The sequence below is a fragment of the Lepus europaeus genome, chromosome 5 (assembly GCF_033115175.1).
Source record: "Lepus europaeus isolate LE1 chromosome 5, mLepTim1.pri, whole genome shotgun sequence".
In the NCBI taxonomy this organism is placed as follows: Eukaryota; Metazoa; Chordata; class Mammalia; order Lagomorpha; family Leporidae; genus Lepus; species Lepus europaeus.
The window spans coordinates 133,790,463-134,078,820 of NC_084831.1; the positions used below are offsets into that span (position 1 = coordinate 133,790,463).

Consider the following 288,358-nt stretch of genomic DNA (forward strand, 5'->3'; position numbering starts at 1 on the left):
GTTCAAGGCTGGCTCCTTGGGGCTGTTTTCTTCATTGAGTTGCATCCACCAGGAGCATTGGAGTCATTATTGTCTCAGTAGTCTCAATATACACCTCCAGAGGCTGGCCTGCACTCTCAGATAGAGACATTGGGTATAGTCTGGGTTCTCAGTGGGTTTGTAGTCTTGTGGGGGAAGCAGAAACTGAGGGGTTGTTTGGTCTTCTATATTGATGTATCCGGTAATCTTTGGTTGGATGCTAGAAATTTTATAGGAGAAGTTGTAAAACTTTGTATGACATTAACTTTCTCCAGAGAGATCTATTTGTACTTTTGGTAGGAGTGGGTTGTTTGGCCTAGTGGTTAAGACATAAGTTAAGATACCCACATGCTTAGCTCTAGCTCCTGGCTCCAGCATCTTGCTAATGTAGTCCTTGGAGGCATCCGTGAGGCTCAAGTGATTGAGTCCCTACCACCCATATGAGATACCTGGATTGAGTTCTCAGCTCCTGACTCTGACCTTTGCCCAGCTCTGGTCATTATAGGCATTTGAGGGGGGGGGGGGTGCACCAGCTCTCTCTCTCTCTCTCTCCATCCCCTGCCCATCCCAGTGATAGACCTTGAGAGTTAACTGCGGTTGCCAACTTTAAAGATGGAGGATGAGGGGCACAGCTAGGGACTACCAGCAACTTCTTTAGACTGGAAAAGGCAAGGAGAGAGAGAGAGAGTTTCAGGACACATGCAGATCTGCAGATATTTGAGTTCAGTGAGACCCTTGTCCGATTTCTAACCTATAGAATTGTATAGTACACTTGTGTTATCCTAGGCATTAAATCTGTGGTAATTTGTTGCAATAGAAAATGAAAACAAGGTGTCGCAGCTGAAAGTCCTGTTTACCAGAGCATTTTCTTGGTGGGTCCTGAACTCCAGGACTGGGCTCTATACAGCTGTGAGACTTCTACAGTCTTTACATTATATCTTTCTTCAATCTTTTTTAATTTGTATGTATCTCATAAATACAACATTAAGAACCTCTTGCCTCATGGTTTCTGCTTCATTCTTACAAATCAGCAACTGCTGGACAGCAAGAACTTTGAAGAGCTCATAATCACATCTTTGCACTTCTCTTCCTTAAGAATCTGCTCCTTCAGGCCTGGGCTGCTTTGGTAGCCCGGAACTCAAATTTGTGTTCTTCCAGTTGTGACGCTTTGGTTTCTCAGCATTTTTCCTTGTCCTGCTGACCAATCAGCATTTATACATGGCAATATGTAAATGGTAGCTATTTGTTGCTATGGTCATTGAGGTTAGGTAGTCTAATGGCCTTGGTCATGGTTTCTTTGGGCCTTTTCCCCATATCTATATAACATGGATTTCAGATAAAACAATCTCCAGGTTGTCTTCCAGCTCTTGCTGTCTTTAACTGTGGGGTCACTTTGTGTTCCAGACAGCACTGTGTTGGTTGGTTTTGTGGGAACCTAAGAGGTTGAGTCCTTGACAAGAAGACACTTTCAGTATCCTTATCATATTGGTCAAATAAGGCCTATTTGAGTAGAAAAAAATTACAGGAATGAGTAGTGTGTTGTCAAGTGATAGGACCAGTCAGAACTGGCAGACAGCAAAGATTTCCATTTGGTTCTAATGAAATGACAAAGGCAAATGCGATGAGATCTTATCTCTAGAAAAATCACAACCTTACGCCTCACGCCTCAACACTTTCTTGTCAATGCAGTTTGGTTAATTAATCCATGATTAATCTGGAGAGTTAATTGAATTTGTAGGACTTAATGAATTAATACCCTGATGGAGTTAAGATCTCAATGGAAGTAGAAGCCATCTAATTTTGGTTATTTGTGCAAGCTGTGGATCTGACCTGACAATTGCTTTCTTTGTAAGCAGTGTGTCAGTTAAATGGATGGCAGCTCTGTCCAGATTAAATAGGATGAAATTAGGTGGTGTTTTGCAGGCTCTGCAGTTCAGTTTGTTTTCTGGGAAGGCAGTCAAGAAAAAAAAAGCAATAGAAATCTTTGATTATACAAGCATTAGGCCAAAGCAGGAGATCCTTGGGGAGCTCTAACTCTTGTTCATCTTTGCCTCCCAGTGCTCTAGCACAGTGCCTGGCACATCGTTGTTGATTAATGGAATGCATGAATGAATGATTCCTCCACCCACCTATGCAGTGCATCTTCAATAAATCACCATGTCCAAGCCCTGTGGTAGACACTAGGACTAAAGGGTGAAAAGAAATCCATAGTGGCTGCCATGGGAGAGCTGTCAACCTAATCAGGGTGGCTGTCCCCTGACAAGTAATTGCACACGATTTGATACAGCAACAGGTCAGTGACAAGAATGGGAAGGGCAGTTTGACATCAGGAAGAACAAGGAGAAAGGTCTGAGGGACTGTGGGAGGGTTTCATGGAAGAAGGGACATTTGAGCTAGGTCTTCATCTATGAACAGAAGAAGATTCTGGGAAGAGAAGGGGAAACCATATTGCACAAAGGACAGTGTGCATAAAAGGTGAAGGTACAAAAAAACCTTTGATGAATGCTGAGCAGCGTGAACACGCGGGAGGGAGTGGAGAATGGGACTTGATGGGTGGTAGGAGTAAGGTTGGGAAAAGTTAAGAATGCTGGTTTAGAGACCCTTGGCTTTTTTTTCTGTTTGGACATAATGCGGAGTCTTGAAGGACTTTCAATATGTGAGTGTCATGGTAGGATCCATGTTTTAGAAAGGAGTTCTTATAGGTGGATAACAGATGGGTGGAGACTTCTGGCAGGGGCCCTGACTGGTAGATGATATTGATGAGCACAGTGAGGGGGCAGCAGAGGAAGAAGGCCATAGTGGGGTAGGAGGACAAAAGGTAAGAGGGTGAAGTTAATGTCTCTGATCTGTAAAATGAAAATAATTCCTACCTATAGAATTATTTTGAGATTTTGATGAGAAATTTCATGCAAAAAATACCTAAGTAATTATTGCCTGGCATGTCATAAGCCTTAGTAAATATGAGGAGAGATCATGAGAGCCTGGCTGAGGCAGAAGAGGTAGGGATGGAGAAGGAATGAAAATGAGGGGCATTTAGCACATGGATGAGAAGGCTGAGTCATGCTGCTCCCCTGAGAGCTGAAAGCAGTTTTATGCTGACATTTGCTACTGCAGCCTGTGCTGCTGGCCTCACTAAAAACCACAGATGAGGCTTGGGGTGCTTGACCTTGGGTTATGCTAGGATTCTCAGATACAGCCAGCAAAACAGAGGTAGATTGCAAGCAAGGGAGGCACTGAGCTGGGTGACAGCAGCCACACCTGAGCCTCTGCCTGCTTGCTCCTGTTGTGGCAGGAACACAGGCACATTCTGCCTCTGCACTGTGGTGCATGACCGTTCCTTGTTCCTGAGCAGCAGAACCACGTGGGCCCTCAGGCAGAGGCACAGATGTAATCTGAACTGGGGAGCAGGCTAAGGCGTGGAGACAAGCATCTGTGAGTCCCGAGTGGGTGCCTCGCACAAGGACAGGTTTGAGGGGTGCCATGAAAGACCTTGTCCAGGATTTTTCTCCTGGTCTGAAGGTCCATTAGGAATCTGATCCTTTGGATTTGAAAGTTACTTTGTCTCCCATTGAATGCAAATATTCCAGGGAGGATGCATCCCACTGAATGCAAATATCCCAGTTGTAGAGGTAATAACTGTAGCATAAATGATAATAAGGGAACAACTGATGTGTTGTTTAGAGAACTGTTTGTTGCCAGGCACTGTGCTGGGCTGCCTTATTTATTATTTAACTGTTCCTACAGTTGTATGAAGTGAATATTTTGATGCATCCAGATATGGGGACTAGGACATATTATGAAACTGGATTAAGCACACACATCATGCAGTTTTTGAGAGCACAGAAAGTGAGAGCGAGGGCAAAAGTGAGAGTGAGAGCCAGAAGGCAGAGGATGTGGCATGTGGGATGCTGGGTAGGTGCCCCCAGAAATGAGAGGAAAGGAGGGATGAAAGAGTGGAAAAGAAGCTGAATTCTGGCCAGGACTGACCCTGCTTGCCTCAACCATTGGATTTACCTGTCTGCTCCCCCAACTCCTGCCCTGTTTTGTCAGCTCCTGGTTTGGAGATACAGGAAACAAACACATGGCCCACAAGCAGAACTGGATTAGAATTAAGGAAGCAAATAGAGATTCAGTTTTAGGCAAGTGTGTCTAGCCAAGCAGAACAGATTCCCAGGGCCAGGATGGGGGTGCAAGAGGCTTGGTCTTTTGCATTGTACACTTAAGGCATAGGGCATTGCTCCCAGTAGCTGCTCCACAGATAGTCTCTGAGGGATGTTACCTAAGAGTTCTCACTGGAACTTGGGCTTGCTCACCTCTGAGTCCTGTAAACCCCTCTGTCAGCTGCGTTTCCAGTGATAAAGGAACTACAGGTCTGGGTCATTTAACATTTTAATCCTAAATTTGAAATTCTTTTTTTAAAGATTTATTTATTTATTTGAAAGGCAGAGTTACACAGAGAGAGGAGAGGCAGAGAGAGAGAGAGAGAGAGAGAGAGAGAGAGAGAGAGAGAGAGAGAAAGAGAGGTCTTCCATCCGCTGGTTCACTCCCCAGATGGCCGCAATGGCTGGAACTGCGTCGATCTAAAGCCAGGAGCCAGGAGCTTCTTCCTGGTCTCCCACACGGGTGCAGGGGCCCAAGAACTTGGGCCATCTTCTACTGCTTTCCCAGGCCATAGCAGAGAGCTGGATCGGAAGTGGAGCAGCCGAGACTAGAACCGGTGCCCATATGGGATGCTGGCGCTTCAGGACAGGGCGTTAACCCACTGCGCCACAGCACCAGCCCCAAATTCAAAATTCTAAGTTTCCGATCAGGAAGCAGGCAGTGAAGATGTAGACAGAATAGGCACCTGGCCTATTCTTCAGGGTCGTGGTGACACATGTGTGTCAAACATAGGGGTCAGAATAGCTTGATGGTCTCCAAGCGACAAATGATCTGAACAGTCCATGTGTCCATGTGAAACTTTTCTCCAAAATGGTATTGGAGAGAGTTCTGGAAGTTAGGAGGTCGTGGTTTTGCCAGCAGCTGTGTCACCATGTTCCTCTTCTCGCCTTAACTTGCTCAACTGTGAAACTGAGTTATTGGACAAGATGAGTCATCTTTAAGCCATGTTGGGAAGATCTGAAGAGTTCTAATTTTCTGGGTCATCTTTTTTCTGTTTAAAATAACGTGTTGTGTCTAAGGTATTGTCTCCGTTTTCTGTTGCAGTAAACAAATATTATAGATTAGGTAATTTATAAAGGAAAGAGGTTTATTGTGCTCATGGTTCTGGAGGCTGGGAGATCCAAGATTGGGTTTCTGATGAGAGCCTTGTGCTACTTCATAACATGGAGCTGGAATGGCACAGAGGGAGGGTGTGAGAGAAAAGGGGAAAATCCCTGCCATAGCTAACTCATTCCCATGAGAAAGGTGTGAATTCATTCATTCATACCCCAAAGACTCAAACACCTTCAGCTAGGGCCCACCTCCCAACACTGAGGGATTATGGTTCTAACACACAAAGTGGATGGGGTGGGCATTTGGTGTACTGATTAAGACAGTTCCTGGGATGCCCACATTCTATGTTGGAGTATCTGAGTTTGAGTCCCAGGTCTGCTCCTGATTCTAGTTTCCTGCTAATATGGACCCGGGAGGCAGTGGGTGATGATGGCTCACGTAGTTGAACTGCTGCCAATCATGTGGGGGTTCTGGATTGAGTTCCTGGTACTAGGCTTTGACCTGGCCGACTTCAGGCTGTTGTGTGCATGTGTGGAGTGAACCAGCAGATGCAAGAGCTCTGTCTGTCTTTCTCTCTCCATCTCTGCCTTGCAAGATAAGTATAATAAAAGCTTCCAACAAAGAAACTTTTGGGGACCATACTCCAACCACAGCAGGTATCAATTGACAAAGGAGCACAGGTGACCTAAAGGGTCCTCTACAATGCAATCAGTCCATGACTGTATGTGCAAAGCTTTTTTTTTTTTTTTTTGATCTCTATACTTATTTGAAAGTCAGAATTGCAGAGAAAGAGAGCAAGTGAGAGAGAGAGAGAGAGAGAGAGAGAGAGAGAGAGATTGTTGATCTGCTGGCTCACTCCCTAAATGGCTGCAATGGCCTGAGCTGGGCCAAATCAGATCCAGGAACCTGGAGTTTCCTCCAGGTCTCCCACATGGGTACAGGGGCCCAAGCACTTGGACCATCCTCTGCTGCTTTTCCAGGCCATCAGCAGAGTGCTGGATCAAAAGAGGAGCAGCAAGGACATGAACCAGTGTCCATATTGGTTGCTGGTGCTGGAGGCAAAAACCTAATCTACTAGCCACAGTGCTGATCCTTCAATGCTTGTTTACGCAAACAGCTCTGTAAGTAAAAACTAGATAGACTACTGTTTCACAGGAACATAGACAATGGTTATAGACAAAATCAAATCACAAGATGTCAGTTTAGCTGGATATACATTGTTTGTTTCTCTGTAGCTAATACATAGAGTACAAAAAAAAATAACCAACCAGAGAAAACATGATTTTTTTGGGGGGAGGGTAGGGTATGGCTTATTTCACTAAGCGTAGTGGTCTCCAGTTGCATCTTTTGCTGCCAAATATAAGATTTCATTCATTTTTCCCTAATATTTATTTGAAAGGCAGAGTTACAGAGAGAGAAAGAGGAAGAGACAGAGAGAGAGGTCTTTCATGTGCTGATTCACTCCACAAATGGCTGCAAGGGCTGGGGCTGGCCAGGTGTAAGCCAGGAGCCAGGATCCTCATCCGGGTCTTTCACATGTGTGCAAAGGCCCAAGCACTTGGGCCATCCTCTGCTGCTTTCTCAGGTATATTAGCAGGGCGCTGGATCAGAAGTGGAGCAGCTGGGACTCCAACAGGCACCCATATGGGATGCCGGCATCACAAACATCCATAGTGTCTATATCCATTATGCCACAACACTGGCCTCAGGATGTCACTTTTTTTTTTTTTTTAAAGCCATGATATCATGTGTTTGGGTTAAAATTTATCATTCTCAGGTCTGGCATTGTGACACTGTGGGTCAAGCTGCCATTTGTGACATTGGTTTGAGTCCCAACTTGTGACACTGAGTAGAGTCCCTCCCAGCTATTCTGCTTCCCATCCAGCTTCCTGCTAATGAGCGTGGGAAGTTATCAGAAAGTAGCCCAAGTGCTTGGACTGCTGCCACCCACATGGGAGACCAGGATGGAGTTCTCGGCTCCTGACTTTGGTCTGGTTCAGCCATGGCCGTTGAGGCCATTTGGGGAGTGAACTAGAGGGTGGAAGATCTCTCTTTCTCTGTCTCTCCCTCTCTGTCTCTTGCTCTGCCTTTCAAATAAATATATAAGCCTTGGGAAAAAATTCATTATTCTGTTTCTTTTTTTTTTTTTTTGACAGGCAGAGTGGATAGTGAGAGAGAGAGAGAGAGACAGAGAGAAAGGTCTTCCTTTTTCCGTTGGTTCACCCTCCAATGGCCACTGCGGCCAGCTCATCGCGCTGATCTGAAGCCAGGAGCCAGGTGCTTCTCCTGGTCTCCCATGCGGGTGCAGGGCCCAAGCACTTGGGCCATCCTCCACTGCCTTCCCAGGCCATAGCAGAGAGCTGGCCTGGAAGAGGGGCAACCGGGATAGAATCCGGCGCCCCAACTGGGACTAGAACCCGGTGTGCCGGTGCCACAAGGCAGAGGATTAGCCTGTTAAGCCACGGCGCCGGCCTATTCTGTTTCTTTTAGTTACTTAGTCCCACCTAGTGTGTAGTAAGACTTGTGAAGTCTATTTTCAGGATCATATCTGTAAGGTATAATGTAATAAAATTTAATATTATTTTCAATTTATAATTAATATTATTAATAAAATAATTCACATAATAACAGAATAAAAAGTTTAATTGGAGCAGAAAGAGAGTGGGTGGGGAGTGGACTGAGGCGAAGGGGATCAGGGCAAGGAATAAGTACGGGTAAAATTCATTACCAACACTTGGCACCGTCTTCCAAATGAAGCTGTGACGTTTGAATGCTCTCTTCGGTATTGAGGTTTCCCTTGACATCTCAGGTTCCTTTCCTGTCATTTAAGTCTCTAGGGAAGGCTTCTGAGGATCCCCAGGGCCGGCTCTTCCCTCAATTAGCTGACAAGATCAATCAGTGCTTTGCCAGCTTGTGGCTTCCCAGGGACAGCTCTGAGGAGTGGTGGGGCCCAGAGCCAAAGTGGAGTATGGCCCAGAGCTTGGCGCTGTTCTCACAGTGAGTACTGGGGTTCTCTTTTTCCAGTGCCTGGGCTGAGCACTGGCAGTGTCGGAGCCCCGGGCTGCAAGTCCCAGCTCTGATGAGTTACATCATTTCAGGCAGCCACTTAGGCTTTTGTTTTTTTCATTTTCCATATCTGAAGTGTGCACATGATGATATCTGGCCTGCTCATCAGACAGGCTTGGTTTGAGGCTCAAATCATTTAATTTATGTGAAACAGCCTAGGAGTTGAGAGCAGAGAACAAAGGGAAAACACTTCAGGCTTAAATGGACGGCCTGAGCTGCTGGAGGGAGAAAAGTGGGGTTGGAAATGCCTCTGACAGGGCTCTTGTGGAAGTGGAAGGGTAGGGCAAGCAGAGAGGCCACACTGGGTGGTGACATGGAACTCAGACCTGTGGTTGAATCCTGTTGCTACTGTGTGCTTAACTTCTGAGTCTCAGTTTCACCATCCGTGCATGTGAGCGTTGGCAACCCACACATGGGCGTGACAGCTTTTCCCATTTGTGTTATAGGCTGAACTGAGAGATACCAGACTCGGATCCTCTGTTGTATAAGACCTTCCCCGAGTTCTTCACGCCCTTAAAGGTGGAGGTACAATAAGGAGAAGACAACACATTGTGGCAATTTCCATATTAGACATGTTGTAGGAACCATCACGGCCACAGTGCAGAAAGGGGTTGAGAGCTTTTGAGGGGGGTTGGTCACGTGGATGGAAATTTTAGGGTGGCCTTAGAGGTGGTTCAGGACCATTCATTCACTCAGCAAGCATTGACTGAGGACTTACTATGTGTAGGATGAAGTGTCTCTAGGCCAGGAGATAACAGTGGTATGCGGGAGAAATTCAATCCCTCCCCTTGCTAGCAAGAAGACATAAACTATTACATAATAGTGTGCAGTGTGTGGTGACAAGTGCCAAGAAGAGAGTGAAGATGGGAAAGGGACAGCTTTGTCACTGGGCATCCTGGGTAGAGGCCGCTGTGTTCTCTCCTGCTCTGATCTCGGGGCACAGCCTGTAGGCACCACTCCCAGGTGGTCGCACCTGCCCAACTCTGGCAGTCGAGTTTCCTTATCCAGGCCTCCATTTCTGCTTGAGAGACGAAGTGAGAGCATGACCACACGTCCCTCCTGCCTCTAATGGGAGGCAGTGAGGCTGGGCAGTTTTGATCTCACAGGGAGGGGGCAATCTCCTGCCTGGACCTCTCTGTTCTGGCCCCTGGCTTTGTGTGTGTGTGTGTGTGTGTGTGGCTGTTGGCATGGAGACCGTGGCAGGAGCGGGAGGTGGGTCTGGCTTCAAGCGCTTGAAATGCAGACTTCATTTGGCAGGACTTTCTGTGACTCCGTATATTATCTTCACAGCTCCCAGTTTCATGGGACATTTGTGCAGATGAAATTGATCAGCAGCAGGAGGAAAATAGCCGTTGCCTAGGCAACCAGCTGATGACTCATCTCGGCTTTGAGGCAGCCAAAGTCATGAGACTGCAGTAATTTTCCAGATGCTTCCCCACCCTCCTTTTTCTTTCTCTGCTTCCCACTGCCCAGCCTTCATGGCTTTCTCTGCTCTGCGCTCTGCCCATCTGGGTCCTGAGCTCTCCGGAGTGAGAGTCCGAAGCCCCACCCTGCTCCTGTGTCTGTGGCTTGATCTGTTGCTCCCATCCCTTTCCTGGCTGCACAAATCTTGATGCCGTAGAGTCCCCAAGGGGGAACGTGTGCTTCATCAGAAAAGCCTCACATGAGGCTAACACCTTTCCTTTTGATCTAACCCGAGCCCCTGCCTTGGTCCCGGAGATCTGCAGCATGTTCCTTTGAGGAAAAGGCAGTTATCTTTTGGGCCTACCCGAGCAAAACCAGGTCGATGATGTTTAAAAGACAGTATCTCTTTTGGCAGGGTTGGCCATCTTCTTGTGCTACCTTTCTGTGCTCTTCATCTCAGGTCTGATTTTCCAGGTTCTTCTTAGTTATCCATTGTAATCCTCCCTAAAGTGATAGAAGCTTACGCCAGTCCCTGCCAATGGCATTTTCATTGTAATCAAGTACGCTTGGAGGTAGAGGTTGTCAAGACCCAAAGGAAAAATTCTTGAGTTAGCCTATCACATACATGGAAACAGTGGGGCTTGGGTATTGGGCCATGTCTGAACATCCTGTACCCTGTTCCTATCCTGCTTCCGACTTTAACAAAATTCAGGCTGGACGTGTGTTGGTGCCTCCATTCTGTTTCCCATTCCCATCCATATGTGCTCCATTCCCACACATGCATGAACGCACACACGCCTCGCTTTGAACAGCAGTGGCAGCTGATGGGGAACGTCAAGGTCCCAGCGACAAAGGCTGCTCTGTCTGCTTCCTTTTTATGGAGGTGGGCCAAGTGTCTGCTATGTGCAGTAGGCAAGGGTCTTGGGCTGTCCATATGGTCAGGAAGAAATAAAGTCAAAGAGATACATGCCTTTGTGCGAATGAGGCATAGAGGTTGGGAGGATGGTCCTAGGTATGGTTGCTCCTCAGAGTTTTACCCTTTGGGGCCCTGAACTGCTTTGTGCCTTTTTAATGGAATCAGTTGGCTCAAGTCTATGAGGTCCTTCTCACTGGTGGTTCCCTTGTCTCACCATGTTGTCACTCCACTGTGGGGTGATAAGACAGCACTACCACCTGTCACAGAGATGTGTGTTCCCTCCATCCTGCCCCAAAGAGAGTGAGCTCTTTGGTCTTAGGCACACATTGTGGCTGCTCTGTCTAGGGCAGCTTCATGGACTGAGATGAAGCTGGAGGGCACAACTTCCCAGGCTCTCTGAACTTTTCAATACAGAAGCACATGAAACTCCTGGGACATATAAGACCACCAGCTGTCCAGAGTGCACACTGCTCTTAAAGCAGCCTGACAGCTGTTGTCCCATGGGCTTGTGTGCCCAGGCATGCACAGCTGCCTGTCCCACATGGTAGCCTGTCTGGCTTGTGAGCATGTTTTATATTCATTTACTTATTTGTTGAGCAATTCCTTCATTCAACAAAGGTGAGCTGACTTCCCTGTGGCATGTTAGACCCCAGGACAGCCTCTGCCAGCATGGCACTGTGGTCTACAAGGCAGGCAGAATTACTCTTATAACAAGCAAAAGGGCTGTGGGCAGAACAGCAGGGAGTTGTGAGACCCTGAGCCACTGGGGGTGGGAGTCAGGGGCCAAGGAAGTACAGGGGTGGCCTCCTTGGGGAAGATGACATGGAGGCCAAAGAATGGAACTTGCTGGACCAGGAGAAGTGGGGGTGAGAGGGAAAAGCATTCCAACAGAGGGAACAGAATGAGTAAGAAATTGTTCTGAGGTCATGGGGACCACAGCAGGTCCGAGAGAGGGAGAGGAGGCCAATGTGGCTTGAGAATCCAGTACAGGGAAGGGGACACAAGAAGTGGGAGATGGGGCAGACAGAACATTGCCGTGGAGGCATCAATGGACCCTCAGAGTAGCTCAGATCAGGGAGAAATGAGGATTTCTTCCTCCCCCCCCCATCACCTTCCTCCCCTTTCATCTTTTTTTTTTTTTTTTTGGTGGTGGTGGGGAGGGAGTGATCTACAGCTAATTTAGTCTTTCTCAGAAGTCCCATCTGCTGAGGAGCAAAAAATTTCACTTTCAAAGCTTAGTGTGAAGTAAAAATAGAAAGTCTTTTTGAGTCAATATGCTCAGATTCAGCTACCCTAAGCTGCAACTCTTCAAAATGGCTTCTAAGAATGTTGGGCAGTGTTTTGCTTACTTGGCACTTGCAGCAGCAGTGACAAAAGGGACCTCGGAGCCCTGCAGTGACCTACCTGGACTGTCCCCCTGCCTCTTTTGGTCTCTGCAGCACTGTCCCTTGTCACCCAGGCCACCAGTTGCACCACTGATGTTGGTGGCTGCAGTATTCTACTGGTGTACCTTGCAGCCAGCCTCTCAGTCTGTGTCTCTTTCTCTGTCTTCTCCCACCCCCGAAGTTGGCCAGAGACTGGCAGCTGCCCCTGGGCTGGTCTGACTTTGCCTAAGCTCCTGCTGTGTGTCCATCATATCCACCAAATGGTCTTCATCTGAGCATCCACCTGAAGCTTGTGAAACACGTTTTTCTGATTCCTGCTGCTGTGCTGGCTGTCAGTTCACAGGGACTCCTGGAGGCTGGGTGTTTTGTGTTCTGCCACAGTACGGCAAGGGGAAGCTTCTTGATATTAAAGGGAACTCCATAGTCTGGGCATTCAGCCTTGATTCTGGATTAAGCCACAAGAGAAGAGAAAAAAAAATCAGAAAACCTCTTGCATAACAGTAACACAAAAAATTCATGTTGAAAGTAAAAAATATGCATATGAACTACTCCTTCCAGCCCCTTTGCATTTTTTCCTTTATAGTCCTAATCTTTCCCTGAGCAGATGGAATACCTCTGGCCATCTAGGGTGAAATTTACCTTTTTGGGAAGGCAAAAGAGAAGAGTGTGTGGGGCATGTGTATGTTTCAAAATAGAATTCCTGCTACTATGCTATTATAAGGATTTTGTGTGCTTTTCCCAGGGACCCCTGGAAAGTCAGTGAAATATTTTTAGCAAGGGAATGATAGATTCAGATCTGCATTTTTATAAAGATCAAGCAAACGCTATAGAGAATGGATTAGATGGGGCAAGCCACAGGCAGGCAGATTGGGCAGCAGTTAGTGGGTGGTGGCAGAGGCGATAACTAGAGACACTTGCAAGATGTTTAGGTGATTTAGGGATAGGCAGTGGAGATGGGTCAGATGTGGGGTTGAAGGAGAAGTAGGTATCCAGAAAGAACTGCAATTTGTGTGACTTGAGACTTTTTGGAAGTCTTTACTGAGAAGGGAAATAGTAAGGGATCCAGCTTTAGAGACTGATGAAGGATGACACCTCTAGTAGGATATCTTGAGTTTAAAGTATCTATGAGAACCCAAAACAGGGATTCCTGGAGCCCATTTCTGCTGCTGTAACAAATAGCACAGGCTGGGTAGTGTCTGGAGGCTGAGAAGTCCAAGACAAAGGCACTGGCAGATTTGGTATTTGGTGAGGACCTCCACTCTCTGATTCATAGATGGCACCTGCTAGTTGTGGCCTCCTATGGTGCAAGTGGGCAAGGCAACTCTCTGGGGCCTCTTCTCCAAGGGGACTAATCTCATTCCTGAGGTCCTACCCTCCTGACTCAATTTACCCACAATGGCCCCACCTCTAAATACCATCACATTGGTGATTCGTTTTTTTAAGAGATGTATTTATTTATTTGAAAGGCAGAGTTACAGAAAGGCAGAGGCGGGGGGGGGGGGCGGGAGGGGGAGAGAGAGAGAGAGAGAGAGAGAGAGAAAGAGAGAGAGAGGTCTTCCATCCACTGGGTCATTCCCCAAATGGTCTCAATGGCCAAAGCTGGGCCGATCCGAAGCCAGGAGCCAGGAGCTTCCTCCGAGTCTCCCCTGTGGGTGCAGGGGCCCAAAGACTTGGGCCATCTTCCACTGCTTTCCCAGGCCATAGCAGAGAGCTGTATTGGAAGTGGAGCAGCCTAGACTAGAACTGGTACCCATATGGGATGCTGGCACCACAGGCAGAGGATTAATCTATTGTGCCACAGTGCTAGCCCCAAAAGAACAATTTCTTACAAATGCAGAATAGCATTTTTTTCAAGTACATATAGAATCTACAGAAATTTACCCAATACAGGATGGAAAAGATAAACTAATACTATATCAGGGAACTGAATTTATACAGAATCAGACCACAATATAATTTTGCTATAAATAGATACAAAAATGATAACTAAAAAATTCCTTGTATTTGAAAACTAAAAATACACTTCTGCATTATTTATGAGACAAAGAATTGGAATTTACAAAGTAAAATGATAATGAAAATATGACACATAATTTTGCAATATAGTTAAAGTAATATCTAAAGAAAGATATTCTTATAGCCAGGAATGTACAAAAAATAGCAGAAATAACTCTCCTCTAATAGAAGTAAATAAACTATAATAGTAACAAAATACATCAATCAAAAGGATTAATTAAGCTGAGAGTCAATTCTTTGAAGACTAACAAAGTTGATATACTTTGGCAACACTGATTAAGGGAAGAAAACAGTCAAGGTATAGATAATCAGTGTCAAGAATAGAAAAGACGACATCACTACAGATCTCACAGGTATTATAAAGAAAATAAGAATATAATGAACGATTTGTGCCAGTGAACAATAAAATTGTTTGAAATAGATGAATTTCTGGACAATTATGAGTAGTCAGTCCAGGTGGGCAACAGTCATTAGGAACCTAGTCTCTTTCTATCATGCTACTTTAAATGTTTAACTTGAGTTATCTACCTCACCTTCAAGCATGGCTGTTCAAATGCTAGCTATCATATTCATATTATGGGCATGAAGGAGGAAGGGATTAAGAGTATTATATTCTTCCTATTTAAGAATATTTCCTAGAAATTTGGCATAACACTTTTGCTTACTTCTTATTGGCCAGAATTTAGTTACACGGCCTTCTTTAGCTGCAAGGGAGGGTAGTAAATATAATCTTTATCCCCTTGGCCATTTATTTGGGTAAAATTTGTAAATTGTATTAAGAAAGAAGGTTCCTCTCTGCCACTGATGCGTATATTTCCTGTAGACCCAGGGATTGTTTTGGCCTTGAGATAGACTGCCATTCTTTCACCCTAAAAGGTTCCTTGCTGAATAATGGGATTCCAGCAGCAAGTGACTATGGGGTGGTCTGTGTGTAATGAGGTCTTAGATGTTGAAAGGAGAACATGATTCCTAACCAGATCTCTCATATCAGGGAATTATTTCTTCCTTAATTCAACAAATAACTATTGAGTTTATAAATATTATAGAAACTGTTCTAGATGTTTGGGAAAGAGCAGTTGACAAAACAGAAACATCTTGTCTTTCCTAAAGCTACAGAGAAAAAGAAAGCAGAGAGGGGGATACACAGTGCTGGAGTGATTTACAAATCACAGGAAAGACCTTACTAAAAACTGACCTTTGAGCAAGGACTTTAAGGTGATGGGTAGAAGGACATTACATAGAAAGTAAATAACAAGGGTATTCCTGATACCCATTCCTTAGCCACCTCTAATTTCCCAGAGGTGACCTCATAAGTGAGGGAAGAAAGGGATTCAGAGAGAAAAGTATTGGCAAAGTGAAGGTGACAAGACCTGGGAGAAGAAATAAAGGCACAAATAAGATTTTGGACTTCACGGTGCAAATATTCTAGCTTAGTGTTGGCTCAGGGAAAGAATAAAGTCATTGCTAAGAAGACATTTTGTTTTATAGTAGTTTATTCATTTTTAAAAACCATTTATTTGAAACATGGAGTGACAGAGGTTGGAGGGAGGGATGAAGAGAGAGAGAGAGAGAGAGAGAGAGAGAGAGAGAGAGAGAGAGAGAGAGAGAGAAATTTTTTTCTCATCTGCTTGTTCACTCCCCAAATGGCCATAATACATAATAGCCAGGTCTGGGCCAGGGTGAAGCCAGAAGTCTGGAATCCCATCGGAGTCTCCTGTGTGGGTGGCAGGGGCCCAAGCACTTGGGTCATCTTCTGGTGTTTTCTGAGGCACATTCACACGGAGTTGGGTGGGAAGCTGAGCAGCCAGGACTCAAATCAGCGCTCTGACATGGGTATATGTTACTAACAGCACTCACCCCACTTTTCCACAATCTTTTTTGATTTTTATAGTCATTTATGCATTAAAGAAAAATGCAAATCCCCACCAACTTTGCAGAATTGTGTTCATTAATTTTTTTCTTTGAAGCTTCCTTATGTACATACCTCTTTTTTCAATTCATAAAAACCTTGATGGAGCCCAGATATGAGTCCTACAGTGAAGCAACACCTCCTGAGTCTGGTGAGCCAGAAGCTGAAGTGACAGAAGGTGAAGGTGACATGGTGTTGATTTCTACAGAAAACCTGTGAAGAATAGTTCTGGGCGTTCACCTGCATGAGAGGGTTGATGACTGCTAAGGGTATGGTGGAAAATGGAGGATTAGAGTAGTTTAGTTCAAAGCTTGGGGCTTCCACACAGGAAGGGCTGGGATGAAGACAGCATGAAGAACCCATTTTCCATCATGGCAGGAGGCTCTGGTAGAAGGACAGCAAACAGTAGCACAAAAGGGAAAGAAATCCCCATTGAAGACAAACAACCTTATCAACAAGAAATCGTTTTTTACTCATTCACTTCAAGAGAAAAGCCTTAGTAAAATTAAACCTTTGTAGCTCAATCCTATTCCAAAAAGCTTCTCTGAATTTCCAACAAGTGTGTCCTCTCTACTGCAGACTTGGATTTGTTCTGGAACTCAGAATCCTTTTTGGAAAGTGCTGAAGCCCCAAGGCAAGAGCTTTGGGTGACAGCACTTTCTTCTTGCACCTGCTCTGCTACTTCCCCTTGACATCCCAGAGTCCTTGGACACCAAGCGGATGGTTTCCACGGGCCCTGTAACTGGTGTTCTTTAGATGAGCTGGTATTGCTTCAGCTCCTTCAGCTTTGAATCCAGCCGTCTGTGGCCCAGGTTTATTTTCATAATAACTCACTACCAGGAGGGTATTGGATTTTATTCTTATCTCTGTTGTAGAGTTGTAGACTCCCCAATACCAGGAGCAATGGATGCTTGTGTGTTTCTTCTCTTCTTGTCTGTCACGTACTGTGACAGACCACTGGGACTTTTTGATAGGAAATCTTGTTATGTTTCAGGGTACTGGGTGTATTGTTTGCATCCGCTAAGTACAGGAGACTAAGTATTAGGGGATCCCTAGTGCATAGATAAGGAACCCACACACAGGGCTGGACTGGACAAAAAGTATGGCTGCCTCAAAAAGATACCCCTCATTCAGGTCATGAGTACAGGGGCTGACATGTAAGGTACTGGAATGGTGACCTGGTGCCGTCCTGGTGATGTGCAGTGGGTGCCCCATGAAACATGGCCATGGATCTTGGAATGCATGGGACTATGGTTAAGTACACGGGTCCAGTAGTTGGAAGTTTTCAAGGTGCATGCTGTTGGCTGCCAGGATTATGTGACCAGACTGCAGAAAGCTGTGATTATTTAAGCCAGTAAGTTTTTACTGTGAAGTGTAATGAAAACCAGTGGAAAAGTCCAAGCTACGTAGCCCCCATCTCAAAGGAAGGGAGCAGAAAAAGGGCTCCAGACAAGGTAGCTGCATCTTATTTGACCGTGATCAGGACCGTTCGTGCCCATAACCCATCTTCTCCCTTCCTTCTTTTTTGCTTCCTCCTAAGATACTAATTGACAATGCCAATATTTTATGTTCACTTGTATGCTGTACTTCTTTATACTTCCTCTTAAAAGGCTAACTTTTATAATTTTCCTTTGGGGAATGAATGAGATAGAAAAAGAGTAAACCAAATATAAGAAGGCTTCAAAATGTTGTGGAAAATGTACATTATCTTGAACTTTGTTTCTTTTGAATTTATATTTGAGAGTAAGAGAGCCATAGCTCCCATCCACTGGTTCATTGCCCCAGATGTGCAATGGCTGGGACTAAGCCAGGTTGAAGCTGGGAGCCAGAAACTCAGTTCAGGTCTCCCATGTAGGTGGCAGGCTGCCTTACAGGGTGTACATTATCTGGAAGCTGGAGTCAGGAGCCAGGGCTATATCCCATAATATGGGTGTCCTAATTGGCTTTTTAACCACTAGGTCAAATGTCCACCTAGGCATTATTTTTAACTTAATTTTCCCATGGAACTTTTGAAGTCCTTGAGAACAAACTATCTTAAAAAAAAAATACCCTGCAAAGCATTTAAAACAAACACTTACTGAGACTTGTATGAGGCGTGTCTGGACAGGGCTGTTAAATCTATTTACCAGGTCAATTTGACTGGGAAGGGAGTGCACAAAGGGTCTGTTTTGTCTTAATCATCTGGAACAACCTTGCACAATGTTTAGTTCCTTCTCTAAATATTCCTTATCTATTCCCAGAAACATCCTTCTTAAAATTAATCATTAGCTTTAAAGCATACCCCATCTCTAAAGGTATTTGTAACCAATCATGCTCAACAAGTAGGAATCTCCAAGCTGTGAGGAATTTGCTCCTGATTTAAAGACTGCCTGTTTGGGCCCAGCCAACATGTTTACTGTATAGTGATAGGGGAGAATGCACTGTCATGGAATGCAGACATTCTGACTAGAATTTGGTCACTTTGGGACATTTCCCAGGACTCATTACAAGTCACTGGCTTGTGTCTCCCAGGCCCAGATGACTTGTGTTCTGCCCTGCATAAACCTCAAATGAGTCTTTTTGCAGTCTGTCTGTGTCCATCGCTAACATTCCCTTGTATGTGGGCAACTGCCTGTCAGCTCTAGTCAATGACAGTCTGAGGTGGCACTGGGTGTGTACCAAGGACCACAGGACTTGAGTCAGGAAACCCGAGTACCTTGTTTGCTGTGTGATCCTGACCTGTTTGCTTCCTTCTCTAGGGTTTAATGTCCTCAGCTGCAGAATGAGAGCCCAGGAAACACAATTTCCAATTTCCTTCCAAGCATATCTTCCAATCAGACAGTCCATGACGTCTTCTGTGTGAAATGACAGGGATGTACAGGAGAAGCAGTGCACTGGAGATCACACATCCTCAAGTCTAACTAAAATTCGCTTTTGCTCTTCCTCTCCCAACCCCTCCCTTTCAACTATTGCATTTCCAAAGTCATGAGTTGCAATCGTTTGTTTACTTGTTTGTGTCTACCTCTAGACTGGGATCTTTCACAGGGGAGGGTCCACCTCTTTCTCACCTGTGTTTCCTCAGCAGCTTATGCAAAAAAGCCCAGCACACAGCTCTAGTGCTCTAAGAGTGGGTGGGCTGGTGGGGTCAACTAAAGCAGCAGAGGTTTCATGGCTGTATGTGGTTGGCACAGGGGGAGGCAATGTGAGAAAGCGTGGGTTTGACATATGTGGGTTCAAATCTGTCTTGAGCCATTTTCTAGTTGTGGGCCTTGGACAATTTACTCTTTGAGGCTCTACTTCTTTATTTTAACGTGGACTTAGTGGATTCTCCCTGGTGAGGTTCTTGTGAAAATTAAGTAAGATAATTTATGCTATGCACCTCTCAGAACACCTGGCACATGGAAGTTGCTCCTTTTAGTGCTGTGCTGTGTTGATCCTGTGGCCACCATGCTACAGGTTCAAAGCAAAGGCAGGTGAGATTAGCAATTTGATTGCTCATCCATTACAACATATATAGAGATACTTTGGTCTGCATTTTGTAGGGGGTATATTAATTTTGGGCTCCATTTGACCACTGACTTCAGAACTAAGCAGACTTTCAATTGGCAGTCTTGTCAGCTGTGTCCTGCAGTGACAAGTAGGCAATAAAGAATTTTCTGTGTCTGTGCAGAGAGGTGCAGTGCAGGTTTGCTGCAGTGAGTCTGCAGGCAGACCGTCTGGCTGTGGGAGGGAGACTGTTAGTATATTAACACACCCGGCCTGGAAAGGGCACCAGAACAACATTGGCTTTTGGCTTTAAAGCTGACTCTGTCATTCTCCTTGGGCCCCTCCCACACCAATTAGAAAAATGCTGTCAGAGAAGTCTTGGGGACTGCTCCCCAGTCTCTGTGGTCTCTGTGATTTGGGACAAGGGGCATTGCCTACAGATGACTGCCTCTATAGAACTCCCTTCTATCTGCAGAAGAGGGAAAAGTAAGAGACAGGGAATTATGAAGGGGAAGGCATTCAGATTTACTACCAGGGTCATAAAAAATTGTTTAATTTATTTGAAAGGTGGAGAGACACAAAGAGAGACACACAGACAGAGATCCTCTATCCAGTGGTTCATTCCCCAAATGTCTGCAATGTCTGGGGCTGGGCCAGGTGCCAAGAACTCGGTCTGGCTCTCCCACATGTGTTGCAGGGACCCAAGCATTTGCGCCATCATCTGCTGCTTCTCAGGGTGTGCATTAGCAGAAAATTGCTGTCAGGAGCACAGTGGGGATTCAGCCCAGGCACTCTGATATAGGATGTGGATGTCCCAAGTGTGGTCTTAACTACTAGGCCAAAGGCCAGACCCCAAATCTGGGACTTTCTGAGTCAAGATCAGTATTACTTGATGTTGGGGTTTAAATATATAAACAGTAGATGAATTTCTAACCCTCTGGTTGAGTTTGTTTTATTATTATTATTTTTTTGGTAAGTAAATTTTTTTCTCTAGAAGAAATAAAATTATAGGAAATTAAAAAAAATTTTAGTTTTTCTGTCCTAATGTCATAATAATTGTCTTAAATATTATAATTATATATATAATAGTAGTTATACTTTATGGAATATTTAACATATGTTAAATACTACACTAATTGCTTTCTATATATAACATCTCTTATTTTTATTTTAAAGATTTATCTGAAAGTTACAGTTACACAGAGAGAGAAGGAGAGGAAGAGAAAGGGAGAGAGAGAGAGAGAGAGAGGTCTTCCATTTGCTGGTTCAGTCCCTAGTTGACCGCAATGGCTGGAGCTTCGCCAGTCCAAAGGCAGGAGCCAGGAGCTTCTTCCAGGTCTCCCACATGGGTGCAGGGGCCCGAGGACTCAGGCCATCTTCTACTGCTTTCCCAGGCCATAGCAGAGAGCCGGATAGGAAGTGGAGCAGCCGGGACTTGAACTGGCACCTATATGGGATGCCGGCAATACAGGTAGCAGCTTTATCTGCTATGCCACAGTGCTGGCCCCCACATCTCTTATTTTTAAAACAATCTTATTTTTACTTTTAGCTAGAAACCTAAGAAAGGTCACATCTTTAACTTCACCCCAATATCTTTTCTTTAACACTCTGTTTACCTAAAAATGAATATTCTGCCTTCTGAGCCCTCATGGCTACATCTGCAGGCTCACTGTTGTGCTAAATGCAATTTCAGCTGTGAGCTCAGTGTGGGAGCATAGATGGAGAGGCTGTAGTCCATCACTATGGGTGAGTGTGCAGGGACCTTTTGTGTTTTGGTTTATATTCAAGGTGAGTGAGGTTCTGACTGTCAGAAAGGAACCGCGGTAGAGTGCTATTCTGCGAAACTGAGGCATTTGCTAGTTCTTGAAGCAGTAGAGGCTCAAGGAAGCAATGGGTTTTGTGTGACCTGAATCTGTGTATCATATGTTTTAAACTTGTTGGTAGAAAGAAACTAAAAACATTTTAGATGGTTGTGCTTAAGTTTACTGGTTAAACAAACTACACCATGTTAGATATTTAAGAGGTGTTTTCAAATACATGATTCTTAAAATTTATAGAAGGCATTGGACCTTCTGGTAAATGTTTTCTTAAGTTGTTATCTAATGGTTGAAACTGTTTGCTAAGTATTCATGTGATATTGCTATTGTCAGCAAGCGATCTAGGACTTGCTCCCTCATTTCTCTATTCTAAGCCCAACTTATTCTTTCATTTCTCTATTCTCTTCAAGGTAGGAAACTAATTCTATTATGAAGGAATCTGTAGGACGCACAATTTAATCTTTAGACCTTATAAAAGAGATGGCTAACATTTTTCTGTAATAGCATAGCCAAAATAAGAACTTAAATAATAATCTCATAGCTAGATTCACTTCGCCATCAGCAAAGTATACAGTAAGTAGAAAAAACCTCCCTTTCAGACCAAAGGGAAAGAAAGTTTTAAAGTGAGAATATAATTTTCCTCATGGGCATTGTCTACCTTAGAAAAACTACTACAGAACATGCCTGTGACTATAGACTTGTAGTTCAGGCCACCGAAGATTAGAGATGGGACACGGGCACTCCCTTGACCTGCATCCTCTGGTCTGCTTTAACACAAACCAGGAGGAAAAGAAAGCTAGGCATCAGAAGCAATGGGTGGCAGGCCTATTAATGGCTGATCTGTACAGTGATCTGCCCTCAAGGAGACCCAACAGGCCAGTCCACTGCAGTGGCTTTCAATGTGGTAAGCCTGGGCTTCAGCAGAAGTCAGCTTGTGAAGAGCCCTGGCAGCTCTGCCAAGAGTTGGATCACTGGAAATGGACCTGCCCTGGAGTCGAAGGATGCCCAGGTCAGGGCCACAGATCTTATTGGCTCTAAGCTGAAAAGCCCTTCACTCAGCCCAACTTCCAAAGTGACCACTGCAGCTGAGGGTGTGGTCAAGTAGGGTCAGCAACATTGCAGGCAGAACTGTAAATTTCTTGTTAGAGATGCCCCCTGCCTTTACCTGGCCAGCTCTCCTCCCAGGCCAGCCAAGTCATGAAAGTCAACAGAGTGCCTTCCCCTAGGAGGTTCACACCTCCCTTAGGATATACCCCATGTGAAGAGATAGATAGGTCTGGGCCTCTTAACTTACATGGCCTAAAGCCCACCAGATTATTATGAAGCCCCTTCTGTGAGGTTCTATTTGCCTCTCAATCAGAAAACTTAATTGTAGCTTAGACAGCACCTTTCTTAGCTCCTCTAATAATGACTCTGTCCTTTGTTCTAGACCCTGTCTAGCACACGTGGGCCTCATTCCTTCGTAATCATAACCTCTACTCTACCACCAATGGCTCTACTCCCAACCTGTGTGTACTGATGGTCCTCTTCCCCACTTAATGCTGTATAATTGTTCAAACCTGGTTAATGCCACTGTTAGGATCATTGGTTACTATCCTCACTCTGTCTTTTATGACCTTGTCTAAATATGATCAGAGTCGGCAAACTTGGAAGGCTTCCATAGCCTTGGCAACTCATGACGAGAGCGTAGGGTGGTTACTGGTGCCATAAACTAGAGTGTCAATTTGTTGGGTCAACAACAGGAGCCACTGTGCACTTGCTCCTCATGTGGGATCTCTGTCCTTAATGTGCTGTACATTGTGATTTGATGCTATAACTAGTATTCAAACAGTATGTTTCACTTTGTGTGTCTATGTGAGTGCAAACTGTTGAAACCTTTATACTAAATTGATCTTCTGTATATAAAGAGAATTGAAAATGAATCTTGATGCAAATGGAAGGGGAGAGGGAGCGGGAGAGGGGAGGGTTGCGGGTGGGAGGGAAGTTATGGGAGGGGGAAGCCACTGTAATCCATAAGCTGTACACTGGAAATTTATATTCATTAAATAAAAGTTTAAAAATAAAAAAAAAAAGAAAGCACGTAGATGAATGTATCCACGTGGTTTTGCCATGGATACCAGAACCAAGGCTCCTGTGCCAGCACCTCTTCTTTTGTCCCTTGGTCCTGTTTCTCCCAAGGACACCTTTTTCCCCAAGCCCTTCTAGGTATCTCCACCAATCAACTGGGTGATGTGTGGTGCCACCCCATCCACCATTCGAGTACCCCCTCTCCCACGTGCTGATGGGATGGTGGTGTGGGAGAGACAAGAGGTGCCTGATGTGTGCTGACAGGGTTTCTCTCTTTCTGCCGCCAACTAGTTGTGAGCCTTTGGGGAAATCAGTTCATCTTTCTGGGAGTCGATTTCCTTATCTGCAAAATGAGGGCTTGGACCCACAGGTCTCTTAAGAGAGTGTTGTTACAGGAAGTTAGCATGTTCAGAATGGGGAAAACGTGTAAGCTCTAGCAGAAAGCACGCTATTGGTGTTGGGGACAGGCTTTTGGATTAATTGGGCCTGGCTTGAAGGACTGCGATCATGCCTGTGTTTGTATCATTTGAATATTGCTGCTGTCTCAGAGATGGAGTGCGTGTCTTCATTTTTCAGATGAAGAGAGCCGAGGCAGATTTGGCCATGGGCTGACCATGGATTATTACTGCTGATTACTTCATTTGCAGGGCTAATACATTGCCAATGAGTGGCAGCTGATGTGATGGTAGCCAGGCATAATTGCCAGCAAATGGAGAGGCCTGTCCTGTTTTGCTTTATGAAAGTGAGTCAGCCCTAGCAGAGGGTCGTGCGGCTCCTAATGGATTTTGTTAAGTTTGGAGAAAAATCGGACTGTAGATCAGTTGTGGCATGTTTCTTCCCAACATTTCTCACCGAAAAGGTGCTAAAATTCTAAAATGAGCAAAAATTAAAAATATCTGCTTTATTCAACAGGAAAATTGTCTCTTTACGGAGATGCTTCTCGAAGAGCATCAGCTTCTTGATTAGACTCAGTCATTTGGCCAATGAGCGCCTTCATCCACCTTGCTTTCCTTTCTTTCTCCAAGTCAGTTTTTTTTTTTTTTTGACAGGCAGAGTGGACAGTGAGAGAGAGAGAGACAGAGAAAAAGGTCTTCCTTTGCCGTTGGTTCACCCTCCAATGGCCGCCACGGCTGGCACACCGCGCTGATGCGAACCCAGGAGCCAGGTGCTTCTCCTGGTCTCCCATGCGGGTGCAGGGCCCCAAGGACTTGGGCCATCCTCCACTGCCTTCCCAGGCCATAGCAGAGAGCTGGCCTGGAAGAGGGGCAACTGGGATAGAATCCGGGACTAGAACCCACTGTGCCGGCGCCGCAAGGCGGAGAATTAGCCTATTGAGCCACGGCGACGGCCCCAAGTCAGTTTTTAAAACATACTTATTTATTTATATTTGAAAGGCAGAGAGAGGCTGAGGCAAAGAGAAAGAGGTCTTCCATCTGCCTTTTCACTCCCCAGATGGCCACAACAGCCGGAGCTGCACCAATTTGAAGCCGAGAGCCAGGAGCTTCTTCTGGGTCTCCCACATGGGTGCAGAGGCCCAAGGACTTGGGCCATCTTCTACTGCTTTCCCAGGCCGTAACAGAGAGCTGGATTGGAAGTGGAGCAGCTGGGACTCGAACTGGCACCTATATGGGATGTCAGTATTGCAGGCGGCAGATTTACCTGCTACGCCACAGCGCCAGCCCCCCTCCAAGTCTTTTTTACATGTTTGTTCTTAATTCTTTCTTGTGTGGGATGAAAAGAGCTTTCTTTCTCTGTGCCCACCCTTCCACCTGTAAACTGAAATTTTTTTTTTGGTTTTAAAAGTGATGCATATTTCTGGTAGATAATTTGGAAAACGTAGAGAAGTAAAAGAAGAAAATAATAATCACTCAGAATTCCACCACCTGCTAACATTTTGAAGTCTTTCTGATATTTTTCTTGGCATATTTAATTTTTTAAAATTTTTTATTTTTACTTTTTTATTTAATGAATGCATTTTTTTCATGGATATGACTTTAGGAATACACTGGTTCTTTCTCCCATATCTCCACCCCCCCAACTCCAATCCCACCTCCCTCTCCCTCTCCCATCTCCTTCTTCATTATGGTTCATTTTTAGTTTGACTTTATATACAGAGGACCAACTCCATGCTAAGCATAGCCTTCAACAATTTGCACCCACGCACACACACAATATATAGAGTGCCATTTGGGAACAAAATTTGCAGTTGAGTCTCATAGTACAACTCATTAGGGACAGAGGTGCTATATGGGGAGTAAGATGGCATATTCCTTAAAATAGCAAAATTGGATATAGCTTAGAAGCTTTTTTAAAAAAGTCATACCGAGAGCATTTTCCATGCCTATTAAACATTTTTGGAGAGCTGTTCTGGGGACTACCACATTTTGCCTTAGGATGGTTTATGATTTGCTGTGCCCTCCTGCTTTTATCTGGAGCTCGGTTTTGCCCCCTGTGCTCGTGAGCTGACCCTTTCTTGGCTCCCAGAGTCTGCTCTTCAGTCAGGCCTGTGCTCCTCCATCACTACAGCCATGCTCTGCATCAGCACCCTCCCCGTGTCTTCTCACATCTCCAGGCACACAGCGCGTCTCTATTCTTGTCTCTTATGGGCCATATCCAGAGCCCTATTTATTGACTTATGTATTTTCATACTTTTAGATGTTCCTTGTTTCAGTCTCTCTCTCTCTCTCTCTTTTTTTTTTTTTTGTGACAGGCAGAGTTAGACAGTGAGAGAGAGAGAGAGACAGAGAGAAAGGTCTTCCTTCCGTCGGTTCACCCTCCAATTGGCCAAATGGCCTCCATGGCCGGCACGCTGCGCTGATCCAAAGCCAGGAGCCAGGTGCTTCCTCCTGGTCTCCCATGCGGGTGCAGGGCCCAAGCACTTGGGCCATCCTCCACTGCCTTCCTGGGCCACAGCAGAGACCTGGACTGGAAGAGGGGCAACCGGGACAGAATCCAGCGCCCCAACCGGGACTAGAACCTGGGGTGCTGGCGCCGTAGGCAGAGGATTAGCCTATTGAGCCAGGGTGCCGGCCAAATCTCTGTTGTTTTTATATCACAGTGTTCTGGACTGAGTTTTTGGGTGTCCCACAAATTCATAGGTTGAAGTCTTAACCCCTAATGTGGGAGTATCTGGGGGTGGGGCCTTTAGGGGTTAATTAGGTCATGGAGTGGAACCTTCATGAATAAGACCAGCACCCTTCTAAGAAGAGACAGGAGAGAATGTGTCTCTTCTTTCTCTCTGCTCCCTGCCGTCTAAGGATCTACTCAGAATGATGACATTTGCAAGTCAGAAAGAGGCCCTATCAAGAATCCAGCTGGGCTGGCACCCTGACCTTGACATCTCACTCTCCAGAGCTGTGAGAAGAGTACATCTGTTGTACAAATCACGCAGTCTATGGAACTATATTATAATAGCCCAGACTGGCTGAGCCACACAGAAAATCTAACGCACAGCAGGACTCCAACAATGCTCAGGCCTCCACCAAGCTTCCCAGCCTCATCTGCTCTCTGCATGTACCCCATGAGCTGATCTCGTATTGCACAGGTACACCGGGCACCCTGCTCATGAGTTCCCTTCTGGCTGGCTGTCATCTGCAGTGTGGTAAACATTCATCAGTGATAGGAATGTCAAACCTCTTCCCTGTGGCCCCACACGAGATAACGCCGATCTACTTAGTACTCTTTAGTCACAGACCAGCTAGCCATTTGTTTAGGCAGGGAATTGTTGTCTGTGCAGCCCAGGTGTCTCCGTCCTGCCCCTGGGGTGTTGCTCCTGGTCAAGTTGATGCACTGGAGTAGATCAGACATGCTGCATTGCCACGTTTCTCCAATTGCAATGTCCACCCTCTTGGAGCAAAAAGGGAGGTGCCTTTGTGAGGTCCTTATGTTTGTGAACTCACAGTTGTTCCTGGGAATCACTGCTGCCCTTTCCAGCAGATCCCTTAAAAATTACTCTATGTGTGCAGACTTTGCTTTGTCCATTAAAACAAAATTGAGGGGTTGGTGCTGTGGCGCAGCAGGTTAAAGCCCTGGCCTGAAGCGTCAGCATCCCTTATGGGCCCTGGTTCTAGTCCTGGTTGCTCCTCTTCTGATCCAGCTCTCTGCTATGGCCTGGGATGGCAGTAGAAGATGGCCCAAGTCCTTGGGCCCCTGCACCTGCATGGGAGACCTGGAAGAAGTTTCTGGCTTCTGGCTTCAGACTGGCGCAGCTCTGGCCTTTGCGGCCATCCAGTGGATGGAAGACTTCTCTCTCTGTCTCTGCCTCTCTCTGTAACTCTGTCTTTCAAAATAAATAAAATAAATCTTTAAAAACAAAAACAAAATCAGAACAAAACAAAACAAAACAAAAAACAAAATTGAACTCACCTGTGTTATTTACTGATGCCCATAAAGTGGCAGAAGGAAGCTGCAGACTCCGAGTCTAGGGAGAACTGGAATTGGGCTGTGGTCTTTGCAGGCCTTTTCCGTGTGGAGGACTCAGTTCAGTGCTTTCTCAACTTCAGTTCTTACCTAAGGTCTGATGCCCTCTCCCATTCTGCAGCTACTTGCATAGGGTGTGGTAGGCAGAAGATTGCCCCCCAAATATATGCATGTTCCAAGCCCTTGACCCTATGAATATGTCGCCTTGCAGGGGAAAAGGACTTTTCCAGTGTGATTGTTTTAAAGGTTTGAGATGAGGAGGCAATGTAGATTATTCAGGTAGGCACAATGTAATTCTATCTGGTCCTTCAAGAGGCAGAAAAAGGTTTGAAGATGGACGAAGGGACCGTGAATCAAGGAGGCGGGCAGTGTCAAGGAACACAGCGCTGCTGACACCTGGATTTTAGCCCTGACCTATTTCAGACATCTGATGTCCAGACCTGTGGATAACAAATCTGTGTTGGTTTAAGTCACCAAATTTGTGGTAATTTGTCACAGCAGCACTGTGAAACCTATAAGTAAGTGGTCAATAGTGATTTTGAATTCTTGAGATTTAAAAAAAGGTCTTAGTGACTGTCTACCCAAATCTCTAATTTTGAATCCCTTTTTTGTTGCTCCTGACAAAGAGGAAGGCTATGAGCTTTGGGACTGGGGGAGAACAGTGCACTTAGAAGGAAATAGGGGAGTGGTCATATGATGAGTATCTGGAGATACAGTTACAATAGCAGTCACTTTATGCATTTAAAGTGTATAGTTCAATGGTTTTTAGTGTATTCAATGAGTTGTACAGCTATCACCACAATTGATTTTGGACTATTTCCTCAAAGAAACTTTCCATCCATTAGCAGTCCCTCTCCATTTCCTTCTGCCCTGTCTGGTCCCTGGCTAACAATAACCTACATTCTATCCCTATATATTTACCTGTTCTAGACACTTCACATGACTGGAATCAGAGAATATGTGGCCTTTGTGTCTGGCTTGTCAACTAACACAGTTTTTTTTTTTTTTTAAAGATTTATTTATTTATTTGAAAGAGTTACAGAGAGGCAGAGGGAGAGAGAGAGAAGTCTTCCATCCACTGGTTCACTCCCTAGATGGCCACAACAGCTGGAGCTGGGCCGATTTGAAGTCAGGAGCTTTTTCTGGGTCTCCCACTTGGGTGCAGGGGCCGAAGGACCTGGGCCATCTTCCACTGCTTTCCCAGGCCTCAGAAGAGAGCTGGATCAGAAGTGGAACACCTGGGACACAAATCAGTGCCTATATGGGATGCTGGCACTGCAGGTGGTGGCTTTACCAGGCTATGCCACAGCGCTGGCCCCACTTAGCACAGTTTTCAAGGCTCATCATGTTGTAACATGTATCAGAACTAGTCCTTTCTGTTGTTGAATAATATTCCCTTGTATTGTATGGGATTTATTTCATTTATCTGTTCATCAGTTGGTGAACATTTGGATTGTTTGTGCTTTTTGATTTTTTTTTTTTGTGGACAGGCAGAGTGGACAGTGAGAGAGAGAGACAGAGAGAAAGGTCTTCCTTTTTCTGTTGGTTCACCCCCCAGTGGCCACTGCGGTCAGCATGCTGTGGCCGGCGCACTGCACTGATCTGAAGCCAGGAGCCAGGTGCTTCTCCTGTTCTCCCATGCAGGTGCTCACTAGGCTAATCTTCTGCCTGTGGCGCCGGCACACTGGGTTCTAGTCCCGGTTGGGGTGCTGGATTCTGTCTCGTGTTGCTCCTCTTCCAGTCCAGCTCTCTGCTGTGGCCTGGGAGTGTAGTGCTTTTCGATTTTTAAGACTATTTATTTATTTGAAAAGCAGAGTTAGAGAGAGAGAGAGAGAGAGAGAGAGAGACAGAGAGACAGAGAGAGACAGAAAGATAGAGAGATCTTCCACCCACTGGTTTACTCCCAAAGTAGGGCTGGGCCAGGCCGAAGCCAGGAGTCAGGAGCTTTTTCCTAGTGTCCCATGTGGTGGCAGGTGCCCAAGTACCTGGACCATACTCTGCTACTTTCCCAGGTGCATTAGCAGGAATCTGGATTGGAAGTGGAGCACCCAGGGCCTGAACTGACACTTGTAGAGGATGCCAGCACTGCAGGTGGCAGCTTAACCTGCTGTTCCACAATGTCTGCTCCTGCATTTGACTTTTATGAATAACACTGTTACGAATGCTTACATATGGATTTTTGTGTGGTGCTATGTTTTCATGTCTTTTAGGTATATACCTAGGAGTGGAATTGCTAGGGCACCTGGTACCCTGTGTTTAACCCCTTGAGGAACAGCAAGGATTGTTTTCCAGAGCAGCCGCCCTATTTATCCTCCCATCAATGAGAAAGCATCATCGATAGGAACTCTTGCTGGCCTCTCAAAGTTGTATAAAGGACACAAAATGCAAAGTTGAGTGAGAAAGAGTGCTCTGGAGGTTTCAAGGAGTAAAAAAGTATCAAAAAACTTGTGCCCACGGAGTTTGCCTGGATACTCTTGAGCGATATCTGGATTCTTTTTTCCAGAGCAACAATTCATATTGGCCAAATTCCCTTGACAACTGGCTTCAGTAAATTATTTTGATGGTTTTCGTGCTTGGTTTTCTTGCAATCCATATGATTATTTTGTGATTATTTCTGAAAAATTCTGATGACTGATGCCTCAGAGGAGCTTCTTGGACCATGACACAGTGGAGCAGAACTGTGTGCCCCATCTAAACAAACATATGCCATTATTTGAAGTTAAAAACAACATCAGTTCAAGGTGAACAGCATTCTGAAGGTTTTATGAGTTTGCTGGTGCTGCCATAGTAAATTAGCGCAGACTGAGTGACTTAGACAACAGAAATGTATCTTCTGGCTGTGCTGGAGCCTGGAGGAGATCTGGAATCAAGACGCCGCAGGGTGAGCTTCCTCCGAGGCCGCCCTCCTTGGCTTGCAGATGTCCTCTCCCTGGGTCTTCACATGCCTTCTCTTTGTGTGTCTTCTCCTCTTCTTCCTCCTCTTCTTTTTGGGAATGAAAGTTATTTTAAATCAACATAATAATTGTCCATATCTATGGGGTATAGTGTGATATTTTGATACATGGATTAAGTGTGTAAGATCAAATCAGGGAATTAGCACACCTATCATCTTTGAAAGTTGTAATAAGTTACAGTTAATTGTTGATCTATGCTATGGAGTTCTAGATTTTACTAATCCCATTTACTGATTTCTGTACCTGATCACCAGCTTCTATCTCCCTTTACCCTTCCCAGCCTCTCGTAACCCCTGTTCTACTCACTACGTCTATGAGATAAACTTACTCAACTCCCACATACGAGTGAGAACATGCAGTATCTGTCTTTCTGTGCATGGCTTATTTCACTTAACATAATGTCCCCTGGGCCTATCCACATTGCCACACATAACAGGATTTCATTCTTTTATGGCTGAATAGTATTCCATTTTATATACTTGCCTTTCTCCATTCATCTGTTGATGGATAACTAGGCTGAATCCATATCTTGGCTATTATGAAAGCTGCAATAAATGTGGGAATGCAGATATCTTTTTAACACACTAATTTCATTTCCTTTGGATAAATACTATTGGGATTACTGGACCATAGGGTAGTTCTTTTACTTTTTTTGAGGAACTTCCATACTGTTTTCCATAATAACTGTATTAACTTACATTCCCATGAAAAACATATTAGAGTTCCCCATTTTGTGCATACTAATCAGCACTTGTTATTTTTTATCTTTTTGATAATGACCATTCCAACTGGGGTGAAATGATATCTCATTGTGATTTTGACTTGCATTTCTCCAATTTGTGCTGCTGAATATTCTTTCATATACTTGTAAGTCATTTGTATGTCTTTTTAAAAAAAAGTTTTAGTAATTTGAAAGTCAGGGTTACAGAGAAAGAGAGACAGAGAGAGAAATCTTCCATCTGCTGATCGAATTCCTACATGGCCACAATGGCTAGGGCTGGACCAGGATGAAGCCAGGAACCAGGAGCTTCATCCAGATTTCCCATGTGGGTAGCAGAGGTCCAAGCACTTGGGCCATCTTCTCTGCTTTCCCAGGTGCATTAACAGGAAACTAGATTGGAGTGTAGCAGCTGGAACACAAACCAGTACCCATAAGTAGTGTTGGGGTTGCAAACAGCAACTTTACCCACTATGCTACCATACTGGCCACCAATTTGTATGTCTTTTGAGAAGTGCTTATTCAGATGATTTTCCCATTGTCAAGTTAGATTATTTATATTTTTGTTGTTGAGTTGTTTGAGTTCCTTATATATTAATTCTGAATATTGTTGGATGAAGAGTCTGCAAATTTTTTCTTCCACTCTGTAGACTGTCTCTTAATTCTATGGATTTCTTCCTTTGCTATGGAGAAGGTTTTTTAGTTGCCATATTCCCATTTGCTTATTTTTGCTTTGATTTCCTGTGCTTTTGGAGTTTTCTTAAAAATCATTGCCCATACCAGTTTCCTGAAGTATTTCCACTATGTTTACTTCTAGTGGTTTTAATAAGCCAGTCCTGAAAAGACAAATACCGTATGTCTTCCCTGACCTGTGGTAACTAATGGAGTACCTAAAAGGTAATGTATAGAAGTGAAATTAATATTTTGAGATTTAGTGATGGTTTACAGCCTTTGTCTCGACTGTTGAGAAGCAATGGTTTTTTTCTTCACAGTAATTGTTGACCTCTTAGTGTAGGGTTAACTTTATGAGTATGAAGTGAACTGAAAATAAGTCTTTGTACAAATTAAGAGTGGGGATAGGAGAGGGAGGAAGAGGAAGGGAGGGATTGTGGGTAAGAGGGTAGGGTGGGAAGTATCACTATGTTCCTGAATCTGTATATTTGAAATACATGAAATTTGTATACCTTAATTAAAATTTTAAAAAGTTTTAGGTCTTATTAGATTTTCAACTATTTTCAGTTGATTTTTGTATATGGTGAGAGGTCTAGTTTCATTCTTTTACAAATGGATATCCAGTTTCCTAGTACCACTTATTTATGAGCCTGAGCTGTCTCCAATGTATGTTTTTGGTGTCTTTGTCAAAGGCCAGTATATGGTAAATAAGTGGATTTATTTCTGGTTTCTCTACCCTGTTCTGTTGTTGTATGTCTTTTTGTGTTAGTAACATGCTGCTTTGGTTACTATCGCTTTATAGTATATTTTGTAGCATTGTAATCCTTCCAGCTTTATTATTTTTCTCAGGGGCTTGTCTATTTTGGGGTCTTTTGTGGTCCCATATGAATGTTATTGATGCTTTCCCCCCTATTTCTCTGAAGAGTGTCATTGATATTTTGATAGGAATTGCATTCAATCTGTAAATTGCTTAGGGCAGAGCAAATATTTTAGCAGTATTAATTCTTACAATCCATGAACATAGGATGTCTTTCCTTTTATGTGTGCCCTCTTCAATTTCTCCATCAAGGTTTTGTAGCTTTCTTTGTAGAGATCTTTCACCTGCATGGTTAAATTTATTCCCAGGTATTTGTTTTCGTTATTGGTGTATAGAAACACTATTGTTTTTGTAAGTCTATTTTGCAGTTTTCAGCTTTACATAATTTATCAATTCTAATGTGTTCTTTTTTTAAAATGTGTAATGTCATGTCACCTGCAAGCTGGACAGTTTGATTTCCTCCTTTCCAATTTGAATGTCCTTTACTTTTTTCTCTTGTCTAATTGTTCTGGCGAGGACGTCCATACTATGTTAAACAAAAGTGATAAAAATGAGCATCCTTGTCTTGTTCCAGATCTTAGAGAAAAAGCTTTCAACTATTTCCTTTTCAGTGTGATGTTCACTGTGGCCCTTATTGTGTTGAGGAATTTTTCTTATAAACCTATTTTATTCAGAGTTTTTATCATGAAGAGGGCAGGCATATAGTGTAGTGGTTGAGATGCTACTTGGGCCCCTACTTCCCATAACAGAGTGCCTGGGTTTGAATTCTGGTACCGTTCCTGACTGCGAATGTGTACTGTGGGAGGCAGAAGATAACAGCTAAAGGGACCGAGTCTCTGTAACCTATGTGTGAGACCTAGATTCAGCTTGCAGCTCCCAGCTTGGCTTGACTCAACTCTGGATTTTGGGGAGTGAGCCTTCAGATGAAAGATATCTGTCTTTGTCTCTCTCTCTCCCACCTTTAAAATAAATAAAAGAAGTAAATATCATAAAGGAATGCTGAACTTTATCAAATGCTTTCTCTCATCTATTTAGCACTTGATGTTTGTCCTTTATTCTTTTCATGTGATTTATCATGTTTATTGATTTCCATATTTCGAGGTATCTTTGCATCTCTAGGTTAAAGTCCACTTCTAATCTCCCACACTTATGAGAAGTTATACTATCCCACCCTTATGATCTCATGCAACCTTAACTACCTCTTTAAAGTCCTCCAAATACAGCCATGTTTTGAGGTACTAAAGATTAGGACTTAAGCATACAAAGTTTTTTTTGAGGGCACATAATTCAGCTCATAACAAAACTCATGATCATAAAATTGTACTTACTATACCAAAAGGGACTGGGCTAGAATGGAAAAACATTTTAAATATATATATATATATATATATATATATATATATATATATATACTATTCATACTGTATGTCTTTGGGTGAAGTATGTGCCTCAGATTCTTTTTTTTTTTTAAAGATTTATTTATTTGAAAGGAAGAATTAGAGGAAGTGACAGAGAAAGGGTGGGAGGGGGAGAAGAGAAGAGAAAAAAAGAGGATATCCTTCATCTGCTGGTTCACTCCCCAAATGGCTAAAATGACCAGGGCTGGGCCAGTCCAAAGATAGGAGCCTGGAACTTCATCTGGGCCTCCCATGTGGGTGGTAGGGGCTGAAGCACTTGGGCCATCTTCTGCTGCCTTCCCAGGCACATTAGTAGGGAGCTGGATTGGAAACAGAGCAGCTAGGACTGGAAGTGGCACTTGTATGGGATGCGGTATAATCCTCTGTACCACAGTGCTGGCCCCTCTCAGAATCTTACTGAACATGACAGGATATTTATTCTTGGTGCAGGAACATCTTTCAGGATAATATGACACTCAGTGTAGGCCCCAGGAAAGTTAAGTGGATGCATTTTTAGTTGCCCTTTCTACCCTTACCTTGCATGCACATCACAGTGAGAGGTTGGTATACCCTTTCTATCAGAATCTGTTCTCAGTACCTGCAACTTATTCTCACTATAATACAAATGTCTGCTTTATGTTTCATTTTGCCAGAATCTCCAGCCCTAAGCCTAGGAATCCTGCTTTGAAGGAATTTTAGGGACCAGTTAGAGGATAAAGAAGTCCTCTATCAGTCCTATGGTATCACCCCACTCGGACCAATGGTGACTCACCCTTTCACAATGTCAGTCCTGCTTAGAACTCAAGCTAATGCACTTGCTTAAAATCAAGTCCAACTTCCAGAGATAGATATCATGCAACAACAACAACAACAACAATATTTTCACGTATCTGTGTTGCTCATAACGACGATAAAATCTTTAACATGAGTCAATATGTGCTGCCTCCCATTTTCAGTTTTCTTAAGTTTTTATCTGCTTCCTGCATGTACCAAAGAACTGACCTAGCAACTTTTGAGTGTTGACACTGTTAGGAGTGATCAGCTTGGCTGGGGGTAGGGCCAGGAACTGGCTTTCATGCTGGGTTCCTGTCTACAAAACTGGTGCTGTCAATCATGTCGGCTACAAATGCCAACATCAAAGGGACTCGCTTGCCTGAAGAAGATGCACACTGTTAAGTTAGGGCAAGAAATGATAGCCAAGGATGAAAGCCTGAATATATTTGATCCTCACAATTTCAGTGACTGGAGTGATGACTGGCAGTCTTTGTTGTCTCTTCCCCTCTCATCGCTGAAAATGTGTCTGATTCAACGGGAGGGTCCTTCAAAATCCATATAAAAGAATTTGTCAGAGCTTTTTGAGTGTATAAAGGCCTCATTGGTTCTGTAAGAGAAAATAATCAGAATCCTTGTACTCTGGAAAATTTGCCCAGAAGCATAATAATTGAGGAGGAAAAATGGAAAAAAAATCTCTTCAGACTGTTCTAATCTCACCAATATTAAATTTTGTCTCAGAAAGTGAAGTCTGGCAGTGAACATGTTTTAGGTAGAAATGATTTTCTTCCCCAGCTCTAGAGACAACTTCACAGTGAAAGGCTGAGATTCACTTAATGAAGGTCTAAACCTCCATCTCTTATGTTGTGAATCTCTTCAAGATTTATAATCCTCATCTATATAATGGAGTCAATATGTCGCTTGTTACTGTTACGACAAAATAACATAATATAATAGAAAAGCCTGTAAAAACCAGCACATAATTATCAGATTACTTTCCCTTGGTCCCAGATCTCTTAAAAAAAGAAACCCAGTTCTTATTATGAGCCTTTTGAAGAGTAGGAAGGATACTGAAATTAACATTCATTTATTCCTCATTTATATTTAATAATTGCTAACATTTATTATATTTAATCTCTTTTTAGTTGCATATTTTTCTGGCTAAAGAATTTGAAGTAAACTACAGATAAAGCATTATTTTAACTCACAATATTTAATATATATCTTCAAAAAAGAAAACATTCCTCAATAATGACAGTGTCATTTTAATCTAACAAAATTGATAATAGTTTTCTAATATCAGCTCATAGTTAGTCTGTATTCAAATTTCACAGCGATTTCCAGAAGGCTTTCAAAACCGGCTTATTCAAACAAGATGCTAATTTACCCTGTTACCAGGGAGCTCCATTTTCCCGTTGCTGCTCACTTACAGGCTGGCCTGGTTCTGCTGTTTGCCAGTCAGCAGAATTCAAATTCCCCAGCAAGTCAGCACAGAAACACAGTTTAAGCTAACTCATTATGTGAACTTAAACAGACTAAATCCTCACAGTGATTGATGACTCACATCTTTCCAAGATTGACTGAAGCCTTGAAGTTCTACTCTTGGGTGCATTTCAGTGTGTTCACAGGTGGCTAGTTATCTGAAGGGAAGGAAGATGACTACTGATAGGGGGTCTAGCGGAATGCAAAGAGGACAACGTATGTAGAATCTAAAATCATGAACTTCATGGAAGAAGAGAGTAAAGTGAAGGTTGCCAGGGCTGAGGATAGGGGATAATACGGCAATGTTGGTCAGAGGCCTCAAAGACCCAAATAATGTAAGATGGATACTTTCTGGAGATCCAATGTACTTCATGGTGAGAATAGTTGACAACATTGTGTTACATACTTCTAATTTTCTAAGAGGATAGATCTTAAATCTAGTTACCACACATACACATGTGCACACACACAATGTAGAAAAAATGTATACATTCATTAGCTTGATTGTAGTGACCATTTCACAATATATACATATATTAAGACATACTATACATGTACATATACATAATTTTTCTATATTAAAAATATCTCAATAAGTTTAAATTGTTGTAAAGATAAAAATTAGAGTCTGGGGCCGGCGCTGTGGCGTAGCAGGTAAAGCCGTCGCCTGCAGTGCCGGCATCCTATGTGGGCTCTGGTTCGGGTCTGGGCTGCTCCACTTCCAATCCAGCTCTCTGCTATGGCCTGGGAAAGCAGTGGAGGATGGCCCAAGTCCTTGGGCCCCTGCACCCACATAGGAAGACCCGGAGGAAGCTCCTGGCTCCTGGCTTCGGATGGGCGCAGCTCCGGCCATTTCAGCCAATTGGGGAGTGAACCAGCAGATGGAAGACCTCTCTCTCTCTCTCTCTCTCTCTCTCTCTCTCTCTCTTCCTCTTCTTCTCTCTAGTGTAATTCTGACTTTCAAGTAAATAAAAATAAATTAAAAAAACAACAACAAAAAACTAGAATCTTAGAAATTCTGCCAAGTGGCATGGACATAAGAGAAAAAATAGCTCTGAGAACACAGTGTAAATCGATGAATAAACTGGGTTCAATACACAGGGCACAATTTGTACACAACCTCTCCAGGATATGGAATCTTCCCTACCACATTCACAAAAGCCTCAAAACCATCCACTGCACAGCAAGGGTGAGCTTGTGTCCTGTGCTGTGAGCAGCACTGCAGCAACGTTTCTGCTTTTCACAGGGGTAGGTCACCAAGTTTTGCTCATAGAACGGCAAGTAAAACAAGGCATTCAAGGACGGCCTCGAGTGTCCTATAACTAAAGCCAGTTTGTTTTAGAAACAACAGTGATCTGGGAGATGTGCTTGAGCAGAGGGGCTGAGTTGATGGTGAGAAGGTATTTGAAGAAAAGGGATTTTGCAAGAGAGGCAAGATGGACTGGGAGAAAACCAGATTTGTAAACCAGATTCACATAAAGTGAGAAGTAAAGACTAGACACAGGGGCCTGAAAAAGCAATTTGAAAGACATGTGACTTCTCGTTATCTAGGTAATTAGATATAGAATTCTGGCTTGATCTGGGTAGAATGTCAGGGGTGGGAGGAGGGGGAGAGAGAGAGAGAGAGATTTTGCTTGAGTGGAGAGAAGCAGGGAAGCTAGAATTGGGGTAGCCTGTTGAAGAACGACACTTTGGATAAAGATGGCATGGCATTGTCATTACCTTGGGTAAGTCTAACTTAACTACTTACCATGGCTCCACGGAAATACACAGATCTGGGTTCAGATCTCAGCCCCATTCTTCTAGCTGCATGGCCTTGGGAAAATTATCCTTTTCAACGTTAGACCCAGACCTGCTGAATGTGGTGCTGATAATTATGTCTGCTTCTCAGGGATGCCGAGGGGAATAGTCAGTGAAAGCAGAGTGCTAGGTGGAGAGCAGCCACACCATGAAGAGTACCTATTACTGTGAGAGTTCACTTCCTGAGGTCGACAGTGCTTCCACTGCTATTGATGAGAGCATCCCAGAGACAGTGTGTTCAACATCTCATTACATAAAGTGAAGTAAATATAATCCTGCTTGCATGATGATGTTTTGGTCAAGGAAGGACTTCATATACAATGGTGGTCCCAGGCAAATTCGTGTCACCTGGTGACATTGTAGCCACGGTAACATAACACAACACAAGGACAGTACACAGTCATTATAAAAGACGATGATGTTACTGGCTCATGTATTTACAATGGTATGCACTTTTAGCTATTTTATATGTACTCCTTCAATTAATTACAAAGAGTTTGCTGTGAAACAGTATACTGTGTACCACGTTACAACAGCAGCTGCCTGAAACAGCTTTTGTTTATTGTGTCTCTTGACTGCATCAAGAGGACACATTGAGTGATTGACCTATGGCATCTAGGGTTTTTTTTTTTAATTCTGAAGATATTTGATTAACATGTAATACTTGCATATTTTTAAAAAGATTATTTTTTTTTGAGAGGTAGAGTTACAGACAGTGAGAGGGAGAGATAGAGAGAAAGTCTTCTGTCCATTGGTTCACTCCCCAAATAGCTGCCATGGCCAGAGCTGTGCCGATCCAAAGCCAGGAGCCAGGTGCTTCTTCCGGGTCTCCCACGTGGGTGCAGAGGCCCAAGGACTTGGGCCATCTTCTACTGCTTTCCCAGGCCATAGTGGAGAGCTGGATTGGAAGAGGAACAGCCGGGACTAGAACCAGCATCCATATGGGATGCTGGCACCGCAAACGGAGGATTAACCTACTGTGCCACAGCGCTGACCCCTATACTTGCATATTTTTACGTAGTGCAGTGCAATATGTCAACCCTTGTGTACAGCATATAAGCTGATTAAATCAGGCCATTAGTGTTTCTACTTCCTTAGCTTTTCTTTAGGATTAGAGCCTACCAGCTCCTCTCTTCCAATTCTTTACACAGCCCATACTACATTATTGTGAACTATAGTCACTGCACTGTGCTGTGGAACACTAGCATCTATTATTTTAGTTTTTAAGTACATTCTGTGATGTTCATGTGATGACTAAATTGCCTAATCATGCACTTTTTAAAAAAAATTATTTATTTATTTGAAAGGCAGAGTTACGAGAGGCAGAGGCAGAGGCAGAGAGAGAGAGAGAGAGAGAGGTCTTCCATCTGAGGGCTCACTCCCCAGATGGCTGCAACGGCTGGAGCTGCACCAATCTGAAGCCAGGAACCAGAAGCTTCCTCTGGGTCTCCCATGTAAGTACAGGAGCTCAAGGACTTGGGCCATCTTCCTCTGCTTTCCCAGGCCATAGTAGAGAGCTGGATCAGAAGCGGAGCAGCTGGGACTCAGTGCCCACATGGTATGCTGGCACTGTAGGCGGCAGCTTTACCCCACATGCCACAGCAGCAGCCCCTAATGATGCACCTCTTAGAACAGATTCTTCTTATTAAGCTATGCCTGACTGTCAAGAAGACTTGGGGGTTTATTGTAGGACAGAGTTTTTTTTTTGTTTGTTTGTTTTTTGTTTTTGTTTTTGTTTTTGTTTTTGGTGATGTTTTAAGGAAAACAATTCTCCCAGGACCCCTGCCCATCTTTTAACCCTCTTGCTCCATAGGAGGGGTTGTGCAGCTCAGGGTCTACGAGGGCATCCATGGCTGAATCCTTTGCTTATCTTTCAGGAGCCAAACTTTGCAAAGTTCTGCCTCCTGCTGGCACTACTTCCCAAGGCAAGTCCTGGACCCAGCCCACTGACCTGGAGGGTCTCACTGGCACCAGCACCTTTAGCTTAGCCACCAAAGAGAGAATAGTTTCCTCAACTTCCTTGGTGCCCAACTTATCTTTTTCTCAAGCAATTTTATTCTTATAGGATTTGTTTTAAAGATTCTATTTTGTTTGAAAGGCAAAATCACACAGAGATATAGAGATAGAGATACATAGAGATCCTCCATCTGCTGGTTCACTAAGCTGGGTCAGGCTGAAGACAGGAGCCAGGAACTCCACCTGGATCTCCCATGTGGGTGGCAGGGGCCCAAGTACTTGAATCATCACCTGCTGCCTTCCAGGGTGCTTGATAGCAGAATGCTGGATTGGAAGTAGAGGTGAGATTCAATCCCAAACACTGCGACATGGGATGTAGGCTTCCCAAGTGTCATCTTAATATGCTGTATCACAGTGCCCACCTATCTTATAGGATTTAGAAAACAAGTTATCTTTGTTTTCCCTCCGGTCTGCACTGCAGTGTTATAAGGTCTTTGTCAATATCTAGAGGCTGCCAGGAGGTAAGTGAAGGCTGGCTCAAGGTATTTCCAGATAGTGGCTGCCTGCTGTCCAGAACAAATTAGCCTTGCTTTCAGAGTTCAGCCTGAATGAGAATCACGTGGGGCATTTGAGTTTCAGCCTTCTGGGTCTTTGAGTCGGGGTGGCCTGTATGTTTAGTAAATACCCTGGGTGATGATAATGCAGGTACCCCGGGGGTCACACTGGGGGAGACACTGAAGCCAGTGAATTTACCCAGAAGGCAGTCAGAGAGACTGGCTGTCTGGGAATTGATTTTTTGTGAATTGACCAAGGGCTGGGAAACATTTTCCTACAGAAAATAGGATCTTTTCACCATAGCTTCAGGGATAAAGATCTCCACAGTCATCTCTCAGCTGGACTGGGGGTCTGGTTTCTTTACCTTTACTATCAAGCCCTTTTGTGGATACCTCAAAGTTTATTGGATGTTTTAAAGAAACTTTTAGAAATACTATTTCTTTTTTGGTACGAGAAATAAAGTGGTACTTATTTGTGTCTCACTTTGTTTTCTTTAGCTTCTTTTTTTTTTTTTAAGACTCTTTTATTTGAAAGTCAGAGTTAGAGATGGCGGGGGAGGGGGAGAGAAAGAGAGAGAGAGAGAGAGAGAGAGAGGGAGAGAGGAAGAGAGAAAGAGAGAGAGAGAGAAAGAGAGATCTCTCATCTACTGGTTCACTTCCAGTGGCTGCAATGGCCAGGGCTGTGCCAGGCTAAAACCAGGAGCCAGGAACTTTATCCAGGTCTCTCATGGGCAGCAGGAGCCAAACACCAGGGCCATCTTCTGCTGCCTTTCCCAGGCCACTAATAGGCACTGGATAGGAGGTGGAGCAGCCATGGCACAATAGGGAGCACATATGGGCTGCTGTTGTCACAGGCGGTGGCTTTACCTGCTGTGTCACAGCACTGGCCCTCTTTAGCTTCTCAGTTGCTCAGTGATTTTGGTAAACATCTGCCCCAGGTGATCAAGATAGTCAGACGGTGACAGTGTGCTGGGGAATCACCCCAAAGATGTTTACAACAAACCTAAACACTTCTTTTGCTGATTCATTCATTAAATAAATACTTCCGTGGCAAATAGTTGTGTGACAGGAACTATGGTAGGTGCTGATTAGATAGCAGTGCACATACAGGAAATAGTTTCTATTTTCCAGAGCTTACAATATTAGTGGAGGCATATCCCAGGGGATTTCAAAAAGTTCATGGAAAATGGAATTAAAAAGGGTGTGCATGAGGCATAGTATGTAAGATTCCTGGTGGGATGCCTACATCCCACATCAGAGCACCTGGATTTGACTGTAGACCCCAGCATCCTGCGAATACAGGCTCTGGGAGGCAGCAATGAGTGCTCCAATACTTAGTTCCCTGTCATCCATGTGAGGAATATGAAGTGGGTTCCTGGCTCTTGGCTTTGATCAAGCTGTTGCAGGCATTTGGGGACGTGAACCAGCTATTTGTAGCCCTCTGTCTCTCCAAAGAGAAATGTGCATTTCCCATAAGCTTTTTGAAGTACCCTTGCATTAATTAAATCACCAATTAAGTTGGGAAGGTGACAAGGCTTATGAAATCCCAGCAGTGACAGTGGGATTTGACCCCAATCAAGTGCCAGGTAGAGCTTTGCTGAAATGCTCACTGAGATCCAGGTAGCCAGGGAGAAGGAAGGAGAAGCTTTCTGGGCAGGGAGCTACATGTGGAAGGCCTGCAATGAGACAGCTGAGGGATTCCAGAGGTTCAGTAGGTCAGTTGATAAAGTTTGGTGCTGGCTTGGAAGGTGGAAGTAGCAGGGACAAGAGGATGTCTAGATGGTTTTCAGGTTTGTACCTATCTACCTGGTTGGTGTAATACAGGATGATACCATTCAGGAAGTTAGGAAGAAGGAGGCTTCTTCTTCTGGAGGGTTGGGACATGGAGAAGTCATTTGTTTTTTGTCTTTGATCCTTTGCGGTGCCTTTAAGATATCCAATGGGAGGTGCCAAGTAGGTAGGTGGGCCAATAGGCATGGGGCTGCTTGCGGCTATGAGCCTGACATAGCGAGCCATGAGTCCTGTGGGGACTGGTGGAAATGGAGGCAGTGGGAATGGGTGAGATTCTTCAGGGATGGAGCGGAGGGAGAAGCACTGGAGTCAGAGGACTTAGTCCTGAGGAATCCTAACACTGAACGGCCGGGAGAAGTGGAGGGGCAGGCGAAGGGAAGACAGAGGAAGCTCATTTTCTTCATGTGAACAGTTTCAAATCACAAGTCAACTGGAAGAAACCATTTGTCAGAAGGAGGTTGAATGTTTAAGAGAGAGAAATGTTCAATAATGAAGTGTGCTTAGAAAGGCAAGCAGGGATGGGATCCAAGTTTCTGTGTCCTAGAAAGATTGTGGACACTGTCACAAAACATTTTGGTTCAAGATGTTCCTGGAAAAAATGGAATTAAAGAGATATTTATTTTGGTGCAAAATTTTTTGAAATGGATTCATAGGAAGGGTCTCCAAAAAGGTCACGGAAAATGCATATTGGGAAAATACTATGTGTGGGTTTTAACTTGTTTTGCTCTCAAATAAACTTTTAATTCCATTTTCTTTTTCAAAAAGATTTATTTATTTATTTGAGAAACAGAGTTACAGACAGAGAGATAGAGAGAAAGAGAGAGAGGTCTTCTATTCACTGGCTCACTCTGCAAATGGCCACAATGGCCAGAGCTGGGCTGATCTGAAGCCAGGAGCCAGGAACTTCTTCCAGGTCTCCTACATAGGTGCAGGGGCCCAAGGACTTGGGCCACCTTCCACTGCTTTCCCAGGCCATTAACAGGGCGCTGGATTGAAAGTAGAACAGCTAGGACTTGAACTGGCACCCATATGGGATGCCGGCACTGCAGGTAGAGGCTTAACCTACTCAGCCACAGCGCGGGCCACTTAATTCCATTTTCCATGAACTTATTGAAATCCCTTTGTACATGGCAGGAAGCAGGTATGTATTATCAGGCTTTTGCAGTTTTTTGTCCCTGAAGAGTTAGTGTGCTCTGGTCCTGCCTCCCATCTTGACACTTCTTGCCTTGGAGAAGTCTTAGGGCATACACGAGAGCTGTGGGTTTTTGCTGAGACTGGGAAGGGTTTTTGTGTGGGGCAGTTTATGCCCAACCTTCCTGTCATCCAGATGGCTATCTGGTGTCTGCCTGGCTCTGTACTTCAATTTGATCTCAAAATGAAGGGCGTGAAGAGGCCAATGCTTTTTTTTTTTTTAAGTATTTATTTATTTGAAAGGCAGAGTTAGAGAGAGAGAGAGAGAGAGAGGTCTTCCATCTGCTGGTTCACTCTCCAAATGGTCACAATGGCCAGAGCTGGGCTGATCCAAAACAAAGAGCCGGGAACTTCTGATTCTCCCACGTGCGTGCAGGGACCCAAGCAATTGGGCCATCAACAGGGAGCTGGATTGGCAGTGGAGCAGCTGGGACTCAAAACTGGTGCCCATATGGGATGACAGCACTGCAGGCAGATGCTTAACCTACTATGCCACAGAGCCAGCCCCTTGTTTTTCTTTCTATTTTTCTCAGCAGAATTATTCAGCCATATAGAGCTGCTATTTTAAATGTCATGAATCAGCTCTCCCTAATGAACGATTTTGGCATTTTGGGGCAGTTTCTGTGGAAACAGTTTATAGAGAATTTGAGGTGATAGCTGCCTCTTAGGAGACACACTGATTCCAGCTGCATTAGCAGTCTGGGTTCGAGAGAGTTATCAGACAGGAAGCAGTCATGCTATAGACAGAAAAACCAGGAAATTTGATCCCACTGGAATTTCGTTGAGAGCCCATGATAATGTTAAAAAAGAGAGAGTAATTCTGGAATGGTTGTTCAGAAAGCTGATTTCTAGATTTTTCCTTGCCCATTTGTATGTTTTTGGTGCTGACAATTAGTGAACGCTGATGGAGCACCCATGTCCAAATACCTGTGTGACAGACAAAGATGAACAAGGCACAGTCCGTGTTACTGGAGTGTCAGGGGGAGGATGGGTGCACAACATAATGTGATCATCTCTATAATGCAGGGAAAACAACAAAAGAGTAATACATGAGCAGAGGAAGTGAGGGATGTGACTCTGTATCTGTGTGTGTGTGTGTTTCTGTGTGCCTAGACAATTAAGGGTGAGACTGACAGACTGAAGCTATACAATGATCATAGAGTAGATGGCATTCAAACTGGACCTTGAAGCATTGTTGGGGCTTGGCAGGCAGAGATGGGGTGTGGAGTATGGTAGGCAAAGGCAGAACACAGGGTAGGTTGGGTGTCTGTCTGACCTCCAAGGCTAATTTCCACTCCAGGAATCTATGGTTTCATGAAATGACATAGCTTCCTTCCGACTACACATTGTTCTTGTTGCCCTATTCACTCTCCCCAGACCTAAATTCTCTCTGGCAAAGTAATGTGCTTCGAGTTGTGCGCAGGACTTGGCTGGCGGGGCTGGGATAAAGGCACTGCGGCTGAGTTTGCAGTCCTCTTTGCTCCTGCTTGTGCCAGCCATGGAAATGAGACCAGATGTGACAATCACCTGGAAGGAGAGGCAGGACGAGGAACGGCAATGGGGAGTTTCAAAAAGCAACACTGGGGCAGGACGGGGCCACACAAGAATTGTTTGTTTTTGAGAAGCAATAGTGCTCAGAAAGCAGCCTGAGTAACGGGCATTCCAGACTAGATTCAGGAGCTGGGAGCCCAGGAGAAGGGATGCCAAAGGGGCAAAGTGTGGTCCAGACTCTCATGGCTGGTGATGGGGAGGGTGGCTTTTGCTAGGGTCTTGGAGGGAGCCTGAGATCTAGAAAACGAGCTGTAATGTTTTGTTCGTTGTTTCTTGTTAACACTCAGAAGTACTAACCAGGAGAGATCTGGTTTAGACTGGAGAACGGGAACCAGTTGCGGAAACCTCGTTTATGCGTGATCCCAGGCCAGGGGTGTACTGAGGAATGTGCAGTCACGCTCCCAGTGCTGAGTCCGTAGCTACACTGCATCCTAAGAGTCTCTGCACAGTGGAGGACGCCTACTGACAGCCGAGTGGGTAGGCAGCTGGGGGCGAGGGCTCCTGGTTCCAGAAGCAAAGGCTTAGAAAGAGAAATGCCCACGGCCTAGATGGCGGCAGTGGAAAGTTACCCATGGACGGTTGCAAAACCTTCAGGGAGTTTTCTTCATGGGACTTGATCTGGGTATATTTTGTCACTAAATTCATTCATTTGTTAGACATATTACATGTATATGTCTTATTTTTAGTTATTTATTTCTTTATTTGAAAGTCAAAGTTACACAGAGAAAGAGAGGCAGAGAGAGAGAGAGGTCTTCCATCTGCTGGTTCACTCCCTAGTTGGCCACAATGGTTGGAGCTGTGCTGATCAAAAGCCAGGAGCCAGGAGCTTCTTTCAGGTCTCCCACGTGGGTGCAGGGGCCCAAGGACTTGGGCCATCTTCCACTGCTTTCCCAGGCCATAGCAGAGAGCTGGGTCGGAAGTGGAGCAGCCAGGACTCAAACTGGTACCCATATGGGATGCCGGCACTGCAGGCATCAGCTTTGCCTGCTATGCCACAGCACTGGCCCCTATGTGTATGTCTTATTTAGGTCATTTGTATACCATCTTATAAAGCTTTTAATTATTATCATATATCACTAAAGTTTATAATACTTCCTGGCACAAAATAGAATTAGTCTATCAGCCTGCCTATTCATCTGTCTGCCTATCAGCTCTCTATTATCTCTATGTATGTATGTATGTATGTACGTGCCACCATTTTGCTGTTGTATAGTGAGAGGCGCTTCAATGATCATCTTTTAAATATTGAAGGGGGCATTTTGTATTTTGCTCCAGATCAGAGTTTGGCTTAGATGATTTCTAAGGCCTTTTATCTACCCCTCCCACTTTCCTCCTCTCGCCATCGTCGTCATCATCATCATCAATTTCTAAAGCCTTTAACAAATCATCACTTCTGCAAATGTTTATTCTGGTGCCGCCTCTGGATATTAACCCTTGCGAATCACCTACCCAGGAAAAGCACATTTCAGCTGTGTCTTACTCAGTAAATAGGGGTTTATGTTCTGCTGATAGGACATTGTTGAATATAGGCAGTCCTGAAATTTCAAAGAAAAAAAATCCCTATTGTGGAATTATTTTTGGAAAGCAAGAGTGGCAAAATACAGTGCCGTACTCTATCAGGAAAATGGAAAGTGGAGAGAAGGCAATGAACATAAAAATGAATTGCTAGGAACCTCATCAGCATAAAAACGGCAGGAGGCAGCCCCACCGCGATCCTTCATCCTGACAGGTCCCCGGGGCTGACAGGCGGGGCGCTTTCCTGAGGCCTTGTTCCAGCCTGCAGGGGAGGAACCGGGCAGCCTGGATCAGCCCAAGACGGAGGCTTCTCTGCAGCTCTGGAGCAGAGGCTCTGCAGAGAGGAGGGGGTGCCTGGAGCCCTGCGGCGCGGTGCAGGGGCAAAGAAGGAAGGAGTGGAGTCGGCACAGAAAGGCACGTCCGTGCTGCTGTCTCCGTGAGGGCTCCATCGGGTCCAGGCCTTTGACCCATTTTAATTACTCATGGTTGTGGGGTGGGGGTGGGGCAGGCAGTGTAAATGTGACAAAGCATTTTTTTGGAGTGAGATCAACCCAGAATCCATCCTGCCTCCGCCTTGCCTGAGCTACTTAACCTATGCACGCCTCAATTTCCTTGTCAGGAAAATTGGGATATTTTCTAAAACAGCCGAACAATTACATATAGTGTCCTTGATCCATAGTGTATGCTTGTGTTAGTCCCCTTCCCCTGAGGCCATGTTTCAGGCTTGACACCTGCGGAATTTGTTTGACTTTTTCATGGATGCCTGTCCCATCTAAGGTGGCACCGGCAGCACTCCTAAGGATCTCTGCTAGGTGAGTGTCCCTGGGACCAGATGAAAACTGACCAGCTTGAGACCCTTCTCAGCCTTCGTTAAGGGGACAGAGTCTGATAGGCCGTAATGTAAAATCCCAGTCCAGACAATTCTTGTTCAATGGAACACCCACCCCGTGTCTAGTTCTGTGCAAGGGACTGTTTAGCTGTGGTTCTGCTTTCTATGATTTAAGTTACCTGCAATCAACACTGGCCCAAAAACCTTAAATGGAAAATTGCAGGAATAAACAGTTTATAAGCTGTAAATGGCAAGCTCTCCTGAGGGGTGTGATCAAACCTTGGCTGTCCTGTTCCATCCTTCGCTGGATGAGAATCAGCTCTTTGCTCAGTGTTTCCATGCTGTGGATGCTGCTTGCCTATCAGTTGCTTAGTAACCATTTTGGCTGTCACTTCCACTGTTGCGGTATCACAGTGCTTGTGTTCAAGTCATGTTCATGTTACTTAATGATGTCCTCAGAGTACAAGAGTAATGATGCAAAGGAGATACCAGGACATAAAACACGGAAGGGCTGATTAACTCTGGTACTCTGTGGCAATACTGCAGGGCATTTAGGAAAATACACAGTAGGTTGATATTGGGTTGGTGCTATGCATGGCTTCAGGCATCTACTGGGGGTGTGGAAAAGGGAACAGTATTGTGCAGAACTGTTTAGCACCAGGCCTCTGCAGGCTTTATCATCTGGATGGGGAGGTAACTCGGACACTTGAAAGATTAAACTGTGCAGCTCAGAAACAGACGTGGCCTGCATTGCAGAGCGCATGGAGAACTGTGACGTTCTGGCACCGAGACTGCACATCGGTCAGGGCAGCGAACACTGCAGTGTCTGTCTAGCAGAAGTGGCTCATGCTGAACTGAGTGGGTTTAGGACGGATTCAGGCAAACAAAAGCTAGCAGCGTCTTGGTGAGAACAGTCTTTTGCACCACATGCCCTGCTGCATTCATCTTTATTGTGATTAACTACAAGAGGAGTTCTCAGTCACAGAACGATGGATGCTCTAGGATGCAGTCCAAGGTCACACAGGAAGGGTTGGGGTTCAAATCCAGAGCTTCTGTCTGTGGAGCCCAGTGACCCCCTGGCTCTGCTGTGCTGCCTTTCACAGAATGCTGAGCATGGAGCCCCTTCCCTAAGAAGTTTTTGACATTGAGGTAAGGACCCCGAACCCTGGTAGAAACAGCAAGTGGCAAACCCAAGGATCACAGAGTGGAGGGGTACAGTTAAGAAGTCTGGGTTAGAAGCACCTCTGCCGCTTTGCTGTTCTCTGCTATCAGGTCAGGCAGCTATTCGATGCGGAAGACAGGGAACAAATGCTCTCTCCCCCGAGACAGCTCCTGGTCTCCTGGTCTCCTCCTGTGTCTCAGGGGTAGAGGCTGTCTGGCAGGTGCCATTACCTCCTCTCTACTGAGGTCCCCAGACACATGTGCTTCCTTTGGGCAAGAACTAGTGCAGCCAGGTGAGGCAGCTCAGAAATGGAAAAGAGAAGGGCCTCATGCCATGTTTCAGGTCCAGAGTCCATGTTCCAATTCTTCCCATTTACTGGCTAATCACATAGTCTCCCAGGCCTGAACACTGGGTTAATTTCCCAACTTCCCAGGGTTCTGAGAGAGGGAAAAAAAGTCCCAGAGTGAGCAAGCTTTGTACAGTGCTGCACACGTGGCGGGTAATGTTTAGCATACGGCACTGCTGTGGGTGATGTGTAGATATATATTTCACAAGATGTATGGTTTTAAAAGCTTCCACTCAAAGTGGGCCCTCCAACAATGGCAGAGTATGAAAGTGCTGTTGTCTGTAGAGATTATACAACCACACCCAGAGAGCTGCTGTGCAAGGAGAGCCCCAACCTGAGTGGAGGCTGGGAATGGGGCTGGGCAGCCTCATTGCTCTGAGGCTGAGTGAGCCATTGCTTGGAGCTGTGTGGGTGGTTGGGAGGTCTCACTCAGCGCTTGATTGCTTGTGCTGCAGTTGTCCTTCTCAGCCTGGAGCTGGCTGCTGATGGCATTTCTTTACTTCACTTGGCTGGCATTAATAGGCCTCTGCAGATGTCCAAAGATTAAGCTACTTGTGGTAGCAAAGAGAAATAATAAGGAAAGAAAGAAGAAAATTAAAAAAACTTTGCAGCTAAATGCTGTCCTACCACAAAACAGCAGACTCGCTCCCAGACCCTTATTTCCCCCTTCATTAATCTCAAGCAAAATAATGGATGATTCTGATTTTGTAGTTGGAGCCACCACTACCAGTCTGGAACTATGGCTGTCTGGTGCATATGGGTGGTGGGAGGGAGCCCATGTCCTGTCTCTCACCGAGGATGAAGTTGCCTTCTTGGAACTGGGGTGGCCCTACCCTGGTTGGTCCTGCAGCCTCACTGGTTTCCTTTGAGTATCAAGAGTGTATCCCATGAAGATTGGATCACCTTCTCCAAAGAGACGAGGACATCTCTGTTCCAGAACCTGAAATCTAGCATGGTCATTGTAGCTCCAGAGAATGCCACGAAGATTTGGATGAGTTTTGAATTTTCGTTCCTGCATTTAGCTGACCTAATAAGACTGTTCAGAGTCTGGGAGTATAAAAAAAAATCATATTCTAGAATTTAGAGGGCAAATAATCTGAACACAGACCACTCCTCCCAGCCACGGGTCAATTTAGCCATTGCTGGACAGTAATAATACTCTGGGAAAACAAGTGCAGGCTCTGGGGCATTGGAGTTCTATGAAAGTTCTCCATTTCTCAGGAACTGTCACTGAAATTCATTTACTCATTCCTTCAGGCAACAAATGTTTATTGAGCTTTTACTTTATGTCAAGCACTGTAGCAGGAACCAGGATAAAATGCTGCAAAAAATAAAAAAATGCTTCTGTTCATTAGAGCTTAAAGTTTAGTGGGAGAGCTTGAGGTAACCCAAATAGTCATGCCAACAGGTATAAAATTACAATATGAGGGGTAGTGCAGAGCCAAAATTGTGGTTGAGTAAGAAGCTCCAGTGACCACCTGCCCTCAGAAACATCAATTGAAACAGCCATACACTTACCAAGGCACCTTCACAAGAGCCATGGAAGCTAGGTGAAAGACCACAGTACTTTGTCTGTTATAATAAAATTAAAGAAAGCAAGAGTTTCCCTCATCGTCCCTCTCCTAGCTCCAAGGAGCACAGCATAGAGAATCATCTCCTTTGTGAGAGGGGGAGGGGACTGACACCTAGTGCCAGGGCCACTGTGAAGAAAGTGTCAGAGGGAGCCCACTGGCCCCTGCCCCAAGGCCCTTACCCATGGAGAGACTACCTGGAGCTTCTACAACCAGGCAGCCTCTGCCACTCAGCCCCACAAAAGCAAAACTCCAGCCAAGCAGAGTAGGTGGGAGAGGGAGCTTAAGGCTGTTCCTTGGAGCTCAAATCTGGTTTGTCACACTAGGAACAGATACCTGATAAAGCCTAAAGACCTCTCCCACCCAGATGGCTCTTACAGACTGAACCTCTAGATTTGCCAAAAATTAGGCAGACACACCTGTGCTCTGGTAGGCTGGGCATTTTTTTGGGCATATGTTGCTGTCAGCCTTGAGTGAGTCTTGAGGGTACTCCAGGGCTTTGTGGGGCCCAGAGAGTATAAACCAGGTGTGACCAGCCTGGGGCCAATCTGAGTGGCTAGAAGTTGCATTTGTCATCTTCCACAAACCTTGAGATGACATCAAGGAACCAAAGGACTGTGTCTGGTAAATTAGTTTTGTGCTGGTAAAACCCAGTAAAGAACAGACCCTTATGGTGCCATGGAATGTCTTCTTACAATGGGCAGACTTCGTCTTCTTTTTTTTTTTTTTTTTTTGACAGGTAGAGTGGATAGTGAGAGAGAGAGAGAGAGAGAGAGAGAGAAAGGTCTTCTGCCTTCAGATCAGTGTGGTGCGTCCGCAGCAGCACGCCAGCCGCGGCGGCCATTGGAGGGTGAACCAACAGCAAAAGGAAGACCTTTCTCTCTGTCTCTCTCTCTCACTGTCCACTCTGCCTGTCAAAAATTAAAAAAAAAAAAATCTCACAGTCAGAAATAGACAAATCGTCTAGACAGAAAATCAACAAAGAAATTGCAGAGTTAAATTGTACTCCAGATCAATTCAGTAAACAACTTATTGTTATACCTCAAGGAAGTAAAAAAATGAGAAAAAATAAAATCCAAGATTGGTAGGAATAAATAAATAATAAAACTCGGAGCACAAATAATAGAGAGAAAAAATAAAAAATAAAGAGCTTTTTTTTCCCAAAAGATATAATTAATAAACCCTTAGCTAGACTAGCCAAGGAAAGAGAGGGGAATTTCAAATATATAGAATTAGAGTTGAAAATAGAGACATTACCACTGACAGCACAGAAATATAAGAACTGTTAGAGATTACTGTGGATAACTATATGGCAATAAATTCAATAACCTAGAAAAATGGAAAATTCTTGGACACATATACCTTACCCAGATTGAATAATGAGGAAATAGAATACCTAAATAGACCAATAATGAGTAGCAAGATTGAATCAGCACTAATAAAAAAAATCCCTCATCAAAGAAAAGCCCAGTCCCAAATGACTTCCCTGCTGAATTCTACTAAATATTTAAAGAGAAATTAACATCAATCCTTTTTTCATTATTTCAAAAAATAGAATAGGAGTGAGTTATTCCAAATTTATTATATGAGAGCGGCATTGCCTTGAAACCAGAGCCAGAGAAGGACACAACAATTAAACTACAGACCAACGTCCTCGATTAAAGTAGTTGCAAAAGTCATCATCAAAGTACTAGCTGATTGGATCCAAAAGCATATTAAAAAAGTGAGGAAGTGAGATTCATTCTAAGGATGCAAGAATAGTTCAGATACATGAATCAATAAATGTGATAGAATGAAGAATAAAGGGCATATGATCATTTCAATAGAAGCAATACATTTGAGAAAATTCAATATCTCTTCATGATAAACACTGGCTAAATTAGGTATAGAAGGATCATGCCTCAACATAAAAAAGGCCATGTATACCAAAGTAACAAGCAATATCACTGGATGGGGAAAATCTGAAGGCTTTCTCTCTAAGATTTTATACAAGACAAGGATACCCACTTTTATTCAACATAGTACTGGAGATCTCAGCTACAGCAATCACTTATGAGAAAGAAATAAAGGACATGCAAATTGAAAAGGAGGACGTCAAGCTGTCACTGTTTGCAGATGACATGATCTTATTTAGAAAACTTCAAAGACTCCACCAAAAAAGCTGCTAGAATCAATAAACAAATTTAGCAATGCAGCATATGTAGTCAATGTACAAAAATTAGTAGAATTGTTATACATAAATAGTGAATCATCTGAAAAAGAAATCAAGAAAATAATCCCATTTCCAAGAGCTGAAAAAATATAAAATACCTAGGAATAAATTTAACCAAAGAAGTGAAATATCTCTATAATGAAAAGTATGTCACTGATCAAAGAAATTGAAGAAGACAAAATGAAAATGGAAAGACATCTTATGGTCATAAATTGGAAGAACCAATATACTCAAAATATGCATACTACCCAAAATGATTTACACTTTCAGTGCAATCTCTATCAAAATGCCAATGACATTTGTCATATAACTAGAAAAAACACTACTAAAGTTTGTATGGAAGCCTGAAAGAGTCCAAAGCAATCTTGAGCAAAAAGAACAAAGAAGTAGACATTATGCTATCCAACTTTAATATATATTACGAAGCTACAGTAATTAAAATAGCATATTATTGGGGCTGGCACTGTGGCATAGAGGGTAAAGCTGCTGCCTGCAGTGCTGGCATCCCATATGGGTACTGATTCGAGTCCCAGCTGCTCCACTTGCATTCCAGCTCTCTGCTATGGCCTGGGAAAGCAATGCAAGATGACCCAAGTCCTTGGGGCCTGCACCCACATGTGCCGTTGCAGCAATTTGGGGAGTGAACCAGAGGATGGAAGACCTCTCTGTTTCTCTCTCTCTCTCTCTCTCTCTGCCTTTGCCTCTCTGTAACTCAACCTTTCAAATAAAATAAATACATCTTAAAAAATAGCATGTTATTGGCATAAAAGCAGATTCAGAGACCAGTGGAACAGAACACAGGTCCTAGAAATAAACCCACACATGTATAGCCAGCTGATCTTTGACAGAGTTGCTAGGAACATACCTTGTAAATAGGATAGACTTTTTAATACATGCTGCTGGGTAAATTGGATATCCATATGCAGAAGAATGAAACTAGACCACTTTCTCTCACCATCTATAAAAATCAGCTCCAAATGGATAAAAGACCTAAATGTGAATTCCAAGACTTTGAGCTATTAGAAGAAAACATAGGGAAACCACTTCAGGACATTGGAATATGCAGGGATTTTCAGGATCAGACTCCAGAAAGGACAGGAGATAAAAGAAAAAATAGACAAACAGGGGCCTGGCATTGTGGTGTAGTGGTTTAAATCTTCACTTGCGGTGCTAGCATCCCATATGGGAGTGAGTTTGCATCTCAGCTGCTTCACTTCAATTCCAGTTCCCTGCTGATGTGCCTGGGAAAGCAGCAGAAGACATCCTAAATCCTTGGGCTCCTGCATCCATGTGGGAGACCTGGATGAAGTGCCTGGCTCCTGGCTTTGACCTAGGCTCTCCCCTGACTGTTGCAGCCATTTGGGGAGTGAACCAGTAGATGAAAGATTGATCTCTTTTTCTCTTTCTCTCTCTAGCTCTGACTTTCAAATAAAATAAATAAATCTTAAAAAAAGACAAATGGAATTTCATCAAGCTAAAGAGTTTTTCCTGACAACAAATGCAACAATCAGTAGAATTAAGAGACATCCTACAGAATGGGAGAAAATGTTTGCATGCTATACCTCTGACAAGGGGTTATTCAGAATTATAAAGGACTCAATAGCAAAAGGAACAAATAAAAACAAAAATTGAAACAATCTGATTAAAATATGGGCAATAGATTTAAACAGAAATGTCTTAGAGGAAGACAAACACATTTACCAACAGGTACATGAAAAACATGCTCTGTATCACTACTCAGGGAAATGCAAGCAACAATGAGGTGTCACCTCATACCAGTAAGATTTGCTACCAGCAAAAAGATGAAAGCTAACAAGTTTTGGCAGGAATGTGGCAGAAAGGGAGTCCTCATATACTGTTTGTGGGAAAGTAAATTCCTACAGCTGTTGTGGAACACAGTATGGAGATTCCTTAAGAAGCTAAAAATAGAACCATCATATGACCAGCAATCCCATTGCAGGGAATATACCCAAGGGAAATGAAGCCTACTCTTTTGAAAGGACATCTATACTCCCAAGTTTATTGCAACACATATCTTGTGGCTTGTGTCCAAAAAGTCTGGAAAGCACTACTCCAGAGTCTTCTAGGGAAACAGGTCTGTCCTGGGGTTCTGAGCCAATAGGAAGAAACTCAGTACCTAATGGGTGGGACTAACTCCTACAGAAGATCCCTGAGTCATTCACTCCAGTCCTGAGGTTTTGGCCAGGGATGGCCAAGAGTTTTCCAAGATGGTTCCACATCTCTGGGCCCCAAGCATCTAAATCAATGCTGTAATCTTAGAATTGAATTCACTTCTTCCAAACCCCGTGCATTCTACTAGATGAAGGGAAGGAGACAAAGCTAAGTAAATTGCTTTTGGGGCTCATGACTGCTCCCTGGGGTTCATCCTCACAGATCATGGTTACCTCCTAAAGCTTCTTGAGTCGGCACTGAGTGTTTCAGGTCTAAGGCTTCCTTTAGCCTCCACAAAGCCTTTTTCTTCCATCCTCTTAAGCCATTGAAATATGTCCCATTTATGAAGATTTCTACAAATAAAAACTTCTAATTCTGCTTTTCTTACATTTCTATGTTAGGCAAAGACTTGATTAGAAGTCTTCACACTGCCTCCTATACCTGTGGTCAAGCTTAGAATCAAAGGCTTCAGAGAACATTGGAGCTCATCACTTGGGACAGTGAGTGTGTTGCAGACACCTGCATTTCAAAATTTGACAAGGAGTGATGAGCTGAGCTGCAGGGGACTGGTTCCTTTGGTTGCTACAGAAACCAAATTGAGGTGAGTTTAGCATTCAATTACAGGGTATATCCAGAGGTGGAGTTAGACATTGTCTACCACTTTTTTTTTTTATTGTAAATCCAATCCTCTTTGCAAATAGAAGCAACTCCCAGGAAGCTAAAAGGGGGCAGCAGAACATGCTATGACAAAGGAGAGGGTGTTGTGGAAGCTGTATAAGTGGCAAGGACTTAGCCTTCTACCAATGGCAGGATTGTTGTCCAAGAATTTCCTTTCCAGCCTCTGGTTCCTGCCAATTAGGAAGGCAGTCTCAAGAAGAATAGCAAAGGGAACTGGATAGGATCTAGAGCTGTGGTTTCCAAGATAGTTGCCACCTGTGGCTATTAAGCATATGCGATGTGGCTTGTTCAAATTCAGATGTGCTGTAAATGAGAACACATGCCAGATTTCAAAGACTTACGGTGATAAAAACAATGTAAAGTATCTTATTAATCTAAAAATACTGATTATGTGTTGAAATGATAGTATTTTGGATACATCGGATTAAATAACATATAGAATTAAAATAATTTCCACTACATTCTTTTGATCACTTGTATATTAACACAAAATTTAAAAGTACATATGTGACTCATATTGTATATCTGTTGGACAGATTGGGTTTATAGACTCTTGTTCTGAGACTGGATTGGGTCGATTTTCCATTAACTGGAGAAGGTGTCTAACCTTGAGATACTTCGGGTTCTTTACCTGCAAGATGAAAGTAAATGCCCTCTCTGGCTTTTTCAGAGGGTTATTGTGAAGATTCAATGCTAGCATGGCTTCCATAGTGCATTTTCAAGATTCCGCATTTAGGGTCAAGGGACTCATTTCCCAGTTAATCAATCTGTGTGTGCTGTTGATGACCACAGTTGAGCGCCTCTTAAGGAATTTCCTGTCGCTGGATGGAGCTGGCCATTGTGAGCTGGATTCTTTCAGATGAGCCTGCAAGATGCAAGTGGTTCATTCCGTGTCAAGCACAAGCAGGGCCACAGATCACAGGGAAGCTATGTGAGCAAGTGGCTCGGACTCTTCTGTCACCTGTGTTGTTTTCTGTCCTGAATTCAGCACACACTGGTGGCAATGGCTGCAACGGAGACTACATTATGAACAGTGTATGGAGGGAGGAAATGGTCAAATTTGGGTCACAGATGGGTTGCTTTGTTTGTGTGCAAGCTTGAAAATCTACTGCTGTGAACCAAAGCTCCACTGAGGGTGACTCCTAAAGAAAAGGATGAGAGGAAATTCTCTCAATAGGCAAAATGTTGAGTGACAGACCTAATCATTCATTCTGTAAAGAAAGAGAAGTGGACTAAAGTAGGAATATATGAGGGGGCTTTAAAAAATGGAATTAAAAATGTTTATTTTGGTGCAAAAATGAAATCCATGCAAAAATTTGTGAAAACACATATGAAAAACAATTTATGGGTTTAGAAATTTTTTTGCACCAAGATAGACTCATCTTTTAGTTCCAATTCCCATGAATCTTAAAAAGTACCCTCATATATCTATAGGATCATGAAAAGTAATGAGTGCCTTGGCTGGTGGATCAGGTATGTGGAAAGAAAATGATTGAAAGGCTTGGAATAATAAGGCTGGTGAAGAGGCATAGACCTTTGGGTGTGGGCATAAAGGGTCAGAATCTGTGTATTGCATGTCAACACCACCTGAGATCAGCCATCTTGAAAGAGGTACCAGACAATGACATGATAGACTGACTCAGCCAGTTGGCCTCAACCAGCTTCTGTCTTCAACTATTCTAGTGTATGAGCAAAGGGTAGTGAGTAGAATACCCATGGTGGCAGGGACTTAGGTGATCCATTTGATATATACTCTAAATAAACAACTGCTGTAGAGGGATGTGAGGGTAAAAGAAAGAGTTGCCTTTTTTGCTATCCCTCCCAGTGACTCACATGGAAAATTTGTGCTCTCCATCCCCACAGTAGCAGACCCTGTAGGTCTAGAGGTGCTGGTTTCTGGAGGGGGAATGCTTTAAACAGGTGTCTATGATAAGGGCCCATTGTACCCTAAGCTATCATTACCATCTGTTTTCTTCTGGCTCCTTGTACCCAGACATCAGCAGGCAGGGACAGGAGTCACTACTCAGGTAGGAAGGATTGACATGGATAATAGGATGAAGCAGTGCCATATTGCATAATGTAGCATTCAGTTGTCACAATGGGGCTTCTCTCAATACTCCCTAACTCGATTTAAAATAAGTAGACAAGTGTAGCACCCATGGCCAGAGAAGAGAGTGGTGACAAGAGGCTTGCTCAGTGTTCTCAGGAATGAGGGCTTGGACCACACCATTAGGAACATAGACCAGCAGAGATATTGGCCAAGGGTGAGAGGGATCTGGAATGGATAGCAGAGGAAGGTGATAGCAAGGATCATCCACAGTCTCAAGACTAGATGCTGTATGGTGGTTTATCCCACTAATCTAGCTCTGGATGTTTCCCCAGGTGAAGAAAGGACAGAGAAGTTGCTCCCAGAAGGGGTGGATCTGGCTGGTACATTGTGATGTATGGATATTGTGTATTGATGTATTGGATATTGTGATGTATTGCCTGGAGTTCCTACCCAGGATTGAAGTACTCAGCATCCAACTGCCGGGAGTACTGGCTGCTAATGACTGACATATGAGTTCCTCTCCAAGAATTACTCATGTCTGAAGGGAGCCCATGCTCACAGTGCCTCCCCAAGGAAATCCCACACCCAACAATTGGTTGGGGTAGAACAAGAAACCTTGGCTCCTTTGTCTTGACTCCAGACCATATTGTAGAGCATCCCAGCTCCCGAACTTCCGGTAATTCAACTTCTCCTTTTGCCTGATTTTATGCCTGAGGACATGTCCCATAAACTTTCTGCATGCAAATCTTTGTCTCAGAATGTGCTTCTGGGGCCACCCAAACCTAAGAGGGATGATCCTAGTCACTGGTGCAAAAACACTGAACTTGACCTTGGAGGTTCTGGATTCCAGTGAAAACTCTGTCCTGGTTCTCCATGTGTAAAATGGGGATGACAAGAAACAAGTCTGAGTCATGTGATCTAAGGTTGCTTCCAACTATGACTTTCCACATGTGTGAAGTACCTGGGGGAAGATAACAGTTATATGAAGAGCTGGAAGGAGCCCTGGGAATCTTTCAGATGTCCTCCACTTTACATGTCAAGAAACTAAGTGATCTTCCCGTGAGTGCCCTGCCAGAAAGTGCAGAGATGAGATTTGAACCTGGACTTCAACCTGACACCCTGTCTGGTTTGTGCTCTTTACCTCTCTGGGTCTCTGGTGTCAGTGACTATTTGCAAGTTGCAAGAGTATCTGAAATAAAGAAATTGGAAATTTTAAGGTTGGTTAGAGGATCTTGATCAACTGGCTGCTCCTGCTGCATGTCTATAGTTTCTGTTGTTCAGCTAACAAGACAAGGAGTCACCATAATGAAGGAGTCTTTGACCCTGATGGGAGGAAATTCTGTCATTTACTTATACTAGGTTGACAGGAGGTCATGGCTTTTGTCCTAGGGTGGGACTTCTTAAACTTCAATGTGCTCATGAATCACTTGGAATCTTGTTAATATAAAGATTCTGATTCTATAGGTCTGTGTGGGGCCAGAGAGTCTGCCCTTCTAGATGTTTCTCAGTGTTGATGCTGCTGGCTCATTAGCCATATTTTGAATAGCAAGGTGGTAGAAAGTAGGTTTCAACCGCTGGGCTTGTCAGAAACACATGGGAACTTATTGAAACAGCTCAAACTACTCATGGTCAGGGGTTCAGATTCCACAGTATAGAATGGGCATCACAAATTTAAAACTCTTAAGTAGTTGAGGTAACCACTAATGTTTAAGAGCTGAGGTTTTATGGCAATGATATTCATGGTTACAACAGACATTTGTGTTCATAATGAAGCCGAACAGGCAGCACAGGACTGCCACAGGAAGAGGAAGGAGACATAACTATTGCCTGAGTGTCACTGAGGTCACAGGTGCTGGACAGTAACTGAGTGTTCAACATGGACCAGTCACAAAGGTCCATAGAAGGAATCCCTGGGACTTATGTGGGTTGGAGTTTTGTTAAAACAATCTATAGAAATAAAACATATCATTACTTATAAAATGCATCCTACAGTTGTAATTTTTCATAATAATTAAGGAGTTTCATCTCTATCTCAAGGTGATGGAAGTTGATGGACTACTTGAGAGTTGATTTTGCGGCTGTTACAATTCTGCTAAGATTGAGATCATAGACTCGGACTGTAGGAAGTGAGGGCCTGCTTTGTTGTTCCATTCTATGAGCTTCATTCCAGCACTTGTCTGGGATGCCCACTTGTCTAGTTGGCATCTGCTTTCTTCTAACTGGGTTTCTTAGCCTGTTTCAGATGTGAGTGAGCTCTTCAGTGGTGTTTATCTACCTCCAGACACTCTTTGGTTGGCTCACTTGCTGGCCTGCTGCTCAGAGGGACCCCCAAATCCATGCCTACTCACTGCCAGCTACCTGGCTAATGGGCATCCCCGCTTGATGGCAAAGGCAAAGATTCTGCTGCCTCAGCACAGGGTGGGCTGGAATTCAGTGTGGGAGTGCAATGTCCCAAGACACTCACCCCCTGCCAAACTCACTCCCTCAGACTCTAGTTGCCTTTGCTTGTTCATCAGAAGACACTAAGATGAACCATGAAGGAAGGACCTGTTAGGAGGACAGCCATGTTGGCAGCCACCACCTTCCCACGGGGCCTCTCAAAGCTAGGGGCTGGGGAAGTCAGTGTCATCTTCAGACAGCTGACCTAGGACCTGCTCAGAAAGCCTCAGCCATTCAATAGCTCTACAACCCCGAGTATGACCACAATGCAGAATTATCCTGTAGCATGCAGAGCCTGCAAGGAGAGTGGAAGGAAGAGGGTAGGTTAATAAAACTGGGACTTAGCCAGGACAGCAGTATTGGCGTATTCTTTACTGAGGAAAGGGGCCCAGTTGCCCATGGATGAACCTCCATGGATCAAGCTCCATGGATCAAAATTAAGGTCTGGATTTTGCATTGTGACCACTTTTGCACAATGAAGTGATGAGATCTTTTCTCTTTCTCTCCTCCCAGTCTTTTCAAGGTATCTTCCCTCCTGGTACTCCCTGGCACTTCCCCCAAGTTATTGCTCCTTATACTTTGCTGGGCTCATGTCTCCTTCCTTGTGGGTTTTTGTCCTTTATATCCCCTTCTCTTGCCAACAGTAGTTTGTTTCATGAAATCAATTACATAATTAACTGACCACCAAGTGGACTTAATTTTTTTCCATTAAATACATTGTGGACAAGTGATGAGTAAGACTGACCTGATGCCAGCGCCGCGGCTCAATGGGCTAATCCTCCGCCTGCAGCGCCGGCACACCGGGTTCTAGTCCCGGTCGGGGTGCCGGATTCTGTCCCGGTTTTCCCTCTTCCAGGCCAGCTCTCTGCTGTGGCCCAGGAGTGCAGTGGAGGATGGCCCAAGTCCTTGGGTCCTGCACCCCATGGGAGACCAGGAGAAGCACCTGGCTCCTGGCTTCGGATCAGCATGACGTGCCGGCTGCAGCGTGCTGGCTGCAGCGGCCATCGGAGGGTGAACCAATGGCAAAAAGGAAGACCTTTCTCTCTGTCTCTCTCTCTCTCTCACTATCTACTCTGTCTGTCAAAAAAAAAATTAAAAAAAAAAAAGACTGACCTGATAATGAGGCAGAGAGTGGAATGAGTGAGTGAGTGTAGCGATAATAGCTAGCTTCCTGTGAGTGCTTACTATGTGAGAAGCCTAAACACCGTATTAACCATTAAATATTCAGTTAAATGAGGATTTTCCTGTGAGTGCATGCATTTTTTAAAAAAATTATTTTATTTATTTAAAAGTCAGAGATAGAGAAAAGAGAGATCTTCCATTTGCTAGTTCACTCCTCAAATGGCTGAAACGCCTGGGGCTGGACCAGGCTGAAGCCAGGAGCCAGGTGCTTCATCCAGATCTCTCACGTGGGTGCAGGGGCCCAAGTACTTAGGCCATCTCCCACTGCCCTCCCAGGTGCATTAGCGGGAGCTGGATTGGAAGTGGAACAGCTGGGATTCGAACTGGCGCTCACATGGGATGCTGGCACTGCAGGCAGTGGCTTAACCCATTATGCCAAGTGCTGGCCCCAGGATGCACACATTTGCTATGCCCATTTTTCAGAGGAGAAAAGTGAGGCACAGAATGGTTATGTGGAGCTCTCTGGGCTATGGAGCCCCCCTTGGTGGAAATCATGGCCCTCTCTTCCCCCATCCTTGATTGTGAAGTTTTACTTAGCTTCCAAGGTCTTTAATTGGAGGTGAGATGAGAGCAGAGACAAGTAGATGCTATGGTTTGAACATAATTTGGCTCCTCCACTCACATGGATGAGTAAGTTCCAAAGTCATGGACAGATGATACTAATGGAGTGGTGTCTTTATCTAATTATGGTGCTTAGGAGCTGGGCCTGATGGGCGGTCCTTAGGTCACTGGGGGTGTGCTCTTGTGAGAGGGAAGATTGTATACGCCAAGTAGTGTCTGCCCCCTCCCTGCTTCCTGGCTTGCCATGTGCAACTCTCTCCAGCCTCCTCTGGTTTCAGCAGATGACTGAACCAATGGGGCCACCTGATCTTAAATTGTAAACTATCAAAGCAATAAACTAAAATAAACTTGCTCTCTTCATATGTAGTCTGGGTCAGGTATTGGTTGTAGAGATGAAAAACTGGTTGAATAGAATTCACAACTGAATCTGTTTTCCTTTGTTTCAGGAGATATCCATTCAGAAAAACCTCAGGAAACTTTGTGAATTACAAAATCATCCTAGGTGGAGCCTGCACTGTGGTGTAGCAGGTAAAGCTGCTGCCTGTGTGCCAGCATCCCATATGAGTGCCGGTTCGAGTTCAGCTGCTCCACTTCCAATTCAGCTCTCTGCTATGGCCTGGGAAAGCAGTGGAAGATGGCCCAGGTCCTTGGGCCCCTGCACCCACATGGGAGACCTGGAGGAAGCTCCTGGCTTCGGATTGGCCCAGCTCCGGCTATTGTAGCCATTTGGTGAGTGAACCAGCAGATGGAAGTTCTATCTCTTACTCTCTCCCTCTGCCTCTTTGTAACTCTGCCTTTCAAATAAATAATCTTTAAAAAATCATCATATCATCTTTTCACTGGCTATGATTAGACATAAAACCCATAAAATAATAAGGTCTGATATGATTTGGGGGGTCGGTAGGGGAGGTGGTGAACTTAGAAAGAAGATACTGAGAGAGGAGGAGCTGGGAGCCGGTGTCCTTTTCCGTTAGTGTGAGGGGAGGAGGACCCCCAGGGCACCAGCAGGTGATGACAGCATCCAAGAGGCCAGGCTGCAGAGACTGACCAGGTCGAGGGCCTCCTTTTGGGAGACTGGGGCTCTGAAGGGGAGATGATGTTTGAACAAAGGGCTGCACTGCAGAGCGGAGTGCGGAGAGAGAGGCCCAGTGTTGTGAGATCAGCAGAGCAAGGAAGATTCTCTGCAGACAGAAATCTGAAACACGCGCATGTGATCCCGCCTGTGCTTGCTGTGGGCCAAGTCTGTTGGAATAAAAAGGGCTCGCGATGTGTCTGCGCTCAGCTCCTCGCTGAACTACAAGCCTTTAATGCATCTCTCTGTTCTCAGTCGGAAGAGGAAAGTGGAGCAGTAAGAAAGGAGAAAGGCGCGGGCCACGAGAACTCGGCCAGGGTTTCCTGGGAGAGCCACTGGCTCGCCGTCTGAGGTCTGAGATGGGGGGTCGCAGTACCAGTATCACAGGCGCTGTCTCCTTCCCTCACTGGGGAGCTCAGACCCCTTCAGCCGCTAAGGGCACTGCGGTTTTCTAGGCGGAATGTTCAGAGACAGCAGGTGGCGCTCTTTCTCCTGCAACACGTCCGCAGCTTGGCTGGCACACCTGCCGGGGCGGCAAGCCGTCTGATCTCTGCAGTCCGCAGTCACCCAAGAGGAGCAGCGTAGAAATGGCTGGCCAGGAAGGCCTGCCAGGCATAACTCCCGGACCCGAAGTCACCCTGGGGGCTCCCGATGGGCTTGGGCTGGCTGCACTGGTCAACGTGGAAGCGCCCAATTCCCTTGTCATGACCTCAGCATACAGAGGAGGCCGTTCTGTGTTGCGCGTGCTGACTAGTCCCATCTGGGCTTTAGATCAGACCTGGAGGAGTCACGCTGCCCCTGTGTGTGACAAGCATATGTGTAGTTCGTCACGTGGGAAGGTGAGAGGGCCGGGGTCTTGTGTGCCACGTTGGTTGAGGTGCGGTCCCCTGGGGAATGCAAGGAAGACAGGATTCTGTGAGAACCTCTTAGTTGGGGGGACTTGCTGTAACCAGGGGATGTTGCAGTTTCCCAGAGGAATAACCTGACAGTGGGCCTCCTCGGACATTATCTTAAAAGATGCTAAGTAAACAAAAATAACTCTCTCCTCCAAACAGAAGAATAAAAACAATTTCATGGTGAAGAAAAAAGATCGCTGGAGGGGCCCACCCTGTGGCTTAGCAGGTTAAAAAGCATCTGCCTGTGGTGCTGGATCCCATATGGGCGTCGGTTTGGGTCCCAGCTGCTCCACTTTCGATCCAGCTCTCTGCTATGGCCTGGGAAAGCAGTGGAAGATGGCCCAAGTCCTTGGGCCCCTGCTCTTGAGTGGGAGACTCGGAGGAAGCTCCTGGCTCCTGGCTTCAGATTGGCCCAGCTCCGGCTGTTGCAGCCAACTGGGGAGTGAACCAGTGAATGGAGGGCGTCTCTATCTCTCCCTCTGTAACTCTTCCTCTCAAGTAAATAAATAAATCTTTAAAAAAAAAAAAGATCGCTGGATTGAAATTAAAGAATATGGCAAAACCATTGCCTAGCTGTGCCACTTATTTCTGGTTCTCAGTCTCATTTTGAGAATCAGAAACCATTAATCACTAATGTCTCTTGCAGCACCGTATTCCGTGGCATGTATCTGCGGAGTGTGTGTGTGGTGGGGAGGCGAGGAGAAGAGACAGGTAAGTCATTAAATAGAACAACTTTTGGGAGAAAATTTGTATAAAGCAGGCCAGGACATGCATTCTTGGAGGCTGAGGAAGCCCCTTCCCTTTGGCTTCCATTTCTTTCTTTCTTTCTTTTAAAGATTTATTTATTTATTTGAAAGTCAGAGTTTCAGAGAAAGAGAATGAGAGGCAGAGAGAAAGAGAGATCTTCCATCCACTGGTTCACTCCTTTATTGGCCGCAATGGCCGGAGTTGTCCGAAGCCAGGAGCCAGGAGATTTCTCTGGGTCTCCCACGCAGGTGCAGGGGCCCGAGGACTTGGGCCATCTTCTACTGCTTTCCCAGGCTATAGCAGAGAGCTGGATCGGAAGTGGAGCAGCCAGGACTTGAACCGGCACCCACATAGGATGCTGGCATTGCAGGAAGCGGCTTTACTTGGCCCCTTGGTTTCCATTTCAATCACTGAGGCTCCTAGTGGCCACACCCAGAGGAGAGGGCCATGCTAGTTTCATCCTCCTGCATCGTGGGCCAGTACATTCGTCCCTGTGCTGGAACAGTTGTGTGCCTTCCATCAAAGCCCATGCCTTCTGGCTTTTCGGGGGTAACTTCAACAAACCAATGGTGGGGGAGGGGGAAGAGAGTGAGCTCTTCCTTTGCTTCCAGGGGGAGGGGTGAGGAGAGAGGAGGCACGGTGGGTGGCAGATGATGGTGGTTGGGGGCAGTGGTGAGGCAGGGCAAGATTACAGCCCTACTTAAAGGACTTGGCCCATTTCCAACCTCCACCAGCCAGGAGACCATCGCCGAGCACCTAGAGTGCTGTCTCACCAAGAGAAAGCAGACAGAATCCGTTTCCTCTGCAGCTCAGACAACACGTGTAGTGCCCTAATCAAGATCTTCTCCCCACGCCTCCCACTCCCCAGATAAGTCAGAGTCGGGAGCTTTCAGATGGAAGGATGCGGCTTTGCATTTGCTTTGCCCTGCTATCCAGATGGCCAGCAGGCTGCCCTGGGAGGATTGTGTTAGGCAGGAACATGATCTGCCTCCTTAATTGTTGACGTTGGGACCAGACGTGACCGAGGGCCCGAGGGCAGGTGACATGAAGCAGCTCTTTTGCACACTCACGACATCAGACTGTGAGTACTGCACGGGGGCAGCCAGGCAGGCACCCAAGATGGCCGCTGCAGCATTGCAGGGGGCTGAAGCAGAGTGTCCTTGGGCACGACCGTGGCTGCCACAGGACACGCTGAACACAATGCGCCAAGCAGGGCTCAGGCTGCCAGCTGCAGGGTGAGTTGCTGACTCATTCCTGCAGCAACCTTTAGCAACTGGAACAGTGCGGGAGATTTCTCCCTTCTTTTTAAAGGAACAGGTGATGTGGAGGAGAGCAAGGGATGATCCTCCAAGCTTGATCCCAACTAGCAAGTGTACCTAAGCATTTTCATCAGAATTCTTGTGCAGAAATGACTTTAAAAAAGGAGAAGTGTGGGCTCCTTGGAAAAACTATTCACCCTGCTAGTGTGTTTCTATTAAACACCTATCATGTGTGTAGCTAGGGGGGAAATAAGAAGGAACAGGCGGCTCTTGATCTCTGGGTGATGATTGTGTGGCTGGTACTTAGAGAGGCACACTCTGTGCCAGGCTTGGCATTCTATGGGTGCTAACTGAATTGAGGAATCCAGGATTTGAACCCAGATCAGCTCAGAGCTAGTGCTCGTAACCACTGTGCTATTCTGCCTCTGAAGCAGAAGCAGTAGAGGTGCTCGTAGCAACTGGAGAATTGTACAGGATGATACGTGGTTGGATGCCCAGTCCTGCCTGTGGGTGTTCATGATGAGTCCGGAGTAAACCCCCATCAGTTCTATAGTCGAGCACCAGCTGGAGAGTGTAGATATGCTTGTGTTTGGATAAATACTGAGCCACTAGGGGGATTTTTGAGTAAGCAGGGGGTCACGATGAGTACTTGAAAGACTGCGTAAGTGGGAGCTGTGGGTAACACAATACAAGCAGCATCAGATGATCCGTGTGTCTCAGGCCACGTTGTGCCTAGACTAGCCCAGGTTTCTGGGAAAACACAGACAATCAACATTTTTACCAGTTGGGAATTTAATCTCGTTGGACTTTTGTGACCAATTATTCAACTTAGGAGCTATTAACAAAATAGGAGGAGAAAGCAGGACCCATGACCACCCTCCTATTGCGTCCTCAGTGGGTCAACATCAACAAGTGGTCCCTGGGCCTTTGTTGCTGACGACACTGACAAGGACTCAGAAACCCTTTTATTTTCAGTTAGAAGTTTGGGGTGGGGCTGATCAGAACTACCCGAGTCCTGCTGCTTTCAGGGAAAACATTGAGTAGCCGTCAGAGCAATTTCTCCCGTGAAACTGATAAAATGCTTTTAGCTGGTTGGGCTGAAGCCAGAGTTGTAACTCCATTCGCAAGGTGTCAAATGCTTTTCAGGCACTCAGTTGGACCCATGGATTTGGATCAACAATACTTTCCTCTCTCCCTTTCTCTAGTATGTAGCCATGTCGAGTTTGATACACTCCACCTGACTAATTCTGCTCTTCCCATAGTTATGAAATATTCTGGATACTATTCAAGGACTCTACAAGCTTTATCCATGTGGCTGAGACATAATAGGGGTTTTAGAAGCTCAAACCTTGTGAGGAAGACAAAGAAAAGAATAAGATCAGGTAACGGTGTCTTCTAGACAAATTGCCTTTGGCAGAATGCCAGAAAAGTCACACACACATGTAGGAAGACTTCTGGGACAGGATCTGAGACACAGGCCAAACAGGCTTCCTGTAACCATGGAGAAAGAGGTTTAACTACAGCCACCCAGAGAGCAACTTACTTCCTTGTACCTGAAAGAAACAGTTTTGGCACTGTTTAGGGGGAAGAGGATTGCTGAACGGGTGAGGGTAGAGAGCAGTGTATATGGGCCACAAGGATGAGATTGAGCAAAACCTCTGAGGGGAGGCAGGGGTGCGTGGAGCAAGCTGATAACTGTGTCAATCAGGGCAAGCCAACCGCAGCCCTGAGGGTTTAACTCAAGTTCTATTTCTGTAAAGTCAGAGGTCTCTATTCGGAGAAGGCAAGCTGCTTTGGACTCCACATGCCAGCCTATACCTGTTCTGTGTGGCAGGAGGCCTTGAGAAGCAGATTACTGCAGGAGAGAAGATGGGAGCCAGGGACCAGGTGGCCTGCAGAGCCTCTACCTCCCACGTGGTGACGATGCAGCGTTCTCTGTGCATTGTGTTAGATTCACTGAGCAGGGTTCTCCTTGGGGCCTCTCCTTGGCTATTCCCTGGTGCAGCTAGTGACAGAGTGAGTTCATGTGCCCTTCTAGGTGAGCATTGGCTTTGGGAATGAACGAGTTGGAAAAGAGATAGCTACAGAAATGGTTAATTTCTCCACAGTAGGGATGTGTGGCACTCATCTGTTTATCCTTGGCACTGCAAGTTTAGCAAGTTTATAATGTGTGTTTATTGAGCCACTTAAAACAATTTGCTCCTGGGGAGGTGGGAGATACAAGGTGTAAGAAAATGGTGCCCGTTGGAAGTGCCTTCTTAGCGCAGTAGGCAGCGTGTCAGTCTCATCATCTGAAAATGGTGCCCGTCTCCACTGCCTCGGGCTAGTTTCTCAGGTAATAAAACATTGGTTGATTCCTGATGATTCACATAGAGCCTGGGAAAGACACCTGATTAAAAAAGTATGGAGGTTGCTTAGTTATCCCAGAAACAGAAGCAATGGAAGTTCTCTCAGGAGAACTGACTGAGGTTTTGGATTTCCCAAGGAGCGCAGGATATAGAAAGGCAGGTCGCTGGTCCAATGCAGGAAATGCTTTCTCAAAGGAGGAGCTGTTGGTCAAGTGGACAAGGACGTGTGCAGAACAGATGTGGAACAAGGACCTTCCAGGGAACTGCTGGGGAAGCGGCTTGGTGTGATTGGGCACAGATGAAAGAAGGGTGGAGAGCGGAGGCTGGAGAGGTTTCAGTGCTGAGCTACTGTAATTCCAGGTATCGTTTTAGGAAGATGGGCCTGGGTGGAGTGTAAGAAGGAGTGGGAGAAGAATGAGGGGAGGCAGGCGGAGAGCCAGAAATCAGCTGCAATAACCTGAGCGAGAAAGCAGGAGAGCTGGGGCAAGGACTGTGCCAGTGGTCAGGCAGCGGAGTCAGCTTGGGAGATCACAGCAGTGACACGTGACTGAGCTCAAACACCGTCTGGGTTGGTGTTGCGGGAGAAGGAGGAGTCTGGCAAAGTGCGCGTTCAGGCTTTGAGCTCCTGCTGCAGGTGACAGCATTCTTTGAAGTGTTTTAATCTTAAAAACTCATGCATATCTTTGTATAAAAATATGCCAATATTTGCATTTCTGTGAACATAATATGCAGAACCAGTTAAAAGACTCGACGTGGCTTTACATAACTTCAGAGAAAATCAACACTCAGCCTGGTGGCTGTGCGTGGCTCCTGATGCTCCCAGTGAGTACCTTTAAGACGTGTGGGAGTCTCCTGTGATCTGCCAGTAGCCTCCCTTTTAACCTTTGGCCAAACTGACCATTTCCTGTGCCTCCCCCCCCCCCCCACAGGAATATTCTGTGTTTGTCTGCTCCAGCCCAATCCCAATTGTTGGAGCATTTGGGGAATGAACCAGTGGATAGGATCTCCCTCTCTTCCTCCTTCTCTATCTCTTCCTCTCAAATAAATAAAAAAGACATTCATCGACATGTTCCCCTTGTGCTCCTCTCCCAGGGTACCAAGGACATGACTTCATTTTTGGCAGGATTAGGATTTTTATAAGAATGCAAGAGGAAGAAGTAAAATATTCAGCTTTCAACACCTAGATTAGGAATTATTTTTAAAAATCTTTCAGTTTTCTTTTCTTTTTTTTGACAGGCAGAGTGGATAGTGAGAGAGAGAGAGACAGAGAGAAAGGTCTTCCTTTTTCCGTTGGTTCACCCTCCAATGGCCGCTGCGGCCGGCGCATCGTGCTGATCCGAAGCCAGGAGCTAGGTGCTTCTCCTGGTCTCCCATGCGGGTGCAGAGCCCAAGGACTTGGGCCATCCTCCACTGCCTTCCCGGGCCATAGCAGAGAGCTGGCCTGGAAGAGGGGCAACCGGGACAGAATCCGGTTCCCCAACCGGGACTAGAACCTGGTGTGCCGGCGCCGCAAGGTGGAGGATTAGCCTGTTAAGCCACAGCGCCGGCCCAAGAATCTTTCAGTTTCAATAGTTTTTGAAACCAGGCTTTACAAATGAAAATTAGGTTTTTTTCTTTACTTTTTAAAATTGATCTATGTATTTATTCAAAACAGAGTTACACAGAGTAGAAGAGACAGACAGACAGACACACACACACATACACACACAGAGGAAAAGAGAGAGGGAGGGAGGGAGGGAGAGGCAGAGATCCTTCATCTGCTGGTTCACTCTCCAAATGGCAGCAATGGCTGGGGCTGGGCCAGGCTAAAGCCAGGAGCTTCATCTGGGTCTCCCACATGGGTGGCAAGGGCCCAGGCATTTGGGCCAGCTTCTGTTGCTTTCCCAAGCACATTAGTAGGGAGCTGGATTGGAAGTGGAGCAGCTGGAACTCAAACCAGAGTCCATATGGATGTCAGCATTGCAGGCAGCAGCTTAAGCTGGTGCTCCACAATGCTGGCTGCGAATGGGTTTTCCAATACTTCTATAGCTGGGTTAGTGTATTAAAAGCCAGCTCAGCTGAACCAGATCACAGAGATTCCTCCACAGGGCAGAGGACACTTTTCTGCAATTAGCCTGAGTATGAAGGTTTTTGCTCTAAAAGAAAGAGAATGAGTGGCAGGAAATATCCCTTCCAGGGAGCAAAGGAAATGGAACCCTCCCCTGGACCCTCATGAATTCTGGGAAGGAGGGAAGATAGGGGCTGGCAAGAATCTCCTGTCCTAGTTCCACCAGATAGAGGGGAAAGCCAGAAGCAGAGGGCATTTTCACTTTCCCACTGTTCTTTCATGATTCTGGGCGGAAACTGCCTTGGGGACTGTTTCTTGCACCATTCAGAGCAGTTATTTTAAAAGACAGTAAATGGTGTGGTGTGGCTGGGCAGGGGGAGACCTTGTAGGCTGCGTCTGGCGGTCTTCTCTGCTCCCAGGTGCAGTGAGAAGAATCCAACCACTCTGTCCCTTTGGCTGACTGTTGTGAGAAGCTGATCATACTGTGGGACAATGGCTTGCATGCAGACCACCAGCACAGGACATCAAATAGACATCACACACGCCAAGATCCCAGCATGGTCAGCATGGGAGACCGTCAGGCTCTTAGCAAACTAGAGAAGACAGATCATGGACCTCACTGGCTGCTGACCTTGGCTGTGACCACTGGCAGGAAGAGGGGCAAGAGCCACCTCCAGGGACCCAGTGAGGATGACTCACAAGCAGACTGGAGGTGCGTCCACCTATGGACCACAAATCCCGTCCATATACCCAGGAGCCATCTTGGCAGGTCTATGGGAAGGGGGAGTGCTCAGAGACTCAGCCTAAACCTGAACACACTTTCAGGGTGGAGGGGAGTCTGTTTAAACCGAGGGGACTAGTCAGCGCTAGCTGGAACACGGAAGGGTTCTTTTCTTTTTCCCAGCTACATGTTTTGTTGACTGTGTTGCTGGGCCAAGGGTGAGTACAGTATAGGGCCAGCTACACGTGTGATCTGATCCAGCACCACTGAGCTCCTCATTGTGTAAGTCTGAGGCATCGCAGAATCTTTCTGATGAGCCCCCTGAAGATAAAATAACGACTTCTGTCCATGGGTGCATCTGTCTAGAAGAGTCATAATCAGCAAATTATCTTCTGAAACACATTCTGAATGGACCTAACAGCTTTTCTGGGGCCATGTATGTCTTTTTTTCAAGATTTTATTCATTTATTTGAGAGGCAGAACTACAGAGAAAGAGAGAGAGAGAGAGAGAAGCCTTCCATTTGCTGGTTCACAACCCAAATGGCTGCAACAGCCAGAGTTGGGGTGATCTGAAGCCAGGAGCCAGGAGCTTCTTCCAGGTCTCCCACATGGGTGGTGGGGACTCCAATTCCCCGGATGTTAGTTAGCAGGAAGCGAGGATGGGAAGCAGAGCCAGGACTTGAACCCAGGCACTCTAATACAGGAAGTGGGTGTCCCAAGTGGCATCTTATCTATGCCAAACACCAGCTCGAATTCTACATTTATCCAAGATAATTGAGAAAGAACTGGGTGATGGTAGAAGCAATTAAACGGAAGAAGAAATTAAAAGAAAAAAGTCTAAATGAAGCTATGTTTATTTTGAAAGCCTGTTCTTTTTTTTTTTTTTTTTTGACAGGAGGGGTGGACAGTGAGAGAGAGACAGAGAGAAAGGACTTCCTTTTCCGTTGGCTCACCCCCGCAATGGCCGCTGCGGCCGGCGCACCGCACTGGTCTGAAGCCAGGAGCCAGGTGCTTCTCCTGGTCTCCCATGTGGGTGCAGGGCCCAAGGACTTGGGCCATACTCCACTGCACTCCCTGGCCACAGCAGAGAGCTGGACAGGAAGAGGGGCAACTGGAACAGAAACCAGCACCCTGACGGGGACTAGAACCCAGGGTGCCAGCGCCGCAGGTGGAGGATTAGCCTAGTGAGCCGCCACGCTGGCCTGATCTCTTACTTTTTTTAATGTTATCTTATCTGTAGACTCCAGGTTTAAGCACCTTTCTATAAGAAAATCTGTTGTTCTATAGGATATAGTATATTGGACTTTTTATTTCTATTTTTTTATATCTAAAACAAGAAAGAAACTGAGTTCTAATAATATATATTTTAAAGATTTATTTATTTATTTGAAAGGCGGGGGGGGGGGGAGAGATCTTTCTTCTGCTGGTTCACTCCCCAAATGGCCACAATAGTCAGGACTGGGGCAGGCCAAAGCCAGAACTTGGAACTCCATCTAGGTTTCCCAAGTACTTGAGGTATCTTCCACTGCTTTCCCAGGTACATTATCAGGGAGCTGGACTGGACTTGGAACAGCCAGAATGGAACCTGTTCCTTGTGTGGAATATCTGTGTCACAGGCTGTAGCTTAACCTCTTGTGCCACAACGCTGGCCTCAATCTCTAATAATATTGACCCTGAGATTAACATATATATATATATATATATACATATATATAGTTTTTTAGTGGATAATTTTGAGGTCATATCCTCAAACTTTTTGCTCATGAGGTGGATGATCAAAAAAGCTTGAAGACAATGATAGAAATAATCAGTAGAAGCAGATTCCCTTGGGATGTTAGAAATATCTCTGAATTGTATAACACTCAAAACCAAAAAGTTATGTTCATTTGGGTAATTATTATGCCAGAAAAATGTAAAATTATGACTCAGGGCTTCTCATCTCAGAAATATTACTGCATATTACCTTAAAGCTCATGTCAAGACGGAAATTTAAAACTGTTTGAAAAGAGTAAATATAATTACATCACATTGTGACCTGAAAATGAGGAATGCCAGAGGAGCCCCTGAGAAACCACAGGGAAGGTGCAGTGGATGGTCTGGGGGCGTGGGCACAGCATCCACAGGTGCTAGATGCATGCTGTGCAGGGAGCACGGTCAGTGGAGCATCTCTACGTCCTTCCTGCAATGGCAGTGACAAGCGGTCAGGGGCTGAGCACACACACGGGCTGGGAGTCCCCCTTTGTCTCTACTTTCTCTTGTCAACTTTCTCTCCTCCTTATACTCTTCCCCTTGGAAGGTACATCTGCCTCCTTTGTTGAGTTATCTTTTAGGGAAAGGTACATCTAAGGAGCTGGACCAAATATATCACAGACAGACTGTGAGCTGAACCAGAACATTATCAGACAAGTCCCATAGAGAGGCCAACATTCCTCTTCCCATCTTATTCCATGACTATTCATTTTAGACTCCAGAGTGACAAAGAAATGCAGACCTTATCTCTTGGAGTAGGAATGTCCAAAAGTTTCATCTTTTGGACAACACTAAAAAGCAACCAGCCCTACTATTTCAGACTTGATTTCTCTCAAGTCAGAGAAGCATGGAAAGTCTATATTGTGTCTCGATGTTGAAAAACTCCTGCTCCTGGCCCAGTCTGGGCCTTGTCCCGGGATGTAACCTCTGTTGGGTTGGCAGACACAAGTGTTCATAGACTCTCTGACTCTGGGTCTTTCTCTATTCTGCCCTTTGTAGGATCCACAAGTAAGGAGGAGTTAGAGTGGGAAACTGGTGAGTAGGATTCTGACAAGGCTGTTAAGGCAGGGTTCAGCCCAAAAGGGTGCTGGCTCAAGATAAGCAAGGCAGTGGGTCAGGATGTAGAGAAGACCCATTGGGCTCAGAGTTGATGTCAAGGCCAAGTGCAATGATTGCTCCTCATACAAAAAGGCATTGCAAGAAGGAATCAGTAGCATTAGGATTCAAAGTTTAAGCCCACTTTCTGGGCTCTGGTATTTTGCTGGTTTTCTTCTTTACTTTTGACATTTTTCTTCTCAAGGTTCTAGAGAGACTTTGAAGTGCACAAGAAGCAGTTCTCTCTTCAAATTCCATCTCTCGCCCATCAGCATGAGGTTTGCTTTCTGTGAGGCACATGGCATCTTGTCATGTGTCTCGGCAATTCCCTGGTCCTTCCAAGGTCTCAGGGATGTCACTGCCTGAAAAGGAAACACAGCTGTGGCTTAATGCCAGCCTTTTCTCATTCCCGTCTCTCCCCATGCATTTGGGAATGTTCAATGATGTGTCAGTGCAGAGTGCAAGCAAATGAAGATTTACCTAAGATGCCTTTGTTTTGCAACTGGCTGGCTCTTTTGTTATGGCTTTAAATTTAGCTCCTTACTAATGACTATGTGCACTTAGGAGGGGAGGCTGGCTTTGCAAATAATTAAGCAGCTGGGTATGTCATGTCTGACTCCTTCATCAGATCCCCCTGTGCGACCAAACTTCTTTTTCATTAGCTGCAGTAATGGTGATCCCCTCTTATACCCAGTGTACTTCCAGTGTATATCAGAGAATTCAAAGAAGTGGGAGCCATAATCCCTGTCCTCCATGTACCTGTGGTTCAGGGAATCAGATGATTTGGAGCACGGTGAATGAGGGTGGACTTTGCAATTTGACAAGCTTCAGTCTCGGTTTTGTAATCTTTAGAGTGGAGAAAATAATCTCTATTTTACAGATTCCGACAATACTTGATGTAAATGCTTAACCCCTATTAGATGTTATTGTTACTAAAAAGAGGTGATTGTGAAAGGGTTCCTGTGGAATGTGGCCCAGAATGCAGAGGAAAATCTGAGCCAGGAGGCTGGAGGTGAGTAGGAACAGCTCCACAGGTGAGGATTGCTGCATTGTATTGTTGAAGGAGACCGCTTGTGTCTTCATGCATTTCTGTCTCACACAATGCTCAGCTGGGATCCTGCTGCCTTTTGGAAATGGACCATGACCAAGATTCCACATCTTGTCTACACCAGGGCTCCATGTGGAGGTACATTGGTTCTGTGGAAGATCAGGAGGGGAGCTGCTGGGGCTGTTGCAGGCAACAGACTGTGTGGAGAACAGAAGAGGTGAGAGAGGGAAGCAGAAGGCTACAGGGGACACCAGGCTTCCAAGGCAGCTGTACGAGAGAGGGAAGGAAGAAAAGCGACCGAGGGGAGGGGGAAAGGAAGTGATGTGGACTGTTGGCCTTGGTTACCTTCTGGCCCAGCCACCTCCACCTTCATTATGTGTCTGGGTCAAGGTCCTTCCTTCCTTCCCATCTTTTTTTAAATTTTTTTATTTTTTTAAAATTTTTGACAGGCAGAGTGGACAGTGAGAGAGAGACAGAGAGAAAGGTCTTCCTTTTGCCGTTGGTTCACCCTCCAATGGCCGCCGCGGTAGGCGCGCTGCGGCAGTCGCACCGCGCTGATCCGATGGCAGGAGCCAGGTGCTTCTCCTGGTCTCCCATGGGGTGCAGGGCCCAAGGACTTGGGCCATACTCCACTGCACTCCCTGGCCACAGCAGAGAGCTGGCCTGGAAGAGAGGCAACCGGGACAGGATCGGTGCCCCAACCAGGACTAGAACCCGGTGTGCCGGCGCCGCAAGGCGGAGGATTAGCCTAGTGAGCCGCAGCGCCGGCCCCTTCCTTCCCATCTTTCCCTCACTTCTCTACCCCCACCCCACACCCTGCCCAGTTCAGGAGAATAGGAAGAAAATTCTTGCCAAAATATCTCCTGAGGATCATTCTCAATGAGCACTACCTTTATTTTACCTCTTTCTACTCATTCTTTCTCTTCTCCCTCAATGGTAAAAGAGAGGGGAGTGAAGAGAAAGAAGGAAGTGGAGGGATGGCTGCCTACGTGTGGTTATACCTGGGTGCCTTCTTGGGCTGTTGGGAAAACTGGTTCTTCAATGAATTTCCTCAGGGTCATTGAGACTGAATATCTTTAAGTCCATGTGCCATTTTTGTCTGAAAAATTTATTTACTACTATTGAGAGAGAGAGAGAGAGAGAGAGAGAGAGAGAGAGAGAAAGAAAGAAAGGGAAGAGAAGATGCTTTTCACTTGCTGATTCACTCTCCAAATGCCTACAACAGCTGAGACTGGGTCAGGCCAAGGTCAGGAGTTGAAAATTCAATCTGGTTTTTCCATGTGGGTAGCAGGGACCCAACTACTTTAGCCATTATCTGTTACCTCCCAGGGTACACAATAGCAAGAAGCTGGAATTAGAAGTGGAGCTGGGATTTGAACCAGGCACTTTGATGTGGGTGTGGATGTCCCAAGCAGCATCCTACCCACTGTATCAAATGCCTGCCTTGAGGTTTCCCTTTAAAAATTTTTTGCCCCATTTTTATGGAGGTCTATGACATTTATTAATTTGGTGTAGAAATGTGATGGAAGAATAGGTCAACAGGAAGTGGAGGGGATAGAAAGTTTAGAACAGGAGATAGGGTGTTCTTGGTGTCTCAGCAAAGTCCTAGATGCCTTAGGGTACCAATTTCCACCTCTTCCACCCCATCCTCTGTCATCCAACCCTTCAAACCCTATACACAGCGATGGACCTCTCAAGTCTGGCTGTGTCTTCCTTCCAGGAGACATTTTTTTAATCCTACAACTTGGAGTGACTTCCTTCTGTATTTATTCTACCGTGGCTTTCTCCCACTGTAGTAGTGATCGTACTGTCCTATAATTACCTCTGGTTACCTTTCCCTCTCAGGTCACTGTGGTCTCCTTGGGTAGAGGGACTGTCATTTTCTTTGCCTTGTCCTTGGTGTGTGCTAGACACTCCATTGACATTTGTTGACTGTTACCACGTGCAACCTGGTGCTCAGGTACCCTCTCCTTCATCTCCTGATGCATACCTGACTCACAGCCCATTTCCCTAAGACACTGCCCTCTGGTGTCCAATATGAGCATTGACATAAGAGTCCAGCTAGCACCTGCAGAGCTTTCCTGACTCTGTTCTCAGAACAAATTCATAATTGGGCCATGATGAGCCTGTGCTTTACTTTTTGTGACTTGAAAGAAGTCTAATCTCGTGAGTAAGAATGTCGGCTTTTTGAGGGAAAAAGGTGGGTCTCAAACTGGTTGGGAAGGAAACTAATTCCGAAGCCACTCACGATGGGTACAAAGTCTCGGGCTACAGAACAGGGCACAGCAGAAAGGTGCACACTACTCACCCTCAGGGCATGAGTGGGTTTTCCTCATGAAGACTCTCTAAAATTCCTTACTCACAAGTTGCAAGACAGTGATCCTCATTTTCAGCTGAGCCCAGGGCCATAATTTCTTGGACAAATGCAAAGGGAGGCAGACTTTCATGTAGAGGAAGTAGAAACAACACGACTCTGAGGGAGAGGACTTGTGTTTTGCTCTGGTTTCTGAGCAGGCGATGGTCAGCGCTGGCAGAAAGCCCAAGACCTGTCAGCAGTCCGGGAAAGGAGAAGCTCTTGCTGTAAACGTGGGCTGGATTCTCGCCGCTCCTTCCCACTCCCCTCCCTGTAGTGTCATGTTCTCCATTGCACAGGCCTCTTAGGCAGGCTCATGTTTCTTGGTTAACTACGCTGGAGTTGCCATGCTTGTGCCGCAGAGCACTTGGTGCTTCTATGAGCGTGGGCTCACATTTTGATAAACAGTTGTAAGCGTATCTGTCTCTTTTTCTCAAGATGGACGTGTGAGAGTTTCTCACTCACTGACATTTCTGCAATAGTGCTTGCAGGCAATGTTCCCCCTCACATGGGCTCTCTAAATATTTTCCATTGCTTGAATTAAATTTGTTCCTTTGGCTAACATGCCAGATGAACAGAGAAATTCACTACGTCTAACAGTAGTTTTGGCTTCTTGATGGGGAAAGTTTGTCTTGTGGTAGGAATCCTACTTCGACCTCCTAGAACTCACCCCCAAAGCAGTTTCTCAGGCCCATCTCTGCCTCTTCAAATCGCCCTCATCTTTGTGTCAGGGCCAGGCCTTTTGTCTTTGCTGGCTATTCTCTCTTCTGTTAAGCTTTCCCTTCTCACTTCATCCCTTGGCACTCATTATACTCAAAAGTCCCCTGAGACTGAGCCCAGAGCAAGTTACAGCTCCCCCAGGTCCATAGCTTGCAGGGAAATAGAACACTCTCTCACTGTTTCCCAGGAGGGAGAGAGAGACTGGGGTGAACTCAAGTCAGAGGATCATACATAGCTGCTCTTTAATTCCTGATTGCCCTTGGAGACCGACCCAGAAGCCTGGTGGGACCTGTGTGCTGCCCTAATTCATGAGGCTCTTTTACTCCATCTTCTCATCCTTATAAATACAACCTAGAGGTTAAAATTGAGGTAAAGCATTTCAGATAACATCTTGAATATGTAACTAACAGACTACCAAAAATCATACAAGAATGTACTGACTGCCAAGATTCACACAAGTTCTTCACATACTATTTCATTTAGTCTTTCAACTAGACCAATGAGGTAAGTACTATTGCAGTTCCATTTTACAAATGCAGAAACTCTCCCTTAGAGGGACTGTTACATGTTCAGCCACAGCCATAAACTTGTGGCCTGGGTTTTAGTTCTAGTTCCAGAATAATAGTAATAACCAATCATCACTTCCTAATGGATGTCTTTTGATCTCCAGTGAGAAGTTTGCATCTGTGAAAATGTTAGGCTGTGCAAATATCCATTTCACTGATTCTCAGAGAAATGACCATCTATCTGTATGCTAGTCAGACAGGAAATAGTCTGGTTCATTACTTATGAACTAATTCTTAGAACCAACACCATAAATATTGACTTGGTACAGGAAATTCTGTGGTTTTTATGCTCAGGAAACAGTGACCAGAGTGAAATATTTGGCAGATTTTATTTTCTGACTGAGAATTGGGGGTCTGAGGGAATATCTGAATATCTTTTCAGGCTAATAAATATTTGTCCACAATGTGATTTTTAGTGGCTGCATAATATTCCACTATGTGTTTGAAACACCATTAGTTACATGAAACCTGGGAAGTGATGAAATTATAGAGAGCAGGAGGGAGTTTAGGAAAGAGAAATTGAAGATTAGGTGTCAAGTAGTCAGCTTTTCCAGTTTTAGGAATTTTCTTGGAACTACCTCTGTCCAGGGGCTGACTTGAACTTGGTGTTCACTTTTCCAGGAAGTGATGGGAGAGAGCCATGCTTCTAGGTGTAAATTCTTCCAAGAAACCTCTATAAAGGTCATTCAGCTCAATATGATAGCATTAGAGATGGTCAAAGATTTGGCTTACAACTCTTAAGCCTTTGACAGAAATTATAAACTTTCTAATCCAAAGGGTTATACTTATAACTTAGATCTGCTGAAATCTTTCTTAAGTGAAAGCATATGGAAACCCAACAACATTCCTAACTGAATACCAGTCATGGGAGGAATGTCTAGAATGTGATCCTCTCTCTTGGCTAAGTGTGAAAGAATAGTATGTTCTGGAAAGAAACACGACAGAGATTAATCTGATCTTACCTCTTGGCTAAGGATCAAACCATTAAGAAAAACACAAGAGATCATCTTTCCAAAGCAGGATGAGTCTACAAATATCTGGTACACTGAATTAAGTCATTAATCAGAGTCATGTCCTCGAATTGTGCCCGTGTACTTGGCCAACCCATTTCCTGTTTTGTTTCAGGTCCAAGGTTCTCACAGTGCACAGGGACCTTAGTAGCATTTAGTCTGGGCTCCTCTTTCACATTGGGCAGTGATAAAGGTATCCATCTTTCAGGCAGAAGCTCAGTGGTCTAGACTCAGGGACTGAGTCTTCTCACCACTAACCCTTTAGCACTTAGCACAGCACCTGCCATATAATAGTAGACACTTAATACGGGCTTTTGTGGGTGAATAAAGGAATTAGAAGTTGATATAGAACTGTGGATTGTCCACTGCCATGCTTAGTACTTCAGTAGAATGCATGGTTAAGGGTACAGAGTCACTTTCTTTTCTCAGTTTGGGCCTTGGTTTTCCTCAGCTCACTAGCTTAATGGGTCATGGTTTTATTATGAAATGACATCCTCCCAGTAATAGAAGGAACAAAAAAAGATGATAAGTGGCTACAAACTTATGCAAAGGGGTGGGTAGTACCGTGATAACTTGACTCTGTACTGGCAGGGACCCCTAGCCATGATCAATGCTTTGAGCTGTGGATGAAAGCTGGGGATCTATGTTGGTGGTTCTAGAGCCAACGGATATCCTGATTCATCTCAACTATTTATCCATGTAATACAAGGGAATGGTTGGGAGGGGGGGCACAGTTTGAAATGCAAAGAATTCCACATATCATTTGTGAACTTCATGCTCTACATATCTGCCTTCTTTCTGGAAAGATGGAGGACTCTGTAAGGACTCTATGCTGGTGGTGACTCAGGCTGAACACAGATCAGATTTATGACTTTCAATTCCCTTTTTGGTTGAACTAGCCTTGGATAAGCCAAATCAATTAGAGAAGAGGGTCTCCATTTCCCTTCTGTAAGATCAAATGGGTCAACATTTGAATGCCTTTTCCCTCAAACTGGCATTGTCAGGAAGGGATCGGTTTTGTAAGAAGCTGTCACTGGCAAGTCTCATTATGTTGAAAAGAAAAACTCTTGCAGATAGTGACACTCAGGAAAAACTTTCTGCACCACAGCATGAGGGGAGACTTGGTGTTTGATCAAGTTATTTCTGTTCTGGTCTGTCTGTGAGTTGTGGAGCGTCGCCTAAAGCTGGTCATAATTCAGATAACATAATCGATTCAGAAAGAAATGCGGGGTTACAGAGTCCCAACAGACATGTGTCGAAAAGGCCTCCAGATCCAGCTAAAAACCAGTTCTTAGATGCCACTCTTGGCTAGGGAGGGTGAGGAGGAAGTGGTGATCTTGCCACAGCCTGATCCGTGGTGACAACTTGAGTGAGTGTGAGTCAAACCGGGTCTTATCTAGACCTCATCTCAGCCCCTTCTCTGTGGAAAGGCAGTGTTGTGTGAGGGTTCAGAGTACAGGCTTTGGAACCAGACTGACTCAACAGACCACTTAATCGTCTGTTCTTTCCTCAGTTTTCTCATCTGTGAAGTGGGGGGAAGGAACAATGCCTACCTCATTGAGTTCTTGTGAGAACTGAATAAGTTAGTACATGTAAAACACTCAGACCAATGCCTGGCATATGTGATGAGTGGCCAATAAGTGTTTTGATATTATTTTGCATGTCACTTACACCTTATAATCACCTTTTGGACAATAATGGACTGTATTTTTGATGGTGGTTCTGTAAGATTATAATGGAATGGAATACATCTCTATCACCTAGTGACATCATAGCAGTTGTGATGTCATAGCACAGTGTCCTACTCATGTGTTTGTGGTGAAGCCGGTGTAAACAAACTTACTGTGCTCCCAGTTGTGTGAAAGTGTAACACGTACAATTGTGTGTTGGGCGTTAATGCTTGATAATGATAATAAATGACTATGCTACTGGTTTATGTATTCAACTATACTTCTTCCTCATCATTTTAAAGCATACTTCTACTTATAAAAATGTTTGCTGTCACATAGTGTGCTTGTATGCCATGTTATGCTGGTGGCAGCCTCATACATCTTGTTCTACCATGTCTCCTGACTGAATTTCTCAGAATGCACCCCTATCATTAAGTGACACATGACTTTAAGAGCTTATACCTTCAGTTCAGAATTCTGGGTCTCTGATCTGAGAGACTCAGTGGGATAAATATTTTGTAGAGTGGGAGGCAATGTATAAGTATCTGTGTTAATGGAAAGCAAGGCTAACACAGCAAATGAATACCCACAAACAAGCACCATACTTCATTCTAGACAGGCAATCCAATATCTTTCCCTAGTATAATTTTCTTCTGAGGAGACAATCAAAGTAATTGGAGCCTTATTTCCTTTCCTGACCCTACATACCTTCTATTGTTGTTTAGTGACAGCTCTACATTCAAAGAGAAAATGGTCAAGCCAATAGCCCTAACAATGCACTTAATTTTGGTTCATGTACCCTAACAATAACGGATGACACAGATCAGGGTGATATTGAATTCCTATTATGTATCACTTTTTCTTTAATTAAGATACTCTTTCCAACACTGACGTTCCATTATTCCCCACTCCCTCAATAGAATAATTTTTATCTATATTTTAGCCCATTTCAAAAACATTTATGGTCTACCTTCCCTATGCCAGGCACTGTGCTGAACTTGCATAGGTTAATATCCCTTCCTTCCACAAAGGACAAGGAGACACATATAGGTAAAACCACCTCTAGGTAAAATCATCAAATTGAAGATTTAGGGGCCCAGAGCCTTGGAATCAATGAGGATTTTCTTCAGCAGTGCACACTGATAAAAACCTTCATTTGTTGCAGCCAGAAAAACATCCCCAGGGCATTCATGCTGAAATGACCCAAAAACCAATCCTCATTTCAAGGTTCTAAGTAGCTTTCGTACTGACTAAATCAATAAGAAATATAGGACCAGGCTTGGAACAATGCAGATATGATATGAACGAGAATCAAATTCAATCTTTGTGTGGCTGACTCAAGGCTTTCCGATGGGCTTAACAAGAGAATGGATTTGTTTTGTCCTGCTTTAAATGATGTAACCTACTTCATCACTGACTGATCTACCACCGAGTTCTCACGCCCAGCTTAGGAAGGATGCCTCCTCGGTCCAGACTAGCATTTTTTTCTTTGGGGCTATTGTTTTTCCTTTTCTCTGGTTTCATGGAGTTCCAGACTCTGACCACTAATACAGAAAAACTAGAACCTATTGGAAATCTTGCTGGTGAATCAGAGCCTAGGAGTTGGTGACAGTGCTTGGGTCTTTCCTCCAGTGAGCATTCTCACAGCTCTAACTCATGTTGCTTGTTCTAGAGAGAGCCGGCAGCTCCAACTCTCACACCCCACATTTCCCCAAGACCCTGGGCCCTGCACACCCCACTGTCTGCTGGAGAATTCTTCATTCACTGTTTCCTCCCAGATCTGCTTTCTTTTCAAGGTGATGCCAAGGACACCAATGTTGGCCCTGGCCACTAGATGGGTATCAACCTTGTCTCACTCATCTCCACCATCTGACGGCCACCACCAAGTCAGGCTGAGTCTCTGAATGTCTACAGAATCTGTCCAGACTCTTCATACTAAATGGCTCTTAATCAATGCCGAGGAAGAGAAGAGCATTAGCAGAAATTATGACTTTCCCAGTCTGTTTCATGCTGTTGCTGATTTGAGATTTAAGGCACACACAGCTTCTGCTCATAGTCCATTAGGCAGCTACATCTAGCTACAAGGGAGGTTGGGAATGTAGTTGCTCCTTGAGCAGCCATGTGTCTCCAAACATGGAAATAATGAGTTTAGAGGGGTGATTAGCAGCATGACCTTCCATTTATTTTATTTATTTATTTATTTTGACAGGCAGAGTGAACAGTGAGAGAGAGAGACAGAGAGAAAGATCTTCCTTTACCGTTGGTTCACCCTCCAATGGCTGCTGCGGCTGATGCGCTGCGGCCGGCGTACCACGCTGATCCGAAGCCAGGAGCCAGATGCTTCTCCTGGTCTCCCATGTGGGTGTAGGGCCCAGGGATGTGGGCCATCCTCCACTGCACTCTCAGGCCACAGCAGAGAGCTGGACTGGAAGAGGGGCAACCGGGACAGAATCCGGCGCCCCGACCAGGACTAGAACCCGGGGTGCTGGCACTGCAAGTGGAGGATTAGCCTATTGAGCCGTGGCGCCGGCCGACCTTCCATTTATTTTATAAATATACCAGTTCAATACTCAATGGGTGACAAAAGCACTCAGTATTGGGGAGACAGTAGGCTAAGCAGAAGACCCAAGCCCTCAGGTTTACCTTTAGAGCAGTGGTGGAGGTACACCCAAGGTAATTATGATATATCTGTCGCTCTACTGCCTATTGGATATCTATGTATCAATCTATCTCAGATGGTGCTAAGTGAAGCAGTCAAAAATATTAAGCAGAGAAGCAGTGTGGGAGTTGAGAGTCTTGGGGGTGGTGTCTACCTATTTTAAATAGCACAGTAAGGGAAGGTGCCTCCGAGATGGTGCCATTTGAGGAGGACCTGAAGGACTTGGAGGAGCCTCTCATGCTGATCCACCTGGGAGATGAGGGAAGAGCTGTGAACTCCAGGCTGGATGGTGCCCGGGGTGCCCGGGGTGCTTGAGGAGGAACAGGGAAGCCACTGTGGTTGGCGCAGAACAGACCAGGGGAGAGCAGCAGGAAATGAGGTCAGAGGGGTGTTGTGGGGATGGGGTGTGGGAAGGGGGTGGCAGACTGTGGGGGCCAAGATCACAAGTGAGGGGGTGATGTCAGTAAGCCAGGAAGGCGGGAAGTGACAGGAGCCTGCACATCACACTATGGTTTCTGGTTGATTTGTGCAGAAGTGCCCCCAGCCCCCACCACGTGCAAGTATTCTAAGGAAATGGATGGGTATATGAATGCATAAGCAGCAAACACATTTACACTTATATCTGAGCCTGTTGCTCCTGTGCTTAACCCCTTCATTATGTCCTGGGCTTGGCATAGTGAGACCTCCACCATCTGTCTGGGTCACCATTTGTCTAGGCTTGCCCTAATTTCCAGCCTCAGTTTTCCCACAAATCTCTCACCTTGAATGCAAAACTGATTTCTCTCTCTTCTACCAACTTCTTCCTCTCTTCTCCACAAGCTTTTTGTGAGATGCTTCTTCTACTTTCACAGGCAGCGACCGTCTTCTCATTGTTATTTGCCTGGCTTAAACCTTGGTCCCTAAGTAGAACCCTAAAATGACCTCAGATCAACAAACATAATTAATAAACTCCTAATTATTTCCCCACCACTGACAATGGTTGCTTTAGAGACCATAGGTTAATGTGAAGTGACATTGCATGAGCTCAGGCTGAAATCTGTCTTGCTGAACAGACGATTCTGACATCTGCGACATGATAGTGAATGTGACAAGTCAGCATAGGGCATGGTGTGGAGAGGGCAGTGCACAAACCCTAAGACCTGCTGGCCGAGGAGCTGAATGAACTGGAGAAGGCAAGACTGAGCTCTGAGCTTATGGAGGGGTGACCCTAGGATCTGGCTGGGCAGGGAGGGAAGCCGGGTATGCCAGGGGAGGAGACAGATGGGAGCAAGAGCAGCCACAGCCCCTCTGCCAAACTTCTGTTCTTCATGCACTCTGTGTAACTGCATGGAGAACACAGTGTCAGCAGCAATGGATTTCCACTCCACATCCAGGTTGCATCACCAGAACAGGCAGGCCTGCCCACCTGTTCAAACAGACTGCCTTGTCTGGGACCCCACATCTATGGAGCTCCCTGTGCTCTGTCCTGCCCAGTTCTTCTTTGGAAGGGGGGGGGTGCTGTTGTAGGCTGAGAATTGAAAGAAGAAGAAAGGTGCCAGCAGCAGAGAGCTCGGGGAAGCCAGGAGACAGAGAAAGAGAGACATTGGTCCAAGACAGAAGGGAACAGACACCACTCAGATGGCATTTTGCCCAGCTTGGAGCCAAAGCTTGATGTCAGGCACTGTCTGCTGAGAGGGAAGAGACAGAGCAAGGTGAAGGCGCTGGAGCTGAGGAGGGGCCTTGGCTGGCCTCTGCTGGCAGCCTTCCTCCTGGGCTTTCCCTGGGGCCTGGGCTTGCTCAGACCTTTAGGAAGGCAGTGAGCCGGCCCGCAGATTCTGACACTGCATCAGGGAGTTTGGAAGCCCAAGGAGAGAACGATGCTCCCAGAGGGAGGAGGAAGGACACACTGACACACTCTGCTCAAATATATGAAATACAACAAAGCAGTTTTTAAAAGATTTATTTATTTATTTGAAAGTCTGAGTTACACACAGAGAAAATGAGAGGCAGGAAAAGAGAGAGAGAGAGAGAGAGAGAGAGAGAGAGAGAGAGAGAGAGATTTGTCTTCCACCAAAAACAGTTTTTTTTTTTTTTTTAAACTGCCCTTTGAGAGAGTCATGAAGTGTTGCACAAATGCTCGTAATTGTGGCTGGTGGGATTGTGCTTGGTGTCATAGTTTTCCAGGGTACTTCAGCATATCAGATGTACTCTTTGACAAGACAATTCCAGGTTTAGGGGTTTATTCTAAAGAAATAACCATGGATGTGAACAAAGATTTATTTACAAGGTTTATTGCTGCAGTTTTTGGACTATCAAAAAGTTGCAAACTAACTGCTCAAAAATAGGGAGTTGATTGAAAAGTTTACAGAGAGCTCCCGCTGGGAGGCTCACTGCAACAGATGGGATGGAGCAGGGCTCAGCAGAGTGTGCTCCACGAGCCAGGCATGGTGCACTGCCTGATGTTTTTATAGTCCTTGAGCTGAGAGTGATTTTAAATTCTAAGTGGATGTCTGAACATCTATGTAATAGCCTTGATTTTGCTCTGTGGTCTAAAACACCATGCATTCTTTTAAGAAGGATGCTGACCACTGCTGCAGAGGAATATTTAATTATATGTAAATTTGTCATCATACGGATAATTAGGTGAGAATGTAGTGTTAGTTTGTATTGATCCAAGAATTTAGCTTTTAAAGACAATGGCCATTTTATTTGCTCATGCTTCTGTGGGTTGTGAATTTGGACAGGGCAGAGCAAGGATCCCCTCGGCTGGGATTGTTTGAATGGTTAGGGGCTGGCTCAGGTGGCTCCGTGGAGAAACATATGTCCAGGACTTTAATTCTCTCATTCTGTGGCTTGGTTCTTTTTGTGTTCTTTCCATGTGACTAGCTGGGGCTTTTCCAGATTGCATGCTGGGCTCAGGGTAATGGTATTTCTTACATGGTCCCCTTCCATTGCAAAAGTAGAAAGCTAAGCATATTTTGACTTGGCTGCCTTCCAATGAATGTCACAGAGAAATCCAACAAAGGCCACAATATCAGTCTAGATTTGGGGAGGTTGGGGGAATGAGCCCCCATCAGTTGAGAGCAATTGTGGCAGCTATCTTGAGAGACTACACCATGTAAAAAGAACAGCAAATAGTCATAGGCATGTGCCTGCATTCATAGGTCTCTTTCTAGTAGGGCCATGGCAGTAATTCTCATGGGATATGAAAATATAAAGAATGTCCCTACCTGTTTTAGAATTCTGCAGTAGACATTTGTCATATTCATGCTTACCCATCATCTTTTGAATAACATTTTTGGATTAGAATAAGTGAACCAATGTGTGAGATGGCACTCAAATATCCCATGGCCTTGCAGTTAGGATGCAAGCATATGAAAGCAACACTTCAAACAAAAACAAAATGAGTTAAGAAATCTTGAACTCTGGAGCCAGACTACTGAGTTCAAATCTCAACAAAAAAGGCTGGTGTTGTGGTATAGTAGGTAAGCTGCCACCTGCAATGCTGGCATCCTATGTGGCTGCCAGTTCATGTCCCAGCTGCTCCACTTCTGATTCAGGTGCCTGCTAGTGGCCTGGAAAAGGCAGCAGAAGATGGCCCAAGTGCCTGGGCCCCTGCCACCCACATGGAAGACCCAGATGAAGCTCCTGGCTCTGCTTCACTCTGGCCCAGCCCTGACCCTTGTGGCTATCTGGTGAATGAGTCATCAGATGGAAGATTTCTCTGTCTCTGTTGTCTGTCTGTCTGTCTCTCTAGCTCTGACTTTCAAATAAATAAATAAAAATATTAATTTTTTTCCTCAATGTATCTTCTTTATTTTAATGACATTTTTATTAATATAAATAAAATAGAATTCATATATTTCCTGGGTACAATTCTAAGAACATAACTATACTTCCTTACCTCATTTTCTCCCTCCTTCAATTCCCTTTCTTCCTTCCTTTCCATTTTTCTGCATTTTTTGCAAATACATAATTTTAATCCACTGTATAATCACAGGCTTAATTCACCACTAGCCATAATATTAAACAAGTAAAAAGTATAAAGGCCACAGTTCCACAGGAGTAGAAGCAAGGGCTAAAAACAATAATCAAATCACAAGATGTCTCTTTAGTTCCTTTACTTTTTTTGTATTCTATGTTAACTACTACATATAAAACATACTATATTTGTCTTTTTTGAGACTGAGTATTATGGAAGACAGTAGAGAGATTTCTCAGAAATCTGAAAATAGATCTACCATATGACCCAGTCATCCCACTCCTGGGAATTTACCCGAATGAAATGAAATCCCATGTTTATAGCAGCTCAGCTCACAATAGCTAAATATGGTAGCAACTCAATGTCTATCAACTGAAGACTGGATAAATAAAATGTGGTATATATACACTATGGAATACTACTTAATCATAAAAAGGTTGAAATCCTGTCTTCTGCAACAAAATAAAAATCTTTAAAAAAAGAACTCAGTTGAGCACCTACTGTAGGTGTGAATTAGGTGTACAATCTAAATGTGCCTCAGTTCTGTTATCTTTGACTTTGAGACGCCCAGTTGCTGGCACAGGTAGCTGCAAAGACATCCAACTTTCCCCCTATTCACAAGATCGAAGTGGAATTGGGACTGGTGTGGTAGTGGTTACAGTGGAGTTAAAGTCCAGGGATTTAGAGGTGGCAGAACATCAGTTCTGTATTGTTTGGAGGGAGTTCTCCTGGATGCTTTAGCCAGTTCAATGATTCTCTGAGCAAAAATATTTTTTGATAAGTCCTCCCTCACTTTCTTCCTCTTAAACTGTATGGAATGGATTCTGTAGTTTGCCATGAAGAATTGTGGCTGATGAAACTGTGGTGTGGTTTCAGGGACGTTAGGGAAGACTCCTGGAGTATTTCTCCTGCATGGAATTCTAACACCAGAGAATATTCCTTAAAGATTGTAGTGATTATTGTGAAAAGTGCCCTATTTGGAATTAGACAGTGCTAACTTGGATTCCTGCCTCAGCAGCTCGAGTCTAGAATTAGATCTGTTCTGGTTAAAATTTTTCCTCCAGGAGGAGAAAATATGACATTGCTTTGTCATCTCACATTTCTAGAGCTGCCTGATAATGACCAGAACTTGTTTTTATCTTAACATGTTTTACATTTTTTAACCCTGGGTAACATTAGATTTATGTAATTTTTGTGTTTGTTGGATCCATTTAGGCTAAACCAGTGAGTATATCTGAGTGATACCTTTGATGTCAAAATGTGGAGTATACCCACATGCATCTGGAAAATTTACAGTAGTCACTGGCAGGCAGATTGTCAAAATATACCAAGCACTCAGAAGAAGAAAATGCAAATATTTCTGGACTAAGTGGCAAAGCTTGAGGAGCAAGCTGAGTGTATGTCCGAGTCTATGTGTAACAGTTGTGGTGGGGGGGAGAGGTTGAAATTGGGAGAGGACTGTCAGGTAATTTCTTTTCTAGGGTGGATGGGGAGGGGATGTGCACACTGAACGTACACCTTTGAGCAATGCAGGAATCTATTTCCAATATTCATAATCTGCAAGAATCATGACACCAGGGTAGTTTCTTAAGATTCCGCAAAGAGAACTATCATCTCTACGTTATTCCAGGGGTGCTTACTCAGAGTGGGTTGTGGTGTGATGGCCACTCTAAAGGAGAGGAGTGTGTCAGACCTTCCTGGGGCATTGCTGTCTGTGAGATGGCATTACCACTGCATTTGGGGACAGGGAGACTCAAAGACTAGGTAGATGTGGCTGAACACTCAGGCAGCCTTCGTATCAATGGGTAGAACTAGTGTGTGGGTGCTGGGAATAAGGCAGGTGGGGAGAAGGAGGGCAAAATAAACACTGTAGGCCAACGGTTGAGAAGGGCTACAAAAATAATGTGAGAGTTTGTTGGAGATAGATCTGCCACATTCATTTTACATGTTACGGAGATACTCCTGCTCCCATGTTGCCAAGGTCTGTGTGCTTCTCTGTCTTCTGAGAGGATGTTTCTGTGGAACCTGGCCTCAGAGTGAGAAGGACTGGGACCTAGCAAGCAGGAGTTCCTACTCTGAGTTCTTTGTTTCCTTTTTTTGTTATCTGTGTGTTCTTTGAGTCTGTTGGTTCACGTTGTTGTATCAAAAAAGTCACATCTGTAAAATAAGAATCATTCATCTTACGGTTGGGGTATATTTGATTGTGAATTGTATATGAGATGAGAGTGGAGAATTATTATTAATTTTGTTAGATGTAATAAGGGTAAATGACATGTTGCTAAGTAATTTAATTGAAATAGTTCAACTTAAAGCAAGACACAAATGTACAACAAGTGCACAGTCATGTGGGATTCAGGAGGTGGATAACACTATGCTGTCTATTTCTTCGTGTGCCTGAAATTTTCCATAATCAAGAGCTAGAAAAATACTCATCTCACAGGATTGCTGTAAGGATTGATTGATAAAATGAGTGGAAAATGTTTAAAAAAATGGTAAAGCACTAAACAGTGTTGCAATTCTTTTTAGAGTTCTTAAGAATAATGAAGGGACTGGCATTATGGTGCAGCACATTAAGCTGCTGCCTGCAACTCTAGCATCCCATATGGCTGCTGGTTCGAGTCCTGGCTGCTTCATTTCCAACCAACTACCTGATAATGTACCTGGGAAAGTTGTAGAAGATGGCCCAAGTTCTTGGGCCCATGTACCGACATGGCAGCCTGGGCGGAGTTCTAGGCTCCTAGCTCTAGCCTGGCTCAGCCCTGGCTGTTGCAGCCATTCAGGGAGTGAACCAGTGAATGGAAGGTTTCTTTCTCTGTCTCTCTTTGTTTCTGTAACTCTGTATTTCAAATAAGTAAATAAATAAATCTTGAAAAAAATGATAAAAAGATAATTTAGCTCTGTTCCTGTCTAGGTTGGTGTTATTGATTTTTCTCTTCCTACTTCCCTTACTTGGGTAATAAGACCAAAGAGCTGATCTATTCCAGAGAACTCAAGGGAATGTTTTCTGATAAAACCTTTGTTCCTGTGCAGAACAGCGACACAAATGTCTACACAGAACAGTGGGATTGCACGGCTCTCTGCATGGAGGGTAGGGATTTAATGTGTATGATTTTAACTAAATGTCCAGCCCAGTATCCATTCTACTCACCAGCTCTTGGCTTCTGGAGAAAGAGAATGCATGATTATATTAATGCTTTCAGCATAAGAAAAAAAAAAACAATGCAGGGTTAGTTACTGAGGAATTGTGGGATCACATTCCAATCATTTATTTGCCGCTTTCCTTGGAGCTTTAAGTAATGCTGTAGAGGTAGTATTCAGAGGAAGTGTATTGGTATGATGTGCCCGTGGGGATATTTGGTCTGTTCGCAAACTGTAAGCTTATTTCCAGGAGAATATAGCTACATTTCTTTCCTCATACCGATATGGTAATGAAAACAAATTTTTGGGTAACATGCTATACTTTGCAATTTTATTCTATTTTCATATGGACATAAATGTTTTCTGAGGAATTGGAGACACTATGCTTTGTAAGAAAATACTTCATATTCCTAGCTATTTGCATATTAATGCTGCTGTTGTATCCTTCATATGATTGATGTGCTGATGACCCCAGATATTAAATTGCTTGCTGTCTTGTACTTTCAGTGAAACTGTGAATTGGAGAGAACAGACTCTCCAAGCTGGCTGGAAGCCAGGTCTCTCTTTCTTTTCAAATCACTAGCACAGTAGGACCGTGGGTAACCTTGAAAGATCACTTTGTTCTGCAGCTTTTTTTTTGTATTTTCTTTGTGAAATTAAGGCAACGGTATGTTCAACTCATTTCTTTCCTTGGGAGATATGATTAATGGGAAAGATCTTTACAAAGTTCCTGAAGAGGACATGCTCTATTGAAGGCAATAAATACAAAATATTCATATTGTCACTTTAGTTTTTTGTAAATTAGTTTTCTAAAACAAGAAATTTAATCTGAAATTAAATCAGAGGGCACTTTTTCATCCTCAGAAATTTATGCTGTTGTTTTAAAAACAAAAAAATCCTCTGCCAGTGCTGCGGCTCACTTGGTTAATCCTCCGCTTGTGGCGCCGGCACTCCGGGTTCTAGTCCTGGTTGGGGCGCCGGATTCTGTCCCGGTTGCTCCTCTTCCAGGCCAGCTCTCTGCTGTGGTCCGGGAAGGCAGTGGAGGATGGCCCAATTGTTTGGGCCCTGCACCTGCTTGGGAGGCCAAGAGGAAGCACCTGGCTCCTGGCTTCGTTTCAGCGCAGCACGCCGGCTGTAGCAGCCATTTGTGGGGGTGAACCAATGGAAAAGGAAGACCTTTCTCTCTGTCTCTCTCTCATAAAATTAAAAAAAAAAAATCCTCAATCAGTGATACAATAATGATAAGCAAGATTGACAAAATCTGTGAAATAGTTCAGTGGCTTAGAGATAGACTTTTTTTTTTTTTTTTTTTTTTTTGACAGGCAGAGTGGACAGTGAGAGAGAAAAACAGAAAGGTCTTCCTTTGCCGTTGGTTCACCCCCAATGGCCACTTTTAATATTTCATATTTATAGAAATGCTATGGAGTAGTTGATCAGCTCTCCTTTGCCTGAAGAGAATCCTTGAATTCCCACCTTTTCCTTAACACAGACTCTGTCCTCCTGCTCATCTCCCTAGCTGCCACACATTAGCACTCTGAGTGAGACAAGGCATAAACCTCAGGAGAGTGCCAAAAAAGCCTAGGTGTTGGAAACAAGCTTCAGTTCTCTCCTCCCTCAGAGTAAAAGTCTCAGGGTTTTGCAACCTTTTCCAAATCTAGCAGAAAATGCAGTGGTTCCTAAACACCCACAATGCTTTTCAGTGGACTTCATGGTTCCCTTGTAAGGAAGGAAATCGGAAATCATCATGACGAGACCTCGAGACTTCGATTATCAAAGTGAATTACATTTTATAGTCAAAACAAAACAAAAACTGGTAACAAGCATAACCTTTGTTAACCCCAAATGCTTCCACATTTGTTTTCTGAGAAGAAAAGGAAAAAGAACAACTGGATTTCACACATTCATTTTGAGGAAACATTATTAGAACAAGTTATTTAACTATGCAAACCTTACCCTAATTATTACCCACTCCAACAGGCCTCATGTAATTCTGAATTATGAGGCATGGTGGTCCCGAGCTGCTGTGAAGTCACAGATGAAGACCATTAAGGCTGAAAAGACCCTGAGAGACAGTGACAAACTTCTCTGTTCTACAAAGAAGGGAATGAGCTCACAGAGGCCCTCACTAAAATACCTTTAATATACTCTACTATGTGTTAGTGCAACAAGAATTTATTACACACATACTATGCATAAAGAAAGCATTTATTGATTACTTCCTTTTGCTGACTCTTTCAGAAGACACTGGTGATGGATAACATCTCTCAACCCAAGTAGAATGGGGCCAGTGCTGTGGCTCAGCATGTTAAGCTACTGTCTGCAGGGCCACAATCCCATATGGGTGCTGGTTCGAGTCTTGGCTGCTCCACTTCTGAGCCAGCTCCCTGCTAATGCTCGTGGGAAAGCAGCAGAAGGTGGTCCAAGTCTTTGGGACCCTGCACCCACATGGCAAACTTGAAAGAAGCTCCTGGCTTCGGCCTGGCTGAGCTGTGGCCATTGCAGCCATTAGGGTGTGAACGAGTGGATGGAAGATCTCTCTCTGTTTCTTCTCTCTCTCTATGTAACTCTGCCTTTCAAATAAATAAATGAATAATAATAATATATCAATCAATAAATAAATAATTCTTAAAAAAACCGAAATAAGGCTCAATAAGAGAGATGTCATACAAGCATTTAAGTACAATGTAGTAAAAACATGTACAGGGGCCGCACTGTGGCATAGCAGGTAAAGCCACTGCCTGAAGTGCCTGCATCCCATGTGGGTGCTGGTTTGAGTCCTGGCTGCTCCACTTCTAATCCAGCTCTCTGCTATGGGAAGGCAGTGGAGGATGGCCCAACTCCTTGGGCCCCTGTCATCTGCATGGGAGATCCGGAGGAAGCTCCTGGCTCCTGGCTTTGAATCAGCACAGCTCTGTCACTACAGCCATTTTGGAAGTGAATTGGCAGATGGAAGACCCACCCCCCCTTCTCTCTCCCTGCCTCTGCCTCTCTGTAACTCTTTCAAATAAATAAATAAACAAATCCAGAAAAATTGTACAAAGAGCCATGGGAATTAGAGAAAGCCACTATTACTATCCCTAGAAATAGCCTAGAACGGTGCTTCACAAACTATGATGATCTGTAGTGGTCTTGAAGAAAAATTCTGTCACGTACGAGGTTAGAAAGTTGCTGTGGTTTGGGTCCTAGTTTGGGCCCGTGTGTTAAAGGCTTGCTCCCAAAGTCTTATGATAGTGGTATTAACAAGGTGAAAATGTCGCTCAGTTATTATGTTTAGAGGCAGAATCTTTGGGGGAGTGATTAGATTGGATTAAGTTGCTTGAATGGAGCCCCCGTGATCAAATCATGGTGGGTTTATCAGAAAAGACCCAGACACACATGTGCCCCCTCCTGCCACATGATGCTCTGCACTGCTTTAGGACTGCCAGCAAGAAAATCAAGACCAGAGGCCAACACAATGGCCCAGTCTTGGATTGTGAATCTCCAAAACGATGAACCAAAAGAAACTTCCCTCCTGCGTAAGTAGATTGTCTTAGATATCTCATTGTAATAATGGAAAGTTGGTTAATACACAGATGTTGAATGATTTTTTGCTTGGAGATTTAAAATGCACGTTAATGTACTAAAAACATATAAAGAAGTTACTGTAGTTAAAACATGCTTCTCAGGACCAATGCTGTGGTGTAGTGAGTAAAGCCACCACCTACAGGGCCGGCATCCCTTATGGGCACTGGTTCCAGTACTGTTGCTCCACTTCTGAACCAGCTCTCTGCTATGGCCTGGGAAAGCAGTGGAAGATGGCCCAAGTCCTTGGGCCCTGGTACTCACATGGGAGACCCCGAAGACTCTCCTGGCTTTGGATCGGCACAGCTCTGGCCTTCACGGCCATCTGTGGAGTGAACCAGCAGGTGGAAGACCTCTCTCTGTGCCTCTCTGCCTCTCCCGCTCTGTAACTCTGCCTTTCAAATAAATAAACAAATAAATAAAACAAAAAATGCTTCTCTAATTTTAGTACAGAAATTATCCCTTGACTCAATCTTCTTTCTCCTTGTTCTTCTCTTTCTCTTTCTCCTTCTTCTATTGCTTTTCCTTCTTTCTGGCAGATTTTCATTTACATCTCACAGAACATGTGTATTCTATAGCACACCATGTAAGAAGTTCTGAAAAATATTGTGATGATCTCTCAGTTAACCAGAAAGCTCCAAAAACTAAGAAATCACATTCTTAAAAAAATCCAGCTAAGTAATACTGTACTTCCAAACCATTGTTGGAATAAGGGCCCCAATAGTAATATTTTTTTTCTACTACCTGGTAGATTTTTCTTTTCTTTCATTCTTTCTTTGTTTTTAACCAGGAACCTTTTGTTTAAGGTGTACAAACATCATGCATTTCATAAATACAAAATTAGGAACATAGTGATTCTTCCTGCCCTATCTACTCTCCTACCCTTTTTCCTCCTCCCTCTCCTATTCCCATTCTTATTTTTTACTAAGCTCTATTTTCAATTAACTTTGTACACTTAAGACTAACTATATATTCAGCAAAGCAAAGATTTCAGTAAGTAGTATGAAAAAATAAAAAAAAAAAAAACCAAACTGTTCCACAACAGTGGAGACAAAGGCTGTTCAAAGTCATTGCATCTCAAGGTGTCAATTTCACTTCTACAGATTATCTTTTAGGTGCTCTATTAGTTATCACAGATCAAGGATAACATTTGTCCTTTTGGTACTGCCTTATTTCACTAAGTGTAATATTTTCCAGTTGCATCCATTTTGTTGCAATGACAGGATTTCATTTTTTTTTACCACTATGTAGTATTCCATGGTGTACATATCCCATAATTTCTTTATCCCATCTTCAGTTGACAGACATCTGTGTTGATCCCATATCTTAGCTATTGTGAATTGAGCTGCAATAAATGGATAACTCTTTCATATATTGATTTTATTTCCCTTGCATAAATTTCCAGGAGTGGGATGGCTGGGTCATATGGTAGGTCTATATTCAGATTTCTGAGGTATGGCCCTACTGTCTTACACAGTGGCTGTACTAGTCTATAATACCTCCAACAGTGGGTTAGGGTGCCTTTTTCCCCATGTCCTTGCCAGCATTTGTTGTTTGTTGATTTCGGTATGAAATTCATTCTAATGGGAATCAGGTGAAAGCTCATTGTGGTTTTGATGTGCATTTCCCGATGGCTAGTGATCCTGAGCATTTTTTCATTTTGGCCATTTGGATCTCCTCTTTTGAAAAATGCCTATTTAAGTCCTTTGCCCATTTGTTTTTTTTTTCTTTCTTTCTTTCTTTCTTTCTTTCTTTCTTTCTTTCTTTCTTTCTTTCTTTCTTTCTTTCTTTTTTTGACAGGCAGAGTTAGACAGTGAGAGAGAGAAACAGAGAGAAAGGTCTTCCTTCCATTGGTTCACTCCCCCAATTGGCTGCTGCGGCCGGCGCACTGTGCCGATCCAAAGCCAGGAGCCAGGTGCTTCCTCCTGGTCTCCCATGCGGGTCCAGGCCCAAGCAATTGGGCCATCCTCCACTGCACTCCTGGGCCACAGCAAAGAGCTGGACTGGAAGAGGAGTAACTGGGACAGAATCCGGCACCCCAACTGGGACTAGAACCTGGGGTGCTGGTGCCGCAGGCGGAGGATTAGCCTAGTGAGCCATGGCCCCGGCTGGATTTTTTGATTTTGTTGAAACGTGCCTAGTTTGTGGTCAATCCTAGAGAAAGTTCCATGCACTGGAGAGAAGCATGTATATTCTGGAACTGTAGGATGAAAAATTCTCTAGATATCTGTTAGGTCCAACTGATCTATGGTATAGATTAATTCCGTTGTTTCCTTGCTGATTTTCTATCTGGTTGATCTGTCCATTGCTGAAAGTGGAGTATTGAAGTCCCCCATTACTATTGTATTTGAGTCTATGTCTCTCTTTAGATGCCTTAACATTTCTTTTAAATAGCCAGGTGCCCTGTAATTAGGTGTATATACAGTTATAATAGTGACATCTTCCTGTTAAATTGATCCCTTAATTATATAGTGCCATTCTTTGTCTCTTTTAACAGTTTTGTGTTAATGTCTATTTTGTCTGATATTAGGATGGCTATATCAGCTCTTTTTTGGTTTCTGTTAGCATGGAATATCATTTTCCATCCTTTCACTTTCAGTCTCCGTGTATCTTTGTTGGTGAGATGTGTTTCTTGTAGGCAGCAAATAGATGGGTTTTGTTTTTCAATCCATTTAGCTAGTCTGTATCTTTTAACTAGAGAGCTGAGGCCATAAACTCAAGGTGACTATTGATAAGTAACGACTTGGTCCTGCCATTTTCCCATAAGTATAGCTATTGTTTACTTTGGATTTCCTTCATACCTTTACTGGAAGATTTTCTGCCTTTACTTTCTTTCATAATGATGACCATGTTTCTGTGATTCTGTGTGTAGCACATCTTTATGCATCTTTTGTAAGGCTGGATGAATGGTGACAAATTCTTTCAATTTCTGTTTGTTATGAAAGATTTTATTTCACCTTCATTCATAAGTGAGAGCTTTGCCGAGTACAGTGTTCTGGGTTGATAGTTTTTTTCTTTTAAGGCTTGGAATATATCTCACCATTCTCTCTTAGCCTGTAGTGTTTCTGATGAGACTTCAGCTGTGAATCTAATTGGAGATCCTCTGAAAACAGTCTGGCATTTCTGTCTTATACATTTTAGAATATTTTCTTTATGTTTTACTGTGGAGAGTTTGACTACGATGTAATGTGTGGAGAACTTTTCTGGTCATGTCTATTAGGAGTTCTATGTGCTTCCTGTACTTGGATGTTCCTTTCTCCAAATTAGGGAAGTTTTTGGTTATTATTTCTCTAAAAAGGCCTTCTAATCCTTTCTCCCATTCCACCTCTTCAGGAACTCCAAAGACCTGTATGTTAGGTTGTTTGATAGTATCCCATAAATTTCCAACGTTGTTTTAATGTTTTCTAATTTCTTCTTCTTTTTTTTTTTTTTTGGCCTGATTGTAAAATTTCTAGAGATTTTTCTTCCAACTTGGATATTCTTTCTTTTGCTTCACTGAGTCTCTTGCTAAGACTTTACACCATTTTTAAAATTTGATTTATTGAATCCTTCATTTCTGATATTTCATTTTGATTTCTCTTTAGAATTTCAACTTCATGGGAAAATTTTTATTCATGTAATGTATGGATTTCTTTAATTTGTGGATTTTCTTCTGATTACTTCTTTGTAATCCTAAAATAATTTTTTTTGAATTCTGTTTCTTGCATTTCTTAAAAGTCTTCATCTTCATATTCTAGTATTGAAGTGTTGCTGTGTTCCTTTGGGGGCATAATTTTGTCTTCCTTATTGTTGTTTCTTGAATTTCTGTGTTTATTTTTAGGCATTCGTGGAGGTACTTTTTTTTTTTCCATTTGATGGATTTTAACTTTGGAGTATGCCTCTGTGGCTTAGTTGAATGTCTGCCATTTCAGTAAATACCCAGAGGTGTGTGAATGGTTGTGACCAGGGAGCTCTGTTCAGTGCTCCGGGGTGAGGGGAGTATCCAAGGTGACACTCTTGCTGGACTTAATAAATCCTCTGTTTTTTTTTTTTTTTTTTTTTACCAAAGGGGCGGGTTTGATCAGCTCTGTTGGTATAGTCTTATGCTCACCTCCTCTCCTCTATGGAGACCAATGCCCGGGCACTAGCCCCAGTGAGTACAGTATTCATCTATGCTGCCACAAGAGCCACACAAAGGATCTGTGCAGACCTCAGTGAGATCATGGATCCTACAGCAATGACTTTCACCAGGCAATCTGGGATCCCTGAGCAAGTGGAGCTGCCCACAGTTACTTTCCAGAGACTATGCCACATCCCATGCCCTTCCACGCAGCCACAGTGTTTTCACAGACCCAACACACAAGGCTCCTACAGTCATGAGGACCCAGTCCCCTGTCAATTCTCCCAGCCAGACTCAGGCGTCTCCGCTGGTTGCTGAATGGGCAGACACAAACTGGCCCAGCTGTTACGTATGTTCAAAATGGCACCCACCCTCTTTCAGCTAGTTACAGGATGCTGGTGTTGTGTATTCGGGGAGAGAGAAATGTGCACCCCTTTTCCCTCTAGGTTGGCTGATATACTGTCCCACAGGGCTCCAAGGTGGACTCATGCCAGTCTCTTCCCACAGCTTTATCACCAGTGGCTGGGCTGCTGCGCTCTGGTCTCACCTCATTCTCCAAAGCTGGTGCTGAGGTTCTCGGCTGCTGGGGTCCTGAGTTGTGAGTGTCCACACCATCCATGTAGATCCACAGTGTCCCTCTAATTTGTGTGGAGTTTCCTCTGCAGTTTTCTCCTTAATTCTTCCCTGAGATTTTATACTCTCCACTTTTTTTAAAACTATGTTCCCCTAGACTAGAGCAGTAAGCTCTCTCCCTATTCTGCCATCTTCTGATAGTAATAATTGACAACATTCCCATATCACACATGTAGAATGTTGAAGCAATAATGTGGATAATTAGAGAAATTTGATTATTAGCCAGAAATGAAGTAATTTGAGATGTAATACAGGAAACAATCACTTCCTGGTTTGCTCCAATTAATCTGTCTGGCATAAGAAATAATCCAGAAAGTATATGATTTCAGAGTAAACACATATTTGGGGAAATGCTACTGGCTGCTAATAAATGCAGGCTTAGCCTCTTAATATTAAAATACACCATTTCCATGAAAATTAGAGAAATAGAGTGTTGCAGCACTTCTTTCTAGATGAAATTTTATCAACATCAAAATTGCAAATAATTCCCTGGGGCAGTCAGATTATGTAGCTATCTTTCTTAAAATCTGCTTTAGTTCAGAATGATTGCAGTGTAACACATCTTTGCATGGTATTCTACTACAATTATTATCTCTTACTTGTAAATTGCCTAGTATACATTATATATATATGGATATATGCTTTCCTTTTTCTGTGAAAACTTGCTTAAAATTCTGCCTTGCAGACATGATCTAAATGTAATCTAAAAATGGTGTTTGAGGAGCTTGGTGAATGCTATGCTTCTGTGTTATCTGGTAAGTCGATATCTCTGAGAAGACTAGAAATCACATTGGTTGTATTTCTTACATTCTCCTTCTGCTACTTTTTAGTTTCTAATTTTGTGTAATCTTTGACAATAATTGCTGATCACTAGTAAGCTCTAACAGTGACTACCCTAACAAAGTTCTCATTGTATTGTTTGTTCAGATCTTACCTTTGCTGTAACTTCCTCCTGGAAACTTGCTACTTCCCAAGACTGGGATAAGTGCCCTCTTAAATGCTCCATGGCTGCCTCCTTCCATGGCTCTCTTTCTTCCTGTGTTGATCATTTTTTGCTTGTTGCAGTCTATATCTCTTCCTCTCATCTCTTGAATTAAAAGTATTGATACAGATTTTATTGGCCCCCATTTTTCCTCTTTATAACAGAACTTTTTTTTTTGTCATGCTGAAGCATCTGGTTGTCTGTATTCATATCTAGAAAGGTTATAAGTCAAGTGAGGAGTGGAGCCATATCTATCTTGTTATTTATGGAATTCCCAACAGCTAACTGGGTGTATGGTCAGTAAATGCGTTGAAAATAATTAACATTCTTGGGGCCAGCGCTGCAGGTAAAGCTGCTGCCTGCAGTGCAGGCATCCCATATGGGTGCTGGTTCGAGTCTCAATTACTCCACTTCCAATCCAACTTTCTGCTATGGCCTGGGAAAGTAGTAAAAGATGGCTGAAGTGCTTGGGCCCCTGCACCTGGGTGGGAGACATGGAAGAAGTGGATGGAAAATCTCTCTCTGCCTCTGCCTCTCTGTAACTCTGCCTCTCAAATAAATAAATAAATAAATACATCTTTTAAAAAAAAAGAAATGAATTAACATTCTCACCACAAAGAAATGTTAAATGTTTGAGAGGATAAATATATTTGCCCTGATTAGACATTACACAATCTACATATGCAATGAAACATCACACAGTAACCCCATAAATAAATATTTTTATTTACTGTTAAATTAAAAATATATATAAGTAAAAAAGCCTCAACAACAGCAAAATTTCTTTTTTTTTTTTTTTGACAGAATTAGACAGTGAGAGAGAGAGACAGAGAGAAAGGTCTTCCTTCCATTGGTTCACCCCCCAATTGGCCAAATGGCCGCCACAGCTGGCGCACTGTGCTAATCCAAAGCCAGGAGCCAGGTGCTTCCTCCTGGTCTCCTATGCGGGTCCAGGCCAAGCAACTGGGCCATCCTCCACTGCACTCCCAGGCCACAGCAGAGGGCTGGACTGGAAGAGGAGCAACTGGGACAGAACCGGCGCTCCAACCAGGACTAGAACCTGGGGTGCTGGTGCCGCAGGCAGAGGATTAGCCAAATGAGCTGCAGCATCGGCCATCAACAACAAAATTTCAACACACACACACACACACACATACAGATGAAAATAACTAGCTTGAATTTATCCCTGTTCAGTTCAAGACCTTGCTACACCTCCTCTTGCACTTTGCAGGTCTGGGGTTAACTATCTGCTAAACAAGATTTGGGTGATTTGTCCGTGGAACTGCAGACAGAGTTTCTGGATGCAGATCACCATCCTCTAGGTCCCCACAGAGCCCCAGTCACTTCCAAAGACAGCCTTTTCTCCATTAAACTTGAGTAAGAACTTTTTCCAAACCCAGGTCTGCCTTCTAGTACTCCAAGATACTTTCCTGAAATGTTTCATGCTTAGCTTGTTCTTAGAGTTGGCATCTTATTGACATGCAGAAACTCAGGTTCCCAAAATACAGCACGCTTGTGTGCTGACTGGGTCAGCTGTCTTGGACTTGAGCTATTCTGTTTGAAGACAACAGGATTGTCCTCCCTGACAACAGAACCAGAATGAGCCAGTGGGTATGGGTTCAGCAACTTGCTGGTTTCATTGATTTTCTCACCATGCATAAGCTGGTTATGACTTCAAATTAGCCTTTCCTGACAGTTTTATACTTTTACCCTATACACAATCCCTTTACATCTGTTGAAGTGATGTGTTTCCATGTATGTTTATTTGTTTTCAATTTACTTATTTAATGCAGACCAATATTTTGGCTCTAATCCTGTTTTTACTTTAATTAAAAGACATGGTGATTATCACATTTGATTTACACAGGTGGTTTCCTACATTCTCAATTCTTTTTTAAGTTTTTCTTTATTTTTAAATGACATATAATAATTGCACAGATTTATGGGGTCCAATGTGATGTATACATGTATATACACTATGTAATGATCAAATCAGGCTAATTAGAATATCCTTGCCTCAAATATTTATTGCTGCTTCTTTCCTAGATATTTAAAAATAGAAATTACTGTTGACTATAGTCACCCTAACTGTTGAATAAAACTCTATGCCTTATTAATCATATCTAACTTTAATTTTGCATCACTGTATCCAGGTTTTCTTCAGCCCTCTTCCCCTTCTCCAGTCTCTGTTAACCATTATCCCACTCTCTAGTCCTATGAGATCAACTACTTTATTTTTATGTATTCATTTTTTATGATAGTGTTCTAAAAATTATTATTGTGTTTGCTTATTTGAGGCAGAGAGAGAGAGAGAGAGAGAGAGAGAGAGATACAGAGAGACAGAGACAAAAGAGAGACAGAGAGAGACAGAGACATCACCCATCCACTGGTTCATTCCCTAAATGTCTACAATAACTGAGGCTGGGGCCAGGAGCTAGGAACTCAGTCCAGGTTCTGCATCTCCCTCAAAGCTTTCACACTGACTTTTTATATTGAAGTGGTTCTGTGCACATCTCCATAGTTTACTCCCATTTCCTTCAAGTGTTCGCCCAAGTATCACCTCTCCCATGTCCACCGTGTCTAAAATTGCAACACCCTTGGACCTCCAGTTCTCCTCCTGTGCTTTATCTCCCCCCCCCGCCCCATATCACATCAACTTATAACACACTAAGTTTTGTGCACATCATGTTTATTTTCTATAACTTGTTTCCTCCAACTGGAATATAAGCTCTGGGAGGGCAAAGATTTGTGTCTTTGTTTGCTAATATATCCTTTGTGCTAGGAATGGTGCACTGGTCATGGGATGTGCTCAGTTAATAGCTGTGCAATGAATGAAGTCATAAAGGCTCAATTTTCACATTGTTATTGATCTCTGTAGTACAGCACCCACAGAGTTTGCAAACCAGAATGGAACTCCATGCAATGTTCTCTTCAAATTTGAAGATCATGCTTTATTTATGACTTTCAGAGTTTTAATACTCTTTTCTCCAGATTTCTGTTTTCTGCTCTGAAGAGTTGTTATCTTGTCAGGCCTTCCTGTTTGACATCTCTACACCTATTGTCATTGACAGCACAGCTTTCTGGACTTTGCTCGTTTTTCACAGGGGTGAGTCCCTGGTGTACCTGCCTTGAGTTTTTGTAAAGCTCATGGTTATTGCTTCTTGGCCTTTTGGCTAAGATCAAGTGTAGAGTCTCGTGATTTCTCTGATACTTATTCTAAGCTCTGCAACAACGCACAGCCTTCTGGTGGTATTTTGCCTCAATAAAGTGGGCTTATATTGTTCAGGATCCATGTACTTAGGCCCTTGGTGTGTTTCTTAGGTTGTAACTGGTACTGGGGGTTTGTATTTTGTTTCTGTCAACTGTTTTTCTGCTTCATCACACAGACAGAAAGGAACATTCTACCATTACTCCCCACTGATTTGGCATTTCTCTAAGAGAAGTACTTTGTGTGCTTGCCATGTATGCTTTCTTCCATGGCACTTATAGAAATGTTAACTAGCCCTTCCCTGGCACTGTTTTCCCAAAGAAAGCACTCTGCCATTCTGCATCGACAGAAGCCATCCGGGAGTCCTTAGTACTTCCAATTTCTAAGCTGGTTACTTATGCATGGCCTCCTATCCCATATCAGTTCCTTAAAAATATCTTTAGAGAAGCAATTTTGAAAATCCTTGTGTTAGGTCCTACTTAATTGTTTTAACCATCTTTTCCAATAGCTGTAGTAGAATTTAAGCATGAAATAACAATGACAGATGATGCATACCTTTGGGTAGCTCTTAACAGTTTCTAATGCTTAGTGGAAAGTGGTAGCTTTGGGATCCGCAAGGAGGGAAGGCCTACACTTCCGGGAATGGAGAGGCCTACTGCCAGGGAAGAAAGCCCTTGTCAAGGTCCCTGCGGGTTCCTAAAGGTCAACCAATGAGGGGATCAGATCCGCCTCAACCTTTAACTCCCATGCCCTAAATCTATGAAAGGAGCTCTCCCAATCTCTGTCGTGCAACTTCCCCGGCCCCCGCTCTGTTGCTCTGTTGGGACCGGGGAACCTCGCCCAGGAACAGAACCCCAATAAAAGCCTGTGAATTAATTGATTCGTCTGCCTGGGAAGATTTGTTACGTGCCGGACACCTTACAGATGGTGCCGAAACCGGGGAGCTGAGGTTTAGAGCCTCCCCTTTCTGGGTTCGAGGCCCCCTCTCTCATTGAACCTGTCTGGTGCCCCAGGCTAACTACAGGCCAGGCTGACCAACTGTAAGTAACTCCTCCCTTGCTCTCCCTCCCTCCTCTGGGTTGGCCCAGTCTCTGCGATCTCCGGCTAGCTCTCCATCAGGACGGAGACCTCCAAATTGTATGCACGTGGCCTCTGTTCTCCGCTTGTTAGCTTCCCCAGCGGCTGTTGGAGACATCCCCACGCAGGCTTGGCCCCGTAGAGAACTGACCTTTAATCCATCTGCTGAAGTCCGGGACAGGGGACGCTTTGACTGAATTTCAGTAGATCCGGGCCACCGGGGAGACCATGGGATCTGGCCAATCCTGAGGGTGGGACTCAAAATGCCCCCTGACCTGCCTGCTGAAGAACTTGAAGAAACTGGGACTGGCCCAGGACCTAAGGCGTAAACGCCTAATCTTCTACTCCACCTAGGCATGGCCCAATTACCTTGAGAATTTCTGCCGCAGGGAGAGAAGATGGTCAGAGGTCCCATATCTCCAGGCTTTCTGAAACCTCCGCTCCCGTCCCTTCTCCCCTACTTTTCTCTCTGCCTGCTCCATGGCCCAGGTCTTGCTGGTCAAGGTCGGGCCCCCACTGCCTAAGGGCGCCTCTTCTGTGTTACTGCCAAACTCTCCACCCTCCACCTTTTCGGACCCTCCTGAGTTCCTGGGGATCCCACAGCTAACCAGGAACCTCCCGCCCCCATATGCTCATTCTTCCACCCTGCCCCACCCCGTGTCCTGCCTCTCCCTGCCGCCATTGCCATTGCTGGAATCCAGGTAGCCACGTGGCCCAACCACCAGTGTCAAGCTCCCCACCCCCATCCTAATGGGATTCACTGCTCCTGCTTCCCTTGCCGCCCTACGGCAAAGTTTTAAAAGGACCTGTTCCTTTGAAAATATTGCTTTGTAACTTGCTGAACTTATTTTGCAATTTATTTTAACAGGTTTCCTGGTAATCAGTACTCAATGAAACAGCAATGGGTAATTAGTACTTGTTTTAGATGAATGCAATTTTAATTTTAATTAAATTCAAGTAGAGATATATCAGTATCTTAAGTCATTTAGGTGTAACTGCTAATTTATTGTAAACTCTTGTATACTCAACATGTTAAATTTGTGTTAAAAATGTTATAGAAATGTACATTTGGTAAGGAAGCTTAAAAGGAAAGAGTTATTTTGAATAAAGAAAGGACAAAGTTTGTAAGATTGACTTCATCCTGATGGCTAGTTTAGACTGGAATGGAAATGATGGAATGTTTCAAGTAAGTTGAAGAGGGTGTGTGGAAGTCACAGAAGGTTACAAAAGAAAGAAATCTTGGTTCTTAATGAGAAAGCCACAGAGGCCTAAAGAGTTAAATGTTCTGTGAAATCCTTCAGGTGCTTTCAAAAATGCTATGTGAAGTAAGCAAGTGCCTCTTGTTGAATTTATAATTTTAAACGTGGCAACTGAAAGTCTTTTGTCATCCACAGTTTTATATATCAGATTTGCTGCTCATAAAACTAAAGTGTTGTTGGTTCTGTGTTTAGCTGTCCTCTTACAGGTTCTGATGGACTTTTTCCAGCCACTTCTATTGTATTCAGTACTTTGGGATGGTGCTGTAAACAGATGAAGCCAATAATGTATTATGGTTACCAACTGAAAGCATGGTTAGCTGAGGTTACTAAGAGCAGAAAGTAATTCGAATCAACTGGTAAATTAAAAAAACAGTGAAAGTTTTAAAAAGCTAGTATTGAAACTGCTATATTTGTTATCTAATGATTGAAGCTGCTTTCTAAATCTTCATTTGATATTGCTATTGTCAGTAAGTGATCTGGGATTTGAGCACCCCCTTGACTTGCATCCTCTGGTCTGCTTTAACAAAAACCAGGAGGAAAAGAAAGCTGGACATCAGAAATGGAAAGATAGGTGGCAGTCTATTAATGGCTGATCTGTACAGTGATCTGCCCTCAAGGAGACCAAACAGGCCAGTCCACTGCCGTGGCTTTCAGTGTGGTAAGCCTGGGCTTCAGCAGAAATCAGCTTGTGAAGAGCCCTGGCAGCTCTGCCAAGAGTTGGATCACTGGAAATGGACCTGCCCTGGAGTCGAAGGACTTTAGGTCAGAGCCACGATCTTATTGGCTCTAAGCTGGAGAGCCCCTCACTTAGCCCAGTTTCCAAAGTGACCACCGCTGCTGAGAGGAGATGACCAAGTAGGGTCAGCAACACTGCAGGCAGAACTGTAAATTTCCTGTTAGAGATACCACCTGCCTTTACCTAGCCAGCTCTCCTCCCAGGCCAGGTAGGTAATGAAAGTCAATAGGGTGCCTTCCCCAAGGAGGTTCATACCTCCCTTAGGATGTAGGCTATGTGAAGAGATAGGTCTGGGCCTCTTAACTTACAAGGCCTAAAGCCCACCAGATTATTATCAAGCCCCTTCTGTCAGGTTCTATTTTGTCTCTCAATCAGCAAACTTAGTTGTGGCTGAGACAGCACCTTTCTTGGGTCCTCTAATAGTGACTCTGTCCTTTGTTCTAGACCCTGTCTAGCCCACTTGGGTCTCACTCCTTTGTAATCATAGCCTCTACTCTAACATCAATGGCTCTACTCCCAACCTGTGTGTACTGATGGTCCTCTCCTCCACTTAATGTTGTATGATTATTCAGTTTCTCTACAGACAAACCCCTCTACCTGCAAAAGTTGAGTGGCCTTTCTCCCAGTCTTGGCTGGGATCAGATTTAAACCACATCCATCAAACAATCCTCACAAGGGTCCAGAGACCCCCCCTCATTTCCTCTCCTCTATGAAATCCTTTCATTACCTGGTTAATGCCACTCTTAGGATCATCGGTTGCTATTCTCACCCTGACTTGTATACCACAGTGTCTGTTTAAGTGTTTACAGCAGGTTATAATGGAATGAACCAAGGCCTTCAGCAACCAGGCAGTCAACCAGATGCTTCTCCATCTAAACATGCCTGTCCCTGTGGAGCCCCAAGATACCCCCAGCGGGCCCCTGTAGACAGCTTCCCCAGTCGGCAGGAAGTAGCCAGAGAGACTCATCGTCACCCCCTTTCCTATCATCAAAAGGTCGGGATGGTAGCTTTGGGATCTGCAAGGAGGGAAGGCCTACACTTCCGGGAATGGAGAGGCCTACTGCCAGGGAAGAAAGTCCTTGTCAAGGTCCCTGCGGGTTCCTAAAGGTCAACCAATGAGGGGATCAGATCCGCCTCAACCTTTAATCCCCATGCCCTAAATCTATGAAAAGAGCTCTCCCAATCTCTGTCGTGCGACTTCCCCAGCCCCCGCTCTGTTGCTCTGTTGGGACCGGGGAACCTCGCCCGGGAGCGGAACCCCAATAAAAGCCTGTGAATTAATTGATTCGTCTGCCTGGGAAGATTTGTTACATGCCAGACACCTTACAGAAAGATCACGGACTTCACAGCCAGGCTGTCTGACACTTCCTTCCGTATTTCCTAGCTTTGTGATGCTGTGCACCTGACCTCACCTCTCAGCAGGTGCTTTCACTCATCTTATCAAGGGAGACATGGCTTATTGTATTGAAGGAGGAGGGATGGTGCTGGCAGAGGGCCCAGAGGGTACACTGTGTGGTGCATGGGAGAGGAGCTCTGTTTCTGTGGGTGCCTTTCATTCTCCTCTTCCACAGGGGCTATCTCATGACATCCATTGCTTCTCCACACCTGTTGTAGGTGGTAGGAGTCACTGTGAAAAAGAAAATATTTACACTCATGGAGCTTACATTTGAGAGATGCTTTTAGAAAAGAAACTCCCAAATAAGCTTGTAGTAGCAGATAGGGGTAGGTGGTAAGAAGAAAAATAGAGGGGATGGGGTGAGCAACAAGAGGTATGGAAAGGATGTGATAGGGTGGAAAAGAGAGACCTTTAGGCAGACAGCACAGAAGCTTCAGAAGTGAGGAGGAGGCAAACGTGGGGTGTGGATCTGTGGGTCCTCACTCTATTCCACTGTTCTCATTAAAAGTTTTGTAAAGCTGCCCTGCCATTGTCTACAACTCACTGGGTGTGGGAGGGATGCACAGTGACCTCTCATTTCCAGGTTCTCCTTTAGAGTTCCTATGTGGAAGATGCTTCGGCTGCCAATTAGTTTTGAGTCACAGTGGCTGTTGTCAAGGGCAGTAGCTCTGAACTTTTATTATAGAAATGGTCCTGCAGTTTCAGTCTCCAAAACCTCATTAGCACTTGCCATCTGCCTTTAAGAATAACCATCACCAACACCAAGATGTCCTCAACTCTCATGGGGGCCACGGCAAAACCCTCCTACTTGATCTGTGTGGATCCCTTCTCCCTTCCTCAGAATGCCTTTTGGGTTTTTTCTGCAGCATCTCTCTCATGCTCATCTCCTTTGGAGACACGGTTTAGATTGAATCAGTGGCGGGACTCCGAGTTTCCAAGACCTGGTTATCAGATTTGAGGGTGTGAAAAGGCAGCTTCTGCACTTCCATGGCCTGGCATCCTAAGTTGTAGTTGAAGGAATGAGCTATCTTCTTAAGAAGTTTTTATTTGAAAGGCAGAGAAAAACACATGGGGTAGGTAGACAGATCTCATTTCATTTGTTGGTCAACTCTTCAATTGACTGCAAGGGTTCAAATTGGGCTGAAGCTGGGAGCTGGAAACTCAATCTAGGTTTCCTACTTGGAAGTAGGGACCCAATTATTTGAGCCTGCTGTCTCCCAGGCTGCAAATTAGCAGGGAGATGGAACAGGAAGTGAATCTGGTACTCAAATCCAGGTACCTGGACATGGGATGTGTGCGTCCTAATCAGCATCACACCTGCCTTTTGAAAACAGTGTTTCCAGGGTCCTGTAGCTGTAGATACCCGGGAGAGTCTGGTGGTCGGGAGTCATTCTTGGTCTCCAGCCCACACGGTGCTCTTCTGGCCCTTCCTGTGGGTGCATACATGTCTCTATCACCTTCCACCTCCCTGTACATCTACAGTGGTTACGGTTCTCCATCTGGAGCACTGGCTGATGCAACTCATTCTCTTCCATCTCAGCGGTCAGCTTTTCCTTTATTTAAGGTTCACCCCCTCTTTACCTTTCTGTCTCTTTAGAAAGCAATAACAACAAGCAATACCATTTTTGGCTTAAATCACATGAATCTCCTCACCATGAAGGATCCCTGTACTCTGCTTCTTTTTTGTTAACCCAACAGAATCCCAGATTCACTCCTACCTTTTATGATTACCCTCGTTAATCTTTCAAACTCTGAATTATTGCTGCTCTGTGCTTACCTATAAAGATTCTTATGAAAATGGAGGACAAAGGGGATGTTGTAGAGATGAGATTTTATTCTCCTTAATATTCCTCCATTCCCCTGATGACACAATTATCCTGAAAATGAACTGCTTATGATGCCAATGGGAGCAAAAATGCCTAAACAACACACTCAACACAGCAGTTTGGAAGGGTACCCTTGGTGTGCTGGGCTAGAAGAGTTCTGAAATATAGGTCAGGTCAGCTTTATAAATATCTAAGATAATACTTCCAGACATCAAATGCTACCCATAAAATATTAAGAGGAACATAGAGTGGTTTTAAAGTTTGGTACAAATGACCAATTGAAAAATAAGCCAAAAGTAATATAAATTTTATGTCTATATTTAGTGTTGAAAAGTCATAGAAATCCTTTGGCTAATGACTGTGGAAATTTTAAATTTAGGGACATAAGTGTTGAAATTTCTCTAGTGTTAAATTATTCAAATAGGGTTAGCAATGTTCAAAAAAATTGGAAGGAAAGGTTATTACCTTGTTTTATTACAGTAAGAGAGTGAGTGACTTCAGCCTCATTGTATATTAATTTTTTCCTTTCCTTGCTGGAATTGAATGGGTTAGAAAATTCTCTGTTGATGACTGTCTTATGGAATGACATCAACTATGTTGCCCTCTCCTGCTTTTATCTTCTCAGAGTATATATGAAGATCAGGAAAAGGAGATTTAAAGGTAATGGTTATAAATTTGACGTCTTTGGAACAGGCATCACAATTTTTCTATTTTCTGAATCATTTAAGAAATTAATAGAGAAAACAAGGTTTGGAGAGTTGATGACTTTGAGAGGGAAACATATTCTCAAGCTGCTACAATCCTAAAAATGATTTGCTGGTTGCAAAAGATCTGTATGTATTCCATAAAAGAATTTTTCCAAGGATTATTAGATTATATTTGATCAATTTTGTGTATTTTTTTTGTATATTTGTGAAAATGGTAAAGCTGTCTTTTTATTTTAAAGATTTATTTATTTATTTGAAAATCAGAGTTACACAGAGAGAGGAGAGGCAGAGAGAAAGAGAGGTCTTCCATCTGATGGTTCACTACCCAATTTGCCGTAACGGCCAGAGCTGTGCTGATCCGAAGCCAGGAGCCAGGAGCTTCTTCCAGGTCTTCCACGTAGGTGCAGGGGCCCAAGGACTTGGGCCATCTTCTACTGCTTTCCCAGGCCATAGCAGAGAGCTGGATCAGAAGAGGAGCAGCTGGGACTAGAACCGGCGCCCATAAGGGATGCCGCCACTTCAGGCCAGGGCATTAACCTGCTGTGCCACAGTGCTGGCCCCAAAGCTGCCTTTCTTTAAAAATATTTTGTCTTTCATGCTTTTTGCTAAGCAAGTGGTTTAGTGTGTTTTGGAGATCAGAAACTGTACATGATCCTTGTTCATGAAAGGCACACTCTAAATCATGTCCATTTCTGTAGTTTTCAGGAAAAATGAAACATTTATGGGGAAAAAAATCAACATCCTTGATAGTGCCACTGTACAGTTGGCATTTCTGTAGGCTTGAAGAACAGAGGCATGATTTATCTCTCTCCCCAGCTTCTGCTGAATTTTACATCAAATACTGCAACTTCATGGTGATTTTCTTCACTCATTGTGTTCTTTAATCCCAAATTTCCACATTTTAATAATTTTCTTAAGGACAGAAAACAACACACAACTTGCCTTTGAAAGTCTATGTTTTATCACTATATTCCTAAAGTTGTACTTATGAAATTTGTACTCATTAAATAAAATGTTTCTTTAGGGAAAAAAAGAAGAAAATGCCATTTCTCAAATAAACCTTTAAAGATTAAAAAAAAGGTCTATTATTTCTGATATGTCTTTTTCAAAAGCAGAATCCATATTTAGTGCCTTGGCTAAGGCAAAGGTGTTTAAGTCCAAACTTAATTATATTTTTAAAGATTGTATTTATTTATTTGAGAGGTAGAATTACAGTCAGAGAAAGGGAGAGACAGAGAGAAAGGTCTTCCACCTGCTGGTTCACTCCCTAAATGGCTGCAACGGCTGGAGCTGGGCCAAAAACCAAAGCCAGGAGTCAGGAGCCAGGAGCTTCTGCCAGATCTCCCATGGGGGTTCAGGGACCCAAGCACTTTGGCCATCTTCTACTGCTTTCCCAGACCACAGCAGAGAGCTGGATCAGAAGAGGAGTAGCCGGGCCCCAAACCAGTGCCCATATGGGATGCCAGCACCACAGGTGGAGGCTTAGCCTACTATGCCACAGTGCCAGCTCCCAAACTTAATTCTTTATGTTTCTGAGAAAGATAGTTTTAGAGGCATTAGAGAAATAATGAACCCAGATAGATAATTTATGTAACATTTCCGGTAGATATACTTTTAATTTTAATTACATTGGCCATATATTGAAAATGTAATTCCTTCTCTTTCTACTAAAGTCTCTATTATAAAATAATCTGGTTTCACCACGGCTTGCGCCTTTGTATTCAATTAAGAAAATTGCTTAGCTTGACTTTCTAAATTTTTTAATCAGCAGAATTTTCCGACAGAGAAATTAGGCTGCTGTTCTGGGAAAAAGTGATTGCTTAAGGGTGTAGACATTAATGGGAGGTTGAGGTGACACTGGGGAAGGATTCATTTGAGAGAGAAAGCACCAGCAAGGCAGCATTGTCAACAGCTGCAAGGTTGAATATTCAGCTGCTGCAACTTTGCACTGCTAACTAAATTTGAAAACTTCTTTTAGTCACTTATTTTTTTCACACAAGTTTCTTCCAGAAATTCTAATCTCTACTAGAGTGAGAGCACTCCATTGAGATGGGGAAAACTCCTGTTTCTGTTCATTCACTAACTACTTGTGCAGCTAGGAGCAAGTTACCCTATCTATCTATCTATCTATCTATCTATCTATCTATCTTGCCACTTCTTGATCTAATTAAGTTTGGATTTCAATTTTTAAGGGATTCCCTCCCTTTTTGATAGATTTATTTATTATTCAAAAGGCAGAGTTACATAGAGAGGAGGGAAGGGGAAAAACAGAGAGAGAGAGAGAGATCTTCCATTTGATGGGTCACTTCCCAAATGGCCACAATGACCAGGCCAAAGCCAGGAGCCAGGATCTTCTTATGGATCTTCCACGTGGGTGCACGGGTCCAAGGACTTGGGCCATCTTCTGCTGCCTTCCCAGGTGCATAAGCAGGGAGCTGAACCAAAGTGGAACAGCTGAAAGTCTAGCTAGCACCTATAAGGGATGCCAGCAGGCTTTGGCTTAATCTGTTGCACCACAGCACTAGCCCCTGGGTTTCAGATTTTATGAAGTGAAAGAGTGATTTCTTTTGTTTTTTCCTCAATTTTTCTTTAAAAATATTGCTATCCAAAATTATACATTTTGGGGCCGGCACTGTGGTATAGCGGGTAAAGCTGCTGCCTGCAGCACTGGCATCCCATGTAGGCACTGGTTCAAGTCCTGGCTGCTCCACTTCTGATCCAGTTCCCCATTAAAGTGCCTGGGAAAGCAGTGGATTTTGCCCAAGTACTTGGGCCCTTGTGCTCACATGAAAGACCTGGAAGAAGCTCTTGGCTCCTGGCTTTGGATTGGCCCAGCTCCTGCCATTACAGCCATTTGAGAGTGAACCAGTAGATGAAAGATCTTTCTCTCTCTGTGTTTCAAATAACTAAGTAAATTTTTAAAAAATTGTACACTTTAATGGAGTACAGTGTAATGTTTTGTTACCTATATTGTATAATGTCCAATCAGGGTAAATGTATTTATACTTTCAAGTATTTAGCATTTTGTTATAATGAAAATAACCAGAAATACTATTTTCTCTTGTTTTAAGAGAGAATTATATAATAAGTAAACATCTGTCTTTACCCTACAGTCAATAGAACCCAAGAACTCCCTACTCTTATCTAGCTATAACAAATACCCATCAATCAACCTTTTCCTATTCCTCCTTCCCCACTCCCTTCTAAGCCTCTGGTAACCACAATTATATTTTTAATTTCTATGAGATTACCTTTTTTAAAAAAAGCCTTCTCATATGAGTGAGATAGTGTGATGTTTATCTTTCTGAGATTGGTTTATTTTACTTAACATAATGACCTTCATTTACATTCAGGTTGTTGCAAATGACAAGATCCCGTAAGGGCACTGGTTTGTGTCCAGGCTGCTCCTCTTCTGCTTCAACTCCCTGTTAACAGCCTGGGAAAGCAGCAGAGGATGGCCAAAGTGCTTGGACTTGGCACCCACATGGGAGACCTGGAAGAAGCTCCTGGATCCTGGCTTCTGATTGGCCCAGCTCTGGCGTTTGCGGCCATTTGGGGAGTGAACCAGCGGATGGAAGATCTCTCTCTCTGTTTCTCCCTCTCTCTGTAACTCTGCCTTTCAGATAAATAAATAAATCTTTAAAAAAATAGAGCTGCAATAAACATGAGAATGCAGATTTTTTTTTTTTTTGCCAGGTGGATTTCCTTTGCTTGGGATTGCTAGATTATATGATAGATCTGCGTTTTGCCTGTTGAGGAGCTTCCATACTGTTTGCCCACGGTGGCAGTACTGCTTTACATTCTTACCAACAGCACACAAGATGTTTCTTTTCTGACACTCATAACAACTCTTGTTGCATTTTGTATTTGTGATAATAGCCAATCTTACTGGAGTGAGGTGATGTGTCATTGTGGTTTGGATTTGCATCTCCCTGATGATTAGTGATGTTAAATATTTCTATGTCTTCCTTTGAGAAGTATTTGTTTAGATCTATGGCCTACTTTTTTTTCTATAGAATTTTTTGAGTTCTTTATATATTCTGGACATTTTATTTCAAATAATCTTACTTTTTAAGAAACTATTTATTTGTTTGTTTGAGAGACACACAGAAAGAGAGATCTTCCATCCACTGGTTCACTCCCTAAATGGCCATAATGGCAAGGGCTGAGCCAGGCTGAAGCCAGGAGCCAGGAGCTTTATCCAGGTCTCCCACATGTGTGCATGGGCCCAAGCGCTTAGGCCATCTTCCTCTGCTTTCCCAGGGACATTAGCAGGGAGCTGAATTGGAAGCGGGGAAGCTGGAACACAAAACACAAAAATGTGCCCATACGGGATGCCACACTGCAGATTGTGGCTTTACACACTATGCCACAACACCGACCCCTATATTCTGGATACTAACCACTTACCAGATGTATAGCTTGCGAATACTCTCTCCCATTCTGTAGGCTGTGTTTTCTTTCTGTTGATTGTTTCCTTTGGTGTGCCAGAGCTCTTTAGTGTGATGAACTTCCATTTGTCTGTTTCTGCTTTTATTTACTCTGCTGTTGGGGTCCAATCCAGAAAATCTTTTCCTATTCCAGTGTCTGGATGTGTTTTCTCTATGCTTTTTTTCCAGTAGTCTCAAAGTTTCAGTTTTTACATTTAGGTGTTTAATCTATTTTGAGCTGATTTTTGTAAATGATGAGAGAGAGGGATCTAATTTCATTCTCCTGCATATAGTATACAGTTTATCCAAAATCATTCATTAAAGACTATCATTCTCCAAAGCATGTCCTGAACACTTTTGTCAAAGATCAGTTAGCTATGATGCCTGGGTTTACTTCTAAGGTCTCTATTCTGTTCCATTTGGATTATGTTTTTATGCCAATAGCATACAGTTCTCATTATTGTGGCTCTGTAACATATTTTAAAGTCAGGTAGTTTAATCCCGCCTTTGTTCTTTTTGTTCAAGATTCCTTTGCTTTGGTTATTTGGAGTCTTTGTGGTTCCATAAAAATTTTAGTAGTGTTTTTTTTTCTAGTTCTGTGAAGAATGTTATCAAGATTTTGGTAGAGATTCTGTTGAATCTAAAATTCTCTTAGATAGCATGCATATTTTCATGATATTGATTCTTCCAATATATGAACAAGTGTTGCCTTTCTATTTCTTTCTGTCTTCTTCAATTTCTTTAATCAGTGATATATTTGATTAAATTTATTCCCAGATCCTTTTTTTGGTAGCTATTACAAGTAGATTTGTTTTCTTGATTTCTTTCTCAGATAATTCACTATTGATGTGCAACAATGCTCCTGACTTTAGCACATTACCTGTGTATCCTGAAACATTGCTGATTTTGTTGGGTGAAGTCCTTGTGGTTTTCTATATATAAGATCATGTCATCTGCAAACAATGACAATTGACTTCCTGCTCTCCAATTTTGATGCCCTTCATTTCTTTCTCTTGCATAATTGCTCTAGCTAACATATCTAGTATTATGTTAAGTGAAAGTGGGAACGTGGGCATCCTTACCACGTTCTGGATCTTAGAAAGCTTTCCGTTTTTCCCCACTCGATATGATGTTAGCTATTGGTTGATGTTAGTTATGTATGGCCTTTATTATGTTGAGGTATATTCCTCCTATACCTAATTTGGTTAGAGTTTTTATCATGAAGGTATGTATTAAATCTTATAATACCTTTTCTGCAGCTATTGAATTTTTGTCCTCCATTCTGTTGATGCCAGTGTATAACATTTATTGCTTTGCATATGTTGAGCCATCCTTCTATGGGATGCATCCCACTTGATCTTTTAATATGCTGTTGGATTCAATTTGCTAGTGTTTTGTTAGGTTTTGGATCTATGTTCATCCATGGTATTATCCTGTAGCATTCTTTTTTTAAAATAAATTAATGTTTTTTATTTATTTATTGGAAAGGCAGAGTTAAAGAGAGGCAGAGGCAGAGACAGGGGCAGAGAGAGAGGTCTTATATCTGCTGGTTAACTCCCCAAATGGCTGCAGTGGCTAGAGCTGGGCCGATCTGAAGCCAGGAGCCAGGAGCTTCTTCCAGGTCTCCCACAGGGGTGCAGGGACCCAAGCACTTGGGCCATATTTCACTACTTTCCTAGGCCATAGTAGGGAGCTGAATCAGAAGTGGAGCAGCCGGGTCCTGAGCCGGTGCCTAATATGGGATGCCAGCACTGCAGACAGCAACTACCCAGTGTGCCACAGCACCTGCCCCTGTAGCATTTTTTTTGTGTGTGTATGTGTGTGTGTGTGCTTATATAGTTTTAGTATCATGGTCATACTGGACTCATAGAATGAATTCGGAAGAATTCCCTTATTCTGTTTATTGAAATAAGAAGGATGGATATTATTTTTCTTTAAATGTTTGGTAAGATCCAGTAGTGAAGCCATCTGCTCATGGGTTTATTTTGATGGCAGATTTTTTACTACTGATTCAATTATATTACTTTTGATTTGTCTGTTTAGGTATTCTATTTACTAATATTTCAATCTTGGTAAATCTATATGTCCAAGAATTTCTTCTGGGCTGTCAAATTGTTGCCGTTATTGTCTACAGTAATACGTTGGAATGGAATCCTTTGTATTTTGTGGTGTCAGTGATGTCTCCATTTTTATCTCTAATTTTATATATTTGCAACTTTTCTCTCTTTTCCTTGGTTAGTCTGCCTCAGAATTTATCAATTTTATTTATCTTTTCAAAGACTCATCACTTTGCTTCTCATTTTTTTGTTTCTATGTCATTTATTTGTGCTCTGAGTTTTATTATTCTACTGATTTCAGATTTGATTTCTTCTCGTGTTTTATTGTTTTTAAAAAAGATTTATTTATTTACTCAGAAGATAGAACAATGGAGATAGAAGAGAGGCAAAAGAAGAGAGAAGGAAGGAAGGAGAGAGAGAGAGAGAGAGAGAGAGATCGATTCTGTCTTCTATTTCACTCCCCAAATGGCCAAAACAGCCAGGTTTGGGGCAGATTAAAGCCAGGAGCCAGGAACTCAGTTTGGTTCTCCCATATGAATGGCAGAGAACAAAACACTTTAGACATCATCTGCTGCTTTCCCAGGTGCATTCGCAGGGAGCAGGTTCACAAACAGAGCAGCCAGACTTTGAACCAGCACTCTGATAAGGGATGCTGGAGTCACAAATGGCAGTTTAACCCACTGTGCAGCAATGATGGCCATGTTCTTGTTTTTCTACTTCCCTGAGGCGCAATGATAAGTTGTTCATTTGAGATCCTTCTGGTTTTTTTTTTTAAATGCATTTATTGATTGATTATAAACTTCTCTCTTATTTATGCTTTTCTATATCCCACAGGTTTTTGTATGATGTGGTTCCATTTTCATTCATCTCAAGGATTTTTAAATTTTTCCCTTTGATTTCTTCCTTGATTTTTTTTGGAAATTCAGGAGTAAGTTGCTTAATTTCCATGTATTTGTGTGGTTTGTATTTTTCTTGTTGATTTTTGGTTTTACTGCATAATGGTTAGAAAAGAAACTTGGTATGATTTGTGTTCTTTTAAACTTGCTGAGGCTTGTGTTGTGACGCACTGTGTGAGCCTGGTATGTGTTCCATGTCCTGTTGAGAAGATTGTGCAACTGCAGCTGGATGGAAAGCTCTGTAGACATCTGTAAGGTCCAACCGGTCTAGGGTGCAATTGTCATCCCTTAGTTGATCTTTCTAGAAGATATGTCCATTTCTGAAAGTGATGTATTAAAATCTCCTACTGTTAATGTACTGGAGTCCACCTCTCCCTTTAGATCTATTAATGTTTGCTTTATGTGTTTGGGTACTCCAAAGTTGGGTCACCCAATTTACTTCTCCTTGCTGTATTGGACCCTTTATCATTATATAATAGCGTTTCTGCTTTCTTCTTACTGCTTTTGATTCAAAATTGATTTTGTTTGAGAGAAGTATGGCTATTCCTGCTTTATTTAGAGTTCTATCTGCATAGACTACTTTGTTCTTTTTTTTACTTTCACTTTATGTGTGTCCTTAGGAAGTGAGTTTTTTTTTTAAATGATTTATTTATTTATTTAAAACAGTTACATAGAGGGGGACAGTGGGGGAACCTTCCATCTTCTATCTGCGGGTTCTCTCCCCAGATGGCTGCAATGGCTAGCACTGGGCCAGGCCAAAACCAGGATGGAGCTTCATCCAGTTCTCCCACATGGGTGGCAGGGGCCCAAGCACTTGGCCCATCTTCTGCTGCTTTTCCAAGGCCATTAGCAGAGAACTGGATCAGAAGTGGAGCAGCCAGGATACAAACCAGTGCCCACATGGGATGTCTGTGACTCAGTTGGCGGCTTTACCTGCTACTCCACAGTGCTGGCCCCAAAGAGATTTTTTTGTGTGCAACATATACCTGGGTCCTATTTCTTTTCTTTTTTTATTAGACAGAGTTAGACAGTGAGAGAGAGACGGAGAGAAGGTCTTCCTTCCATTGGTTCACTCCCCAAATGGCCACTATGGCCGGAGCTACGCCGATCCGAAGCCAAGTGCCAGATGCTTCCTCCTGGTCTCCCATGCGGGTACAGGGGCCCAAGCACTTGAGCCATCCTCCACTGTCCTCCTGGGCCACAGCAGAGGGCTGGAGTGGAAGGGGAGCAACCGGGACTAGAACCCGGTGTCCATATGGGATGCCGGCGCTGCAGATGGAAGATTAAACAAGTGAGCCACGGCGCTGGCCCCCGGGTCCTGTTTCTTAATCCATTCAGTCACAGTATGTCTTTTAATTGGAGAATTTAATCAATTGATATCTAATATAATTACAGATAGATAAGTTCTTACTATTTCCATTTGCTATTTCTTATTTTGTTTTTAAAAGAAATTTATTAATATATTAGATTTTCGGGGTCACAGCAGATGCATGACAATTACAGCACAATTCTCATCAATTTTCATGTTAAAGTGATAGTAATATAAAGTGAACAGGTTCAGTGTAGTTTCTAGATATAATTTTAAGAACACAATGATACTTTCCTTCATCTCTGCCCACTCCTTCCTTCCCTCTCTCCCTTCTCTTCCTTCCTTCCTTCCTTCCTTGTTCTTTTTTAATTTTTGAGATAACATTTGTAGTTTACATTATAGTAAAAGCTTAGTAATCCACTAAATAAAGCGTTCAACAAGTGAAAAGACTGTAGTTCAGCAGAGATATAGACAAGGGTTATAAACAGTATCGTGTTAATCATCTGTGATTATTTGATACTTCTTTTGCATTTTTTCTCATAGTTCATTTCTTTCTTTGTCCCTTAATTACAATCATCAGCTGTGGTTAAGTGATTTTCTCTATTGGTGTACTTTGATTCCTTGCTTATCGTTTTCTGGTAAGTCTGTGTATCGTTTTTGCTTTGTGGTTATCATGCGGCTTATAAAAAATTTCTTTTGGCTAAGGCAAGCTATATTGACAAGATAACAATTTGACAATTATGATAGAACTAGGAAAAGAGGGGCCAACATTGTGGGTGAGAAGTTAATCTGCCACTTGTGACACCAGCATCCCATAAGAGCACTGATTTGTATCCATCCAGCTCCCTGCTAATGTACCTGGGAAGGTAGTGGAAGATGACCCAAATGCTTGGGCCCCTGCCACCTGTACGGGTGATTCAAATGGTGCTACAGACTCGTGGCTCTGGCCTGGCCCAGCCCTGGCTGCTGTGGAAATTTCAGTTCCTAAATCATTGTTTTCTGCATCTTATTATGCTCTTTAGGTGAGGTCATGATTTCCCGGAAGATCCTGATGCTTGCTGGACTGCACCAGCTGTGTACTGTAATATGCCTTCCTGTGACTGGCTCAGATATTCTAAGCAGCCTCTTCTGCTGCTGAGGAGGGCTATGGTCTGTCTGCTGCTCTGGTGGGGTCACTGCTCCATGCTGTACCTATCCACCACGGTGGTGCTGGTGGCCGAGGTAGGAGACTACTCAACAAGAACCATGGAACTCCACTGGCTGCTGAAGCAGGTGCAGGGGCTCTGTCTGCAGGTGTTGGCTTGTGGATAGATACTGTTGGGATCTTCTCAGTGCTTATTTTTATCACTCTGTCACTGAGTTCTAAAACACTCCTGGGATTCCTTGATGTCTGTGTAAGGTTGTGGGAGCAGGAAAAGTGAGAGCTGCTCAGCTATCCACGCAGGCCCTAAGTGGGTCACACAGTCACCAGGAAGTGCATCCTCGGGAGTGCAGCCAGGCCTGTGAGAACTGATGCTTCTACACACCAATAGAAGTCTCGCTCATCGGAGTGAATGTCCCTGCCTGATGTTGGGTCAAGTCCAGGGACTCCTTCCACAGGCAATGGGCTAGGGTTCAAAATCACTAGGATCTGCCATGCTTGGGCTTACCAGCACTGCACTGATTTTCGAGACACAGGTCCCTTGTCCCTTACTGTGTGCTGATGTTTGAAAGGCAATTCCCTGGCCACCCAAATTGGCTGCAGAATGGTCACACCTGGGTCCTGTAGTGTCTGGGCCCCACAAAGTCATAGCGAATCCTTCCAGGCCCACTTTTTTTTTTTAAATTTATTTTTCCCTCCAAAGAAACCTTTTATTTAAAGAGTACAGACTTCATGCATTTCATAAGTACAACTTTAGGAATATAGTGATTCTTCCCACCAAGCTCGCTCTCCTACCCACTCTCCCACCCCTCCTCTACCTCCTTCTCTGATTCCCAGTCCCATTCTCCATTAAGATTCATGCTCAATTAACTTTATATGCAGAGGACCAAGTGTATACTAAGTAAAGGGTTCAACAATTTTAATGAAAAAAAAAAACAACAAAAAACAAAAAAATTGTTCCTCAACAACTGACACAAAGGCTGTTCAAAGTCGTTGCATCTTGAAGTTCATTTCATTTGTTTTTTTTTTTTTTTTTTTTTTTAGAAACTCATGTTAAGAATGACAAGAATGATACACCTTTTGCGAGTGCTTAGACATAATACAACTCTTTGAGGATAGAGTTCCTGCATGGGAAGTTTGTGCACAGTGACTCCTGTTGTTAATTTAACAATTAACACTCTTTTTTTTTTTTTTTTTGACAGGCAGAGTGGATAGTGAGAGAGAGAGAGACATAGAGAAAGGTCTTCCTTTTTGCCATTGGTTCACCCTCCAATGGCTGCTGCGGCTGATGCATCGCGCTGATCCAAAGCCAGGAGCCAGGTGCTTCTCCTGGTTTCCCATGCGGGTGCAGGGCCATCCTCCACTGCCTTCCTGGACCATAGCAGAGAGTTGGCCTGGAAGAGGGGCAACCGGGGTAGAATCCGGTGCCCCAACCGGGACTAGAACCCGGTGTGCAGGCGCCGCAAGGCAGAGGATTACCCTGTAATCTACGGCGCTGGCCAACAATTAACACTCTTATGTATGATGTCAGTGTCTCCTCTCTTCAGAGAAAAGGACATCCTTCTTTGATGACCACTTCTTTCCACTGGGGGTTCACCCACTGAGGTCCTTCATGTAGGACAATTTTTGCAGCAGTGTCTTGGCTTTCCTTGCCTGAAATGCTCTCATGGACTCTTCAGTTCCAGACTCACTTGATGCTGGCAGTGACACACACCAAAATGAGCCCAACCCATCAGATTGCAAGTATCACCTATTTACAGGAACATCTAGAGTCTTGGACTTCGAGCATTGGCTGGGTGGTAGAAGCCTTTGGGTTTTATCAGGTGCAAAGTCTTCTCATGATAGACCCAGCTTTGAACTCCAGTCATTGTTCTAAGCTCCCTCTCTGCATATCTGGAATTTTACTTTTCTGTTGGCATTTGAGGAGGGTTGGTGGAGGCCAAATAATCGAATAATACCAAAATATGTTCTCTGTTCCCTTACCCTGTTTTTTTTTTTTAACCTCTTTTGTGTTACTTAGAGCTTACCACTACCTGGTAATTTATATCTGTGCGGTTATGCTATTTTAAATTTGTTTTTCACTTTTCACCTCTACTATACTTGAGTTCTATGGAGTAAAGACTTTGTTGTTTATCATTAGATCCCTGGTGTCTAAAACAGTAGCTGGCACAGTAATTATTTGTTGAACAAAGAAATGAGTGGCATTTGTGCACTTGTTTAAAGAATATCACATTTTTCATAGCTGGAATAAAAAAACCCCAGAAAATTATGAAAAAAACCCAGAAAAATAAGTTGCTATAAGTATCTGCTCATCTTTTAAGAATGAATGAGAAATTGTCGACAAGCAGGGATAAAGAAGCATTCTCATTTGCTCTCTAGAATATTTAAAACAATGCTTGACATGAGCTCAAAGGATACCTGCTTGAGCCCACTAGTAAAAATGGCTGCCTGTAATCCCTGTTGGAAGGTCTGTTCCTGTAGATTTTGTGGGACAGCCCAGGAAAGCAAATTATAGAACAATGGGTGGAGAACTCTGAGGTCTCATGTCAGCTGAGAGTGAGAGGTGCTCTCCAGCCCTGCTCCCAACGCAGGCCAATATACCATGCTGCCTAGAAAGTGGGCAACTCAATGGCTGTTTATATCCTGGGACCACATCACTGCACGTCGGAGTAGTGTCTGAGACTGAGTGCCTTAACTGCAGGCAGTTAGGGATAAACATTAAATTGGCTCATATTTCTGGAATTAAAAAATTACATTCTTTTGATGGTTAACAAAGTTCAGAATCTATCACATCAGTGCCTCTTTGAAACTTTTCCTCTGTGTCTAGGGAATCTCACGTTGGTGAAGGAGGAGCTGGTGAAGACAAATCCAGGACTCTTACCCTCTGAACAATGTTCAGACTCAAATGAAACAAAGCCTCCCAAGGGAATTTCCGTGGCTGTTGGATGGATGAGTATAGTCACGTGTCACAGGTGGACTGAGAAAGTATACAGGAAAAGCCATTAGCGATACAGCACTAGAGAATGGGTAGGTTTACTCGGGTTTCTCTTAACAGCCTGTTCCAGCTCCACTTTAACTTGGCCAGAGGAATGTGGTGTTTGATTTTATCTCACACGATCCAGCTGTTTCAGGAAAACACAATGTATTCTTTCCATTGCTATGTTTAGTTGATGCTGTGCAGGCCCTCATCTCCTTGTTGAACTCCACAGCTGTCTAATGTTCGGGAGGCCAATGCTGTGGGCTCATTTCTGATGAGTTGGTTTTGCATCAAGCATTGACTCTCCCTCAGGGCCTTCAGATGTTAGTGTGTTTGCTCTCTTTATTATTGCTTCTGGAGTAAATATTTCTTGAAGAGAAGCTATGGGCATTCTCTTCTGTCTGAAGGGCAAGCCATTAAAATGATTGCTGACTTGATCTTGAAATTGCTGGCTTAAAGTGAGAGCGAATGTATTTGTGGGACGGGCATTGGGCTAGGAGTTTGCAATCCTGCTCTCTCTCTGATTTGACCCTTATTTTTTCATGAGAATTAGACATATCACATAACGTGTAGATTCTCATTTGCTCATCTCTAAAATGAAGAAGCCGGTCAGGGCTTCTCATTCTTGTATATCAAATCATCTTTACTAGAGAAGAATAAAAGCATATGCATAAAATTGCCGTTCAAGTTGTGCTAACTTGTTCACAAGTTCCCTTTGGCTTATAGGATACTATAAACTCTTTCACCTGACATTCAAGGCCCTCTTACCAGGCTCCAATTTGTCTTTCTGTACTGTTGTGGTATCACTTGCTTTCATGAATGTGTCTCTCCACGCATGCCTGTGGTTTGCTGCCTTTTTGCTTTGCTTCATTGCCCTTTCAGCATGGAATGTCCTTTCTCCTTCGCTTGTCTTCCTAAACCTAGGCATCTCTTAAGGCCTGATGCAAATGCCTTTTCCGCTGCACGCTTTCTTTGATTCCCTCAGACATAATCTCTCCTTTCTGGTTTAACCATGCTTCTCTTGTTGCATATATTCTCTGATTTATGTTTGCTTTTGTGATCACATTTCTATCACATTTTGTTGAAGTAATACATTTAGTGATAAAATTGTTAATCATGAGAGTATTGGTGGGATAACAGAAGTCCATCCAAATTACTGAAAAATCAACTTTAAGATATTTCTTTGTTGATTTTCACCCATCCTATAGCCTTATGTCATTATTATATACTGTTTAAGCCTTTATTTAAGAAAATTTGTAGGACCCTTTTTCATATATGATTGTATTTCACTCTTTTAAAAATTTTTATTTTATGAATTAATTAATTTTTTATTTATTTATTTGAGAGGTAGAGTTACAGACAGTGAGAGGGAGAGACAGAGAGAAAGATCTTCTATCCACTGGTTCACTTCCCAAATGGCCGCAATGGCCAGAGCTGCGCCGATCCGAAGCCAGAAGCCAGGAGCTTCTTCCGGGTCTCCCACGTGGGTGTAGGGGCCCAAGCTCCTGGGACATCTTCTACTGCTTTCCCAGGCCATAGCAGAGAGCTGGACTGGAAGAAGAGCAGCCAGGACTAGAACTGGCACCTATATAGGATTCCGGCGCTAGGCGGAGGATTAACCTACTGCGCCACAGTGCTGCCCTGTATTTTACTCTTCAAATAGCTTTTGTACATATTGCACTATAATTCTGACATTATCCACTTAGAGTATATACAGATGTCACAGGTAAAGGATATAGTCCCCGGTGAGACCTCTGTCAGTTTAGATGCCAGCCCACATTCTGGGGATCTTCTGACCAATTGAGTACAAATTCAGATATTCCCATGGCCTCTCAGGTTTGATCTTTCCTAGAATGACTCACAGAGATCAGGAAAGTGCCACACTGTTAAAATTAACTTAAAAAATTAGATAGTTGCCTTTTCTGGCATGACCAGCTCTCATCCTGAGTCATCACTTTAGCATAAACTCTGGTGTGATCCAGGGGCCCTCCATGAATAGCAAAGAACCTCCTATCATCACTGGGGTAACTTCAAAGGTTTAGAACACTGTGTCCCAGCATCCTGGTACAAAGACCTACAAACCCTTTAGGATAGACACAGTAGAATAAAATGATAATCCCGACTTTACAGATGGCACTGAGGAAGGTGAAAGGAGTTGTTCAGGGTCACAAGGCAGCACAGTAATGGATCAGAGCTCCTCTTGGACCTCTTCCCTCCAGTCTCTTTCTACTGCACCATAAAGGATACCCCACAGGAAGGGTGATTTCACACCATTATTGTCATTCTATCCTGCCTACTCCTATGCATAGCTGGATTCCAGCTACATGCTCCCCTGGGAGCCATGATCACTGTTCCTGGTGGTTAGTAAGAGTTCCTCCTTCTTTGAGAATTTCATTGATGCTGAGAGGGTCATGTTGGCAGCCTGGTGAGAAGCAGGCCCATTGTAGGACAGGTGCACCCAGCTCTGCAGACTTTGAAGGTGAGGCACAAGCCAGACCTGCCTTCTTAGTTGAGCTATGGATAGAGGTGGCACAAAGGAGGTATACTCAATTTTTGTGTCCTTTCTTCTGTAGGGAAATCTCCACTCATGATCAGAACATTTGTTTTTGGCAGCTTTTCCTTTATATCTATCATCTACCTGTCTAGTCTTTATCCTGTTAACTATTTATTGACAGGCTTCTTGCAGCTCTAAATATGAGTGTGGCTGTGGCCTGGTTTCTGTCGTGAGAAAGAAAGTACAAGCAAGGTTGAAGATCTCAGGTGTGGCTGAAGTACAAATCAGTGGGTTTTCTAGCATTGCTTCTTCCTCTTCCTCCTGCCTTCCCTAACTTTTCCCCATTATTTCCTATTTCCCTCTTCCTCTCACAGTCTTCAAAATGTCTTTTGCTTCTTTTTCTACATGGTGACATCATCCTAGTTATTGTATAGCTCTTCCTATGGGCCATGCGAGATTCCGTGCATATTACAACTATTAACCCTTGTGATCCTCAGTATTGTCAACTCCACTTCACATAGGAGGAAAGTGAGACAAAGAGACATGTGGTGGACTTTCAAGGGTCTCTCAAGTGGACATTAGCAGAACTGGGCTTCAAACCCTGGCAGCCAGGTGTCCGAGGCTGCACTCTTCACCACCCCACTAACCTGCCCAGATTAAGCAAAAAAGCACTTCAGCTTTGGAAATCAGGTTACACGCTGGCTCTGTTCCTGCAGGCTGTGGGACCTCAGTGAAGTTGTGTAGACTGCCAGAGCCTCTGTTTATTATCTTTTACACAGAATAAACAAGCTCTTCCTCCGTGTGGTGCCGCAAGGACAGAATGACAAAGTGCGTCTAGCGTGGTGTACTCTCGGCTCGCATCTGTTTTCTCTCCTCCCTAGGCAGGTGAGAGGAAGGAGCTGGAGAAGGGACTGCAGCACTTGTGTCTGGGCCCCACACTCAGTTTGGGGCATGCAGTCCGGCTGCCACCTCCCAGACAAGCAAGCCCCACAGCAGCACCTTCTGAGAGACTCTCAGTGCTTATCACACGGCCACAGCTGTGCCCAAGCACTTTAGAAGAGGAGCTTTTCAGACTAAGATTTTCAAGAAAGGGAGCTGCAGTGCCTGGAAAATCCGATATGTCCAGCCACAGTGCGGGAGTCTGTTCTCCTCCCTCAGGGTCATTTTTCTTTCTCTCTGTTCTGTGACAGCCCTGGCTGCTGCAGCAGAGAGATTGTGGAGAGGAGGGCTGTGACATGGGCTTTTTCATCTGGCAAGTGCAGTAGAGACATAGGTGGGGCACAGTCATTTCCACCTTGGCTTTCGCTGTACTGCTCAGCACAGTGCCTGGTAGTTACAAGACCTCTGCCTGTAAATTTACCTTCTGGGTTTTACCACGGCTTAAAGAATCCACGGGGCTTTCTCTCTCTTTCTTTTTCTTTCTCTTTCTCTTTCTTTCTCCCTCCCTCCCCTCCTCCCTCCCTCCCTCCTTTCTCTCTCTCTCTTTCTTTCTTTCTTTCTTTCTTTCTTTCTTTCTTTCTCTCTCTCTCTCTCTTTCTAAATAAAGATCTATATCAATCATCTATCTATCTGTCTGAAAGGAAGAGTAACAGAGAGTAAGAGAGAGAAAGAGAGATTGTTCCATCTGCTGGTTCACATCTCAAATGCCTGCAACAGCTGAGACTAGGCCAGGCCAAAACCAGGAGGCAGGAACTCTATTTGGGTCTCCCACATGGGTGGCAGGGGCCAGGCATTTGGGCCATTATCCACTCCCTCCAAGGAAGTAAATCAGAAGTAGAGGCGGAACTTGAACTAGGCACTCCAATATGTGATGTGGGCACCTCAAGCAGGGGCTTAACCTACTGCCTCAAAATGCTCACTCCTGATGCAGGTTTTTCTTAGCCCTCAAGGTCAAGTTCAAGTTTACCCTGGCTCTGTGGAGTTTCCTTATCCTTTGTGTCACAATCATAGCTCTCTTTACTTTTTTTTTTCCATGTCGTTTAGCTTTTCCTGTGAACTTGGAAAGCTGGGTTGTTGCCTCATTCTTTTCTTTGTTGAGTGCCTAGATCCTGGCCTGGTACTTGGCTGGTGTCTACTGAATTGAAAGGGCATGACTGCCTGTCTTTGTGCCTCATCATTTAATAGTATGTTCCAGAAGTTTCTTTTTAAAATTTTTGAAAAAGATTTACAATTTAATACGTTATCCCTTTTAGCTCTTTTTTGTTCTAGTTAACACTATTGGTTGAACTCTGTAATTAACACACAATTATTCTTTTTTTTTTTTTTGACAGGCAGAGTGGATAGTGAGGGAGAGAGATAGAGAGAAAGGTCTTCCTTTGTCGTAGGTTCACCCTCCAATGGCCGCTGCAGCTGGCGCATCTTGCTGATCCGAAGCCAGGAGCCAGGTGCTTCTCCTGGTGTCCCATGCGGGTGCAGGGCCCAAACACTTGGGCCATCCTCCACTGCCTTCCCGGGCCATAGCATAGAGCTGGCCTGGAAGAGGGGCAACCGGGATAGAATCCGGTGCCCCAACCGGGACTAGAACCTGGTGTGCCAGCGCCACAAGGTGGAGGATTAGCCTGTTGAGCCACAGCGCCAGCCAACACACAATTTTTCTTAGGTGTTTAAATTTAACTAAAAAATGATCCCTGTTAAATATAAGAGTGGGAATAAAAGAGGGAGGAGATGTACAATTTGGGACATGCTCAATCGGACTTGCCCCAAATGGTGGAGTTAGAAATGTGCCAGGGGAAGATTTATTTATTTGAAAGAGTTACACACACACACACACACATGCACAGAGAGAGAGAGAGAACAGAGAGAGACCTTCCATCTACTGGTTCACTCCTCAGATGGCCACTACAGCCAGCACTGGGCCAGGCAGAAGCTAGGAACCAGAAGCTTCATCCAGGTGGCAAGGACCCAAGCACTTGGGCCATCTTACTTGCTACGCCACAATGCTGGTCCCCTGTTCCAGAACTTTCCACCATCTACCTCAGAGACTCCTTACTTTGAGACTGTTCACTCTATGGATCCTAAGGCTTTTCTTGTCCTCCTCCTGCCACTCCCCAATACCAAGGTGGTCCAGCAGAGCGGATCAAAATGAGGTTGGGAAGACAGGCCTGGTTTGGACTGCTCCTTCTGTTATTTACTTCTTGATGTGACCCTGTGCGAGTAGTTCACCATCTCTGCCTTGGTTTCCTGGCTGCAATGTGGGGCACTAGCATCAGAGCTGCTGCTGATAGCCCATATAATGTCTTTGTGTGCATTAAGAAAGGAATCCCTGTGGCCTGTGGGCCCTTAGCTTGGCAGGTTGGGTATGAGTTGGATTTAAGCCTCCACTCCCTCCCTTCACTGATATTACCAGTGAAATCACTCAAGGCAGCCATTACAGAGCTCCCTCCCAGGGCTGGTAAGGAGGCTAAAAGATATTGTACAAGTGAAGAGCCTGGAAGAATACAGGAAATGAAATATTTTGTCTTATCTCTTTGGTATTTTAAATGAAAACAATACAACATTTACCTATATATACACTGTCTCTCCTACCACCCTCTACTCCCACCAACCCCAAGTCCTCTGTCTTCCCCATATGGTGGGACAATCCTGGACAACACTGAATCATCAGCAAAGTTTGTCACTGGCGAGCCATGTCCCATCCCTTCCCTTCTTCAAGAGCCAGTGCTCTCTCTTTCTTTTCTTCTTCTTCCCCTTCCCCAAACACGTTTCTGGAAAAAAGCTGACCTCAGTAGTTTGAGCCATTTCTTCTAATTATGAACTAACAGACTTCCTCTGCTATCGATGGCAGCTCTGACAAAGCTAAATACATGAGGGGGCTGTTGGGGAAATGTGGACCCATCCTGGGTCAAAGTAGTTGTTCTTCTAAGATGTAAGTCAGGTCTGAAGATGGACCCTAGAAGGGCTCTTATTCTATTGCTGAAACAGATTTCCAGTTGCTTCTGTTGACACTTGCTTTTTTGACAATCGTACTTTTATAAGATCCTAAAATAAACCAATAAGCTTGGTTTAAACCAAGCCATGTACCCACCCACATTGCCCTTATTATCCCTGACCCTACCCATCACCCGGTCTTACTCAGACCTGGTTGGTGTCTCCTCCACCTCCCCGCCCCATCCCTTCTGCTTCCCCTAAGAGAACAGTTAGGATTGCTCACACTTTTGTCCTTAACGCTTTCATTTGCAGAATATAGAAGAGGGAGTGGGCGGGGAGCTAATTTCATCCTGGCTCCTTGGTGTGCCCTGAATTCCAAACAGGAGCCACATGGAAGCAGACTGGGGCAGAGGTTTTAAGACATTAGACCCTCCCAAACCTCAGCAGAATTTTGGCCTATGGCTTCAGAGGATGGCTGTAATGGTGTAGGAGATTCCTTCTACAGTGACCCTGACAGTTTCAAAGGCTGGAATTTTATGTGTTTGGTGTCTCAGGGACCCAAGTAAGTCATGATTAGAGAAGTAAATGATTCACTTTTCCATAGATAGCCATTTTTATGCATCTTGGTTAAATTTGTGTGGTATTTTTTGTTAGTCTATTGTTGGCATAACAGAATGACTTAGTCCTGGGTTATGAAGGTGGGCGATCTGGACGTGAACCTTGCATCCTCTAATGGGGTAGCTGTGTAGCCTTGGACAAATTACTTTATATTTTGATGTCTTTATTTCCTGCAAATGTGGATAGTCATAGTGCCCACCTAATCAGATTATTCTGAGAGTTAAATGAAATAATGCAGACAAACTGCTTAGGAAAACACCTGGCATTGTTGGAAAATTGTTGCTCATCATTGTTACCTGGCTATTCCTACCAGAGATAATAGTGACAGCAAAAGGATTGTCTTTTAGCTCATGGAAGGTGCATTTGAAACACAGTTTGTTGTCAAATACTTTATTTGGAATTTTGAAGGGTTTTACCTCCTGCATTACTGCTTCCCCGCAGTGTGATGTTGCACAGCAACCGTCATCAGACTTGAATCTCAAGACCCGGGTGTCAGTTGTCAGTTCTGATTCTGTCTTTATTAGACTATGACCTTAGTCACTTCACCTGCCAGGTCTTGCCTCAATTCTCCAATCTGTAAAACAAAAGGATTGGATGAGATTAACTGTGTGATCCTTTCCTGCTGCAAAGTATTGTGATTCTTTGTTTCCACTCGACATCTCTGGCCCAGATCTAGACACAGGCTGGGTGTTGGTCTGGGTTGCCACTGTTTTTGCTTTTGATTGCTCATGTCTGTTTCAATAAATTGAGCCAATGAAATCAGGGGTCTTTCAGCCTGGACTCCCACGTTCTTGCTTGGGGAGATGATTTCCCAACAATGAACTTCCCAGGTAGAAAGTGCAATGTTGGCGACTTATTCCAGACACAGAAGCCAGAGGCCTGGTGATTTTCCTTACTGCTGCTAGTTTCTTGATTCCTGGCTCTTGGGTAGTCCAAGTTGTTAGGAGGTGAATTCTACACATTTAATCTGACTTCCTGGTGGTGCTGTTGGGTGATCTACTCTGCACTAATAAAATCGAGTCTTCATTCTAAGGTACAGGAGATTAGTCTGTAGAGATAGATGATTCTATGAATAGGTTCTATGAAAATTAATCTATGTGAAATAATTTCCAACAAAACATAAATAACAAGGGTTATAAATGGAGTGAAACAGACAGCTCATGAGGCCCTAGTAATTACTTGGCTAGGTATTACTTCACTCAGGAGTCATGGCCTTAAATGGAGTCATGACTACATTTTGACATGTGGTGAAGAGACTAGTGGTTTTCATAAGTGACACATTTTTAGGGCACATAGAAACTTTCTGGGGAGGAACACTATGCATGTGGTACTGATATGTGCTACCCTGAACTCCTTCCCCATGCAACTCCAAAAGTTATGTCTAAACTTTTCTTCAAGAAGGAACTTTGGGGGCCAGTATTGTGGTAGAGTGAGTTAAGCCATTGCCTGCAGCCCTGGCATCTCATATGGACATGGGTTTGAGTCACAGCTGTTCTACTTTCAATCTAGCTCCCTGTTAATGTGCCTAGGAAATCAGCAGAAGATGATTGGGCCCCAGCACCCATCTGGCATATCTGGAAGAAGCTCCTCCTGGCTCCTGGCTTTGTCCTGGCCCGGTCCTTGTAGTTGCAGCCATTTGGAGAGTGAACTAGTGGATGGAAGACCTTTTTTCTCTCTCTCTCTCTTCTCGCTCTGTAACTCTTATCTTTCATGTAAATGAAATGAACTTTTTTTTTTTTTTTAAGGTGGAACTGTGGCAATGTGGTGTTCTTGGTAATTCCACAGATAAGTAGCCCTGGAAAGGATAGAGTGGACAGTGAGAGGATATTAAGCATCATTTATTATAGACCCCTTATCTCAAGAAATTTTCTTATAGATATTCCTACCAGCATCATGCATCACTGTACACATTGACTGTGCTGGTCATGAGGTCAAAGAATTTGAGCAAATGTAGTCTTCTTGTCACTCTGGCTAGAGAAACACACCCTTGCTTGATATCATAGTTCTTGTTTGCTTCTTAAGCATTGAAAGACACAAAGGAGTTTTCAGGTGTTTGTCCTAAAGGATAAAAAGTTTCTGGGTTGTGTTGCTCCCTGAAAACATGAATGTAAGATTTCTCAGTGTTCTCATAACATAGACATGACCAGATGTTCTCTGTGATTTCTTACCTTGTAAAGATCAGATTTGAGTCATCTAAAATAATTTCATGTAGATGTCCAATGCCTTTCCTGAGATTTTTGCAGTTTCATAAAGGGACTGATGGTTCCTCATTATCTCTGGTTCTGAACTTTGAGCTTCTGCTGCCATTGAATAGTTCAGTTTCTAGACAATTCTTTGTGTATAGTTGCTGTTCTATGCTGGTCAGCATTCTTTGTGTATAGTAGTTGTTCCATGCTGGTCAGCATGGCTAGGACACTTGGCCTTGTTCTTTCATTCTCTCTCTCTCTCTCTCTCACACACACACACACACACACACACACATACACACATACTCGTCTTTGTGGGTCCACTAGACTTTACTGAATGACTGAAGACTAGGAAAAAGGCAAAGAAATGTAAAATATAATTTAAACAAGATTAAAAAAACCTCAAAATGCACTGTGAAATGCCTATATCATGGAAAGTCCTTCGAGCAGTCTGCCCTGTCACTTGGCCATTGTCTCTCTCCCTCTGCCTCTTGTTTGTTATTTTCTTTGTTTTTAGCTACTCATATGCTCAGGGTTTTAAAGATTCTTCCCCAATGATTCCCCGAAGATGGTTCCACTCTAAGGTGATTCTGACACCAGTTATTCAGATTATGTTTACGCTTTCTAGAATATATTACACATATAACATTAAGGGAAGTCAACATAGGGCTGGATTCTGATCTGTGTGTACTCCCAGGCAGTAAAATATTAGTCAGTCAACTAGCACATGCTTCCATCATTTAATCTCCAGGCCAATTTTTCTTCGCCTTTCAGGAAGTGATTACCTTGTACAACCCAGGTTGCAATGGATTGTCTCTGGACTTTCACTAAATCAATGTCTGCTAGTCCTTTCTACTCGGCTAACTGGTAGCCCTTCTGGAATTGTGTCATCTCCTTTTATTCCCAATGCTGGGGTCTCGTGTATCCTTTTGCCTCCATGAAGGGGAAGCCCACACTGAATTCTTGCCTTATCATCTTCCCTACACTGAGGTCTATGCTAGGAAAGCCATTTGAGGGAGATGTGTGTGCCCACGGCTGCAGGCAGGTAGATGTCTAAGAACTCCCAGGCCAACTACGAGTCCCCTGGATTTCCTTTCCTCAGAGAAGTGCTCCTGCATGAATGATTTTTCATGTAAACTTTCTTGTATGTTTAATTCACCACCAGTAAGAACTTGCTGCAAATCTACTACATTTTTGTTATGATGTATTTGCTGTTGTTAATGATTATGTTCTATCAAATATTAAAGCTTGTATATTATTCTTATTCCTATTTTACATATGATCTAATTAGGGACATATTGTTTTGGGTGGGTCTAACTTAAATGCTCATTTAACTTATATAATGCTTATTTGGAATTTCTAAAAACTCAGTCCCAAACTTTTATTTTGTTTCTGGAGGATGGTCTCATTAGTTTTTAAGTTGTTCAGAATTCAGTTCACAGTAAGTTGAGTTGAACACTTAAAATAGCCCCATGTCCTCCCCCATGCAGTGCGTAATGGAGTTGAGTCATTGCAGGGGAAAGTCCACACCCTGGTTTAATTATGGTCAGAAAAATGTTAATACCACAACTACTTTCAGATCAGCTCCTGAATGTCAGAGGCTATGTGGTCTCTGCAAAGCTTGTGAGAGAGCTGGGCTTGAGCAGGGCTGGCATTGTGACATCATGTGGCCGCTGTCCGTCCTGCTGATGAGAAAAGTGATAGGCTTTGCATAATCCATGATAAGCTAGGACTCAGTTGGGTGCTCAGGAACTATGCATCATCTCAGATAGTCCAGAGAAACCACTGGAGAGAAGGAAAGCTCACTTCTCTCATCCAGTATCTGCATGACATTGAACGTAGGAGCAGAGACATTGGTGAGGGTGCTAAAAAGGAATGAAGGAGAAAAAGTCCAAACCCACTGTCAAGGGAGATGACGTGTGAAGTGTTGGGGCAGGTGGCTGGGGAAACGGCCAGAGGAACGAAGGAGTGGTGGTGTCTGTGGGCTGAGATGATCGCAGGAGCGTGCTGACTTTTCACCTCTTTGAAGTGGGCTGCTGCGTGGTGGAGAAAAAGGGCTGCAAGCTATAGTTGATGCTGTTGGGCAGCACATGGTCACGGTTGCTGTTCATTGAAGGAGTTTGATGTGTATCAAGGGTAAAGAAACTGCACATATGGAGTTTGACTGGGTACACAGACCCAAGTAATGAATGGAATATTTTCAGCTGACCTGAAAGACCCAATGGCAGGAGAGTTATTTGTATTGACTTGGGTTTTCCTCTTGGTTTTTAGTTCTGAAAAGCACTAACTCAGCATGATTATTTAGATAATAGTTTCACCATTGTTTCTTCAAGGAGCCTCCCCTGATCCCTCACATTAAATTAAGGATCCCAGAAATACCCACACTCTTAACATTGCTAGTTTTCTTCCTTAGCATTTATTGCTATGATCAATCCATTCTACACTGGTCTGTTTAGTATCTCAATCATCTAGAACATTCTTTTCCATATACCATTGTATCTGTCCTGTTCTTCAGGGCATCTCATAATCTGATAGAGTTTAATAATTATTTGCTGTGGTGTATTGGATAAAGCCACCACCTGCAGTGCCGGCATTCCATATGGGCTCCAGTTCGAGTCCTAGCAGCTCCACTTCCAATCCAGCTAGCTCTCTGCCATAGCCTGAGAAATCAGTAGAACATGACCCAAGTCCTTGGGCCCCTGCACCTGCATGGGAAACTCAGAAGAAGCACCTGGCTTCTAGCTTTGGATTGGCATAGCTTCAGCCATTGTGGCCATCTAGGGAGTGAACCAGTGGATAGAAGACTTCTCTCTCTCTCTCTCTCTCTCTCTCTCTCTCTCTCTCTCTCTGCCTCTTCTTTTCTCTCTGTGTAACTTTGACCTTGAAATAAATAAATAAATCTTTAAAAATTATTTTTTGGATGAAGGAAAGCATTGAAGAAGTGTTACTGAACAGCCAGTGTGCTGGAGTTGGGGTGACTGTTTTGGGAAGATGGCATGATGAGTTGGCTGCAAACCTTACCTTCAAACGGGCTTGCAGGCTGGTATTTGAGTGGTGTATGCAAGCACTCAAGGCACAATGTGTAGTTAGTGTTTGAGAGGAAGGAGAAGGGCTCACAGAGGAGAGGACAAGCAGTAATATCTTGTTTACAACTATTAATTATAAAGACTACAAATAAATAGTCAGCGGGTGGATGGTATTATTTTCCTTTTACAGGGAGGAGACTAAAAGTCAGAAGTGATCTGAGAATTTGTCCAAAGAGGTGGTATCAAATTTTCCACTAAGGCACCAATGAATCGTTCCTTTTGAGAAAAACCTTGAAGAATAAGAATTCTTTCCTTGTCTTCTGCTATGAAAGAATATTGACTAGTGGAGGAGTAGGAAGAGAGCATTCAGGGAGGAGGGGGACTCACATCACTAAAATCACAGATGGGGAGGACATTCAGCCTAGTGGTTAAGATGCTGGTTAAGATGGTGCATCCCACAATGGAGTGCCTGAGTTTGATCTTTTTTCTGGCTTCTTGCTAATGCAGATCTTGGAAGGCAGTGGTGAAAACTGGATTGAATTCCCAGTTCTAGGCTTTTGTTCAGCCCAGCTTTGATGATTTTGGGCAATGAGTGAGTGAACCAGTAGATGGGAACATTTCTGTATCTATCTCTATCTCTATCTCTATCTCTATCTCTATCTCTATCTCTATCTCTATCTCTATCTCTATCTCTACCTCTACCTCTACCTCTACCTCTACCTCTATCTCTATCACTATCATATCACTATCACTATCTCTATCTCTCCCCCTTCACCCCATCTGCCTTTCTCCCCTTCACATTCATAAATAAATAACTATCACAGATGTTTAACATTCTAGGAACTAGGAATCACCACAGTGAATATGTCAGGAATAGAGGGAATTTATCTCATCGAATTCAAGATGAAGATGCTGAGGCCCAGAGAGATGAAGCTGCCCTGTCCACAGCACAGGAGGTCGTTAATCTGAGAGCCACAGCTGGAACCAGATAAGTTGGAGCTGCTTATGAATGGGTGAGCTAGGATTTAATCCTATGTCTTAGATAATACAGAAATCAAGTTCTTAACTGTTCCTTCCTGTGGTCTTCCCACATCTCTAAAAATGATTTTGAAGCATGTTGCTGGAAAGCACAGGGAAGGAATTGTAGTATGGGAGCCAGCAGCAGAGTTTGAGCATCTGTATTCTGTGAGTTGGAGTTGGAAAGCAGGCTACATTAAATTATTTAGTGTGACTTTAAAGACTTGGAGTGGGCTCCGCTCCCTAATAAGGACTCTGTCACATCATCTAGCTGACAAATAATTCTTGAACAAAAGTTTCTATTTCACAAGAGAGTTCTTAAGCATAATTCTGAGTAAAGACAACTTGTTCAGTGGTAAATTCATTGGCCCTGATAAGCCAATGTTGAATTTTGAGCGTGCTGAGTTTAAGGTAGATACCTGGGATGAAATGTAGGGCATTTGAGTAAAGATGCTGTTAGCTAATGTGCATTCAGTGCTGACCCAGGGTCAGGACATGTGTGTCACATTCTGTGATTCTTCCAGTTGGAGTACTTTAATCCCATTGTAAGGATGAGGAAATAGAGGCACGAAGAACTGAAGATATTTGCCTGGTGTTAGAAGCCAGTAAGTGATGGATCCAAGATGTGAACTCGTACAGACTGTTTACCCTCTTATCTACCATGTGGATCCAGGCCCCAAGATGGGTCATGGAAAGTTTTTAAATGGTTGTTTATTAAGAAGTGGAAATTGTCTATTAGGTCAGCATGTTTTGATATTACTCTGCTTCTATCCCTGATGCGAGAAATTGTGGCATTTTTTTTATTTTCAGGAGATTTTAAGGTTTTACTTTAAGAAGTCTAGAAAATGTTGCTATTTTATCTTAGACACCTGCAAAACCTCACTCAATAACATGCTATTGTTATCACTTGCAATGAAAAACATCCTCGTGTCACATTTTCGATGGACAGAGTCATGAATTTCTGGGATTCAGCTTCCCATGCTCTCTCCAAGGGCTTATTTGCAGTGTATGGAAGTCACTTGATGCGTGAGTGTTTTACTAAAGTGTGCAGAAGCCCATCAATACTTTACCATCCTTTAGCAGTCATCTCCTATGTCCAAACAGTTTCAAGGGATTTAATTACCTTAAAGGAAGGAAGGGAGGAGAATTCTCATGAAGTTTAAATGTTAAGGAAGAGATTAAATGAGACCACTGACCCAGGAATTAAAGTGCTTGGATAAGGTTCCCAAGCCCTCACACATTCATCTGCTGATTTATATAAATTTATTAACATAAAATCCACAGTGTTTTTGGATGCCAGCCATGTCTTGTTCCATTTCACGTTGCTAATAACACAATGTCATAGACTGAGTGAGCCGTAAAGAAAAGAGATTTATTTTTGGTTCATGGTTCTGGTCCAAGGTTGAGGGTCCTGAGATGGCATAGGCCATTACATGGCAAGAGAAGGGAGTGTGTGAGAGACTCAGCTAAAATGATTTTTATAGCAGGCTCATTTCCAAGATAACCAATTAGTCCATTAATCACATGAGTGGATTAGTCCATTGTGAAGGCACTGACCCAATCACTTCCTAAAGGTCCCAACTCTTAATCTGTTATCATGGGGATTAAATTTCAACATGAGATTCAGAGGAGGGAAAAACCACATTCAAAACATAGCAGAGTGCAGCTAACCCAAAGTGGTACACTGGCTTCAGTGGTGTAGACCTCTGAGGTGAATCTGGCTTCAGAATAGAATAAGTGGATTTTGGCTGGCGCCACGGCTCAATAGGCTAATTCTCTGCCTGCGGTGCTGGCACCCCCGGTTCTAGTCGCCGGATTCTGTCCCGGTTGCCCCTCTTCCAGGCCAGCTCTCTGCTATGGCCTGGGAGTGCAGTGGAGGATGGCCCAAGTCCTTGGGCCCTGCACCTGCGTGGGAGACCTGGAAGAAGCTCCTGGCTCCTGGCTTCGGATCAGCCTTGTGCTCCGGCTGCAGCAGCCATTGGGGATGAACCAATGGAAAAAATGAAGACCTTTCTCTCTGTCTCTCTCTCACTATCCACTCTGCCTGTCCAAAAAAAAAAAAAAAAAAAAAAAGAAAAAGAATAAGAGGATTTTATGAAAGCTGTTGCAAGCAAATGGCTGTGAATTTGTTGAAAATAAAAGTACTGTCAAATGCTAAGGGATTTCAAAGTCACACAAGAATGGAGTGTACTTGTGGGAAGTTACCATTTCCTGTCATGCATTAGAGAGTTGAGAGAGGGACTGGCCACAGCTGTGCAGCATGGAGGCCGATTTGAAGTCTGTTTTGCACAACGAGAGGAGAGGATGTTGTGGAGCTCTTCTTGTGCTGTGCATAGCCTTGACTGTAACTGATGTCTGACTGTTCTCCAGGGCTTTCCCTTTGCTTCCAAGACCCTCTTCCAACACATCATTTAATCAAATCCTGTCCACTTGCTAAAATAAATTAAACAAACTACAGTCTCCTTTCTTTCTCTCTTCCTTATTGTCAGTGGGCTGCAGAAGGTGGGGTGGGAATACGTGACTCTAAATCAGAATTTCCAAAGAGTAACACAAGGCTTGAGGATTTTCTTTTGCAAAAATATATCTTCTGCTAGAGCACAGCATCCAACCTCCCAGGCCTAACCAAGGATCTCACTCTCTAAATGATTCCATCTCCATAAAGGTCCATCCCTGGCTGTAGCTGTTGTACCTGATACTCCAATGCCCTGCCATGGTACCAAAATGCCCTGGTGGGAGGGAAGTTCCCACCTTCCTTACATGATGGACAGGGGAACCTCACTGACAGCAACTCTGTTGATATAATGGGGGTGATACGAGTCCTTGCCCTGAAGGAATTGAACAAACCAGAATGGAAACAGTGACTTAGCTTGTTCTGCCCTGAGAATGCAATGAAGTCTGTTTTCCACTTGGCTGGATTCTTGACTTGGCTTTCCAGACTCACCAAGGGAACGCAAACACTCGGAAGAGAGCATCCTCCTGCTTCCACCACCACTTCTCCCACTCCGCCTTTCTTCCTGAGGATGAAGCACCTCCTCTCCTACCCAAGCCAGGCCTTCTTCCAAGGCCCTGCACCCCGTTTTCCTCCTTCCCAAAGAGGGCCACTCTTCCAGCTTTACGTCTGCTCTCTTGCATCTTTCTCTCTTCTGGATTTTTCCAAGAAGCCTATAAATACGCAATGCTACCTCCCATCTAAAAGTAAATCTCTCGTGGGAGCTGTTGTGGCTCAGTGGTTTAAGCCCTTGCTAGGGATGCCTGAATTCCATATCAGAGTGGCTGATTCAGGTTGGCTACTCTTTCCCATTCAGCTTCCAATGAATGTACCAGGAAGGCAGCAGGTGATGATTCCAGTACTTGGGCCCCGGCCACCCATGTGGGAGACCTGGATAGAGTTCTCCAGGCCTGGCTGTTGTGGGCATTTGGGGATTCAACCAGCAGATGGAAGATCTCTCTCTCTCTCTCTCTTTCTCTCTCTGTGCATTCCTTCAAATAAACAAATTAATCTTTTTTAAAAATTTAAAAAAAAAACCTCTCTTCTACATACACATCCCTTGAAACTACTGGCCCATTTCTCTGCTCCCTTTGTGGCTATATTCTTTAAAATGGTTATCTTTACTAACCATCTCCACTTCGTTTTCTCACCCTTTCTCTTAAATACATTACAATAAACTTTCTTTTTTCCCTTAAAAATTTTTATTTATTAGAAAAAGGAAGAGAGGCAGACACATACACACACAGAGGCAGAGAGACAGAGACAGACAGACACAACACACATAGGTCAATGTTCCATTCACTGGTTTATTCTCCAAATGCCTGCAACAGCTAGTGCTGTGACAGGACAAAGTCAGGAGCCTGGAACTCAATGCTGGTCTCCCATATGGGCAGCAGGGACCCATTCACTTGAGCCATCACTGCTGCCTCCCAGGGTTCCTGCATTAGCAGGAAGCTGGAGTCAGGAGCAGAGTGGGACTTGGACCCAGACACTCCAGTGTGGGATAACAGCACCATCAGCAGTACCTTAACCACTTCACCAAGTGCCTGCTCTGTCATTGTATCTCACTTCACAGCTTTACACGTGACCTACATAATCTAAATGCTGATGATGCCCTAACCTACATTTTGTGCCTGGACATCTCCTCTGAACTCCAAAAATTCATCATCTTCATTTACATTTCTTACTAACATAGCCGGCTTAGAACATCAAAAAACAAGCCCTGTATTTTCCTAAACTCTTCTTTAGTGTTTTTCGTTTTAGTAATGACTCCTTTCTTTTGCTTCCTCGGGCCTGAACTCTTGGAGTTATCATGATTCCTTTTATCTTTCTCATCCCCACCCAAATGAATCCATTAACAAAGATGACAGCTTTAAATCTGAAATATATCCTGGTTAGCACTTTTTCTTTATCATCCTCAAAATGATCGTAGTCCAGGCTGCCACCAGATTGTATTTAGTTATTTTGGTCACCTTCTAACTGGTTTTCCTGCCTCTACCTTGTGTCTTACTCCACCCGGAGTCAATTTGCTACAAAACAGCCTGAATGGTTCTGGTGTTGGGCCCCCGGGATACGGCTTGGTTGCCTCTCTGACCTCATAGCCTCGTACTCAATCCTTGTCCACCAACAGCAGCCGTATTGGCCTTGGATGTTCTTCAAGCACACCAGGCATGTCCCATTCCAGCTGCATGTCTGCATTTGCTACCCCCTCTTCTTCCCTCCTGGTTTTCCCTGTGGACTCATTTTATTGTGTCTCTGGATTTCAGCACTCTCCCTCCCTCTCTGAAGTTTAAAACTCAGATGAACGCTTACATCTGTGAATGAAAAGTTCTGTCCCTATTTTGTTGTCTGACTCTGTAATGGAAATACGGAGGCCAAATCCATGAGAATCTTAGATAGAGTTGTTATGGATATGCATGTATTCTCCTCTTCTCAATAATTTTCTAACCTGGGAATTATCAGTATCTATGGACTGCATTATATCTGTTCTCTTTATATTAAACATGATTAAAAATATAAAAATTCTAATTGGGACACAATATTTAAAAAGTCATCTTTTGGGGCTGGTGTTGTGGCATATCAGGCAAAGCTTTTCTTTTGTGCTGATACAAGAACAAATACTCCCAGAGTATCTATCCAAAGTAGGAGCAAAACCCAATGTGTCATCATGTCCGCATTTATATATTGGAATATTATCCCATTTATAATGGAACACTATTCAGAGATCAGGAGGAAGCACCTGGCTCCTGGCTTCGGATCAGCACAGCGTTGGCCGTAGCAGCCATTTAGGGAGTGAACCAACGGAAGGAAGACCTTTCTCTCTGTCTCTCTCTCTCACTGTCCAACTCTGCCTGTCAAAAAAAAAAAAAAAAAAAAAAAAAAGTGAAATCCAAATTTTACGCAAAGTGTTTGGAACTGGAGGACATCATGTTGAGTGAAATAAGCCAGACACAGGGAGACAAAGACCTCGGAAGTAAAATAATAATTTAAAAAACCCCTCAATCTGAACATAGTGTGTGGATTACTACGCTCTGAGAAGGTTAGAAAGGAATTTGGATGAAAAAAAGGGGAAATTGGGTGTGGATCATTATTTGTCACAAATACTCACTGGAAATACTAACAAGGGAATTTTGGTTTCTAAATCTAAAATTTGCAAATAACAATACCAATCTAGATATAAAAGAATCTAATCTCTCTTTGATTGATGTCAGAGTGTATCTTTTTGATGTATGTTATATGAGTAGCTCATAATCATTATGATTATTATTAAATATACCTCTTTTCTAGGTGTAAGCCTGGGATTAAAGTTCTGTGTCATTGGATATGTGAATGTTTAAGTTTACCAGATTATGCCAAAGTGTTTTCCAAAATACTTCTGTACATTAATGCACCCAGAAGCAGTGACTGATAGTTCTCTTTCCACATATATGTTTTCCAACTTTTGGAATTATTCAGCTTTCTTATTTTAACCAATCAGGAGAGAGAGACTTGGTGTGGTTTAGTTTGAATCTGTTTCCCAATTATGAATGAGGTTAAGGTTGAACATATTTCTATTTACTTTATATGCTCTTTGTATTTCTTCTTCTATAAAATACCTGTTCATAGGCTCTGTCCATTTCTCAATTTTTTTTTATCTTTTTCTTACTAACAGTAGTATTTTTGCCCCTGGATAATGGTTTTTGTTTCTTATATGTGTAGCAATATTTCCTCCAAATGATGATTTGTGTTTTCGCCCTTGTTATATATCTTTATGTGAACAAGATGTTTGATTGCAATATAACCAAATTTGCACTTTTTAAAAAGACTGATTTATTTACTTGAGAGGCAGTTACAGAAACAGAGAGGGAAAGAGAGAGAGGGGTCTTCCATCCAATGGTTCACTCCCCAAATGGCCATAACACCTGGAGCCGAGCCAATTGGAAGCCAGGAGCTTCTTCCTGGACTCTCACCTGGATGCAGGGATTCAAGCACTTGGTTCATTCTCCACTGCTTTCCCAGGCCGTAAGCAGGAAGCTGGATTGGAAGTGGAGCAGCCAGGACTCGAAGTGGCGCCCATGTGGGACACCAACACCACAGGCAGAGGCTTAACTTACTATGCTGCAGTGCCAGCCCCAAACTTATACATTTTTTGGTTTCTTTTTTATGTTTTATTTTATTTGAAAAGACCAGTCACAGTTCCTGTGGAACTGTGGTCTACTGTTTACTTGTTGAATATCATTTCTATTTTTCATTTTTTGAATATTATTGTTAGTGTTGCATTAAGCCTGTGATTAGAGAATGGATTGAAATTACATTTTTGTAAAAATTAAAGAAAAAAAAGGAAAGAAGGGAGGGGATTGAGGGAGGAAGAGAAGAAGGGAGGGAAAAATGGTTCTTAGATTTGTAGCTATGAAATACATAAAATTTATTCTCTATATTAACAAAAGTTTAAAAATGAAAAAAGGAAAGATCATCAACATTTTCTTTAAGATTTTAATTTTTATTTTTTCATTTCAATAATCCTTCTGGAATTTCTATTGTTGTGCTATCAGGCCCTTATTTCATTTCTCTCTATATGGTTGTGCAATAGTTTCAGCATCATTGATTAAACAGTCTGCCTGTCTCCTCTAATCTGCAATGCTGGCCTTTCAGTCATAGATGGCCTGGTCTGTTTCCAGGCCCTTTATTCTGCTCCAGGGATCAGCCGGTCTTCTCCTTGTCTCTCTCCTTTCAGATCAGTATTCTGTTTGTTCTTGATTCCCTTTCTCTTACTAGAAGGTTTGGTGGTAGCTAAACATGAAGCGCCACCTTCCTAGGTCTCACAGAGTTGTTTTGAAAGCCACAAAAGACACAATGAATGGAAAAGGTACCAGAAAAAAGAAGTCTTCTGGCATTGGTGGGATTAAGGACTTCACTTGCCGTTGGATCATTCTGCTCACTCTTCAGCGTATATTTTTCTCCTTAACGCATGGCCTCAATACCTGATACACCTAATAATCTGAGCTGATCTGTAAAATGAATCCAAAGCCTCCTATTACAGTTGTAGCCACAGGAACACAACTTAGAGGTGTAACTTCCTGTGGGTGCATGCTTTCATTTTCTGTTTCTTGGACAAAGCAGGGTTGATGACCGCACACGGGACCTTAAGAAACAGCAGAAATCAACTTCCCATGGAAAGGGTACAAGAGGAGGCACTGGGGACAGAACCGCATCTCTGGGATCTCACAGGTCTCCCTACTCTGCCTCCTCACTGCCCTCCCACGCGGCTCCTGACTTCAGTGCTGCCAAGGCTTGTCTGAGAGGGGAGGAGGCCCGGTCACAGCCCCGCCTACCTTTCCTTGCTGCGGAGAGCTGTCCTGTGAGAACAGCACTGTGGCTTTCCCACAGGCAGCTGTAGGTGTGACCAAGTGAATGGGTCCTGGTAAGTGACAGCACACGTCTTTCTGGGGGGAAAACACCGTGGTGCACTCCGCCAGTGCTGGGCGGGTTCCCTGTCACCCCACCCAACCCCGTCTATTTTAATCTATACTGTCCCAGTCCTTGGGGCCCTTGTAAATGCCACTGTGTCCCCACCCCCACGACCCCCTCATTCTCTTCATGACCTTTTAGGTCATTCTATACGCAGGGCTTTCAGTGAAGGGGGCTGGACCAATGATGCTGCCACTCTGTATTCAGGAGGGCTGGAAACCTTGTTGCTGAAGTCCAGCATGTTTGCTTAAAGGAATATTCTACTTAATTTCCCATACAAAGTGATAAGGAATCCAACCCCCCCCCCCCCCCCCGCCCCTCACCTTTTTTTGTTTTCATGTAGTACCTGAAAAGGGGAAGTTGAGGGAAGTGCAGGCACATTTGCATGGAGCCCAGGGTTAGAGGTTAAATTCTTTACCTTCCATGGAGAACTCTTCCAGGATGCACTTGACTCTGTCGCCTTATCAGCCCCAAACAGCGGTGCCAGGATGCAAAGAGGAAATGTATTTGTCAACATTCTTACATTCCTTTTAGACACAGTGCCGTATTTGTTCAGAAAATTGACTTTGGTAATGGCTTGGGTTCAAGGGTAAGGACTCAGAGTATGTTTTCTGGTAAAACCTGCTCTCCAGCTCCTGGTCTGAGAAGAGGAGTGGAATGTGTTTTACTTTGTAGGGGGAGGATGCTGAGAGAAGAAGCAGAGAAAGAGTGACTTGATGGGAACTGTGGACGGTGTGATGTGACACCAGTCCTCCCTATCACATCCCTGGAGCTGCGTGAAGTTGCTCATCTCCAACTTCTTGATGGCAGGAGGGTTTTTGCTGAAACCTGAAGAGCTGAGTGTCTTGTCAGCACTGGTGTGGAGCTGACACATCAGAAGCAGGACACCCAGGGGCAGGAGCTGGAGGCAGAAAATGCTACAAGAAAGGGGAAGTCTAGGGGTTTGCAGAAAGTGTGCAGACAGTTCTGAAATTATAAAGGCCTTGGAATTTGAGACCTTAACTCAGTCCTGGGAGTCAGAGGGACCGAGGAGCCCCTGAGGGTTCATGGGAAGCAAGGCATTTGGTTGTCATGAAGCTCAGCAAAGCTGGCAGAATGAGATTTCTCTCTTTCATGGCAGCCAGATTGGACCTGTTTCCTCTGTGTGCTACCTCCTTCTGCCTGCTGATCTTGCACTGGAACACTGGGCAACTGGCACTGTCAGTGTGTGTGCCACACACATGCTGGGTGTTTAATCACTTTTAGATCCCAAGATCCAAGGGGTCCTTTGAACCCAGAAAAATCTAGTGAACATTCTTATAGTGGTGCATCTATACGCTGGACAAGGTTGTAGCTCTTAAAGCCAGAGGCACTGGCCTCTCACAATTCAAGGTATATGCTGTCTGTGAGAGAAACTTCTAGGCAAATTAAATTTTCAATACATTATACATTGAATCACCTTTTAATTTGTGTCATAAACTAACTCTAACCTTAAGAACATGTTTGGAATTAGGTTACAAAATAGTTCAGATGTGAGTTTTCAAATTCTAAGGCTCTGAAGATATAAAACAAAGTATGAGAAAGGTGAAAACTCTTCTAACTGGCTTCATCTCTTATGTGAAAAAATTAATCAGTCTACTTTTCTGGAGGAAAAATTAAATCAAAGGGAAGGATTGGGATGTGAGTAACAACAGTAAAGACATTGGTGATGTGTTGGTAGTTCCAAAGTAAATATAGATGTACCAAAAAAATTAGTTCATTTTGGAAGGGGTGGTTAAAACTAAGCAGAATGAAAATACAATACAATGACAGCATAGAAGATGGAACTTTTAAATTTAGAGTTAGAGTTCTAAGATTCTTTTGTTATGAAGGATGATGCCTATAGCTGATTTACTGAGTTTTTACAAAAATTAAATGGACATGTTAAATCAAAAAACAATGAAACAACTACAAGACTGTCCCACTCTTGTGGATAAAAGATTTAAAATGACAATTTTTTACAAAAGGATTTATTTATTTGAAAGTCAGTTACAGAAAGAGGGAGAGACAGGGATAGAGATATCTTCTATCTGCTGATTCACTCCTAAGATGAATGCAGTGTCCAGGGCTGGGCCAGGCGGAAGCCAGGAGCTTCATCTTAGTCTCTTATGTGGGTGGCAGGAGCCCAAACACTTGGGTCACCTTCCACTGCTTTTCCCAGGCCGTTATCAAGGAGCAGGATCAACACTCATATGGGATGCCAGTGTCGCAGGTGGCTGCTTTGCCTGCTATGCCACAACACAGGTTCCCACATTAACAAAGAAGGTTAAAGGATGAGAAGTACATGAAAAGAGGTTTGATCACTAATTGTTAAGGAAATGTAAATTAATACCACAATGAAATATCACTTATTGCAATGACTAAAATTTAAAGTCTAACCACACCAAGTGTTGACTAGAATGTAGAAACATAGGATCTCTAATACACATTTTATATTATCTGAACACAAAATAGGAGAATCACTTGAAAAATAATTTGGAAACTTCTTAAGAGTTAAACACATGCCTGTACTATGATCCACCAACTCCACGTCTAGATCTTTACTCAACAGATAAAGAGATATGTCTGTATCAATACTTGTACACGTTCATAGCAGCTTTATTTATAAGAGCCCAAACTGGAAAGGACACAATGTCGATCACGCATGAGTGGTTAAATAAATTGTGGTATATCCATATAGCAGAATATTACCAGTCAATAAAGAGAAATGAACTTTTGATACACCTGAAAACATGGATGAATTACAAAATAATTATGCCTGATGAAAGGAGTTTGAATCAAAAGAGTATATACTGTACAATTCTATTTATACTGAGCTTTAGGAAATGTAAACTGATCTATACTTGCAGAAAGGAAATCGGTGGTGGTTTGGGGACATAAAGACAATAAGGATGAGTGGGAATGCATGAGGAAACTTCTGGAAGCGATGGGTATGTTCATTTTCTTGATTGTGGCTTTAAGAGTATATACATACATCAACACTTCCAGATCACTCATTTTAATTTTAAAATTTGTTCATTTAATTTAACTTACCTGAGAGGCAGAGAGGTAGGCACACACATGCACACACATAGAGCAAGAGTGAGAGAGGAGAGAGAGAAGTAGTGAGATCTCCTATCTGCTGGATCACTCCTCAAGTAGCTGAAACAGACTTGGCTGGGCAAACCTGAGCTGAGAGCAGGAAACTCCGTGCAGCTTTCCCATGTGGGTGGCGGGGACTCAAGATCTTGTCTCTCAGGATCTTAGCAGGAGGGTAGAATCAGGAGTGCAGCTGCCCTCAGATCCAGGACTCTGATATGGGACACATCCATCCCACCAGCATCTTAACAGCTAGATCAGAAACCCACCCTAAATTGCTCAGTTCATGTGCTTGTGTTACATCTCAATATCTATTGTGTGTTGTATCTCAATAAAGAGAAGAAATAAACAAAAATATGCAGGTGAAAACTTAAAAATGGTGACTAAAAGACTATCAATAAAATGTACAGCTTTCAAATTAATGGTGGGAAAAGAAGAGAATAAATAAGATTTGGTTAATTCAATAACATGAGGACAAGGAGAAAAAAGAACTATGAGAAAGCTAGGTGAAAAAAAAATAAGACGGTATGTCAGGCGTCAGCAAACTCTTGTAAAAGGCCAGAAAGTAATTTTTTTAACTTTGCAGGCCATATGATCTCTGTTGTACCCATTCCACTGTTACTGCACTCCAGCCATATGCTTGTACCTATGCATTTGTAACTGGGCATGGTTGAGCCAGTGAATGGCCATTAGTCACACTACACATCCACCGGGGCCTGCCGTGTTTCAATGTGTGTTGTCAACAAAGTGCTCATCCAGACCGATGGGAATGCTTCCGACAAACATCCTGGCCGCCAAGGTTGAGAGCTGTGCCTCTGCCCTCTTTCTGAAACTTTCTTAAGTTTGTGTAAACTTGAGAAAGGACCTTCAGTGTTCACACCTTGAAAACTTCAGAATATCAGGAGAGAGGGAAGTGTCAGAATCATTCTGTGTTTCTGGGGCTGGCGCTGAGGCATAGTGGCTAAAGCCGCCGCCAGTAGAGCCAGCATCGGATATGGGCGCCGGTTCAAGTCCTGGCTGCTTCACTTCCTATCCAGCTCTCTGCTATGGCCTGGGAAAACAGTAGAAGATGGCCCAAGTCCTTGGGCCCTGAACCTGCGTGGAAGACCTGGAAGAAACTCTTGGTTCCTGGTTTCAGATCGGCACAGCTGTGGCCGATGTGGCCATCTGGGGATGAACCAGTGGATGAAGACCTCTCTTGCTCTGCCTCTGCCTCTCTGTAACTCCGCCTTTCAAATAAATAAATAAATCTTAAAAAAAAAGAATCATTTGGTGTTTCAAAATAATGCAGGTGGACTCGAGGCTTTTTCCAATTTTATGCTAATGTCATAATATTTATTTATGTCCAATCCTGGGATATTGGAATCAAATTCAGGTAGTAATTGTTTATTTGCTTCCTATTTCAATACTGGAGGTATGAAAATGAACAAGAAGCCAACAGTCCTGAGGAGCTCCTGGTCTAGTTGAAAGGCAATCTTAATGTATAGGGTGACTTAATTTCCTCTGTAGGGTGATTAGCCACATTGTTGTTTCAATCATGGATCATTGGAGATCACATTTTGATTACTATGAGAGACTGGTGGTTCATGGTGCTATAAGAGGGTACTTAAAAAATTCCTGGAAAGTGGACTTAAAAGATACATTTACTTTGGTGCAAAAAAATTGAAATCCATGAATAGATTTTTCATAATACACACTACCATGAACTTTTGGAAGACATTTGTGTGTGTTGATTTCAATTTTTTTTTGCACCAAAAAACATTTGTCTTTTAATTTCATTTTCTGTGAACTTTTATAGTGTCCCTTATAAACATCCTCCAAACCATTAGCAGCAAATAGTGTTGTATTCATGAAACCTTTCAGTCCTGCATAGTCTTCTCGCAGCTTCAGAGCCTGGAGGTGGTGCATAATCAGCCATAACCTCTCAACATTTTCCTCAGATAGTTGAGTTTGGATGGAAACAAATGCCTTCAGATGTTTGGACCCCAAAGACTTCAGATGTTTGTGTGGAGCTGAGTCACATGTACATTGTATCCAGCTGTGGCAGCAAGAGAAAGCTGAAATTCTGTCTAAGCACTACTCTTTGAGCCCTGCATCTGTAGTCTACATACACATAGAAGAGCACACTCTCCTAATTTGACCAGAGGTTATGGATGCTGTTTTAAAGCTTATGTGAAGGTAGCATATAGACTGGCAGGTGGCCCTGCTGACCACAGCAGTTTCCCAATTCAGATTGACCCACAGCACTTATGTTTACTGCATAGGGGCTACTGTAAATATAAGCGACCATATGTTTATTTTAAGAAAGCAATGACTCATAAAATATATTCATGAAACTTTAAAATGTCAGGACTGGAAATGGTTTTAGAAGACCTAATATTTTGCCACTGAATTTTCCATGTAGGAAAAATGACTTTGATTTTAGAGCTTAATGGCAAGTGGGGATGCTAATGTCTGACTTTCTCACTCTAAAAATGAAGAAATTAGTGCTCAGAGGAGTGAGGAACCTGTCCTAGGGCTCATAGTCACCCAGGTGTTCAAACTCCTAATCCAGCGTCTCTTCAGTTTAAATATACTTATTACATACTTCTGGCTAGTGGCACCGTTCAGGATTCTGGTCACCAGTACAAGTCAAGTGATATCAGTTTTCTAATTTAATTACTGGGTTGCTAGGCTCTGCCACTGAAATATGATTTTTTTTTTTGATAGGCAGAGTGGACAGAGAGAGTGAGAGAGAAAGACAGAGACAGAGACAGAGAGAAAGGTCTTCCTTTTCTGTTGGTATACCCTACAATGGCCGCTGGTGCACAGCGCTGATCCGAAGCCAGGAACCAGGTGCTTCTCCTGGTCTCCCATGTGGGTGCAGGGCCCAAACACTTGGGCCATCCTCCACTGCACTCCTGGGCCACAACAGAGAGCTGGACTGGAAGAGGGGCAACCGGGACAGAATCTGGTGCCCCAACCGGGACTAGAACCTGGTGTGCCGGTGCCGCAAGTGGAGGGTTAGCCTATTGAGCCACGGCACCAGCTGAAATCTGATTTTTTAAAAGATTTATTTATCCATTTGAAGATCAGATTTTTTTTTTTTATTTTGACAGGCAGAGTGGACAGTGAGAGAGAGAGACAGAGAGATGAAGGTCAGATTTTTACACACACACACACACACAGAGAGAGAGAGAGAGAGAGAGAGAGAAAGAAAGAGTCAGTCTTCCATCTGCTGGTCCATTCCCCAGATGGCTGCAACAGTCCAGGTTGGACCAGACTGAAGCCAAGAGCCAGGTTTCCCCTCCAGGTCTCCCACGTGGGTAACAGGGGCTCAAGCTCTCGGGCCATCCTCTGCTGCTTTTCCCAGGCAACCAGCAAGGAGCTGGATTGGAGTGGAGCTGTGGGGACATGCACTGGTGCCCACACAGGATGCTGGGGTCACAATCAGCAGCTTAACCCACTGTACAACAATGCCAGCCCCTGAAATCCGATTTCTAATCCCATCTCTTTCTGCTAATGATGCTTGATACTTTAGGCATCCCACTGTTTATCACCTCTGAAGAAGTTTGTTCAAGTAGTCATTTCTGTCCTTTGCATATCCTGTCCCACTGCTGAGTCAGGGGCAAGAGCTGTGGTCGCTGTGATCCAGCAGAAAATACTGACAAAAGTCACTCTCTTCTGATGTAATCTTTACCTAGGGGAGGAGAGCAGGTAAGCTAAACATCTCAGCTCACTCTGCATGAGGGTGCGTTATTTTTACAGGGAGCCTGCAATGGGTCTTAGCACTTAGTGTGAAGGCCGCACATCTCAATGAGAAGGTGTTCTGGCGGCAATTACATCAAATTCTCATTTCTGCAAAATCTCAGATATCTTTTTGTGCTACTTTCTTTCCAGTGCTAATGGAGCAGGGATCATCTTTCTATTCGAGTTTCTCTGACATGGGTAGTGTCATGGCCTGATAGCCTGATGGGATATCAATTTTGGAGGGGAATGCACGAGATGGTGGCCTACATAATGCGATGTATTAGGCAAGTCACTATAGCCTGGCTGCATCTTGGTCTCTTCATGAGCTACTGGACTTAATCATACCTGCTTTATCTTTCCTACAAAGCTCAAACCAAGTAAGAGATGTGAAAGTGCTTATAGTACCAAAGGCTCTAGTGTAAGCGAGTCTCAGCTGTTGGCTCAGAGAATTGGGTAGGGCAGTGAGGCAGAGGACAGTATAGGGACATGAGAGGCATTGCATGCTGAAGGGTCCTGGTGATGGCTTGGGGATTTCTGGCAATGAGTGTTGGGACCCAAAGTAAGAGAGTGAGTGAGAAGTGGGGAGTGGAGGGATGGGATGAAGGTCCTGCCAATTTGAGGGGCAGTGTTTACTGCTTCAGGTACCCACAGGTGCTATCACTACAAGAATGCAACTCCTAAGCATCTGATACCCATGCTCAGAGCCCCCATTTCCTTACATAATTCTAGGGCCACTCTCATGGAAACCCTGCTTTTTTTTTTTTTAAAAAAAAAAGGGTAAAAAACAGAAGGCAGAGCCCTTCTTACAGAGAGAATCTAGAGCAGAACTCTTGATGTGTCTGGTTGTGCATGGCCAAGCTTCTCCTTGGGATTCCAAGGCAGGAGTCTGCACGCTTTATCTCGTGCTGACCCTTCAGTGTTTACATGCGCTCCTCTGACTGGGCTGGGGGTCTGGGTTAGGGACGGAGGATGAGTGTGTGCCTCTGAATACGTCTCTGTACTTCAGAGCTCAAAATAAGTACACCACCGAGTATTTGCTTTACTGAATGAGCTTCCTTTGGTTTCTGGTGTCCCTCACCAGATATTGAGAGTAATAGTAACTCAATGCTCATCACCACCCTGGTATTGAGCTTTTCAGTGGATCTTCTTGATAGGATGAAGGGGGATAGCACAGCAAAGAGGAGGCAGGTATAACAAGGAACATGTTAAAGATCTTGGCGCTCAGGAGTGGAAAGAACCTCAGGTATCATTTCTTCTCACCTCTTTTTCCTACTCCCCTGCTAAGTGGTCCTCCAAACACATTCAGTGATGCGTCATTTACTGCATCTCAAGTCAAGCTATTCCATTTCTACATGATTGCAACTGGAAGAAAATAACAGAGTGTTAGGGTGAAATCTGCTTCCCTATATTTATTTTATGTCCTTTGGTCGTATTGATCTCCTAAAGGAATTGTCTCATTGGACTTCAAGATTGTGGAAAACAGAATTAAAATATTTCAGGGAGGGCAATGTGGTGCAGAAGGTTAAGCCACTGCCTGGACGTCCAGATCCCATACTGGATTGCCTAGGATGGAATTTACCTCTGTTTCTGATGCAGCTTCCTGCTAATGCAAGCGCTTGGATGCAGCAGATGATGGCTTAATTATTGGGCCCCTGCCACTTACATGAGAGACCTGGATCAAGTTCCTTGCTCCTGGCTCCTGCTTGGCCTAGCCCTTACTATTGCAGACATTTCATGAGTGGACCAATGGATGGAAAATCTTTCTCTTTCTGTCTATCTTTCTCTGCCATTCTGCCTTCCAAACAAATAAACTTTAAAAGATAAGTTTATTTTGGCCCAAGTTGTTTGAAATCCATGCATAAGAAAATATATGTTTATGAAAAATGTATATCTTAAGAACACGACACATGGATTTCAAAATTTCTTGCAATAATAAACTTATCCTTTGATTTTGTTTTTTATGAACTTGTTGAAGTACCTTCTTATTTAAACAGATCAGTCCTACATCATGCGTTCAAGTGACACTGTCAAAATTATTCCCCCGGGTAATTCCACCCTACCGGAATTCGGGCAAGGTTTCAGGCACAGTTGAAACCAATCACCAGTCTTGCAGATCCCCTTTAAAGCTTGTACTGGAGTACAGTTCAGTAGAACAAGATGGTAACGAAAGGGAGCACCAGAGAGCAGCAGAATCTATAGCACACAAGAACATTTAGAACATTGTTATAACTGTGTACAAAGGACCCATTTGTTGCCTACCTAATTTACGATGCCCAATTGCAGTGTAAACATTTTTTTAGGCGAAATGCCTACCCTTATGAAGCATTTCTCTATGAATGAGTGCAAGATCAGAGGTCAAGGAAAGAAGCAATTCAGTTTCAGAAAGTGATAGATACTGTGAAAAAAATTAATTGGACCATGAGGTAGAGAGCAATTTTGTATATTTGAGTTAGTAAAATAGATCAGATTTTTTTCTGTATGAATTGTTCTTTGAGGATATGGTTATGGTATCTTTTCCTCATCCAGAAGTAATAAAAGATATTAAGATACTGTCCTGCCTGTCTTCTTTCCTTTCTTCCCTCTTTCTTTTTTCCTTCTCCTTCCTGTCTTCTTCCTCCCTCCTTTCTTTTCTCCCTCTTCTTCCTTTTCTTGTCCTCCTCCTTCCTCTCCTTTATTCTTCATATATGTAGATAATTTATGTTTTAAAAAAGATTTATTTATTTATATTTGAAAGGCAGAGTTATGGAGAGGTAGAGAGAGAGAGGGAGAGAGAGAGAGAGAGAGGTCTTCCATCCGCTGGTTCACTCCCCAAATGGCCACAAGAGCTGGAGCTGTGCCAATCTGAAGCCAGAAGCCAGGAGCTTCTTCTAGGTCTCCCATGTGGCTGCAGGGTCCAAGGACTTGGGCCATCTTCTACTGCTTTCCTAGGCCTTAGCATAGAGCTAGATCAGAAGTTTAACAGCCAGGACTCAAACCGGCACCCATGTGGGATGCTGGCACTGCAGGTGGTGGCTTTACCTGCTACACTACAGCGCCGGCCCCATGAAAATTGACATATTTACAATGTTTTTCATCTACATAAATATTTACATCTTTCATCTAATATAACTTTTATCATAAAGCAATATGGATATGAATATGGGGACTCCAAAAAGTTTTTATAAAATGGTATTAAAATATAAATATATATTTTGGTTCAAAATATTTGAAATCCTTGCATACAAGAAGCATCTCCAAATAGGTCGTTGAAAATGCATATTGTGAGAAACTGTGCATGTATTTCATTTTTTTTTTGCCCTAGAATCAATTTATGTGTTAATTCTATTTTACAAACACTTTTTGAAGTGTTTTCAAACTATGGGCCAGAATTGTTACAGATTTTAAGATAAACCACCAAGGAATTTTTGCAATTACAATGTATTGTTGCTCCCCTTGCATAAAGGCCTTGTCAACTATGAAAGTGGTTTGGATACACAAGCTTTGTGGACACTTCCCTAACACATTTTCCTACCAAGAAAGCTCTCTTATGTATGAATGGTAAAGTATGTGGCTACTGAAGTCATATTAGTTGGGTTCAAATCCCCAATCACTTATTGGCTATGTAATCTTGGCCAGGTGCCTTAACCTCTTGGAATTCTTCGTCAGAAGTAAAATAGAGAATCAAATAAGAGCATGCATGCCAAAGGCTTGGCAGAGTACTAGATGTGGAGTTAGTGCTTAGTAAGTCTTTATTAGTATGATGAACAATTTTATGCTCACAACCATGTAATAGGGTAAGTTTGCTATACTCTATCACATGAAAATGTGAACGTATGTGTGAATGTGTAAATGAAAAACAAATATATTTGCCTTTGAAAATATTAAATGGCCCTCTGAAGCAGCTGTAGCCTAGAAATATTGGCTTCAAAATGCAACTCTATCTTTTCAAAAGGCATAACTTTCAAAATAATAATAGTTAACAGTTAATATTAAATAATTAAAAAATCAAATGTGGGAGGTTATATAGTCTCAATACCGTAAGGCCTGAAAGATGTTATGAAAGAATAAAAGTGAGGCATCTGGTGGCACCAGGAACTGATAGAATACTAAATATTTAATAGAAAGGAGATAAGGAGTTTTCTGGTGAGAATTATGAGTCATTTTATTGCCTTAGTGATTATATCTCCAGTGAAAGCAGAGATCAAGAGGTGGGGAGAGAAACTACAGAGCTGCAACTTGGCAGCGTTTTCACAGCTCTTGGCTTGTGACAAGGGCAGGAAGGAAGAATTGGAGGTGTTTTATTGTAAGGGTAAGCTGCAGTTGGGCAGGAAACCACAATTTTGAAGAGAACATTCTCTCGAAGGAATTGGTTAAGGTAACAGCATGAGCAAGAAATAGTGGTGAAGCTGGTGACGGTGACTGCCGGGGTTGGGAGCTACTTCCTCCTGAATTACATCGAACGTTAACACCTCACTCCTAGTGGGGGATCCTGGTCCACACACATCTAAGTTTTAGGAGAAGCTGGCCCTGCTGCCCCTGGGCCTGTGGATAAGCATTCAGGATTGAGTCAAATGCTAATCATTCGCAACTGAAATGGGAAGGAGAGGACTCAGTCTACACCTGGAAATACATTTTTTTTAATTTTGAAAATAATAGTGATTTTTCTTTTTGTTAAGACTTGAGAGTTATTTATTTAGTGTCCGTTGATAAAAGTCTTGTAATTGAATCATATATTTATCAAAAAGTGTAAAGATTATGGACTCCAGCAAGGTATTATTTATTGTTTCTTTCTTATCCATACCTTCCAGGGAATAGTTAGACCATAGACCAAATTGCTAACATGATCAGTTCCTGGTGGAAGTAATGGTATTGAAAGCATAAACAGCAAGTGCATAGCCTGGTTTTAGGGAATATATTTCTGAATTTAAATTGTTAGAAGGAAATCAAATAGGTATGATTGATGCAATGAGTGTTTGAAAAGCTTCAAGGGGTCATTCACATCAACATACAAATTTGATATTATTTATTCTATCTAAAAATAAAAATAAAAACCCTTCTAAAAAATGTGCTCTCTTGACCCCACTTCCTCCTTCAGTGCTTGTCCTTTTCCTATTTCAATGTGACACCTAGGAGGCAACTGTAGTCTGAAACTCTTCTCTTTAAAGAGCTATCTTGCTGTTTATCTAATTCTTCCCCCAGCTCTTAGCCCCTCTGCAGTAGTCTTTGCTCCCATCAACCAATCAGTCCACTGGAACTTTTCCCCTTGTGGTCATCTGTGACTGCCACGTTGCCAAGTGTGACCATCATTTCTAAGTCCCCATTTTCTGACATATCCACAGAATTTGACAAAATTTCTCACTCTCTGTTCCTGCAAACACTCTCCTGTCTTGGTTTCCAAACACACCATACAAATCTGGTTTTCTTTCATTCTTCTGACTACTCAGTTTCCCCTGTTGGTTCTTCCTCATCTCCCCAAACTGTAGAGTTTGAAATATTCTAAGCCTCAGCCCTTGGATCCTTTCCCTTTCCTATCAACTCTGATTAACTCTGTATTTTGTGCATTAGCATGGCTTTAAATATGCTGATGAGTCTGAAATTATTATTTTCAGTCCAGGCATTTCCTCTGAACTCTTGAACTATATAAGTGGTCTTCAAAAAGGTCATGGAATGCATGATTTTTGAAAAAATTTAAGTGTGAATTTCAAATCATTTACCACCAAACAAATGTATCTTTTAATTTATCCTCTGTGAACTTTTTGAAGTAGCCTTGCATGTCTACTTGATATTTCCCTTTGCATGTTTACTCAACATTTCACACTTAACATGTTGAAAACTGAGCTCCTAAATTCTCTCTCAAACCATCAGGTTCTGCAATTCACCATCTCAGTTAATTAGAACATTATTCTTCTAGGTGCTCACATTCAAAGCCTTGGTTTCATCCTTTACATTCTCTACCATTTTGCACAGTTTGTCAGCAAATGTTGTGAGATACAGAGCCCGCATTTGAACTTTCCTCACCAACCTCTTGCTATTACTGTGGTCCAATTCATCGTCATATCCTACTTGGATTATTGCAATAGCCTCCTAACTGATCTCCCCATGTCTGTCTTAGTCTCCTTATCTCGTATCAGCACAGCAGTCAGAGTAACCTGCTGAAGATTGGGTTAGATTGTATTGTAGTTCTTCACATGTTCTTCCAGAACCATCACTTCTCAGCTGAAGTCTTAACAACAGTTTGTAAGGCTCAGAATGGTCTTGCTCCCTGTCAGGTCTTTGCTTCATTTTCTACTTCTCCTCTTTTCTCAAACAAAATACTTTGGCCATATTGATATTTCCTTTTTTATTTTTTATTATAGAGAGAAAGAGGAGAGAGAGAGAGAGAGAGAGAGAGAGAGAGAGAGAGAGAGAGAGAGAGATCCCATCTATTGGCTCAGTCCCCAAATGCCTGCAACAGCCATGGCTAGGCAAGGCTGAAGGTAGGAACTTAATCCAGGTTACCCACATGGTTGGTAGGGACTTGAGCCATCATCTGTTGCCTCCCAAGCAGCTGGTTAGCAGGAAGCTGGAATTGGGAACAATGCCAGGACTTGAACCCAGACACTCTGATGTGGGTTACAGGCATTCTAAGCAGTATCTTAACTTCTGTGCCAAATGCCTGCCCTTTGACTATTTCTGGCATATACCAGGCACACTTCTGTGGCAGCACCTTTGTACTTGCTGTTTCCTTCCCCTGCCTGGAGTGTTCTTCCCCTACGTAGTGGCATGGCCAGCTCCCCCATTTCCTGCAGTTCTTTGCTCAAAAGTCATCTTGTCATTGAGGCCTTTCTCCAGCTATCCCATCTAAAGCCTGTGCTGATACGTATTTTGTTATTTAATCTTGTTTATTGTCTTTGTTCTACACCAGAATATTTTCTGTATGAAGTCAAGTATTTAGTTTGTTTTGTTTACTCTTATAGTTCCAGTTCTGAGAACCAATGGCTGACATGATGTAGGCCTCAGTAAATATTTGTTGCACAAATGAGTGAAACTGAATGTTGGCAAAGATAAACCACTCTTAGAACTATATCCTACTATCTCTGTCTTTAATGTGCTGTACACTCTTATTTAATGCTATAACTAGTACTCCAACAGTATTTTTTTTTCACTTTGTGTTGCTATATGGGGGCAAACTGTTGAAATCGTTACCTAATATATACTAAACTGATCTTCTGTATATAAAGAGATTTGAAAATGAATCATGATGTGATTGGAAGGGGAGAGGGAGCGGGAAAGGGGAGGGTTGTGGGTGGGAGGGAAGTTTTGGGAAGGGGAAGCCATTGTAACCCATAAGCTGTACTTTGGGAATTTATATTCATTAAATAAAAGTTTAATTAAAAAAAAAAAGAACTATATCCTACTGTATCCTACCACCATTCTTTCCAAATACATATTTGAAAAGAATTCTTTTATCATTTCAAGTTGAATGATTTTTGCCATTCCTAATCATGGAACTTAGCTATAATCATTGGTTTCCAGAATTTTCAAAGACTGAAAAATGACCGTTGTAGTTGTAGCGAGTGTAGATTTTAAGCAGTCATTTGATGACTACCCATTTAGTGCTAACTTGTTACTAAGATAGAGAGATTTGAAGGCAAACAGCTCTGCCATCTATTGGCTGTGGTTCCTGGGGCAGTTACTGAAACCCTCTGGAGTTCAGTTTCCTCCTTTGTAAATGGAGACGATGCAATACATTCCTCCATGTTGTTAAAGGCTAAGTGAAAATTTAATTCAATATGTGCATAATTGCATATTTACTGATACCTTCATAAAGTACAGAAAAAGCATTTTCATTAGAAAGAATAGTATTAATATAAATTTTACCACATATTCTTTTACAAACATTACCGATTTTGCTGCCATAATTGTTTGCCAGGCATAGGGATGGGACTAGTACTAATAAAGTAAGAGAAGGGCTGTCATTTTATTGTGTGGGAGGTTAGGACTCTATATTGGGCCACTAAGAACAACAACAAAACAAACAGCAACAACAATTTACCTATTATTTTACTGCACACAATGCATTTTCTTATGTCTTATTTCATTCTGAGGTCATATTTAGTAACTTGGATTGAGCTTATCTTTTCCATTTTTTTTAGAGGGAAGGTTTCATGTAAGTGACTTGTCCAAGGTGATACAGTGGGGCAGTGGGGCAGCTAAGACTATTTTTGTTTTCTTGACTAACTCTCTTTGGAGAGATGCTCCCCTGTTGTGAATTCTACCACCTGGTGAGTACCTTGGTACAACTCACTTAACTGGTCTACTCATTGCAGTGTTGGTGTTCTTGGCCAGAGTTCCAGCTATCTCATTCTCTAATACATCTCTGTTATTTTGAAGAGTGCCTGAGGTCAGCAGAGAAACGCCAAAAGCCACAGAGAAGTCCATGCTCTTTATGACATTTCCCTAGATGTCTAGTGGAATGAGATACTGCCCATGCATCATCAGTGCTCAAAGAAGAAGCAGAACTTTGACACAGAAGGTGGCTGTCAAATCTACAGGTTCTCTTCAAGGATCTGTTATGTCTCCAAGAGCACTTCTTTTGATTGAATTGCTGACAGCATCAGCGAAATTCTACATAACATCTAATTTCATTACTCCTCTGTTTAAAGATATCACAGTGGTCCCCCAATCATTTAGAGCTCAAAATCCACATGTGTTGGTTTAAAAGGCAAACTGTTGTGCCATTTGGTTTCTTTATCTCTGATGTTTTTTTATTTATTTATTTTTTATTTCTTTGACAGGTAGAGATATAGATAGTGAGAGAGAGAGAGACAGAGAGAAAGGTCTTCCTTCCATTGGTTCATTCCCCAAATGGCTGCCACGGCTGACGCTGTGCTGATCCAAAGCCAGGAGCCAGGTGCTTCCTCCTGGTCTCCCGTGCCAGTGCAGGGGCCCAAGCACTTGGGCCATCTTCTACTGCCCTCCTGGGCCACAGCAGAGAACTGGACTGGAAGAGGAGCAAACCAGGACTAGAACCTGCAGCCCATATGGGATGCTGGTGCCGCAGGTGGAGGATTAACCTAGTGAGCCACGGCCCCTAACCACCTTGCCCCATTTGGTGTCCATACCTTTGACCTCTCTATTCATCTATGCCATAGGGTTTTCCCCTTGTCAAGAAAGCTGGAGCACTGTTCCTCTATTCTTTCTTTCTTTCTTTCTTTTTTTTTTTTTTGACAGGCAGAGTGGATAGTGAGAAAGAGAGAGACAGAGAGAAAGGTCTTCCTTTTTGCCGTTGGTTCACCCTCCAATGGCTGCTGCAGCCGGCGCATCGCGCTGATCCAAAGCCAGGAGCCAGGTGCTTCTCCTGGTCTCCCATGCAGGTGCAGGGCCCAAGGACTTGGGCCATCCTCCACTGCCTTCCCGGGCCATAGCAGAGAGCTGGCCTGGAAGAGGGGCAACCGGGATAGAATCCGGCGCCCCGACTGGGACTAGAACCCGGTGTGCTGGCGCCACAAGGTGGAGTATTAGCCTGTTAAGCCACGGCGCCGGCCAGTTCCTCTATTCTTTATCTGACTAATCCCTACTCAATTTTTGAGACTTGTCTGAGTGATCACTTTTCTGTGATTCTGCCTTGTGTCTCCCACCCTTACCCACTAGGGAAGGTGCTCCTTTTCCAAGCTCTCATAAAACTATTTGCTTTTTTTTTTTTTTCAGTTTCCGCACAGCTTTTACTGTGTGTTATAACTATTTCTTTGACTCATCCATTGTGCTCAGCACTGTCATTGGCCTCAATAAAGCAGCTACTGTACGAAGAAGTGAAACATGAGGGAATTGTGAATATGGGGCAATGACTGTCAAAGCGATTTCTAATTGCACATACAGCCTCTGACACAGCAGATGGAACTCAGCACACCATGAGCACTCAGATGACGCTAGGGTTGAGAATGTTTCCAAAGTTTATGTATTGGAAAGTTCTTCTGAATTTTCTGAATAGCAATTTTGGAGTCAGCCTAAGAAGAGGTGACCAGGTCTTGAGAGCACTGCCTTCATAAATGAATTAATGCCATGGTGGGTGTGGCTTAGGCATCTCTACAGTGCATTTTTTTTTTTAATAAAAGTGAGTTCAACCCTCTTTGGCTCTCACTCTTGCCCTTGCTTGCATTCCTGCCTCCTCGACGGGATGACATAACTTGAAGGCTCTCATGGGATGCTGCTGCCATGCTCTTGGACTCCCCAGCTTCCAGATCTAGGAACTAAATACATCTCTGTTCATTTAAAATTACTCTGTGTATTCTGTTATAGCAGAACCAAATGGAGTAGGACAGAAAATTGTTACCCGAAAATGGGGCTGTTATATAACAAATGTCCAAGAATGTGGCAGTTGCTTTAGAACTGGGTAATGAGTAGAGGCTGGAAGAATTTAGAGGAGGAGGCTTGAGAAAGCCTGGGTTTTTGTGACTTCAGTGTTAAGGGCTCAGAAGAAGAGAAGAAATGTAGGCAAAATCTAGAATACCTTGAAAGTTATTTAAATGGTTATGCTCAGCATGTTGATAGAAATCTGGACATTACAGGCCATTTTGTGAGATCTCAGATAGAAATGAGGAACAATGTATTGGAAACTGGAGTAAAAGGCCCTGCCTGTTGAAAAGTAGCAAATAACTTGTTTGAATTATATTCATACATGAGGGCATTAAGGGAGGCAGAATTTAAGAACAATGAGCTGGGCTATGTGGTGAAAGCAATTTCTTTGCAAAATATTGAAGGACATGCATGGCCACTTTAACTGCATATAGTAAAATATGAAAAGAGGTCAATGAGTTAAAGAAAAGAATTATAATGTAAAGCAAAACAAAGTATAAAGTTTGGAAAATCTTCAGCCTGTAATGACGCATGTAAAGGTGTCTTAAGGAGAGCACATCAAGGATCCAGCCACGTTAAACTAAGGAGCTAAAGAAGTCATCATAGATAGAAGGGAGGCAGGTCCTATTCCACAGGACGGGAGAAAGATGACTGTGAAGGATTTCAGAGATCTTCAAGGTTAGGACCTCGAGTGGCTAGTTTTTCACAGGGAACCTACAGGATACAGTATTCACTGCCCAGAGCCACCTTGGGAATCTGCTCTTATATTCCAGCACGGTGCCCTTGGCTGCCCTAGATGTGGCTCAAGCACACTGGTGCCAACTTGAACCACTGCTCCAGGAGGCTCAGTGGTAAATCTAGGCAGTGTCCACATGGTGTTGACTCTCCAGACAGGCAGCATGCAGGAACTATGGGGTTTTTGTTGCTTCCACCTCAATTCACCAGAGTCATGAGCAGCCTCGAAGCCCAGGCAGAGACTTGCTGCTCCAGCATATACAAGCCATAGGAGTGAGAGAGCTCCTGTTAGGGTAATGCCTCATGGAGCTGTGGGAGTAGGATTGCCGCTGAAATCCCAGAACTGGAGAACTACAAGCAGGCAATGCCAGTCCAGGAGAGCCACAGGCATAGACTCCAACCTGAGATAGCAGACTCATTGTCTGAGCCCAGCAAAGCCATGGAGATATTCCAGTTGTGGATCTAACCCCTATTCCAGTGTTTCCTGGAGACTGAACATAGCATGAAAGATTATTCTGAGTCTTAAGACTTAATGTTGTCTGCCCTGTTGGGTTTTGGACTTGCTTGGGGACAGTTATTCCTTACTTCTTGTTTATATCTCCTTTTTGGGATAGTAATGTCTATCCTGCGTCTGTCTCATCATTGTGTTTTGGAAATAGATAGCTTGTTTTGATTTCTCAGACTCGCAGTTGGAAGGGATTTGCCTCAGGATGAATCATGCCTTGGGTTTCACAAGAGACTCTGGACTTGGAATTTTGGTTGATGCTGGAATGACTTAATACTTTGGGGACTGTTGGGATGGAATTCATGCATTTTGCATTGTGACAAGGACTGGGGCCTGGAGGTAGAACATTGTGGTTCATATTTTAGAAAGCTAATCTCTGATACAAGAAATTGGAAGGTAGAACCTAATAATTGGTAACTAGGTCATGAGGACTTTGCCCCCATGAATGACTTAATGTCATAATCATGGAAGCAGATTGGTTATTTGTTGTAACAGCCAGTTTGACCCTGTCTTGCTCTCACTCCTGCCCTTCTGCTTTCCATCATGGGGTGACTCAGCACAAATGCTGTGATGCTCCTTCGTGATCTTCCCAGTCTCTGGAACCATGAGACAGAAGCACTTCTGTTCCTGATAAATTACCCAGCCTCGGGTGTTCTCTCTAGCAGCATCATGTGGTCTAAGACAGCTGTACAATCCTAACTGTCACATTGGCCCTCAAGCCCTTAGGGATTGATAGGATGTTTCAAGGGGTGCCTGAAGGATCCTAGCTATCCTAGACCAAGAAGGTGACAGGGATCCTCTGTTATAGAGGGGAGTGAGTGCTTTCCCAGCAATGTCAGGTAAAGGCCATGTGAAAGCAGCAGCTGTAGAGGAAATATTTTGTCTTTGTCTCCTCTATCCCATAGAACAAGTAACAGAAAACGTACTGAATGAAAGTGCTGTCTCCCAGGCTCTACAGAGAACCACCATGTGACTCTGTGTGGGGCTGAATGGAACCCGGGTCAGCTGTCTACTCATATTCCCTTCTTTGGTTTCTTCTGAACAGCCCACCCCTGCAGATGACCTCCACTCTGTGTTGGTTAAGTGGCTGCACCAGTGGTCCCACCCTCAGGGGAATCTCTAATGCAACAGAGGGGCCTGGAAACCAGAGTCCCCCATGGAAAGTGTAATGAGTAAGATTTTAAGTCAGTCAGCAGCAAAGACTGAGAAACTCGGGGGCCGAGGGGTAGGTCAGAGTTTTCCCCCTTCTGCCTCTAGCTCCTCTCCACTCAACACTCTCAAAATAGAAACTATTTCCTCCCTGCTCCCTGCCTGCCCCCAACCTTGACTTCAAGGTGGTCTACCACAAACATTCTGTACTGCATGACAGTGGAGAAACCACCAACCTTCCTGTCAAGCACTACACTGAGCAGAGGAAGATTCAGCCCATGCCAGACCAAAAAAAAAAAAAATCTTTTTTTTTTTTTTTTTTTTTGCTCTTTGTGTGATTAACTTGAAGAGGGAATGTAGCTCATGCGGGATTTCGGGAAAAACACTTTGCCTCTTGGTTCTTATGGACAAGAATGGAAGCAGCGCAGAGAGGTGTGAGGATACTTACAAATTTCGTGGAAAAATCCAATTAAAACATAATGCAGAGGTAGGCATTTAGCTCAGGAGCTGACACCTAAGTCTCACGTCAGAGTAAAGGATTCAATGCATAACTCCAGCTCCCAACTTCAGCTTCCTGCTAGTGCCAATCCCAGGAGGCAATGATAATGGTTCAAGTGATTGGGTCCCTGCCATCTACCTGGGAGACCTGGATTGAGTTTCCAGCTCTTGGCTCTGTCCTGAGCCCAGTCTGTCATCACAGGCATTTGAGAAGTGATCCATCACATAGGAGCTCTGTCTTGTTGTCTGTCTCTCTCAGTCTCTCTCTCCCACTCAAATAAATAAACAAATAGCCTTGGCAACTCATGCCTAGAGCCTAGGGAGATTACTGATGCCATAAACGAGAGTGTCAAATTGTTAAGTCAACAACAGGAGTCACTGTGTACTTACTCCTCATGTGGGATCTGTCCTTAATGTGTTGTCCAATGTGAAGTAATGCTATAACTAGTACTGAAACAGTATTTTACACTTTGTGTTTCTGTGTGGGTGCAAACTGATGAAATCTTTACTTCATATATACTAAATCGTTCTTCTGTATATAAAGAGAATTGAAAATGAATCTTGAGGTGAATGGAATGAGAGAGGGAGCAGGAGATGGGAGGGGTGCGAGTAGGAGGGAAGTTATGGGGGGGGGGAAGCCATTGATATCCATAAACTGTACTTTGGAAATTTATATTTACTAAATAAAAGTTAAAAAAATAAAAAAAAATAATAATAACTTAAAAAGAGATAACACATATTTTTTTTAACTTTGACAGGCAGAGTGGACAGTGAGAGAGAGAGAGACAGAGAGAAATGTCTTCCATTTGCCGTTGGTTCACCCTCCAATGGCCACTGCGGCCAGCGCACTGCGCTGATCCAAAGCCAGGAGCCAGGTGCTTCTCTTGGTCTCCCATGGGGTGCAGGGCCTAAGCACTTGGGCCATCCTCCACTGCCTTCCCGGGCCATAGCAGAGAGCTGGCCTGGAAGAGGGGTAACTGGAACAGAATCCGGTGCCCCGACCGGGACTAGAACCCGGTGTGCCAGCGCCACAAGGCGGAGGATTAGCCTGTTGAGCCACAGCGCCGGCCAAGATAACACATATTTTTAAAGAACGTTTTGAAGCCTCCTTGTATTCATGATCTGGAAACTTTGCTTGGGAGATCCTTGAGTACTGGAACCAATTGTTCACTATACCTCTGAACTTGTCATTGGTCACCCATCACATACAGAGAGGAGTATGGGATTATTCCCCAAGGGGTAAGTGGGTGCTTCCCAGATGGGGGAACTGATAGGAAATTATTTTCCTTTTTGTCCTATGAGGTCAAGGAAGAAGGAAACGTGCTCAGTTGTCTCATAATTAACAACAGAGGTTGGAGCACGAGGAAATATATAACTGCTCTGCAGGTGCTACTTAGCACGAGAGAGGAGCTATTTAAATCACAGTCATAACCTACATGGGGTGGGGAGCAACTTCTTCAAGGGCTTCTAGACTGGGTACTGAGTAATAGCCTCCTTTGTTACCCATGGACAGGGAGACAGCACTCTTAGAGCTGCCCATCCTAGCGATGATTTACCTTGGGGGGAAGAGTAAGGCAGGCTGAGGGAACGGCATGTGAGAAGGCCCTGAGGTCTGGTAGAACAACGTCTTAGAGGTGACTGAATACGTGAGGAAGAAGCTATGAAACTGGGACAGTGGCATAGAAGTTCTAAGCACAGTGAGAAAATGATCATTAATTCTATTCTTCCTATTTTGAATGAAACCATGGATTAACTTATGAGAAGTACCTGAAAATCAGAGCTTGGGGATCTAGGTTTAAATCTTTTGGTAACAACTCCACTCTCCTCTGTACCCTTTCTCTCCCACTGCCCTTAAATGACTTCAGAAATGTGAGATCACCCTTGATTGCCTCAATCTCACGCAGAGAGGGAAGGCAGGAGTCAGCTTTCTGCCTGTCTGAACCTTACTGAATTTTTATATCTCAATTTGAGATTTACAGTGTGCCTTTTTTGTCTTGTTGCTTTGTCTTTTGATAAGTCAGTTTTAAGAGATTTTATTATTTATTTGAGAGGCAGAGTTACAGACTGAGAGAGGGAGAGAAAGAGAGATCTTCCACCTGCTGGTTTACTCCCCAAATGGCCACAACAGCCGGAACTGGGCTGATCCTAAGTCAGGATCCAGGAATTTCTTCTGGGTCTCCCACACAGGTGCAGGGGCCCAAGCACTTGGGCTGTCTTCTACTGCTTTCCCAGACCATAGACAGAGAGCTGGATCAGAAGAGAAGCAGCAGGGACATGAGCCATCGCCTGTAAGGGATGCTGGCACCACAGATGGAGGCTTAGCCTACTACCCCACAGCGCTGGCTGGATAAGTCAGTTTCTTTGGATATCTGTTGCTTGATTCTTCTTACAATTTTCTGAAAGCTGCCCTCCCCACTACCCTGCACAAATCTTTATGAGATCACAGCCACTTTCTCTTAATGAGATACTCATTGCCCTGGCAATAGCTATCTATCCAGGAATGAGCATTTCGTTTAGGCCTCTCCTGCCCCAGGAATTTTTAGATGAAGACTGTGAGATTCAAGTTGTGGTATGGCAAAGATTTAGAGCAGGGACTGTGGATCCCAGGGTGGCTCTCAGACACCATGCAGGCTGCCATAGGGTGAAGGAAGCTATCCTGCTCTGAGAGACCTGGAGAGGAAGGGAGAGGCCACCTCTAGCCTCTAAAATGCTACAACCCTGCTTTCAGATGGTTCTGGGCCTGGGGCTATCTCTATCTATATTTTCCACGAGTTACCATTATATATTTTATTTTAATTTTTTAAAGATTTATTTATTTATTTGAAAGTCAGAGTTACACAGAGAGAGAAGGAGAGGCAAACAGAGAGAGAGGTTTTCCATCTGCTGGTTCACTCCCCAGATGGCCACAATGGCCAGAGCTGTGCCAATCCAAAGCCAGGAGCCAGGAACTTCTGGGTCTCCCACGCTGGTGCAGGGGCCCAAGGACTTGACCCATCTTCTACGGCTTTCCTAGGCCATAGCAGAGAGCTGGATCAGCACTGGAGCAGCTGGGTCTCAAACCGGTGCCCATATGGGATACTTGGCACTGCATGCAGAGGCTTAACTCACTACTCCACAGCGCCAGCCCCACCATTATATATTTTAATAATCTCATTTTCACCCCAACCAGTATCAATGGGTTTTCTGCCACTACCACCTCAACAGAACTAATTATCATCTTTCGCTTGGTTTCAGGAGTGGGACCTCTTGCATCCATTCTTATCCTGATGTCTTTGTCCAGCAATGTAGAGTAACTTAAATAGTCTCAAGCAACTTCTGGAACTGCCATGTTTTGAAGTGTACAATGGGGCTGGTGCTATGGCACAGCAGGTTAAACCTCCACCTGCAGTGACAGCATCCCACATAGGCACTGGGTCAAGCTCACTCAATTCAGCTCCCTGCTAGTACACCTGGAAAAGCAGAGGGGGATGGCCCAATTATTTGGGCCTTTTTACTCATGTGGGAGACCCAGATGACGCTCCTGGTTCCTGGCTTTGGCCTGACCCAGCTCTGGCCATTGTGGTCATTTTGAGTGAACTAGCGGTTGGAAGATTGATCTCTCTCTCTTTCTCTCCCCTTCTCTCTCTATTTCTGCCTTTCAAATAAATAAATAAATCTAAAATAAAAATAAAGTGTACAAATGCTTGATAAAAATGTCACTTTCATTCTGAAATAAAGCCAATGGCAAGACATTTATTTATTAGGATTGTTTCATACAAAAAAGGATTCTATCCTATGCAGAATTAACATTCTAAGACTGATTCCAATTTTAGAAATGGTAAGGGCATGAAAAATAGGCATCTTACAATAATAGCAATGTGGTAAGACTTTGTATTTAAGTAGTATGCAGCATCTCACATTTTTCCTGTTGTGTTTTCAAAGTACTCTTACTCAACCCATAACTCTTTTTTTTAAAAAAAATTTATTTATTTGAAAGTCAGAGTTACACACAGAGAGAAGAGAGGCAGAGAGAGAGAGAGAGAGAGTCTTCTATCTGCTGGTTTACTCCCTAGTTGGCTGCAATGGCTGGAGCTGTGCCGATCTGAAGCCAGGAGCCAGGAGCTTCCTCTGGGTCTCCCATGCAGGTTCAGGGGCCCAAGGACTTGGACCATCTTCCTCGGCTTTCCCAGGCCATAGCAGAGAGCTGGATCGGAAGTGGAGCAGCCGGGACTAGAACCGGCAACCATATAGGATGCTGGCATTGGAGGCGGCGGCTTTACCCGCTACACCACAGCATCGGCCCATCAACCATAACTCTTAATCTATTACTTCAGACATAGTCTAGGAAAAAAGCTCAAAGTTTAACCACCATACATCTTTTTCCCTCTTCCCTTTAAAAACTCCTTGTAAAGCTTTTTGAGGATGTGCTTCAGGATGACAAAGAAGGTAAACTAAGAAAAAGGAAGATGTGGGCTTTATGAAATCATCAATTTAATGCCAGAGATCAGTACTGGGTGTTTTATTTATTTATTTTATAAAGATCTATTTAATTCTTTGAGTGCAGAGTTACAGAGAGGCGGGGGGTGGTGGTGGTGGTGGTGGTGGTGGGTGGGTGGAGAGAGAGAGAGAGAGAAATCTTTCACTCCCCAAACTGCTGCAATGGTTAAAGCTGGTGGGCCGATCTGAAGCCAGGAGCCAGGAGCTTCCTCTGGGTCTCCCACATGGGTGCAGAAGCCAAGGACTTGGGCCATCTTCTACTGCTTTCTCAGGCCATAGCAGAGAGCTGGATTGGAAGTGGAGCAGCCGAGTCTCGAACTGGCGCCCATATGGAATGCTAGCACTGCCTGCAGTGGCATTACCTGCTACGCCACAGCAACAGACCCAGTACTGGGAGGTTTTAAAATAACACTTTAGGGGGCCGGCGCTGTGGCATAATGGATAAAGCCATTGTCCGCAGTGCTGGTATCCCATATGGGCGCTGGTTTGAGTCCCAGCAGTTCCACTTCCAATCCAGCTTTCTGCTATGACCTGGGAAAGCAGTAGAAGGTGGCCCAAGTCCTTGGGCCCCTGCACCCATGTAGAAGATCCGGAAGAAGCTCCTGGCTCCTGGCTTTGGGTCAGCACACCTCTGGCCATTGCAGCCATCTGGGGAGTGAACCAGCAGATGGAAGACTTTCTCCTTCTCTCTCTCTCATGGAAGAGTTTCTCTCTCTCTCTCTCTCCCTTTGCCTCTCTGTAACTCTGTCTTTCAAATAAATAAATAAATCTTTTTTACAAAATAACACCTGGGGAGCTAGGAGTGTGGCATAAAGCTCTAGGGATAAGAACATCTCAGAAGGCTACTTGATATGTGCAGCATTTGGTGAAAAAGTATGAATTTGAGGACTGTATATGAAGCAAGAGAAATTTAAGAGTGGTCAACTAGAAATTCTAAGGAAAATAAAAAGCATAACAAAGAAAGATAATAATTGAACATTGTTTGGCTGTATATATACTTTTTTTTTTTTTTTTTTTGGACAGGCAGAGTGGACAGTGAGAGAGAGAGAGAGACAGAGAGAAAGGTCTTCCTTGTCCGTTGGTTCACCCCCTAATGGCCACTGCGGCCGGCGCGCTAGGTGCACCGTGCTGATCCGAAGCCAGGAGCCAGGTGCTTCTCCTGGTCTCCCATGCGGGTGCAGGGCCCAAGCACTTGGGCCATCCTCCACTGCACTCCCGGGCCATAGCAGAGAGCTGGACTGGAAGAGGAGCAACCGGGACAGAATCTGGCACCCCGACTGGGACTAGAACCCGGTGTGCTGGCGCCGCGGGCGGAGGATTAGCCTATTGAGCTACAGTGGCGCGGGCTGGCTGTATATTTAATAATGCATACTCATAACAATATAAACATCAATTATTGAGTTAATCTATTTTTTCTATTGGAAGGATGAAATGTAGGAAGAAAAAAATAATGTAAAAAAATGGGAATTCTAATCAAGTCAATAGATAATGTATAAAATTCATAAATTACAAATATTGGTATAAGCAATACGCATATGTGTAGAGAGGTTACTATAAGTATTAAAGAAATAGCTGAAGAGTTAAACATAGTTCTCTATTAGGAACAAGGTTGAGGGTAGAAGTATGAATCACAGACAACAGAAATTTAAAAGATATATTTATTAGGCTGATATGACATTTTCAAAATAAATTTGATTTTATTTCTATTAATCACTGCTGTTTTTTCTACATATAATTTATTTACTAATCTGTTCTAGCAGTTGAGTCAAAGTGACATTTCACCATTTTGGAATCTACCATATACTTGTATGTGACAATGGAGATGATACTTTTTTCCATCTCCTGGAATTGCATCAGTTTTCTGATCATTTAGATCTTATTCTCACTACTTATATGAGGGTACTTCAAAAAGTATGTGAAAAATGGAATTAACATACAACTTTATTTTGATGCAAAAAATTTGAAATCCATTCACAGTGTTTTCCTAATTTGCTTTTTTCCTTGAACTTTTAAAACCAGGTCCTTTGGATGTATGAATTTAAAAATTTTTGCATGAAAATGAACTTATCTTTTGATCCTATTTTGCATGAACTTTTTGAAGTACCCTTGTATGCTGGCATGTTTACTTGTGGTAATGCAAAGGAACACAGACAGTGAGAAAGAAGCAACATGAAGTTCAAGAATGGGTGGGCTGGATGGGCCTAGGTTCATGTTGTAGCACAGGTTCAGAAATGATTCAGTCATGGAAAGACCCAGCAGGCTGGCAAAGCACAGCGTCATGGAACCTGAGCAGATGCACCTCCTTGGAAGTCAAAACAACTTCCCATCTCTGAGGTCTGCACGGAGGGGAAGAACCAGGGTCCACTCAGAGTGAGTCATTTTGTGAGGTTTGACAAGAGCTTCAGTTAGTCTAAGAGCAGAGCAAGAGTTCTGCCCCGGAATTGAGACCTGCCCAGTTTGGGAGGGCAATAGCCTGGGGGCTGTTCTGGTCAGAGCTCTAGGACGCAAAGATGGAAAATAACGCTAGGTAACATTAAGAATGAATGCTATTGGGCAGCTTACTGAACTGCTGGAAATCCTGGAGAATGAGGCTGGTTCCATGACCACTGAGCACTCCCCAAGCACTGACTGCCACCCTGGCCCTCAACCATGATGGCTTTTACTCTTGATTCTTTCTTATCCACCACGAATAATCTCTGTCCCAAACCATTTATCACTGTCTTTAGCTCAGAATTTTGGAAAGAAACCACCACTTGATCAAACTTGCCTGAGTCCAGGAGATTGGGAAAGAAAAGCTTATCTTCCCTCTGCTTCCAGAGTGGGTGAGTGGGATTTGCTTCTCATTTATCTTGGATGCTGGCCCAGAAGGACGGATGTGTGAATTCTGGATTGCCAAGTTCCATGTCCAGATTTTTTAGTGATCAAATGTGGAACTGTGCCTACAAAGGAAGAAATCAATGGTCCCAGCTATAGTGACCCAGAAAAGGCTCTTGGTCCACACAAGTGGGTCTTCAAAAAGTTCATGGAAATGCATATTAACAGACAATTATGCATGGGTTCAAATTTTCTTTGCACAGGAATAAACTTATCTTTAATTCCATTTTGCATAAACTTGAAAAATACCCTCTTTTAGGTTCTCTCTTGTTATTTACTAACTATCTTTAACTCCAACTTGCTTTTAAGTGCTTGGGCTATCTTTGTCAGTTTGAAAATCTTCTCCTATATGAGAAAACAAAAGAAGATAGAAGCAAATTTATTCTGCTTCTCTTTCTGTCATCTGAATTATATTTTTAAAAAACCTAGAAATACTGCCATGCTGATGAGTAGATTCTAAAAAGGAGAAATCACATAAATAAGATTGCTCTTGCTTATATTAGAAAAGTAATGAGAGTAGATTTTGGATGGGCAACAAAATTTAAGAGAAAAATGACATTCTCTTTCCCATTAGCAACCAAGATCTATTCCTAAGTAAATCATAGTTTTATAGTCTTAGAGTTGGAAGCAGAGCTTCCAGATTTACCGGATAAAAATAAAGGATGCCCAGTTACATCTGAATTTATGATAAATAGTAAATAACTTTTAGTGTGAGTATACCCCACATGATACTTAGGGTATACCTTTGCTAAAAGTTATTTGCTATTTATCTGAAATTCAAATGCACCAAAATAAACATGTCTATAATTCAGTTTTTCATAAACTCTTTGAAGTATCTTTATACATGCCAGGAAGAATTCTAAACAGCCTGCATGTGTTAACTTATTTAATTCTTGTAACTGCACAATGTAGTAATTATTATTATTGTTATCCCCATTTTTTATAGATAGGAAACTAAGGCATAGAGAGGTTGAGTGCATTAAATAACTTACTGAAGTTCACATGATTACTAAGCGACTAAGCCAGATATGAACTTGGCAGTCTGGTTCAGAGCCCAGGCTCTTCCCTCCAATAGTGGGTCACCTCATGGAGGTAGACGCTCCACAAATAAACAAAGTAATGTCAAATATAGTGTACACAGGATGTTCTGGGTCTGAGGCCACATATTTATTTCTACAACTTTAGTAGACTTCCTGATTTTCACATCTTGATTAAATATGGCATCTCTGTGAGCCTTGTCAACTTCTACTTAACACCTGTAGGGTGAGAAACTGCTGAAGTGCATCAGTTAGTTTGCTAGATTATTCTCTGTAGTTTTCTGCCACTCATCCTAAACTGATCCAGTGTAGCACATAAATTCCAAATAATTCCTTTCCTGTAGGTGAAAATCAGTCTCCTTTCTGAGGCTCAAATACTTGCAGATTTTCCTTTGACCTATCAAAGGCATAATTTGATCATGCTCTAGTTTTGCAATTGTACATGGGTGTTATCTCTTTGGGTATAAACTTGCCTATAGAAATTCTCCTGTCACAAAACAAGTACATTTCTGGGTGAGAAAATGATGGCCTGTGATAGGCTAGCAACCAGAAGTCTTTCTCCTGTGGACTTTAGATTGGAGAATTCTATTCATGTAATTTCCCAGAGTAAGTCTATGTACATTGCATTTTCCATACTAATTTTTGACAATAAAGGGTAAAAAGTGAAGGAAATATTTTCTCTTATGTTTCACGCCTCCTATGATTTATTTACTTATTTTTAAGATTTAAGTGTAGGCGCCAGCTCTGTAGCATAGCGGATTAAGCTGCTGCCTGCAGCACTGGCATCCCATATGGGCACCAGTTGAGTCCTGGCTGTTCCACTTCCAATTAAGTTCCCTGTTAATGTGCAGAAAAAAGCAGCAGAAGATGGCCCAAGTCCTTGGACCACTGCAGTCACGTGGGAGGTCCAGATAAAGCTCCTGGCTCTTGGTTTCCACCTGGCCCAGCTCCAGCCATTGCTGCCATTTGGGGAGTGAACCATTTGATGGAAGAACTCTCCTTCTCTCTGTCTCTCCCTAAAAATATTTAATTGTATAGCCTTTATCGTGAAAACAAATCAATAAGTGCTTGTGTTTTACCTACTCGCACATCAAATGATAGTGTATCACCCACATATTTTTTACTTTGTCATTTTAAAAGAAAATATTTGCACTGAACAGGCTGATTTTAACTCCTAATTACATAACCTAGCATCAGAACTCATAGAAACATATGGGAGGAGTGGATAAATTGAGACAAGAAATCTGGCCTTCCTGATCAGTGACTTAGGGAGGGAAAGTGGTGACTGGAGAAAGTTTGGCACATGTGACTCAGCTTAGCCTCTGCGAGCCCATTAGAGCCTCTAAAGACTCATGGTTTTGAAAGTACTCGTCACCAGTGGTGACGAAATTTCACTGCACCTTTGGTTACTTGCAATAAACCACATAGACCCACTGTGAATTCCACTGATGTGATGTAGTTAACACTCGACACAGTGCATGCAGGCAAAAGTGTGTGTATGATTAGGAGTGTGTGTGTGTATGTGTGTGTGTAAGGAGAGAGAGAGACAGAGACAGAGAGAGAGAGAGACTAAGAAAACAGCAGTGGTGGGGCTAGTGCTGTGGCATAGTGGGTAAAGTTGCCGGCTGCAGTGCCCACATCCCATATGGGTGTCAGTTTGGGTCCTGGATGCTCCAGTTCTGATCCAGCTCTCTGCTGTGGCCTGGGAAAGCAGTAGAAGATGGCCTAAGTCCTTGGACCCCTGCACCTGCATGGGAGACCCAGAAGAAGCTTCTGGCTCCTGGCTTCAGATATGGCCATCTGGGGAGTGAACCAGTGGATGGAAGACCTCTCTCTCTCTCTCTCTCTTTCTGCCTCTCTAGCTCTGCCTTTCAAATAAATAAGTAAATCTTAAAAAAAGGAGAGAAAACAGCAGTGTGTGATTTTCTGCTGTAACTCTTTGGACAGCGGCATTGTTATGTGCCAGAGCTCTTAGTAAGGCTACTTCCACCATGCTTTTGTACTACTTCATTAAAAAGCGGCTGTGGACTTGTTGTTGTTCCTCTCACTGAGGTGAACTCTGGGAGTGTAATGATGCTCATCCTTGGAACCCAGTGCATCATGGTTTAACCTGGGAGTTGTGCTTCTGGGAATGTGCCTAAACGGCTGCCTGAGTGAGTGCACAAGGTCCTGTGGGGAAGCGTGTTCACTGCCGTCTTGGTAATATCTCTACCATGGAAGGTACCCGAATGTCCTCAACGGAAGCTGAGTTAAATACACTTTATTATTTGTTTTTCTGGAAGTTCTCCGTGGCCATTAAAAATTATAGAATTCTATATTTGCAGACCCAGGATATACTTATAAATATTCTTAGGTGAAAGAAAAACAGACTCAGAAAGAGCATATGTAATTCTTTTCTGACATGTATCTACTTAAATACGTAGGAAATAGTCCTCAAGTCAAATACCAAAATGCTGAAAATGGTAAAATCATAGATGATTTTAACTTTTCAAATAATTTTCTACAATTAATTTTCTACAATTTAATCAAAATCAATTTAATTTAATCCAATCAATTTAATTAAATTAATTTAATTACAATTAATTTTAAAATAATTTTCTGCAATTAATTTCTACTTTTCATATAATTTTCTACAATTAATATTAAATTATTCATATGATAAGGAAAAGATAAAATTATTTTTCTTTTTTTAAGATTTATCTTACTGGGGAGCCGATTCTGTGGCATAGTAGGTTAAGTATCTGCCTGAGGTGCCGGCATCCCATATGGGCACTGGTTTGAGTCTTGGCTGCTCCTCTTCTGATCCTCCTCCCTGCAGATGGCCTGAGAAGGCAGTGGAAGATGGCTCAAGTGCTTGTGTCTCTGTATCCACATGGGAGACCAAAAGGGTCAAGTGAAGTAAATAGACTATTTAGTATCTCTTTCTCAAGTGAAGCCATCTCTAATTGTGTAGAACAATGTATTTTTTAAATTTATTTGACAGGTAGAGTTATAGACAGTGAGAGAGAGAAACAAAGAGAGAGGTCTTCCTTCCTTTGGTTCACTTCCCAAATGGCCGCTACGGCTGACGCTGCGCCAATCTGAAGCCAGGTGCCTCTTCCTGGTTTCCCATGGGGTGCAGGGCCCAAGCACTTGGGCCATCCTCCACTGCTCTCCTGGGCCACAGCAGAGAGCTGGACTGGAAGAGGGGCAGCTGGGACTAGACCCGGTGCCCATATGGGGTGCTGGCGCCGCAGGCGGAGGATTAACCAAATGAGCCACGGCGCCGGCCCCCAAAGCAAATGTACCCATTCTGAGCACACAGCTTGTATGGATCCCTGGAAAATTTATTTTGGCCTTCTGAGAAAAGTCTAGATGCTGAAGAAATAGCCAAAAAATACTTAATTTTCTTGAAATAGGTATTTCGGAGATAGAGACACATACACACACAGAGAGCAGAGAGAGCTCCGATCTACTTCCTAAAGGAATATTTAGATTCCTAAATGTTTACAGCAGTTAGAGCTGGGTCTGGGGCCAGAGCAGAAACCAAGAGCCAAGAGTGCAATCCGGAGCTTCACGTGAGTGACAAGAACCCAACCACCTGAGTCATCACCACCGCCGCACAGACTGCTTTTGCAGTCAGGGGTCAGGATTGAATATGACAAGGGTGTCTTAGCTGCTACGCTAAATACTCACTCCTCAAAGACGCTTTCTTAAAGATTGGGATCCTCAACTGACCATATCAGTGGGAGAGATGATTCTGTCTTTGGTTTTGACAATAAAGTAAAAAGTTAATGGACTTAGCTATTCCAATAGGAAATGAAAGCATGAGGATCAAGGAAATTCATGCAACAAAAATAACATAAAAGATGGAAGGAAGGAAGGAAGGTAGGAAGGAGCAAGAACAGAAAGGAGGGCAGGTTCTGGGAGAGTAGAGGTTGGCACAAGTGGAGTGACTACCAGTACCACAGATTGCTTATTGATTGAGAACCACAGGGAAAATTCATGATCATAAAGTGAAGGGAAAGTCCTAGAACTCCATGGCAAAACTAACAGCAAACTAAAAACCCTTCGAAACAACAAAAGGAAGTCCACAATTATGCGATTAAACCATGGGTCAAAGATCCCAAGATACACTTCTTAAAAGACAGATAAATGGCCAACAGGTATGGATATATATTTATATATATAAAATGATGCTAATATATATGAAATATATATAATGATGTTTTATATATATATGAAAAATGTTTAACATCATTAATCTTTGGGGAGATGCAAATGAAAACCACATGTGATATCATATCACCCTTGTTAGGATGTTTATTATTAAAATAAAAACTCAAAACAAACAACAACAAAAAACAAAAGACAGCAAATATTCACATATTAACAAATATGTGGAAAAAAAAGTCACAGGACACATACTACATAATTCTACTTACAGAGTCATCTGAAATAGTCAAACTCACTAAAGAAGTAAAATGGTTGCCAAGGAATGTGGAGAGGGGAAAATGGGAGTTGTGCAATGAGGGTGAAGTTTCATTTAAGGAAATTTCTAGAGATCTGCAGTGAAGCAGAAGGCGTCTAGTTGACGATACTATAATATGCACTTGCTTTTTTAAAGATTTATTTATTTACTTGAAAGGCGGAAAGAAGAGAGGTCTTCCATCTGCTGGTTTAATCCCTGGATGGCCACGCTGGTCAGAGCTATGCCAATCCAAAGCCAGGAGCCAGGAGCTTCTTCCAGATCTCCCACGTGGGTGCAGGAGCCCAAGGACTTGGGCCATCTTCCAATGGTTTCCCAGGCCATAACAGAGAGCTGGATTGGAAGTGGGGCAGCCAGAACTCGAACCGCTGCCCATATGGGATGTGGGCACACTGCAGGTGGAGGCTTTACCTACTGCTCCACAGCACCGACCCCATGTGCACTTTCTACATGTCTAAGGGGGCAGCCATTTGGCACAGTGAGTAAGAGGCCACTTGACAACTGCATTCTATATTGAAGTGCCTGGGTTTGTGTTCCAGGTTTTCTCCAGATTCCATCATGTTGTTAATGCATATCTTGGGAGGCAGCAAGTGGTGGCTCAAGTAGTTGGGTCCTTACCATTCACATGAGAGACTCAGATCATTCCTGGCTCCTGGCCTTGTCCTGGCTTAGTTCTGTAGGCATGGGGGTAGTGAACCAGTGTAGGGGACTTTTTTTCTCTCTCTTCTTCCTCAAATAAATAAATAATAATAAAATAAAATAAAATAAAATATTTAAGAGAATACATTTTATATTTTAATGTTACCCCAACAGAAACCAAGTTAAATTGAACAGGATCCTGCTTTTAGTTCTTAGAACATTGATTTATATTCATTTATTCAATCAATAAATACTTATGGCATTTATACTCATGGGCATTATATTCTAGCAGGGAGAGAATGATAAAGCGAAGAGTCTATAGAGTTGTCAGGTGGTAATGAGAAGAGCTATGGATTACAATACAGCAGGTGACTAGAAACATTAGAAGTAGGGTGAGGGTTGCTATTTTATATGGGGTGACGAGGGAGATGTCTGATAAAGCTGCATTGGTCAGTTGGTTTCCACAGTCGGCTTTGATTGGCACTCAGATTCTGTGCAACATCAGACACCATTGAAGGTAATGCGTGCAGTGTAAGAGCCTTTCCAGGTTCTGTGTATTAGATTATTGGCCCAAGGCAATAACGTTAAGTAAATACCTGCCATCAAATATTTGACTTATTTTTTTCTTTCTGTTTCACTAGAAAAATAAATCAAAATTTTTTTCAGTAAATATTAAAATAAAAAATTATTTTAGTTGATATGAAACTTGGGTAATTTATGGCATGCTACGCTTTCATTATCCCACTGTGGACCTATCTTCCAGCTGAGGTCCAAGGTGGCCAGCCACCTGCTGGTGGATTCAGAAAGCTATCAACCATTACTATTTATAGCAGAAAGTTGATAATCTCTGATGAAAAACACATTGTTCTTTTCAGAGTTTTAAAAGTTTTTTTTTTAAATTACTATTAAAGAGAGAGAGTGCACTCCTATCCACTGGATCACTCTGTGGGATCTGTCCTTAATGTGTTGTCCAATGTGAAGTAATGCTATAACTAGTACTAAAACAGTATTTTACACTTTGTGTTTCTGTGTGGGTGCAAACTGATGAAATCTTTACTTAGTATATACTGAATTGATCTTCTGTATATAAAGATAATTGAAAATGAAAAAAAAACTTGGTGTTAAATTGGAAATTGCATAGAAAATTAATCAATTTTTTAAAAATATCATGTAGGATCTCTGTCCTTAATGTGCTGTACATTGTTATTTAATGCTATAACTAGTACTCCAACAGTATTTTTCACTTTGTGTTGCTATGTGGGTGCAAACTGTTGAAATCTCCCAATTCCTGCAACAGCAGATGCTTGGTGTGCTGAAGTCAGAAGCTGAGACTACATCCCAGGTCTTCCATGCGGGTGGTAGAGATCTGATTACTCAAGCCATCACCTGCTGCCTGCCAGGGTGCACATTAGCAGGAAGCTGGAATCAGACTTGAACCCAAGTATTGTGATATGGGATGTGGGTGTCCCAACCAGTAACTTAACCTCTAGGCCAAATGCTTAGATGTAGGTCTTTGTTTCAGTGCCTATGTTTTTTAGTTATAATAACCACCATGTATTGAGTTCCTCCTGTGGTCAAGGCACATTGCGTGTTCTGTTTCTAATTCCAATAGCTGTGTAGGAGAGTTGATTTTGATTCTTCTTCACTGGTATAGCTTGTGGTGTCTGAGCCAGGATGAAGACCAAGCTGATCTGATTTTATAGCTCCTGGGTCCCAGCAGAGTAGATAGCTTCTCAAGGAAAAATTGCTTAGGCTGCTAGTATCTGCTTCAAGTTCTGACTGGTGCATACTTTGGCAGAATGACTGAGTTTGACTGATAGCCAGTTCAGGAAATCTATCAGTTTTGAATTCTGTCCCAAGAGCATTTTAAACTTAAGGCAGACATGGTGGTAAAAATGGAACATTTGAAAAAATACTCCTCTGCTTATTAATTTTAATTGCTTGCCAAGGTGGTTGGCTTGACACCAGAGACTGGGTGTCTTTCTTCTTCCCAACCAACCTTCCCTGGAGATTTGGTTACTGCGTATTGGTCACTGCTTCTGTGCTAATTCTTCACCGGTCTCTCAACAGTGGACAGTGTAACCACGACTATTTTTAAGCAGCTTCTATGTAGTGAACAACATGTAGCATTTCCTCTGGAAATGAGCCCCCGGTTCCTGCCCTGAGCAATGCTTGCATAGAGCAAAGAAGTGGTTTTCAACAGTTTGAGAACCACAAGTCTTTTTAGAAATTTATGTGAATTCTTTCTTGGTGACTGTGTGCCTTTTTTCAAGAAACAAAGGTAAACAGAAACTCAGCTGATGAGAAAGTGCCTGTGTGTTGATAGCACATACTTTCCCTGACAAGGAGTAAGTAACTAACAGTTAATATGCAATATGAGCAGATAGCTTCTTGGGTTTCCCTTTCAGTCCCCCAAACTGAGCATGAATTGGAGACCAATCCTGGGAATTCATTGTAAATGTGTCTGTGTGCATTAGCTTTTTCTTCTTTTTTTTTAATTTTATACAGTTGATATCTTATTGAATATAGCTGATCTCGATACAAACCAGGGTCTGACCTACAAGCTTCTCTGTAAAGGACCAGATTGCACATACTTTAGGCTCCGAGGACCTTGCAACTAATCGTCATGAACAAGCAGCCACAGCATTGCTGTATTCCCATCAGATTTATCTACAAAGCCATGAGGCTGCCTTTTTGTGCTGATCCTTGTGCTGTGCTATTAATGTGAGACTATTATAGATAATATCTGTTAGCTGTAGATCATATATCTGTTTAGTATGGTTCATTAGAATTCACCTATTTAGCAAAAGCCCAGTGACTCATGGTAACAAATTTATAGGTTTGAAAATCATTACTCAAAGTCCAAGGCCAGGGGCTGGCATACTGCACAGTGGGTTTAGCCTCTGCCTGTTATGCTGGCATCCCACCCAGGTGCTGGTTTGAGTCCTGGCTGCTCCATTTCCAATCCAGCTTTCAGCTGGAAAGCATGAGAAGATGGTCCAAGGCCTTGAGCCCCTCCATTCATGTGGGAGACCGAGATGTAGTTCCAGGCTCCTGGCTTTGGCCTGGTCCAGCCCTGGCCATTGTGGCCATTTGGGGAGTGAACCAGTGGTTGGAAGACCTCTCTCTCCCTTCTCTTTGAAACACTGCAGTTTAAATAAATAAATAAAAATAAATATTTTTTAAAAAGTCCAAGGCAATGAAATAACTTCTCATTTTTTTCTTATGTAATGTCTATTTATTTGGAGAGGAAATTAGTTCTCTTTGTACAGTATCTCATGTAAAATTTAAAAAATAATGTAAAAATTAAGTTATTGATTATTAGCAATTTCTGTAAGTAGCAGCATCAGTCATTGCTATAAATGGCTACTGATTGGACATTTTTTTCTAAGCCAGGAGAAAACAGGTACAGATACTTATTCCTTGGTACTGAAAAATAAACAGAAGTTGAAGAGTAAGATGAGGGGAAAGTAACACAGATCCAAGATCTGTTCTCAGGCTGAGAAGATCCAACTGCATTTCTACCGAGTGTCAAATTCTCTTTCTCCACCTGAGAGTTCACCATCAAAGTGTCTCCAGCCTCTCTTGCTCCAGGGCAGGCCCTGAATTAGACGCTGCTGTGTTTAGCTTCCCACCCTCATCACACATGTGTCTTAGAGCTCACGCCCTGGATTAGTGTTTTTGAAATGTGCCTCCAGTTGGTTTAAGTCTTCCATGGAAAGTGATTCTGTAGTCAAAAACCTAAACAAACATGCCAACAAACAAAAGCAGGAAATGCTGTTAGCCAAACTTTACTGTGGGGTTTTTCTGAGCATGATATAGCCCATGCAGTGAAAATACACAAAATTTCCCATGTTTAGTTGAAATGCCCCCCCCCCCCCCCAACCCCACTCCAGTTTTTTAAATAGAAAAACCTTGGGATTACTGTGAATATAAAACCCTTTGGGAAATGCTGATAAAACCACCCTTCTCAGTGTTCTCCTGGGGATCGTAACCTCTCTGTATTGCCTCTGCCTCACAGACTGGCAGTCTATCACCGGTGCTCCAGTATGAATGCCCGAGAATAAAAGCAGTGACCATTGAGACTATGTATGTGGCATTAGTTTGCCAGTAAGTTTTTTTTCACACGTTCAACTTTTGTACACTTTTTTTGTTTTAAAGAATTGCTTATTTATTTGAAAGAGTTATGGAGAGAGAGAGAGAGATTGAGAGAGACAAAGGTCTTCCATCCACTGGTTCACTCCCCAAATGGCTGTAACGGCTGGAGCTGAACAGGATTTTCTTCCAGGTCTCCCACGCATGTGCAGGTGCCCACGGACTTGGGCCATCTTCTACTGCTTTCCCAGGCCATAGCAGAGAGCTGGGTCAGAAGTGGAGCAGCTAAGACTCAAACCAGCACCCATATGGGATGCCGACACTGCAGGTGGCGATTTTACCTGCTATGCCACAGCGCCGGCCTCTGCACACCTTTTAAGGAATTCATTTGGATGAAAGTAACAATGTCTTGAACAAGCTTCCTGGAGAAGACTTATATTAAAAGCATGTACAGACAGGTGTAAAATGTTCAGAGAAATGTGTATGCTCATTAGGTTGATGTTGTTAAGATTGAAAAAAAGGAAATAAATTAACAACCCATTAATAGGGGAGTGGTGGTGTCTCAGAGAATATGATATTGGTTAGTAGCTTGGGCTTAGTGTCTAGCAGATGTAGGTTTCAGTTTTCATTCTGTCCTCACTAAGACTCTAAGATTTGTGACTGTGAATAAATTACTTAGTCTCTTTAAGCCTCAATTTGCGTGTCTGTAAAATCTGGATAATAATTCTACTTAACTCATATATTTTTTTAATTTATTTTTGACAGGCAGAGTGGACAGTGAGAGAGAGAGAGAGAGACAGAGAGAAAGGTCTTCCTTTGCCGTTGGTTCACCCTCCAATGGCCGCTGCGGCCAGCGTACCGCGCTGATCCGAAGCCAGGAGCCAGGTGCTTCCTCCTGGTCTCCCATGGGGTGCAGGGCCCAAGCACTTGGGCCATCCTCCACTGTACTCCCGGGTCATAGCAGAGAGCTGGCCTGGAAGAGGGGCAACCAGGAAAGAATCCGGCGCCCTGACCGGGAGTAGAACCCGGTGTGCCGGCGCCGCTAGGCAGAGGATTAGCCTGTTGAGCCACTTATATTGTTTTAAAGATCAAATATGTTAATGTGCTTTAGTGCTCTGTACTAAGTCTCACACATTACAAACACAAAATTAATCTACCATTAAATTTTGTAGAAAATTGTGAAATGATATATGGATAGATATATGTACCTAAGGGGATGTTTGGAAGAAACATCAACAGTGATCAAGTGGTTGTCTCTGGGTAGTGGGATTTAGGTGAACTTTACTTTAAAAAACCTTTTCTATAATGTTTGAATTTTCAATAATCATACTGTTTTTACAGAAAAAATGCAACATGTGAGGGATGGATATACAAATTTTCCTGATTTGTCCATTATACATCGTATACATGTATCAAAATATTACACTGTATTCCATAAATATGTACAATATTATGTTTCAATTAAGAGATAATTAAAAATACAATAGTTTTTTTTAAAGACTTATTTATTTGAAAGGCAGAGTTAAACAGAGAGAGAGAGGGAGAGAGGGAGACAGAGGGAGAGAGAGAAAGGGCTTCTATCCATTCATTCACTTCCCGACTGGTTGCAACAGCTGGGGCTGGGCTAGTCCCACAGGCAGGAGCCAGGTACTCCATCTGAGTCCCCTACATGGGTGGCAGGGGCTGAATCATTTGGGGTTCTTTCACTGTTTTCTTGGGCACAGTAACCTGGAGCTGGATCCAAAGCGGAATAGTCAGGACTTGAACCAGCAGACTTATGGGATGTCAGCATCACAGACAGTTCCTTAACCTGCAGTGCTATGATGCTGGTCCCCAGAAGAATCTCCATTTAGGAAAAAAACCTAAGTATAATTTAAGAGATGTTGTTCTGGGAAAATGTTCCAAAGCAAATAATAATCAGAGCAACATTTCCTTTATTTTTAACCTTTAATAGTTATACTGCCTATGTACAATTGATTGATTATAACCACATGAATATGGCAAGCCATGATAGTCTTGTTCACTCTTCATTCTGGGTAAAGTTCTAGATTGTATCTCCTGGATGGAACCCGTTCCGCTTTCTACTCTATCCTTGCTTATAGATGGACTAGATAACTGGTTCTCACCAATGAAATGTGAATAAAAAATTCATGCCTCTTCTAGATAGTAAGGAGTAGGCGTGCCTTTCCCATGCTTTCTTTTTTTTTGTTTTATCATTTTTTGTCTTTATGATGTACTTACTTTATTTATTTTAGAATTTTTATATTTATTTATTTGCATGCATTTCATAAATACAACTTTAGGAACACAGTAATTCTTCCCATCATATCCACCCTTCCACCCACACTCCCACCCCTCTTGCTCTCCCCTCTCCTGTTTCTCAGTCTTGTTTTCTTAGTCATATCTATTTTAATTTAACTTCCTATACAGAATATTAATTCTATTATAGGTAAAGAGTTCAATACTTTGTATGAGAAAAGAAAAAGAAAGAGGAAAAAAAAAGAAACAAAACCAAAACAACAAAAAAGGTGTTCCTCAGCAATCCAGACAAGGGCTGTTCAAAGTCATTGCATCTTTTTCCTTTAGATGTATGTATTTATTTATTTGAAAGTCGGAGTTACACTGGAGAGAAGGATATGCAGAGAGAGAGAGAGAGAGAGAGAGAGAGAGAGAGATTCCATCCTCTGGTTAACTCCCCAATTGGCCGCAACAGCTGGAGCTGCACCAATCCGAAGCCAGGAGCCAGGAGCTTTTTTGGGGTCTCCCACATGGGTGCAGGGGCCCAAGGACTTGGGTCATCTTCTACGGCTTTCCCAGGTCATAGCAGAGAGGAGTGGAGCAGCTGGGACTTGAACTGGCATCCATATGGGATGTTGGCACGGCAGGCGGTGGCTTTACCTGCTCCGCCACAGCACCAGGCCCGGCATCTTGAAGGTAACTTTACTTTTTTTTTTTTTTTAGGAACTTAATTATCTTTAAAGAAGAACCCAAGAATGATACATATTTTGCGAGCACTTAGACTTAATTATCATTTATGATACATAAGAATATCCTCCACTTAATACACTAAAAGTTATTCTTTGAGATCAAGACTTACTATTAAGTCTCATAATACAACTCTTTGAGGACAGAGCTCCTGCATCCCATGCTCTCTTATCCTCCATCCTACAACTGGAAGAAAGGACAGAGAGGATGCTGTTACTCAAAGCAGTTAGATTCCTGAGTCACCTATTAGAGAAGAATTACCAAGAGAGACAACTCATTATTAATATCTGTACTATGCTTGTGTCGTCTAATCTGAATGATGCAATTACATATCATCATACTAGGTCCACAAATGACCCTGTTTTCTTGAATTAATTATATTATGTGACACCATTAATCTCAAACTATAGACCTGAGCATACAGCTACTCCTTAATTTTTTGTGCTCCCTTACTTTGAACTTATCCAAGTATGCTCATATATCTAGGAGCAGAATTCCTGGATCAGTGTCAAACTGTTTTTCAGAGTGTTGTGTCAATTTCTAACACCATGCATAATGCACATTGTTCCGTATGTCGGCTTCTACAGTATCATTATCAGGGTTCTTCATTTTAGCAAGTTTAATGTGTGGAAAATGGGGTCACACATTGGTCTTTTAATTTCCGTTTTCATGATCACAAGACAGCTTAAGACAAGATATTTCTTGAGAAGATTAAGGAGAGGGAACTTGCACTACTGGGAGCTGATGTCAGTAAGGCTACTATAACTGAGATAGAAGGGTGCTGGGGAGGGATAGACAAATTAGCCAATGGAAGAGAGAGAGAATCTGAAATAGTTGCACAAAGGATTAGTAGGAAAAATATATGATGAATTCTTACATATTAGTAAGAAAAAGACAACTTACCTAGTAGAAAATTGGAAAATCACACAAACATATGTTCTGCAAAGGAGGAATTATATGTATTGCATATTATATATGACAAAATGAAAAGTAATTCTTGTAGGTGAATCAAATATCCAGGCCAGAAAACTTAAAAAAAGAGAGAGCACATACTGAGTTTCCTTTATATACACTCCTCATGTATCTGTTGGCTCTGTCCATAATGAATCTTTTCATTTAAAAGTGGATTTTATCGTTGTACTCTATGGTCACACATACATAAACAGTATCAATGTTGCAGAGTACTGGGGTTTGCAGGTGGAAATGTTGATGTTTACATGTGCACATGGATGCTTGTATGCTGATGCTGTTACACACTCATACACACTTACATTGATTCTGGACACACTAACTGAGCAGCTCCTTTGTGTCAGGTACTAGGTTCTGAGGAAACAGCAATGAAAAAGACAAAGAATTCTTGGAAGGAGATGGACATTAAATAAATCAAAAAATAGATTACTGTTATTTGTAAATGTTCTGAATGAAAATAGAGCAGCAAAAATAGATCAAATCCCACCAGGAGGGGTGAATGCATGCTTTTAAATTGGGTACTTTTCACAATGAGAAAGTAGTATTTGAGCAGAGAATAGAAGAAGCCAGAGTGAGCTATGTTATATCTGAAAAAGAGACTATCAGAGAAAATACTAAGTGCAAAGGCTCTGAGGCAAGTGTATGACTGACAGGTCTCAGGAACAGGAGATGGTGCCATCGAGTGAGTGGGAGAGGAGAGCATGGGCCATGCAGACACTTGTAAATTTGAAGACTTGGATTGAACCCATAACAACGGGCAGCCATTATGGAGTCTGAGGAGGGAGGTGATATGATGAGCATTTGAAAGGAGTGGTAAATTAACTGAAAGAGAATAAGGGTGGCAACATGAAGACCAGTTAAGAGGCTATTGCTTGAACCCACTAACCCAAATGAGAGAGGGTGGTGGACTGGAGTAGAATGGTTTAGGGAGGTTTGGAGTGTGTTTTGGAGATACAAAGCCAGTGGTATCTGCTGACAGATCAGACATAGCATCTCAGAGGAAGAAATTTATTGTGACTAATAGCCCTTAACTAATAACTGTTGGTCGATGTCCACACATTATCAGATTATCTCCACTCTACCCTAGGTTTCTATTGTCTTGTAGGTGACTTAGTTCTTCTCCACAAGAACCTCTACTGTAGCTTTGACAAACCCAAAATGAATAATTCATTCTGGGAATTTAAGAAATTAAATTTTAATACACTAAATAATGATTTAGCCACTGGCCAAATTTTCTATTTGACTGAAAATGTGAGAAAGCCATAGGTATATCTCCTGACTTTATGTTTCTCTGGTTTTTAAAAATTATTGATTTTATCTTATTTTTTAAATTGGCAAATATATATATATATATATAAAACAGAAATTTTGTGTTCTTTGACAAAATCATACAAAAAAATCCCCTGTGAGCTCCCACCCCCGCAACACCCTACAACTACCCCTGCTGTTGGTAGCTCCCATTCTATTGTCTTCTATGAGATACACTTTTTAGGCTCCATATATGTGTGAGATCATGTGGTATTTGTTATTCTGTGACTGGCTTATTTTAATGAAGATTACTGCCTCTAGGTTCATCCAAGTTATTAGATTTCCCCCATACTTAGGGCTGAATAGTATTCTGTTGTTTGTATGTACCCCATTTTCTCTATTCATTCATCTGTTGGTAGACACTTAGGTTGATTCCGTATCTTGCCTTGTGAATAACATCGTAAGAAAAATGGGGGTGTAAATATCTCTTCAGCATACTGAATTCTTTTCTTTTGTATATATATTCAGTTGTGGTATTGTTGGATCATATGGTAATTCTGTTTTTAATTTTTTGAGGAACCTAATGCTATATTTCATAATGATTTTCCTCCTTTACAGTACTGTGGCCAGAGTGGAAGAAGCTCTCCTTGGTGTTTCTTGTTGTTTGGGAAATTATTTCCTCTAAAAGTTACTGGGCTTGGTCTTCCAGTTGGCATTTGTTTAAAGTTGTATTAAAACAATTTAATTAAAATATTAACTATTTGATTTCAAAAATATTTTTTGTGGGGCCGGCGCCATGGCTCACTTGGTTAATCCTCTGCCTGCAGCACCGGCATCTCATATGGGTGCCAGGTTCTGGTCCTGACTGCTTCTCTTCCAGTCCAGCTCTCTGCTGTGGCCCAGAAGGGCAGCGGAGGATGGCCCAGGTGCTTGGGCCCCTGCACCTGCATGGGAGACCAGGAGGAAGCACCTGGCTCCTGGCTTCGGATCAGCGCAGTGCCGGCTGTAGCGGCCATTTGGGGAGTAAACCAATGGAAGGAAGATCTTTCTCTCTGTCTCTCTCTCTCACTGTCTATAACTCTACCTGTCAAATAAAAAAAATTAAAAAAATATTTTTTGTTGCCAGTTTACATTCCCATCAACAGTATGTGAGGGTTTCCTCTTCTTCATATCCTTGCTGATGTTTATCTCCTGTTTTTTTTTTTTTTTTTTTTTTTTTTTGTAATAGTTGTCCTAACATACATGAGGTGATACTCCATTGTGGTTTTAATTTGCATTTCTCTGATGATTAGTGATATTGAGTATTTATTTTTCATGTACCTATTGCCATTTGTATGTTCTCTTTTTAGATATCTCTATTCTGATTATTTGCCTATTTTTAAATTGGATTATTTGGTGATTTTGTTTCTTTTTTGCTGTTGAGTTATTTCAGGTCTTTATATATTTTGCATATTAACTCCTTGTCAGATGTATAGATTACAAATGTTTTCTACCATTTCTATCTGCTGGTTAACTCTCTAAATGGCTGCAATGGCCAGGACAGGTTGAGGCCAAAACCAGGAGCGTGGCATTCCATCCAGGTCTCCCATGTGGATGGCAGGAACCCAAGTACTTGGACCATCCTCTGTGGTTTTCCCAGGCATGTTCTCAGGGAGCTGGATCAGAACTGGAGCAGCCAGGACACAAACCAGTGCTCAGATTTGGGATGCTGGACTTGTGGGCAGTGGCTTAGCCCAATTGCTGTGCCATGACCCCAGCCCTGAAATATTTAAATTGATATTAAAATAGTATTTGTAATGACCACAATTATGCAAACGTATGTATACCAATGGAGGGTCACAAAAAAACATTTAAAATGAAAATTATCATGATGGTAAATCATATATATATATATATATATATATATATTTCAAAATAAGGTTGTTGCAGGACAACTTTTCAAAAGATTAAAAAAAGTGTTTATATTAAGGTGCCATAAAGCAAACATACATACATAGACATACTCAGAATACCTATTTAAATGTTTTGTAGGTCCCTGAGGAGACTCAAATAAAGAAACGGGGGCAGCCAGCGCCATGGCTCACTAGGTTAATCCTCCGCCTTGCGGCGCCGGCACACCGGGTTCTAGTCCCAGTCGGGGCACCGATCCTGTCCCGGTTGCCCCTCTTCCAGGCCAGCTCTCTGCTGTGGCCCGGGAGTGCAGTGGAGGATGGCCCAAGTGCTTGGGCCCAGCACCCCATGGGAGACCAGGAGAAGCACCTGGCTTCGGATCAGCACGATGCGCGGGCCGCAGTGGCCATTGGAAGGTGAACCAACGGCAAAAGGAAGACCTTTCTCTCTGTCTCTCTCTCACTGTCCACTCTGCCTGTCAAAAAAAAAAAAAAAAAAAAAAAAAGAAACGGGGGCAACTTAACTAAGGGCAGAAGAGAGAAATGAGAAGAGAAAGAGCAAAGGGTGAGAAACTCCAGAGTGGCAGCAGCGTCCCTTCCCCTCCTTTGGCTTACAGGGGCACAGGAGGCTCCTGAGCTAAGGCTGTGGAAGCCACATGTCCCAGGCAGTAGGTTGGCTGGACTGCAGTGACTGCTCCCACCTTATTTCCTTCACACTGTCCTCGTGCCAGGCCGTGACATCTCCACAGCCGTGGGGCACATCTGCACTGGAAGATCTGAATTTAGATTGGTGGCTGGAGAAGAAACAACCACGTTTTCTTTTGTGCATGCGTTTGGTTTCGTTGACACATTTAACCACAGGAGAGGGAAAAGGCCACAAGGTGTGGGGTTAATGTGAACAGAGCAAAGGAAGTTTTTTTCTAATTAAAAAAAGCATCAGCATTGCAAAGACTTTCCACAATTCTACACCCACCTTGAAAGTCCCCTGTCCCCACAGGAAGTGCGCTGACCATTGGAGGAATAAAAGAGGCACCTGAGGAGCCCCATCCTCACTCTCCCTGTACAGCTCAGCAGGACCTCAGCCATGAAACTTCTGCTCCTGGTCCTCCTCGGCACCTGCTGTCTCACCACATCCATTGTGTACGGTAAGCAGAAAGCTCTGGATGAGAACAGAGATTTGAGGCAGGGGGCACCCATTTTGGGTTTAACTCAGGTTTTACGTGGAATAAGCAGCTTTCTCAATTCTCCAGCTTTCCATGTGCATTTTGGGAATGGTAATTTTCACTCTAGACTCCTGAGACAGGGGGAGAGTTTGATTAGTATCTGGGCTCATACTCTTCCTAATTTGGGGGGACTTAGGGTAAGTGTCTTAACCACTCTGGGCCTATGCTTCTCAGTCTAAAATCAAATATAATAACAGAGTTTCTAATTTGGGATTAAAATTAAATACACTTTATGACGGATTATTTATTTGTGACTTATTTAATAATATTAGATCTCCCTACAAATAATACTTTTTGTTGTTATTTACAGAAAGGTGATGATGATTATAAATGCATTTATAGTTTTTGTACATTAAACATTGATCTTGATAAATTCTCAAAATCTTTGGGAGTTCAGTTACAATGTGGGAATGAGCTAGATGATGTATACATTTTTTAAAAGCAAAATAAAATGACTAGGCATCCATACCTTCATATCTGGAAAATCAATATTAGTTTTAAGTATGAAGAGGAGTCTATTATCACTGCTATGACTATTGTCATTTGTGATACATTTTTCTTGACCTTGTAAGAGATCAGGTGATAGTGAATACTAACAGGTAGATCAACAGCTTCAACACAGTCAAACACAGTTGCAAGACACAGCCAGATGAGATTCAGCTTTACTTAACCTCGCTCTGGCCAGAGTTAATTATAGACTTACGTGTAATCTTGATTTGTAGATTTACTTAACTACAATATCATGACCTGATCATGCATCCTTGAGGGAGTCCATAAATAAAGGTGGCAAAATCTGGAACTTCTTGACATTGTGGACAAAACCAAAAGATACTGGTGAAACCCATTTTCAAACTACTAAATCAGGTCCCGTGTTGCCACGTGGCTAGCATTTTGCTGAGACAATAGGTGTGCTATGTGGTACAGGTCCAGATCTGAGGGATGCTTTGTCACTGGCTGAGGAGACCTGCAGATATTGTCTCAAATTTTCTGCTTGAAGGAATTCTATAATTCCCACTGGGACTTAGCTTCTTACGGACCAAAATGGAACAAAACAGTGTCTGTGTTGATTCAACTTTACAGCCTGAACAAAGGTGATGTTTGAATGGCTAATACAGACACAGTAACATGGCTGAAAATACTGAAAAGTTTTGTTGTTTAGAATAATATAGAATTCTTTTGGTCTTGAGAGATTCTTCCCAAGGGGTAAAAATGCAGATGTGTGGCTTTTCCTGGGTTCGGGGATAGTTTAGCATTGAAAAAATAAACTGGCAGAGAGCTAGAGAGTCAAGAACCTGCAGACTGGCACTGAGGATGAGAACGGAGAGATGAGGAAAAGCAAAGCTCCTGAGCGCTTTTCTTTAATGCCTTCTGATGGGATGATACAACTTGATCACCACTGGTGGCTACTTTAGATGCTTTTTAGCTGGAGATTCTCTGTGAAGCAAATGCCAGTGTCTCCAGCTAAGGAGAAAATCAGCACTTAGAAATGTTGATTAGATTTTGCTAAACACTTAATATTATTAACTCCTCCAAGTTGTTTTGCTGCTTGCAATATAAGATCATTCCCTGAACTTAACTTTAATTCCCCTTGGCTCATTTCTATTGAGGAAGAACACTTTAGCAGCTACTTCCTAAATTGAGAACACCTTTACTCAGTGAAAAGAAAGCTTCCCCCCTTCACTGAAGGTTGCCTTGCTGAAAGGAGTCTTCATTGCATGATTCTTTGTTCCTTCATTTATAGCACTGTAGTGCTTATAACTAATTGAGATGAACTTCTCTGCTTACCTGTTTATTGCCTACTTGAGGCATAGATGTGCTCCATGAAAACAGGATCAATGTTTGTATTAATTAGTGCTATAAATACTAGGGTCACAATAGGCACTCAATGAACAGCTGTTGCATAAATGAATGAATGAATGCTATTGGGGCATCTGCTAGCCATCATTGGTGTACTGGTGAAACTACACATCGATGGACAACACCTTGTTATTTTCTCTTACCATGAAATTCTTGAAATAATACCATGATTTCAATTTTTTTAACTAGTCAAGCATGTACTAAGAATCTATGATATGTAAGACACTGAGAATACCAATGTGAACCACCTCTTCCTACAAGGAACAACTGGACTTGTATTTGTACAACATTTTTAGGATAATCTAACAGGCAGTTGTTCTGTGGAGCTTGATATTTGTTAAGTTGTATGCTTATTTGTCTGTTTTTCCCCCTCAGGTGTGGGGAGTGAAGTTCCAGAAAAGAGTATCTGTGTCAGTCTGACTACCCAGCCACTGCCAGTGAACAGGATCAGGACCTACACCATCAAGGAGGGCCCCATGAAAGCAGTAATGTGAGTTTGCATCCCCAGAGCTGACTTGGTGAAGTACAGAAATACAGAAACACAGTTGATAAAAATGCTGCCCTCCTCAGGAAAAACAGGTCAACATATAGGAAAACCTCGACTTTACCAATAGTGCTTTAATTTTTCTTATTAATCGTGCCTCCCTGAAACCCTATCAAATAATGATTCCTCTGAAAATGCAGTCAGAAAATAAAGATTAGTCCTCCTTTCTAATTTAATTTAGTGGGGAATCAGGTGAATTCTGCACCTACTTCTGAGGACTGGGTTTTCAGATGGCTGACCTACGTCAGGACTTTCCCACACAGCCATGGTTAGGGGTAGACTTGAGAAGAGTGCATGTTTTATTAGTTACTGTAGTTCAAGGATACGGGTAAAAAGCAGCCTATGTGGTACTGTTTTCTTTCCAGGACCTCATATTTAGAAGTAGCAGTTCTTCCTAACACGTTATTCCAAAATTTCTCCTCAAAACTTAAAATACATTATCTTTAATAAAAAAATAAGGTGAGTCCATTTGGTTTTGGAATGGAAGAATATATATTAATTAAACTGGATGATGAGAAAAGGAGCCCGTCAATTAGGATGAACCAAGGAGTTTTCTAGAGGTATTTCTCCCTTGAGTTGAGATAGATGCCAGAAGAAAGGTGTTCATCTATGGTCCCATGGTTCTGAAAGATTATTTCTCCCCATTGTTCTGCACAAGAACTCTTCATGTCTGGTCTGACCTAAGGCCCTGAGGCTTAGAGAATGTGGCTAACTTTTCGTCTTTCCCTTCCATTGCAGTTTTATTACCAAACGTGGCCTAAAAGTCTGTGCTGATCCACAAGCCAAGTGGGTGAAAGCAGCAATCAAAAATGTGGATAGCAAGCCCAACACCAGAAGGAGCACCACCCAGACCCAGCCTACAGGAACCCAACAGTCCACCAGGAGAGCTGTGACCCTGACTGCATAGTGGCCCCTCACACCTTGTCCCCTCCCAGCCAACCAGCTCATTTCACTTTATAAGCTTATGGACTTAGGCTGTGCTTACTGTCTATGAAAGTGCTGGATGAATAAAATTATTTTCTTATATTTTTATATTTTAATGTTTTTCATATTCGTTCTTAGAAACCCTAATTAATAAATATTCATTGTTAAGAATTGTTTCATGGTCTATACACTCTATATTGGGAAAGGAAATATTTATGTTTTATTTTTGTCCTAACTGTACCCATCTTTGATGGTATCCATGGTGGGAGAGATTTTAGCCAGTAGTTTATTATTGGCAAAGGCTAAATTTATTACTTTTAGGTTCCAGCTTGTAATGTATCCTTAAACACGAGTCATAAGTTAAGACTGTGACAATGCAACAGTTCAGGACCTATATCAATTTGTCTTAATAATAGAGTTTTATTTATAACATAAAAAACTAATCCAACTGTTACTGGGTTCCCATTTTGAGGCTCAACTACTCAAAAAATGGCTCCATACAGCAGGCCTTGTGGCACATGGGTTTAGCCACCGATATGCCTCCCATATGGATTCAAGTTCTAGCGACTCTGCTTCTGGCTCAGCTTTCTGCTAATACACCTGGAAGTCAGTGGATGATGCTTGGGTTATTGTCACCCATGTGGGAGACTCAGATGGAGATACAAGTCCCTGGCTTTGATATGGCACAGCCTTGGCTGCTGAAGGCATTTGGGGAATGATCCATCAGATCAAAAGGAGAGAGAAAGAGAATCTTCCATCTGCTGGTTTACCCCCAAATGGCTGCAATGGCTGGGGCTGGGGGCCAGGCCGAAGCTGGAAGCCCAGAGTTTCTTTCAGAACTCCCACGAGGCTGCAGGGGTACAAGAGACCTCTCTTTCTCTTTTTATATCACTCTGTCTTAGAAATAAATAAAGAAACATTAAAAAAAGTACTTCACGGGGGTGGCCCTGTGGTGTAGCAGGTAAAGCTGCCACTTGCCGTGTCGGCATCCCATATGGGCACAGGTTTGAGCCCCAGCTGCTCCACTTCTGATCCAGCTCTCTGCTATGGCCTGGGAAAGCAGTGGAAGATGGCCCAAGTGCTTGGGCCCCTGCACCCACGTGGGAGACCCAGAAGAAATTTCTGGCTCCTGGCTTTGGATCAGCTCAGCTCTGGCCATTGCGGCCATCTGGGGAGTGAACCAGGGGATGAAAGACCTATCTCTCTCTCTCTCTCTCTCTGCCTCTCTAACTCTACCTTTCAAACAAAAAATAAAAAAAAGATACTTTACTTAAATTTGATTTCAAGCAAATTTAGTTACCTCATTGTGTTGTATTTTGATCTTCTGTTAAAGGAAAAAAGCAGAGAGGGCTTTTACTTCTTTCATTGATCTGATTAGTAAAAATTGGACTTTCGATATAAAAGACTTTAAGTAAATACCAATGATTTTTGAATTGGACAATAATCTCTCTTTGTGATTTCTGTGGTTGTTGCCAATTTAGAGAATCATTCAAGTCAGGCTTTATTGTCACTAAGCTTTTAATGTTCCAAACACTATTGCATTGAACATTTTTTATCACAATTTGCAGTAAACTTTTAATAAAATGATCATCTGGTCCCTTAACACCCAAGCCTCATGCTTTCTTATATTCTCAGCAACAAATTGCTGATTTATTTCATGCTTATGATTCTAATATCCGAGTTGTGGATGATGGCGTGCGTCCTGTTTTGACACTAATGGGAAGAATGGACATCATCTTGATAGTTTTAAGTGAAAAGAGAAGTACTAGGCATTGTCTAGTCTTGATATTGCTTGTACTCAGCAATATCAAGATGTTTCAGGAGGCACTGAGGGCAGCCTGTTGGAGTCAGCTTGTTTTACTATTCTTTTTTTTTTTTTTTAAACAGGCAGAGTTAGTGAGAGAGAGAGAGAGAGAGAGAGAGAGACAGAGAAAGGTTTTCCTTTTTGTTGGTTCATCCCCAAAATGGCTGCTACAGTCAGCAATGCGGCCAGCACACTGTGCCAATCTGAAACCAGGAGCCAGGTGTTTCCTCCTGGTCTCCCATGTGGGTGCAGGGCCCAAGGACTTGGGCCATCCTCCACTGCCTTTCCGGGCCACAGCAGAGAGCTGGACTGGAAGAGGAGCAACCGGGATAGAACCGGTGCCCCAACTGGGACTAGAACCCTGGGTGCTGGCGCCTCAGGTGGAGGATTAGCCTAGTGAGCTGCGGCGCTGGTCAATGTTCTACTGTTCTTATCATAACACTGGTAAACCAGAGTGGAAACCATTAAAAACTTGCCTCCTAGCAAAAAGTGGAGCCATCTATCCTTTCTCATTGTTATTTGTTTATCATAATTTTAAAAAAAATTATTTTTTATTTACTTGAAAGGCAGAGTTAGTTGTTTGAAAGAGAGGAGGAAAAGAAAGAGGAGGAGGAGAAACATCAATCTTCCATCTATTGGTTCACTCCCCAAATGGTTGCAGCAGCTAGTGCTGGGCCAGGCGGAAGCCAGAAGTCTGGAGTTTCTCCCAGGTCTCCCATGTGGGTCCAGGGGTCCAGGAACTTGGGCCATATTCCACTGCTTTCCCAAGCTGGAAGCTGGATCAGAAGTGGAGCAGACAGATCTTGGACCGGTGCCTATATGGAATTCTGGCATAACCTGCAAGGCAACAATGCCAGCCCCCACGTCTATCATAATTTTCAAAGATGGTTTTAAAGAAAAATAAACCCTTAGTAAATAAAAATAAATTTCTTGCTTTATAAAGAGTGACAAATAGCAAAGACACAAAAGGTGAGTGTAATTGTTTCCTGATTGAACTAAGTCTTTGTACTTCTCAAATGTTTTCTGGACCCTAGGGATGTGTGGAAGGACATGGGCAATACCTGACTTTTTCACTCCATCAAGCTGCCCTCAGCTGTCCTCGCAAAGGTCTCAGTGTTGTTGAATAGTGAGCAGAACAAAGCCTCTATTCTCATGCAGCTCCCTTGCTGAATGACCAGAACCTTTCTTTCATCTACTCACTCAATGAATAAAGATAACTCACTGTGCACCTGATGTATTCCAGATGCTTTGCTGGAATGGAATGCAGTGGTGAAACCAGACACCTTGTCTCTGGGTTCTTACCTTCAGGAAGACCATTTCAACATCATGTGGTATGTGGGAAGATAGGGAAAGCAGAGCGTATGAACTTTGGGTTTACAGGAGAAAGTTCTCCAAGTCTTAGTGTGTAGGGAGGGTCAGGACAGGCTTCTATGGAAATGGCTTTCTGCTGAGTCCTGATGGATGTGTCAGAGTTATCCCTAGGGCTTACCCTTCAGGCCAAGGGAACAAGCACATATGCAAAGGTCTGTAGGTCAAAACTCTGATGCACTAGGAAGTGAAAGTAGTTTAAGAGGACTGAGAGGCATAGGGAAGGTTAGAGAGCAATGAGAGTGACAGCAAAATATGAGATTAAATAGACAGAGGGATTGTCACTGAGGGGCTTGTCTGCCATACCAAGAAGCATGTAGAGTCCATCTTCCATATCTGAGGGCTCCTTACTCATGGGTTCTGCATCTGCTGATTCCTGCAAACACAAAGTGAAAATGTTAAGGAACAAAATTGTGTCTGCACCGAGCATGCTCAGGCTTTTTTCCTGTCATTATTTTCTATCAATCAGTCTAACAACTATTTACATAGCGTGTACATTGTGATAGGTATTATAAGTCACCCAGGGATGGTCTCAAGTATACCAGAAGCTGTGTGTAGGTTGTGTGCAGATATTTGTCATCCTATATAAAGGATTTGATTTTCATATGGGGGGAGGGTGGAGCTGATTTCCTATGGATTGCCAGGGATGACTGTACTTCATTTTAAAGGCCATGGGAAATAACACTGGGTGCTGAGTGGAAGATGGGACATAGGAAACAGGACAGGAGCCAGGAAGCCAATTGGGAGGTGGCTCTGGGCCTGGTGACTTTGGAAGATGGCTTGGTGTGATTTAAATCATGTTTCCTTTACCTGCTTAACCAGGGAGCACGTTAGTTAGGTATGACTGCCTGACTGTATAGTGTGGCTCAGCTGTATATGTTAATTGCACTGAGTCAACTACTCTGTTCACCGATTTCCTTGACTTCAAGGAATCAGGACTGGAACAGGAGAAAATCAAATACTTATGGGAATTGCCCAATTATTTGCATTATTTACAGGTTAAGCCAAGAATGGAGCCGGGGTGGGGGAGGAATCAGAGCTAATTATTCCCAGGAAGTAAGAGGCAGGGTTAAACAGCAATAAGTTTGGCATCAGTGGGTTCCAGAGGTTCACCAACCAACCAATCTTCTTCAATGTCTTGAATACTTTTTGAGTGTCTAGTTGTGTGGGAAGGAACTATTTGAAGGAATTGAGACTACTGACGTTTTAAGCTTGGGTGACTCATTAAGAAACAGCACAAGTGATAGCAATGATTTTGGTCTAATTTCCAGTATAGTCACTTATCATAAATCCCAAAGAGAATAAAAACCATCAAGAATAAGGAAGTGAGGAGAAGAAGACACTGGAAAAATGAAAATCTGGTGTTCAGTCTGAATCCTCGAGTAATTCAAACAGAATCCTAGACTTCATTTTTATTCCCTTTTGACTGCTAATCCTTTCATAAGAATGAGGCAAAAATAGGATTGAATATCTGTGGCACTCTTTATGTCCCTCAGAAGGGGAAAAGGTGCACATAAATGGAATTCAGTATCCACTGGCTGAGTCACCAGCGTTGTTCTAAAAGGGACTTGTCATTCGGCAGTGGGAGGCAAAGAGGAGCAGGGAGATGAATTTGTAATGAAAGAGAAATGTGGTGGAAGAAAAGGTTTTGAGTGGGAATCAGAAGCCCAAGCATGGCTGAGAGGTGGAGTGTGCGGAGGGAGAGCTGTCCCTCCAATGCCCCCCAAGATTTCAACCCAACACAACAGATGTTTGCTGATTTCCTGTTACACTGTGTTGCCCAGAATGATTTCCTAGTCTATATAATCTGCTTCCTCCTGAAATCTGTGATGGCTCTTATGATGATGAAATTGCTGAATCAGATATTTGGAAAGAAGTTTCCTTTGGTAGAATAAGAAAAAAAAAAAGCCACACAGCCAGACTGAGAAGATCTTAATTAGAGCTACCAGATGTTGAGTGAAAAAAGATGACGAGGTGGTGGGGTGGGATACTGGGGAGGAGGATGAGAGAGGTGAGTTTTATAACCCTGTCATTGACTATGGGCAAAAGAGGGAGGGGCTGTCATGTGATCTGTCTTTCTCTCTCTCTCTCTCTCTCCCTGCTGCCCATGGGAGAGACTGGAGCCCAAGCACTTTTGCCGTCTTCTGTTGCCTTCTCATGCTCATTAACAGGAAGCTGGGTGAGAAGCAGAATAGCTGGGCTTGAACCGTCACTCCAGAATGGGATGCCGGCATCTCAAGTGGCAGCTTAACCTGATGCAACACAATACCAATGCTAATTTGTGATTTTTTTTTAAACCTCTAGGCCTTATGCCATTTATTTTATTCTTTCTCAAATCGTATACATTTGTGAACTTCTTATGTTTCCAAAAGAGATCGAAAGTTCTTGGTAGTAGAAACTATGTCTTATTAATTGCTGTCCCTCCCCTCCCCTCCCCTCCCCTTCCCTCCCTCCCCTCCCCTTCCCTTCCCTTCCCTTCCCTTCCCTTCCCTTCCCTTCCCTTCCCTTCCCTTCCCTTCCCTTCCCTTCCCTTCCCTTCCCTTCCCTTTTTTTCCTAAGATTTATTTATTTATTTGAAGAGAGCAGAGTTACAGAGAGAGTGTGAGAGACTGATTTGGGAGGGGGGATATCTTCCACTTCCCAGATGGCCATAGTGGCAGGGGCTGGTTAAGGCTGAAGCCAGGAGCCAGCTGCTTCTTCCAGGTCTACCACATGGGTGGCAGGGGCCCAAGCTCTGGGGCCATCTTCCACTGTTTTTTGCAGGCCATTTGTAAGGGGCTGGATTGGAAGCAGAGCAACCAAGACTCCAACTGGTGCCCATACTATGCTGTCATTACAGGCAGCAGCTTTATCTGCTGCACCACAGTGCTGGCCCCAGTTGCTGTGCTTTCTGTAATGCCTGCAAAGGAGTTATCCATAGTTTGTGCTTAACATACAGACTCATGTAGTTGCTGAATTAGAGCTATTAAAAGGAGCATAAGGCACAGACCTTGCCACTGAAGTCATTTAGAAGTGGTTGTGGAGATAACACCTACATAGGAGAATACGATAATAAAAGGTGAAGGTTACCGATGGCTGTCTATTTAATGGAATGGCCTGAGAATGATAGTACATTTCTTTCAGATCACTCCAGTTGTCTCACAGTGGCTGCCTGACTTTCTGTGTTGGATGAGAGCTTGAGATTACTCCCTGGCTCAGCAGAAAGAATGCTGTGATCAATTATTGATGTCTGCCTTGTGTAATAAGCTGGCTGGTGGTAGCCTGCATTTAGATCATGTGGTATTTCTGGTGTGGTCCATGGTGTATGAGGCTCAGAGAAGGTGCCTGTCACTGTGAGATGATTGGGTTGGTCAGTGAAGGTTTGTTGCATGGATAAAAATATTTCGACAGGGCCACGGAGGATAAGAAGGATTTATAAGCCAAAGCTAATTGGAGAAACAATTAAGTGAATGAGTGTGGAGGTCGAAGAGATCAAGATATTTTTGTTGATTATTTGATTGATTTGCCGCTCTCATTAGGGCTATAATTTTCATGAAAGTAAATTCCCATGACTGTGTGCCAAGGCGGGCAGAGTACCTGGTACAATGCTCAGCAAATATGAATTAAATGAATGGGGCATAGGCCAGGAGGTTTAAGATGACAACTATGTAGGAACAAGGAAGGGAATAGCAGTGAAAGACGAATGAAAATGTGACTTAGGCAGGCTTCTTGAGGCCGAAGAATGAAGTTTATAGGTTTTGGAGTTTAACATTTTTTAGAGGACGACTTGAGTTTCATTGTGATGTCTGTGATATTGAGTAATTTGTCTCGCAGTTGAAATCAAGTAGTTTATTTAGAACCATTTCCCATGGTTGACCTCATGGCAGGTTCTCATATCTGTGTCCACCCCAGGAGAAACTACAGGTCACTATAGCCAGTGGCCATCCACACAGCCTTGTGGAGCTGTTCAGCTGAGGCTGACCAACCTGGGTGCCTCAGGGGATCTATGCCACCAACAAGCAAGATTCTCATCTGTGGATAGCAGATCCAAGACAGGCAGACATGAGCAGAGAAACCTTCCCCCACCCCTCCCTCGCTGGCCCCGCTATAGTAGCTCAATTTGGAGAGCAGGTTCATTTTGTAATTCAGGGCAGTTGCATGAAAAGTTGTACTATTGGGCCTTGAGGCATGTCCACATTAAATGATTGGAGAGGAAAAGTGATTATTTATACATCCATGACTTTAACTTTACAACTGAGCTAAATATTAGCTTGAGTATTTACTTTTTTATTACAAACAGAATAGGCAAACTATATAAAACTGGTATAATGTCATGATCATTTTCCTCATTTTTATGATTATTTTTCTCTTTGATTGGGATTGGCTAAATTGTCATTCATTACTCCAACTTGGGGCATGTTTGAAAGAAATGTCTTTGGTCTTGAGGAATTAATTATTTAAAATTTCTACTAATGACAGCAGAGAAATCTAATGGCTGATTGGCTACACCTCACTGAGACCAACAATCCTCGGATATTTGTCAAAGAAACTGTGCATTGTGTGTTTGTGTTGAAGTAGCACCTTGACAGTAGGGACTCCATTTTGGAGCACTTGAGACTCCACTCTGGGAAAGCACCCCCCCCCACTGTGAGACTCTGGTCTGAAACTATGATCTAAAACAGTAGAACAATAGCAGTCCACTACCTCACACTTGGCAGAGCATAGAAACCCCCCAGCATAATTGTTCAAGCTTGAAAGTAGAAAGGTTGCACCTGGGTTAATGATAAAAATGTAATTTGTCTATGTCCTACATATAATTAAAACCAATACCTGGATTAATGTCAGGATTATAAGATTGTAACTGGTATTGTCAAGATTATAATTGATACTAGTTTCGCATAGGTTTTAGGTCAGCTTGACCCCGGGAACCATGTATTCCCCCCTATTCCTAGCAACCATGAATTCCCCTCCTGATTTTGTGGTTTTTTTTTTTTTTTTTAACTTTTATTTAATGAATATAAATTTCCAGTGTACAGCTTATGGATTACAATGGCTTCCCCCCCCCATAACTTCCCTCCCACCCGCAACCCTCCCCCCTCCCGCTCCCTCTCCCCTTCCATTTGCATCAAGATTCATTTTCAATTCTCTTTATATACAGAAGATCAATTTAGTATAAAGATTTCAACAGTTTGCACCCACATAGAAACACAAAGTGAAACATACTGTTTGAGTACTAGTTATAGCATTAAATCAAAATGGACAGCACATTAAGGACAGAGATCCCACATGAGGAGCAAGTGCACAGTGGCTCTTGTTGTTGACCCAACAAATTGACACTCTAGTTTATGGCGCCAGTAACCATCCTAGGCTGTCGTCATGAGTTGCCAAGGCTATGGAAGCCTTCCAAGTTCACCGACTCTGATCATATTTAGACAAGGTCATAAAAGACAGAGTGAGGATAGTAACCAATGATCCTAAGAGTGGCATTTACCAGGTTTGAACAATTATACAGCATTAAGTGGGGAAGAGGACCATCAGTACACACAGGTTGGGAGTAGAGCCATTGGTGGTAGAGTAGAGGTTATGATTACAAAGGAATGAGGCCCAAGTGCACTAGACAGGGCCTAGAACAAAGGACAGAGTCATTATTAGAGGAGCTAAGAAAGGTGCTGTCTAAGCTACAAGTAATTTTTCTGATTGAGAGGCAAATAGAACCTGATAGAAGGGGCTTGATAATAATCTGGTGGGCTTTAGGCCTTGTAAATTCAGAGGCCCAGACCTATCTATCTCTTCACATGGGGTACATCCTAAGGGAGGTGTGAACCTCCTAGAGGAAGGCACTCTGTTGACTTTCACTACTTGGCCGGCCTGGGAGGAGAGCTGGCCAGGTAAAGGCAGGGGGCATCTCTAACAAGAAATTTACAGTTCTGCCTGCAATGTTGCTGACCCTACTTGACCACACCCTCAGCTGCAGTGGTCCCTTTGGAAGTTGGGCTGAGTGAAGGGCTTCTCAGCTTAGAGCCAATAAGATCTGTGGCTCTGACCTGGGCATCCTTCGACTCCAGGGCAGGTCCATTTCCAGTGATCCAACTCTTGGCAGAGCTGCCAGGGCTCTTCACAAGCTGACTTCTGCTGAAGCCCAGGCTTACCACATTGAAAGCCACTGCAGTGCTCTGGCCTGTTGGGTCTCCTTGAGGGCAGATCACTGTACAGATCAGCCATTAATAGGCCTGCCACCCATTGCTTCTGATGCCTAGCTTTCTTTTCCTCCTGGTTTGTGTTAAAGCAGACCAGAAGATGCAAGTCAAGGGAGTGCCCATGTCCCATCTCTAATCTTCGGTGGCCTGAACTACAAGTCTATAGTCACAGGCATGTTCCGTAGTAGTTTTTCTAAGGTAGACAATGCCCATGAGGAAAATTATATTCTCACTTTAAAACTTTCTTTCCCTTTGGTCTGAAAGGGAGGTTTTTTCTACTTACTGTATACTTCGCTGATGGCGAAGTGAATCTAGCTATGAGATTATTATTTGAGTTCTTATTTTGGCTATGCTATTGCAGAAAAATGTTAGCCATCTCTTTTATAAGGTCTAAAGATTAAATTGTGCATCCTACAGATTCCTTCATAATAGAATTAGTTTCCTACCTTGAAGAGAATAGAGAAATGAAAGAACAAGTTGGGCTTAGAATAGAGAAATGAGGGAGCAAGTCCTAGATCGCTTGCTGACAATAGCAATATCACATGAATACTTAGCAAACCGTTTCAACCATTAGATAACAACTTAAGAAAACATTTTTTTTAAATTTTTTTTTAAACTTTTATTTAATGAATATAAATTTCCAGTGTACAGCTTATGGATTACAATGGCTTCCCCCCCCCCATAACTTCCCTCCCACCCGCAACCCTCCCCTCTCCCGCTCCCTTTCCCCTTCCATTTGCATCAAGATTCATTTTCAATTCTCTTTATATACAGAAGATCAATTTAGTATAAAGATTTCAACAGTTTGCACCCACATAGAAACACAAAGTGAAACATACTGTTTGAGTACTAGTTATAGCATTAAATCACAATGTACAGCGCATTAAGGACAGAGATCCCACATGGGGAGCAAGTGCACAGTGGCTCCTGTTGTTGACCCAACAAATTGACACTCTAGTTTATGGTGCCAGTAACCATCCTAGGCTGTCGTCATGAGTTGCCAAGGCTATGGAAGCCTTCCAAGTTTGCCGACTCTGATCATATTTAGACAAGGTCATAAAAGACAGAGTGAGGATAGTATCCAATGATCCTAAGAGTGGCATTTACCAGGTTTGAACAATTATACAGCATTAAGTGGGGAAGAGGACCATCAGTACACACATGTTGGGAGTAGAGCCATTGGTGGTAGAGTAGAGGTTATGATTACAAAGGAATGAGGCCCAAGTGCACTAGACAGGGCCTAGAACAAAGGACAGAGTCATTATTAGAGGAGCTAAGAAAGGTGCTGTCTAAGCTACAAGTAATTTTTCTGATTGAGAGGCAAATAGAACCTGATAGAAGGGGCTTGATAATAATCTGGTGGGCTTTAGGCCTTGTAAGTTCAGAGGCCCAGACCTATCTATCTCTTCACATGGGGTACATCCTAAGGGAGGTGTGAACCTCCTAGAGGAAGGCACTCTGTTGACTTTCACTACTTGGCCGGCCTGGGAGGAGAGCTGGCCAGGTAAAGGCAGGGGGCATCTCTAACAAGAAATTTACAGTTCTGCCTGCAATGTTGCTGACCCTACTTGACCACACCCTCAGCTGCAGTGGTCCCTTTGGAAGTTGGGCTGAGTGAAGGGCTTCTCAGCTTAGAGCCAATAAGATCTGTGGCTCTGACCTGGGCATCCTTCGACTCCAGGGCAGGTCCATTTCCAGTGATCCAACTCTTGGCAGAGCTGCCAGGGCTCTTCACAAGCTGACTTCTGCTGAAGCCCAGGCTTACCACATTGAAAGCCACTGCAGTGCTCTGGCCTGTTGGGTCTCCTTGAGGGCAGATCACTGTACAGATCAGCCATTAATAGGCCTGCCACCCATTGCTTCTGATGCCTAGCTTTCTTTTCCTCCTGGTTTGTGTTAAAGCAGACCAGAAGATGCAAGTCAAGGGAGTGCCCATGTCCCATCTCTAATCTTCGGTGGCCTGAACTACAAGTCTATAGTCACAGGCATGTTCCGTAGTAGTTTTTCTAAGGTAGACAATGCCCATGAGGAAAATTATATTCTCACTTTAAAACTTTCTTTCCCTTTGGTCTGAAAGGGAGGTTTTTTCTACTTACTGTATACTTCGCTGATGGCGAAGTGAATCTAGCTATGAGATTATTATTTGAGTTCTTATTTTGGCTATGCTATTGCAGAAAAATGTTAGCCATCTCTTTTATAAGGTCTAAAGATTAAATTGTGCATCCTACAGATTCCTTCATAATAGAATTAGTTTCCTACCTTGAAGAGAATAGAGAAATGAAAGAACAAGTTGGGCTTAGAATAGAGAAATGAGGGAGCAAGTCCTAGATCGCTTGCTGACAATAGCAATATCACATGAATACTTAGCAAACCGTTTCAACCATTAGATAACAACTTAAGAAAACATTTACCAGAAGGTCCAATGCCTTCTATAAATTTTAAGAATCATGTATTTGAAAACACCTCTTAAATATCTAACATGGTGTAGTTTGTTTAGCCAGTAAACTTAAGCACAACCATCTAAAATGTTTTTAGTTTCTTTCTACCAACAAGTCTAAAACATATGATACACAGATTCAGGTCCCACAAATTAAAATGTATCTTTGATTGATTTTAGCAGCTTAAATTTATGGACAATCTTATCTATAAGCCATTTAAAATAAAACTCCTAATAAAATTTCCCCATGTGGACATACAATATGTACACACATATAATATAGCATAATAGACCAATATATCAATTTTAATAATAGCTTTTAAAATCTTTAACTCTTTTTGTAGATTGCCAATTGATTTGAATTGCTTTTTCTTTTTAGTAACCTCAGTTAACCATACTTTCTCTCAGTTGGTACTGTTAATACATTATTGGCTTCATCTGTTTACAGAGCCATCCCAAAGTACTGAATACAATAAAAGTGGCTGGAAAAAGTCCATAGGAACCTATAGGAGGACAGCTAAACACAGAACCAACAACGCTTTAGTTTTATGAGCAGCAGATATTCAAATTTTTGAAAAAAGCACATATTTAAATAACCCATAGCTCTTAATAAAAATTCAGCTGTTTTTGAACAATTAGAATTTAACAGACATCAAGAGAACATAATAGATTACTTTAACACATTGCTTTAACAGAGCATCAGAGTTTAATTCTATGTCAAAGAGAAATTGAGCTTCCTGTGATCTTTTGCTGTGAGGTTTCCTTCCTTTACCTTCTTGCATATTGGTGACCATGTTTCTGTGTTTCTGTGTGTAACACATCTTTAAGCATCTTTTGCAGGGCAGGATGAGTGGCAACAAATTCTTTCAGTTTCTGTTTGCTGTGAAAAGTCTTAATTTCACCTTCATTCACAAATGAGAGCTTTGCAGGATATAGTATTCTGGGCTGGCAGTTTTTCTCTCTTAGTACCTGGGCTATGTCTCGCCATTCCCTTCTAGCTTGTAGGGTTTCTGATGAGAAGTCTGCTGTGAGTCTAATTGGAGATCCTCTGAGAGTAATCTGACGTTTCTCTCTTGCACATTTTAGGATCTTTTCTTTATGTTTCACTGTGGTGAGTTTGATTACAACATGTCGTGGTGAGGATCTCTTTTGGTCATGTTTATTAGGGGTTCTATAAGCTTCCTGTACTAAGATGCCTCTGTCCTTCTCCAAACCTGGGAAATTTTCTGCTAGTATCTCACTGAAAATGCCTTCTAATCCTTTCTCCCTCTCCATGCCTTCAGGAACTCCTAGAACCCGAATGTTGGGTTTTTTAATAGTATCCTGTAAATTCCTGACAATATTTTTTAGATTTCTAATTTCTTCTTCTTTTCTTTGGTTTGCCTGTTTCCTTTCCTGTTCTCTGTCTTCTAAGTCTGATATTCTCTCTTCTGCTTCGCCCATTCTGTTTTTAAGGCTCTCTAATGTGTTTGTCATTTGATCTATTGAACTCTTCATTTCATTATGATTTCTAGTCACTATCAGAGTTTCTTGTTCCACTAGTTGTTTCATTTCATTTTGATTCCTCCTTAATATTTCACTTTCACGAGAGAGATTTTCTATCTTGTCCATGAAGGATTTCTGTAGTTCAAGAATTTGTTTTTGAGAACTTCTTAATGTTCTTATCAATTTTTTGAGATCTGCTTCTTGCATTTCTTCAATCTCATCATCTTCATAATCTTGAATTGGGGTGTCTTTTTCATTTGGGGGCGTCATAGTTTCTTCCTTGTTCTTGTTAGCTTGGTTTTTGCGTTTGTTGTTTGGCATGTTGGAGATATTTGGTTTCTTCACTGTGGTGTTTTTTCTTGTTACACTATGGCTCTATATTAAGTGGACTGTCTGCTTTTGGTGGAGCCTTAGAGGCTTGAGATGAGTGTGGACTGAGAGCTGTGTTTGGTTCCTCAGGGTTGAGGGTGTGTCAAGGATGACACTCCCAGGTTAGGTGTGGTAAATCTCTTTCTTTTTTTGATTTAAAAGGGAAGTAATTCCGCACAGCTGAACGTAATTGGAGGTAGTTAGCAGGCAAATGATATACCCACAGGAGCCAGAGATCAGAAGCTCTTTCCCAAGGACCACACAGGGAATCTCTGCTGCCCTCAGTGTGGGCTCCAATTCTCCTGCAGTCTCCCACTGGGTTGCCAAGTTAGATGCTAATCTCCTGTTATTTCACCCCTCCCCACAGAGTCAGGTTTTTCTGCTAGGCTCAGGGCTGGTGCAGACCTGAGGTCGCCCTGCTTATGACGTATTTCCAAAATGGCGCCTGCTCTGTCTTGCTCGCCTTTGAGAGGTGAGCGGAGAGAGAGAAACTTGTGTCCGTATCAGTCACTTTTTTTATTTTTTTTTCTCTCTCTTCTAGTTAGCCTGGTGAACTTTTCCCCACGGAGTTTCAAGCCTCGTTCCCTCTAGCCTCCTCTTTCCGCTTGCCCGCTGGTGTCTCGGGCTATGGAGGTTCGGCTCACCTCGCGTTCCAGCGCTGGTGCGTTGAGTCTGCTGCTGGTGTCCCGAACTTGGGCTCCCACGCTCTCCACGCAGGTCCACTGTGAATCACTAGTTCCGGAAGAGTTTCCTCTGCTGTTTCATCCCCTACTCTTCCTTGACCCTGCAGTATCTCCACTTATATTAAACTTTCTCTCCCCCCGGACTAAGTGTGCTTCCTGCCTATTCCGCCATCTTGCCGCCTCCCCGAGTTCCTTCTTCGATTTTGTGGTTTTTGCCTTTATAAACCCTGTTGCTTTAGGCTTCAGGGTCGAGAGTTCTTTAGGGCATGAGCCCACTCTCCACTGCCGGCACATAAAGGACCATCAAATTTTATCAATGTGTGGAGCTCCTTTGTTCATACTCGCTCAGGTACAACAGTGTTAGACCTTATGTTCACATGATTGACTGTGAATATGCTATAGTTTATATTACCTTTGTGAGATTTGCACCATTTAATAAAGATGACACTGGGCATGAACATAAACTTCACAAGTGAGGTGCTCAGTGCAGTTGAACTGTTTCTTGATGTGAGTGCTGGCTACACAGGCATGTTCAGTTGATAAAAAGTTGCCTATTAGCTAACTTCCAAAATGTACACTTTTTTGGTGTGTGTATTATATTTCAGTAAAAAGTTGAAAGACATTCATTGCTTTAGTTTAGTCATCATGTTTAAGACTGGAGTTTGTTAAGAACATAGGGCAGTTAAATCTGACATAATTGAATGGCGGTGTATTTTTCTCTTTTTTTAAGATTATTTATTTGAAAGTCAGAGTTACACAGAGGAGGGACAGAGAGAGAGAGAGAGAGAGAGAGAGAGAGAGAGAAAGGTCTTTCATCTGCTGGTTCCCCAGTTGGCTGCAATGGCTGGAGCTGTGCTGATCCAAAGCCAGGAGCCAGGAGCCTTCTCCAGGTCTCCCACGTCGGTGCAGGGGCCCAAGGACTTGGACCATCTTCTACTGCTTTCCCAGGCCATAGCAGAGAGCTGGATCAGAAGTGGAGCAGCTGGGTCTCGAACTGGTGCCCATATGAGATGCTGGCGCTTCAGGCCAGGGCGTTATCCCGCTGTGCTGCAGCGCTGGCCCCGGCAGTGTATTTTTCTAAAGGTTTATTTATTTATTTGAAAGGCAGAGTTACAGAGGGAGGGAGAGACAGAGGAATAGAAAGGACTTATGCCATGTCTGTTTCCGTTCCAGTTACATGAACAGGAAAGTGGATAGAAAGAGCTGCGAGGACTTCAACAAGCATTCTGATGCCAGATGCCAGTTCCACAAGGTGTGGCTTAACCTGCTGCAACCAATGCCAGTCCCTGGAACAGAGTTTCTCTTATTTGTTGGTTGAGAAAGGGTGCAGGAGAGATGCCACATAGTCTGTGTCCCTGTCTACTGTTGCCAGTGGCCTCCACAGCAGACAGACCCTGAACTCTACTGGGAGAGGAAACTTGGAGATTCTGTATGAGTCTTCAGCAAAAAAACAAAAACTTGGTTTTTGTAGAGAGAGTGGCATTTGCTATTACATTTTGTAAAGATATCCATTTGTCACTGCACGCACACAGGTGATGATGATTAATATCATATCAACATCACACAGTTTTTCAAAGGAATATGGCTTAAATCAGCTATTTTCCTTCATTCTACCAAACCTAAATCTTCCACCTCTAAAACCATCCACTACTGGGGCAAGCATTGTGGCATAGCAGGTTAAGCAGCCGCCTGCACCACCAGCATCCCATATGGGCTCTGGTTCATGTCCCAGCTGCTCCAGCTCTGATCTAGCTCTCTGCTAATCCACCTAGGAAAGCAGCAGAAGATGGCCCAAGCACTTGGGCCCCTGCCACCCATGTGGGAGACCTGGATGAAGCTCCTGGCTCCTGGTTTTGGCCTGGCCCAGCCCTGGCCATTGTGGTTATTATGGGAGTGAACTAGTGGATGGAAGATCTCTCTCTCTCTCTCTCTCTCTCCTCCCCCATCACTATACCTTTCAAACAAATAAATCTTAAAAAAAGAAACACCGTGCCAGCATTAGCTGTTTGATGACAGCTGGAGCTGGAAATCAATGTGTCCTGTACATTTAGCCCTGGTCATTTTCCAGGCCCGTGGTTGAGCTGTGCTGCCTGAGGAGGATTTGCCTCTCCACCGCTACACTTAGACTTGGGTGCCATATTCAGGTCATCAGAGTTCCAAACACAGAATGATCACCAGTGTCTCAAGGGGAAGCATAACACAGCAGTTAGTGGTTTTGCTGGTAGTTAGTGCAACCTACTCTACCCGATTTCTGAGAAAGCTGGAAGCCTGGCTAGAGGAAAGGATCACACATCAATTAGAAAGTGTTTGTGGATTGTCTCCACTGTCCAGCGCACCCAGCACTTGGCCCTGTAGAAAATGGACTCTCGATATATGCAGGGGAGCATTTTGTTGAACAGACTTACTTCCTTTTTTTTTTTTTTTTTTTACAGTCAGAGTGGATAGTGAGAGAGAGAGAGACAGAGAGAAAGGTCTTCCTTTTTGCCATTGGTTCACCCTCCAATGGCCGCTGTGGCCGGCGCATCTCGCTGATCCGAAGCCAGGAGCCAGGTGCTGCTCCTGGTCTCCCATGCGGGTGTAGGGCCCAAGGACTTGGGCCATCCTCCACTGCCTTCCCGGGCCATAGCAGAGAGCTGGCCTGGAAGAAGGGCAACTGGGATAGAATCCGGCGCCCCGAATGGGACTAGAACCCGGTGTGCCGGCTCCGCAAGGCGGGGGATTAGCCTGTTAAGCCACGGCGCCGGCCCAGACTTACTTCTGTATTTTCTAAATATAAAAAGAATCACTATTCAATGCAGAACATCGGAAGAGCACAGATAAAGAATCAGAGCCAGGATTTCTGCCTGAGAGTTTACGCTGGCTCTGTGGCCTGGGGTAAACTACTTCTCTTCATCTCCATGATGAACATCCTAGCAATCCCTGCCCTTCCCACCTCATCTCAGCTGCTGTTAGCTGTGAAGCTTTATTGTATCAGTGCAAGTAAGAAAGGACTGTTGGGAACAGGAGCATGTGGTGCTGTTTCTTATTTTCAGGGCTTCAAGAAAACATGCCACCACAGTGTTACTGGGATCTTTTTATTTGGATGCAATTTTCCTTTGCTTGTTCATCTTGCTTCCTGGCACTTGACAAGACAGAGAGAGAAACGTTTTATTAGCTAGGAGGAAAAAGATTCCAAAACCCTAATCTTTCATCTGTACCTGCAATACTAGGGCCAGCATTATGGTCTTAGGGTTAAGCTGCAGTCTGTGATGCCAGCATCCTATATACGCATGGGTTCAGGTCCCAGATACTCGACTTCTTTTTTTAAAATTTTATTTAATAAATATAAATTCCCAAAGTACAACTTTTGAATTATAGAGGCTTTTCCTCCTATAACCTCCCTCCCACCAGCAACCATCCCATCTCCCACTCCCTCTCCCATCCCATTCTTCATCAAGATTCATTTTCAATTATCTTTATATACAGAAGATCAATTTAGTATATACTAAGTAAAGATTTCAACAGTTTGCACCCACAAAGACACACAAAGTATAGAGTACTGTTTGAGTAGTAGTTTTACCATTAATTTGCATAGTACAACACATGAAGGACAGAGAACCTACATGGGGAGTAAGTGCACAGTGACTCCTGTTGTTGATTTAACAACTGACACGCTTATTTATGATGTCAGTAATCACCCGAGGCTCTTGTCAAGAGCTGCAAGGCTATGGAAGCCTCTTGAGTCCACCAACTCCAATCTTAATTTAGACAGACTTCTGATCCAGCAGCGCTTTGCTAGTGCACCTGGGAAAGCAGCAGAAAATGGACCAAGTGCTTGGGTCCCTCTACCCACATGGGAGACCTGGAGGAAGTTCCAGGCTCTTGGCTCCTAGCTTCGGCTTGGCCCAGCCCTGGTCATTTCAGTCATTTGAGGAGTGAACCAGTGGATGGATGACCTCTCTCTGTCTCTCCTTTGTGTGTAATTATGCCTTTCAAATACATGAATAACTCTTCAATAAGAAAAAGAGTTCAGAAGTACAGAATCAGCTTTGTTCCCTGTAAACTACGGTTATGCTATGATGCAATTTTTCTTTTTTAAAATATCATGGTAGGTGTGTGCAGAGCTACAGTCTGCAGTTGGGATTGGTTGGCTGCAGGAGGTTTACTCTCACCTCTAGAGGTAAACGTACTGACAATTTCCAGTCTCTGATCCATCCTCTTCTTTCTCACGTTTTGGAGCTCAGGAGAGGAGATGGGGAGGATAGTCTTTCTGGCCTTTTTGAGTGATTGGCATGAACCTTGCAGATTGCACCATCTCTGTCTGTTCTGAACTTAGCAAAAGAATATTCATACCATAGGAGCTTAGCAATATTTTCCTGAGTGTGTTCTGGAGAAGGCCATGCTGCCACTGTCCTGGGGCTACTTTTCTCTTTTGTTCCTTTATATCTCCCTAACACGAACATGCTCAGAGTGTCCTGAGGTCACACCTGTACATTTGGAGGATTCCTAATATATAGAAGAAATTTAACAGCAAAAACAATCTTTTTTTTTTTTTATTTCTGACAGGCAGAGTGGACAGTGAGCAGTGAGAGAGAGAGAGACAGAGAGAAAGGTCTTCCTTTGCCGTTGGTTCACCCTGCAATGGCCGCCACGGCCGGCGCGCTGTGGCCGGTGCACCTCACTGATCCGAGGGCAGGAGCCAGGAGCTTATCCTGGTCTCCCATGGGGTGCAGGGCCCAATCACTTGGGCCATCTTCCACTGCACTCCCAGGCCACAGTAGAGAGCTGGACTGGAAGAGGAGCAACTGGGACAGAATCCGGCGCCCCGACCGGGACTAGAACCCGGTGTGCCGGCGCCACTGGCAGAGGATTAGCCTGTTGAGCCATGGCACCAGCCCAAAAACAATCTTTTGACATTGAGATGGGCTTAAATGTAAATAAGTATTTTATGCTTTTCTTGATTACATTTTGTGTGTTAAGCTTATGAGCAGAAAAGCAATTCAAAAAGGTGTAGCTATCCCCTGATTACACAAATAAATCACACAGATTTCTATGAAGATGTAATATATTATTCTGCAGAGGAAGAAAGAGATTGTGATGAATTGGTGTCATCCATCTTATAGATTCCTACTCTTCTAATATTGATGCTAAATTGGATTTATATGAGTGCACAGAATTTTTAATTTTCTGAAATGTGCTTATTTTTGATTATAGGATAATGGAGGCTGGCTTTTTTACTGGTTAGAACAGATGTGAAGGAATTGCAATACTGCAGCCACATCTCATGTTTTTGCTAAATAAATCTTACTGATTATAAAAACTCAAGGGATTCAGAGTCATAAGTTCATTAACTCTGGTTTCAGAGAAGCAAAACAAACAGAACTTTGGTGGGGTCTGGTTGAGACACTGTGTTGGTGTACTGATTGTAGGACTTGGTACAGTGCCTATGGATCCACGGCTTGGGGTCGGACAGCTCTGGCCTCAAGTTCCAGCTTGGATAAGCACTGGCTATATGCATTTCCATAATGTGATAAATTTCCTGAACTTCATTGTCTTCCTCTATAAATATGAAGAACTAATGTACATGGTGCTTGTGGGAATCAAATAAGATATAGCAAAGAACAAAATAGATAAGAGGTAAGATCCTGTTATTATGGAACTTCCTTTCTAGATAGAATTATAGTGGGGACAACAAACATATACACACACAACCCAGTCAAAATGCACCAGGAAGTGATAAATACTATAAAGAAAAGTAAAGCAGAGCAGTAGCACAGGGCAAATGTAGGGGAAACGAGTAATGAGTGGTGTTCTCTTTTAAATATAATGTGGTCTGAGATGTCTTCTCTGATAATATACAAGAGATTTGAGTGAAGCAAAAGGGTGACTATGGGAGCCGGTGCTGTGGCGCTGTGGGTTAATCATCTGCCTGCAGAGCCAGCATCCCATATGGATACCAGTTCTAGTCCTGGATGCTCCTCTTCCAATCCACCTCTCTGCTATGGCTTGGGAAAGCAGTAGAAGATGGCCCAAGTCCTCAGGCCCCTGCACCCATGTGGGAGACCTGGAAGAAGCTCCTGGCTCCTGGCTTCAGATCGGCTCAGTTCTGGCTGTTGCAGCCATTTGGGGAGTGAACCAGAAGATGGAAGACCTTTCTCTCTGTATCTCCCTCTCATTGTCTGTAACTCTACCTCTCAAATAAATATAAAATAAAAAAGGGTGACTATGAAAATACCTTAAAGAATATTCTGGCCAGCGCTGCGGCTCACTTGGCTAATCCTCTGCCTGCGGTGACAGCACCCCGGGTTCTAGTCCTGGTTGGGCGCTGGATTCTGTCCCGGTTGCTCCTCTTCCAGTCCAGCTCTCTGCTGTGGCCCGGGAGTGCAGTGGATGATGGCCCAAGTGCTTGGGCCCTGCACCTGCATGGGAGACCAGGAGGAAGCTCCTGGCTCTTGGCTTTGGATCAGGGCAGCATGCCGGCTGCTGCGCGCCTGCCGTAGCGGCCATTTGGGGGGTGAACCAACGGAAAAGGAAGACCTTTCTCTCTGTCTCTCTCTCTGTCTAACCCTGCGTGTCAAAAAAAAAAAATATTCTTCTAGGTGGCTGATGCTGTGGCGTAGCGAGTAAAGCCAGCACCTGCAGTGCCGCCATCCCATATGGGTGTTGGTTTGAGTCCCAGCTGCTCCACTTCTGATCCAGCTCTCTGCTATGGCCTGGGAAAGCAGTGGAAGGTGGCCCTTGGGCCCCTGCACCCATGCGGGAGACCCAGAAGAAAATCCTGGCTCCTGGCTTTGGATCGGCCGCCTGGGGAGTGAACCAGTGGTTGGAAGACCTTTCTCTCTCTATCTCTGTCTCTGCCTCTCTGTGACTCTGCCTTTCAAATAAATAAATCAATAAATAAATCTTTTTTAAAAAGAATAGTATTCTAGGCAGAGGAAGGATGTTGCAAGCAGGGATATGGTTGCTATATTGAAGAGTGGCAAGAAGGCCTGTGCGGCTGGAGCTGATGCGACAGGGCCGGAGAAGGGAACTCAGTGGACTCACAGAGTGGAGCATGCGGGGCCTTTTTGGTCATGGGAGGATTGGGCAGAGTATTTGGAGTAGAAAAGGAATGATCAGAGCTGTTTGAGTATAGCCAAGATAAATTTTTAAAAATATTTTTAAAAGATATTTCTGTTACTTTTATGAATTGATTCTAAAAGGTCAAAGGTATAGACAGAATTTCCAGTTAAGCTATTAAAATGATTTAGGCAAAAGACCAAAGTGGCTGGAGTGGTTAGCAGGAGAGGTGGCAAAAATGATTCCAACTATAATTTTTAAAACATAGTTTAAATAACTTTGTTGAAGTATAATTTACATACAAAAACCACATTCATTTTATGTTATTGATTTACTTTTTAGTTTGAGGGGGAGAAAGATAGAGACAGAGATACAGATACACATAGAAATGGTGATAGAGATAGAATACTGGCCTACAATGGCCAGGGTAGGCCAGGCTGAAGCCAGAAGCCTGGAACTCAATCTGGGTATTCTATATGGGTGGCAGAAATCCAACTCCTCCAACCATCACCTGTTACCTTCCTGGCAGTATATTGGCAGGAAGCTGGAATTGAGAATACAGCTAGGACGCAAACCTAGGCACTGATATGGGACGCAGGTATCTTAATCACGATTCCACCATATACCTACCACCATTAATTTTATTTATTTTTAAAATATTTATTATTTGTTTGAAAGGCAGATTGACAGAAAGAGAAAGAAAGAGGGAGGGAGGGAGAGAAGGAAGGAAGAAGGGGGGAGAGAGAGAGAAAAAGAGAGAGAGAGCTACATCTTTAATTACTTGGTTCACTCCCCAAATGCTTACAACAGCCAAGGCCAGGCTCGGCCAAAGCCTGATCCAGGAAGTCCACCCAGGTCTCCCACACAGATGGCAGGAACACAAGTGCTTCGGCCACCATCTGCTGTCTCTCAGGAGCATTACCACGAAGCTGGATGGGAAGTACAGAGTAGCCAGAACTTGAACCAGGTAACCTGATATGGGATATGGACTTCCCAAGTGCAGACTTACTATGCTGTGCTACATGCACACTATCCCCATTTGTTTTAAATGTGCAATTAACATGTTCAGTAAATGTACAGAGTTGTGTGGTCATCAGCACAATCCAGTTTTAGGACATTTCCATCTCCCCCAAAAGATTCCACATTCTCAGTTGCACTTAATTTCTTCTCCCACTTCCAGTCTAAGGCAAGCACTAGTCTACTTTCTGTCTTAATGGATCTACTTTTTCTGGACATTTGGAAACAAAGAATCTATAACGTTTTGAGTCTTGCTCCTTTCACTTAGTGTTGTATGCTTTGAGTTTATCCACATTATTCCATGGGAGAGTTTCTGATTAACATTCCATTGTGTGAACATACCACACGTTTATGCACCAATTGATGGACATTTGAATTGTCTTACTTGATGGCTAATATGAATGATGCTGCTGTGATTATTCATGAAGAAGGCATTGTGTGAACTTATATTTTCACTTTTCTTGAATTGATACCTAGGAGTGGAATTGCATATTCTTACCCTATGGTTCAACTTGTTAAGACAATGAAAAACTGCTTTGCAAAGAAACCTGATCATTTTTATCACCATTAAATGATTCTGCCAGGTTCAGTTTCTCCATTGGCTTAGAAAAGCCAGTGAATGCAAGCCTGTTTTAAGGAGCATGGGGGCTAGATCCATTGTGAGTGCAAAACGGTGGAGTTTATAAACAGACTTGTAGATGGGTTGGTAGATATGGTAGGAAGGAGTATGTGGGAGTTTACCTCTGATTGATGTTATTTTTTTCAATGTTATCAGTTACGAATAAAAAGAAGGAGGGACTGGCATTGTGGCATGGTGGTAAAACTGTTGCCTACAACACTGGCATCCCATATGGGAGCTGATTTGAGTCCCAGCTGCTCCACTTCTGATTCAGCTCCCTCTTAATGAACCTGGGAAAGCAACAGAAGATGGCCCAAGTGCTTGGGCCCCTGCCAGCCATGTGGGAGACCTGGATGAAGCTCTTGGATCCTGGCGTTGGCCTGGCCTGGCCTGGTTGTTGTGGCCACTTAGGAAGTGAACCAGCGGATGGAAGATCTCTATCTCTGTCTCTCTCTAACTCTGCCTTTCAAATAAAAAAATAAATCTTTAAAAAAAGGGATGAAAAGGAGGAGAGAAAGATATTGTTAGCTTGGAAAGAGAAGAAAACAAGAAGTTGACATCTGGGGGAGTGGCAAAACTATTGAATATGAGAGATGTGATTTAGACTGAAGAAAGCAAAGTTGAGGAAGGATCTTTTTGGTGTATGCAAGGAAGTTAATAGTATTGGGTCATAGAATCTAAGCTGGGAAAGAAAGTAAGTTAGGTATGACCATCAATGAAAAGGTGGTAAAGTCAATATATTTGGGGTCATGGTAGGGTTGAAGAATTGTTGGGATTTAGGGTACTTGAAAGAATTAAAAAATACAAAGATAGAGTGTACTGGCAGGGAGCCAAGGTGAAGGATGAGATGCTAGTCTATTATGATGATGGGTATGGCCATGGCAGTGAGGGGAGAAAATGTGTCAGAAGATCAATCCAGTTCTTGAAAACAATAGACAGCATGGGTATTGAAATCAGCAAGAATTATAGCAGCAGCAATGATATAAGGCAAGCACTGGGTGCTAGTGCTTCCAAACTAGGAACTTAAATTCTGCGGAGGTCTCCAACAAGGAGAGATATCTGAGCGTTTTGTCACATGATCTTAGCTTCAAAATATCCATGTAGAGAAGATCTGGGTAAAAGAGAAGCAGTGGCTTGCAAGCAGCAAGAAAATGCAAGGAGGCTACTTAATCTACCTCTGGGATGAGCTGTGTATGAAGTGCTGGGGAAACATGCCATCAGGATCTCATACAGAGAAGTGCTCCAAGCAAGTTAGCTCCCTTTACATAATCAGAGCAGAGGTGTTAAAGCCTGAACATCTTGGCCGGAGCCGTGGCTCAATAGGCTAATCCTCCACTTGCGGCGCCAGCACACCGGGTTCTAGTCCCGGTCAGGGCGCTGGATTCTGTCCCGGTTGCCCCCCTTCCAGGCCAGCTCTCTGCTGTGGCCCAGGAGTGCAGTGGAGGATGGCCCAAGTGCTTGGGCCCTGCACCCCATGGGAGACCAGGAGAAGCACCTGGCTCCTGCCTTTGGATCAGCGCAGTGTGCCGGCCGCAGCGCGCCGGCCACGGTGGCCATTGGAGGGTGAACCAACGGCAAAGGAAGACCTTTCTCTCTGTCTCTCTCTCTCTCTCTGTCCACTCTGCCTGAAAAAAAAAAAAAAAGCCTGAACATCTTCCTTTTGAAAAAATTGTCATTAATTGTTGTGGTATGGTGTTTGCAGCACTCGAAATCCAGTTTTAAGGAACATTAATGTTCAGTTTGTTGTCAATGGCACTCAACATGTTTGGGGACATAGTGAAACACCCCCCACATGCACACACACACACGTGCACACACATACACGCGTGCACACACATACATACATGTGCACAAATGCACAGACATGTACACACACGCACATGCAAACCTTCAAGAACACTCACTAAGCAACTTCAAAAATTGTCATTTTTCCCCAGAATTACACGTCAGAGGCAAAACAATTGGCTGAAGCCAGTTGTCTTTCTGTAACTATGGATTTGTATTTTTTCCTTGCAAAGGGGCATAAAACCCCATGAATGAATAAATCCTCCTTTTTCTGATGCGTTCTGTAGTATCCCAGTTGTGATACCGTCCCAGTAGACTGTTGTTGGTTCCTGACACTCGCCTGTTAAAGCAGCGTTGGAGCCTCTTGCAGAGAAGGTAGCCTAAGTATCTCTGCAATTGCTCCAGAGATCTTTCATAATTAACTATGAAAGTCCTGCTTTCATTGTGCTGTGGACTCTGCTGCTGCGGAACTCATCATGCCCTCATGACATGCTGGTCTCCCAGGCCTGCAAGATCTTCTTTGGGCTCAGTGCTGTTTTTCTTCTGCTTGCCCTGTCACCTTGTAGTGCAGTTCCCTGGGAATTTGCCTGGGCCCATGATATTCTTGGATGTAAAAATGAGAATGTTCACTCCTTACAGCTGTGCTTGCATGGGCCCCTCAGTGCTCAAGATTGTCCCATCTTTCAGTGAATCCACACAGTCCTATTATTCTAGCCTCACAGGGCAGCTGAATTAAGACAAGTTCCAAGCACCTGTTGTTACAAAGGATGTGTAAGTTGTGACATCCCTCCCACTCTGACCCTGCTATGAAGCCTCTGCATGACAATTGCATGTCTTTTTCAATTTCGGATTCTGTTTCATGGCTTGCAATTTTTCATTGCCACTGACTTCGATGACAGCTCTGTCCCAGAGCCTAAAGAAAAGGATTCCTGTAGCAATTTCTGAATGCATCTCAGTGATAGTTGAGGGTGTTGTATAGGTCTGTCATTCTTTCTCTCAATTTTACCACGTTACTGCCTCAAGCTCATGGCCTTTGTCACAAGCTCATTGCCATTGTCGCAAATTGCTGAATTCAAGCAGATGCTTGCTTAGTGTGTGTGTGTGGGGGGGTACTGCCACCTTCACCAAAGGTGTGTACTTGCCCATGTCCCAGTCTCTTCTGCTCCATTAGACTAGATTTTGATTTAAGCACAAACTCATAAGATGACGAAAGAGCTTATACTTTGGGGATTTTGCAAAGAATTAGTAGAGTTTAGAAACATTCCATTTTCTAGCATTATTTGATTTAACTGGACTAAACCTTTATTATTGGTCTTATATAAACCACAGATTCCTTTCAATTTTAGTTCTCATTTATCTTACTCCCAGTTAGTTGCTGTATTCTGATCCACCACTGTTTTGAAGTATTGTTTTTTCTTGAAGGTAATTACACATTTATTTTCTTCCCTCAAGACATAATAGGTAAAATTATAATTGTAATAGTAAACCTGGATAATACACAAAAGTAAAAAAAATCTGTAATCTTTCATTATAGATTTAATAGAATTGTTTCTGTTTCCATTTTGCTTTTTCCCCATGCTTCTGTGATTCTTAAAAACAGAATTGAGATTATATGTAATTTTATGCCTTATGCAAAACATATGAAATAATATGATCAGAGGTTTCTTTAAGATAATAGTACTGATTCATTTGATTAGATAAACAAAAAGACAAAACAAAGTAAAATTATAGCTAACATAAAGCACCGCTACTGGTGATAATGTTCTCTGGAGTAATCCTGGAAACCTCTTTCAGAGACTGATTGCTTTGCAGTCTACAGACACAAGACAAATAAAAACAATGAAACATAAAATGTGGGCTGACATTTTCAATTTCTGTCCTGCCTTGATGTAGTGGAAGCTTTTGCCTTCACTTCCGGAGAGCAAGTGACCAGTAGCTATGATTAGTAGGCTCCATTATGACCCTGAGATGTTGGGAAAGGGGACAAATCACCAATGGCACTCAATAATTTTGATTTTAGTGAGATTTTTAAAATCCGACTCAGTAGACACCTGAAAGTGATTCATGGGTGATTTGAACTAGATTGGCCAACTCTTATGTTGAAGGAGTAGAGAAAAGGTGACTCATGGTGACATAGTTGGCCTATTTTATGTTTTTGAGAGCGGGTCAGTTCTGCTGTTATGTCATTGCTCTGGTGGGCCCTCCTTTCACATGGCAGGAGCTTTCCATGTAGGAAATTACCTAACCAACTGCTGTTGGTAGGAAAGACTGGCACATAAATCCAATCAGATTCATGTGATCTTTCCTCAAAAGCAAAGAATATGTACTTGTTTTTGAAACTGTGATTATATACCCAGTGTCAATGAAGTTAATGAATACAGGCATCATGCATGCTGATTTCCGGAATGTCTGTTGTTCCACCATCCTTTGCCATCACGTCTGCTCCAACACCTCCTTTATGCTTAGATTGGGAGCAGAAATGTAAAATGCAGCACCAACAGGAAAATTGTTCATCTGGCTCAGGAGTAGCTGAGGCTAATGGCTAAATTAACACACTGACAGGTAAACCGGCTCCTCTTCAGAGAGTTACCACCCAAATGTGCAGTTCAAATTGTATTAGCTGGTGCTGGGTTCTAGTCCCAGTTGCTCCTATTCCAGTCCAGCTCGCTGCTGTGGCCCAGGAAGGCAGTGGAGGATGGCCCAAGTGCTTGGGCCCTGCACCCACATGGGAGACCAGGAAGAAGCATCTGGCTCCTGGCTTCGGATTGGCGTAGCTCTGGCCATAGCAGCCATTTGGGGGGTGAACCAATGGAAGGAAGATCTTTCTCTCTGTCTCTCTGTCTCTCACTGTCTAACTCTATCTGTAAAAAAACGTATTAGCTAAGTTCATAACAAGTTCACTTTGGCAAGAAGAAAGTGCCTAGACTGATGGGACTCTGTGACTCAAAGTCTTTGGTGTTCTTTCTGCCCTCCCACCTACCTCACCTTACAAGTCACTCAGCTAAGTCACATGCACAACAGGACTGGTGACAGGCCCTGGAGAAAAGTGCTTGTCCTGGTCCCTTCCCAAGCCAGCAGCACACACAGTTGATGACTGTGTCATTTTGTGATACTGTCATAGAGACATGGAAAACAGGTAAACATCTTAATTCATAAAAAAGAGAAGGCAAGAGACAAATTTTTTTTTGTCTTTTCAAGTCTCTACTTAATACTAAGTTCAAGCACATTTCACAAGGATTAGGCAATCACTTTGGGTCATCTTTTCCCCACAACCCCTGGCATTCCAACCATGGAGTACATCTACGTTTTAGTAGATGTGAGTAAAGCTGGTGAATGTGTGGGTTGTCAAGGGCTCATCCAGACCATGATTCACACAGTCATCCGCTATCCCATCATTGAGAGATATCCCTGAACCTTGTTCAGGGGACTCTTTACTTCTGAGCTATGGGAATCTCCTGCCGCTTTTGTGCATCACTGGGGGCCCAGATCTTCTGCTAGGGATTTAAGGCATCATTTGCATAGTGTGATCCAGTCCAGAGGAGCAATCCTGCTCAGTTGAATATCTAGGACCTAGGTCACGCCTCCTCCATAAGTCCTCTCCTTGTGACTCTAAAGCGTGTTTGCTCTCTTTCCTCTTTAAGATCCTATAGCACTCACCTAGCGCTTACTATACAAAATGGTCTTGTTGCTTAAATTTCCAAGCATGCTTGTAGGGCTTTTTAAAGGATGAATGCCATCATCTTTACCTTTAGAGCAACTTTTACACACTTTCCTCAAATAAACCGGCACACCAACTTGAAACTAAGAGAGTCACAAGGTCTTGTAGACACAGAGAAAGGAGGCCCGGGTAATGTGAGTGGAATGAGGATGTAGGTCACACAGATTATATAGCAAGCAAGCGAACAAGCAAAAATATCGTGATATCCACATATTTTTTCTTCTATGCTGCATTGTAAGCATAAAAATAAGGTGTCTGTTGTAATGATCTTTTGTCTATTTATACTAGTGTACAGCTAAGTGACTCATTTGATGGATGATAGCTCTGCTGTATGTTGACCCAGTTCCAGGTACAATGAAGACATAAAAAGGAAATTAAAAGAAAAGTGAAAATTTCCAACAAAATGTTTCTTCTCAAGATGTTGGTTGGAAGAAAACATTCATGAAAGTGACTAATGAAGAAGTCTAAATAATGGATTCTTGTATCATCTCAAGGCAAGTTCAAATCAGTTCATGAAGGTTTGCTGCACTTCTACAAATCGCTGTTGATGAGGCTCTGGTGATGTAGAGAAGAATAAGACAGGATTGTGGACACTTAGATGAGTTCTTGGGATTTCTTAGCAGGCGGCCATGCTGCCTAGGTACAGATAGGAATACAGATATACAAGAACTGTTTTCTTCAATGCAATACTCATTTTTGAAGGAGGTACCTGATGAGGTATCTTGGTTGGAGAAAGGAAAGATGTAAGGTATGATGAAAATAAGCTGCATCCTCTCAAGTCAGGAAGCTCATAAAAACAAAACAGCCAAATCAAACCAAACCGATGCTCTCTTGAGCCTTTAACTAAAGAGCAAGTTGAAGCAGTTTGCTGCATACAGACCTTTGTTAAAACACAAAGGCTTATGCTGTTTGGGTCGTTCTTACATAGGTAGTTCTGTTTGTATAGTTCTTGTACAGATATACATAATCATCTAAACTAAACCCCTTTTGAAAGTGAAAGGAGACACTACTAATACTTAATCTGTGGACTAAGGAGGGCTAAAGCTGGAGATATGGCTACCCTCATCTTACAAACTATCCAAGAGTCTGACAAGAATCAGAGGGCTAATAAAACACAAAGAAACTGCTGACGCCTCTCTTAAACGGAATATCATGTATCATCTTCCCAATTGCATTGTGTGAAAGAATTTCCTCAGAATAATTTCACAAACTCATTTGCTTTTCCAGAGTTCACCTTTTGCAAATTCCATTAGTGGAGGCTTTACTGTTCCCAGATCTGGAGTTACCAATGTTTACTTGCTCTTAGGCTGGTGGGAAAGGAGCTAAAAATATGGTGAATATCAGATGACAACAACACAGTAATAATGGGGTGTTTCTTTGCACAGTGTGTTTATTTTCTGGGTTATGGTGAGGTGTGGATATATATATATATATATGGACTTTTTAAAAGAATTATTTATTTATTTCAAAGTCAGAGTTATACAGAGAGGAGAGGCAGAGAGAGAGAGAGAGAGAGAGGTCTTCCATCTGATAGTTCACTCCCCAATTGGCCACAATTGGGACTTGCATCAATCCAAAGCCAGGAGCCAGGAGCTTCTTCTGGGTCTCCCACATGAGTGCAGGGGCCCAAGGTCTTGGGCCATCTTCTACTGCTTTCCCAGGCCATAACAGAGAGCTGGATTGGAAGTGGAGCAGCCGGGTCTTGAACCAGCGCCCATATGGGATGCCGGCACTACAGGCCAGAGCATTAACCCGCTGCACCACAGCGCTGGCCTGTATATATGGACTTTTTAATGCACACATGCACGGGGGGCAGAGAGAGTCATTCTGCTGATTCATTACTCAAATTTCTGCAATGGCTAGCATTCAGTTCATGTCTCCCATGTGGGTAGGAGGAATCCCAATTCTTGAAGCATCAGTTGCTGCCTCCTTGGTTCTGCATTATCAGAAAGCAGGAATCAGGAACTGGATATTGAACCCAGATGGTGCAGTATGGTATGTGGGCCTCGTAACTGCTATGTTAAATGTCAGTCTCTGAATTTATGTGGCTTCTCTGTTATTCTTTTTACAAAATAGTACATATATACTTATTGTAGATAATTTTTAAAATAGAAAAATATACAGAAGAAAATAGAATCATCTGTACAACAATCACCTAGAGAGAAAATATTTTTGTGCATTTCCATATGTGTATTTCAGATAGCTGAGATTATACTATATATGCAATTTTCCTTCCTTTTCCTACTTATTATTATACAACTTTAACTGAGTTGTTGTACAATATTCAAATGATGATACCTAATGTTTATGGGTCCCAATACATGAAGGAACTTCAAACAGCTCATGAAAAATAGAATTAAAAGATATAATTTTGGTGCAAAAATATTTTGAAAAATCTATGCATAATTTTTCATAATATGTGTTTTATATGAACTTCTTGAAGACTCCCTATATGATGCAATTTAACCCATATGACAGTTCTAAGAGGTAAGCATTTTTTTTTGCATTTCTTTTTTTCTTGATTTTAAATATTTATTAATATAAAGATAATGGATTTTATGTATTTCACAGGTGCAATTCTAAGAGGATGATCATATTTTTCTCCCCCTCTTCCTTCCTCCATTAATCCCCCCTCCTTCATTACCTTTTTAGTCTTTTTTTAATTTTTGTAAAAACATAATTTCAATCCACTCTATAATCACATGCTTAATATATCACCATCCATAATATTCAATAAGTAAAAAAGTAGAAACACAACAATTCCATAGGAGTATAAACAACAGGGAAAAATAGCCACCAAATCACAAGATGTTCATTTCATTTTATACATTTTTTGTATTCTATATTAATTACTACATACCAGAGAAAACATATGATATTTGTCTTTTTGGGATTGGTTTATTTCACTAATCATAGTGGTTTCCAGTTGCACCAATTTTGTTGCAAAAGACAGGATTTCATTCTTTTTTAAGCTGTGTAGTATTCCATAGTGTATGTATACCACATTTTCTTTATCTAGCAATCAACTGATGGACATCTGGATGATTCCATATCTTAGCTATTGTGAATTGAACTGCAATAAGCATGGGGGTACAGATAACTCTTTCACATGCTGATTTCATTTCCTTTGGGTAAATTCCTAGGAGTGGGATGTCTGGGTCATATCATACTGTCCTCCATAATGGTTGTACTAGTTTATATGTCTGCCAACAGTGTATTAGAGTAACTTTTCCTGCACATTCTAGCCAGCATTTATTATTTTTTGGTTTTTGGATTATAGCCCTCCTCAGTGTGTTTAAGTGAAACCTCATTGTGGTTTTTATTTGCATCTCCCTGATGGCTAGTGATCCTGAGTATTTTTTTTCATGTGTCTTTTGGTCATTTGTATTTCATCCTTTGAAAAATCGGTAAATGCTTTTATTAATCCATTTTGCAGGCAAAGAAACTGGCTAAAGATTGGTGAGAGAACTTGCTCAAGTTTGAACAGCTCATTATAGAACATGGGAATGAACTAACACTGAGCTATACCAAGGCTGAGTTAGATGTTTGACCAATAAGCTGTGCTATAATAATCAGGTTTGGTTATTAAAACAAAAACCAGTCTAAATGCTTCTCACTATGAAATAGTTTAATATGGGGCATAATGCTTATGCCATTTCAGTACATACCTCCCACTGGAAGGGAGTAATGGTTAGAAGGCCCATGGATTTAGAAACATGAATGTTGCAGTGAGGTCATTACTGCGAGTTCAGCTACCCTAGCACCTATGAGCTGCTTCTTTTTGGGTATACTCAAACACGTGCCTAGATCTGCCCTCCTCCCCACTTTTAAAAAGATCAATTTATTTATTTGAAAGGTAGAGTTATAGACAGAGAGGGAGAGGGAGGTCTTCCATCCACTGATTCACTCCCCAGATGGCCACAAAGGTTTGGGCTGGGCCAGGTGGAAGCCAGGAGCCTGGAGCTTCTTCTGGGTCTCCTATGTAGGTGCAGAGGACTAAGGAGTTGGGCCATTTTCTGCTGCTTTCCCAGACTATTAGCAGGTAGCTGGATTGGAAATGGAACAGTCAGGACATGAACCAGTGCCCATATGGTGCTGGCTTAACCTGCTATGCCACAATGTAGGCTTCACTTGCCTAGAACTTAGATCAGAAGCAATGATCCGCCCTTTTCTTCCATCTTGTGAACTCAAAAAGTACCACCAATCATAGTGTCTAACAGACCCTGTGCCAAGGGAATCTGAGAAATGTGGTTTCCAGGCTCTCAGCCACATGGTATGGGGAAAAGCTTATGGGACAGGAATGGCACAGAGCACCCACAGGGCACACCAGGCTCCCAGGTTATAAGACAAACCATCCCTTGCTTATTTTCCCCACTACTGTACACTTCGATTATTTTCTGGTCCATGGCTACTCTTTTCACTGACTTGTGTCCGTATCTGTGTGCATCTTAACCACTCATCTGATTTCAGTTTTCCTTGGGGGCTTCTGTGAGTTGGCAGATGGTGTCCTGCTCCCCTGCTGTCTGCCCCTCTGATGCTTACTATTTGCATGGCCACTTGGAGGCAGCACCTTTCTACTGCCACTGCAGCTGGCGCCCACCAGGGCAGTGCTGGCTTGTGTCCCCAAGCAAGGTCTCCTCTGGCTCCCAAGCTGCAGACCCCCAGGTTCCATCGCTCTGTGTGAACCCAACTGAGGTTTTCCACCAAGTGAAGAGTGCTCTACACCGAGTCTTCTATCTCCTCTCTGGCCTCTATATCTCATTTATGGAAACTGCATTTTGGGAGCCTGTGGGAAAATCTCTTCTCCCTGGGGGCAGGCTGACCTGTGGGCTGGGGTGGAAGGCAGACACCCCCCCCCCATTGCCTATCATCCCATCACCTCTATCCCTTGGTGTCAATCTCATAAACTCTTTCCCTGATGCAAGGTCTCCAGTTAAATGCTAAATCTGACACTTCATGACACATGTGGTTATTGTTAGACACCTTAGGTTCAAAACACTTTTGCAATGTGGTACAATGAAAATGTTGGATATCACTCTTTGGGCACATTCCTTCCTTAGAGTAGATCGTTGAAACAGAGTGAGCATGTAAATGTTGTACTCCTACCACCCAGTGACATTACCTGTGTTTATAGCCTAATTCACCGCACCTTACAACTGAATGGAATATTATCCATCCAGCTCCCTCATCTGTGTACTTCAAAAAGACAATAGAAAAGTCTTTGTACTTTAAAAAGACATCTGTGTACTTCAAAAAGCCAATAGAAAAAAGTAAAATTAAAATAATATGTATATTTTCCATGAACTGTTTGAAGGCTTCTTGTGTGTGTGTGTGGGGGGGGGGGTCTGTATTGTGTGTGTATATATGTGGGCTGTCATTCATGGAAAATGTGCATTATGAAAGAATTATGCACGGGTCAAAAATGGTTTACATCAAAGTAAGCCTATTTTTAAATGCCGTTTTCCATGACCTTTCTGAAATACCCATGTACGTTTCCCTCTGACTGCTTTGCTCACAGTATTAAAATGAATCTTGCCCCAATCCTCTCTCTAATATGTATTCTTAAGATTCCAAAACAATGAACATTCAAAAAATGTGAGGAAGGAAATACCCCAGACAAATATGTCTAGTTAATTGTGATCACTGGAATTGTTCATTGACTGGAAAGTATTCTTCTGAAGGAGTGCGTCACTAGGGAGTGGGTTTAGCTGTGAATGACCAGAAATCCAAAACCACAGAGGTTTAAACTAGATGGACTCCCCAAGACCTCACCCCTTGGCAACAAAATCAGGAGTTAATCAGACCAGAGCTGGATGAAATCCATGCAATTCAGGTTTTCTCCACTTTTCATTCCCAAGTTTGTAGCCACATTCCATCCAGCAGGAGGGAGAAGAGGAAAGACAACGTATGCTTCTTCCTTTGAGGACATTTTCCATTCAGTTGCACATATGACCTCCAGAAGGTATTCATCTAGGAAAGCTCAGCCACCATGAAGCGTGGGGAGTGCAGTCTTTATTCCAACTGATCAATTGTTAACAAAAAATCAGAAGAATTAAGTGAATAATAGTAAAAAGGAACAAATAGAAGTCTTTCTCCCAGAGGCATGTAACTCTAAGATATGATGTCTCTTCTCAAATCACTCATAATCTATTGCATTTCGTGTAACGCCTGTGTTTCTTTTGTACATACTACACACAATCTTGTGGATGATATCCCATTTGACTCCTTCTTTTAATTACAGCCTGCTTTCCCTTTGACGTAGGTTATAGTTTCAGAGATACTTCAGACTCAGTTTTGGACTTCAGACAGCTGTAACTTTTCATGCTTTGTGCTTTTTCCCCCTCGCCTAGCCTCTCTGTCTGGCCATTAATGGAATTGAGAACAAACACTGAAGTGCAGCTGGTGAGTTGTGAGCCTGGAATTTGTTTCATATCCTTTCTTTGACAAAAGAAAAATGAAAATGTACTCAAACACCAGGAAGCAAAGAAAAAAATCTCAGAGAAAAAGGAAGAAAGACAGTTGGTCTCCATGATAAGTATCTCTAACTACTTATACAATGAATATAAGCTCCCTCACCCAAATTAAAAAAAATCTAATTTGGACAGCCTAGGGAACTTTAAAGGAAAGATATACATCAGTGGGCTAAGGGAAGTTTACAGAGGCAGAATTTATCATGATGTTTTATATCACTTGTACATCTCATCAACTGCACAGGCAGCAAGAAATTATGATAATTTCATAATACTGGCCTGATAAGTGAAGACTGTTATACAAGCATTATGCATTAGCAAGATTAAGCAAAGAACAGGTATTAGCAGATCAACAGGTCAATAAATCAATAGATCCCAGAAGTCACAAATCATTGCTCATCATCCATAAGCATTGGCAAATGGTCTTTCTGATACCCAGTTGGTTGGAAAAACTTTCTTATTTAGTTTTTATTTCCAGCTTCCTCACCTGAACCACATTTGCTTGTAGTACATCTTATTCAGGAAATTCTTTGTGTTTAAAATATTTTATTTTCATAAAAGGAACAAATTTCATATATACAGTTTGAAGAACAAGTGATACTTCCCACCCTAGCCTCTCTCCTTCCCTTCCCTCCACCTTCCTTTCTTTTTTTTTAATTTTTGTAATGACATACTTTTAATTTACTCTATAAACATGGGCTTAACCCTCCACTGAATAAAGAATTCAACAAGCAGTAAGTAGAAAAAACCATTGAGGAAACATTTTCTAAATGAAGCAAGTTGTGTATGGTTGATACTCAATTAATATGTATTGATTGATTGATGACTTTTGTCAGAGGATTGTATGTTCTAAAGAAATTTGTGCACAATTTCACATCAATCATGATGGCTGTAGAAAACAGAAGAAAAGAAAAAAAAACAAAATAGCCAGTGTTTGTGAGGATATGGATAAACTGGAACTTTTGCACATTGCTGGTGGGAACAGCTGTAGAAAGCAATTTAGCAGTTCTTCAAAGAGCTAAATACAGACTTATATGACCCTGCACCTCCACTCTGAAAAATAATGGAGAGTAAAACTCAGACACTTATGTGCCAATGTTCACTGCAGCATTATTTACAATAGCCAAAAAGGAGGAAATAACCTAAATATCCAGCAACAGTGCATGAAGAAATAAACCTTGGTATACAAATGGAATATTATTCATCCATAAAAAGGAATAGCATTCTAACACATGATACAATGTGGATGACCCTTGAAAACATGATGCTAAGTGAAATAAGCCAGACAAATAGGAAAAAATATTGTAGGATTCCATTTTCATGCACTATCTAGAGTAGGCAATTTCAGAGAGGGAGAAAGTGGCATATGGTTACGAGGGGTTGAGGGGACGAGGGAATGGGAAGTTATTATTTAATGGGTGCAGAGTTTCTGTTTGGGGTGGTGAAAAAGTTATGGAAAAATATAGTGGTTGTGGTTGCATAATACTATAAATGTAATTAGTGCCACCAAAGAGTACACCTAAAAATGTTTGAAATGCCAAATTTTTTCATATATGTTTTACTGAACTAAAAAATCATTAATTTTGATTTTCACATTTAATGGTATTACATTTCATAGTTTACAAAGGATTGTCATGATACCTCGTTTAATCCTGATGACCCCACGAAGTTGGCAGAATATTTACTATTACTTACACCCTCCCACTCCCCCCCCCCCCCCCCGCCACCTTGATTTAATGATGGTAAACCTGAAGCTGAGAGAATCCACATCCTAAGTTGCAGAGCCCAGACATCGAGCTCAGGTTGTGAGTGCTAGTTCTTTAAGGGGTCCAATCCCTGAATATTCTTCCAAGGTCAGTTGATATACGGGTGTTGCTACCCTGAAATGCTGCCATGGCTCTTTAGACATTGATTATGGTTAGCCTACACCCCACCTCTACGTTGGGTACTTGAAAATCTGACTGAATAGTTAAGAGTGTATAAATTTAGCCTAATCAGGCTTGGGAAGAAATTTAATTTATACCTTCAGAGTTCAAGGTACTCTGTTCAAGAAGATGAAGTTGCCCAAGATGTGCCAAAAATCAATTATTTATCTAAAGTAGATCCAATGATTCCCAAAACTGGGGCAAAAGGTGAGTCATCCTGGGAACTGCTGATCAGAGTGCAGGTCACTGAAACTCAGTGGAGACCAATTCTTCCTCTTTTAATTCTCCCAACTGTGGAGAGAAGAAGCAAGGTAGGGACCGTTTTCCACACTTTCCAGTGGAGGGAAATTAAGTGCTGGTTCAGAGTCATACAATCAGAGGGAGCAAAGATGGAAATAGAACTCAGGTGTCCTGACTTCTAGGCCAAGCTCCTCCCCCTGTGTTACTGCTGAGGGCTTCCAACCGCCCCAGTGAATGTTCAATGCCCAGTGAATACCAGGCAGTAGACTGCTGCTACTATTCTAAGTGTCAGGGGAGGGGGGGGGGGGCTGGAGGCAGTCAGGGTGGAGTGAGGCATTGCCACCCTGGACACAGAGGCCTTTTTGATGGTTTATGCCATTACAACTGGCATAAACAAGACATAGCTGAAGATTAAATGTTCTGAACATTATTAGTCCATGAGATTTCTTGATGCTTTCTCCCAGAATTCTGTCTTGTTTACATTCCCCATCAACTTCTATTAATCAAGCTCATAAAATGTTCGTGAATAATTGTCCTTTTCCTAATCCACTCTTTAGGGAGCAAATGTTCTCTTATGCACTTTAGAAAGGGGGAAAAAAAAAAACAACACATTCTTCTCAGTCTAAGTTCAATCCTCAAGAAACAACCCTGCTGAACTCCCCCTGTACTGAATTAAGTTACCAACTTGCCCCAGTCTGCCAAAGACTTTTCCAAGCTAAAAATCCAAAGTCCTTTCCTAAACCAGGGCAAAAAGGGGTGGTTTGTCACCCTGTCATGACACCAGTTTTCTTCTTTTTAAGAAAAAGATTTATTTATTTGAAAGGCAGAATTACACACACACACACACACACGAGGGAGAGACAGAGAGAGAGAGAAAGAGGGAAAGAGAGAAAGAGACCTTTTATCTGTGGTTCATGTCCCAGATACCCTCAACAGTCAGGGCTGTGCCAGGCTGAAGCCAGGAGCCTGCAACTCCATCCGGATCTCCTGTGTGAGTGGCAGTGGCCCAAGTACCGGGATCATGTTCAACTGATGTCCCAGTCCCATTAGCAGGAAGCTGGATCAGAACTGCAACAAGAGCTGAGACTGAAACCACTGGCTCTCAACTGGGATACCTGCAACCCAGGCAGCGGCTGAACTCCCTGTGCCACAACACTGACCCTGACCCCAATTTCCTACACCAGCCCCCCTCCCAGAGTCCATAGCTCTTTCAATTTTACATTTAGTATTAGTTTTTGAAAAATTGATTTTGCTGGGGGGTGGAGTGAGGGATTCATCAGAGGAAATAGGACTCCCAGGAGGTAGCACTGGGCAGAGGACCGTGGGGACTTCCAAGGCTCTCCCAGCCCAGACGTGTTTGTGCTGATCAGAAGGAATTCCTTTTCTTGCCTCTTGGGGGTAATGCATCAGACCCTACAAAATGCTTTGTCTGCACTAGAAAGGCACTTTGTGACTTGATCTACATTGAACAAAGGCAGAGGGACTGGGTACTGGGTTCAATGACCTTTGGTCTGCAGGACAAGGGAAACTCAGGAAGGTGGTATGGCTGGCAGAGGTGAGAGGAGGAGTTGTTGGTGCTACTCACTGTCACTACTTGCAGGAAACAGGGACTAGCCCATCAAATTGTTATTATTTTGAGAGTAGAATATTCTAGTACAGTCAGGCAGGGAGCAACTACCTACAAGGTCATTCTGTGAAGTGAGGTAGCTGAGAAGATTCAGCACAAACCAGTTTGTTCTTCCTTTCTCTTGACGAAGTAGGTTTTGATGACTTTGGCTGGCTGGCCCCTGTAGCAGGCTGGTGAGGCGCCTGCCAGCACAGAGGTCAAAGCCTCCTTCCCGCACTGCCCCCAACTCTTTTAGGACAAAGAATTCGCTGTCCATGGTTAGATCGGCTGCCTCTCTGATCTGTCACCTAGTATTTACTGCGCCGGATTTGTCGTTGCAGGGCGTGACTACCTGACAGCTCCAGGAGCGGGGAGAGCCTAGCAGCTTTTCAGCTTTTACTGTCTGCCCGAGAGGTTCACCCAGGGAGAAGATGAATTCACAGCACGTGCGCATCGGGCTTACATAAGCTGCGAACAGCGGCGCTGCCTTGAGAACCCGGAGGCGCGCGGGCTGGCGGCGCCGCAGTGCAGTGCTGTGCAGATGCGAGCGTGGAGGGCAGTGCGCTACTCCTGGCTTGCGGAGGTGCAGGGCTGTCGTGCCGCAATGCAGAGGCCTTGGGGAGCCCAGCGGTGGAGGAAGGAGTTTCAGAGCTTCCAAGGGTGGTGCTGGGATGCAAAGCCCTAATTTGGCAGTACTCAGAGGGCGGGGATGGGGTTGGCGGGGAGAGCCGCCTAACTGGGGCTTGTGGATTACAATGGGTAGGGTATCCAGTGTGGGAGGTTGCTAAAGGAACAGGGACTGGGGGAGGCCAGAGACCTTGGAGCTGGATTGGAGGGGGCAGGGTTTCAAGTCGCAGGCCCCTTAACTAATTCGTTGGACAGTTTCTCTCTATGGAGTTCTTTTCTGTTTGCTTAGGCCATTCCTTCCTCTTCCCCCAAATCCTTTCTTGTTTACAATCTCAGCCCGACTCCTCCCTCATTGAACATCTCCAAACCCCAGCCTATGGCTGCCATGCCAGCACCTGGTAATTATCAGCTCTCCTTCCATGGGCTGCCGGAATCGTGGGGTTGGGGATGCTCAGGAGTGCAGCTGAGTGCGCACCTCCATCCTGCGGCACCTGCCCATGTAAGTGCGCAGTTGCAGTCCTGTAATATTCACTGAAGCTTATTTTGCTTCAAGAACTGGGCTTGGTCCTTCAGGGCATGTGTCTGCCCTCTGAGGCTTGCAGAAATAGGACAAAGGCCCAGATAAATAAAGCTTCCCGCTGGACACCTTAAGGGACATGTGCAGGGCTGTCTGCTTTATTTCTCTAGGCTCGGATGCCCAGCACCTCTTTCCTTCCGCTGATTTTCTGCTTCGGAGGCACGGTGTGGATTTGTCTGGTCTCTGCATGTCTGATGGGGTTTTCTATAGGGCAAAGGCTGTAGGTACATCCCCACCTCTTCCCAGCGTCAACATAGTCCCTTCTTGATCTGGCGGAGAAAGCTTTCCTTTAACACCAGACAGATCCGGGTATAGATCTTGACACTGCTACCTGCATGCTTTGTGGTACTGGGCAAATCGCTTACACACCTGATACAGACATAGAAAGTCTACTGGCCAATGCCCATCCCTTTACTGAAAGGGATGCTAACAGAGTCCCCCATAATTAAATATAAACCAAAAAATAATGTCTTATGGAGCTGGAGATAGAGGCACTTTATTTGTGGAAAGTATTTACACTTGCTGTTTTGACTGTATCCAGTGAGGCAAATCTGCATTTCTGATGTTACCTTATCTAACACCTTGTATTCCCAGGATGAAGACCCAGGTCCTTAAAACGAGGGAGATTTATAGCAATCACTGGAGTGACAGCTGGTACCAGAAGTTGTATTCAGGGACTCTGTGGCACTTCTCTTCCGGAAGCACTGCAGTCTTGAAAGCAAAACCATGCCCACATAGAATAGGAAATGCAAGTGGCTGGCTTGATCAAGACCCCTGGAGGTTGGTCAATGCTAATCCCTGGGCCCTGAAATCGAGTAGCTCTCTCCTCTGACTTCTTCCTGACTTCAGTCCCCAAGCTGAATGTATATTCACACATTCAGTCTCCATCATGAGTAGCAGAAAGTCTCTGAGTTTTTAGACTACATTGGGGATAATCATTGGGCTCGTGCAGCTGCTAGGAGTTAGCATGATTAAAACTTGGAAAGTCTTCTCCAGGACCTCCGTGCTGGGTTTGGTCTTCCGTCCCAGCAGCGAGTAAGATGTGTTTCTCAAAGCACAGTCTGAGAGTCCCCTAAAGCACACAGTGTGAGTGTCACCCCCACACTGATGGGAGTGAGGACATCAGCGGGCCAAAGGCATCCTTTCCTCCCTAAGAGGAGAGACCGGCCATTTTCTGTCAGCCCTGTGCGGAGTGAGGATGGAGAAACGGCAGGCAGAGGAGGTCTTTACAAAGTTAAAAGAAAAATGCACAGCATGGAAAAACTCTGCATGGATTTTCTATTTTTTGTACTCAGACTCACCTTTTAATTCAATTTTCCAGGAACCTTTGGAAATCTCTTTCTACAGCGACTCTTGCTTTTCCATACTGGGCGATAAGCTTAAATCAACCACAATGCGCCTCTAATTCCTCATGAGACTGGAGGGATCAGGAAGAAGTGAGGGAAGCATAATGGAATAAATCAAATATGATTTTATTCATGGACAGGCAAGGAGATTTCTTCCTGCTTGGGCCACCTAATTAAGTCTAATTAATGATAACTGATTGCAGAGGGAGTTCAGAGCCTATTTTCAGTAGTCATTACCCCAAGTCAGCAATCAAAATGCAGATGAGCTCTCTCTGCCTTACCCCAGGAGATGAACAAGGCTTCCTGAAGGAGAAAATGGCTGGTGGATGCTTCTCGCGGCTGCTGGGCCCCCAGTGGCCGCTAGGAGGCAGTAGGGGGACGCAGGCTCAGCAGGCTATTTTGGTTTCTGAACCAATGCCACCTGTATGGACTGCCTGCTATCTGCCAGCAGAGGCTGAGTGCTGCGCTAACGCTCTCTTCTCACACTGCTGGGGCGGAGGCAGGGGCCCAGGAATCTTGCTTCTTCCTCCTTTGTCCCAGCGTGAACAAGGAGGAGCTGCTAAGTGGCTGGGCTTCCCCAGAGGACACCAGAACATGAGAATTTTTAACCAGGGCATTGCTGTTTGGCAACACGGTAGATCCACTCTCATTTTGACCTTCAGTCCGAGTAATTAGAGCCTTCTCATCTAACTCAACAAAGGAGATCTGGGGCAGTTTGGGATGGAATTAGAAATCACACACCAGGAGATGTGAACTCAGCAGGAGGAGCGGCCCCCCCCCCCCCCAGCCCAAATGGAAAAATGTGGATCCGATGGAGGCAGACATGCGCCATCCCCCATCTGCAATTGTTTTAAACAGAAAAACGACTCCTAACCAACCCCTGGAACAAACAAATCAACCTAAGATGAAATTGCCAGGGCACCTCCTTCTCTGACAGGAATAATAAATTAACCTTGGGTTGCCGCAGATGCTGGGGCATCGCTCAGGCTGCTTCCAGCCCAACCCGGGGGAGCCCCCACTGCCCCTCCCTCCCTTCCATGCCAGCCACTAAATTTAGCTCTCCCAGCATGTGCACTGTCTATATTTAGTGCCCCAAAGTCAGAGTTCAGTGTGCAATTCATCAAGCCATCAGTCATCGCTCCGCCCAAGCGACACACAGGAAAATCCGTCCAAAAGACACACTTGCTGCCCTCTGGGAGTGGGAGTCCCTCTACAAACAAGGAATTCACTGAGCCAGAGAGGTTTTCTCCTCACCCTGGTGTGCCAGGAGTACTTGAGAGTGCCAGGTCCGGAGCCAGGAGCCGGGAGCCAGGAGCCAGGGCTCTGGGAGTGGCTTCCAAGAGCAGCAAGCAGAGGGCATGCCTTGCTTGAGCTCATGTACTTGCTGGATGTATTCAGCTCTGTACCTGCTGCATTGGCAGGCAATGGGTGTGGACTTCAAGGCTTATGCACAGATACTGCTTCCGGATGGGAGCTTGCCTTGAGACCACTGCAGCAAATCAGGAGCTACTTCACTGCGCATGGTATTTCCTCTGCCCATTCTTGACAGAAGCTTTAATGTGCAAACAGATCACTTGGGATGTTGGTAAAACGCAATATCCCAGGTAGTAGGTTTGGGCTGGGACCTCCTCCAAGCCAAACAAGCTCCCAGGAGCTTCCCATGCTGTGGACTGTGGTCCAGAGTTGAATCTCAATGGGTGCCATGCTCTGTTCTCTTGAGGGCATTGGCCTTGCAGGCTGTGTAGTTAGTGCTCAATAAACACTGCTGATGTGAGAATATGTTAGGTTCTGACTCCTCTGGAACGTCACCTAAGACCCCTCTGTCTTCCATTTGGTTCATTATCAATAGCAACCACTAAAATGTATACGATTTTATTGTTAACAAAATATCTTAAGTTTAATCTCTACAGATGCCTCATGAAGTGTTTATTATTATAATAATTATTTTTAAGTATTTTAAATAGAAAAAAACTGAGATGATTTATGAAAAATTTTCACAAAGCTCCAAAGGATGGAGTAAAGAATCAACACTGGGTGGCCAGCGCCATGGCATAGTAGGCTAGGCCTCCAGCTGCAGTTCTGGCATCCCATACGGGTGCTGGTTCATGTCTCAGCTGCTCCACTTCCAATCCAGCTCCCTGCTAATGTGCCTGGGGAAGCAGCGGAAGATGGCCCAAGTGCTTGGACCCCTCCCCACCCATGTGAAAGACCCAGATGGCATTCTGAGATCCTAGGTTAGGCCTAGCCCAGTGTTTGTTGTGGCCATTTGGGGATGAAAGATGGAAGATGAAAGATCGCTCTCTCTCGCCCACCCCCATCTTTCCCTCTCTCTGTCATCCTGTCTTTCAAATACATAAATAAATAAATAATTTAAAAAATCTTTTTAAAAAAATCAAGCTTAGGTTTTCTGGGTCAAAGGCCCAGTCATAGTAAGAGGCAGATGTGGACGCGCCCATGGCCAGGAATGGAAAGCATGCCGCTCCAGGGCATGGCCTAAGGGGGAGGCTACTTTAACTCTCGCTCTTCTAGGATTATTCATATATCTTCTTTATTTGACAGGGAGGGAGAAAGAGAGAGAGAGAGGCAGAGAGCGAGCTCCCTTCTGCTGATTCATTCCCCACATGCCTGCAGTAACTAGTGCTGGGCCAAGTTGAAACGGCGCTGAAAACTCAATCCAGGTCACCTGTGTTGGTGGAAGGACCCCCCCCTTCCCCCCTACTACTTGAGCCACTCCCTGCTGCCTCTGAGAGTGTGCATTAGCAGGAATCTGCAGTGGTGGTGAATGGGACCACGAATAGGACCCAGGCACTCTGATATGAAATGTGGCTGTCCCAAGTGTCAGCTTAACCAACGCACCTAAGACCCATCTCTACCTTGGCTTTTCTTCGGAGGAGTCCAGAGAGGCCTCAAAGGAGTGCAGGCATCAAATAATGCACAGAGGGGGCTGCTGTTGATCTCAAGGGAGGGCAAGACTTAGGGGAAGCAGGGCAGGGAGGGTTGCTATGAGGCAGAGCTGAGACCAGGCCCACCAGTTGGTAGCAAGACTCAGGGCATGAGCCTGTAAGTTCGCGAATGAAGGCATTGTAAGGTGGGAGTTGGCGGGGGGGGGGGGGGGGGATGGACAAGCTTTCACTTGACACTCCTCTTGCTGCTACCACCATGACTACAGGCAGTGAAACTGCACCCCAGGGAGGGAGAGATCCTGGTACACAAGTAAGAAGACCGTGACCTTGGATTTCATACAGGTGCTCAGCTGCTCACACTCTCTCAACCCAGAGATCTCTCCTACATCAGAATAAACAATGATGCGGAGGTTCTGCTGGGGATGATGTGGACAGCCCAAGAGATAGACTGGGAGTTAACTGAGGGTCTCATCTCAGAATGTGAAGAATACTGGGATGCAGTGGGGGTGCTTTGCAGTTAGCTGTGCTGAGAACACAAGAGGATAGCGGGTTTCTGAGAACAAATGGGTAGTGGAATTCCCTAACCTTTGCTGTTTCCAGGAGCACAAGGCACAGGTGCGTCTTAGCACTGTCAGAGTCTACAGTGGTGACTACTGTGCTAAGTGTACAATGGGAATTGCTGTGGGGCAGGTATAGACCATGAGGGTTTCAGGAGCTCAGTCATCAAGAGGCAGGCCTCTGTGTTACCTGGAACTGGCCTGAACCTGCTCTCAAGAGGTAATTGTGAAATATTCAACAATATTTTGACAAAGATTCTTTGCTTGGGCAAACATTAGTTAGGCTTCTACATTGTCTCTTAGGCCTGTTTGTACACTTCCTTGTAAGATCTGGCTTTTGCAAACAGCTCTGCTAGGTTCAGCAAGAACCTTCCACCTCCATGTCTGATCAGGTTCCTTATCTGACAACAGCCCCAAGTGACAAATGATCACCCTGGCCAGTCTTCAGTTAGGTCAGTTCACCTGACTCCCCCTTACCCTTAAGGTTTCCTCTTCCTCTTATTAACTACCCAACCACGCATGCACTGACTCCCACCCTGAGCTTTGACTATGAATTCTTACTCACCTATGCAGTGTTTGGAGTTGAGCCCTATCTCTACTACTACAAGCCCCAGCAGTAATGGTCCCTGCTTCTACCATGATGGTCCTGGAATAAATTCTTCCTTACTGTGGTTTTACAAATACCACTGGATAACATTTTTTTTTAACAATTCTGGGCCGATTTTTAAACCATTGCTACTATGAAATTGGTTGAAGAGAATATTTGTACCATGAAGACTGGCAAATGCTATGAATTGAGGTTACTCTCTCTCTCTCTCTATTTATACATACATACATATATATATATATATATATATATGGACTCTCTCTCTCTCTCTCTCTCTCTCTCTATATATATATATATATATATATATATATATTCCATATATCCAGGGAGCTGGTGGCTTTCCTCTTGCTATGGCCCAAGAGGCCCTGTGGTGGAGGCAGAATTTGAAATGGAAATATTTAAAGTTGAGAAAGAATATATTAAATATATTTGATTTCTCCTACACAAGACAGTGCCAGAAAACAGAGAGTTAAAACTTATAGTTTTAAAAGAAAAAAAACAAGCATCCTGAGTTAAAATATAAATACAAGTAAATTAAAATTGCTATATACAAGGAGATATCATCTGAACAAGGACTTTATTTTCATTCCAAAATGGGATGGAAGAATTATCCCGGAACATTTATGACATATTTAGTACCTAGGCGCCATTCTATCATCAGGGGATTCTGTTCAGCATATGTTTTTTGAGTATCTACAATCTGGTGATTATATTCTAAGATTTCTGAACTGCCAAAGCAGATTATATTTCTTGATATTTGACTTTTGTATATCTTATGATATTATGGTTATTTTTAAAAAATGTGTACAGTTATCTTTACCTCCTTTTAAAAAAGATTTATTTTGAAATTCAGAGTTATGAAGAGAAAGGGAGAGAGGGAGAGAGAGAGAGAGAGAATTTGAATCTATCCCCCACTGGGTCATTCCTCAAATGGCTTTAATGGCCAGGGCTGGGTCAGGCTGAAACCAGGAGCCAGGAGCTTCATCCAGGTCTTCCTTGTGGGTGGCAGGGGCCCAACCACTTGGGCTATCTTTTGCTGTTTTTACCAGCATCAACAGGGAGATGGAATGGAGTTGGAGCAGCTGGGACATGAACTAGTGCCTGTATGGATGCTGGTGTTGCAGGTGGCAGCTTAACCTGCCGTGCCACAATACTGGCCCATTTTTCAATCTCTTTTCTAAGAAGAGATTTTTGACTGACCCATAGGCTGCATTATTCAGGCATAACCAACAATGTAGCTTAATGTGTGCTTGAAGGAAAGTCCATATTTGTGTCATATCCTAGGAGAAGAAGCAACACTTCCAGTGCACGTACCATTTGAATTGACTATATGATCTAAACTTGAGCCTTATCATCCTTTTACTGACAAGTTCTTTGGATCATATTTATCTCTTTAAGAGTCATTTAATTCGGCCGGCGCCGCAGCTCACTAGGCTAATCCTCCGCCTTGCGGCGCCGGCACACTGGGTTCTAATCCCAGTCGGGGCACCCATCCTGTCCCGGTTGCCCCTCTTCCAGGCCAGCTCTCTGCTGTGGCCAGGGAGTGCAGTGGAGGATGGCCCAAGTCCTTGGGCCCTGCACCCCATGGGAGACCAGGATTAGCACCTGGCTCCTGCCATCGGAACAGCGCGGTGCGCCGGCTGCAGCGCGCCTACCACGGCGGCCATTGGAGGGTGAACCAATGGCAAAAGGAAGACCTTTCTGTCTGTCTCCCTCTACTGTCCACTCTGCCTGTCAAAAAAAAAAAAAAGAGTCATTTAATTGTTCTTACATTTTTTTGAAATATGAACTATTGAATCAAAAATCATCAGAGAGAAGAGTAGGATTATATTAGGGAAAATCTGTTCCTGCTACTTGACCTAAAACAAAATCCTCAAAGTTTATGCCAAATTCACAATTCTGCTTTGAAGAATAAGTAGGAGTTAGCTTGACAAGGAAGTAGGAAGGAGTCTTAGCAAAGGAAATAGCATTTAGTCATGTCCTTGTACTAGAAGGCATTCATTGTTGCCTTAAATGAATCATAAACAAATTTGGGATAAGGCAGAGATGGGATAAAATAAGGAAGGATAAGAACAGGGTTGAGCAGTAGTCATACCATTTATTGACCTTGTGGGTCAATCTTACCTGGGAATTTAAACTTTACTCTGAAGGGTATAGGGAGTTCTCAAGGGATCAGAATCAGAGCTGTTTGACCAGGTTGGAAGAGGATTGACACAGGAAACTTCATATTGCTGAGAGAATGCAGTAAAACCATCGAGAAGTGCTAATGACTTGCAGTGAGGGTGGAATGGAATCATTGATTCTATTTAAGAAATATCGAGAAGGAAGAATCTGTAGGATTGGTGACATGACTGATTGATTGACTGAATCTGGAAATTGAGAAAGAAAAAAAAAAAACAGAATACAAAGATTGAAAGGCTTCTATCAAAAACTAACTGGATAATATATAAGTTTCCAATATAGGGAGTACAAGAGGATTTTGCTCCAAGGCATTCAGTGCAAATCTGGTGAACAGCATGATAGGGCAAACTTACAAACTTCTTATAATTTCTTATGTTCTTTGCTAGCCTGTTGTATTTCAAGTAACATGACTGAAACTGGCTGTCTTCGTGAGAGTTAGTGAAGGGTGTACATTAACTATTTCTGATCATTATTTATGGGTAAAAACAAATAACCTACCACATCAGCATAAACCTATGTAGTAGTGGAAACTTCTGTGGCTCTCCTTTTTCATCCCAGTGATGACCTCACCAAGTCATCAGCATGTTCATCTGAATTCCATTGACAGCCATAAAGTCTCTTTCAATTTTGCTTGAATGTTCTTATGCTTCTATTTCACAATGAAGAATGTGAATAATTATTTTATTGATCTTTTAAAATGGCAATGTAGACAGATGGCATTGCTGTTTTTAATAACGTAAACCCACTGAAACTCGTTTTTGAGCCCCTGGGGTTTAAAAACCACCATTTTGGAAATGTGAAGCAATGACTCATTGTAATGGAGACCCAACACTGAATTAGGATATGTGCTCCATAGCTGTAATATTGCAAATTATTCCTTCAAAAAGAAAATCCATTCAAAACTGAATTCTGTTTTACTATAGTAGTATTTTTTTTTTTTTTTAGCTTTTCTCAAACAGTTTAATAGCAAATAAACAAAGGAAGGTACCACACTTGGCAGATACAAAATGACTTTTTGTCTGTGTGTCTGTGCAATTAAAACAGATTTAGGTTCCCCATTGGAACAAAAGGAAAAACACACAAAAAAGGAAGGCGAGTCCTTTTAAACACATACTCCCTTGCTCCAAACTTGTAACAATTTTTTTTTTCTTTTTAAATCCACTACACAAACTCTGTGATTAGGTAAGAAAAGTGACAGGGGCTCTTCTTGCCTTTTTTTTAAACCACTAAAGTAAAATCCACAATTTTCTACAGAGTACAACACAAGTTCACACAAAAAAGACATTTTCTTTTGCAAATCAAAACAGGAAAGAAAGGAAAAGCTCAAACAAGGTAAAGGAAAAGCATTTCTACGCTGAATCGCGACTTTGAGTTGATTGAATCCCGGTGTTGCTGCGAACAGACTGTGCGTTTGGTCATAGTGGCAATTTTTTTTTCTCTTCACATTGTGAAATCACTTTACATTGTTTTCTAGTAGAAAAGGCAAAAAACTGTACAAAACCCCTAGTGTTAAATACAACGTTTGTACCAATAAAAAACTCACACAGGTTTGTCTCCAAAATGTAAAGTTTCTTCTTTTTTTCTTTTAAATTATTCACAAAAAGCAGCTGGAAATCAGAAAGGCAGCTGCCGCTCCAGCGTCTCAAATCCATTAAAACCACCACAGAACAATTAAAACAATCAGAGAGAGAAAAGGAAAAGGAAACAACGTCCAACGTTTGGCATTTGGTTTTATCCACAGGTTTTCCCAGAGCTCCTCTTGGAATTGAAAGCAAAATACTTTGGCAAACACGGCTTCTCAATACACAGGAAGGGGAGCCTGGGCGCCTCCTGCCCACAGAGGCAATATTTGCTAGTTAAGAATTTGATACTGATTTTTACAATGCATTAGTTTATTCCATGAGTACGGTCAATATTGATGAACTTTTGGAACCATATGAGTCTCTTTATGACCATTGGCTTCTGAGCCTCTGCCTCCTACAACTAATCTGCGTCTATACCAACCCTTCCTCCCTTCTGCTTCATTGGAGTACATGCTCCTCTTCCCATCTGTAGCTGTCTTTTCCAACTGAGCCTGCAACTTCTCATTGCTTTCTGTTTCTGCTGGGGTCATATAATATCTATCTGGACTCTATCATCAACCTCTCTTTCTAGTAACCACCTAATATGAACATATGCTCACATCTGTGGCCTAAGCCATCTTCATCTATTATTCTATTTTCCCCCTTCTCTTTCAAGCCACATTTCTCAAAATAGTAGTTTGTACTCATTGTCTTCATTTTCTCACCCCAATCAACTCTCCAAACTGTAAGATTTCATTTCCAGCACTCCCCCTTTAGTTACTCTTAAAATGGCTATCTCCATATCACCACTTGAACTATCATAAACATCTTGGATTTTTCCCTGAAATAGAAAGTAACTGGAGGATTAGAAACAGAGAAATGACACAAATGTAACTTGTGTTTTGTCAAGGTTACTTTGAAAGGTGCAAGTATGAAAACAAGGAGACCAACTAGAGTGCTATTAAAATAGTATTCATAAGATATAATGGTGGGTTGGACTAAGATGGTAGCGATGGAGATGGTGAGAAGTGGTTAGATTTCGGGATGTGTTAAAAATAGAGTTGATAGGCTTTTCAGATGGAGTAGAGATTGAGTTTGAAATCGATAAGTCAAGGATGATTCCAACATTTTGATATGAACACATAGGAGAGCACAAGTCAAGGCTACTCTTTCATGTTGGGTCACCATGCAGAAAATCTGACTATGTTGCTATTCCACAAGAAATGGCAGCATCTTTGGGATTTTCCTCAGACTTAGACGAGAATCCTGGAGGATTTTTAAAAGAAACTTTTCTTAGAAAATTTGAGAGGCAGAGAAAGAGAGAGAAGGGAGGGAAAGATGGAGGGAGGGAAGGAGAAAGGGAGGCAGATTGAGAGAACGAGAGAGAGAGAGAGAGAGAGAGAGAGAGAGAGATCTCCTACTCCCTATATTGGAAAATTATACATTATCCAGTTAGTTTTTTTTTTTTTTTTTTTAATTTTTTTTTTTTTTTTTTTTTTTTAATTTTTTGACAGGCAGAGTGGACAGTGAGAGAGAGACAGAGAGAAAGGTCTTCCTTTTGCCGTTGGTTCACCCTCCAATGGCCGCCGCGGTAGCGCGTTGCGGCCGGCGCACCGCGCTGTTCCGATGGCAGGAGCCAGGTGATTCTCCTGGTCTCCCATGGGGTGCAGGACCCAAGGACTTGGGCCATCCTCCACTGCACTCCCTGGCCACAGCAGAGAGCTGGCCTGGAAGAGGGGCAACCGGGACAGGATCGGTGCCCCAACCGGGACTAGAACCCGGTGTGCCGGCGCCGCAAGGCGGAGGATTAGCCTGTTGAGCCACGGCGCCGGCCTATCCAGTTAGTTTTTGATAGAAGCCTTTCAATCTTTGTATTCTGTTTTTTTTCTTTCTCAATTTCCAGATTCAGTCAATCAGTCATGTCACCAACCCTACCAAACGCATGCAAGAGAGCCAGGGCTGGGCTCAGCCAAGTTGAGAGGACACAGGAATTCAGCCCAGATCTCCCACCTGGGTGGCAGGAACCCAATCACTTAAACTATAGATGCTGTCTCCCAAGATAAACTTTAGCAGGAAGCTAGTTAGGAGCTGGAGGTGGGTATTGAATACAGGTATTCTGATATGAATGCAGGCATCCTAACTGCCAGGCCAAATGCCCACCTTTCATGGAGGTTTCAAGCACAGGAGTGACATGATCTAATTGACTTGCATTTTAAAAGATCACTCTGGCTGTTTATTAGAGAATATATTGTAAGTGAACAAGGGTGGAAGAAAGAAAATCAATGATACAGCTTTGAAACAACAAAGGAAAGAGATGGTAGTAGCTGGACTCAAGGTGTTGGCAGAGAAAAAATGGTGGTCATATTCTGGCATAATTTGATAGACATGGCTGGCTTCTGTGGCAGGAACAAAGAGTCAAGGATTACTCCAAGGTTTTGATTTGATCCAAAGAGGGTATAGAGTTTCCATTTACTGAGACGGCTGATAGATAAAGTAGGCTAGGGGATAGTATGGGAAATTAAGTTATTTTTTGCATGATACACTTGGAATGCCTATTAAAAACTCAAGTGGGCACATTACTGGCTGTTGTATTTATAAGGCTGATATTAAGAGAGATTTGGCTAAAGATATAAATTAGGGAATAATCAGCACAGGCATGTTTTTAAATCTTGAGACTGGAGGAAGTTCACCGTGGGAAGGAGCATGGGTGCTGATTTTCTGGTCCTCTGTACATTTGGATGGTAGGCAAATAAGTAGGTGTACTTCCTGAAGAAAATTGTGATTATTAGGGTGAAATGCCACTGTTATATCAATTAAGATGAAGTATGAGAATGAACCTCTGGATTTGGCTGTGTGTGAGGGCATAGACGATCTTGACAAGAGGGATATTTAAGGGTGCTGGGAAGGAAAATCTGATTGGAGTGGATTCAAGAAAAAATGTAATAGAATAGGAGACACTGGGTATGGACAGCTTCCTATGATTGTTGCTATCAAGGGAAGCAGAGAAATAGGGCAATAGCTAGAAGCAGAAGTGAGGTTGAGAGATTTTAAGGAAATTTTTAATTAGTTTTTAACAGATTCAATATGCTTTGTAGACAAAATGCTATGAACATAATGATATTCCTCTCCTCTTTCTCTCCCCCTTTCTCCCTTCCACCCTCCCTCCTCTCACCTTCATTCTGTCCTGTGTTTTAGATTTCTGAGATAACATATTTAAAATTTACATTACAGTGAAAGGTTTAATATTTCACTAAGAAGTTTAACAAGTAAAAACCACAAAGATTCTAGTTTAGTGGAAATATAGACAATGGATATAATAATAATTGAATGGAAAAATGACCATGCACCCATATACAGTAAATCTTAAGGTAGTTACAGATCATTAAAACTGTAGTAGTAATACATTCTTAACCATTGGTTTGACAAAGGTATAAAACAAAGGTTTAGAAAACTGTATCTGCAACAATGCTGATATACGTTTTCCTCCCCTCCCCTCTCTCCCCTCCCCTCCCCTCCCCTCCCCTCTCCTCTCCTCTCCTCTCCTCTCCTCTCCTCTCCTCTCCTCTCCTCTCCTTTTTAAAATATATCTCCCACATATAACGAAGAACATGCGGTATTTGTCTTTCTGAGTCTGGCTTACTTCACTCAGCATGATGTCTTCCAGTTGTGTCTATTTTGCTACAAATGGTAGGATTTGATTCTTTTTTATAGCTGAATAATATTCCATTGTGTATATGCCACATTTTCTTATCCATTCATCTGATGGTGGACACCTTGGTTGATTCCAAGTTTTGTCTGTTGTGAACAGTGCTGTTATAAACATGGTGGTGCAGGTATCTCTTTGATACACTGTGTTCATTCTTTTGGATATATACCCAGTAGTAGGACTGCTGGATCATATGGTAAGTCTATTTCTAGTTTTTCTTTTAAGAAATCTCCACAATGTTTTCCATAGTAGTTGCATTAATTTACATTTCCACCAACTGTGTATAAATGTTTCCCTTTGTCCACGTCCTTGCCAGTATGTGTTACTCTCTGTGTTTTGAATTTTAGTCATTCTGACAGGGGTGAGGTAATATATCATTTTTGTTTCCATTTGCATTTCCCTGACAGCTAAAGATGTTGAGAATTTTTTTCATATATTTGTTGGCCATTTGTATTTCTTCATTTGAGAGCTGTCTATTGACGCCTTTTGTCTATTTCTCAACTGATTGATTTTTACTGCTGTTGAATTTTTTAAGTTGCTGATATATTTGGGATTTTAATACTTTCCAGATAAGTTGTTTGCAAATATTTTTTCCCATTCTATTCCATGTCTCTTCACTCTATTGAATATTTTCTTTGCTGTGCAGAAATTTCTGAGTTAGATATAATCCCATGTGTTTAGTTTTGCTTTTGTTGTCTGTGCTTTAGGGGTCTTGTCCAAGAAGTTGTCTCCTACATAAATGTCTTGGAGTGTTTCTCCCATGCTTTATTCCAGCAACTTCATATTCTCAGGTCTTAAATTGAGGTCTTTGATCCATCTTGAATAGGTTGTTGTATTTGGTGAAAGGCATGGATCTAGTTTCATTCTTCTACACATATGCATCCAGCTTTGCCAACACTATTTGTTGAAGAGATTATACTTTTCCTTGATGGAAGATTTTTGATTGCTGCTTTAATCTCATTGCTTGTTATGGGTCTATTTAGATTGTCTATGCTTCTTGATTTAATCTTGGTAGGTTATAAGAATGCAGGAATTTATCCATTTGTTTGAGATTTTCCAGTTTATTAGCATATAGTTCTTCATAGTAGTTTCTTATGATCCTTTGTATTTCAGTGGTGATGGTTGTAATGTCTCCTTTTTCATCTACAATTTTGTTTATTTCAGTTTTTTCTCTTTTTTTCTTTCTTTGTTAATCTGGCTAGAGGCTTATCTATTTTGTTTATCTTCTCAAAAATCAACTTTTTGCTCTCTTGATCTTTGTAATTTTTTTTTTTTGGTTCCAATATAATTTGTTTCTGCTTTGATCCTTATTATTTCTTGCCTTCTGTTGCTTTTGGGTTTGATTTATTCCTGTTTTTTCTAAGTCTTCAAGATGAATGATTAGATCTCTAATTTGAGACATTTCTATTTTTTAATGTAAGCACTTAATGCTATAAACTTCCCTCTTCATAATATTTTTGCTGTAACCCACATGTTTTGATATATTGTGTTTTCATTTTCATTTATTTCAGGAAAGTTTTTGCTTTTCTTTTTAATTTCTTCAATGACCCATTGGTAGTAGCATGTTGTTTAATTTCCAAGTATTTATTCTATTGTTCTTCTTATTGTTTATCTCTAGATTTATTTCTTTATGATTTGAGAAGATACATAGAATTATATAAATTTGTTTAAATTTGCTGCAACTTGATTTGTGGCATAATATGTGGTCCATTCTAGAAAATGCTTCGTGTGTTGATGAGAAGAATATATATTCTGTAGTTGTTGGGTGAAATGTCCTGTAAATGTCTGTTAGGTCCATTTGCTCTGATGTAACTTTATTGATTCGTTTGGATGATCTGTCCATCGATGAGAGTGGAGTGTTAAAGTCATCCACTATTACTGTATTGGAGTCTATCTCCCCCTTTAGTTCTAATTATATTCACTGTATATATCTCGGTGGTTTCTCTCTATATATTTATGATTATATATGATTATTAGGTCTTCTTGATAAACTGAACCTTTTTTTAAACTTTTATTTAATGCATATAAATTTCCAAAGTACAGCTTATGGACTACAATGGCTTCCCCCACCCATAACTTCCCTCTCATCCGCAACCCTCCCCTTCCCCACTCCCTATCCCTTTCCATTCACATCAAGATTCATTTTCAATTCTCTTTATATACAGAAGATCAGTTTAGTATATAGTAAGTAAAGATTTCAACAGTTTGCACCCACATAGAAACACAAAGTGAAAAATACTGTTGGAGTACTAGTTATAGCATTAAATCACAATGTACAGCACATTAAGGACAGAGATCCTACATGAGGAGTAAGTGCACAGTGACTCCTGTTGTTGACTTAACAAATTGACACTCTTGTTTATGGCATCAGTAATCCCCCTAGGCTCTTATCACGAGTTGCCAAGGCTATGGAAGCCTTTTGAGTTCACCAACTCTGATCATATTTAGACAAGGTCGTAGTCAAAGTGGAAGTTCTCTCTTCCCTTCAGAGAAAGGTACCTCCTTCTTTGATGGCCCCGTTCTTTCCACTGGGATCTCTCTTTACCTTTTTATAGTTTTTGATTTAAAGTCTTTTATCTGATATCAGGATAGGTACACCTGCTCCTTTTGATTTCCATTTGGTATATTTTTTTCCAACCTTTCACTTTCAGTCTGTGCATATCTTAATTTGTAAAATTAGTTTCTTGTAGACAGCATATTGGTGTATTTATTATTTTAAAGATATATTTATTTATTTGAAAGTCAGAGTTACACACAGAGAGAGAAGAAGTGGCAGGGAGAGAGAGAGAGGTCTTCCATCCACTGGTTCACTCCCCAGTTGGCCTATCTGAAGCCAGGAGCCAGGAGCTTCTTCCGGGTCTCCCACATGGGTGCAGGGGCAAAGGGAATTGGCCCATCTTCCACTGCTTTCCCAGGCAATAGCAGAGAGCTGGATCAGAAGTGGAGCCCCTGGGACTCTAACTGGTGCCCACATGGGATGTTGGCACTGCAGGTGGCCGCTTTACCCACTAAACCACAGCACCAGCAGGGTACTGTTGTTTTTAACCATTCAGCCAACCTAATTTTTTGGTTGATGAATTTAATCCATTCACATTCAAGGTTAGTAGTAATAGATAAGAACTAAGATCCATTATCTTGCTTCTTGTATACTTTTTTCTCCCTGCTTTGTTAGTTTTCAGTGATATCATGTGATTTCATAATGTTTACTTTTATTGCTGGACAACCTTCAGAATTTCTTGTAAAGCTTGTCGGGTAGTGAATTCTGTTTTTGCTTGTCTGGAAAATACCTTATTCTTCCTTCCCTTTTAAAGGATAGCTTCGCTGGATATAATATTCTTGGCTGGATTTTTTTTTTTTCTTTTAAGACCTTGAATATATCATCCCACTCTCTTTTGGCTTGCTGCCTTGTAGGGTTGCCCCTGAAAAGTCAGTTGTGAATCTAATTTTCTTTCCTTTATATGTAACTTGATGCTTTTCTCTTACTGTCTTTAGAATTCTCTCCTTGTCTTTAACTTTTGGCAATTTGATGACAATATGCCTTGGAAAAGACCTCTTTTTGGTTGAGTGTGCTTGGGGTTCTTTGAGCTTCTTGTATCTGGATGTCCATGTCTCTTTCAAGACTTGGGAAACTTTCATATATTATTTCATTTTCAAGGTTCTCAGTGCCAATTTCCTTTTATTCATCTTCAGGAATGCTTATAATATGACTATTTGGTCATTTAATAGACCCAGTTCCACATAGTCTGATAGTCTAGTTCCACATAGACTTCCTACATTCTTTTTAATTCTTTTCTCTTTATTTTGGACTGATTGGGATATTTCTAAATTCTTATAACCAAGGTCAGAAATTCTTTCTTCCACTTGTTCTATTCTGCTTTTAAAGTTCTAAATTTTATTTTTTTTAATTTCAGTGATTGAAAATTTAATTTCCAGGGGCCTGCACTGTGGTGTAGTAGGTAAAGCTGCTACCTACAGTGCTGGCATCCCATATGGGTGCCTGTTCAAATCCTGGCTGCTTCACTTTTGATCCAGCTCTTTGCTATGGCCTGGGAAGAGTGGAAGAGTGCCCAAGTCCTTGGGCCGCTGCTCCTATGTGGGATACTTCTATGAAGCTCCTGGCTTCAGATCAGTTCAGCTCAAGCTATTTCTGCCATCTGGGGAGTGAACAAGCAGGTGAAAGACCTCTCTCTCCCTATGCCTCTGCCTCTCTGTAAATCTGCCTTTTAAATAAACAAATCTTTAAGAAAATTTCATTTCCAAAAATTTCTATTTGATTCTTCTTAATGAGTACTATCTCCTTAGTAATATTTTCATTCATATTACTCATTGATTTACTCATTTTCTTAATCTATCTGGACCCTCTTGCATCTCATTGAGTTTCCTTACAATCATTATTTTAAATTCTATATCTTTCATTTCATAGATTTCTTTTAGGTCAAGATCTATTTTAGGAATAGCATTGTGCCCTTTTGGTGTCTTGCTTGTTCATGTCTCCTGTGTCCCTACATTTATGTCTGCCCATCTAGTGTATTGGTCCCTTCTTTATGGAGTAGGTTTTATTGGAAAATAGTTTATGGTTTAGTTGGAATGCAGGATATCACTTTGCTTGTTGCGTTGGCTTTGTTTCTAGTTGCCCCAGGAGTATAGTCTCTGAATGATTTATTTAGTCTTTTTTAAAAATATTGATTTACTTATTTGAATTGCAGAGTTCCAGAGAGGCAGAGGGAGAGAGGGAGAGAGGGAGAGAGGGAGGGAGGGAGAGAGGCAGGGAGGGAGAGAGGAAGAGAGAGAGGAAGAGAGAGAGGTCTTCCATCCACTGGTTCACTCCTCAGATGGCTGTAGTGGCTGGAGCTGGGCCAATCCAAAGCCAGGAGCTCTGGGTGTGGGGGCCCAAAGACTTGGGCCATCTTCTACTGCTCTCCCAGGCCATAGCAGAGAGCTGAAGCTGAAGTGGAGCAGCTGGGACTAACTGGCGCCCACATGGGATGCCAGCATTACAGGTGGTAGCTTTACCTGCCATGCCACAGCACTGGCCCCAATTTCTTTAGTCTTAATCAGTGTCAGCTGTGTCTATAAGGGACACAGTGGACTAGTCTGTTGCAGTTCATGGGGATAAAAGTGAGGCTTTGGGATTAATATGGGTTTCCTTGGTTGTGTGTCTTTGGTCCAGAGAGTTCAGTGTCAGTATCCCTAGAGAATGTGACAGCCAAGGCCTTGTTCTTGGTGCTGAGGGAGACAAGGCTGGCTGCCCCCTTGTCCTGTTGGCAAGCCTGAGTGATGCTGGGGCTTGTGGCACTGATTGCTGTGGATGTAGCACCAGGTGATAGGGATGGATCCTTCCTCAGGTCCTGCTAGGAGAGTCCAACTGGTGTTGTGGCTTAAAACACCAACAGCACTAGTCTTAGTGCTGGGAATGTGAACTGAACCCTCTTCCAGTTCTACAGGGTGACTACAAGGTATTTAGGAGATATTTTCTGAAGGGTATCAGTCCAGAGGGTTGGAATGAGGTAGGTTCTTTTGTATGTCCACCAAGTAGGTGCCAGTGGCACTGAGAAATTTAGAAGGGATTTTTACAGTCCTGGTATTGCAGGGTATAGTAGGGTCATTACTCAGATCTGCCATGGTGGGAGAGGATTTTTTTTATGGGCTGCTTCTTGTTTTAGCCCCTAGGAGCTAAGGTGTGTTCTCCTTGCTCACATGGAGTGGGTGAGATAGCTCCGGGGCTAATGTCCCAAAGCTTCCACATTTTCAGAATGCAGGGGATCTGTCCTTTGCTCCACATGTTGCGCTGACTCTGACTATGACGCTGGCAGAAGAACAGACATGAGCTGTGTGACTTTCCATTGCTGAGTATGGCACGCTGTGGGAGTGGGGGAGGGTAAGGAAGCAAGGCAGATTTCCTGCTCCATGCCTGGCAGATTCTTAGACCTCAGTGAGCTCTCCAGGCTGAAGTAAAAGTCAGTGGGTGACTGTGAGCAGAGTGCATGGCAATTTCTTCCTGCCTTGACTTGGTAAGAGGGCAGCTCATAGCTGGCAGCAGGTGGTTCATGCAGCTGGCTGAGGTGGTGTCTTGGTTTTCTCCCCTTTTGTCTCATGGAGTCTTCTGAGACATGGGTTTAAAAATGGGATTAACAACAATATGTTTGTGTGCAGATAGGACAATTCATCTTGTAGGAAATACAAATCCTTGAAAATATGCAATGGTATAGATTCTAGAGCATAAACACAGGATGACTTTAGCTGGGATCATGGAGAGTCGGTCCACTGTAACAGAAGAGACTGCTATAGGTACGAAATGCTGGGAGATTTATAGATGGAAGTATGTGGATATACTTTTCTGATTGTTTGCAATGTTTATGGAAAATAAAAGGCAGGGTCATCTGCTGAGAATGAGATGAGGAATTGTTGGGTCTTTGAAGTGGGGGAAGAAGGTATGAAATTCCTATCTAGGAGAGGAGATAGAATGACTCAGGGATATATAACAAGAGGACGTTACACAGGGGTTATGGCAGGTGAGTATACAGGTATATTGAAAGCAGCATTGGCTAGCCTGGTTGTGTGTTTTCTCTAACTGTGCTGGAGTCTCAGGGTGGAAAAAGTGCACCATCAGTCCTAGTCTCCTTTTTTTTCTTGCAGCACACAAAGCCCTTGAGGCTCTTGGCTGTTTGCTTCAAGCTCTGAGGTCAATCCTGGATGAGAGCTGAGGATTGAAGGCAGACAGCACTTCCTCTGGAATGTCTGCTCTTCCTGTCAGTCAGCACCCATCTGGCAGGCTGGCCTTTGACAGCATTGGTATTTTAAGCATTTAAATGTGTTCTGTGCCAACCTGGCAGTCATTCTGGGCAAGCCAACTGCTGCCCTTTAGAGCATAGGGGATTTATGGACCCTCATAATTGTCAGCAGAGCCAAGTCTGACCTGCAATGGAATCTACTTGCCCAAGGACACTAACAGAGCTGATTCAGAGGTAGAGCTTTGGCTAAAGGGAAGAAGGGTGTCAGTAAAGAAAGCATCTGACAAGGGAGTGAAGTTTGTATAGGACTAACAAAATATGCTTCAGATCAATATCTCTCTTCTCTTCAACACACATAAGAAAATCTCATCAGGTAGATGAAATAGGAAAACAACCTACATTGTAAATTGGAAATGTATTGATGTACTCAACTCTCCATGCCAAAAATAAGAGCAGTAATTATTTTTTTAAATATTTATTTATTTGAAAGTCAGAGTTACACAGAGAGAGGAGAGGCAGAGAGAGAGAGAGAGAGAGAGAGAGAGAGAGAGATATCTTCCATCTGATTGTTCACTCCCCAGATGGCCACAATGGCCAGAGCTGTGCCAATCTGAAGCCAGGAGCCTCTTCCAGGTCTCCCACGCGGGTGCAGGGGCCCAAGGACTTGGGCCATCTTCTACTGCTTTCTCAGGCCATAGCAGAGAGCTGGATGGAAGTGGAGCAGCTGGGTCTTGAACCGATGCCCATATGGGATGCAAGCGCTTCAGGCCAGGGAGTTAACCCGCTGAACCACAGCACCGGCCCCTAGTAATTACTTTATAGAAAAGTTTTTCCTTACTACCTAGAAAGTACTTGAAAGAGTATCTGGCAGATAGTAAATTTCAAAATCTTCTAAAAAACAAAAACAGCAACAACAATAACACCAGTAAGTCATGACTTTATCATGTCTTGTATCAGGGTGAATTACCTCTTCTTTCTGTTCTCTGTTTTTTCAGATGGAGAAGAAAATATTGTTTAAATGAACAATAAAATTAACAGATTAATTAGTCAGGTTCTTCTACAAGAATGGCATTCACATCCAAGAGGCATAAAAATGTGATGGGGAGATGATGTCAGCTAGGGGAAGACAAGTGATTTTGAGTCAGAGACACTTCATCCAGCCCACACTCTTAGTCAAGCTACTTCACCTTTTAGAATCTTACTTTTTCAATGTGTGAAATAGAGAAAGCAATACCTACCCTCAACATTGTTATCATGGATACATTAATCAATGTCTATAATGTGCCTTGAATAGTGTAGTGTTGGGTACACAGCATAGACCCAATAACCTAACAATGGCAACTGCCAGTGATTATTAAAGTTGGTAGATCCTCTACGTGGGAAGGTTCTTCTTGTTCTTCTCTATGTATAGAAATTTTCATCTTTCCATTACCATCTTGACACCAGCCTCTGCAATAATCCCCTCTAGATTCTCTGGATATCTTCCTCTGGGCTCCTACTAAACCTTATTCATGCTTCCATGGCATCATTCTTTCCCTCAATTAACATTAAAAGTCTTTTTCTTTGTGTCTTTCTTGAGCTAGATTTAACATTAAAAGTCTTTTTCTTTGTGTCTTTCTTGAGCTAGATTTAAGGTTTTTGTTTCATACATCTATGAATACCCTCAAAAATTAGCACAAAGGCTAGGATGTAGCAGACATTCAACCAAGGTCTATAAAATTAATGGAGAGTTCTCTAAATTCTCAAATTTTAAAGTGGAAAGTTGATGTACATTTAAATTTTAAGAACTTATACATTCCCCTATTAGAATTATGGGAACAATATACACTGGTAGCTAAATTTATAATTTCTGAAATAGAATCCCATTTCAGGAATTAGCATCGCATAGTGCCTAACATTAAGTTACGTGTTATTATTGTCATTGTAGGTATCATCATGTATTTCCTTAACAGAGAGAAAATTTCCATCCTCCTTGTAACCCAGGTGGGGAAAAACAACATATATAAATTGCAACCTGAGCATAGTAGAAGACCAGCATTTATTAGCTCTTGCTTGATCTTGGTAATCAGTAATGACGCATCTGGCTCCAATCCAGACCACTGTCCAGGCATGGCAGAAATGAAGCAAACTGTTCCTTGGTGGTTTCAGTCACTTCCTGCACCAGCTGGTCAAAGGAATCAGAGCAGATAAATGCTCAGTAAAGGCAGGTAAACAATGGTTCTGACTTCCTTGCCAGGGATAAGGTAGCGTGTTATGACAATGTACACTGTAAACTCTGAGGACAGGCATTAGTCACTGATGCTCCAGTTACTGAAAGCATCTCAGATGTGGTATAGAAAAAGTATCAGTTAAGGGGAAGGTCAGCCAGCGGAGGGCCTTCAGTAACTTACACTGCTGCTTGGTTCTTCGCTACCAGCTGGGGCTCATTTGACCAGCATCCAAGAAGAGAGGAACTGACGTTTTAGCATGTGGTGGTGCAGTGTAACGGAAAGAAAGTAGATTCAAAACCTGAGTTTATCACTTACTAGATATGTGGCTTTTTAAAGCAACTTAATCTCCATGAATATCAGTTTCCTAAGGATGGCTGAGAGGATTAGAGATGATGTAATGTATCTACTACATGCTTGCTAGCCAATAACTTTATCATTACAGACTATAATATCTTGCACCCAATTTTCTTTCAAATCTAACTGGTCATAAAGTAAATCATTTTCAGCCAAAGTTTTCCGATTATTCCTAGTTCAGGACATGGGCTTTCCTATAAGTGTATTTATCCTGGGGGAAAAAAATCTCATGAGACAGTGAAGTTAGTTGTTGTTGTTGTTGTTGTTGTTTTTTTTTTTTTTTTTCCTATTTTGGGTCTACTTGCTATGCTAAATCTCAGCCTAGAAAATTCTTGAAGTCATTCTTAGGGGCACTGATCCAGGGAGTGGGTAGACACAAAGCCCACTTGTTCCTACTGTGGAGAAAATTGCTCAAGGGCACATGTCCCACTGATGGCAGTTTGGTGATGTCATCTTCCTACGTGAAGAACATTATTAATACCGCAGTGACTCATGCTGTGTGACTCTCCAGGCATTTGCCAGAGGGGAAGGGTAGTGATAGATGCACAAGGAAACAGAGATATGTGGGGAAGGACTGAGATTTAGAAGAGATATTTTAAATGGGGCAGAAGAACTTTCTTTAGCTTTGAAAGATGAGAAACAGGGAAATCACTGGTGGCCTACACTAAAGGTAGGAGAGAGAGAGAAATTGGAGAGGAAGTTAGAAAAGGAACAAGGAAAAGGAGATGAGGAATGAGATCAGTAAAGAAGCATGGGACCATTAAAAAAAGAAAAAAGTTGCTAGGGGGAGGGATTAGGAAAAATGTCACTAGTTAAGGTTGAAACTCAAGCTATGGGAATATCCAATAATTAACAGAAGATTAAATTTATAAATATATTCAGAGGTCAAAGGGCTCCCAGAAAGAAGGTCTTTAAGACCATCTAACTCCATGATGCTGAAATGTTTTTGTGAATTTGATAAAATTTGGAAAACAATGCAGGTAGATTCCAATTGTATTGTGAAATTTCATGGATTTCATAAAATCCTTAAAGCCAGTCTTTGGGTCCCCTTACAGGATATCCTGCTTTATTTCCAGGCAGCGATTAGTCTAGAGTTTCCACAAGCAGACCTGAAAGTCAAAGAGGTAACTAGAAAATTTTGTGGTGTCTTCTCAACTGCATGAATGCCACTTTTCAACCTTAGCTGTGATAATATTTATTTATTTATCCATATTGGTTTATTTTTAGTTTAGGAAGTATTGATGGATTTTTTTTTTAAGTTACCCTTAGAAAATGGCCCAAGAGTCTAGGACCAAACAAAAGAAGATCCTAACTTCAAATGACAAAATCTGCCATTTAAGTTTTAGTTTCTTTCAGGATAAAATGTGGAGGTTCACTGGAGTCTCCTTTGGTGACAGGGTTTGCTTTAGGTGTACACAGGGATTTGATGAACATACGAATTTCATTGCAGGAGTGTCATGAAGGAAGGGAAGTGTCCGAATATCAGAACTCAGGAGGACTGTTACTTGGGAACCAGGTCACGTAGGATGTAGCATCGCTGGAGTAATCTGGTTTTGCTGTCCTCCCCTGCAGAAGGCACCTGATACCCAGCAGTAGTTACTCTGATACTGTCTGCTAGTCCTCCTGCTCAGCTTTTTGCACTGCTTTCTCCATGTCTTTGTTTGCTTTTTTCCTATTTTTTGCTTTGTTTCCTATTTTCAAGTGATGACCTCATTGAAGGTACCCCAAAGTACCCATGGAAGCCTCCCAATGGATCTTTATTTACCATCACTTCTGATAAAACTTTTCATGGTCATTCTGTGGAGGCTGCTCCTGAGGCCTGTGTCCACCCCATTCATATGTTTCTGTGACCAGGTATTGCCAACATGTAGTTGAACATTTTGGAGAACAATAGTTTCTTCTCCAGTGCAATGTCTTTTGTGCTTCATAGGTTTACAAAGTGCTTCTCTCACCTCCATTACATTGACACAATAATCCTGAGTATTATTATTCTCATGCTCACTTCACATACAAGGAAATTGAGAGTCAAGAAATTAAGTGGATAAAACTCCAGATCTTTGGTCCAAAGTCTCCTTCGTCACCAATTTAGGGAAGAAAAGCTGGGGAAACATGAGAACAGATGTGGAAATCAAATGACTATTTCATAGGAAGAGAAAGAGAGAGAGAGAGAGAATTTTGTTTGGGGCTGTCCTGGAAGAGGCACCACTTGGGGTACAGATGCAGGTGTGGCAAGTTTTCCAGGTGCTCAACACAGGTACCAGGACACCCTAGGGCACAGTAACATGAGAAGAGAAGGACAGTGGCCTCAGTAGTGTGTTCACAGACAGCCAGAAGTCTTCCTCCAAGCTGCAAAGCTTTGTTACTCCTTGATGTCCTTCGGGAATGGGTATGCTGTCAGACATGCCTTCCCTGGCCTGCTGGAGTGAGCTCTCCAAACATCTCATGGCCACTTGGAGGGCTTGCATGCTGCATGTTTCTCTCCCTAAGTTCTTTGTTTTCTTCTGTTCCCTCATGAGCATAATGACTCTGGCAGTGATAGTGCAACTTTCTGTGTTGACTTTGCATCTCCCAACAATAAAGGGGCAGCTGGGACTTCTCTATGGTGCTCACTTTCATTCATGAACCAATGCATGTGTGGTTCTGAATGTTTTGCAGGGAATTTGTTACATTATGAATCCTTAGGTTCCCTCCATTTGATATTCTGAATTTGAAGTCTTAGATGAGTCTTAGGAAGACAGGCAGTTTCATCAAGCACCTCAGCATACACTGATGCAAACGACTCTCCCATTATTAAAGAGAACCATTGCTATTTGGCTGAGTCTGAGTTGATCTTCACTAAACAGAATAATAGAATTTACTTAATTCATTATGAAATCTCTTAAGTGCAGCACTCATGTGACTGTCCTGCAATGTCTGATGTAGAGTAGGTTAAATTCAGTTGCTCATAATTCTCAGTACACATGTATTAGTCTGAGCTGAAGTATTGGAGAATGAATTGTGGGTCTATGTTTCTGGGTGCTAAAGACAGTGCTAAACACATCATGGGGATCTTTGGCCATGTTGGCCTTGACATGCAGTGAGGAAGTGATTTAGCCTTAGGAACAACAATTTCTGCATATGCCACTGTATTTTTATGAGAATATTTCGTGTCTTTTCTTCGGAAGCCATTGAAATCTTAATTTTTGTGTCTCCTTGAATGCTTTACTTAGTATAAGCTCTCAATTAACGAATGCACCACTCCCAGTTCCCATCACCCTGACCTCCACCTCATTTTCTAAGAACTTTAGTCTAGGAAGCAGCCTATCTAATGAATTTTCATGCTCCATGGCTTACTCCTGGCCTCAACATCTTATATGCCAGAAATGCAAGATGTGTGGAGTTTATACCCAGTAACATTTCAGCAAGAATACTGAGTAGACTCAGCGACTAGTGGAAAAGTACATTTAGGCACTCTTCAATCCATGAAGAAATGACGGATGGTGGCAGGTACAAACTTTGAGCTTTGTTAATGTCAATCTAGTGTCAACACCTGGGACCTGCCTAAATGCTATGGAAAAATCTAACTCTTTGACAAAACAGGCGCCATTCATTGCCTCCTGAATTAGTCCCAGGAAAGAGATATTAAATACTCCAGACACCATCTTCCCAGGTGTTCCAAAAGAGATGGATTAATTTTAGCCAGGTTTCTAAGGCAACCCAAAGTTTTATCATCTCATGGATTCTCAAGCAGAGATACAGGTGCATAGCTTATACAGCACTTTTCTCAAAGAAGGAAATGGACTAATCAAAAAAACCATTGGCCTAAAATAAAAATTTTATCTATGACTGTGTACCCCATCATTTGGCATTACACAAAAATTCTATGAACTGCTGAGAAGCAATAATTCTTTTTACTGAAGCAAATAAAAAAGTGAACATTGGCATTCCTCATGTTGGAAAGGGCTTGCTGAGCATCTGCTGAGAGGAAGAAGTTCTCTCAAGAGTCACTTTTCATTTAATTCCCTTCCTATTAAGTGCCTTGCAAAGAAGAAGGATGCTCACTGCTTGAAATGTCAGCAGCACCTGCTGCACCTTAATTTCCTCTAAAAAGTCTGCATCCTGACCCACTGTAGGAGGAACCATCTGGCTCAGTGAATTTTTTTTAATTCCAGTTTATCCCATGAGAAAATGCATGGGAAGTGGGGAATCCTTAAGACATCTTTAGATTTTATTCTCACAAACAGAAATAAATTGTTTGAAGAGCAATAAAATGGCTCCTATTATCTTAAGCAGCTTGCCCAGGTAACTGACCTGAACTGACCTGTTCTTGCTCCATGGATGGATGCATCACTCCCAACTCCCATCACACTGACCTTCTCCTCATTCCCCAGGGCTCCTAGCCAAGAACTGTAGTCTAGGAAGCAGCCTATCTAATGAATTCTCATTCTATCATTGTGTTAATTAAGAGAAGATTTTGGATGATTAGTGCTCAAACGTTTGCACACCCAGGTCTTACTCTAAATACCTTAGCTATCATCTGAGAGATCCAGTCTTGGTTAATGGACAGACATACTTGTAGCTCTAGTTCTATCATTCTCCTTTCCAAAGTTGTGGCCTGTCCTCTCCTTTCTCTTCTTCCTCCTCCTCCTCTTTCATTTTTTTAATAGATTATCTATTTATTTGAAAGTCAGAGTCACACAGAGAGAGAAGGAGAGGCAGAGAAGGAGAGAGGTCTTCCATCCGCTGGTTCACTCCCCATTGGCTGCAATGGCCGGAGCTGTACCTATTGGAAGCCAGGAGCCAGGTCTCCCATGTGGGTTCAGGGCCCAAGGACTTGGGCCATTTTTCACTGCTTTCTCAGGCCACAACAGAGAGCTGGATCAGATGTGGAGCAGCTGGGACTCGACCTGACGCCCATATGGGATGCCGGCACTGCAGGCAGCAGCCTTTCCCGCTACGCCACAGCGCTGGCCCCTCTCCTTTCTTCTTTCATAACTTCTCCAAGGCAAATCTTACACTTCACTTTCCCTAAGAATCCTTCCTGATATCCTCCATTCCTCAGATATTTTGTTGTAGCTCATATGAACAAGTGTTTAAGAATCTATTCCTTCACATGTGTCCAAATATTCTCTTACTATTTCTTGCTTCTAGAAGTCTGCTGGATATCCATGTGGAGATATGGAAGGGAAAGGTGGATGTCCTGAGCTCAGGGAGGAGATCTGGGCTGGCAGTATACATTCCAAAGAGGAAGAGTGGGTGATGAGATGGATGGTATTGGTGTTGTGGCACAGCAGGCTAAGCCACCACTTGCAACGCCAGCATCTCATATGAACACTGGTATCCTGTATGAGTGCCGGTTTGAATCTCCGCAGCTCCACTTTCAATCCAGCTCCCTCTGGGAAAGCAGAGGAAGATGGCTAGTGTACCTGGGTCCTTGCCACACACATTGGAGACCCAGATGGAGTTCCAAGCTCCTGGCTTTGGCCTGACCCAGCACTGGCTATTGAGACCATTTGGGAAGTGAGCCAGCAGATGGAAGATTCTTCTCTCTCTCCCCACCGTCTGTCACTCTGCTTTGCAACTAAATGAAGTAGATCTTTAAAAAAAGAAGTAGATGAGACACTATTACCACTCACTCTTTGAAAAGCTGTCCTTTTTGGGCTTCTGCGATGCCATGCTACCTGATGGGCTCCTTTGCATCTTCTCCCCAGTTTTTCAGGCAGACTCCTCTTCCCCATCAACCCCTATCAAGTTGGTACTCCAGGGAGCTTTCTTTCCTCTATGGGTCTTGCTCAACTCACTCTCCCTTAGGATCGCATCTATTTTCATGCCTGTAATTCACCATCACATGATACTCTTACCATTCGTTTACCTGCCTGACTTCCACTCAACTGTGAGCTCTTTAAGGACCAGGACCATAACTATATCCCCAGTACTAGCACAACCCCTAACTATGGCAGCTTTTAAATAAATGCTTCATGAGTGAATATAAATCATTATTCATTCATTTCTTTGTCCCATGAAAACAATTAAACTCGACTATGCCTGCTTACAAAGAGCAACATAAAAGAGGGTCTTCTAATGGGGTTTGATACAAATTCTGCTCAGGTTCTCAGACCAGCTGAAAAAAAAAAAACCCTTTTACTCAAAATAGGACAATAATTACATTATTTCAACTATATCACATGCTATGCATAACATTGGTAACATGAGGAAATGTTTTTAAAGTATTAAACCACCAACTTAGATGCTTTTGCTACAGGAATTTTTACAAACTAGCAGTCTATCATTGTGGGGCCTGTTCTTGGTCTTTTATTTGACTTAACTACATCACCTTTGGGTGATTTGGGACCTTTATCACTAATCCACATAAAATAACAGATCAGGGGTCAGTTCTAGAAGATGTCATGACAAAGTGCAGAAGGCCACCATGACAATTATAGAAAGACACACAATATAAAAAGCACACAGTTCAATGCTGAATCACCCAAAAGAAGCTTGATCAGAACCAATGAGGAGGGGAGAATTCTGGGAAGAACTGTGGGGGAGGAGTGTGTGTCTGGCATAAGTAGATCCTTCTGCTCTCCAAACTGACCCCCAGAAAGATGATAGACATGCTCAATGTGTGTGTTGGAGAGATGCCTAAAAATAAGTTGGTGATAAGTGTGAGTGGAGCTGAGAACACTTCCTTGGTCATATAGGATTGGCTGTTTTATAGTTTTTAAGGACTTCCCATGCAATGCAACTCCTAGAAAAGCCATTTAATGTATGTAGCTTCCTAGTAAAATTAATTGTACTGACTCAGAAAATTGAGCCAATGTGGAAATCTGCCTTCTTTCCAGAGAACCCCCCTGACTTTTTTGTGAAAGAGGGAGAATCCCTGAGATCAGTTGTTCCCCCTGGGTTTATGTATTATCTAGGAAGACTGGTTCCTTTTTATGAGGGTTTTTCTCTCTCTCTTTCTTTCCTCCTTCCTTCCTTCCCTCCCTCCTTCCTTCCTTCCTTCCCTCCCTCATTCCTTTCTTTCTTTCTTTCTTTCTGTCTTTCTTTCTTCCTTCCTTCCTTCCTTCCTTCCTTCCTTCCTTCCTTCCTTCCTTCCTTCCTTTCTTCTTCTTCGGGCTCCTGGGTACCCTCAGATATACAGGATATATATAAAGTTCATGAAACAGTGGAATTATAACTTTATTTTGTTGCAATTTTTTGAATCCAAGCATTGTTTTCTTCATAATACACGTTTTCTGTGAACCTTTCAGAGATTCTTCATATTGACTCCTCTTGCAAATATTAGTGTAGTGTGAGTGTACTTAAGTATGTGCACATCAGTGAGTGTGAATGTGTGAGTGTATGTGAGTGTGTGTGTGTGTGTGTATGCATGCACAGAGGGCAGGTGGTGGAATATTTTGCCCCCTATAACTCCAAGCAACAGGAACAGGAAAATCTGCTCCTAATCTTGAGAGGTTGAGTATTAACTTTTATGTCAGTTCAAAGTGATCTAAGGCAGTTTCCATCAGGATTAACTCCATTCAATTGCATGGGAAGGTTACACTTATTCTGTTTTCTGAGTCAATAGACATGGCTTTTATACCAGTCCTATACATTTCATTGTATGGCAGCTTCCCAAGTTCACACATATTACCTGTCAGATGCAGGGAGGAGGACCAAGTCCCATCTCATCCTGATTCCCAGGTGCTGCATGTAGCTGGGAGAAGAAAGGCAACTGAAAGGTGTGGGAGGTAAAAGGACCAGTTACATGAGCGTTAACTGGAAGAGAAACATTAATAGAGTGAATGGGTATGCATTAAGGCAGAGCTAATCATCATATCCAAATATTCAAAGGACTGTGTCGAAGAACAAAAATAGAGTTACTTTGCATTGCTCCAAAGAACAAAACTGTGAAAGTTGCAACAGACAGATGTTGGCACAGTATGAGAAATCATCCTATTGGTAGAGTTACTGATAATCCTGAGGGTTTCTTCAGGCAGCAAATTCTTGCCACCAGCTGTGTTGTAGCAGAGACAGGACAAGAGCCTGTTGTGGAATTCTTGATGATGGGAGGAAGGCCTCAAAGATTCTAAGCTTTCTTACTTTTTGTCTTGCTTTCCTTCTGGTATACTGGGAACAATTGCCTTCTACTTTGTAGGAACTGGAGAGAACTTCATGTTTCAAGCTCTGGAGGTCAAAATTGCTTCACAACCTCCACGTGCTACAACTTGGGGGTGTCTGTGTGGTTCTTACTGTGTTCAGTGGTGACAGGTGTGGTTTCTGTGTCAAGATGGCCCCTCAGCAGCTTTCCTCCGAGCACCCTGTACTCTCTAGTCACCTCCTAAGGCGGCTTGCGGTTCCTTGTGCCTTCCTTTCTTGGATGCCCCTTTTCTTGTTTTCCCAGCACATTGCTCTATCAGAGAAAGCAAGCAGGCGAATGTGTTAAACAAGTGTTTGGCAAGTGAGAGTCAAAGAAGTAGAGCCAGCTTAGAGATAAACATCCTTTTCCAGTCAAGAAAACCCATCTTTCTAGACTGACCAGGCTTTAATAGGAAACTGAGGGGACTTTTAGTGGTGTCCTTCATCCTCTGTGTGCTTGGTGGGATGACAACTGTGCCCTTGCCCCACAGCACATTGGGTCCTACCTGGACAGGGCAGTCTGTGGCTGCCACTTGCACACCAAGGCTCAGGTCTTACCACTTTCTGACATTGCTTGTTCCCTGGAGCTCAGGTTACTGTGCTTGCTGTCCTGTGCAAGTTTCTCTGTGTTTAGTAGTGACAATCCCAGTTCTTTTGGGTAGTCCTGACCTTTTCCCATAACATGGGCAGAATCTTATCTCCTGTTTGGGACATTCAAATAGTAAAGGTCAAAATAGGGCACTGAACCCAGGAGACATGATCCTTGTGCCCACGTCATATGAGTGGTTGCCAGCTGGCCAGACTACCCTGTTCTGTATACACCTGGTCCTTAGCTGAGGCCAAAGACTTCAGCCAGAGAATGAACAAATTTAGCCAGTCATCATCTCTAGCTAATCATGCTGCTTTGGGCTCCAGTCCTGTCTTGAAAATATGTAGGAAGCCCTGAGTCCCTGACATAGTCCTTAAGAAAGAGATGGTCCAAGTGTCTCCTCTGGTTATAGCCAGTGTCAATGTGAGTGTCCCTCCCCCCTTACCAAGTCTCTTCCTCTTTCTCACACTCACTCACATACATGAACAAACACACATATCAAGCAGGCTACTCCGTCACTCACTTCCCCTCAGCCTTTTTCCCCCTTGCTTAATCTTCTTTTATTTCTAGCAAATGAGAATGCAGCAGCATTTACATTTTAAAGCTTTTTGTTTATGTATTTGAAAAACAGAGAGAGAAAGAAGTATATATATGTGTGTGTGTATATGTATATATAGTATATATATATATGTGTGTATACACACACACACAAACAGGAGAGAGAGAAAGTGAGAGAGAAAGAGATAGAGAAGAGGAGTCATGGGAAGAGAAGAGAAGAGAAGAGAAGAGAAGAGAAGAGAAGAGAAGAGAAGAGAAAAGAGAAGAGAAGAGAAGAGAAGAGAAGAGAAGAGAAGAGAAGAGAAGAGAAGAGAAGAGGACTTCCATCTGCTGGTTCATACCAAAGATTTCAAATACCCTAAACAGCCAGGACTGGGTCAGGCTGAAGTCAGGAGCACATAACTCCATATGGGTCTCCTATATGGGTGGCAGGGATTCAAGACTTGAGCCACCACCTACTGCTTCCTAGGGTGCACATTAGCAGGAAGCTGGACTGGAAGCAGAATGGCTGGGACTCAAACCAGACACTTCTAAATGAGGTGTAGGCACTCCACATAACTGGTGCTGCACAATACCTGCTCCACATTTGTGTTTTTAATGCAAATGAAATTAATGAGAAAGGTCACCAGCATAGCCTGACTTTAAAGAACTATGACTGATGTACCCCTCTGTGAACTGCTGGTTTGATAGTTGGAGACATGGAGAGCCAGAAACTGTGGTAAGGGACTGAAGAGTAGCTTGGATAAAATGCAGAAGACAGTGGGAAATGAAAAGTATTTGTCAGTGAAGATCAGAAATGACTCCCTGGAAATGAGGTTGTTGGTGAAGAGTGATGGTTGTAGAAAGGGATGGGTCACCTCAGTAGTTTTGTTTATGACCAGGATGAGATCCAAAACCCAAGAATTACTACTAATCTCCTTCCTTTCTCTAGAAAAGTTCTTATAAAATTATTTTTCTTCTGTTTATTGTCTTTTTCTTAGATTTTTATTTATGTTTTTGAAGATTTATTTATTAATTTGAAAGTCAAAATTACACAGAGAGAGGAGAGGCAGAGAGAGAGAGAGAAAGAGAGAGAGAGAGAGAGGTCTTCCATCTGCTGGCTCACTCTCCAATCTGCCACAATGGCCGGAGCTGCACCCATCCGAAGCCAGGAGCCAAGAGCTTCCTCCGGGTCTCCCACTTGGGTGCAGGGGCCCAAGGACTTGGGCCATCCTCTACTGCCTTCTCAGGCCACAACAGAGAGCTAGATTGGAAGTGGAGCAGCCGGGTCTCCAACCTGCACTCATATGGGATGCCAGCGCTTCAGGCCAGGGCATTAACCTGCTGTGCAACAGTGCCAACGCTTTTCCTAGATTTTGGTCTATCACTAAACAAACTCAAACAAATTTCCAAAAATTTTAATCATCGAAATAATAATAGCATTATTAATAGCATTTATTGATCATTTAAAATGTGGCAGTCAAGGTATTATATACATATATTATCTCATTAGAATCTCACAATATACATAAAGAATGGATGGATACAATTGGAATCCTCAAATTACAGATGAAAAGAGAAGTTTGGAAAGGTTGAGACTTTCCAAGGTCACACTCATAGTGACAGCATTAGACATTTGGTTCTTTTTTTTTTTTTTTAAAGATTTATTTATTTATTTGAAAAGCAGGATTAAAGAGGTGGGGGAGTCTGAGAGAGAGGGAGAGAGAGAGAGATCTTCCATCCGCTGGTTCATTCCCCAAATGGCTGTAATGGCTGGAGCTGGGCCAATCTGAAGCCAGGAGCCAGGAGCTTCTTCCAGGTCTCCCACCTGGGTGTAGGGACCCAAGCACTTGGACCATCTTCCACTGCTTTCCCAGGCCATAGTAGAGAGGTAGATCAGAAGAGGCGCAGCCAGGAAGTGAACTGGTGTCCATATGGGATGCCTGTGTTGCTGGCGGAGGATTAACCTACTGTGCCACAGTGCTGGCCCCCTATAATCAATTCTTATAAACTATATTCACCCTACTGTGCTAAAGAACATTACAGTTGTATACTGCTATATGCATATAGCTATATGTCCATATATCTATATAGGTAAACAGAACAGCCTCTATGAGTGGCCTCACATATACATGGTCAACTGATTCTTTTAAAATTATTTATCTATTCACTGAGGGAGGGGCTTCTGTCTGTTGCTTCAGTCCCCAAATACCTGCCGTAACTAGGGCTGGGCCAGGCCAAAGCTGGGAGCTGCCGACTCAATCCAGGTCTTCCTGTGGATAGCAAGGACTCAACTGCTTGAGTCATCCCCACTGCCTCCCAGGGTCTATGTTAGCAGGTAGCTGGAGTCAAGAGCCAGACCTAAGAATTGAACTCAGGTACTTCAGTATGGCAGGTCTTAGCTGCTAGGCCAAATGCCCAGTTCATGATATTTGATAAAGATACCAAAGTGATTACATGGGGAAAGGATAATCTTTATATCAAATAATGTTAAAGCAGCTGATACCCACATGTAAAAAAATGGCCTCAAATATTACCTCATACAATAGATAAAAATTAGCTGGATATAGACTATCATAGACCTAAATGCAAGAGCTAACTAAAACTGTAGAGGCTGGTGCTGTGGTGTAATGGGTGAAGGCGTTGTCTGCGATGCTGACATCCCAAATAGGTACGAGTTCCAGTTCTAGATGCTCCACTTCTGATCCAGCTCCCACAGGTGGCCTGGGAAAAGCAGTGGAGGATTGCTCAGGTGCTTGGGTCCCTGCCACCCATGTAGGAGACCTGGAAGAAACTCATGGCTCCTGGTTTCAACCTGGCCCAGCACTGGCCAATGTGGCCATCTGGAGGGTGAACCAGTAGATGGAAAAATTCTCTGTCTCTTTTTCTCTCTCTCTGTATCTTTCAGATAAATAAATCTTTAAAAAAAAGAGGGCGAGGGAGGCTAAAACTGTAAAGCTTTTAGAAAAGCTGGAAGAAAATCTTGGTGATGCTGGGTTAAACCGAGGAAGCTGGAGCCCACTGGATATGAGACAGAAAAGTGGGCAGGGCAGAGTGGACAGAGAGAGACAGAGAGATAGGTCTTCCTTTGCCGTTGGTTCACCCTCCAATGGTCGCTGCGGCCGGCGCACGGCGCTGATCTGAAGCCAGGAGCCAGGTGCTTCTCCTGGTCTTCCATGCAGGTGCAGGGCCTAAGCACTTGGTCCATCCTCCACTGCACTCCCGGGCCACAGCAGAGAGCTGGACTGGAAGAGGGGCAACTGGGACAGAATCTGGTGCCCTGACCGGGACTAGAACCCGGTGTGCCAGCGCCACAAGGCGGAGAATTAGCCTATTGAGCTGCAGCGCCGGCCCAGAGAATGGTTTTTAGGGAGGTCAAAATATAAAGAGGGAGTTAGGTTAGGAGGTGATTGTTATTGCTTGGTGGCCAGAATGAGAGATGGGTGCCTTCTTTCCATGAGGTACCAGCACGGCTGGAAGACATGCTTAGAGAGCAGATGGGAGCAGATGAACTGATGGGCTTTGTGTCACAGGTGGTGAGGTCAGACAGAACTCAGGGAAGCTGCTGGAATTTAGCTTGAGACACTGCTGCATAGGTGAGGCTTGATCACTGAGACAGGCTTTTAAGTCTATGAACTGTAGTAGGTTTTAAGCTAGGCACTGTTTTGGTTTTACCACAATCTTTTTGAGGAAGTAAAGTTACAATTCTTGTGGCATAGCAATAAATCTGCTGCCTATGCAGCCAACATCCCATATGGTCACCAGTTCGTGCCCCAGATGCTCCACTTCCACTCCAGCTCCTTGCTAATGGCCTGGGAAAGCAGCAGAGGATGGCCCAAGGGATTGGGCCCCTGCTCCCATGCAGGAGACCTTGATGAAGCTCCTGATTTCTGGCTTTGGCCTAGGCCCAGTCCTGGCTGTTGCAGCCATCTGGTGAGGGAAGCAGTGGATGGAAGATCTCTGTTTCTGGCTCTTCCTCTCTCTCTGTAAGTCTGCCTTTCAAATAAATAAATAAATCCTTAAAAAAAGATATAATTCTCATTTTACAAATGAGAACACTAAGGCTCTGAGAAAGTGACTTGTGTCTATTCCCCCCGCCAGTAAACAGGAAAGCCAAGTGGGGAAGCAGTCTTCTTGATACAGTAGATCTGTGACTTACTTCCTTACCAACTGTCTCCCCTGAAGCCAGAAGTTCCATATACTCGTACCATCTCTATCGCTAAATACGACAGTCACACTTTTTGATTCTTTTCTGCTTAAGCTCTATTTCAGGTTAATTCAAAATACTGACAACTTTGACACTCAAACAGTTTAACAGCTATTCCAGACATCTATTTCTGCTAAGAGAATCACTGTTGCTATTTTTGGAAACCCGATGACGCAGAGAATGGGTAATGTGATAGGCAACCTTTTGCCCTCGTGAATCTCTTGACTCAAATCGTAACCAGATTACCAAGGATCCAAATCTGTGCTGTCTAATCATATCTGCGAACGTGGCAGCAACAGTTACGCTCCTCTTTGATGTTTTAATAGTATTTACATTGAATAGTGAAGACCATTTATCTGAAAAAGACATAGTATTAGATATTTGGCAGACATTATCTCCACTACTTTTTGCAGTCATGCTGAAGGACTTAAGTAGGATAATATTCGCATCTAGAAATGCCTTGTTTGGATTCAAGTCTGCAAGGCCAAAGGCCAACTTCTTTCCACCGTGATACCGTTTACTGGAGGGAAGAGTTAGACCAGCATGTGCTCCTTTCTTGTTTTACTTTTAGTGTTACCACCTTGACCAGTACTAAGCAGTGGGAAACAGGCACAATTCACCATATTTGAATACTTCAATAAAGGACTTATAATCTGTGGAAGCACCACAAAATATAGAGCTTAGTCTTATTCATAGACCTTGCCTACAGGAATAATCTTTCATCTTCTACAGACATGACCTCATTTATTATTTATTATTTTATTGTACATGATCTCTACACTCCTCCTAAATACCATTAAAAAAACTGTGGGGGCAGGCATTGTGGCCTAGAGGGTAGAGCTGCTGTCTGCAGTGCCATCATCTCATATAGGCATTGGTCATGTCCCAACTGCTCTACTTCCTATCCTACTTCCTGCTATTGCTTTGGGAAAAGAAGCAGAAGATGGCCCAGGTTTTTGGGTCCCTGCTATCCATGTGGGAGACCCAGAATAAGCTCCTGGATCCTGCCTTTGGCTTGGCCCAGTCTGGCTGTTGTAGCCATCTGGGGAGTGAACCAGTGGATGGAGGGACTCTCTCTCTTTCTCTATTTCTCTCTCTCTCTCTCCATCTGTCTCTCCCTCTCTCTTTCTATAACTGTGACTTTCAATTAAATGAATAAATATTTAAACAAAAATACTGTTATATTCAATAAAAGTGAATTAACTTGAATTAAAATGAAAATTTATCCCTGTTCTAATTAGACATTTTTGTAAATTCTGTGGAAATATGGAAAAGCAATGATATGTTGACTTCATCTCTATAGTCTAGAACATTGGTATTGGACAGCTCTTGGAAGGAGTTAGGATGTACTTAGTGTACTATGGAAGTTTAGTTAAGAGTTAACCTTAACTTAGTGTACCATGGAAGTTTGGTTAAGTTAAGAGTTAACCTTCATTTAACAAGAAAGATCCGTGTCTTGATATTTGTATTGTGAAATTGTTTGGAATGTGGAGAACAACTTAAATGTACATCATTACTATACATAAACCTTCTTTGTGGATTTTTCTCACTTTCATCCTCAAAAAATGGCTATCAGTTGGTTTTGCTGGTCAGTGACTAAGCATAAACCCCTCTATCTGGCTGAAAATAGGATGTCAGACTTTGGTTAGTGGAGCTAGATGGCACTGTAGTGTAATTCTGTGGGTTGCCCAATTACAAACAGTTTGACTGTGATGGAAGAGGTTTTTGGAATATGAAATTCAATTTTGTGTTGCTTATGTTTCCTCTAAGTGAAATATAGTACAACATCAAACAGAGTGCATTCTCTTCTCTCTTGCTCTTGCTTTCTTTCTGATAAACCTATGGGTGTGTGAGTGTGCCTGTGCAGATTCATGGGTGCACGTGCACACACACACACACACCCTTACTGAGATTTTGTTTCTTTGCGCTGATAACTGGGAGTTGCTATCCCTGGGCTATCTGAAAGCCTTCAGATAAAAGGTGACATATACAGCCTGTATCTTATGTTTTTCCCTCTAGTGACAGAGGTGCTAAAGTTTTTATAGCTCATACACGAGCTAAGGCTAGAGCCTACTCTGTGACCAGTTTATAATCTGACAGGAAGGACAATGGTATCTTAGAGCTGGGACGAGATTTTGGAAGTTTTTCAGTTCACCTTCTCAGTTAAGGATGTTTGAAGTTCATCACTCGAACTTGGCGAAACATTTTATTCCCAGATATTTGAGTCTCTTTGAAAGTTAAGGAAATCTAGCAAAAAAGTTTCTAGTGTGGGAAGGTTGGCGATAGTGGGCATGAATGCATTTTCATATGACAATACAGGACAGGATGACATGTCACACTGTGTTTTGTAACGAGAGTTGAGCCACTGTACAGCTTTAGCTGCAGAATTTAAAGCAGTGAGAACTTTTGCTTCCCACAACCCCTCCTTCTTTATCCTTCTCTTTCCAGCTGCCAGAGATGTCATAAATACCTCACCTGCTCTTGATGTAAAACAATAGCTCTCACAAAGCATCTTCAGAAGAGAGTTCATAGAATTATATATTATGAAAAAGCTATCTGTGGATTTCAAAAAAAGTTTTGCACCCAAATAAACTTGTGATAACTTATTATAACATGTCATTTCGAGACACTAAGAAGGATAAGACATGAATTTACACTCTCAGTTCTTTAGGGATATACAAAATGGCAGGTATCCTCATTTACAAAAGTGTGAGGACCATGATGGAGCTTATGCAGAGCAATGGAATTTGTGTTTCTATTTTAATCTGTAATTGTATTTCCGTGAATTTTGTTGGTCTTCTTTTACAGAGGACAGGATAGAGAAAGGTCGTCTTACAGAAGAGATGAGTGTACCCATGCTAGAAAATCTCTAGGAAGTTTCCCTCCCCCCACTTTTCCTCTTTAACCTTTCTCAGGATCATAGCCATCACTCTCAGTGACAAGATCTATTTCTGAGTGGAGATCAGTTTTGTTCCATGGTAGTTCACACAAAATGTATGTCTGGTCACATAGTATGTCTGGGTGTCCTGAAAACAATTTAAGAGGAAGTGAGAAAATAAAAGATGCTTGCTATCAGATTTTTTGTTAAGTGTGAATCTAGGTAACTTTTGATAGGAAGAGAAGTGATGGTTGGGAGGTGTAGATGGGGCCTGACTCTAGGAGTCAGTATCTGAATGGGGTATCTTGGGAATCTTGAGACACTGGAATTAGTTTGAAGACAGAATATGTGGAGGAGGATTATATTTTTGAGGGAGTTGATGAGTTACAATGACAAACTTTATTTCATTTGGTTTCAGTGTCTCTTGATAATTTGTTCTGACACCTGAGATTCTATCCTTATCATAAAGAAAATTTTAATTTTTTAATACTTAGAAAGTCCATTCTATGTAGCGGCAGTTTTGGTTGCCTACATAACATCCTTTTTTTCTCCCACTGTTAATCCTAACGGACATGGTTTTGTTAGTGTATGCAACTCCCTCTGGAGAGCCATGTGTCTGAGGAAGCCTGCTCCCATGGCCAGTCCAGGGGTAGAAGCTGAGAGAGTTGATACTGATGCTCTAGATTAATCAGTGTGGTTCTATTCTCTCAGGACTCTTTGCTTTAGGCAGAGGCGAATTGCAATTCTGGCCAATGAGACATGAAGAAAAGTCTGCAGGTGCCTCTGGGAAAAGTTAATTTGCTTAGAAAAGATACAGAGAAGAGATGGTTCCTTCCTTCAGATGTTTCCATGTCTGGATAATGTCACATCTAGAACTACTGTAAAATCTTGCAACCATGGGAAGAGCTTACCTGAGAGCAGCATAACTCAACAAAAAATGGCAGAACACACACACACACACATACACACACACAGGAGAGAGAGAGAGAGAGAGAGAGAGCGCAAGAGAGAGAATTCAGATTCTTAATGCTATTTTTGAGCAGTTAAGTCGACTGCCTCTACAGGTTGTCTTACCTTGAGGTCTTGCACTGTGGCATAATGAAAACACCCTTTTACTCAGTTGTATTGAGGCATAATTGACAAATAAAAGTATATAAATATTTAAATTACACAACTTGATGTTTTGATCTAAGTACACATTGTACAATGATCATAAGAATCAAGCGAATTAACGTTTCCATCATCCACAAAGTTATAATTTTCTTTTGGTTAGAATACATAAGATCAACCAGTACAGTACAGTACAGTATTGCCAACTATCTTAAACTTGTAAAGGTAAATTCACATACATTAAAATCGTCTGTTTTGCAGAGAGTTCTATGAGTTTTGAAAAATCCATTATAATTGTTTATGTGTTATGAATTGCTAATTTACTGATTAATTCACTTATTTTATTCAGAAAATATTGTGAATTAACTGTATCAACTAAATGGTGTGTGGAATATAAAGAAGTAATGAAATGCATAGTCCTTTGCCAAGCAGACATGCTCATTTATTTAATAAGGAATACACAAATGAAGGATAATTCTCTAACAGGATAACTTTGAAAACTGAATGACCGAAACTTTAGTTCCATTCACTCATTCCTTCAATAGATGTTTGATGAAACCACATTACATATCTGGCTCCTCAGATAAACAGGTAGACAAAACCCAATTTCTACTCTGTGATATAGTCAACCTTTTGAGGTTCTGGTTTACAGGATCCTTGAGGGAGTAACTAACCCATGCCTGGCACATCTTTTTATCCTCAGAGTAACTAGCATATTTTCTTGCCTGTAGTAAATGCTCAAAGTAAGAATTTGTTGAATAAGTTAAATATTAATTGAATGAACAAGATAAATGTGTAAGGATTACAGCAGAAAAATCCTGGAGCCTGCTAAATATGGCTCCTTAGGGCACTGGTCAAAGAGATCTTGTGTCCATATGCTATAAGAGGGAAAATTCAGGGATCCATGTTTTTTTTTTTTTTTTTTCACACATGGATATGTGGAATAACAACTAGTCATCACAGCAGTGGACTTTTGGCTTCTACCTACATCTTCCATTAACAGAGTTACAGAGTTACAGGAATCATGAGTCAGAGTGCTTAAAGGGTTGCTTTCCTTCTGTAAACCAATTTGATCTGCTTACACACCATATGTGCGATCCATCACCAGATGGTCATACAGACACCTCCTTGAGACAATTTCTTGAGTATTTTTGACCTGTTTATACTCTTTCCCCTCTATACTTACCTCTGGATTTTCCTTGAGGTATCCTCAACCTCAACCCTACATTTTTCTCATCTAGCCTTTACATCTATATCATTTTTTTCTGTGTTTTTTACAGATTGAAGGAAAAAATGAACTTGATGCTTAGGTCACTGGACCTTCAAGGAAAAAGTTTCAGGATTGTAGGAGAATCTGAAGTGTAATTGAGAAAGACTGAGTTGTAAGTAGAGTTGGAAACAAAGGAAATTAATGATGAACTTGAGAATTGGGTGAAAGAAGGAGGATATAGGAAAGTTACTTGAATAATTTTTAAAAGGATTTATTTATTTATTTGAAAGGCTGAGATACAGAAAGAGAAGGAGGCAGAGAGATATCTTGCATCTTCTGGTTCACTCCCCAAATGGCTACAATGATGGCGGCTGGGTCAGGCTGAAGCCAAGATCCAAGAGCTTCATCCAGGTCTCCTACATAGGTGCAGGGACCCAAGTATTTGGAGTCATCTTCAACTATTTTATTTTATTTTATTTTATTTTATTTTTGACAGGCAGAGTTAGACAGTGAGAGAGACAGAGAGAAAGGTCTTCCTTCCTTTTTTTTTGGACACGCAGAGTGGACAGTGATAGAGAGACAGAGAGAAAGGTCTTCCTTTGCCGTTGGTTCACCCTCCAATGGCCGCCGCGGCCGGCGCACTGCGCTGACCCGAAGGCAGGAGCCAGGTGCTTCCTCTGGTCTCCCATGCGGGTGCAGGGCCCAAGCACTTGGGCCATCCTCCACTGCCTTCCTGGGCCACAGCAGAGAACTGGATTAGAAGAGGAGCAACTGGGACAAAATCCGGTGCCCCAACTGAGACTAGAACCTGGGGTGTGGACGCCGCAGGCGGAGGATTAGCCAAGTGAGCCGCAGTGGCCTCAACTTCTTTCCCATGTGCATCAGCGGGGAGCTGTATTGGAGGTGCAGCAGCTGAGATTTGAACTGGTGCCCATATGGAATGCTGACACTGCAAGCAGAGGCTTAACTTACGCCATAGTTTTGGCTTCTAGCTTGATTAATTCAGCAAGGAAGTTTGACCAAAAGTTTACTGGTATAGGAAACACTTAGATGTATCTTTAGGGTGAGGTGAAGGCTCCTGAGAAGGGATATTCATTTACCAACTGAAGGAATCAGGTTGGCAGGATGGATTTGTCTTGAAGAAAAGGGGATTATTTTACCTTTGATTCAGATGGGAATGAAGATGAGATGGGGCTTAGGAACAAACTTTGAAATGACCATCAGTACCTGTTACCTGCACTATACAAGGTCACATGATCTGTCTGTACTTCCCTGAGGGTATGTGTGAGCAGCCATTGAGTCTTGACATCCTACAGTGTGGCTAAGGCACAACAATGAAGACAGAAGGCTCTAAGAACCCAATATTCTAAATTCAAGGATCTGCCAGATCCATTACTTAATGGACTTGTTAAAGAGGATCTAGTTCAGGTTCTAAAAAACCCTGTTGTTTCCTTTATAAAATGGTCCAAAGAATAAATGTGGGGAAGGGTCCCTTTGGGATGCAGAATGCATGGAGAGAAGCTTTGTCCTGTCCTGCCTGGGGTGATATGTGTGTGGAGGGCTTGCCCCTGCAGAAGCCAAGTAACTGAAGAAGGCTAAGAGTTGTAGAGATTGGGGATTTGGGCATGAAGGGAAATCATTGGCATTCCATTATCAGCTAGTTTCTATCAGCCACCTGCCTCTCTGACCTGTCCTATACTACATGAGTAAGAAAAACAGAGTTGGAATAACATGGTATGTGGGGTGCTCTGCCCAGGAAGGATGCAAAGAAGCACAGTTGCATCTTGGTTCCCTATTCCCAGAAGTGTGAAGATGCAGCCTGCATATATGCATGCACTCTTGGTGTTCGCTGTAGCAAGAGAGATGGAAACAAAATATGGTGACAGAATTTGAGAATGGAAGTTGAAGTAGAGGTATGTGCCCATCAGAAAGTTGCAGCAGAAAGCTGATGGTCATACTGATACGAAGATCTAAGTCTCATATGGATCACTACTATTTAGAAAATTCTGGCAGGAGAGAGACTTGTGAGTGGGGCCTGTGGCAGCTATCACAGATCATGGTGAAGTTTGTAGACTGAGCTAACACAGAGACCTCATGTGCAGCAGCACCTGTTAGGCACGATGTCTAGCCAAACCACAGACAGCTCTGGTTGAAGGAAGGAGATGATCTTTGAATTCAGTTTGACATAAAATGTTATAAATAAAAAGGATTAAGCTTTACATGCTAAACAGAGCTAGATCTATTAACTACAATATTTAGGAAAGTAAATAAATTAAGCCACACTATGATTAGAGATGCACTACTCAGATGGATGGGACCAAAGTACTGTTGGTTACCATCACTGGAAGAAACAAAATTACATGTTTATGTTTCTAGTGAATTTCATTTCCCAGCCACCAGTTACAGTAAAATCGCATCTGTATTTGAGGCCACCATATACTTTAATGTGAACTTCATGAATGCGAGGGCCACATTCCTATTAATATTTTCTCTGTGTCCCTTACAAAGCTCAGATCAGTGTTGAATACCTATTGATCCCAATTTTTATCAAGTCATTTCTCCCAGAGGTTGATAGAATAAATGTGGAAAAAGGAAGACTGACATACCTGTTGAATCAGTGCATTCCATAAGAATGCACACAAGGATCTCATGGGAACGCATATCCTATATTATACTATATTCTATATTATATTCTGTCCTTGGAATCTCATTGTAGACCTCTATTTGGCTCTGACCCACAGAGTTCGGCCCATTTTCCATTATTGTTTAAAGTCTTTTCTGGAAACAAGCTCCAATTTTGGCAATCTAGATTCATTCATTCACCTAACGAATATTTTTCAGTGTTTTCTATGTATCAGGTACAATTTCAGGTTATCAAGAGTGATCAGGGCCGGCACTGTGGCTGACTTAGTTAATCCTCTGCCTGTGGTGCCGGCATCCCATATGGGCACCAGGTTCTAGTCCTGGTTGCTCCTCTTCCAGTCCAGCTCTCTGCTGTGGCCCGGGAAGGCAGTGGAGGATGGCCCAGGTGCTTGGGCCCTTGCACCCACATGGGAGACTGGGAAGAGGCACCTGGCTCCTGGCTTCAGATCAGCGCAGTGCCAGCCGTGGCAGCCATTTGGGGAATGAACCAATGGAGGGAAGACCTTTCTCTCTGTCTTTCTCACTGTCTATAACTCTACCTGTCAAATAAAAAAAAAAAAAGAGTGAGCAAACCACTTCTGGTATTATGATTTGGGGCAGGGGGGCACAGTGAATTAATGGAGGAATCTTACTAACTATAGATAGCCAATGAAGCAAGTGTTACAGAGGAAACAAGACTGACCCCATGAGAACATGTGCTAGTGGAGGACAACATAGAATAGGCTGAGAGCTGGTCATGAGTAGCCATTAAGTGGTAAATGGAGGTCTGAACAGGATTTGGGAGGGGAGTACTTCTTCTGACACAGAGTACTCAGCACACAAATGTCCTTCAGGGTGAAGGAACATGGGATCTTTGAGGAGCGTATTACCTAGCTCAATGACTCAGAAATTAATTAATGCTTATGTGATTCTACTGAAATGGGGAAATAACCTCCCATTTTATTTACTCTTCCCATTTAATCATACACAAAATGGTAATGGGAAGAGTTTTTTTTTTTTAAACCAACTTTCTCATTAAAGACTAGTGTTAAGGTTCTAACAGATAAACAGAACCAACAGGACAAATAGGTAGGTAGGTAGATAGAGAGGTAGATAGACAGATATATGATAAATTGGGCCACATGATTTTGAAGGCCAAAAAATGCCAATATATGATATCTGCAAGCTGTAAATGCAGGATATCTGGTCATAGAATTCAGGCTGAGATACAAGGGCTGAAAATCAAGAGTTGATGGCATAAAAATCTAATCTGAAGTTGAAGGACAGAGAACCAGGAAGCCATTGCTACAAGTCTTGGAGTGCAAAGACCCAAGAACCAGGAATTAGGATGTCTGAAGGCAGGAGAAGATGGATGACCTAGCTCAAAGGAGGTGGTGTTGGGAGGGGTGAGAGTGTGTGTGACAGAGAAAGAGAGAGCAGACTTTTTTATCCTTCTTCTGCTTTTTAGTCAATCCTGGCCCAGGTTGGATGGTAATCCACATTGGTAGTGTGGGTCTTCTCTACATGGTCCACTGATTAAAATGCCATTATCTTTCCAAAATACCTTCAGAAATGCAACTAGATGCTCTCTGGGCATCTCTTAGCCTAGTCAAATTGGCACAAAAAACTAACCATCATAAAACCTCTCACGGGTAACCCATGACATGGGTAAAAGGTCAATATGATGCTAACTGGACCAATTGACTTCAACTGGACAAGAGATTCAGGAGGAAGGACCCAGAAGAATGAAAGAGGAACAGCCTCCTAGGCTGTGTTGTGTCCATTTGGGCACTAAAATGTATCTAACTCTGCTAGTATCTTTATGGTGAGTTTAAGGGAAGTGTCCTGAGAAACATTCCACCAGAAACCAATACTAAAATCGTGTGTTAATCCAAATTCCTGGGAGATGTTAAAAACTAATGCACTAGGAAGGCACAGCTCTACCGGGAGAGCTCTACAGGCACAGCTCTACAGACCCAGTTCCCAACTGAAGCAAAGCAAAATTTCCTTCATTAAAGGCTCAGAAAGAGGGGGAGAGAATAGGATGAAAGGAAAATCAATAAAGCAGCTACTAGCATTTTCTCCCCATCAAAGTGCCCCAAATTGATGCACCAAAATATTATGCCTCCTAGAGCCTGACTATTGAGTGTGCTGTCTCTGGAGAGCATAGCTAACTTCTATGCCAAAAAGAATGGAATTTACCCAATAGAAATACTGTAATTAAAAAGCAATAGTGGTTTTGTTGCAAAACAAAAGATCATATAAAGCTTAAAAGGGTCATTTATATGAATAAAATTAAAACTTGTGGATTCATCAGATAGGATCTGAGTTGCTCCCACATTGCAATTATGCTAGATGCTGTTCTCCAACTTTGCTCACTTGAGTTCTCTTGTCTTTCCATTGAATTTATCTCATAGAGAGATCCATAGATCCAGGTGGACCTGAAAGCAAATCTCAGGCAGTTTTTGATCACGCTGTGCCTCAGTTTCTTTGTGAGGCATGAGAATTTGGTAGTGCACAGCATAGAGCTGTGGTGATGATTAGTTAGTTCATATCTGTAAAGAACTTAGTGTCTGGCACACAACGTAAGCTCCATGACTATAGGCATTTTTGATCGTTGGTGCCTCCTGGCACCTAGAACAGTGCCAGGCAAAAAGTAGGTGCTTCATAAGTATTTAAAAATGAATGAATGGCATATGATTCTCAAAGTGTTACCTATTTCTGTATTCCCTTAGTGGAGTCCAATTCTCTTGAGAGGCATGTTTTCTCTTCTACTTGCAACTTCATAAAATTTTGAAAGGAGATAAGGGCTCCCTACATCCCTGATTGAATTTTTCTTTCCTTCCTCTAAGTATAAAGAGAATGTTATCCTAAATCCCTTAGGTGTTTTCCTCATGTCCTTGGCTTGGAATCTAATACCCTAAAGGTAGTTTACATGTACATCATGATTTGAGCCTTGTTCTTCTCTCAGTCTCCATTTAAGGCCCTTGATAGCAAGTTTCTTCTCCTCCCACTCTATGCTCCAGTTTCGTTGGACTGACTGCTTCCTCCAATATGCAGTAACTTCTTGCTTCCAGGCCTTCAAAGTTACTATTGCTTCACTCTCACTATTTGTTCATTCTCCCTCATCTGGCTCTCTCCTATGTATTACCCAAAGTTCAAATTAAGTGTTTCTCTCTAATTTTTTTTTTGAAAGGCAGAGTGGACAGTGAGGAGAGAGACAGAGAGAAAGATCTTCCTTTGCCGTTGGTTCACCCCCCAATGGCCACTGCAGCCAGCGCGCTGCGGCCAATGTACCACGCTGATCCGAAACCAGGAGCCAGGTGCTTCTCCTGGTCTCCCATGCGGGTGCAGGGCCCAAAGACTTGGGCCATCCTCCACTACACTCCCGGGCCACAGCAGAGAGCTGGACAGGAAGAGGAGTGACCAGGACAGAATCTGGCGCCCTGACCGGTGTGCTGGTGCCGCAGGTGGAGAGGATTAGCCTATTGAGCTGCGGCGCTGGCCAAAATTAAGTGTTTCTTTCACTTATAGTTTCCATTTACTCTCTAAAGTATGTAAGATATCTCATGTTATAATTTCCCATAACACTTCACGTATTTCCTTTATATTCTTAACATATAGAAATATTTGTCCTCCTTGTATTCCTACTTGATTTCAGAAGTCCTGAAGGCTAGCACTCTGTTTTGTCTATCATTTTATCCCTGCAGCCTAGCTAATGAAGTGGCATTCAATAGTTGTTTTTTTTTTTTTTTTTTTTGACAGGCAGAGTGAACAGTGAGAGAGAGAGAGACAGGGAGAAAGGTCTTCCTTTACCGTTGGTTCACCCTCCAATGGCCACTGCGGCTGGCGTGCTGATCCAAAGCCTGGAGCCAGGTACTTCTCCTGGTCTCCCATGCAGGTGCAGGGCCCAAGGACTTGGGCCATCCTCCACTACACTCCCGGGCCACAGCAGAGAGCTGGACAGGAAGAGGAGTGACCAGGACAGAATCCAGCGCCCCGACCAGGACTAGAACCCGGTGTGCTAGCGCCGCAGAGGATTAGTCTAGTGAGCCGTGGCGCTGGCTGCATTCAATAGGTTTTACAAATACATTTGTAAATTAATAGCAAATGAAAAGCTAAGATTTTGGAGAAAGGCATCTGAGTTCTGATTCTACCTTTATTACTTGACAATCCTATGATCTTGACCAGTATTCTTACCTTTACTAAACCTTTATGGAATCTTAATTTTTACTATTGTAAAATAAGGTTAATGCTATTGATATCATAGGATTTTTAAAGATTAAATTACATGTAGTAATACCTCAAAGAATAATTGGCACGTAATAAATGCTTAATAAAGTTAATGATAATCATCATAGTGATTATCATTAATAATCTGACATGGACTGACCTTGAAAATAAGCTCTTCATCTACCTATCTAGAACAAGTACTACTCAACAAATAATTAAGAACACTTGCTTTATTTATTGTATTCCTTGATTAATCCCTGATATGAGGCGAGCTAAAGATAGTATCTTATGCTTGCAAAATGACAAAAACTGAAAAAAATGAAAAAAATTGTGCATAGAAACAATGTGAACATAAAAAAAAATGGTAGACAAAGGCAGGAAAAGTGCATCAGGATTGTCAGGATTTTCAAGAAGAAAGCATTGGAAAGACCTGGAGCTCCTTCTTCTTCAGTCCCTCCCCTTCCTCAGCTACAGATGGTTCTAAAATGCCCTTGCCAGTCCTTGTGCCAGGAGGTCTTCACCTTCTACTAGTGCTTGCATTTCCAGGCTTGGTGTTCCCATGAAGAAACTGCTCAAGTTTCTCTGCCTTGATATTGCCTGTGGTCACACACCAAAACCCAACACACATTACTGATCAGCTTTTGGAAGACAGAAAAGATGAGCAAACATTCTAAATTGGATTATAGAAGCCAAAATTTCATCAGGTTTTGGCTATTACTAGCAACTTAACATTTATTCAAACAACTACTTTTTATTATGTGGTAGAATTTAAATAAATTTGGCCGGCGCCGTGGCTTAACAGGCTAATCCTCCGCCTTGCAGCGCCAGCACACTGGGTTCTAGTCCCGGTTGGGGCGCCGGATTCTATCCCGGTGGCCCCTCTTCCAAGCCAGCTCTCTGCTATGGCCCGGGAAGGCAGTGGAGGATGGCCCAAGTGCTTTGGCCCTGCACCCCATGGGAGACCAGGAGAAGCACCTGGCTCCTGGCTTTGGATAAGCGAGATGCGCCGGCTGCAGCGGCCATTGGAGGGTGACCAATGGCAAAAAGGAAGACCTTTCTCTCTGTCTCTCTCTCTCACTATCCACTCTGTCTGTCAAAAAAAAAAAAAAGAATTTAAATAAATTTTACCTCTGTGGGCGAGGGTGAGTATGTTGTTGAAAGGTTTCAACATTGAGTGTCCTTTGTTATCACTATTTTTTTGGTGGTCATTGGTTTTGTTTCTAGGACTTTTAAGTTCGTTTTATATGTGTAGAATTAAAGTGCTGTTGTCACATCCTATAATGACTTAACAGCTTACATTGATATTGAGCATTTCTTTATTGGGCCTTCTTTTACTTTTAATAATCCATTGAATGGGCACCGGTTCAAGACCTGGCTGCTCCACCTCCAATCCAGCTCTCTGCTGTGGCCTGGGAAAGCAGAATAAGATGGCCCAAGTCCTTGGGCCTCTGCACCTGAATGGGAGACCCAGAAGAAGCTCCTGGCTCCTGGCTTCAGATTGGCACAGCTCCAGCAGTTGCGGCCAATTGGGAAGTGAACCAGCGGATGCAAGACCTCTCTCTCTCTCTCTCTCTCTCTGCCTCTCCTCTCTTTGTGTAACTCTGACTATGAGGTACCTTTCCATCACACTGTGAGTCTGTATTTTGATAAGAAAAATTCAAAAGAAATCAATGCAGCTTGATACCAATGAGTGCCAATTTTACTGAAGGCCTGTATGTTGTTCATGGTTTATTACTAATATAACATATATACATAGCCCACTCAGACTTCAGTTAGAAGTAGAAAAATAATTGGAAACTGATTTTTTAGTTGGCAAAATATAGAAGATATTTTATCTTTAAAATGATTCATATCAACCTTTTTTTTAAAAAAAAAGATTTATTTTACTTCTTTGACAACAGAGTGGCAGAGAAAGAAAGACAGGGAGGGAGGGAGGAAAACAAGAGAGAGAGAGAGAGAGGGAGAGAGAGAGATAATATGAGAATATGAGAATCTTCCATCATCAGGTGCACTCCCCAAATGGCTGCAACAGCCAGGGCTGAGCCAGCAAAAACCAGGAGCCCAGAATTCCATTCAGGTTTCTCAAGTGGTTGACAGGGGCCCAAACACTTGGAACCATCTTCCATTGCCTTCCCAGGCACATTAGCAAGGAACTGGATTGGAAGTGGAACAGCCAGGCCTCAGAACTGGTGCTCATATGATATGCTGGCACTGCAAGTGGCAGTTTAACCTGCTGCACCACAAAATGCTGAGTGGAACTAGCTTTTTTTTTTTTTTTAATCTTTTTCTTTTTTTTTTTTTATTTTTTTTATTTTTTTTTTTATTTTTTTTGACAGGCAGAGTGGACAGTGAGAGAGAGAGACAGAGAGAAAGGTCTTCCTTTGCCGTTGGTTCACCCTCCAATGGCCGCCGCGGTAGCGCGCTGCGGCCGGCGCACCGCGCTGTTCCGATGGCAGGAGCCAGGTGCTTCTCCTGGTCTCCCATGGGGTGCAGAGCCCAAACACTTGGGCCATCCTCCACTGCACTCCCTGGCCACAGCAGAGAGCTGGCCTGGAAGAGGGGCAACCGGGACAGGGTCGGTGCCCCGACCGGGACTAGAACCCGGTGTGCCGGCGCCGCAAGGCGGAGGATTAGCCTGTTGAGCCACGGCGCCGGCCCTAATCTTTTTCTTTTTTTAAACTCCATATAGCAACCTGATTCAGAGAGGGGGGGAAAGGTGAATATAATTTTTTTTGGACAGGTGGAGTGAGACAGTGAGAAAGAGAGAGACAGAGAGAAAGGTCTTCCTTTTCCATTGGTTCACCCTCCAATGGCCGCTGCAGCCGGCACACTGTGCTGATCCAAAGCCAGGAGCCAGGTGCTTCCTCCTGGTCTCCCATGCGGGTGCAGGGCCCAAGCACTTGGGCCATCCTCCACCGCCCTCCCGGGCCACAGCAGAGAGCTGGACAGGAAGAGGAGCAACTGGGACAGAACCGGCGCCCCAACTGGGACTAGAACCCGAGGTGCTGGCACCGCAGGTGGAGGATTAGCCTAGTGAGCCACGGCACTGGCCAAGGTGAATATAATTTAACAGAACAAGTAATTTCAGTGATTTCCATGGGAGAAAATATAGAAATCAAGCATAATGGATACATAGTGCTTCACTCAAAATTAACTCTTCCTGTGCCATTTTTTCCCCAGCTCCTGGTAGTGTTAGGAGCCAAATACTTTTGATTGAATCTATCTCTGGGAGCTTGTCTTCAACTGAGGAGAGCCACCTTGCCCAAGGTAACGGTACCTCCTCCAGGTCAATCCACATGCAGGGACTGACATACTCGGGAGAATAAAAGGCATGATCTCTAGTCTCAGTCTGGGCCAGCTCTGAAGTGTCATATATTTCTAGAGCTTTTCAAAGTAAAACTTGCCACTCTGAGTCCCTGGACAGGAACCCTGCTGACTTATTACCAATGATGGCAATGCTTTATGGTCTTTGAGGCCAATTCAGACTCATTTGAAGTTTGGCAGCCTATACTCTGTCTTTGAATAAAAAATGCTATTTTAACATATAGCTCATTTGATGCCTCCTCATATGGCACACCTATGTGTTTTTAATTCTATTAAGTACATATACAGTTAGGAATTAATCAAGAGGAACAATGAAGCTCTTTTTGGAAGAAAGAGCACAGAGGAATAAAGAGAAGGTGTTGTCTTAACTGGAAATTAATTCCACCAATTAAATCAGCAGCCTCTAGCTGAACTAAAACACTCTTTTGAACAGAACTGGAACATCAGGTCTGAAGCAAAAACATCTAACTTTTCCTGCGGGGTGTGTGCTGTGATGAGCACTTCATTACCTTGAATATTTAGGGAGAGTTCAGGCCTGAATAGAGCCTGGATTTGCTAGCCTTCCCTGTGGCTCCTGAGGGAGGGAAGAGGCAGTAAATGTTGAAACTTGAGGTTAGGCAGGAGCTCTCCCTATATCCTGGTTAAGGGGATAACATTGCTCATAAAAACAAGACACAGGAGTTTGGTTAATTTCCTGTTAATTCCTTAGACTCCAGGTCCTCTCTTGAGATCATTGATTGAACATTACCCCTACACTTGAACTATTTCCACCCCAGGCTCTGATCGTCACTCCAAATCCTTCCTCATCCCATTTGGAATCAAAGCTGCTAGAAGGAGGCCTCTTTGGTGCCCTCTTTCCTCCAAAATAGAAGAATCATGGCCATGTTGCAAAGTGAAGATCAACACAAATTCTAAATTCTTCCAATGAGCTGGGCATGGGTCCAGGTGTTTTTGCACATATTTTCCTCTTTTTGTCTTCCTGACAAATCCCTAGAGTGAGAATTATTATCTTCCCCCTAAAGATTATTTACTCAAAACTAAGTAACTTATTCAAGGTCATTCAGCTAATAAATGGCTGAAGCAGGGTTTAGAACCTGGACCAACTCCAAAGCCTATACTCCTTATAAAATGTCCCTGATCCACTCTTGATAGTACCTAAAGTTTCCATCATTACATTTATTCTTTCTGTTAAGGACTTTTATTATTGGGATACATTACTAAAATGCAAACATGAGACAGATCAATGAGTTATTAAAATTCACAAAAATATTCTGTTGTGAAGAAAAAATGAGTCATATCTTGGATAGGACCCACACAACACAGAGCATTGATGCAAAGATAATGTGCTTTGACACCAGCTGAGATTTGATAGCACTTTTTTTTTTTTACTAACAGAGCCCTTTAACGAGTAGAATCATATTAATTCTTGCAACAAATCTATGGAATTGTCCTACTTTTATCCCAGTTTATAACTGATGAAAGGAGTGTAAGAGAGTTTCAATAATTTGTCTAAAGTCATCACCTACTGACTGGCCTATAGAGCTCAGCCCCTGTGATTCTGACTCTGGTTGTTACTGTTCTGAAACCATTATCTGTTGATATATAGTGATCTTCAATGGTTCTTAGAACCAAAAAAAAAAAAAAAATCAAGCCTTACTTCCACTTGTCCCAGTGACTGTCCAAGTTAGAAATACTTCTTCGGTTGCCCCTCTTCCAGGCCAGCTCTCTGCTGTGGCCAGGGAGTGCAGTGGAGGATGGCCCATGTGATTGGGCCCTGCACCCCATGGGAGACCAGGAGAAGCACCGGGCTCCTGCCATCGGAACAGCGCGGTGCACCGGCCTCAGCGCGCCTACCGCGGCGGCCATTGGAGGGTGAACCAACGGCAAAAGGAAGACCTTTCTCTCTGTCTCTCTCTCACTGTCCACTCTGCCTGTCAAAAAAAAAAAAAGAAAGAAAGAAATACTTCTTAACTAAATTAAAAGATGAAAGTAGGAAGATTCCAAGATGACTGAAAAGGAAAGGGCATACTGCACTAGGCTAGGGGTGTATAGTAAAAAGAAATGTGTAAGAAGTACATTTTCAGGACAAAGTTAGAGAGAAAGCCACAGAGGAAATTCTACAGGAGGAAGAAGAATGCTGGGTTGGTGTGGAACCTGCAGAGCCACAGCATGAGCACAGACACAACCTGTGATCCCAGCAGCTGAGACCCAAGGAAAGCATCAGCCTTGGAGAGCGAGGTGAGATCAAGTTGCAGCAGCCTGTGCTGTTGCTGACAGAACCAGAGGGAGACCATGGTGTGAGTCTGGCCTGAGCCCTAAGAGGGAAAGTGTTCCCACTGACCCAGTTAAAAAAGGGGCATGCATCTCTCATCCCATCCCCCCAAAAAAACGCACCCAGCAACTGGTTGAGAGATGGTAGGCACCATTTCTAGGCATAAGCAGCAGCCGTAGAAGCTCTTGTGTGGATAAGACACCATCTTGTCAGCAGTACCATTGGCAGCAGCTTGGGCGTGCACACCCAGCAGCTGGTGGAGAGAAGGCAACATTCAGTTGGTGGCTCCTGTGCATGTGTGTAATCCAGAGACTCTAAAAGAGGGGAAAATCCATGTACCCCACTGACTTTGTCTGGCTGGGAGGATTAATAGGGGCTGGGCACCCATGGTAAGACTGGGAAGTATCCCTAGACTCTCAATATCACAGGCTCTGGGGATCAAACTGTCTAGGTGGAGCACCTGCAGGCAGCTGGCTCAGGGAATGTCTCTGCTTCTTTGTGGTCAGTACAGGCAAGTGAGGCGGAGTGGATCCTTTGCACCCCGTGACTGTGGGAACCTTGTGTGCTAAGACTTTGATTCCAGGAGAAGCAGCAGAATGTAGCTGGGACTCTGGGAAGTCAATGTGTGTGGCTCCGCCTGCTCAGAGTTCCCTGATTAACTGGGGTGGGTCATTACAACAGGATCTGTGCTCACATGAGGATTGCACAGATCCATTGTGTTACTCATATGGCAGTATGGATGTGTATTTCATCCACTCTGGGCTAACACCTGGGCATTGATCACACTGGAAGAGAGGAGGTGAGGGTTTGATTCACCAATTTAAACATACCAATAACCAAGATGGAAATTGAATCAATAATAAAGACCATTCTAACAAAGAAAAGCCTTGGACTGGATAGCTTCACTGCTGAATTCTACCATACATTTAAAGAACTAACTCCAATTCTTCTCAAGCTACTGAAGATAATTGAAAGAGAAGAGATGCTCCAAATTCTTCCTATGAAGTAAGGATCACCTTAATTTCTAAACCAGAAAAAGATGCAACAGAGAAAGAGAAGTATAGACCATTATCCTTGATTAACACAGAAACAAAATCCTAATCTAATCCAACAACACATCAAAAAGATCATTCACCTGGACCAAGTAGGATTTATCTCTGGTAAGCAGGGATGGTTCAACATTTGCAAATAAATAAATGTGATATATCACATTAACAAACTGAATAACAAAAACTATATGATTATTTCAAAGATGCAAACAAAGCATTTAAAGAAATGCAACATCCTTTCATGAGGAAAACCTTAAGCAAATTGAGTACAGAAGGAACATTCCTCATGACAATTAAGGCAATTTATA

General features: G+C 43.0%; 1 protein-coding gene across 1 annotated transcript; it reads left to right on the forward strand.

Annotated features, from left to right (window-relative positions):
• The first annotated feature begins 190,354 nt into the window (after positions 1-190,354).
• On the forward strand, positions 190,355-193,801 carry XCL1 (X-C motif chemokine ligand 1). The gene is made up of 3 exons (XM_062190196.1): positions 190,355-190,415; positions 192,726-192,840; positions 193,633-193,801. Exons 1-3 carry the CDS (start codon positions 190,355-190,357, stop codon positions 193,799-193,801), a joined length of 345 nt encoding a protein of 114 aa, XP_062046180.1.
• Positions 193,802-288,358: the final 94,557 nt, after the last annotated feature.

Excerpts from the sequence above, each read along its gene's own strand:
- XCL1 (XM_062190196.1), top strand. The coding sequence starts at position 190,355 with ATGAAACTTCTGCTCCTGGTCCTCCTCGGCACCTGCTGTCTCACCACA. Across the intron at positions 190,416-192,725 it reads CACCACATCCATTGTGTACG|GTGTGGGGAGTGAAGTTCCA; the intron begins GTAAGCAGAAAG and ends TTTCCCCCTCAG. Across the intron at positions 192,841-193,632 it reads GGCCCCATGAAAGCAGTAAT|TTTTATTACCAAACGTGGCC; the intron begins GTGAGTTTGCAT and ends CTTCCATTGCAG.